Consider the following 288,358-nt stretch of genomic DNA (forward strand, 5'->3'; position numbering starts at 1 on the left):
TACCAACTTGAAAAATTTCCTTCTTTCATCTTTTCCTCAGAGAGATCTTGCCTTAATGAACGTTTCTGCCTCTGGAGTACCACTGACAAAATGGAAATCCAACTCCCCTCTTCCATCAGTGGCAGGGAAAGCAGGATGGGAGTTATCCCAGGGGCAGCTCTACTCTAACACAGTGGCTATTCAGAATTCTCAGAATTCTGAAGGTTAAATAGTATGGTAATCTGTTTAAGGAGGCAAAGTTCATGAGACTTTTAGAAGCTATCCAGGTACTAGAGGAAACTTCAGTGATCAGCAAAATTCATTTTCATGGCTTGTCATCTCCCCTGGTGATAGGAAAAGGAGGCATTATTACTTTATATGGTTAGAATGCAATTAGTTTTGTATAAAGGCCATCCACAATCCAGATTCACAATTCAGATCCCACCCCTTACCTATGTGTCCTTGGGAAGGAGTATCCTCATTTGCAAAATGATGGGGTTAGACTAGTTGGTTTTGGGGTCCCTTGACTGGACTTGGAATTGGGAAGATCTGGGTTCAATCTCAGACACTGGCTCTCTGGCCATAGGCCTTAAAGTCATTTCTGTGCCTTGGTTTCCTCATCTTTAGAAAATAAGGGGGAACTGGAGGAATTCCATGTGAACTGGAATGAACTCCAGGAACTGATGCAGAACGAAAGGAGCAGAACCAGGAGAACAGAGACTGTGGTACAATTGAATGTAATGGTCTTCTCTACTAGCAGCATTGAAATGATCCAGGACAATTCTGAGGGATTTATGAGAAAGAACATCCAGAGGAAGAACTGTGGGAGCAGAAACAAGAAAAACAACTGCTTGATCACATGGTTCGATGAGGATATGTTGACTCTAAAAGATCACCCTAGTGCAAATATTAATAATATGGAAATAGGTCTTGATCTTTACACATGTAAAACCCAGTGGAATTGCTCATTGGCTATGGGAGCAGGGAGGGAGCAAGGGAGGGAAAGAACATGAATCATGTAACCATGGAAAAAATATTCTAAATTAAATTTTTCAAATCATACAAAAAAAGGGGGGGAATTGGACTGGATAACCCCTAAGGTCTTTTCTAGTTGCTTATCTGAAATCCTATCATTTAGATTCTAGAGCTATAACCCTATAAACAAGTTGTAAATTCAAAACTAGAAGTCAGATAAATAAGGATGTTCTGGGTATAATAAAGTGATTTATATATTCAGTTGTTCCTGACTCTTTGTGACCTTATTTAGTGTTTTCTTGGCAAAGATGCTGGAGAGTTTTGCCATTTCCTTCAACTCATTTTACAGATAAGGAAATGGAGGCAAACAAAGTAAATGACTTGCTCAGGGTCATAATTCATTAAATGTCTTGAACAAGGTAAGTGACTTGCTCAGGGTCATAATTCATTAAATGTCTTGAGTCAGGATTTGAATTCAGGTCTTCCTGGTGTCAGGCCAAGAACCCTAACCACAGCTGCCCCAAAGTAATTTGAATGAGTAACTTAAAGTTTGGTATCCAGATTCTATACTGTAAACCTTAAAATTTCTTAGACTTATAAATGTTGGAAATTTCACCATTGGGAAATTTCATACTTGAAAAATTTCCTATTGATAGTGGGAACTCTATTGGAATGTGAACCCCATTGGCATGGGAGGTTCCTCCTCCTCCCTTCTTAAGATTACTTTAGGACAGAAACCTTTTGCTGAACAATGGAAAGGGCTTTGACCTATGCTTAAGCATAGAACAGGAAGTTCTTTGAGTCATGATTGATTTTAGAATTGATACAATAGAGATACTTGGAATGACAGAACCAGGTCTTGGAAAATACAATTTCCACCCCACTCAGTCCTAACAGGATTTAGGAAGGGCTGCAGCAAAGGATCAAGATTTAATTATTGAGAATATGACCTTCAACAGACATGTGCAAAGCCACAGACCTCTGGGCGGTTCTGGGTTAAGCTAGTGCCACCATTGGCACAGGGAAGACATGGACAGTGATTGGTAGATGTGAGAACAGAGGGGAGGGAACTTGGATGGTTTCCTTAAAGATAGAGGGGTCTGAGGACTGAGGAGGGTTGGTTGGAGAGGTTTTTGGTCTGAGAGGTGGTGCTTTGAGAGTTGGCTCTGAAGGAAGCTGGAGGTGGAGGCCCCTGAGACTGTTTCTCCATTTTGGTCACGTGAGTAATAGGGACTGATCTCCTTTCTTTGCCTCAGCTATCTAAGGGCTTGGGCCTTTTGGCCCAGCCTAAACAGAAGGGGTATTTAAGCCCTATTCCCTTCTCTCCCCTTTCTCTCTCCCTCTCTCTCTCTATCTCTAATTCCTTTCTTCCTCCTGTTTGTAATTAAACTCTATAAAAGGTTGACGGCTGACTTGAGTTTTCATTTAGGAATTACATAGCTGAATTCCTTGGCAACCTTAAATTAATATATATCAGTCTTTTAAAGTGATTTCCTTGTCACAATACTTACTTCAATACCAAAGAGTTGCAAAAGGTCTATTTTTTTAAGTTAACAAAAAAATTAGTGAATGACCCCTATATTTCAACTTTGCCATCTATATGAAGTTTCAGAATGATCTATCTATCTATCTATCTATCTATCTATCTATCTATCTATCTATCTATCTATCTATCTATCTATGTGTTTCCCATGTAGTTGTGGAGTCCAAATGAGCAACCACTTTTTTATAGAAATTAAGAGCTTATAGATATTCTTTGAGGGCATTAGAACCATATCCATGTTATCTGCTTTTTAAAAATCTTCAGATTACTCAATTCTATATTTGTAAGGTCCATTCTGTTATTTCTACCTTCCCCTTCTTTCTTAGAGTACCTCAGTATACTTTAAATGTTTTAATTCAGTAAGCCCCATTTATCTTCTTGTAAAACAAATGAAATTTCAGAGAGATTTTGGTTAGTAAAGAAAAATTAGCAGAATCGGTGAGAAAAGGAAAGAAATGGCTTTCCTTTGTGTGACATAGATCCAAACTTAGCTCTTTTTTGAAACCAAGATGAGTATAGTGTTATATGAGAAGTTTGAACATATTAAATTGGGGAGGGGCTACAAGTCACATTTAAATAATTTCCTATCAAGATACTAGTTTGATATTCTTAGCATCTTAACATTTCACCCTGGATGATGGAAGTTAGAGTTGGAAAGGGCCTTAGAGATCATCTAGTTTGATCCCCCATTTTACAGACAATGGCATTAATGTCTATACTAAATCTTTAGTGGATTAAATATTAAACATCCATTTTATAATCTGCCCAATCTTTCAAAGAAGGTGGGATTTACAGAAGTTGAATCCTATTTGGGAAAATATCAGTTAACATTTTGAGGGCTTGGAAGTGTGTTTTTATAGAACTAAGGACAAATGAAAATGCCTGTTATGTGTATAGTCTTGCTCTAAAAGCTGAAAGTTGATGGAAGATCCCAGCTTATCCTTGAAGTAAGGTGTAGATTATATTGGTGGGGGAAGTGGCTGTGCTGTTAGTTTCAGACAGAGGGAATATGAACAAAGACTTTTCTGAGCCTATATATGTGGGAAAATGAGATATATAGGGAATAAATAAAAGAGGGAAGGCATCAGAATTAAGAAGTATAAGGATGATATTAGAAATTAAATCTTGTTATATTAGTTTAAAGTTAAGAAGTAGAGAAGCTGGCTTGAGAAAGAAGTGGAGTTTCAAACAGAGCTGAGACAGTGTCAGTTTCAAGTCTAATAGTTTTTTCTGTGACAGTTGTTCTCTGGGTGTGGCAGTTAGCAGAGTTAGAGACTTTCTGAGGGTTGGGAAAAGGTAACATTTTCTCTCTTTCTCACTTTCTGAGGTAGAAGGAAAGGAGGGAAAGGCCTGAAAGAGCTAAGTGTTTTCCTTTTCCAACTTGGGAAGCACTAGTGACTATTATGTTTTATAAATTGGGTTTATATCTGAGAAGACCAAAGAAAGACCTAGTCTTTGGTTTGGACTCTGAGTCAGAGTCCTGACTTGGTTCTTGCTGAGGCTCAGCCAGCTAGCCTTTGCTATTTTTATAACTTGGAGGCAAAGTTAAAGAATTATAAGGATAATAGTGTTAATTTAGAATAGTAAAAATTTGGGTTAGTCAGATCAGGAAGGATCAGTGTAGCCTGTGGAAATAGGAGAAGCTGTTCCTTGTGGAACCAGGGGATTTTGAGTGGAGTTAGAATCCCTTAGAGTTAGAAATCCTTTTTTATCCTTATATTTTCAATAAATATTTTATTTTTTGTAACAAGAGTCTTTTTAGCATCCTTGTGCCTGGCCCTGAAGAGTTCACTTATGAGCTTCACTTCACTGATATAAACTGAAGATACTTTGTAAGCACAGCAACCAGAGTATCTAAATCAGTTTCTAAACCAAAAAATTAATTCTTTGCCTATTAGTTTTACAGTTCACCCATTATTTTTGCAGAAGGGATGGGAAAGACTTCATGAAGGTGGGATTTGGAACTTTAAAGGAAGTCAGAGAGGCCAATAGCCTGTATCATTGGCTACTGCTGTAAGGAATGATATTTTCCCTTGAATAGAGGATTTGTGTAAAAGAGTAATGACAGGAGGACAGGAGGGTCAGGTGATGCACAGGATCTTGTATCAAGAACAAGAAATCTCAGTTGTGTCCTGTCCCCTATGGAAAGCCACTGAAGCTTTCTGAGCAGCAGAGCAATGCAATACAAATTGTTTTTTATTTTTCTGGACCTTCTCAACATGGATATCTGAGCTTCTTAAAGGAGGCCTCAGATGGCATTAACTGAGTCTGCTTGCCAACCTCAGATCATTCTCTAGGTTGATAATGTTCTTCCCAAAATAGGGTACTCAGAACTGCACACAAAATTCCAAAGGTGAGGAAAAGCCATGGATGATGAAAGTTTATAAACCATTCTGTCAGGGTAGGAGCCAAAAGGGGTAATGATAAGTAAGGAAGATAAAGCTGTTCAATTCCCAAGTTCTTTTTGGGTCCTGACCAGGAGAAAGAACTTTGGATAAAAAAAAAAAGAACAAAAGTGGTCAATGGGAGATTGAATCTTCAAAGAAGTAAGATAAGAATATCCCTTGGGTCCTAGATGGAATTAGTTATCCAGTTCACATGAACCATATCTTGGTGTATTGGAAGAACTGGCAGATGAGGTTGGTGAGATGCTATCAGTGATACTTGAAAGAAAATGGGAAAACATGGAAATATTTCAGGATCATCTAAGGTCAATGTCTAGATTTTTAAAAAATAAAGAATGGAATAAAATTATGAGTTTATGAGCTTGACTTAAAACTTTTGGCAAAATTCAAGGACAGTATTGATGAAAAAATAGTGAACATCTAGTAAAGAAAGTGAGTAGTAAAGGAAGAGTGTAGAAGAGGAAACTCATGACCAATGGCCATCCCCCCCTGTAAAATGAAGCAAAGTTCTCAGCTGAAAGGGTTTAGGTAGGGGGGATTTACAGGGAGTTTGAGGAAGGCTTGGAATAGCCACTGTGGGGGGTGAGAGAGTGAATTGATAAGGGAGGTGTAGGATTGCCTGGTAGCTGTGAATGGACCCAGGAAGAAATGGTCATGACTTTCTCCACTTTTAACAGTATAGAACAAGGTGGTAGATGGTGGGAGCAATTCAAGGCTGAGTTTACAGGGAACAATCAGTGTATTATAAGGGGGCCAGGGACTCAACAGAAGAGGCAGTGTAAGAGTTGAAATGCTTCACCAATGGGTCAAGAAAGGGGAAAGAAAACAGCTAAGTGAATGCCTAGGAGAGAACTGAAGGGCTGGTCAAGGGATTGGTGTTTATGGCATGGACAAAAAGAGAAGGGTTTAGTAAGAAAAGGCAGGAGGAGAGATGGAAAGTCAATAGATTATGGCCAGACAAGGGGATTTCAGAATTCTTGAACATGGAGGTGGTGCATTTGGGAATGATGGCAAGACCTTTTGTGTGGCTGAGGTAGAGAAGAGTAGAAACTGAGTAGGCTGAGAAACTGAGTGGTTTGGGTATTTAAAGGAGAATCCCCAGGTAGGAGAGAACTGTTTCAATCTGAAAGGGGAAGGGCATGTGAGAAAATGCAGCCAGTACTGAAGAGGGTACCACAACAAAATTGTCAAGGGTTGGGGGAGAAGCCAAGTTTTGTTGATTATTAGAATAAGGAAGGAAATACTGTTGCCAGTAGAGCAGAAGGTAAAATGGTGGGTGACATTTGGTTGGGACTTTGGGGGAAGGTTTGAGGATGAGAATGAGAAATATGGTAGCAAAGGATAGGGAATGGCTTTGGGATAATGGCCTTTGTGATTTCAGGATCATTTGAGATTTCAGTCAACAAGGATTTGTTAAGCACTTACTTTGCTTCCCACCTGTGAAGAGCTGTTCTGTGTAAAGCACTAGGAATACAAAGGAAGGCATAGTCATCAATTGTTCAAATGAAAGGTCCTTAGTGGAATGTTCTAGGGATCTACAGGGCTATTCAACTTTGTTAGTTGCCATTGGTCCTGCTTTTGAGAAGGATCAAGGACATCAAGGGGTGATGTGGAGACTTGTGCATGAATTGGATTTAATAGAGGCAGTTCCTCTCTCACTGCAGCCAGGCCTGGGATGCAGTGGATGACCTTGATGAATGACCTTTGCATCTCTGATGTCTGAGATCTAGGCCTTCCTACCAGCTGCCTTCAAGGCTTTGGGAAGGAATTATCAACTGTCCATTCCACCACAGCAGGAGTCTTCAGGTGCTTGAGACACACCCCCCCCTAACTCACTAATGGGTTTGAGGCCCCGTAGTTACTCTCAACCTGGTTTAGCCTATCTGCTCAGATAGTTTTACTGGGGCACGGCGGCCAGGCAGGCATATTGCAGTTTCTCGGAGCCACAGATGAACCTCGGATGAAAGGTGAACATCAAAGGCGGATGAGCATCCTTGAAAAGGTCCAGTGAGCAAATTCTTAGCAAGGACCTGAGAAGCTGTGGTTAATTGGACCGGGTACGGGTCTCACAGCCAGGAATGTTGCCCCTGGTACATATCTTGCTTCAAGATTCACCTATGATATGACAGTGTGTGTATGTATGTATATATTGGTGATATGTTCCTGGGCAAGTCATTTAGTCTTTCTAGGATAAGACCATAAATTGCATAGAAGGTGGCCAAACTGCACTGGTAAAGGGAATCTCTTGGGAGTCTCTATACCAATGAAAGGAAAGGTCAGTAACTTGAAAGGCATTCTCAGATGAGACAACTACAAGAAATCTAATCCCAGACACAGGATCCAAAAGGATTGTGACAGTCCAGAACAGTAGGCTAAACCTGAAGAACAAACCTAGTGATAAATATATAGGTTCCAAAAATGGATGAGAAATTGATTTGAAAAACATCTGAGAGCTTGGGTGCCCTGAAAACTTGATGAATCATTGTAGTATAGCAGTTAAAAAAGTCAATTTGATCTTAGGATGCATCAAGAGGCATAACTTTTAGAAATGGTCAGAACCCATCCGAAATACTGCGCTCAGTTCTGAGCCCATCTTCAGAAATGTATTGATAAACTCGAGTACAACCCTACAGGGCAACCAGGATGAAGGACCTCAATTCCATGCCACATACAAAGTGAAGGAATTGGGGCTTTTATTAGGATTATTATTAGTGTATGGGACCCAGTATGGAAGAGTTTAAGAGTTGTTCTTACTGACTCTTGAGGGCACACACAATTAGGAGTAAAAAGGGTGGATGTGATGAGGCCAATTCAGGCTTGATTAAGGGAGGACATCCTAAGAATGTTATCCTCCAGTATTCTGGGAGCCCTGGGGGCCTTCGCTTCAGAGGTCTTTCGGCAACTTGCTGGTTATGTTGTAGAAAGGGTCCTTTTTTTTGCATATAGAGTGGGCTAGATGGCTGTTTAGTTTTCCTCTAATCCTGAAATTCAGCAAAATGTAAATGCTCTGAGTATGAAGGAGGTTGTGACCAAGCTTGGTGGTTAAGTTGGATAGAAAAGAATAGGGAGTAAAAGAGAATTAAGATTTTAAGAGCTGAATTCTGACAGTATCATAGTTGAGAGTGGAATTTCAGCTGTGGGCGGAGGAGCTGGTTTTGGAGAAAGGTAAAATTGAGATGACAGTGGAGGACATCCAGGTGGGAAGGTCTAAAAAACATGAAAATGGGACATGGAGCCCAAAGGGTACAGCTTGGTATTTTCACCGATAGCTCTAGCCATCGTAAGTGTTCTTGAAAGTCCCCCAGAAATGCTATACCACATAGCATCAGGACTAGGCAGTTAAATGATAGTTATGTACTAGTTTTTATAATAATCAATACTTTTCTCAGGCCGTAGCTGCCTGGACTACTTATTTCCTTGTAACAAGCAAGCTTCAAGGAACTGTCAAGATATTCTGTAACCATTTATTTTCTTTACAGTCATTTGAAGACTACTACATCGTCGATATAAACTGAAGCTAATGCTTCAGGAGAAAACCTGGGCTTGCAAAATGAGAATGAACTATGGGAATGACTTTTGCATAGTGAATGATTGTTCATTAAGTGTAACAACTTTGAGAAATCAGATAAGAACAATGCATTGAAAATATGCTCCGTCCAAGTACCCAGTCTTCTTTGAAATGTCATTTCCATTGGATTTCCTCTGAAATTCACATTTGAAATTAAGGAATAACCTTTAACTTATTTAGCTGCTTTTATGAGAGGGTGGCTTAGTGGCTAGAACACAGGGTTCAAATTTGGCCACTGACACTTACCAGCTATGCGACCCTGGGCCAGTCATTTAACCCTTCAGTGCCAAAGGGAACTCTAAGAACAACTGTAGGTCTGTATTGATAGAGGAAGTTTTCCCATCAACAGTTTCCCACACCAATAAAAAAAATAATAAATCACACACTGACCTCTTTCCTCCCCAAAATGCTTCTCTTAGAGTTTACAAAAAGTTGGTGGAAAAATAGCTTAATAATCTTCAATAAAGAGGGAAGAGGCTTCTGGTTCTAGAACAACTTGTGACATTACTTAAGTCTTAGGAGTCCTAAAAAGCTCTTTCAAAAGTAAAATGCTAATATTCTCTTAAAAGTAATGCAATCATTTGAAAGGATAAAAAAGAGCAGAAAAAACATTCCAAATTTTTTTGCTCAAAAAAAAAAATCTTCAAATAAGAAATAGAAAAATAAAAAACCCCCAAATTTCTAAACCTATTTTTAGTCCTTAAGAGAAAAACAAACAAAAAAAACCTCTTACCTTATTCCTTAGAATCAATACTAAATATTGATTCCAAGGCAGAAGAGAGGTATGGGCTAAGCAACTGGGGTTGAGTGACTTGCCCAGGGTCACACAGCTAGGAGGTATCTGAGGCCACATTAGAACCCAGGACCCGGGGGCAGCTGGGTAGCTCAGTGGATTGAGAACCAGGCCTAGAGACGGGAGGTCCTAGGTTCAAATCCGGCCTCAGCCACTTCCTAGCTGTGTGACCCTGGGCAAGTCACTTGACCCCCATTGCCTAGCCCTTACCACTCTTCTGCCTTGGAGCCAATACACAGTATTGACTCCAAGACGGAAGGTAAGGGTTTAAAAAAAAAAAAAAAAAAGAACCCAGGACCCCTATCTCCAGGTCTGGCTCTCCATCTACTGAATTGAACTGAACAGCTGTCCCTATTGTTAGTCTTTTTACACTTTGATGCTTATATAAAATGCTTTTTATATAATGTTTAACACTGAAAAATCACTTCATAAGATTACATATTTTTCTTTTGAAAGGTAGTCAACCAGATGAATGAATGTTTATGCAGTGCCCAAGGCAGTGAGATCATTCACTTGTTGGTCTCTTACTGTGTCTAATAAGTCTGGTGCCTGATGTATTACATAATAATAATAATAAAAAAGCCTCAATTGCATAAGTAGAAATTGTTGCACTCATTCCTCTCCCTCATAAAACGCCTGTCATTTCTGCCTTTGGCACAGAGAAGACGTTTGACTGACCAGTGAGTGACGGGCCCAGGAGCAGGGCCCGGATTTGAGCTCCTCCGCTGTAGGCCCAGAAGAAACATCTGTATGCTCTGGGTCAGGGTCATGCGTCCAGGCTTGGGGCTCCCTCTATCCGCCCTATAAAAGGTGTGTTGACCACAAACACGGTGAATAGAGTGGGGTAACAAGCAATCTAGAGTATTTTAAGCCACCAGCAATGTACGAGGGGGTCATGGTGGTACTCTTCCAAGTTAATGTGTGTGTGTGTGTGTGTGTGTGTGTGTGATGACAACCACACAATCTGCATCATGAAACATCTGTCAAATTCTGAAACTGTCTCCTTTAGAATAGAAAGTTCCAATGCATAGCTCTCCCAACCAACTTAAAAACAGTTAGAAACTGCCCAGGTTTCCATATTAGAACAGGTGTGCTCCTTTGTATTGGCCGCATCCTGGGATCACAGAACAGGAGCTCTCCAAGCGTCGGCCTGGCCATCTGGGGGCGAGCTCTCCTCACCGGGTCTGTCCAGCCCCGCCGCCCCATCAGGGTCACTGTCCACAGCCATGGGGACAGAGTCTGTCCCAGCCTCGTCGGCTGCTGAAGACACGTGGCCCTCGGACTGCGCCCCGCCATAGGTAGGTGTGCTGTACTTGGCCAGGATGGCCTTGAACTGGCTCAGAGGCGCATCGGTCCGCACGCCCATAGGGTCGAAATGGGTGCGGCTCACGCGGAAGCCCGCTTGGGAGAGGTACTGAAGGAACTTGTTTAACCTGCCAGGGAGAAAAGAAAGAGGTCAGTGCCCCAGAACCCTCGGGGATGCCCGGCACCCCCATACCATCCGTCCCCTCCCCCACCCCTTACTTGGGCATGTTCATTCCCTTGATACTGTGTCTGTGGATGTTGTAGTAGAAGGGAGGGTGCTCTGCATTGACATCTGCCTTTTGTTTTTTGGTGGCGTTTCTGCATATTTCATTACTTTTCCTCTTTCCTGAAACAGAAACATTGGTCAACTTTCTTCAAAGTTCTATACGACAGCCTGTTTATAAAAGATCTTGTGAAGTACAGTGTCTTAAGAAATAGGGAGTTGTGCTGTGCCAATTAAGCCTTTGTTTTAAACTTATGCTCTTATAAGGTAAAAAAAAATGAAGCCAATAACTTCTTAAGGATACATTAATAATATACTATAGTATCATTATATAAATTGCTGGACTCAAGAATCACAAGACCTGTGTTGGGTATTATAGTTTAACTCCCTAAGCTCTTTGTGCAAATCACTGAACTTCTAATCCTCAGTTTCCTCAAAAGTAAAATGGGGCTGAGACTTGTCTTTCCTCATAGGGCCAAAGTGATAAACATAAAATAAATGCAAAGTTTCCTGGAGGTTAATTATCACTACACCATCCATGTTGACTAATTTATGTTTCTCCTTCCAACTAGATGTTAAACTCCATAAAGGCTTTTTAGATACATCTAAATATTAGATAAGTATATAGTTGCTAGTAAGATACTGTCAATGAGCAGAATGTCAGATAAACAAGCTTTTTCTATATTTTTCTTTTATGATGAATAAAATACATACCATGCACAACATAATAATCTGTTCCAGTATCTGGAGTTTTAATAACTACACCACATTCCTCTAAAAGATAAAGAACAAATGGGAATAAAATATTTATTTTTAAAATAATAGTGACAACAAAAATTCTATAAAATATGAAATCACTGATGTTGGAGCCCCACTTCCCAACCTGATTTTTTAAGCTGAATTACTTCTGAATATACAGAAGGAAGAAAAGTAAGAATAACAATCCCTCCTCTTAATCAAGGGCTAGCCATAATATAACATGAATACATTTATAGATGAAAGTAAATAAAAAGGATGAACAATTTTTTAGAGTTACTTGGACAAGACCCAAAAGGTCTTATAGAAATTTGGGGTCAGATTGCTCTCATGACCCTTAACAATCATTTTTCTACAAGTGGGAGAGTGGGGGGAAAGGGTTAATTAAATAACAAAGAGCTTTTAACTTCTAATTTAGGATAATCCATCAACTAAAGCTATCCTTGTTTTGTTCCTCTGATTAGGCACTAACAAATTATTTAATGCATATTGTGATATTTAACCATGACTTGAAACAAGAGTAACTTGGTTCTATATTTTTCAGAGGAATTTTCAAAAGAATGAATTGTTCTTTAAACATTTAATAGCATATACTTGTAAATCCACTGGAACCAGGGATTTTTTTCCCTTCAGATGTTCATTTATGGGTTGCTAAATTTTTCTTTCGGGTATTGTTAAAATCTCTTATTTTGTAAATTTAGGTATTTTTCATTGTTGTAGATCATCAGTGTCAAATATGTAGTTTGGAGTGTGGCCTGAACATGTTAAAATATAATTGGGAAACATTTAATAAGACAAATAAAAAACAACAGAACATTAATAATGTTAATATGTGGTTTTTAAAGTCAATATGCAGACCACTGCTGTAGAGAATTATCCACTTCCTTTGAGAATTCATAATTGCTAATGTATATAGTAGTTTCTGATAACTTTAAAATTTTCCCCACTATTCATTCTGAAAAAGGAGCCTTGGTTGAAAGCATAAGAGCTAATTGCCTCAATATAAAACTAATGCAGATTCCAATAAAGATAAAATATTTTTGGTGAGTGCTATGTAATTTCCTTAGTCACCTTGCTTATTGAGACTTGTAGGTGCATGAATTGAAAACTGTTTTAGAGTGGTGCATTCTGCTTCACAGATTAAAGTCTTTATTAGGGGCTGAATGTCGTCTAAACCATGCTGAACTGCTTCAAATAGCATTCTTCGGAGAAAGCCGGTATTAAAGAGGGAACCTGACCTGGACAAATAAAGAAAATAAAATGAACACTGAGCTTGAGAAATGCATATAGTTTTTAAAGGAAAAGAACTCTATTATTTAACCACTGACCAAATTACATGATATTGGGAGTGCTAATATTTAACAGGCAGAATTTATTATTCAATTTGAAATTTGCTTATTATTAATCTGGGCTATTGTTTTTTTTTTAATGATCTCAGTTCAAATGCTAAATAATAAACCTATTAGGATTAGTCAGGAAAAAGAAATCTCTTGTTTCTGCGGTGTGTATGGTGGCCTTCCTGTGCGTGCTGGAGACTCAAAGAAATATAAGAGTCTCTCCTTTTAAAGCTTATATTAAATGAAAAAATGCTTTATAATACACATAAAAATAGAGTATATACTATAAATGGCAATAAATGTAAAGTAAATGAAAGTAACTTGGAAGGAGGCATAACTGTTCTGTGTTGGTCCTAAAAGGTTATAAAATTAAAAATAATAAACTGCCTATGTTTGAAAAAATAAATTCAGATGCTTAATGTATTGGAGTATTGGATGGCTATACAACAATTCATGTGAACAAGACATTGGAGTTTTTAATGTACTTTAAAATCAATGAGTCGAGAGTGTGACATGGCAGCCACAAAAGTTAAAAAGATTTTAGGCTACATTGATAAAAGTAGAATATTAAATACCATTTAAGTTACTGTCCTATTGTACTCTGATCCAATCAGATCCAATCTGGAATATTCAGTTCAGTTGTGGCCACTATGTTTTGGGAATGATGTTGACAAGTAAGATTTGAAAGGATTATAGGATCATATGGAGCCCAAAGGAAAGTTAGGTCATCTACTACAACCCCCGTAATGTTTGGATTACAAAGATGTGGAACATAGGGCCAGGGTGACTTGTACAAGATCAGGTAGGTAATTAGAGGTACAGCTAGGATTTCAATCCAGGTCATTGGATTTCAGACCTTAATTCTCTGTATAATGCTGTCTTTTATGGGGGTTTAACTTAGAGAGAAGACTTGGGGAATATGTAACAGTGATATCCAAGTATTTGAAAGTCAGTTATAGCACAGAAGAATTTTAATTTTGTTACTCGGACTTAGAGGGCTGTGGAAGAAGCATGGAGAGAGAGAGAGAGGACTTGCAAGCCAGGTCATGCAAGAAACAAGGCTGGGGGCCTGTCTGTCAATCAAGGAGAAGGTTCCAAATGGAATGTTCCCAGGAGGAGAAGGCAGTTGGGAAGCTGACCAAGAGAGGAGAAACTGGAACTTGAATTCTCTCTCTCTGGGGGTTGACTGACCAAGAAAGGAGACTTTGGCTCTCTGGAGTTTTTTTCTGATCAAAGGAGGCAAGCCTGGCTGAAGGGGAAAGAAGCTGAGAACTAATCTTGTTAGTTTTTGTCCCAGGCTGAAGGACCCATGAGGGGTGGCTTCTGGAGTTAAGCTGAGAGACCTTGGTGGCTTTGTGGAGAAGAAAGAAGAATTTAAACAGTTGTCCTCCATCTCTCTGACTATCCCTCTGTCACAGTTGTGACTGGACTGATTTCCCAAACACTCAATTCTCCTTATAGTTCAGGGAAACCCTCATCCCTCTTTCCTCAGTTCTCTTATCCTGTTGTTTCCCAATAAACCCCTTTACCTGAGAAAGAAAACAAGATTATGTTATAGTCCACTGGGGGGGGGGGGGGGAAGGAAGACAAAAGGCTTCAAGAAGTGAGTGGTTAAGGGAGGGAGTGAGGGAGGAAGAGGGTAGGAAATAGATTGATCCGTTAGCCATCAAATAGGGATCAATAGGCAAATCCCAGAGCATTTCCCTGTAGCAGCATCTCACTATCTCTCTAACAGCATTTCTCATCTCTCTCCACTATTTTAACTAAGTAGCATCAGGTGTCCCCCTACTAACAGTTCTCTAGTAAGCCAGAGTACCTAGTTATTACAACAAGAAATAGTTTCCACAGATCACACTCTTTATTACAATTGGCACCTCAAAGTTGACTGAACCCCATGATCCTTTTACAAGCAGGGCAGTAAAGGAAGGAAAACAAAAATGTTCAAACAAGTGGTTTTTGGAGTGGTGGTCATTGCAGCCATTGCTTTCTTTCTATTACAGGGCAGAACTAGGAGCAATAAGTATTAAGTTTAAGAGTCTGATCTGTTAACCAACGAAGAAACTGAAGATCAATGAGGTGAAGAATATCTGAGGACACACAGGAAGTCAGTGGCATGAGGGAGATGAGGAGCCAGGCTCCTCTGCCAGTGCTTTTCCTCCATTCTATCCATACTATCTCCCATGCTTTCTCATATGATCCTTTCTAAAAGTCTAGGAGATGGGCTTACAAATGTGAATCTGAGGTCAACAAATGAGTGACACACTCAAAAGGTGGGATTTGAACTGAGGCCTCTCTGGACTCTGGCTTCAATCCTCTTTGCACCAGATGGTGCTATTTCCTAAATGCTAGTGGTAGAAGATACCTTAAACACTGTCTTACTCTTTCCTCCCCTCAGTAATACTTTACTCTAGTCCCCCCCTCCCCCATTAACATGGATAAATAATTTTTAACACGTTTTCTGTCATTTTGCACTCCAAGTTCTCTCTCTCCCTTCCCAATATGGCAAGTGATCTGATATAGGTTATATGTGTAAAACTGATTAATCTTCAATCTGACTTTGCAGCTAAAAACCAGAAAAAATAAGTGTCTTGCTTGGGATGGCCCTATTAAGTCATGGGCAGAGAGCCTAGAACTGAGGTTTCCAGACTTCTGGGTTGAGGGGAATTTCTACTATATCATGTGGCCACCTCTCCTTGTGTTCTGATGTCCACTTAAACTGCTCCTGTGTCATAATAGAGAACATTTATGTAATGCTTACTACATGCCAGGCATTGCATGCTAAGCACTTGATAATTATAATCCAATTGGATGCTCAAAATAATCCAGTGAGGTAGGTGTGATTACCTCCATTTTACAGGTGAGGAAATTGAGGCAGAAGTTAAGGGACTTGGCCAGGATCACACAGCTAGTAAGTGTTTGAGGAAGCATTTGAACTTAGGACTTCTTGAGTCCAGAGTGGGTGCCCTATCCTACTGTACCCTTAGCTGCCCTAGGCACTCCTCTAGGCTATTTTCTTCTTCTACTCTTATTTAGCACTCATAGCAGCTACACATGGTCAAGAGAGGAGAGAATCTCAAATCATGCTATTTGTTAAAAGTTGAGGTATAAAGAGAAAGGTGGTCATTTTTAATAGCCTTAAAAATTTTTTTAGATGTCTTATGTCTGCCCTTATCCCTTAGAATTAAATCTTGGCTATTAAGAGCAATTGGGTCTATTATTTCATTCTCAGGTACATACCATAAAGGACCAAGTTCTATTGCTGTCTTTCCAGGCATGCTTCCATGGCAGTCACATGGCAGCTGTCTATAAGGGTTTTCTGTAGAAAGATGAAAAAGAGGTATAGAATGAGAGAAATCAAAGGAATCTGCCCTACCCCCCCACCCTGGCCATTGAAGTATTGAGTATATGTTAAAAAAATGCTAAATTTTACAAAATAAGCATTTTTACATACAAAGAAAAAGAAGACTGCAATACAAATTAAATCACTCCTATATGTCTGGCTTGCTCTTTTTCATTATCTACACAATAAATTCCATCCGCAAGTATTTCAGGCTCTCCTCCATCCTGCCCACATCACAGAAGATATAGCCCAGAAAACTAACATGTTCATATAAATTAAGACTTTCATGTCTCACTTTTCTATTCACTTTCTGGAGGTAACATTCAAGTTTATTCTTCCATCATTAATTCTGTGGCTGTGTATAATGTTCTCCTGGTTCTACTCATTTCAATGCTTATCATCTTGTGTAGTTCTTTTCAGTCTTTAAAAATTGGTCTGCTCAATGTTTCTTATAGCACAGTAGTATTCCACCACAATCATATTCCACAATATGTTCAGCCATTTCCCAATTGATGAACATTCCCTCAATTCCAATTCTATGCCACCACAAAGAGAGCTGTTATGAATATTTTAGAACATATGGGTTCTTTTTCTTTTTCCCTGATCTCCTTAGGCCACAGTTTTATAACTCTCTGGGTATAATTCCAAATTGCTCTCCAAAATGGTTGGATTAATTCACAGTTCCACCAATAGTGCATCAGTATCCCTGTTTTCCCATATCTCCTCCAACATTTGTCACTTTGCTCTTTTGATGTTTTAGCCAGTCTGATGGGTGTGACGTGGTACCTTGGAATTTTTTTGGTTTGCATTTCTCTAATAACTAGTGATTTAGAGCATTTTTATGATATACCTATATATGGCTTTGATTTCTTCATCTGAAAATTGGCTGTTTAAATCTTTTTGCCCATTTATCATTTGGGGGGTTAGTATCAAGTAAATTAAAACACACTATACTAGAAATGAGAAAAGCTTTTGCCAAGATTTGGAGGAACCAAAACAAAACTATGAACTGCCTGCTCAAAACCAATACCTACATTCTATCTGAGAGAAGTTTTTAGAGAAACTAATTCAATACTGGATTAATTTAAATGCCTGAGAGTATTAATTTGGGTTAGAAAAGTCTAGGAGGTCTGTCATCATCTTAGGTCATCTCTAGTTCTGAGGACTAAGAAATTGTATATTGGTTTTAAGACTACTGTGAGGATCCATAGTAAACTGGCAGTTGAGTTTAGCACCTTCCAATTTACTCTAGAAGAGCCAAAGCCCCCAGAGAGCTGCTTCAGATAAGACATTTCACACTTTTAACTCCTCCCCAAATGCCTAGGCACATAGGTCAACTTTTCTCTCCTACCATCTAAAACCATACTTGTCTTCATAAACCTACTCCTTAAGTTTTCTTAGTTCTAGGCCAACAACAGTTATGTAATGGAACTATTGTCCCAAGGGAAGAGGTAGTGTTGGAAAGTTGCTTTTTGCACCTGGGGTCTCAGTGCTGAAGTTTATCAGGGACCTTGGACAGGCCCCAGCACAAGCAAAAGGCAACTTTCCAACAGTAGCACTTCAAGAAGAAGGAAAAGAATATGATTTTCTTATCAGATAGTAATCTTAAATTTTTATTTATACCTTTTGTGTTTATATTCCTTGGATTTTCAAGTGTCCCAACCCATCTCCATCTTTTATAACTGTTTGATCACAACAACTGAGTCTGATAGTCTGCCCCCTGCTAGACTTGAAACAGAAGACTTGAGTTTGAATTTTGCCTCAGACACTTACTAGCTATATGACTGGGCTGATTCTTTATAACTTTCTTATTTCTTTCAAGAGCATCACCATGTTACCAGTTACTTAGGTTCATAATTTAGGTCATCTCACCTCCCATATCCAATCTTTGGCCAAATCTTTGATATACCCTCCCTTCTCTCTTCTGCCACTGCCACCAACCTCATGCGGGCCTTCATTACCTCATTCCTGGGCCTATTGCAGTAGGTTGCTAGTAGGTCTGCCTGCCTCAGGTGTCTCCCCACTCCAGTCTATCCTCCAAATGAATTGTAGAACTCATCTTCCTAAAGTGCAGATCTGACCATATCACTCCCCTATTCATTAAACTTCCTATCACTTATGGGTTCAAATATAAAATCCTGTTTGGCTCTTAAAGCCCTTGATGATTTGGCCCCCTCTTACCTTTCTAATCTTCTTATAGCATACCTGACTGACTTACCCCCATGCACTCAGAGACTGAGTGACACTGGTGTCTTTGCTGTTCCCTAAACAAGCCAATCTACTTGTGGATTTTGTCCATTTTCACCAGCTGTCTCCCATTCCTGGAATCCTTCCCTTCCTCATCCACTTCCTGGCTTCCTTGAAGTTCCAGTGAAAATCTCACTTTTTTATAAGAGACCATTCCCTGGTTCCCCTTAATTCTAATACTTTTCCTCTGTTCATTACCTCCAATTAGCTCTTATCTATATCTTATTTGCAGGTAGTCTCCTCATTAGACTGTTAGCAATAATTGCCTTTTTGTTCTTCTCTATATTCCCAGTGTTTAGCACAGTGCCCTGGATAGAACGGCTGCTTAATCAACTGCTAACTGATTGACTTAAACTCTTTTAATCTCAGAATGGCATCAGGACATTTTCCTATCAGGCAGCTAGAAGGATTCAAATGAGAGAATATATACAAAGTACTATGTAAAATTTAAAGCATCAAAGAAACGTTAGATTTTGTTGTTATGGCTGTTCTCCAGGGGCTGAGGCTCAGGAAGGCTTCATGCAGAGGGCAGATGCTTAAGCAGTATCATAGAGAAAGGGCCTCATGAGGCGAGGGGAGAGAGCTCATTCTGGCAAACACAAAGGCAAGGAGACAGGAGAGAGTGTACATGGCAAGGCAGGAACAGAAGGAAGGCCAACCTGGAGGGTTCATATATGGGAGATGATAAATAATGGCCAATGAGTTTGGAGAAATGGGTCATGGCCAAGCTATGTAGAGATTTAAATAGCTCCATCAAGGAGGCAATATGGGCAATCACCTTAGAGCATTGTAGGATGGACTGGAAGAAGGTTTTGCAATCTCCCAGGTAAGATGTGATGAGAGACAAACTAGTGGCTGTGTGAGTGGAGAAAGGGGGACAGATGTGAAGGGAGAAATGATAAGATCTGGCAAGGGACCAGATACGTAGGGGTGGGGCTGATGGAGAGTGCAACGTCTAGGACCAGACCAAGGGTATGGGCCTATGAGACTGGAAGGACAGGGATGCCTTTGAAAATGAATCGCTAGAAATGAGGGTTCATTTACATAGCATCTGAGGTCCCTCTTGGCTATTAGAGATCTATGATTCTGGGACTAGACATGGTTTTGGCAGAAAAGTAATATGATCTATTTTACTTAAAGGGGTGAGGTTGAAGACATGGTAAGGTTTGGTGAAAAGAACACTGAACTGGTATTAGAAGACCTGGGTTCTACTCTTTAGCTGGATGACTTGGGCACAATCACTTAACTCCTCTCAATCTTTGTTTGCTCACGAGTAAAATGAAGATAAAGCTACCATGACCAAAAGAGAAAAAAGATAACTCTTTGTAAACTATGAAGTCAGTCAACTGGTATTTAAGTACATGCTTTGTGCCAGGCACTGTGCTAAGAGGTGGGACTACAAAACCAGTCTCTGCTCATAGTTTAACAGGAGATGATGATAGGTCAGTGCAAACAACTATATACAAATAAGATACAGATAGCATAATTTGGGATAAATTCAGGAAAAATTATGGAGACTTCCTGCAGCAGAAGGTGGGATTATAGCTGAACTTGAAGGCAGCCAGGGAAGTCAGGGGGAAAGGTGGGAGAGAGAATTCCATGTATGGGAGACAGTCAATGAAAATGCCACACAAGCAGTTATAAGGGAAAGGCTTGGGCTAGAAAGCAGATATCTTTATAAGTGCCACTTTAATAAATTCATGTGAATATTTTAATTGCTAAGGAAGGGAATTCTAACATGGGAAATAAAAGGAGTTGAGTATCCACATCAAATATCAATAATATGTATAAGTAAATGATATAGTTAGGCCTTATTTATAGATTATATTGAAATAGACGGGAAATTAAAAGTCTTATTTACCTTCTATCATATTACCATCCTTCTGAAAAATCCTTTCTTCACACCACTGACAGTGGATCAGATATCGAATTTTCTTTGCTGTTTCATCAGCTGGGGTAGGACCCCTCAACACTCTCACAACCACAAGGACAAAATGTTCCAGGGCTACGGCAAACAACACTTCTATACCTTTATTACAACGAGTTGCAGCTCTGTAGAAATGAGGAAGAGGAAAAACTGCTTTTGGAGATCAGCTACAGTTTCACTTCTTGGATAATTAGCTAACTTGGACAGTGCAGATTGAGAAGAAAGAGAATTCAATTCTTATCAAAAAAAGTTTCGCAAATAGAACTATCACTATTACTTTCCTCTAGTTTAAAACATGGGGAAATGGAGTTGCTTGGAAGGCAAGGTAGGGATCAGAGATACCCTCCACTCCCTGCTCTGCTGACAGGTACCTCTTGTACCTCATCTTATTTGCCACCATTCCTGCTCTACACCTTGTCCTGCCATCCCTTTCTAATCCATTACCTTTTAGTCTGTTATAGCCTGTTTTGATTCTATGTATGAAATTTCCTTACTTAGGATTTTTTCCTTTAATAATTTGTATATACATATTTATTAAGCAATTACTATAAACTAAGTATAGAGGCAGCTGTGCCTTAATAGTTAAGAGCATTGGATCTAGAGTCAGGAAGACCGAAGTTCAAATCCAGTTTCAGATACTTTCCAGCTGGGTGACCTTGGGTAAGTTACTTAATCTCTGAATTCATAGGAGGCAGCTAGGTGGCTCAGTAGAGTGTTGGGCCTGGTGCCAGGAACTCTTGAGTTCATATCTAGTCTCAGATACTTCCTACCTATGTGACCCTGGGCAAGTCAACTAACCTCTGATTGCCCGACAACAGGACCCACTGGATCCATGGAAGAAGGAAATGGCAAATCACTCCAGCACCCTTTCCAAGACAACCCCATGGATAGCCAGGGTCCAAGGGGTCCCAAAGAGTCGGCCACAATGAGTGACTCAACGACAACAATAGGTGCTTAGTGCTTGGGGAGAGATACAAAGACAACATCTTCCTAGTATTCATGGTATGACATATGATAACTATGATTATAAATATATTTCAGTGTAAAAATTGGTACATACCAAGAACTTTGTGAGGCCTGAGGGAAAAAAGGTTGGAAAAGCTTTTATGGAGAAGGCCACACTGATCTCTCCATGGAAGGATCAGATCCAGATGGGTGGTGGTAAGGCATGAGTAAATGTACAGAAGGGTAACAAGGTGGAGACATGAATGGAGACAACAAATATCCCAGTTTTAGCAGAGCATGGAGGGCATGAGATAAGACTATAAGAATGGGGGGGGGGGGTACTGGACTGTGGAGGGCTTTGCTAAGGGTAAGCTAAGCAGTGCACTTCAAACAGTATTGAAAGTCTCTAAGCAGAGGAATGTGACCAGATTTACACATGAGGAGTTAGTTTGACAACAATAAGGATACACTGAAAAAGGTAGATGCAGCCAAGTCAGTTAGGAAGGCAACATCATAATTTAAATTGGTGGTAATGAGAGTTTATACTAGGGTAAAAGCTAATGGATTTGACAGATTTTCTGGATAAAGAACCTCAATAGGAACAAGTGACCTGATATATGGGAAGAAGGAGACTTTTCCCTTTCTATCCTGTCCTAATTTATATCCACTAAAAAACCCATTTATCTTCACCAAGCCTTCTTTGATTTATTTCAACTGGATCTGATTAGACATTGTCTTACTGTTGGCCTACAGTATTAGTTTGCTTTGCACATACTAACTTAACATCTGTGGATGTTTCCTTGGAAATATTCAGTATGTTTTGTCTCCTTAGACCAGGAAAAGTGCCCCAAGGGACACAGGGACTTATTTCTTGTGTTAGGCACCTACTTTGGCAATTTGTACATGATGGATGCTTGATAAATACTGAGTGAATAAAGTCCTCCACTTCTCAGCTGAATGAAGAATCTTTTCTTGAACCAAACCAATTAAATAAAGTAGAAACAAAATAATGTAGACATAAAATAATTTAATAAGCTTTTTCCTTAACCTTGGATAAAATGTTTGCTTTTCCTGTTACTTCTGTCCTACATTTTTTATCCCTTCTTATCCTCTACAATGAAATATTTTGTTTTGACGTTATCTTTTACTTCTAACTCTCCACATCTTCAATTTTCTTTTCAAAAGCTTTAAAAGGTATTTGTATGACAATAATCTATACTTCTAAGCACAGGTTTTTGCCTATTAAGGCAAGAATTTTTTATAAAACTCCCTATGATTAGAAATAACCGTATAAAACAAACACAAAAATTAACATAAAATCAAATTTCAGATATCAATTTATACTGCATGGTTATTGTGTAAACTAGGCAGCAAACCCTGCTATACATCATTTTATTAGATACTAGAATACTACTACATCTGATGTTAATAATCAGTACCTTGCCACTGCAGCCACAACAATCCTGGCGGCTAGTTCCTTGTAGTATTCAGTTCGCACAATGTTACAACCATAATGACGCCGGGCCACATGCAAAGCCTTCGCATATAAAGAACTGATGTCTGTTGAAGTTACTGATACAATTCCAAGATTCCTAACATTTCTGAAGGCAGAATCTAGATAGTTGACTGATGTTCCAAAAGGGTCCAAATGTCTAAAATCACAAAACAGGTATTTAAAAATGCATTAATAATCACAAAACTTCTGAGTATCACCCTACTGGTTAGCTTATCATAAAAATTCTGGCAAAAGATATATATATATTCAGTCATGTGAGAAGTTGAAGGAGAGATGTTCCTCTCAGATTTTCTGTTTTATGATTTAAAAATATTTTATACATCTAAGTCAGATATGGAGACCATTTTTAATAGTGCATGACAATCAAGTGGATAATTTGAGAAAACTCAAATCAGAAACAAAGCCAAAGTGAAATTAGCTTAGGGAAACAACTACAAAGCCTAGAGCTATAAAATGAGTTGTTGATCCTTTTTTTAAGCTTTTTTTTACCTCTAATTTAATTGGCTTAGGGATCTGCCAGTGAAGAATCTCCCTGTAAGGATTGAAATAGGCAACTATTCTGCATCTTAGATTCTTGGAGAACTGCCTGGGGCACTGAGACATTAAGTAATTTGCCTGGGGTCACACACACTGAAGTTGTCAGAAATGGAACTTAATTTCTGACACGGCCCAGATCTTTATTCACTATATTTATGTAATGCTACTTCTCTTTTCTTAAGCTAATATAGAAAAATTCCTCAATTAACAATAGCAGTAAAAGAACTATAAATAGTAGGAAGGGAACAAATACAATGTATTTTTATCTTACATAAAATCAAATGATCTCAAGTGCATTAGTACGTTGGCATCCATTTTGGTCACTTCAATAGCACCAACATTTTCCTCTCCTTCTTCAAGAGTTTCGTCACACTCATCCTCTTCTTTACTGTCCAACATCACTTTCATTTTGTTTAAATGGCAATTTTCCTGAATCATCGTCACAGAGTTTTCATTAAAATCATTAATAGTAACCTTTACTGAATTCCCAAGGTGTTTGGCCCACTGCAATCCCATTATGCCTTTGGAAAAATGAGGAAGGAAAAAACCATTTTATTTGCAACAAAATAACAATTAATAAAAGTAATGCAAATTATACCTACTGCAAAGTGTATAATTTTAGAAACATTAAAATGTATGTTTCTGTTCATATCCCTATTAAGATTTTTTAGATCCTGGTTGAAGATAAATGTGTACCCATTCTTACACCTGAAGAGTGTAGAAGAAAAGCAGTGAGGTACTGAAAGTCACCTCAGGAGAGATGGGGGTGATATCCTTTGCCATGAGGTCCAGCCCCAGGAAAGGGTACCCATATGGTTTGGGGCCTGAATTTGGGGCCTCATTTACAGCCAGTTTCAGTGCTGAAGACATAGCCTGACCAGACAGAGCTGATAATGGAGCATCTCTTTTCACCATCCCATTATTGAAGAGCCTGGCTCTCTCTCCTCTGTGGCCACAGTAAGCAGGCCTGCTCTAACCCTACTGGGGTTTTGATCCATCCATTTTCTGTAGCAATATTCCAATTAACTGAGAGGCTTGAGATACATTTTTTTTCAATGTGAGGAAGGAACACAAGATTGTAAAGAATGATTTCATTAGTGTGTGGGAGAAACAGGATTGCTATTGACTTTTGGCTCATAATTTCCTGACCAAAGATTTATTAAGCACCTGTTATAGGAAGGGCTAGGGGCTAGGCTCAAGTTGGTGAACCTATGGCACATGTGCTGGAATGTGCCAGAATGGCTGCTCCCCTCCTTCTCTCCATGCATACCTGAGAACATTTCTCACAAGACCCAACCCTCTGCCCAGTAGCCTAATGGTAAGCTATCTGTCTGGGGTAAGGTGGAGGCTCACATATAGCTTGAGGGTTGCAGTTTGGGCAATCGGTCTCTAAAAGGTTCACTATCATTGGACTAGGTTCTTAGGGTATAGTATCAAAAAGTCTCTGATTTCAAAGAGTTTATAGTCTGTTTGTGGAGAAGTAATAATAATGATAGTAATAGCTAACATTTATATGGCAAATACTTTATGATTATTTTCACATTTGATCCTCACAACAATCCTGGGAGGCAAGGACTCTTATTATCCTTATTTTACACATGAGGAAACTGAGGTTAAGTGTCATACAAACTAGTATAAAAGGCCAGATTTGAACTCAGGTCTTCCCATCTCTAGGTGCAGCACTCTCTCTATTGCACCCTCTAGTTGTCCTGTAAGTCCCCAGAGTCCCTGTAAACCTCAAAATTTCTCAGACTTATGAATGTTAGGGGTTTCCCCCATTGGGGAATCTTCTACTTAAAAAAAATTCCCTAGCAGATAGTGAGAATTCTACTTGAATGTGAGGGCTCCTTGCCTTGGGAATATCCCTACTCCACCCTACTTAGGACTGCTTTAGGACAGAGAGCTCCTTGAGAACAGTGAAAAGTGCTTTGACCTATGCTTATGGAAAGGACAGGAAGTTCTTTGAGTCATGACTATTTTAGAATTGATACAATGGGATACTAAGTACCTATAAAGGTGGGGCAACTTGTAAACTACTTAAACCTAAAAGGGTGATAACTTATTCAGAGGTTTTTTCTTAATGAAATTTGTCGACACAGCAGCATTTTTTTCTGACTTACTAAAGAGATTAAAACTACTCAGCTGTGAATTCAAAATGGGCGGTCCTTTAGAAACATCTACAGTGATTGGTAGATGTAAGGACTTAGGGGAGGTGACATAGGAGATTTTGCCCTTAAAAATAAGAGCTCAGAGAAGAACTGGATCTGATTCTGAGGGAGCTCATTTTGAGAAGATCCATTCAGGGATCTCGATTTCTCACTCATCCTGAAGGAGAGTTCTTTGAAGAGCTCCTCTGAGGAGCTCTGTCCCTCTGGGGTAGGAGCTCTGGAGGCTCTTGAGAGAGGCCCTTTGAAACAATCTCTGGCTGGAAGACTCTTTGAGGAAGGACGCTGGCCTGGTGTTACTAGAATCCTTGTTTAGTCAGACCTTGTGGTGAGTGTTAAAAAACTGACTGATTTCTCTTTTAAGACTCAGGTCTAGGCCATATTGGCTTGAGGCCCTTCATACTTATTCCTTTCTTACTCTCTCTCTCTTTCTTTGATTACTCATTGTATTATTAATTAAAATCTCTATAAAACCCAATTGACTTGGGTATTTGAATAATTGGGAATATTTCCCTGGCGACCACCTTATATTTGATTTTAAAACCCAAGACACTGTAGTGAAACTTATTTCTGCGGTCAAATTTACTCACCCTCTCTTATATCTATCACAATTTACATCTTCCACTATTTTAATCACTACAGTTTAAGACCTCAACCATCTCACATCCACTCTAACCCTGTTTGTGGTACAGAACTGATACCATGTTCCTGAAGGGTGAGCTAATGGAATATAAATTCTGGCAGGTCTTGGAAATACCGTGACTACTTTCTCCAGAATCAGCTCAACCAGGGACAGGGAGATGAATCACCAGTTTTTAGATATTCCTATCTAACAATGAATTCTTTGTTCATGGCAACCCATGAAACAAAAAAAGGTCAAAATAGTCCTCAGTCAGCCCCTTCCAATTTGAAAGGAATGGTAGAAAAAGGGGTAGAGGGAGCTAAAAAAAAACCACACCATTTTAAGACTGTCTACAAGCACTGGTATTCTAAACACTGGATACTTGTTTAGTGTTTAATGGAGCCACTGAATTCTATTAGTCTCGGCATTCTTGCACTACATGAAATGTGAAGGTGGAAGGAAGCTATACCTGTTTGGCTCACATCTTCTAAAGAGGCTAATAAAGCTGGTGAACTTTGGTTTAGGATGTGCAAAAAGGCAAAACCTCACATCATTTCATAGAACATGTAGTCATATTGACAAGTATTTTTAAAAGACTATCATTGAAATCACAAAAAGTTGCAATATATAGACCTGTTGCAGGGGACTAAAAGGGAGGAAAATTACATGACAAACTTGTTTTAGTATATACAGGAGGGAGGATTCCTAGAAGTTTAAGTATGAGGTAATTGGGTAATGAGTTAGTGGCTAAGGAAGTGTTAAGGGAATTAAGTCATTGACAGAGGAACTGAGAAGACCTGATGATTGGCTGCTTAAGGTGAAAGGGATGAGAAGCAAGGAAATGAATGAAATGGAAAGTTGAGTGCCTGGAAAATCTTGGCATTTTAGACTTGTATGTCAGGGGTTCTTTATCTGGGTTCCATGAACTTGTTTTTAAAGCTATTTTGATAACTCTATTTCAATATTATAGCTTTTCAGTCTAATCTGTGTCATTATATGTATTTAAAAACAAATTTTCTGAGGAATCTATAGGTTTCACCAGACTACTGAAGGGGTTCCATGCCACCCATAAAAAGCTAAAAGCCTCTGCTGTGCACTAAAGCATCATTAGTGAGGAGAATGAAGATGACAAGCTTCACCTTAACCAGGCACAAAAGTCCAAAAGAACTCTGACTAAAATAACTTCCAAGAGTAAGAATGAGGCTTGAGTACAAATGGCCTGTTTGGCTTGACACTACAGGCTTTTGTCACTTTCTTTTTGTCATGATTACACCCATATTTGGGAAACTTCTGTTCAGTATCCTGTTCTCCATTTATTTTAACCTAGATTTTTAATTTTATACCAAATTTTCCATGTTAGACAGGCATGTCTCATTTTAAGAACTACTCAAAGAAAAAAACAAGGTAACAAACCTAGTAAGTAAAATTAAGTTTTCTTTGTTTTTCTTTAAAATTTCTTTTCTTACCAGTGGCCCCAAAAGCATCCAAACATTCCAAAGGCTTTCGTTCTTCAGCCAATACAGCCAGTGTAGAGAATATCAGTTGCCTGGAAGAAAGTTTCAAATTCTAAAGTAATTTTACTTCTATGAGGGCTCCTTTACCACTTTAAAAAGTCCTCAGGATGATTAAATAATCTTTCTAAGGAGGGATTTCAGAGAACATCTGATTCGACAACTCCAATCAACAGGAATCCCTTCCACACTATCCCTGACAAGTACTGACTTCAAATAGTAAAGGATCCATAGATATTTGGAGTAGCCTATTTTGGACAGTTCTAGTGTTTAGAAGTTTTTCCTTAAAGAAAAATCAACATTTATCTTTCTGGAACTTCCATGTTCCAAGTTCTGTTCTTAGGATCAAGTAGAACAGGAAAAATTCTTTCTGTCTTAGAAGCAAATACTGTGTATTGGTTCTAAGGCAGAAGAGCAGTAAGGACTAGGCAATGAGGGTTAAGTGACTTGCCCAGAGTTAGGGAATGCCTGAAGCTATGTTTGAAAACAGAAACTCCCATCTTTAGGCCCTGGCTCTCTATCCACAGAGACACTGAGCTGCCCCACAAACCACAAATTTCTTTTTTATTCAGTAGCCTTTCAAATTTTTAAGAGGTCTTATCATGAATCCCCTAAGGTTTTTCTTCATCAGGCTAAATATCCCACACTGAATGAATGAGGCCCTTGACCATCTCCGGTGGACCATATCTTCTGAACACTGAAGTTTATTAATATACTTCCTAAAATGTATCATCCAAAACTGTTCACATTACTCCTGATGCAGTCTGATCATAGAAAAGAAAAATGGGAATATTATCCCATGAATTCTGTAAACTAGATAACTTTAAATGCAGCCTGAGGTTGTCTTGGGTTTTTGGGTGATACACAATGTCTTCTTTAATCTTCAATGTCTCTATACTTATTGGCTCCTTCCCTATTGCATACAAACACAACCATATCTTTTCCAACCTTAAAAAAATCCTCATTAGACTTGTCATTCCTTCAAGCTATACAGTCTATAAGTTGTTCTTTTAACAAATGAACTCTTAGAAAATGCTGTCGTCACTAATTGGCTCCATTTTCCTCTTTTCTTCTCAACTCCCTGTAATCTGGCCTCTGAGCTCAGTCCTCAACTGAAAAAAAATTTTTTTTTTAATCAAAATTACTGATGACGGTTTAATTTCCAAATAAAGTGTCTTTTTTCCACCTTCATCCTTTGTGACCTACTTGTAGTATTATGTTTGCCAGTCTTTCTCCCTTAATATTCTTTCCTCCCTGGATTTTCAGAACACTATTCTCTCCTAGATCTATTGTGAATGATCCAATCATTCCTTCAGTCTTCTATCTTGAAACATCATCCATATTCTACCCCCTAACTTGGGTGTGTACCAGTGATGTGTCTTGGGCCTTCTTTTCTTCTATTTTACAGGGGGGGGGGGGTATCTCTAAATGTTTATGATCATGCAGCCCAATAGTAAAAGTTTTTGAAGGAGGTTGACACCCTTGCACCCTTGCCACTAAAAAGGAGGTTTAGATGAAGGAAGCAGAGTTGAGAAGTGATCTAGGAAGCAGAGGTAGAAATGCTAAGAGGGCAAAATTTCCCCAAAGACACTGGTGTAGCTGCAGTTCTGGGGTAGTAATGAGATTGTGACTCCTTTGAGGGTAATGAAGAGGGCAGAAGTTGGGAGCTGGCATAATGGGGTAGGAGTGGTGAGATATAAAGGGGGTGTGTGTAGTGGTGGTGGAGATAATCATGGAGACAAGTCCCACGTCTGCCTTCTGTAGGGAGAATGGGATATGAGCCATCTTTTCACCCTACCATTATTGGATAACATGAGCCCCCTGAGGGAAGATGAGAGCTCCCACTTTGGGAGACCACTGCTCTACTTTTTCTTGGTGACCTTCCAAGGAGTTCAATTATCATCCAATTATCATACATGTGACCCCATGCCTAGTCTTGGATTTTTTTCTGATACTCAGTTCTATAACACCATATGCCAATTAGACATGAGGTATGATAGGCATTAATTATTAATTAATTAAACATTTTCATTGTTCTTCCTCTACAAACTCACTTTCTTTATATCTTCCCTATTTTTCTCAAAGGTGCTGATATCCTTTTAGTGACCCAGATTTCCAACTTCAACCATTTTTGACTCTTCAGTTTCCCTTTACCCCACATTTTGTTTCAATTTTCATATTTTGTAAATTCTACATCTCTTGCACCTGTTCCCTTCTTTCCCCTAACATTAACATCACTCTAGTTTCTGGGCTTCATCACTTTTCATCATAACTACCGCCATATAGCATAAGGCATTCAACTGAGCTCCCTCATTCAAGGTTTTTTCTTCTCTAATCCAAATTCCACATAGCTGCCAAAATATTTCTTAAACACTGCTCTTTGCCACTCATTTGCTAACTAAATCCTAGTGGTTCTTATTATCTATTGAATTAAACAGGTTAAAAATATACACAAAGTATATATAAAGTAATTTTGAGGAGAAACTCTTAATTACTGTTTGGCATTAAAAGATCTTTATAACTCTACCATACCTTTCTAGTTTATTATTCTATTATTCTCCTTCACGGACTTTATAGTAGCAAACCCCCCCCAAAGTTTTCATACATGGCACCCCCACCCCCACCCCATCTCCTTTCTCTGTGATGGTTCAGGCTGTCCCTTGCCTGGAACACTGCCTCTTCTCACTTGTGCCTCCTTAAGTCATGATTTCCTTCAAAACTCAGCCTCCAAATTACCTTCTTCTTTTTTTTAATTACCTTCTTCTAAGAAACATGAGGTCTTTCTTGATCTCTTCCCCATAGAATTTTTTTGTGTATATATTTAATCGATTTAGATTTGTCCTTCTTGTTTCTCCTACTGAAGTCAAGCTCCACGAGTGCAGAGAAGGTCTGACTTGTTTTGTATCTTCAGGGTCTAGCATACTGTCTGGCACACTAGAGACACTTTTCCTTGATATTATTTTGTACAAATGGCTGTATAACCATATCTTCTCTGCCATATACTTGTGAAATTCACTTTTTGAATACAAGTGTATTTTAGAAACAGTCTGACCAACCAAGAATAGAGGGTCAGTCTGGACAGCCCATCTCTATTACTGGACTATTAAGATTACACTCAACAACCTTTGTGGTTGCCAAAATATACCACTGACTACTTTTAAATTTAAAAAAGAATGGAAACTCTCAGATCTTTTTTTACCTCTGACTTAGCTATAGTGTAATCTGTGCAGTTAAAAATTTAAATTGCAAGTATAGTACTTTATTCATGTTAAATTTCCATATATTTAAAGATTCAACCAAATACATTTTGAGTTAAGAAAGGTTTAAGATATGTTGAATTTGGTTTGAATATTTTTTATGAATATTCAAGATATTTTATTTCTGATCTAATTGCTAATAAATGAACAAGTCATGTATAATATGGCTGGCTTCCATCTATCAGAACATTTGATTTCTCACAACATCCTGTTTCTTGTAGGGCAGCTAGGTGGCACAGTGAATAGAGTGCCAGGCCCAGAGTAAGGAAGACTCATCTTCCTGAGTTCAAATCTGGCCTAAGACACATGTTACCCTGGGCAAGTCAGTTAAATCTGTTTGTGTTGGCTTTCTCATTTGTAAAATGAGCTAAAGAAGGAAATTGCAAACCACTCCAATATCTTTGCCAAGAAAATTCCAAATGGGGTCACAAAGAACTGAACATACACATCTATTTCTTGCCTAAACTGGATGATAACAATTTATTTTCCCACAAAATAAATATTTTAAAATAAAACATTATGATATCAAATATTAATACATTCATCAATATCCCAATCAATTTTTTCTTACCTGTTTAGTTTCATTTTTGGATTAAAATAGGAATCTGTTTTCTGAGGTGTAGAATAATTAGGAAGAACTTGTATGTCTGTATCTGCTTCTTTCAATACTTCACGGGGTGGTTTAGCAGCAGAGGCTAAAAATAAAAGATTTCCAGGTGATAAACATATATAAACATAAACAAATATATCTAGCATATATTTGGAAAGACAACTTCCTCACATGAATTTATGCCATAAAGTACTTAAACTTTACAAAGGGCTTTTGCCACCATATTCCAGAGAGGGAGGGAGAGAGAGGGAAAAAGGGAGGGACGAAGGGAGAGAGGGAGAGACACAGAGAAGACAGAGATAATGAAACTGTTAGACCACAGAACCAAGGCTTAGAGAAACAAAGTGCCTATGTTGATGGTAGATAGATCAGTCGATGACAAGCTCAACCAGCAAGCATCAATCAAAAAGCATTTACTAAGCCCCTACTGGGTGTTAGGGAGAGACATTTATATGTATAAATACATGCACATTGTAGGGATAATAATGAGATCACTGGTTTCACTGGCAAAGGAAATTGCCAAATGAGAAATTTCTAGCCACCAAGTCAAACAGGCATCTTCTCTCTAACTTAAGCCAGTCTCTTCTTGCAGAATAGACAAGTTCTTTCTTGGGGCATCTGTTTTGGGGAATAGGCCCACAGGGTTCTATTCTGGGCTCTCTTTTCTTTTTCCTCAAAACTACTTCACTTTGTGATTTCATTAGATCCTATGGATTTAATTATCTCTATGCTGATAATTATCAAATCTACTTTTCCTGCCCAAATCTTTGCTTAATTCCAGTCCCTCAACTCCAAATGCCTTTCAGACACCTTGAAATGGAAGCCCAGCTGATATCATAAACTTGACATGTCCCAAACTGAGCTCATTATCTTTCCTCCTAAATTTATCCCACCTCTTAATTTCCCAATTACTTTCAAAAGTACCATCATCCCCTATTAGGAAAACCATTCACAAAATTAACCACATCAACAAGCAAACCAACAAAAATCACATGATTATCTTAATAGATGCAGAAAAAGCCTTTGACAAAATACAACACTCATTCCTATTTAAAACACGAGAAAGCATAGGAATAGAAGGGCCTTTTCTAAATAATAAACAGTATATATTTAAAACCATCAGCAAGCATCATCTGCAATGGGGATAAATTAGAAGCCTTCCCAATAAGATGAGGAGTGAAACAAGGATGCCCATTATCACCTCTATTATTTAACATTGTACTAGAAACACTAACAGTAGCAATTAGAGAAAAAAAAAGAAATTAAAATATTAAAATAGGTAATGAAGAGACCAAGATATCATTCTTTGCAGATGATAGGATGGTCTACTTAAAGAATCCTAGAGAATCAACTAAAAAGCTAGTGGAAATAATCAACAACTTTAGCAAAGTTGCAGGATACAAAATAAACCCACATAAATCATTAGCATTTCTATTTACTTCCAACTCATCCCAGCAACAAGAGTTAGAAAGAGAATTTCCCTTTAAAATCACCATAGACAGTATAAAATACTTAGGAATCTATCTGCCAAGATGTATGAACACAACTACAAAACACTCTCCACACAATTAAAACTAGATCTAAAAAATTGGAAAAACATTAATTGCTAATGGGTAGGACAAGCTAATATAATAAAAATGACAATCCTACTCAAACTAATTTACTTATTTGGTGCCAAACCCATCAAAGTACAAAAAAACTTTTTTACAGAATTAGAAAAAAACAATAACAAAGTTTATTTGGAAGAACAAAAGATCAAGAATATCAAGGGAAATAATGGGGAAAAAAATGCGAAGGAAGGTGGCCTGGCAGTACAAGATCTTAAACTGTACTATAAAGGAGTGACCATCAAAACCATATGGTACCGGGGGCAGCTGGATAGCCCAGTGGATTGAGAGCCAGGGCTGGAGACAGGAAGTCCTAGGTTCAAATCTGACCTCAGACACTTCCCAGCTGTGTGACTCTGGGCAAGTCACTTAACCCCCATTGCCTAGCCCTTACCACTCTTCTGCCTTGGAGGCAATACATTGTATTGACTCCAAGACAGAGGTAAGGGTTTTTAAAAACAAAAAAACAAACCATATGGTATTGGCTAAGAGACAGAAGGGAAGATCAGTGGAATAGACTTGGGGTAAGTGACCTCAATAAAACAGTCTATGATAAACCCAAAGCTTTTGGGACAAAAATCCACTATTTGACAAAAACTGCTGGGAAAATTGGAAAACAGTATGGGAGAGATTAGGTTTAGATCAACATCTCACACCCTACACCAAGACAAACTCAGAGTGGGTGAATGACCCAAATATAAAGAAGGAAACTATAATAAGTACATTAAACACAGAATACTGAACACAGAATAGTATACTTGTCAGATCTCTGGGAAAGGAAAGATTTTAAGACCAAGCAAGGGTTAGAAAAAACTAAAAAATGCAAAATAAATAATTTTGATTACATTAAATTAAAAAGTTTTTATACAAACAAAACCAAAGCAATCAAAATTAGAAGGGAAACAATACATTGGGAAACAAACTTTATAACAAAAACTTCTGACAAAGGTCTCATCACTCAACTTTATAAGGAAATAAATCAATTGCACACACAAAAAAATCAAGCCATTCCCCAATTGAGAAATGGGAAAGGGACATGAATAGGCAATTTTCAGATAAAGAAATTAAAACTATTAATAAACACATGAAAAAGTGTTCTAAATCTCTTATAATCAGAGAAATGCAAATCAAAACAACTCTGAGGTATCACCTCACACCTAGCAGATTGGCTAACATGACAGCTATGGAAAGTAATGAATGCTGGAGGGGAGGTGGCAAAATCAGGACATTAATGCATTGCTGGTGGAATTGTGAATTGATCCAACCATTCTGGAGGGCAATTTGGAACTATTCCCAAAAGGTGCTAAAAGTCTGCTTGCCCTTTGATCCAGCCATAGCACTGCTGAGTTTATACCCCAAAGAGATAATAAGGAAAGACTTGTACAAGAATATGCATAGCAGTGCTCTTTGTGGTGGCCAACAATTGGAAAACGAGGGGATGCCCTCCAATTGGGGAATGGCTGAACAAATTGTGGTATATGTTGGTGATGGAATATTATTGTGCTCAAAGGAATAATGAACTGGAGGAATTCCATGTGAACTGGAATGACCTCCAGGAATTGATGCAGAGTGAAAGGAGCAGAACCAGGAGAACATTGTACACAGAGGCTGATATGCTGTGGTACAATCGAATGTAATGGACTTCTCTACTAGCAGCAATGCAATGATCCAGAACAATTCTGAGGGACATATGAGAAAAAACGTTATCCACATCCAGAGGAAGAACTGTGGGAAAAGTAACACAGAAGAAAAACAACTGCTTGATCACAAGGGTTAGTGGGGCTATGACTGGGAAAGCAGATTCTAAATGATCACCATAGTGCAAATATTAATAATATGGAAATGGGTCTTGATCAATGACACATGTTAAACCCAGTGGAATTGCACATCGGATACAGGAAGGGTTGGGGGAGCAGAGGGAAGGAACATATGTCTTGTAACCATGGAAAAATGCTCTAAATCATCTAATTTAAATAAAATAAAATAAAAGTACCATCATCCCCCCAGTACCCTAGGCTCCCAACCTAGGTGTCACCTGCAACTCCTCACTATCTCATATACACTCATATACAATCTGTTGCCAAAGCCTGTTGATTTTACTTTTGCAACATCTCTTGATTATACCACTTGCTCCCCCCTCTGATGCTGATACAATTCTGTTATAGGCCTGTATTACCTTGTATCTAGGAATACTGCAAGAGTTGGCTGATAAACTGACCTGCCTTAAATGTCTCTCTATTCCAATTCATTTGCCATTCAGCTGTCAAAGCAATTGGGCATATCACTTCCCTACTCAATAAACTGCAGTGGTTTCCTATTGCCTTTAAGATCCTGTATAAAATCCTCTGGTGTTCAAAGTCTTTTATAATCTCCTCCTCATTACCTTTCCAGTTTTCTAGCATCTTTTCTTCTACCATATACTCTTGTGATTCAGGGTTGCCGGTATCTTTGCTGTTCCATGATGAAGACACTTTATCTCTCAGTTCTAGCAAATTCTTTCACTGCCTGGAATGCTCTCCCTCAATTCTATATACTGACCTTTCTGACTTCCTTTAAGTCCCAACTATAATTCCATCTTTAACAGATAGCCTTTATGAACTTCTAATTTTAATGCCTTTCCTGTTAGTAATTTCCTATTTATCCTGATTATAGCTTGCTTTGTAGATTTTTTTTTTTTGGGTAGTCTCCCTCATTAGATTGAAAGCTCTTTGAAAGCAGGGACTGTTTTTTGCCTTTTTGCATCCTCAGAGTCTCAAGTATAGTAGGTGCTTAATGTTTATCATTTTATTGATAAATATTACTATAAACACATCCAGTAGGTGACCTAAAATCACCTGTCAACTGTTTCACAATTTTCTTAACCTTCTTCCCCACTTTGGTCTTTCTAAATGTATCCAAACCAGAATTATTAAGAGATGATTAAATCTCATTATCCATTTTCCCTTGAGGTTTTCAGTGATAATGATCAGCAACTAAACATGGCTTTATTATTAATTCCAAAGCAAGGTCAGTTGCTATCATACTCAGCTTTAGTGTGAGAATATTACTGTCCAAAGATTACTGATTAGAGTAACTAGGGTTATGTGAATTTTAGATTTACTCCACCCTGCTTAGTCTTTAGAACTTTTAGCAACTAGGAATGTTTACACCCCCACTTAAGGATTAAGTGTAGGGGAGGAGTGTCTATGGTCTGAGAGTGCTAGCAAGTGACAAATCAGAAACAACAGACTGACCCCCTGGGCTGTCCAAAGCCAAGTTCAAGCCACCATTGGTACATGTGAGACCCAGGAAGTGGATGTAAAGAACCGCCTTTATATTTCCAGTCACTTCCTGTGAGAGACTTGGTGGTAGAACTTGACTTGAAGGAGCTCGAGCGTGAGACCTGAGACTCCTTCTCTGAGACAATCATGTGGCTGACTCCCCTTTCCTTGGCTTTTCTGGAAGCAAAAATTCTCCTGCGACTCTGTCTCTGTCTGTCTGTCTGTCTCTCAATTTCTTCCTTCTATTGTAAATAAACCACCATAAAATTCCATTCTGACTTGAGTATTTCACTGGGATTTAGAATTTAAATCCCTGGCAACCAACTAAAAAAATATATTCAGTCTCAACCCTAAATTTTACCCTTAACAGTCATTTGTAGTCTCTCCTTTTCTAACTCTAATTTGTAAGTGATTCTATGAAGTAAGACCAGTTGTCAGGTCTATAGCTTTGCAGGTGTTACAGGTGTGAAAGGAAATTCTTGGTTCTCTTTGACCATTCTGAATTTGCACTCGTGAAAAGGGAATCCTTTGTTCTCTTTGCCTAGTTGGTGTTGACACTTTGGTTAATACTAATTTTGAAGCAACAGAAGCTTGAAGTAGGTGGTAGAGCTCACAAATCATTTAGTGAATTCACACCTAGTGCTAGATGAGAAGCCAGCAAGATTCTTGGAGAGCTCCACTCTTTTTTCTAATTCAAACAGTCAGAAACTTGTGAATCCTGTTAAGAGTTCACTCTCTCCAGAAGGTGCGAACTAGTTCCCACAAACACTGCCCTTTGGGCAGTGCTAGACAGTTTGGAAGCTGTGACTGACCCCTGTAAAGAGGGGAGAAGACAAGAAGTCACTATAAAAGGCCCTGAATTTCTGAGGCTAGGGAGAGTGGACTCCAAGAAGTATTGGCTTCGGGAGTCATCTTCAGCTCAAGTCATTGTCTTGACCTCCTTAAAGGTAACTTGGGTAAGTGGATAGCTGGTTTTCCTTTCCTGTCTTCTGGAGATAGTTTAATTCTGGTTGAAGGTTAACAAGTTCTGGCTGAGCCAAGTACTGGAACAATATTTAGTTAGGTTAATGTCTTTTCTACCCTTTTATATTCCTCTGCTTTCACTATTTCCACCTCTTTTGTAAATAAAAAGATTTATAATTTTCATATATTTAGCCAAATTATTAACAGAGACAACTTGATTCATTGTGTTTGAGAAGGTAACATCTTGAATAACTATTATCAGTTCACCATGGATTTAAACTGCACTTCACAAGAAGTTGTTTCACATGTGAAAATAATAATTTTCCCTATTGTTTAATGACATGTTAAAGACAAATGAAGTCATTCCACTTACCTGCAATATACCTGGATTCAGTTTCTCCTTTGTTCACATGGCGTTTGATATGTCCTATCATATCAGTTCTACGTGTAATGGTTGCTGAACAAATGATACAATGATAATGGGCTCCCATCTTACTAGATGTCTATGAACAAAGGAAAGCAAAATTAATTAAAATACATGATAGTAAAATAAAAATAAAAATAAACTGATGTTAAAGAAACTTTGAGACTGAAATGGTGAGCTAGCTAAAGAGACTTAGGGACAGAAGCTCTAATAGAAGCACTCATTTGTCCATGTGATTTTTTTCCTGTTTTCCTTAAACGTGCATCCTTCAGATTACTTTTCCAGGGACTTTGAACTGAATTTTGTAATTTACTTTTTCTTTCCTCTAATAAGAACTACAGTTTATTTTTTATAAAGACTGCCTGTAGATTATAGAAATATCATATTAAGACTTTACTGAATACCTTTTAAAAATATACAGTAAATTTAAATTGTGGTCTCATATTAAGAGTATTCAGAATGTTCTACTCAAGAGGATAAAAGTAAAAGTCCTTGGAGTAAGGAAGACAGAGGGTAGGGATTAGCTTCCACATCCAATAGGCCCAGTTGTACTTGCTGTATTAACCCCTAATGGAACACATTATAAAAATAATAATTATTATTTTGTAAAAATTAAGAAATTAATAATTTATATTGATTCAATATTCACTATAAACCAACCTTTTATTTATTTGTTTTCAGACTAGTTAAATTTTATTTTCAGTTTCAAAATCTTCCCTCTATTCTTCCCCCACACCCTTAAGGAAAATGAAATATTCATTATGTATATATGAAATCATTCAAAACATATTTCTACATTAGTCATGTTCTGAAAAAAAGAGAGGAAAAAACATGCTTCAATCTGCACTCAAAAGAGTTCTTCAGTACTCTATGGAGGTGGACATTTTTCATCATGTATTTGTAGTGGATCATTGTATTATTTAGATTTACTAAGTCTTTCATAGTTGTTTATCTTTATAATATTGCTGTTATTGTGTAAGTTCTTCTGGTTCTGCTCCCTTCACTTTGTATCATTTCATACAAGTGTTCCTCAATTCTACAAAACCATCTTATTCATCATTTCTTAAAACACTTAAAAATAATCCTTCAGTTTCCAACTATTTTCTGCTGCAAAAAAGAGATGCTATAATAGTTTTTTGTATATATGGGTCCTTTTCCTTTTGTCTCTTTTGAGGTATAGACCCTCAATATTACTGAGTGAAAGGATATTCAGTTTTATACAATTGGGCAGAGTTGCAAATTGTTCTCCAGAATGATTGGACTATGCTCACAGCTCCAATAACTCATTATTGTGCCTATTTTCCTGTATCATCTTCAGTATTTGTCATTTTCCTTTTCTGTCAACTTAGCCAATTTGATGGGTACGAGGAGATACCTCAGAGTTATTTTAAAGCACAATTTTCTGGTCATCGAGAGTATTCTTTTTATATGACTATTAATAGATTTCTTCTGCTGAAAACTGCCTATTTATATTTCTCCTGACAATTTATCAATAGGGGAACAGCTCTTATTCGTATAATTTTGGCTCAGTTCCTTATATATTTGAGAAATTTGCTGCAAAGATTTTTTTCCTTAACTTCCTGCTTTTCTTCTAATTTTGAAGCAAAAATTTTATATTATTAAAATTATCCATTTTATCTTCTGTGAAACTCTCTATTTCTTCTTTGGTCATCAACTTTTTCTAATCTGCAGGTCTCCCACATGATATCATCCTTTATGGCTAAATTATATACCTTTTTTGAGCTTATCTTGGTATAGGGTGTTAAGATATTGGCCTATACTTAGATTCTGCCAGATTACTTTTCAGTATTCCCAGCAGTTTTTGTTGAAGTGAGTTCTTGCCCCAGTGGTTGGGATTGATGGGTTTTTCAAACACCAAGTTATTGTGCTCATTTGTTTCTGTATATTGTGTACCTATTCTGTTCCATGATCTACCATTCCATTTCTTATCCAATACCAAATTGTTTTGATGATTAAAGCTTTGTAGTACGGGTTGAGATTTGGTATTGCTTAGTTCCCCCCTTTCTTTGTTTGTCTGTATGTTTTTAATTGATTCCCTTTCTTCCAGATGAATTTTATTATGTTTTCCTAGCTCTAAAGTAATTCTTTGGTAGTCTGATTGGTATGGCTGAATATATAAATTAATTTAGGTAGTTTTATTTTTATTATATCAGGTTGGTCTACCCATGAGCAAATTGGAAATTTGGGATTATTGAAATAGGAGACTTGATATTTTTAACTTTAGGGTAAGGAAAAAACCCTAATTAGTGTAATAAAGCAAGTTCTATTATTCTAAAAAATTCATTACCTGGTCTCCAATAAGGTTTGGTTTCACTGGTCGACAAGGTAAGTGACAGATGCACATTCGGTAACCTAGAATGGAGAATGTTGAAATATATGACATTTATTTGAAGGCCAATTTTTGAAAAGAACTATAATTGTACTGCTGTTGGTACTCCCTCAAACCAATGTACTTCAGAATTCCTCTGTAGCTTGGTTGTTGGGTTTCATGAGCTGAGAGGTTAAAGGTAATCTTTAACACCTGCCAGCCCAGCCTACTAATATTGAGGCTCTTTGAATTGATCTAGGTTGTACTTTGTATGGCAAGCATACAACTGGTTGGTGGGCAAATACGTGAAGCCTTTCTAGTTTGTTAAGTTCTATTAGAGTTAGTGCTCTGCTGCCATTGTGTGTTGGAGAAGCCAGTGTTATCTTCAAGTCATGGTTAAAAAAGGGCTTTGGGGGCAGCTAGATAGCACAGTGGATAGAGCATCGGGGTTGGAGTTGGGAGGACCTGCGATCAAATCTGCTCTCAACACTTCCTAGCTGTGTAACTCTGGGCCAATCACTAATAATTCCTTGCCCATTTGCCTTCAGAATTGTTATTAAGACAGAAATAAGAGTTAAATTGTGCATCCCCTTCCCCCTCCAATTCAACAGGACTTTAGAGAGGATGTTCAACATGCAAGTGAAGTTCAAGCCCAACCCTGCCCAAATGTTCAGCTCTACAGGAGGAAGTAATAGTGAATTCACTAATTAGGATTATGCTTACATTTGTACCCGTAACTAAATTAATTTCTTTTTGCATAGTGTGCTAGAGACAACAGAATATAGTCAGGAGACTTGAGTTTTGGTCCTGGCTCTGCCACTGAGTTGTGTGATTTCAGGAAAGCTATACCTTCCCTGGGTTTCAGCTTCCTAATCTCTAACCTGCTCTGCCCACTCTCTATTAGAATTGTTTACAAAAATAAATTTCTTCATTGTCCTTCATAGTTCTGTATCATTTGATGCTGTCACCTATTCTCTACTCCTCTTTTCTTCTCTGGAATAAAACTGGAATGTTTATTAAGATTGGCTTGATGACTTTTTGTGTTCTACTTATTCCTCTTGCTCTTCTGGACTCTAACTGAAGGTATTTCTCCAACAATCAATCTCCATTTTTTTCCCTTCTGTATTCTTTCTTTTAACTGTCTCTTCTGTTCCTGTGGTTTTGATTATTAATGTTATACAGATAACTTCTAAAGCTCCATCTTCAGTTATAACCTCTTTACTGGGTGCAGTTCTATATTTCTTATTGCTCATTAGATATCTACACATAGATACCTGGAAAATGTCTCAAATTTAGTATATCTAAAACCAAACTATCATCATTTCTCTCAACCAGCTTTTCTTTAAGCCTTTCTTATTTCTGTTAATGAACAAGCCACTCTTGCAAATATCCATATTCAATCTCATCTTTTGCTAATTTTTCTACTTATTCTCTAGAAATAATCAGTCACTAATATGTCTATCACTATCACAAGTTTGTTGCTAATGGGAAATTGAAAGAAAAGAATAGTTGAATAGCAAAGCAGCTATATTAAAAATTAAAACAACAACAACAACCTTAATGTTATTTATAAGAACAAAGTAAAAACATTCTCAGTTTAGTAGTCATGACTTGACAAATAAGTGGCTATTTTCAATCTTATCTAAAGGAGTGTTTATTTTTCTGGGGAAGGGTTTTTTATTCATCTTGGTTGGCTAAATAAGGCCAAAGTTGTTTTTTTCATTAATTACTTAGTTTTACTGCATAATAAAAAGCTATGTAGCTTTATCTAAAAACTTTTATTTATTTAAAAATAACTTCCCTTTCCAAATTATGGCACTGAATGTTTTGTTATATACATTAAATATCTTTAAGGAGAAAAAAAAGCAGTTTTGAAATTACAAACCTTCAAATTCAACAGAAACTTTCCAATGTAAATTCTGAAGGTGACGATGAAGTTTATGGCTATAACAAGCTTTGAATTTTTCCTCAGGGCATAATGGACAAAGCTTCTTGCCAGCTAAAAAGGGAGACATAAAAAAACACTCAAGAAACAAACCAGTTATTAAAGAATAGAACTGTACTATAAGTCAGCTGAAACTCTCTCTACCCCAAGTAATAGTCTTTCTTTGTGGTAACCTTATCAATGAGGTCCTTGAAAATAGGTGACAGTTATAGTCTACTGTCTAGGAGCTATTTTTTTGCAGTATTTATCACACAGTTCCTCCTGTTATATCTAGCTAATATTACTGCTGCCACCAGGAAAGGAAAGGAATGATACTTGTAGCATCTTGCATGCACTCTACTTACTCTCCAGAAATAACCAGTCACTAATTTTAATATGATGACCGCTTGCCAGTTAGTGTGGGAATCACTTCTTAAAACTCTAAGACATAAGGAGTAGCAATTGCCTCACATGGTCAGAATAGTAAGAGAGAGGGAGCATAAGTCATTGTTACAGTTTTTCTGTTAGATACAGGGACAGCATCCTCAAGTTGGAGGAACTATAAGTTAAATTAAAAAAAAATTTATTAAACACCTACTATGTGCTGAGTACTGGTAATATAAAGATTAAAAAAATGAAACCAATCCTATTCTCAAGGATATTATATTCTATTGGGGGAGACTACACATACATGTTACATATAAGCCATATGGAATAAATTCCAAACAAATGCCAGTTGTTAGAGAAGCAGGATGATTAGGAGGACGAGGAAAGGTGATACGTGGAAGGTGAGGCATGAAGTAGTCCCTGAAGGAAGAGAAGAATTCTATGAGGTAGAGGTAAGAAAGAAGTTGGAGATATTCAATGTGGAGATAAAAACATGAGATGGAGTATTAGGTAGAAGGAAAAAAAAGGGCAGTTGGATGGACTGTAGAAGATGAGGACTAATATATAAGTCTGGAAATATAGGTTAGAGCAAGGTTGTGAGGGGTTTTAAAAGCTAAATATAAAAATTTATATTTGACTGTAGGAGCAATAAGAAGCCACTGGAATTTACTGAAAATTTATCGAATAGGGGAATACCATTGGTCAGATCTGCAAAAGACGTTTCAGCAGTATTTGGAAGACAGTTTGAATTTAGGGAGCCTTGAGGCAAGGGGCCCAATTGGAAGACTTTTGCAAGAGTCCACACAAAGAGGCAATGAGGTCCCAAACTAAGGTTATGGTTATGTGAGTAGAAAGGGGTCAGATGCGAGAGATTTGGTAAAGGTAGAAATGGTAAGTTTTGGCATCTGACCAGAAAATAAAGGGCAAGGGAAATGATGCCCCTCAGAATACAGTTTTGGGGAACACACATAGATGGAGGTGAGGTGGGATGGTTCATGATTAGCCAGCAAAGAAGGCTAAGAAGCAATGGTCAGACAGGTATTCTAAAAGAATTGAGAGTCTAATATCACAACATCCAGAAGGAGAGCAGACAGGAAGACAAGAGTAGTCAACAGCATTAAATGGTAGAAAAAGGGCAAAAAGCAAGAGGACTGAGAAGAGAACAAAATTTGGTGATTAAAAGAGAGTTGGTATCTTTAGAGAAAGCAATTTCTCTAAATGTCAGAATGCAAAGGGTGGAGGACTGAAAGGAAAGATGTAGGATGATGGATTTGGTTCAAGTTTTAGGGAAGGGGTATGTTAATAATAATAATTCTAATAATATTATTGGTTATAAGCCTTGGCAACATGCCTGGATCTATACTGTATCTAGGATGCTAGAAAATATATCAGACATAGCCCTTTACCTTGGTTATACAGTACTACATAAGCTACATTTTAAATAATATTTTTTATCTACTGGGAAAAAGTAGACAGTATCAGAAAATTAACTATCTTTTTAGTCACTACTTAAAGAGTCTTAGTTGCGTAGGGCAAAGTTATTAAGTCATAGCTGGCCCAATCAGATTAAAATGTGCTTGGAAAATATTTAACAAAATAAAAATAAAACAATTCACATAATGTTGATGTGGCCTAAAGAGATTCTTGTGTGTGGCTTAGTGGCCCCTATGTAAGTTTGATGCCATTGACTTAGAGCACTATGAGAATAAGTAACTTGGCCAGGCTCAGAGAGTCAGTATTTGTCAGAGGTGGGATTTGAATGTAGATTTTCTTGGTTTTGTTGACAAATCTCCATCTACTATAATATGCCTGTCTCCTTTTATCTACCTATTTATTTATCATTTATTTATTTTCCCTCTTGAAGATGTACTCTTGCAGATGCATACACGTATGCACATGCTACAGAGTAAGGGATAAAAAAGAACAGAGTCCCTCTAAAAGAAGTAAAAAAAAAGTTTGTTACTAGTCATCTATAGTAAACTGCGGTGTGAGTAATTATAATGGACACTGAACTTGGCTTTAAGTATTTTGGTGCTTAAGTAGAAAAGAAAAACATTCAATTACATTGTTTTCATCTTCTGAAAAAGGTAATCTTGTTTCCTGTAATTAATCACAACCAAGAATTTAGAAGATCTTTCTTTATCTAAGGGACAATGGGTAATTTTCAATGATAGTTTTTATCAAAGACCTAGAAATCTTGTTAGATGACTTTTATACTGATCTTCTATAAAGGTAGAGGAACTAAAACCAGATCTTATTTCAACATGATTTCTGTGTGCTTATCATAGAAAGTTGAGGAAGAAGTTGGAAAAAATAATGGTCCAGTGAGTTCATTTGCTGATGATTTAACAAAAGGCTATAACTTAAGAGAATCAGGATGAATTATTAACATGGCCATTAGACTATCTCTCTCAATTAGCAGGTATGCTAAGTAAGCCTTTAGTAGATACTGGATGGAAGTCAATTAATAACTGAATTATTTAGTAGGAACCTAATACTACAGGCAAATATTTAAAGAACTTTATTACCTATTATTTCAATTTTCATTATTTTTTAAAATAATGGAATAAGGCCATTTTATTACTGTTCTCAAAAAAAAATAAAAAAAATACATTGCTAGAAATAATATTCCCAGAAATATCTAGAGATGGAATAGAACAAATGGTGTCCCTTGCTGATACAGAAACTGCAGAAGTGGGGAGGTGGTATCATGTATGATTCAGGACATGTTGGATGAACAAGCACATCACTTCCATTTCTACTCCCCAACTTCTTGTTATCTGTATGTATGATTTGGGCATTTATGTGATTCTGGTAGAGATTGACAATTGACATGTCTGATGTGGGAAAAGCTAAGAAAAGTAATGAATATTATTATTCAAAAGAAATAATTATGAAAGTGCTTAGTACTATGGAACTAGATAAATGTTAGCTATTTTAAAATATTATTTGACTGATGATAGGCAGGAGAAGTTCTAAATTTTATTCCTCTTTCCCTACCTACAATAAAAGAGATGTTCAAATGTTTCTCTCTTTATAAAGTATGACTGTTGGACAAAGGTCTTAGGACTGGGAAAAGCATTTTTCTTAAATTGTCATATGGATTATCTTCTAAGCAACACTATAATTTCCATTAGAAGAGGGAAATTTCCTTTGATTGTTCTTTCATTTTTACCTACAAATAATCTGACTATAGGTGTTGAACTAGATTAAAACATAATTGGTAAATGTTTAACAAAATAAAATACAATACAACAAAGTTAATTTGTGATTTTCTAAGTCAAGATGTGGCTGCAGAGATCATTTCTCTTTTAGTCTTGACTTCACTGATCTAGACACTTAAAAATACTTCACTTTCCTCTTAAGAGACCTGCAGTGGTCTTATTCTTTCCTCACATGATACAGTATATTAAGCATTCCTCAAAACCCGGCTCTGGACTAACATGAGCCCAAGCTAGGCACCCTGCCTTTCCTAGCTTTGGTTCCTCCATGTGTAAATGTAGGGACTGATGGTTTCCAAAGTCCCTTATCATTCTAAATTTTGGATTCTATGTTCCTATATTTTTATTCTTTGAAACATGTCTCAGATTCAATTCTTCCTTCTATTCCCAATTCCATCACTCTTGTTTTGGTTTGTTGCAATTGTATTGCAGCTAGTCTTCTTTCAGTCATTCCCTCTTCTAATTTAGTATATATGTGATTGTTAATGCTAACTTTCCCAAGTGTGCCTTTCATCTTACCATTGCCCTGCTCAAGACTCTTAAGGGCTCCTTCAATTGTGTTTAAATTCCTCAGCCTGGTCTTCAGGGTCCTTCATAATCTGGTGCCAGCAACCATGAGTACATTTCTTTTTTCCCCACTCCAACTGTACCTTCCACTTCAGTATGGTTGGTTCCCATATTATTCTCTCACATTTTGTACATTCTCACCTCTGCACTGCTACTCCAACTACTCCCTTCCTTGAAATGCTCTCCTTTCTTGTCCACTTCCTCAGTGAAATCCTCTAACTACTTTAGCTTTACTTTTCTTTGTACTACAGAAATTATATTCCATAAACACAGTTTAACATTTAATTATTCTAATTGTTTAAGAGATTAATCTTTACTCTGGAGATTAAAACCTCATGGATAAGAATATTTTATATTTCAGAATAAAAATGGTGCTTAGGCACAATGCTATTAAAGACTACGACATGGTCATTATCATCCTTATAACAGCAGTATTATAATAAGCCTTTATTCTAGTCTGAGTTAAGGCCATTACACTTTTTTAAAGGTCATAAAACACAATATATTTAGCCAGCATGAAAAGCGCAATGGCCTGAGAGTCAGGCATGAGCAGAGTCTTTGTCACTGCTCTAGCTGTGTATTGAGAACAGGGATTTAATCTCTCTGGGTCTCAGTTTCTTCAGCTGTAAAGTGAAAGTGCTGGGCTACATTATCGTCAAGGTCTTTCCTCAAATTAACTTTCTATGACTTGGTGAAACAATATATGATCTAATAATAAAAGGAAAATTTCCCTTCACTAGAAAAAAGGATTGTTTTAAAGTGATAAAAACAATTGTGTTAAAGTGAAATAAACTGACAAATTATATTAGAATCATTATTAAAATGAAATAAAAAAAGAAAAGAAAAAAGAGGTGGTAGGGAATAAGCCACTGTTTTTTTTAATTGTTAACACCTAGGGACAAAGAGAAAGCTACAAACAGGTTTTTATTTTTAAAATATAATAAAATAAATTAAGTGGAACATCAGCTGGTGTTAAGGATACTAAAAACCACTACAGGTCTTGATAATTCTTGTTACCTGCTTCTCTATGCCACAATTTGATGTGGTAGTCTTTAAAATTACCCCTGATCCTCCAAAAAAGCCTCCAAAACAATAATGCTACCAATAAAAGCCAGAAATATGAAAGAGAAAAGGATAAGGGAATACTTATGTATCACATCTCTGATGAGTCACGGAATTTTACTTAACTTGCTAATTTACTTCAAAGAGACAATTCTATTTTGTGTTCAGTTCTTAAGAGACCATGGGGCAGTTTTCTCCATTTTTTGACTCCTAGGAAACATTAGTATAAGCTACCATATCTAAAAGCTAAGGAGCAAGATTTACTAAAGATAGTGTAATTTAAGGATATGTTGTAAATTTGGGAGCTAAATTGTCCATATTCTGAGAGAGGTTGTTACTATGTGCTTCTTCATCAAAACATTAAATAATTTGTTATTTTTATTTACATACAATTAGGAATATATGTAAAATGTAAAATGTAAAATGTAAAATATAATGGGGCCTAAATGGGCACAGAATTGGTCTTGGAGTCAGAAAGCTCTGGGTTTGAGTCCCAACTCTGACCCAAATTAGCTGTATGATCTGGATAAGTCACTTAACTCTTTGAGATACAGAGCAAGAGCCAATCTGGATCAGTGGTGGAAGTTTTCTTAGTGGGAGTTCCCTATACAGAAGAAATCCAATTATAACTCCTCAAAAAGTTATACTCACTTATAGTTATTTTTATTCTTTCTGATACTAATGAACCCCCCCACCCCACCTCAACAAGCTAAATAGTTCACATTGCATCTCCAAATTTAACTATTTTATCAAGGTGTTTGAAAAGCATTTCCTTTTGTTTTCCATAAACGACACCCTTAAGGTGCACTAATTTCTGCCCTATTCTGTAAAGAGCATAATTTAAGTATATAATGTAATTTTTTGAGCTAATTTATTTCCTTAGAAAGCAGATAACTGAGTTTTATAAAAGAAGTGGAGAAATATTCTCAGCATTTACAAACAAAACCTTTGAATAACATTAGGAAGTATTTGGTAAAACTAAGGAACTTCCATGTTCTTATGAATGGTTTTGTTAATTGAATTACTTTTGTTAATTGAAAGAATTCCTTACCACAAAGCCCAGTCCTGGCTTCTGTAACATACCACATAAGAAAAGTACCTGGCTTGGTATTGGCAGCTGAGTTATTCAAAATTCTTGAGTACAGCAGGGAGCAGAGATTACCTTTAGATTCCTTTATTTCTTCCCCCTCAGATATTTTAACCACCACCAGAACCTACTGGGTCCTTATGCCCAGTTCCCCAGCTCCTTCCCCCTCCCAAAAAGGATGCACAGAAAGATCCAGAAGCATGGAAGAGGTAAAGGGTGAGGAAGGTGTGTCTATCATACCTCCCTCTTTCCTTTACTGGGTTCAGAGCATTTCATTTCACTTGCTAATTCAGTCCTGAGAGGCTGGGTTTCAATTCTGTTTTGTCTCCAGCTCTTGTAGACCTGGAATATGATTTTTTAGCAAATTCAATTCAACAAATATTTGGGTGTCTATTATGCGCAAGATTCATGCTACATGCTATGGGTGATAAAAAGAGGAACTAGCCACCAAGGAATTTACAGTTTAGTAAAGAATATTAGAAATAACTTGTATACAAGAAGAAATGGGGATATGTGGCCTAAGATGCAACAGAGAACTAAAGCAGTTCAGAGGAAGCAAAGAACTTTTCTAATTGAAGAGGTTGGGGATGAAGAAAAAAATTTCATGAGAATACAAGGAAATCCAGAAACATCTGTATAAAAAATGTCGAGAAGATAGTGGGAATAGAAAAAACACACAAAGTATATCTCTATGTAATTAGCTGAACTAAAATACTGGCAAAATTTTATAAGTACAAGGAAGAAAAGTAGAACAGAAGGGGACACAATAAACTGCTGTATTAAAGTTTATATTATATTCTTAAAAAAAATAATAGTTTAGAGCCTATGATTTTATTGAGGATTTAATACCATACTTTACTTATACTTGGCAAGTGGGTAAAGTTTATGATTTTGGGGGAGGTAAGAAAACTTCAGGAAGGATATTGCTAAGTACTAGATTTTGAAGAGTAAGATTTCAATAGCTGTATATGGTAGTGTGGAATATTTCTTAGAACAAGACAATCATCCAAAATGAAGTTACAGCATATTAAATTGAATGGCTGTCATGTTTTGTTACAAGTACCTTGTCTCCTCACTATTATTATATATAATGTTGCTGAAATCTGACTTGCAGATCATATGATTTTGTAAAATTCCTATTTGGAAGATGTGGAGTATGAAAACTCACTCTAAAAAATGACAACTTCTTCAGCCTCAGAGAGTAACAAAATAACACTAGTGGGAATTCTGTTCAGCCTTACATAAACCCACAAGAGGCCACATAAATGGAAAATAATAAAAATTTCAATGGAAGACTAAAACATTTTTCTAATAAGTTAAGAAAAAAATTTGAAGTATTTTATTTTGTCATAGAACCATAAAAATTTGCTGTGTTGTTGATATTCGTTCATTTCAATTGTGCCCAACTCTTTATGACCCCATTGGGATTTTCTTGGCAAAGATACTAGAGCGATTTGCTATTTCCTTCTATAGCTCACCTTCCAGATGAGGTAACTCAGGCAAATGGGGTTAAGTGAGTTGCCCAGCCCCACAAAGCTACTAAGTGTCTAAGACTGGATTTGAACTCAGATCTTCTTGACTCCAGGCTTGGCACTCTATCTACTGCATCACCTAGCTGACCAGATAAGAGTTGTTTCCTTTTCCCAAAAATCATTTAAGAAATCTAATGCTGTTAATTATAAGTAGAAATTATAGTTGAAATATCAAATAAGCAAAAGCATCAATATATGAATTTAAAGTCAGCAAGAGAAGCTAATGTCATTGCTACTTACTCTCACTTATTGAATTAAAATCACTTAGATCCAAAGAAATACTCCTGAGGGATTTTCCTCAAGAGCAATTTACTAGATTTGGATAGAAGATGATATATAGACATATATATGCCTATCCAGAAAGTTATAGATTAACCAAAGGTCATTGGTCTAGTTCTAAAAATAAATATAGTTACTTACCTGTGGGAAAGAAAACTTAGCTATGTGAATGAAAAATTAGATTAGAATTTAGTTAGCAAGAGTATTGAGTTAATCATAATTATAATTCTAAGATAACCACCCACTCTTATGATTTACATCATTAGTTCAGGCTCCCCTGCTCCCCCTTTGTCTACCAAGTGACTCTCAAGTCATCATCAAATGACTTCTTCTACCAATGAGAAGTATTTCCTGATTACTTTAACTAATCCACATCTCTCTTATCACTATCCTGAATTATTTTTAAACTAGTCTATAAGTTGTCTATTTCTTTTAGGCATAAAAGAAGTCCTCTCACAATGGTCAGGGTCTTTTGGTCTTGACCAGAAGTCCTGCTTTATTGTGAGACTGGCCATCTCCCAATAAACCTATTTCTTTTTGACTTGGAGACTTTTTTCTCTTATTTGCATTCCTGTGCTTAAAAATTACACAACAGCTAATATAGTTTTGGAATGTATACAACTAGAGATGATAGCTAGGGGCATGTAGCCCTTGGAGAGCAAAAGCAAAAGGGTTCTAATGTCTGTTACAAAAATTTGAACAGGAAATGAAATTTACTGCTAGTAACTTCTTTGAGAGACCTGAATAAGTAGAAAGAAAAAACAATAAAGAAAGAAATTTAACCTGTTGAAATACTTTGTCAAAGAAGGGCTTATGCCTACAAACATACCTGCGTCGAGTTGGTCTGTGTTTGATGACATAACAGAAACAGATTCACCTTCACTCATGTAAGCTAATTTCTCTAGATCAATCAGTTGACTTTGAATTGAGATGTGTTTTTCTGAAAAAAAAAATCCATTTAAAAGAAAGTTAGAAAGGGACACTTCAGTGACTTATTTACAAATTCTTAGCTCCCTAAAACTAGATTACATATAGCTTCACTCTCTCTTTGTCTCTCAGTCTCTCAATTTCTCACTATAGGAGGTGGCTGTTTCCATCAGTAAATGGTAAATTTGCAAGTATAATTCAACAATTTTATAAATTAACAAGTTTCTACAAAATATGAGTGCAAAACATACATATCTTTGTATTTACCAAATTGTGTTTTAATTGTACTAATAGTAAGCAAGTTTGTATTTCCTAAGCACACATTGGCTAAGAGAAGTTAATTGGCAATGTGTTTAGTAAGAAGAGAATGCAGCCTAGTTTTAAAAGCCAGTTAGAAATTTCTTTAGTAGACTCTCTACCCATGAAGTGACCATTTTTTTGAGTCAGTAGGTCATATGGACTGTGATGACCTGAAAGGTAAGAAGCCAGGAACTCACTCCATCTCTAATAATATGGAGTTGAATGATCATGGACCTGTTAACTTGGACTCTCAGAGCTTCAATTTCCTTATCTAAGCTAGGAATGACAACCACATCATCTGCTTTCCTGTGAATCAGATATAAAAATGTGTGCATGTAAAGGGCTCTGTAAACCTTAAAATGATTTATATAAAAATGAAATACATTTTAAAAAATTACCTATTCTTCCCAAATTTCTAATTTGTTTGCTCTATAAAATGTTTCAAAACATTTTCAAGTTTGCCTGTTTTTTTTTTCACCATGATGACCATTTAAGTCAGTGCTTTTAACTTAAAAAACAAAACAAAACAAAAAACAAACCAAACCTTACCTTCATCTTAGCACCAATACTGTATTGGTTCTAAGGTAGAAGAGAGGTAAGGGCTAGGCAATGGGCATTACTTGAATTGCCCGGGTTTCACACTGTTAGGAAGTGTCTGAGACTACATTTGAAACCAGGACCCTCTTGTCTCTGGGCCTGCCTTTCAATCCACTAGGCCACCTAGTTGCAACCTCTTTTTACTTTTTAAACTACCATATAAAGAACCAATGGTTGGTAGGTTGTTGTACTTTGTCCTTGAAAAGGACCAAAATGATGACATCATGACATCTGGGTCAACGTACGGTATGTCTGACATTTCGGATGGAGTTGTCTCAAAATCTGCACATCTCACATTTCTTTTGCACTACTGCAATTCTGCTTTGCTCATAGAGCACAGTACCTTCTTTAAAACAGGCATGTCATTGCTGGATAGTCTTGTGCCAATGTCTCTTCTGTCTCTCAGTTAATACCAAGTTCTTCAGAGACCTTGCATGTTTTCATAGCACTTCTGATTCCTGTGTGAGCTCTTGCCTTGTGAGAGTTCTCTGTAAACTATTCTTTTAGGTATTTGAACATAGCCTCTGCAAGAGAGTTTGAATACTTGGCAGTTCTACTAGAGAAAGGATCCTTGTGTCTGGTACATTATCTTGCCAGGTAATATTCAGAATCATTCTAAAACAATTCAAATGGAAGCAGTTCAATTTCTTAGCATGGTGCAGGTATACTATACAGGTTTCACAGACATATGACATGAAGATAGCACAATGGCTCTGCAGACTTTCAGTTTGGTAGACATCCTAATAACTCTTCTCTACCACACTTTCCTTTGGAGCCTCCTAAATATTAAGCTAGTTTTGGTAATGTGTGTTGACATTATCTATGCATACATTACTCTGGGAGTAAATGTGTCCAAATTCAAAATTTCTCCATCGGCTGTAACCAATGGTTTCAAGTATGGATGGGGTGGTGCTGCCTGGTAGAGAAATTTCGTTTTCTTGGTGATGATTGTTAGGTCAAAATTAGCACAAGGGGCAGAGAATCAATCCATGCCCTGTTGTTTATCAGACTCAGAGGCTGCATTGAGCAAATTATCATTTGCAAACAAAAAGCCAAGCACCACCTCTCCCTCCACTGGTCTCAAGTGTGTAATCTTTTCAAGTAAAATAATTTGTCAACAGTACAGTAGCTGTCCTTGATGCCATTTTTATCCTCATTCAAACATCCAACAACATCGCTGAAAACATCATTCCAAAGGCAAGGGAGGAAGCATATAGGCCCACTTCATTACACTGGTAACTGGGAAAGAGTAAGAGCATTGTCAATTGTCCAGAACCCATGAAAGCATGCCCAATGGAACTGTGTTCTGTGCAGCAGAGTTTGAATTCTGAGCATTTCAACTTCAGTGTCTGGTACCTATCTTATCTTGTCATTTAAAGAAGTCTTTAGTTCTTAGTATGTTTCTCCTTCCTCCATGCTTCTGCATCTCTTAGCAAGTTACCAAGTCTTAAATACTCTCTCTTTCCTGAGATTAGCAAATGAATTTCTAATACTTGTTTATTCCTATTAGTCATTCTTATTGTTCCATGGGGCAGAAGACATACTTTTTTTTTTTAACAACTCTAGTTTCTCTTCTGTATTAGGTTTTCCTTGATGATCTCTAGACCCTATTTTTTATTTCCTTCTATCTCCTTAGCATCATTTTCTTTTAGTTGTCCCTTTTCTATTTTTCTTTCTATCCAGACTAGAAACTCATTTATCCTTTCTGAGCAAATAGTATTCCTTGAGCCCTTCAACTTTTTCTTTAAAGATAATGACATCTTTATAAGCCACTGGAGTATTTCTCCTAGATGTCAAATACTCATGTATATCAACTATGTCCAGGAACAGTCCTGCCTGGATGCTTCTGAAAACTCCTCTTATATACTGTCATAGCAACCTATCTCTTTAATGCTGCTAGTTGCTATTGGCCTCAGATGTCTGAGGAGTAGACTCCTGATTTTAAACTCATCTAATCACTATCTTTTCTAGGGTTAATATTTGCTCATTTTCCTAGGTGGAAAATCAGCATTCATCTGGTAATCATGAGAAAGAAATATGAGAATCCAAATAAACAAACACAAAGAACATTTGTTAGAATATTCCCGAAATCTTTTGTCTTTTTGCTTATTTTCCTGATTATTCACTGTTGACATTGTCTTTGTCTGGATCTTTCTGGTGCTCATTTCATAAGGTGCTCATATTCATACAATATGATTGTATAAAGATAATATGCTCCAGTGCAGGTGAAAAAATACCATGGCTCAGTATAAAAGTAATGCTGTTCGTTTTGTTTCCAATGTCCTTCATGATGACACCTGTTTTTTTTAGCCAAAATAACCATTGAAGCACAATGGACCAATGATCTTAAGAGAAATTAAATAAGATTCTATGATAGAAATATATCAAATAATATTATAATTGTACATTATCATATAATATATATTTAAAATATAATATAAATGTATGTAAATAAAAGAAGAAATTAAATTTTTTTATAAGTAGTTAAAATTAAACCATTAACCCAGAGGCGTAGAGGTCTTCATTTAGTTTTTAACTGATTATGAGCAGAGACAGATTTATAATTAATTCCTTGAATGCTCAATAAATAGATTTCTTATGCTAGCTGTTGCTAATTTTTAATATTGCTAATATAACCAAAGAAGTACATTTCCGTATCTCTTCACCATTTCTCATTTGGTCATTTACTGAGGCAGCTAGAAAGAACTGTGGAAAGAGAACCACGCCTACAGTTGGGAGAGGGCTGGGATCAAACCTGGCCTCAGACACTTTCCTAGCTGTGGGACCCCAATGAGTCACTTACCCCAGATTGCCATTCTTCTGTTTTAAAATTGAAACTAAGAAAGAAGAGTTAAAAAGAAATAAAGAAAAAAAGAAACTTCCACGTATGGAATTTTAGTGCTTAAAGGCATTGACTATTAAGAAGTAAGAAACCTTAATAGCCTTCCAGGCCTATACTTATTAGGACATGCTTGTCTTTGTCACCTTTTGGTATGTTCCACTCTGGTTCTACATTTCTATTATCTCTGAAAATTACATAAAGAATATTTAATCCAAGCTGCTGATTTCACAGAAGAGGCAATTGAAGCTCAGAGGGGCTAAGGTCACATTTGGTAGAAGTGAGACCAAAATCTAGATCTCCCAATTCCTAGTTCTGCTAGATCCAGTCATTATTTAAAATATAGGCAGTAATTCCACAAACAGAAATTTATCTTAACAAATTGGTAATAAAAAAGACAATATGGATCTTATATTGTTCTCTTGTAAGATTCATCCAGTGCAGCTGGAATATGGAGCATATGTAAACACATGCTATTTTATACTATGTTAGAAATAAAGGTTCATGTTAAGATACCAGAGCAAACACAGTAAACTGAAAATCAAAAGATCAAAACAAAATTCCAGGGGGCAGCTGGGTTGCTCAGTGGATTGAGAGCCAGGCCAAGAAATAGAAGAGGTCCTAGGTTCAAATCTAGCCTCAGACACTTCTCAGCTCTGTGACCCTGGGCAAGTCACTTGACCCCCATTGCCTAGCCCTTATCACTCTTCTGCCTTGGAACCAATATACAGTATTGATTCCAAGATGGAAGGTTAAGGGTTTAAAAAAAAATCTAAAATTCTTAGACATTGAGTAGAAAGATAATTTTAAAGAATTTAAAGGTATTTCAAACCTGCTGATATATTACTATGTAGATAATAAAGAACCTGACTTAAAGCCCCATAATCCACTTCCTACTCTATACCATAATTTCACAATTTGATGAGCAAACCTCTTGATAAATCAGATGAAGCCAAGATGCTATAAGGTTCTTTCAGGGCTTCCTGTTCTGCTTCTTTCTCATTAGTCTTCAATTCCATTTCAGATACATCTTCATAAATCCTGTTGCTTAATTTCATTGGACTAATTAGGTCATCTAAAGAATGATGAGGAGCAAATTTGTTTATATAGGTAATTAAGTCCTAAATTGTAATCAATATATTTAAAAGTTTTCATTTAAAATTTTCCTCTTACTCATGCAATAAAAAATCTTTATACAAGCTCAACTCAAATATAGATTTAGACACATAATCAGAGACTATCCAGGTCAACTTCTTCCTTTTACAGATGAAACTAAGGGTCAGAAAGATTAAGTTATGTGTCCAGGTTCCCATAAATAACTGACATTTATGTAGCATTCTAAAGTTTACAAGTGTTTTTTACATGTATTGTCTCATCTTGGCCTTATGACTCTGTGAAGTTGGTACTACAAGCATTGCTAATCTCCATTTTCTAGATGAGGAAACTGAAGTTCTTTGAGGATGTGTGAATTATCCATGCCCCTATAGCCAGTAAGGCTCAGAAGGATATGAAATGAGATGTCTGTATGGCAATGAGCTACTTCAAGATAGATTTAACATGGTTACTTTTAGAGTGAAAGGAGCAAATATTGCACTGACTTGTGGTCTCTCTTGGATTGCCATGTTGGTTTTCTGGTAACATTAAAGGATTCCTGGTTGTACTCTCCTTCCCACAAATTTTACACTGTGACTGCTTCTATTACTATTATTCACTCATTTTAGTCATGTGTAACACTTCCTGACCCCATTCAGAGTTTTCTTGGCAAAGATACTGAAGTGGTTGGCCATTTCCTTCTCTAGTTTATTTTACAGATGAGGAAACTAAGGCAAACAGGGTTAAATAACTGGCCCAGGGCCCATAACTAGTAGCTGTCTGAGGCTAGATTTGACTCAGGAAGAAGAATCTTCCTGATTTCAAGTTCAGTGTTCTATACACTGAACAAGTCAAATATTTCCCTTGAAATAGTAGTTTGCTGTTGAGTCTTGTTGGACTAGCAGCAACTAAATCCTGCCTAGAACTTCTGTTCTATACTATTAGGATGTGTTTAATGCTTTGGTCGATGGTCGATGGTTTAATGCTTTTGGTATCTTCCATACTGGCTCCCAGTTACTTCATGATCTCTGACTATATTATGTTAAGCTCATCAATTAAGGACTTCCTCTCGCTTCATGCAGACCAATGTGATATCTGGCTAAATTCTCTCTTAAGACACCACTGTTGAAGATAAATGTTACAAATAAAAAAACTCAAGTCAATTGTTTATCTTGTTTAATGGCTAGTAGCATACTAAGAGGTTTATAATTTTGGAATGTTATAAATAGATATTATTTAATCTATTTCTTTAATATTTAAAGTACAGGTGATTTCATCTATATGAGCATTGTCTCACTGCTGTGTACTACAAATCCTTATGCATTAGTAGATTGTTCTGTGGTGGCTGAAAAATTTACCACTTTGACCAAACTGGTTATAAATCTTTCCAAAGTTAACTGGGTTGCTCCTTAGAAATGACATAATGGGTGTCCCAAAAATCTTGGTGCAGTTTTAAGATTCAACAGCTATTAAATATTTAATATTGAATTAGTTTTATTATTCTCTTTAGAAGAGCACTGCCAAGTCTGTGCAAGCTTGTTATGTACAAGACCAGGTTGTGCCCTTTCAAAGCCCACCATCATTTTCACACTATAATGAGAGAAACTTTAATCTTATAGTAAAGTATATCCATCAATTATAGCAATGTCATAAGAAATGTTCCAATGAATGAATTTTGGAAAACCTTTTTTATAACTGGGATGTCTATAGTTGTGTAGCACTTTTTCCTTGTGCTACTAAATAAAATTTTAATATATATTTATAGCAAACTACACTGATGCCTTGACTGTAAGTCATAAACCACCAAATATTAATTAATTTTTCCACAATATTTCTTTCCATGGCTCTCCCTTCTCTAAATCCTTTTTTGGATTTTAAGTATGTTAATTTTCCCTAGACCTTGTCCCGTCTATCCTCACATGGAGTGTTATTTACTATGATTACAGCAAAAAATCCAATTACATATTAATGAGTTCAAGGGTCTATCAATATTAACTTCAAACAACAGGGTTGCAATCTGTTGAAATGAATAAAAGGTTGATCAGAGTCAGGTTCAATCATGTGCCTGCCTTTCATGTGAGAATTAAAAAAAGATTTTTAGAAGAAAAAACCCATCAGAGTATGTTTCCCTTATCTTCTTCACATGTTCTGATACCCCAGTAATAGAAAATGTGCCCCCAAACAGGGAAACCTTGTCAAGAGACCATAAACGGGGAAAACTTATGACCAGGAACAAGATAAGGGTTTCTGAGAATCTGAACAAACAAGTTTTTACCACCTGGAAATAGGTATGGTTAGACCAAGGGCCACAAACCATAAAATTCTTCACATTCCTTCCTCATTCTTTCCCCAACCGCCTCCCCCCACCTCATGTGTATATATTCTTACCCTGTGCCTGCAATAAACAAGCCTTGACACCACTAGACTGACTCTGTCTTTCTTGCGTGCTTGGTCTCCCCTCTCTCCCCCTATGATCTTTTAGGTGGCTACTTCACGGACCCCACGGTTGTATCCGGCTGGACCCGGATAAAACCTCAAAATAGCATAAGAGGCCAATCTAGATAGACAACTAACATTTTAAAGGCAAATTGCAAAATTAATTTATTGTAAACCTATAAAGGCTATACATATAAACCTTCTCAAGAACCTAAATCATTAGATTCTGACCTCCTTGAGGGCAGACTTGGTTGGTGTAGCAGCTGGCATGTAGACACTTGAATGCTTGTAGACATAATTCATCCCTATTAAACAGGAATTTATTCATTCAGTACCACAGGGAGGTGAAACATAACTGACAGATCCTTGGAGACTGAATTTCTGATCTCAATCAGCGCTGTGGAAGCCAGCACACTACTGGAGGCATTTAATAGAGAAATCTTGAAAAAATGATTTAGAGAGGTGTCAACTAGGTGGCTCAGTGGATTGATAACCAGGTCAGGAGATGGGAGATCCTAGGTTCAAATCTGATCTCAGACATTTCCTGGCTGGGTGACCCTGGAAAAATCACTTATCCCGAAATGCTTAGACCATGCTTCTGCCTTGGAACCAATACCCAATAGGGATTTTAAAAAAATGATTTAGAGAAAGATAAAGTAATTTATCATAGGAATTACTGATTTGGGACTTTAAGAATGATCAGTCTTTATTTCTCTACCTAAACCCAATTAGCCAATAAAATAGCCTTTTCTGATAGTTCCAAGCCTCAGAGGCAACTAAGTGGTACAGTGTATGGAACAATGGACTTGGTGGTCGGTTAGACCCAAGTTCAAATTTAGTTTCAGCCATTCTGTGACTAAGGTTTCCCCACCTATAAAATGAGAATCATGATAGAGGCTACCTTCCAGGGTTGGCGTGAGGATGAGATGCACTAATGTTTGTAATATGCTTTTAGCGAACCTTAAAAGTTCGGGGTACACAGGTACACATGTACACATAAACACAAATGCATATATACATATACACATATGTGCAAAAGTTCATGTATGCATGTGTGTCCCACAAGCACAGACATAAAGTCAGGCTTGGGGGAAACCGATCATCTTACAGTTGCTTCTATCCCCTCCAATGACAGCACCTCCTGGAAGTTCCGCAGGCACCCGTGCAGGCCTTCTTTGACACGTGGGGCTGCCTCAGTTTCCCCCCAAGTTTGGCCTTGGTTTCTGGACCCTATTAGCCCGCCCCCATAACTCCTAGGCCCCTCCCCTTACTGCTTTCCGCAGCAGCTCCCCGGGCCGTCTGGTCTGGCTCAGGTTCTGGCTCCAGCTCGGGCTCAAGTTGCGCTTCGGCCACTTGCAGCGGCGCCGCCTCCTCCGCCATGTTCTCCATAGTTACCGCCTCCACGCCCAGCCCAGAGTGGGGCCCTGGGGGGGTCGGGGGGGCTCCGCGGCGCTGGTCCCAGCAGGTCACGCGATGGAGGGCGCGGGGGTAAGGGAGAGAAGTAGGCAAGGGCGGGAGATGCTGACGGTGGGAGATGGGGGTGGGGGGTAGGGGAAGGCGCCCAGATTCCTCAGGCAAAGACCTAGGGAAACACCGGTATTCCGTGATGTCGGAGGTTCCCCAGTCCCGGAGGCCTCCACGCACTCCTGCGCACTGACGTAGTGAGCTCTGTCCAATGAAGTAAAAGAGTTCTGTTTCCATGGCACATTCACTGGTACTCGGAATCTATTCTCCACCCTCTGAACAATGAACGAACTACAACACCCAGGCTGCACTGAGAGGCCAGGGAGGGAGGAGGCCTAGAGAAGGGGTTGGGGATAGGGGGAGTGGAGGCGTTCTAAGCTCGAAAGGGGAAAGAAAAGCAAACCAAAACAAACCGAACGCGCGAGCTTCCCGGGAAGACTAGAAGAGAACTACAATTCCCAGGGGGCATTGGAGCAGAGGGATCCTTGTTAGGGCCTGGGCCTTCGGTGCTGCTGCCCGCTGGGGTGAGTAGTGGAGGGTCTCTTGGGAAGAGGGCCTGGCTGGTGACGGGGTCGCGGCTCACACGGTTGGGTCCACTCTGGTGGCGTTTTGGTGGTCCCTCCTCGGCTAGGTACCCTTCCGTTTTTGCTTTTGTTCTTGGTAAAGTTTAGTCACACTAGCCGTCTCCTCCCCCGCCCCCGGCTCGGTATTTCATTTTGGTCTCTTTCCGTGAGCTTCCTATGACAGGCAGAGGACCCACACCGGCTCAACCCGTGGAATTCCTAAGGGCCTTTCTTAGTCAGTTGTCTGTGAGTGCGCCTTTAATAATCGCCTCCCGATACTTGGCATCGGGCTAATCTTTGGGGATACCGAGACAGACAAAAGACAGCCCCTGCCCTCAGGGAGCTTACCGTCTAATTGGGCAGAGAACAAATAAACCCCTCCGTACGTACAAAATGTAGATGGGACGTGTTGGCGCGAGAAATTCCGAGAGAAGGCGCCCGGATTAAAGGGGACGGGGGTGGGGGTGGGGTGCGATGCGATGCGGTGGGGTGGGGGAAAAATGGGAGATAAAGGGAAGGGAAGGGAAGGTGGGACTTTGGGGGCGACTTAAAGGAAGCCAGGGAAGCCTGGAAGTGGAGAGGAGTGACCAGGGCCTAGCTTGAGGAAGACTGGAGAAAATTCCCAGAATCTGGAAATGGAATGTGTCTTGGGCAAAGATGAGAGAGGATGAGGAGTGAAGGGGAAAGGTGGGGGACAGGTTATGAAAGGTTTTGAATATCAATTAGAGGATTGTGCATTTAATACTGTAGTGGGTGATTGAAAGCCCTGTTGTTGGAGAGGAGACAGAGATGAGAACTGCGCTTTAGGAAGACTGGTTCGACCCGAGTAAAGGATGGATTGGTATGCGGGCAAATTTGAAGCTGTGGTCCGTGGTCCAGATGGGAGGTGATGAGGAGTTGAGTAGGATCTGCTTCGGGGTGGTGGCATATTGGGATTCCTCCAGGGCTTTTTTTGATCCTCCCTAGAGGTTACAACCCCCCCCCCCAGTTGTTATGCAAAAAGGTTTTGGTAGATCTCCCCTACATTGGATTATGAGATTTAGAGTTGAAAGAGTTTAGATGTCGTCTAGCTCTGCCTTCTAAACTGAGGGAACTGAGGTCCAGAGAGAAGACTAGCTATTCAGTTTTCGGATTCTGAACCCAGTGCTTTTCTCTTGTATTGTCTTTTTTTCTTTTACTTCACCAGCAGTGTAATCTGAAAGCAGTCAACCAACAAATATTTATGAAGAGCCTACTTTGTGCAAGGCCTTGTGCTAGATGTTGGGGATACAAGTAAAAAGAATGAAACAATTCTTACTTCCAATACATTTGAATAGGGATACAAGTATATATAAAGTATATAAAAAGAGATATACAGAATATGTAAAAAATAACTTCTATGCATATGTAATGATATATGTAGTTATTTGTATACAGGTATATGTAGAAGTCTGTATATACACTACCGGTGTATATGCACATACATAGCCAAACACATACAAAGTAATTAAATAAGAGTTAGTTTGGGAATGAAGGCATTAGCAGTTAGGGCACCAGGAAAGGCTTAATGTGGAAGCTGATACTTGAGTTGCATTTTAAGTAATAATTAACAATAGCTACTAGCATTTATATCTTTTTTAATGAGAGAGGTAAGATGGGAATATATTTCAGGTGTGGGAGTCAGCCAGTGCAAAAATACCAAGATTGGAGATAATCAATCTGTGTGGAGTGAGGAGAATAATGAAAAGGACATTTTGTCAGGATTGCAGTTGGGGAGGAGGAGAAAATAAGAATTTCAAATATTGGGTTGGCTTTTTTCTATTACTGTAAAAGTAATAGATGGAACTGGGCAAATAGGAAGAGCAATCTCTGCACCCCTCCAAAATGTGGCCACGAGTAGTACCTTCTTAAAAAATAAAGACGCTTATTGGATTGATGAAGTAGAGTTATTTGACCTTATCTTTTGGGTTTCAGATTGATTAGGTCTGTTGTTGCTTGGGTTGCATCTATCTACATGGAGTTAGGATGGCTTGTTTAAATGCTATCTCTGAGGGGGGTGATCTTAGGATCATAAAGTTAGAGATGGAATTTTATAAGTGAAGAAATGTAATAGTATGAGAACTTAATGGACTTACTTGCTTAAGATTTGAAATGATGCCTTTAAAAAATTATTAAAAAAACAAAGAACCCTCACTATTTGTTTTAGAATGTATACTTAGTATTGGTTCTGAGGCAGAAAAACAATAAGGGCAAAGCAGTTGGGGTTAAGTGACTCTCCCAGGGTCACACAGCTTGGAAATGTCTGAGGGCAGTTTTGAACCCAGTCTTCCCAACTCCAGACCTGGCTCTTTAGCCATAGAGCCACTTAATTTCCCCTAATTTATGCCCTTTGACCCCAGGTTTGGAGCTCATTCCTAGGCACTTAAAAGTGATGTGACTTAAACTCTCAGTGTTTTTTCAACACTTTTTGTACTTCCCTCACAATGTTGTGAGGTTCTAATGAGATTATGTATGTAAAATGCTTGGCAAACTTGAAAGTGCTATATGAATGTAAATTGGTGAGGATGTTATTTTTTCAGATTCATAGAAACATTTTTTTTGTGAAGCATTCTGGTGAAATGTGTTTAATTTTAGTATGTTAAAGAGTAGCCAGTATATCTGCATTACTTAAAGGGTTGAAAAGTGCTTTGCAAATGCCTTGTTTGATGCTCACAACATCAATAGGTAGAAAGTGCTATTTATTATTTTTACCTTTTTACAGATGAGGACTCTGAGGCAAACAGGTGTCACAAGTTAAACCATTTGTCTAGGGTCACACAGCTGTGAGTGTCCAAGGCCATATATGACTTCAGCTCTTTCTGTCTCCAGATCTAGAGTTCTATCAAGAAATTTTATATTCTATACCTGAATCTACAGCTGATTTATTGTATAACAGTGAATTAAGAGTTGGACCACTGACTAACAGCAATGGAAAGTTCAAAGATTGTCTAGTATTTTAGAAATATCTTAGTCACTAAATCTAGATAAATATGTAATGGTAACTATCATTTTAGATTATAGTATTGTCAACTATAAAAAGTTAACTACCAGAGTATAATAAAGAGTCTTTAAGGGAGATCAGAAAGATTTCAATCTGAGTTCCCTCACAGCACCATGTACCATGGGACTTGGTTCTCCAAATTGATACAGAAAGAGGGGGGCTAAAAAATCTTGGGGAATGGAGGAGGGAGAAAAGACTGGTTACTTTAGAAGAGAATGAGAAGTAGAGATGCTTATTGTAGATGACTTTCTCAATGTGTTTAAGGCACAAGAGGAGAAATATAGGATTATAGGTAATGGAGATAGACAGATCAAGTGAGGATATCAATGTTTATAGGTTATAGGAAACAAGGGAGAAATTGAAGATTGACTAAAGAATATGATAGAGGGGGCTGCCTAGTAGAGAAAATGGAATTAAGATGTTCTCCAAATTTTTCAGATCATTACAAAAATGCTTTTTATCTCAGTTACCTGGATAGTTTTTTTTTTTTAAGACTGGGTCTTTCTATTTTACTCAGGTTGGAAGTATAGGACTATTTACAGATATATTCCCACTACTTATTGGCTCAGTAACTTTGTGCTAGCTTGCTTCTTCTTAAGCAAACTCCCCGGGGCTCATCCTACCTAAATTCTTGGAAAAGTCATTTACATTTGTTGCCTGTATTTCCTCATTATTCACATAGCTTTACCCCTTCTGATCTGGTTTCTGACTTTTACTATACTGAAACTGCTGTTTTCAAGGTAAAAAATCTCTTAACTGCCAAACTTAAAGATTTGTTCTCAGGCTTCATTTTTGACTTCTCTAACATTTGTTATTTTTGATCACCCTCTGCTGCTGGGTGCCCTCCTGGGTTTTCATGTTGCTGTTCTTTCCTGATTCTTGTTTCTATCTTGCATTCTGTTGGGGGACATTTATACAAATAAACATATACAAGATAATTTTTGGCAGCAGGAGGGCACTAGTATCTAGGAAGATCAAGAAAGGCCTTGTGTAGAGAGTGATGCTTGACAGTAATCATCAAAACAGTCTAGTATTGGCTAAGAAATAGAATGGTACATTAATGGAATAGATTAGATACACAATAAATAGGAGTAAATGACTTTAGTAATCTAGTGTTTTATAAATTCAAAGGAACACCCCCACCCCCACTTTTGGGATAAAAACCCAATGTTTAATGAAAACTGGAAAACAGTATGGTGGAAACTATGTATAGACCAGTATATTATACCCTATTCCAAGAAAAGGTGAAAATGAATATATTATTTAGATATAAAGAGTAATATTATAAGTAAACTAGGGGAACATAGAGTAGTTTATCCTGCAGATCAATGGAGGAGGGAAGAATTTCTGACCAAATGAAATAAAGAGCATTACAAGATGTAAAGTGAATAATTTCAATTATATTAAGTTAAAAAGCTTTTGTACAAACAAAACCAATGTAACCAAGATTAGAAGGGAAACAACAAGCTGGGGAAAATATAGCATATTTCTCTAATAAAGGTCTAATTTTTAAAATTTATTGAGAATGAAGTCAAATTTATTAAAATACAACTCATTCTCCAGTTGACAAATGGTCAAAGGATATAAACAGGCAATTTTCAGATGAAGAAATCAAAACTATCAATAATCATATGAAAAAATGCTTCTAAATCACTTTTCATTAGAGAAATGCAAATTAAAATAACTCTGAGATACCACTTCACACCCATCAGATTGGCCAATGTGATGATAAAGGAAAAGGATAAATGTTGGAGGGGATGTGTCAAAATTGGAACATTAATGCAGCATTGGTGGAGTTGTGAACTGATCAACCATTCTGGAGGGCTATTTGGAACATTGCCCAAAGGGCTATAAAACTGGACACCCCTTTTGGTCCTGTTATGCCACTACTATGTCTGTATCCCAAAGAGACTAAAAAAAGGGGAAAGGATCTACTTATACAAAAATTTATAGCTGTTCTTTTTGTGGTGGCAAAGAATTGGAAATTGAGGGAATGTTCATCAATTGGGGCATGACTGAACAAATTGTGGTATGTGATAGCAATGGAATTCTTTTGTGCTATAAGAAATGATTAATAGGATAATTTCAGAAAAAGCTGGAAAGACCTACACGAAGTGATGCAGAGTGAAATAGAACCAGTAGAACATTGTACATAGTAGCAGCCATATTATGGAATGAACAACTGTGATAGATATAGCTATTCTCAACAATGCAATGACTCAGTAGGATTCAGAGGAACAAAGAATGCTATCTACTTGCAAAGAAAGAACTGTTGGAGTAGGAATACAGATCAAAGCTTACTGTCTTTCATGTTTGTTTATTTATAGCTTTATTAGGAAGTTTTATTTTTATTTGATTATTCTCTTAAAACAGTGACCAATTTGGAAGTATGTTTTGCATGATAATATATCTCTAACTCAGACTGAATTGTTTGTCTTCTCACAGAGTAGGGGAAAGGTTCGAGGAAGAGAGACAAGTTGAATCTTATAATATGTGGATAATTGTTATTACATGTAATTCATTATGGGTTATACATGTATCTTTTTTTACAAATTTCTGAAGTTATGATGAAAATAAAATATCTTTGAATAAAAAATTAAAAAAATTGATTGAGCCAAACTTTGATTTAAAAAATTATAAACTTGACATATGTAAACATTAGCATTTTTTTGTTCAAAGAAAAACAAAAAGAAGCTTGCCTATGACACCACAAATCTCTGCTATGTGTGACTTGTTTTTTAAAAATTAGGTATTAATTTTGAATTGAGCTTTGAGGGAAATGTGGGAAGAGTTATGGGTGAGAATGGCATACTTTCCAGTACAGGGAAAGAACAAAGTTGCCTTGTGAGACAGTTGTTATGTCCTTTGTGAGAAACTCCTGGAAGTCCAGTTTGGCTGGAGCACAGAGTGTATGAAGGGGGGTAATATATACTAAGGCTGGAAAAGATTTTTGGAACCAGGTTGTGAAGAGCTTAAAATGCAGACTGAGGGGGTTATAATTGACTTGAGATAAAATGAAGCTAATGGAGTTTATTGGGTAGGGTAATGACATGATAGACCTGTGCTTTAGGTAAAACATTTATTTGGACAATTGCATGGAGGGTAGATTAGAGACTAGATACAGGAAGACTGATTAGGAAACTACTGCTGCTGCTGCTGCTGCTGCTGCTGCTGCTGCTGCTGCTGCTGCTACTACTACTACTACTACTACTACTACTACTGCTACTACTACTGCTACTGCTACTACTGTGTGACCCTGGGCAAGTTAGTTAAACTTGTTTGCTTGAGTTTCCTCATCTAAAATGAACAGGAGGGGGAAGCTGGTAAATCATTGGATTGAGTGTTGGGGGGAGGTCCTGGTTCAAATTTGGCCTTAGACACTTAAGTCACTTAACCTCATTCCCCAGCTCTTACTGCTCTTCTGCCTTGGAACCAATATATAGTATTGATTCTAAGATAAAATAAAATGAGCTGGAGAAGGAAATGGCAAACTGTTCTTGTATTGTTGGGTAGAAAAACTGATTGGGATCACAAAAAGTTGGATATGACTAATCAATTAAATATCCATAGTACAGGTAAGGCAGCTAGGTGGCTTAGTGCATGGAGCACTGGGCCTGGGGACAGGAAGATATGGGTTCAAATTACTGTGTGACCAAAGGCAAGTCACCTCACTTCCTTTTGCCTTAATCTACTGGAGAGAAAGAAATGGCAAATTAAAGGTTAGAACTAAGTTTGAGTATAAAAAAATGAGATGGGGGCAGCTGTGTGGCTCAGTGGATTGAGAGCCAGGCCTAGAGATAGGAGAGGTCCTAGTTTCAAATTTGGCCTCAGACACTTCCCAGCTGTGTGACCCTGGGCGAGTCACTTGACCCCCATTGCCTAGCCCTTACCTAACACCTAGCAAATTATTTGAATGGGGAGGATGAAAAAAAGAATGACTACCTATTTTATTTGGCCTCTCAGATCTTGGGGTTAGAGCAAATACCTGGATATTGTATTTCTAGAAAACTAGTATGGAAACACTGCTATTCTGAGCTTTATTGTTATTCAGGGAGCAAGTTGGCAAAGCATTTACACACAGTGGCAAGATAGACACTGCAGTTTGTCCCCAGAGAGAAGAAATTCATCCCTGTCTGAGAGTGGAGACATGGGGAGTGTGGGTTTAAGTGGCAAAATTATATACTCTAAAAATGGACTTGGTTGAGAAAATGGGTATTAGTGCCCAGATGGAGAAAGGGCATTCCTAATCAGACCCAGATGTGGTGGGAAAATTCTTGGGATCCCTTATAATTGATTCCATGTTTGGGTGATGCCAGGGAAAGGGGAGTTTCTTTTTTGTGACCCCAAACTTATAGGGGGATCCAATATTAACTAAACAAAAGAATGATTCCAGGCCCCTCTACCAGGTCAAGAGTTTGTCCCATCAAGATCTACAAGCCTTATCTGCCTGACAGAGGCAATTGTGGAAAAATGTAACTATGTTTAGTTTATATGCTGCAATCTGCATTAGAACCACTTATCTCAAGTAACTCCATTTTGGAGTTGTGTCATAATATGATATTAAAGTATAATTTAAAAAAAGGTTTATAGTTGCCACACTGGTGAAGAAAAACATGGAAATTTTGAGTTATTGTAAGAATTGTGGTCCCCTTGATAGACATAGGGAATTTCAAGAAAGGAGTAAATTCGGGGGAAAGATGATGAGGTCTGTTTTGGACATTAAGTCATACTGCCTCTCTTAGGGGATAGAACATAGAGAAGATAGGAAGACCAAAGTCAGGATTTTTCTTTCTTGACAGGAAGTAGAAATTTATATATTGGCAGTCTCTAGTAAGAAGTGGGTCATTGTAAGATTTGGAGAAATGTACTTTTAAATTATGTTTTTTTATCTTTTCTTCTCTTCTAGCTTTTCACAATGTCCAAGAAAAACTCTAATGGCAAACTGGAAAAGTCTCAGAAAAAGGCCACATCACCATCACAGAACCTTGATGAAAAAGTAAGAAGTCTGATTTCATGACACAAATAAAATATTTTCACACTTCGATTTTTATATTGAGGGGAAAATTTAATTTTTAGAGTAAGACAACACTGACATAGAAAAAAGTAAAATAATTTATATTTTTTTCTTCTATGTCATGGTTTGCTTGTCCCACAACAACCAAAGTAACATTTTCCTCAACCTTTTTTTCTTAAAAAAGCAATTTTTATGAAGATGAAATGGCATGACATAATTATGTTATTTCTTAAGTCTATAGATATCATTAGGAGCAGCTATAAGTCAAGTTTTGTTAATTGTTGTTAGAGTTGTTTACTATGTATCTCATTATGCCACAAACTGATGATTTAATTGACCTGAAGTGGAATGTAAGATTTTAAATAGATAGTTTCAAATATTATTTGGATATAAATGTGGATAAGTCTTGGAGATGGCCATCAGTGGTACTAGCCAAGGTGAAGGCCATAGTAATCTCCTGATTGGGCAAGGTGGGTTGTCAGAAAATTTCAAGTGTTGTATTAATCCTGATTTTGATAGCCTTCGGATTAATCAGATCCTAGAAAGAAAAGATAGAAATAGTATGGATATCATGGCAGATAGAAGTTTATTGTCAGCACCTCAGTCAAGGTATTTAAGGTAGGGCCTAGCCCTTATATACTGAATATGTTATTGATGGTCCCACAACTAGCACCAGGAGATCAGGCTAATGTATCATTAATTAACTAATTAATTAATAATTCAAAAGAATGTTTATAGGAACATTCAACTATAGTTATTTTTTTTGGCAATAACCCTATCCTATTTATTTTGGAAAGGGGTCCTGGTAGGATGCATCAAATCTACCAGTGGACTTGATAGCACTGAGTGGTATCATAAGCATTCTTTAATTTTTTCTTTCAGAGGAAATTTTTAGGAAGCCTTATACCCTTTTCCTAATCATCACTGAAAAAAATGAATTAATCTAGGAACTTCCCTAAGATCAAGTATCAATAATAGCTACTAATGAAGCATATAGTGTTTACTATATGTCAGGCACTATACTAAACACTTTACAATTATTATCTTATGTAAACCTTTCAACAATCTTGGGAATAAGGTGCTATTATTATATCCATATTATAAAAGAGGAAGCTGAGGCATATAATGATTAAGTGACTTAGCCAGGGTCACAGAGCTGGTAAGTATCTGAGTCTGGATTTGAATTTAGGCATTTCTGACTCTAGCCCAATGCTTTATCTTCTGTACCACCTACCTGCCTAAGTTAGCAATTGTGGTTAGCAATCAGAAGATTCATCTAAGGAGTTTTGAATCTTTCACTGCAGAACATTTATTGATTTAGCTTGCTTAAAATTACATTAGGATAGCGGTTCTCAACCTCTCAATTTGTAGCAATGAGAATACATAATGCATATCAGGTATTTACATTCCAAATTATAACTGTAGCAAAATTACAGTTTTGAAGTAGCCACCAAAATAATTTTTTTGGTTTGGGGTCACTGCAACATGAGGAACTGTATTCCAGGGTCACGGCATTAGAAAGGTTGAGAACCACTGTATTAGGACATAAGGACATAGTTAAAAAAGCTTGGAGTATATTATATTTATTCACAGATTAATATGAATTATTGCTGATTACCACTGCTAATATTAATGCTATCAGAAGTTATTATTGTATGCTATTTGAGCTTTTTAAAAAAATATACACAGTAAAATACATGAGTTACAATAAAACAAATTATATTGAAATAAAGATGCATTTCATTCTCCCCTAAACCCCCTCCCCCCTTTCAACTACAAGACATTTCTGAAATTTATCCAAGAAGGCCTTGTTGGTCTAGGAACCCAACAGGGACTTCTGCTCTTAAGCATCACTATTTGTAAAAGAGTGAATTCCATGGGTATCTCTGACTTGTTCAAGGTGACAAAAGCCACAGTAGACTAGGATTACTGTGTTTTGAAAGATTTACCCCTGGCACGAAGAAAACCTTGTTTCCCCTGATGGCAAATTCTCCTGGCCTTGTGATCCTGGGCAAGTCACTCCTCTTCAGGGAAATAAAGGGGCTGCACTTAATGATTTTTAAGGTCCTTTCTAGCTTTTAATCTGTGCTCCTGTGGGACCTAGGCTCTTAACTTACCTAGAATCTTCAACATGAGAAAAACCTTTACTAACAAAATGAAGGCTTATCTTAGGGCCTTATAAAGTAGTAGTTTTAAGCAAAGCCTACTTGACCACTTGTTGGGGATATTGGAGGGTTTATTCTTCAGGTGTGGTTTGGACTTGATGGTTTCTTAAGTCTCTTCTATCACTGAGATTCTCTGATTCTTTATTTTAGACCTTCCTGTTTATATAAGGTCCTTGAAGGCAAAGATTGTGTTGTTTTTCATCTTTGCCTTCCCGGAACCTAGTATAGTGCTCTGAAAGGCTAACTAAACCTTAAAAAATAATAGAATCTTAGAATGTTTCATCTAAAAGGGAAGTTGGGAGGCCATTGGGTATATGCTACTCACATAAGAAACCAAGGCTCAGAAAGTTTAAGCAATTTGCTTGCTGTCATAAATTAGTTATAGATTCAAGAACAGAATCCAGGTGTACTGCATTTCAAGTCTGTAGTCTTTCTATCACAACTGCTTCCCCACTTTACTTCTTATATAATTTTGGTATCCTTTTGTTTTTTCTCTAATAGCTTGCAGGTAATATTATCCATTGAGTACTTAATCAGCATAGATTAATTTAAGATGTTTAGAAGGAACTCTTTTCACAGCACTTTTAAAACTTGTACTTTCTCTTCTTCCCTTTTTTCTCTTGCATTCTTAGGAAAAGAAACAGAAAAAAATCCCTCCAAAAGCACCAGTCACTAATATCTCATCTTATTCCAGATGCTCAACTTCTTTAGGCAAGAGAAAGTTGGTAAGTTTTTAACTATCCTAAGTAATTTAAATTATGTATTGAAAATCTTGTTTCTTCTCATTCTGTTTAATTAATTTTTTCTTTGCAATACTCTTATACTTTGACTTACTTTCTTTTTGGCTATAAATTTTAACTTTCTCATCAAAAAACATTTGTTGATAACCTAATGACATTTGTATATACTAATTGTTGTACTTGTAGAACTATAATACATGTGGAATTGTAAACCTCAAAATTTCTTAGACTTATAAATGTTGGAAATTTCACCATTGGGAAATTTCATACTTGAAAAATTTCCTATTGATAGTGGGTCTTGGCTATTGGAATGTGAACCCCATTGGCATGGGAGGTTCCTCCTCCTCCCTTCTTAAGATTACTTTAGGACAGAAACCTTTTGCTGAACAATGGAAAGGACTTTGACCTATGCTTAAGCATAGAACAGGAATTTCTTTGAGTCATGATTGATTTTAGAATTGATACAATGGAGATACTTGGAATCAATCTCCACCCTACTCAGTCCTAACAGGATTGAGGAAGGGCTGCAGCATAGATCAAAATTTAATTATTCCAATCTCTACCCTACTCAGGTTAACAGGATTTAGGAAGGGCTGTAGCAAAGGATCAAAGATTTAATTATTTGAAAATATGACCTTCAACAGACATGTGCAAAGCCAGAGACCTCTGGGCAGTCCTGGGTTAAGCTAGAGCCTCCATTGGCACAGGGAAATTGATGGACAGTGATTGGTAGATGTGAGAACTGAGGGGAGGGAACTTGGATGGTTTCCTTAAAGATAGAGGGGTCTGAAGACTCAGGGTGGTGGTTGAGGAGTTTGTCTGAGTGGTTGGAGTGTGCTCTGAGAAGCTTGCTCTGAAGGAAGCTGAAGGTGGGGCCTCTGAGACTGTTTCTCCATTTTGGTCACGTGAGTAATAGGGACTGATCTCTTTTCTTTGCCCCAGCTATCTAAGGCTTGGGCCTTTTGGCCCAGCCTAAATAGAAGGGGTATTTAAGCCCTATTTCCTTCTCTCCCCCTCTCTCTCTATCTCTAATTCCTTTCTTCCTCCTGTTTGTAATTAAACTCTATAAAAGGTTGACGGCTGACTTGAGTTTTCATTTAGGAATTACATAGCTGAATTCCTTGGCGACCTTAAATTGATATATATCAGTCTTTTAAAGTGATTTCCTTGTCACATTGTGGCGACCACGAAGGGAATATATAGTAACAAATGGTAAAGGCCATTCAATATATACCTAATGTATGAACAGGTAGGTAAGTTTGCACCAAGGATAGAAGATGAGAGAGCAGAGCATAGCCAGGCAAGGCAATTTTGAAAGTGACATAAGGAATTTATTATGTATTTTTTTAAAGTAACCATTATGGAATAGAGATCCATTTCATAAATTAATTTAGAATCCTCTTTTGTGTTGTGTTGTGCATATGAAAGTGTTCTCTTTTGTTATTAAGTTCAGAGAGAGAATAATAATGTAAAAGGAAAAAAGGCAAGCAGGGAGATGGAGAAACTTTATCAGATTGGAAGTTATGTTTGAGCATGCACATCAGATTATAAAATTTTAAAGAAGATACAGCTTGTGGTAGGAGGAATTGGAATTGAAATTAGAATCTACAATTGTAGCATTAGTGGGCTAGTTATGTTTAACACTTTCTTTATCCTCTTTCCTAGAGCACAAAGGTTACTCTAGCTTTGACCATTTTCATAGTTATTATACCATGTAAATATTTTTCTATGTCTTTTTGTTATTTGTTACTCAGTAAATTATATGGTTAGTAACACACACACACAGAGAAGGCAGGAAACAAAGAAAAGAGAAAATACTCAATCCATATATACCTGGTGATATCCTATTTATCTCTCCCTTTCATGACTAAATTCTTTGAGAAAGCCACTGAAAAGGAAGCTGGGGGCTCAGTGGATAGAGCATTGACATAGAATCAGAAGACCCTAGTTCACATTCTGCTTCAGATACTATGTGATTTTGAACAAATTACTTAACCTCTGTATGCCTCAGTTTTCCTAGCTGTAAAATAGATATAATAATACCTACCACCCAGATTGTGGTGTGGATCAAATGAGATTATGTTTTTGAAGTGCTTAGCACAATTCTTAGATCATAGTAGGATCTTAATAAATTCCCTCCATCTACAATCTGTGCTTTTTCTTCTTTTACTCTCTCCTGAAGTTTGTGTAATCTGACTTCCAGCTCTATTCAACTCAAACTACTTTCCCCAAAGTTACCAAGAATCTCTTCGTCAACAAATTCTATGCCCTTTCCTAATCTTGATCCTTTCTGATCTCTCTATAGGTTTTAACATTGTTTGTTCACCCTTGACTTGGTATTCTCTCCTCTCTGGATTTTCATGGCATTATTCTATCCTGTTCTTCTATCTGTGTGACCTTTCTCAAGTTTCCTTTGCTGAATCTATGTCATAACCACCTAGTGATGAATAACTCCTAAAACTGTTCTGGGCCCTCTTCTCTTTCTATACTATGCCATTTGGTTATTTCTTTGGGTCTCATGAATTTAGTTAACATCTCTATGTTGATGATTCTCATAGTTCTTTAACCAGATATACCCTCACTCCTGATCTCTTCAATCTGGCATGTCTCATAGAGATACCTTAAACTCACCATGATCAAATTAAACGCATTACCTTTTTCCTTAAGTGCTTCCCTTTTCCCTAACTTTCCTTTTACTGTTGAGGATACCACCATCTAAGTTTAGGTATCATACTGGACTCTTCAATTTTTTTTCGCTCCCTCATATCGAATATGTTATTAAGCCATGCCCATTCTACTTTGCAATATTTTCTGTATATTCTCTCTTCTCCCTTTTGATTTTTCTGCTGTTTTGGTGCAGGTTCTCACCACCTAATACCTGGATTATTACAATAGTCATTCTAGTACATCTTTCACTTTTCTGCTAAATTGATCTTCATAAAGTGTAGGTCTGACTATTCATTAAATTCCAGAGGACTGGACTACCTATTATCTTCAGAAAGAAATATAAAAGTCATCTGTTTGGCTTTTAAAGCCTTTTCTAAACCTTTCCCTCTCATATCTTTCTAGTCTTCTTATATTTTACTTCCCTCCATGTACCCTACTCTCTAATGACATTATCCCACTTATTCCTCAGAAAACACTCTACTTCCTGACTCTGCATATTCACTGATTCTTTCTCATGCCTGGAAAGCTCTCCTTGCTTTTATCTACCTCCTGGCTTCCCTGACTTCTTATGTGTTTTAGCTCATGTCTGATCTTCTGTAAGAGGCTTTTCCTTATCCCCCTCAATTGCTAGTATTTTCTTTGGGAAATTATTTCTAGTTTACTCTGTATATAGCTTATTTGCATATAATTACATGTTCATTAGAACATGAACTATGAGGACAGAGACTGTTTTTGGCTTTCTTTGATATCTTTGGTGCTTAGCACATTGTTTGGACCATAGTATGCATTTAATAACCAAACATGGACTTATGTAGTATGACAAATGAGTCATTTTGCAAAGCCTTATCAAATTATTTATAATAAAAATAAGAACTGTTAAAAAATTCAGAATACATGATCATTTTTCATAGGATCATAGATATTTATAGAACTAGAAAAAAGCTTAAAGATCATTTAATGCAAGCCGTATCATTTTACAGCAAAGAGAGACCTAGAGCAATTACTGCCTTGTTTTGCTATCCTACCATTTGTAAGATTTAAATTTAGGTTTTTGACTAAATATGAGTTAGAAAGTAATATTGTGGTTGCCAATTTTAAAATATTATAGCTTAAGTCAAAATAATTTTTTAACAGCTTTTATTTAGAAAGCGGTAGAAAGAGTAAAAGTGTAAAATGTAGATAAAGAGACAGATTCCTAAGAAGCCTACCAGGCCTTCTCTGGTGAAGTCTGGCCCAGCCCTGGCAGGGATTAGACTGTGTCCATGTGAATTTCCTGGTGTTGTCTTCCGCCAGCCAGGGTTCCACCAACAAAGCCTCCTCCAAAGCTGAGGCAGGAATCTCAGCTACTCACTCCAAACACCAGGAAAGGAACAATGATCTCTAGACCATGCTGGGCTCTTCTATGTTCCTTTTCCTTGTCACTTCCTGTCACTCCCCTTTTACAGAAACCAATTGCAGTCTTTCAATTTGCCTAGCACTGTGGGGGTTTGATGGTGGGTAGGTGAGTGTGGTTGGGGTTGGGGTGGGGCAGTGGCCTTTGGAGGTATGAGCTTACTATTCTAGTAAGTGCCTTGCCATCTCCCCTACTTAATGGTAAGTAGGGATACTTTTAAGTTCTTGATTTGATTAGCTAAAAAGAGACAAGGAGAGAGTTAATCCTATCTTCACAATTTTTACACATCTTGATGACCATTCCAAATTAGTCTGATAGCTTCACAAGAGGAGGAAGCCTTTTTTGAAGAAAAAAAAAAAAGCCTAGTATTGCTTTGCAAAGTTTGTGCTCATTCAGTTCTTTCTTCTTTTTAGAAGTCCGATGATACAGACATTTTATACTGTGATCCAAAAAGAAAAGAGGACCTTCAGAGGTAAATTCCTTATTTTTCTAATATCTTTATGCTTTTTTTTTTTTTGGTTAACATGGATGATGGATGTTGAAGCCCAAGGCAGATAAAAATAAGAATATATTTTGAATTTGGATAAGTTTGGAAAATCTTTTATTTAATTGTCAATCTGTAAAAACATAGAGCCACCAAAGCAGTTACAAAAAACAAGTCTTTAATCAGTACAAGAGTTCTTATGGCCACCACACAGATTCATGCACCACACTGAATTAGGCTCTGAGATGCTGGGAACAATGTTTTTGGGGAATTGGACCAGGAGTGGGAATCTCCATCATGGGAATTTCCATCCAACTGAAGAACTTGGGATCTTATATACCAGTGATGGTGAACCTATGGCATGGATACCAAAGATGGAACTCAAGAGTTCTCTGTGGGCACATGGGCCCCTACCCCACCCCAGGTCATTATTAGAAAGGCAGAGGGAATGACATGGGTGCCTGATAACATTTTTTCACATCTCCTTCCCCTCTGCTCAGTAGCCTAATGGTAGCACACAGGGGGCAGCTCACATGTGGCAGAGCTGGAGGGGAGCAGAGGGCTTGGGCCACTCCCTTCCCTTTCTGTACACTCACTGAGGAGATTCTTCACTTCACCTCCCCCTCCATCCAGCAGTCTAATGGGACCACTTCCTCCCTCCCCTGTGTAGGGTAAAGGGGCAGCAGGGTGTACCCCTTACTCAGGGCCAGGTTGGGGCATGGCCCAAGGTCTTTTGGGGGGGGCAGGCATAGTACATGGTCATGGTGGTTGGGTTTGGGGTGGAGCCCAGCACTCCTGAAAGGTTCACCATCATTGTTATATACCAGTTAGGGAGTATAGGATAGGAAGAACAATTGATTGGCTTACATGGAGACTGGGGTTGGACCATTCCATCCTGGCTTTACTATTTGGGAGTTGCCTAGATATACAATGAGAGAAACTTCTAAGACAAAAGGATATTAAGGTTTGAATATCTATCACTCCAATTCAGGGCGCTTAATGGTTGCTTGACAGCTTATTGTTCACTCTGGGACTACAGTCAATCTGGGAGTTCCTTGAAGGCAAGTTCCCATGGGACAAAGGTAAATTTGGGTTTTCATAAAGCAAGGTTGTTTAATTTTCACTTAACTATTTTCTTCAATTTTTGCACATAAAATTGTTTCTGAGGTGATACATAAATTCTGGTCATAGTAGTAACAGTTTTGTCAATATCACCTTAAGCAAGAAAATTTTCAATGTGGTAAAAATTTCATCAGATTAAACCTAGATTTTAATCCTAAATAATTAGATTTTTCTTTCTTCCTTACAAAATTTTTAAGAAAACATTAGCATATGTCAGCATGAAATTTGGGAACCCCAGGTTTACCCCTGTCCCTTGGGAAAATACCTTAAGGGAGGTCCCAGACTGACCTTATTTCTGGCTGAACTATAGACCTTAAAGTACATAATGATCCTAGTTTAGGTGGGACTAATGGACATAATCAAATGTTAAGTACCCTTTTTGTCTTAATTTCACCTATCAAAGTCCTCTCCCAGGTAGCCCAGCTAGACTCTTTTTCTTGTATCCATTGTAAGTTAGGCCACTCCTTGATACCCTAGCCTCTGGCAACATCCTCTTTCCCAAGCCTATTTGTGCACTGTCTATGTATGTTTGCTATACCTAGTTCCCCAAAAGGTATATAAGATTCCTGCATTCTATTATTCTTTGGAGAATCCTCTTGGGGACACTGTCCCCATAGCTCCGAGGGTTTGACTCTGTGTGGTATTTAGCTCTTGGCTCTGTGTGACAGCCTAATATTAATGGACCTATCTCTTTCCTGATTAAAGATTTGGTTTTGCTGACTACTTTAGTGATTCTGTGTTTTTCCAAGTTGACCATATGATAATTTAAGAAGTGAATATACAATTTATACTATGTGGAGTTTGTATAAAATTGATACTGGCCAACTTTGATGAAATGCTTGGTAGCAGAACTAGCCAGGAGAACTGATGAGATAATTATAGAGGATTATACAAATAGAGGGTAGACTTGTGATTAAATGGCTAAAGGATATAAACAGATTGTTTTCTAAGGAGGAAGTCTAATTTAATAGCCATAGGAAAAGATGCTTCAAATAATATTAATATAGAAATCCAAATGAAATCAACTCTAATGTTCCTCCTACCACTCATTGTCATGTTAACAATATTAACGAAAAAGGAAAATCACAAATTTTGGAGGGACTTTTGGAAGATTGGGTACATTAATACACTCTTGGCAGAGCTGTGAATTGTCTGACCATTCAGGAAAATAATTTGGAACTGGTCAGAAAGTCACTATACTGTACATGATATCAACTGAAATTGAAAAGAATTACCAAAGTAGATGGCAGTCTGGGGTCACTACACCACTGAGGTGCAAGAGTAACCACTAGTTGGGAGAAGAAACAGAGCTTAAATACTTTTCCCATGGGTGTGAGTCTTTTTGGAAGGCAAAGCCTAGAGAAGCTATTAATAAGTTGTTTTGCATAACAAATGAAAGTCTTTGAGGAGACCAAAGAAGGCCCCCACCTTGCTGCAATGCTGGTGGGATGTTAATTTGTTTTACAAAATAGCTGTGAACCCTCAGGCAATTTTTAAATTAAGTGTACAATATACTTTTAACTGCATCTTTTTACATTTTCTTTGGAAATTAATTGGAATGATAATCATCAGAAATTTCTTGAGTTGGTATAAATACTACCAGGGCTGCTTGTGAGTATTTTAATATTGGGTTAGCTTTCCAGGCACTTAATTTGCAGAGAGAAAAGACAAAATAAGTGAGAAGATACCTCATTAAGTTTGGATCTGAGGGCATATAGATATCTCAGTGGACAGAAAGGCAGGCCACAAGATGGAAGGTCCTAGGTTCAAATTTGACCTCAGATTCTTCCTAGCCCTATGACCCTGGGGAAGGCATTTTACCCCAATTACATGCCCCTCTTACCACTCTTTGAACTTATACTTAGTATCAGTTTAAGATGGTAAGGGTTTAAAAACAATAGATCAGATATGCCAAGTCAAACTTGATATAAAAATGCAGTTTGCTTAAAACTACCATAATACTGATAAAATTTAAAAGATAAGGGTTTAAAAAGACCAAAAAAAGAAACAAAACCCCTAAAACAATTTTCCTATACACAGTTTTCTGCCATTCTAAAACCTCAATTCATAATGTTTTTCTATACTTATTGCTTAAAAAAAATTTTTTTTAATAAAGATTCCTTTACTGAAGTGCTTGTTCAAGCACATATCAATGAAAAAATATCAAACAAGTTGATTTTAGGTGAGAATATCATTACCCAAATGAATGACAGGATATCACAGTCAGACTCAGATTTAAGCTGGTAGGAAGATTTTTTTATATGTGAAGCTGAGCCAGCAGCATCTTAACTTAGGCTTCCCAAATTGCCCTTCCAGCTTTCACACGCATTGAGCTACTGTCATTTTCCCAGAAAAAGTGAAACATTGGTTGGGGACACAAGCCTGAATGTGAAGCTCAAAAAAGAAAATTAATGGTCCTGAAAGGTTTCACCTTAAACAGTAAAGTTTCATTAACACAATAGGGCTGGATACAGTTGTTAAATTGTTACTAAATTAGCTCTCAAATAAAGTTCTCAGGCCTCCAAAACAAAAATCACAAAGAATTTCATTTAACATCCCTTTCTACAAGTTTTTCTCCTTTTTTAAATATAGCTTAAAATTCACCTTGAAATAAAACTAAAGTACTAATCTCTTTAATGAAGTTTAAACCCCCCCAAAAAAACTCTTACCTTCTGTCTTAGAATTCTGACACTAGGTTTGCACCTAGGACCTCCCATTTCTAGGCCTGGTTCTTTATTCACTGAACTACCTCGCTGCTCTTGAAGCAGAGATATTTCTAAGTCTAGTGTAATTGTCAAAATACCTGGGGCCACCATTCCCCTCAGTCCTTAAAAGGAGATGCTTAATTAAAGCCTGTATGGCCAAGTGTCAGTGTTGAGGTGCACTTTCAACATTCATATGATGGTTGCACTCCAAACTTCTGAAGAACACCGAATTGGATAGACTTATGAGACTGCTACTGTCAACCCTTAAAAAGCAGAGAGGGAACAGTTACTCTGTTCTTTTGAAAACCAGAGAGCATTGGGTTTTTACCTGCTAGCTCTAAAAAGCAAAGAGCCAAAGTGTGATTAGCAATTCGTTTATTTCCTTTGAGAAAAAAACCAAAAACACTGTATGGAGATTGGGGTAGAACCAAGCCTGTGGAAGAGGAGGTGTTATAGATTTCATAGTATTCTAAGAAGAGGGAAGGGGTAGAAGGTTGGGCAACAAGGGTGGAAACTTTTGCTTAGCAACAGCAGATAACAAATTAGAATGAAGACCAAGACAATCAAAGATGGAAGAAGATAACCTTAGAATTATCTCCAGGGACTCTTGGTTCATTCTGATATGAACCATTTTTGGCTTGCAGTGATGGCAAACCTTTTTGAGAGACTGAGTGCCAGGCCCTAACCCCACCCCATCCCTCAGACTGAGCATTGTGCCCCCCCTCCAGAACCTATGTGCTGTGCCCCTCTCCCCACCAACTGCCAGGCTTGCCCAGCCCCCCACCCTTGCACCACATGAGGAGGAAGAAAGAGCTCCCATTGGGCTGCTGGGCAAAGTGGGGGTGGATGTAAAAAAAAATGTCATCCTACATAGTGGAGAGGGGGAGGGGAGCAGCTCCGCCTGGATCCTTCTACTTTTCTAGTAACAAACTCAGGAGGGGGTGGGGTAGGCTGCATGCCATAGGTTTGCCATCACAGTTATATAGGAACATTTGTGGGTTTACTTCAATCAAGGGCATTGTTTTATCAAGTTAATTCTGATGTTTCTCATCAAGATCTATAAATCAAGGCAATTTTAATAGTATAAAACCATCTGAGACAATATCACCTTGACACTGCTAAGTTAAGATGTGTCTTTTAATATGAATAAATTTAAGTAGAATTTACTTTCTTAATGTAAGCTTATTTGTAAATTCTTCCAATTTAATTCAGTATGAAGTGTTAAAAAATCTTATACCATAGCAGCAGAGCTGATGCAAACCTACAACCTTGCCAATTAGCAAGTCACTAACATCTTATCAGATAAAACAATAAAGAATATGTTAACAATATTCAGGAATACGGGCTCCAAAGAGTCAGGTCAAATTCTTTGACAGGGCATGGCTTTTTTTTTTCCCCCAGAGTGGAATTGGAGAATTCTCACAGAACACTGAGAGTTAACATATTTCCAGTTTGCACAATATAAAGAAACATTTATGGTTATATCTAAAACAGTATAGAGTGCAAAAAATTACTGTAGCCAGCATTTATATTGTTAAGGAGGGTATCTGATTCCCGTCTAACTTCATTCAAAACTGGCTAAGCCATTAAAACTTCAAAATTTCTAGGGCCCTGTTAGCAAAGGTGTGGCATATGTGCTCTGGCAACACAGAGGGGGCTGCTCCTTTCCCCGTTTCCACTGTACCTAAGAACATGTTTCACATTCTCTTTTCCTTTGCCCAGTAGCTAAATGTGAGCACTTCCTCACTCCACTGTCTGGGGTAATGTGGTATAATGGGATTCTCTTCTTTGTTTTAATATATCTTTTAACATTTTCAGATCCCAACAATTTCCTTTCCTACATCTTATTCATAAGCATCCTGTTGGAGAGATACAATTTAATTTAAAATGAGGACAGAATAAATTCAATTATATCTGGATCTATTTTGCAGATGGTATTACCTAGAATCTCAATTTATAATTTTAATTAGTATTATGGGGCCCATGATTTTAAAAGTGGTAGTGTGATACTAGTTTTTAATCTAATTCAATCATCTATTTAAATTTAAATTTAGTTCAAATCTGGGTGTTTTAATGGCAACATTTAAAATCTCAGAATATAGTTCCCATTGTTTTCCATTTATTCTTAACTCTATAGATTTTCTTTATACTTCTAAATCAAGCTGCAATTTTTTAATTATTGTAGTTCCTAATAAAATAAATGTTTTTTCACACAACTTTCTACTTGAAACCTAAACTTCCTTTAAATCTTTCTGTTCTTTAATATACTTTTAGGAATTATAAGCATCTTTATCAGCTCACAAAAATGTAGTCCTCTCAAATAACAATTAAGTTCTGCTAAATCATTCACAGAAGTAAAATCAAAGATATTTTCTAAATAAATACCTACATTTCAAGTTGCTTTTTTAAAATAAGTTTCTCTTTTGGGTTCATGAAGCAAAATAGTTCTCAAAAATTCTAATATTTATTATCTATTATGAAAATAAGTAGGAGTCTCCTATAATATACAGCAGAATTTCTTATTATAAAAAAACAACAATCGTTCCCAAGTATCTATTTAGATTTTCTATTCAGATTTTGTTTACCTCTAGGCTTTTCCCTTATACATATAAATTTTTCTCTTTTCTCTCCTCCCTTACCTTAAAACTGGTGGTTGAGAAGCCAGTTTCCCATATTCAAATGAAACATAATCTATAAACCTCAATTTTGAGATTCAGTTACACTTGGATTTATAATCTCTGTTACTCAAGATAAGTTCATTGAAGTTTTCTTTAGTTAGAAACAAATTATTTAAAAGCAGGTTAAAAAAATTAAGCTGTAGTCACCCTTAAACTGCTTCTCAGGGTAAAATTACAGAGATTAGTACAGTTTTTGAGCTATATTATAAAAAAAAAGGAACTTATTCAAATGAGTTGGTTAGGGTGGAAAAAGAGCATCCAGAACATTTTTCTCTTTGCAGTTTTGGGCCCCAATTATTTATAAAAATTCTTAAAAGTGACCTAGACTAGGGGACCATAGCTAGGTGACTCAGTGGATTGAGAGCCAGACCTAGAAACAGGAGGCTCTGTATTCAAATTTGGCCTTGGTCACTTACTAGCCACATGACCCTAGGCAAGTCACAACTCCATTTACCTAGTACTTACTGCTATTCTGCCTTAGAACCAATATTTAGTATCAATTTTAAGATAGAATGTAAGGGTTTTAAAAAATGGCCTAGATTTAAACCTTTCACTTTTCACTATGACACTTTCAACTTCACTACAGTTTCACTACAAAACAGAAGTCAAATGTATGGCTATTACCACAACCTTCCCCCTCCCCTGCTGCTTAGACCATGAGAGTGAGAAGAAAAGCCTCTTGCTTTTTACTCTGGACACACAAACACATAAACATACCCACAGCATACTTAACCCAAATAACACTTCACAAATAGACAAAAGTATAAAACATAAAACATATACCTGGCAGCCATCCTTTTGGAGGTGACCTGTTGGAGTGCCATAGTCTGACTGCCATCCAATTAGGAGAACCATTTTTGTATGTTTCATCATTACTGATACCATTTTACACATGGGGTTACTGAGAAAATGCTTGCTGAATTGATGTGAACCCCAAAACCATATGAGTATTATGCCTGTAGACCATTAAGAGGTATAAAACTAACATTATGGTAGAAACACTATGTTTGGATAAATTCCCAAAGCTTTTCCCCCACTATTCTTTATTTGAGACATTTGTTACATAAGATTTTTTTAATTGTAAAAAACCTAAAACCTTTTTCATATACTTTTTAAAATATCACTTTAATTCCTGAATATAATGAGCCTTATCATTTGAAACAAGGAATTAAAAAGAGAAAGCAAAAGCAGTTCCATTAAATAACTAATAATCACCTAAACTTATCTTGATAGTCTATGCAGTGATCCATACTTATTATCTGCAGAGAAGGAAAGGATATGCCTTTTGATCTCTTTTTAACCAAGCTTGGACATTATCATTACATGACGGGCTTATCTTTATTTATTTATTTATTTTTTCTCATGCATGCTATTGTAGTCATGGTGTACATTTGTAAAAGTTTTCCAATGTTTCTCTGAATTCTTCATATTTGTCGTTTCTTGCTAGACAATATTTTTCTATTACATTCTGTTTGTTTAGCCATGCTTTGGTTTGTTTCCAGTTTATTTTACTAGAAAAAAAGTGTTGGTGTGACCATTTTGTTATCTATGAGACCTTTCTGTTTCTGACCCCCCTGGCATATATATATATCTAGCAATGGATCTCTGGATTAAAGGTAGTGGGCATTTCAGCTGCAATTTTAGCTTGATTCTAAATTATTTTCCAAAACATTTGAACCAATTCAAAGCTTTTCTAATATTGTATGAATGTGCTATTCTTTCTCAAGCCTTTCTAGCATTGGGTGAGATTCTCATTAGTAAAAATGGGATAATAATACCCATAGTACTCATTTCCCTGATTTATTGTGAAGATAAAAAGAAGTAATACAGTTGAAGCATTTTATAGACTTTAAAGCCCTACAAAAATGTAAGCCATTACAATAGATTGTTATGAATTGGGTGTTAATCAGATATGTTTTTGCTGCTCTTGAATTGTTAAAGTATTTAACTGGGGTTTGGAAACTCCAAGACTTAATTCTTAATGCAGCTTATATTAGTTTATGTTTTACACTATATCAATATAAGTTTGAGAGTTATAATGTATAATTAGGCCTGTAACTTATGTTTCTGCACTACTTTGTAGGTTGGATATTGAAACAGGCACTCAAAAGAAGAAACAAAAAATCAGTTCTTTTTCATCCCAAGAGCCTGATAGACTCCAGAAGAAATTGTTTGATGACAGTCAAAGTACTTCTCACAGTCAGTCTTTAAACAGAACTGAAAAAGAAATAAAGAAGTATGTTGCTTTAAAACATGAAGATGTAAAATCAAAAAGTGAGAACAACCAGAGTAACTGTGACCTCAAAAGTAGTAGCAGCCTCACATGTAACAAGAAGGCACAGTCTAAATCTGAAGCTCCAACCAGTGAAAGGAAATGGCCTCATTATCTTGCTCAGAGGGAGAAGTTAAAAGCATTAAAGAAGAGAGAAAAGAACAACAAAGTCAAAGATAATTTAGGAAAACCTGTGCTTGAGAAATACATCAAAGATGAGTTTGCTAAGGAATGTAGTTCCAAAGCCTTGAATAAAGAAGCACTTGAATCTGAAAGATGCAAAATCAGTTTCAAAGTTGCCACAAAATCCTGTGGTACTCTTCGAAAACCAATAGAGAATAATGTTTTTGATTCTAAATTTCCTAAACCAAAGCCTACATGTGAGAAAAAAGAGACTCTCCAGAATCCTCCAAATTTTTCTAAACACAAAGTTAAACATTTATTACCATCAGTCACTTCATATAAATCATCTGATTGTAAGTGGAAAGAAAAATATCATCCTGAGCATTCCAACCAAAAAAGAAACAATTCACAGCCAGAAGAAAGCTCATTTCCTACCACTGAATCACTAAAACAGGTGGAGTGAATAGATATTTTGGTCAAAAGAGTTTGATAGTAGAGAAAGCTTTTTAAGTGGATTTGTATTAGAAATATTCACGATGGAAAACTGATTAAACTGAGAGGGGGTTTTCTTTGTTTCTAGGGCTCAAACATCATTATATAATAGAATAAAATGTGGGGAAAGAGGGAGCTCCTATCCTTTCTTCCTTGATAGTGAGTGGGTTAGTGCTTTTGTACTCAGTAAAATTTACTTTTAAAAGTTGCCAGTTATTAGAATGAATGCTTCTCTAGGGAATTGAGTATTTTAGTTTTATCTTTTTGTCCTCATCACTTTTCATAGCACATGGTGCTTCATAAGTGCTCATTCTTGATTAACTGAATTGGTTGAAAAAGTTTCATCAAAGTGGTCTTTTTGACTCTTCCAATGATAGTCAGCTGCCAGAAAAACTCAAACAGTAGCCCTGTACTGGTAAGCTTTCAGCATTCCAGTGCCCTCCCTCCAGTTATAATTTGTTTAGTTTTTCTCTCTTAATTTCTCAGTTCATTTTTAGAAATGAGCACTTTTTTTGCTGGGTTCAATTCAATTCAGTAAGTATTTATTAAGCAGTTTTTATGTGTTAGGCACCAGAAATACAAGAAACAAGTGTTCCTATCAAAGAGCTGAAATTCTGCTGAGGGATACAACTTGTAGACATAGAAGTAAATGAAAGTATACAAGTATAATTTTAGAGGATGTTGGGGTATAATCCCTAAAAACTAAGCAGATCAGGAAAGGCATATAAGAGTTGATACCTGAATTATGTTTTGAATAAAACTAGATGTTCCAAAAGGTAGATATGAGGAAAGAATGCTCTGAAGGCATGGGGGGAGATAGCATATGCACACACACACACACACACATGCATATGCATATACATATGCACACAAATGTATATATGTTATATATAGGTAATAAGTACAAAGTAGTTGAATACAATGTAGTTCAGGAGGATGGGCATTAGTGGTTGTAGTGATTTGGAAAGTTCATACAGAAGATGGTGTTTGAACTTGCTCTATAAATGAAGAGAGGCTCTTTCAGGCAAAAGATAGAGAGTACATTCTAGGCATTGGGTGATAGACTAATACAAAGGTATAGAGACAGAAGAAGTTTGTGCAGAATGAGAATCCCTGACCTTTTTGAAAAATTATGACTATAGATATTAGAATCAATCAGTATTTATCTAAAGGAAGTGATTAATCTGGGATAGTGATTAATAATTATAGTAACTATATAAGGCTATTAAGCAAACTGAATGTAATGTATTTAGCTGCTTTTCTCTATGACCTCATATTAGCTGCTTTTTCTGTAACTTTGAATAAGCCAGTAAACTAGCATTTTGAAATGGGATGTGGCCTCATCCAGCCTGTGTATCCCAAGCAGAAGGGAATGACTGATTTGTGGGAAGGTTAGAGCATCCTCCAAGCAAAAGGCCAAAAGGCTATGTTTGCCCTCTGGTCTAAAGATCTGTGCTCTCTAAGTGGATGTTTTCCCAGGTATTCACAGAAAGCTTGTCCCTCGGAAGGTCTACCATATATAGCTTATCCTCTTTGCCATCTAAGGCATGTCCCTGGAAAGAATGGGGGTGGCTATTCTCTGAAGATCCAGAAAAGAGGAAGTGTTAGGTATATAACTGGTAGCAATCCCTCATTAAATTGGCTTAAGATGTGAGGAAGCCTAATGACACTGACATCTCAATAAATCTGTTACTGGCTTAGAGCTTTGCCTCTTTATTTTCTTTCAGATTGGCTTAAAAACATTTGTCACAGGAATAGAGAAAAGATCAATTTGGCTGTATTCAACAGTGCACTGTTGAGTATGTAAAACTGGGCAAAGGTATATTGAAACTAGAAACACAAATTGGGATCAGGTTGTTAAGGACCTTAAAAAATAAAAGAAAAACTTATTTTTTCCTAGAAAAAATAGGAAGTCATTGGGATTGATTGAGTAGGGAAGACATGGTCAGATCTGTGCTCAAGGAAAATTACTTTGGTAGCAGTGTATACGATAGACTGAAGTGGGTAGAGATTTGAAGCAGAAGATAACTTAGAAGACTATAGCAATAATCTAGCCAAAAGGTGATAAGGAATTCATCTAAGGCAGCAGTGTGAGGGAAGAGGAGTTGGATGAGAGATGTCATGGAGGTAGAAATGACAGGGTTTGACAACTGTTTACATATGTAAGATGATGGAAGGCGAGAAGCTAAGACTATTCCCAAAAATTGTGAATCTGAAAGATGGTGATGCCTTTATTAGGGGAGTTTTGTAGGGGAGACCATTTGGGAAGTAAATTTGAGGTCAGTTTTGGATCTATATTTGAGTTGTCTTCTGGATATCCAGTTAGAAATGTTGAAAGGCAGTTGGTGATGTAGGATTGCAATTTGGGGACAGACTAGGTTTGGATACATAGTTATAGAGTCATTTCCATAGAGATGATAATTGAATCCCTAGCTCTGCAAGGCATTAGCAAGAGAGACTATAGAGGGAAAAGAGAAGAAAACCTAGGACAGCATCTTGGGAACAGTCACAGTTATGAGCTTGTGGTTGATAAGTAAACAAAGGAGAATGAGGAGTTGAGGAAAACAACATTATGCCATGAAAATCCAGTTATTCAGTTGTAAATGTGGGTGATTGTAAGGTTATTGGTGCCTTAAATAGAATAGTGAACTTTGGAGGAAGGATTGGTTTTGGAGAAATTAGTAAGTTCCATTTTGTGTGAGTTGGATTTGAGATTCCTGTAGGGTGTCCATGTTGAGATTTCTAGCAGGCAATTGATAAGGTAGGACTGAAGTTTAGGAGAGATATGAAGACTAAACTTATAGATTGGGGATTCATCTGCCTAGAGATGATAATTAAGTCCTCAGGAGTTGAAGATATCTCCACTACTATAGTAGTGGACTACTATAGACTATGGTGGGGACATACCTACATATAAAACCATTGAAAAAATATAACTGGTTAGGATGTAGGCTTAGAATCTGATATGTTCTTTTATCATTAACTAATAAAGTTAAAATTTTATTTTAGAATTTCAAAGCAACAGACTCTCCTAATTCAAGTAATTGTGTTCAGGATATGGATCAAGAGGTTAGTACTCTACTTATTTATTTTGAATATATCGATTACAATTGCTAAATTGAGTTCTTGGCTTATTAACACTAAAAGTGATGTGAATATAAATATGATGCTCTTGTTGCTACACTATAATCATTACATATAATTATGTAATATATAATAATTGAGAGTCAGCATTATATAGCAAATGGATAACTGGATTAACAGTTAGAGAATGTGGGTTCAAATCCTACCCATCATTTACTGCTTGTATGATCCTTGACAATTAACTTAATCTTTTTGGGCCTCAATTTCCTTACTTGTAACATGATAGGTAAAATATAGACTAAATAGCTTCTAGAAAACCTTCTAGCTACAGTTCTATATGTTTAATAATCATTATATTTATGTAATTTTGTGGCATGGATTCCTTTAAAAGCTTTAATCTGAGTATTTAAAAATATTCCTCCATCATCTGACCTTTTGCTTTCATCATTTTTACAGCTTGTCTGTATCTTAAGCTATTATTCTAATGCAGATACCTAAAGATGATATGCCCATTGTATTTATAATTTCAAAAATGAAGTTTTTAGTTATATTCTCATAATAGACAAGAAAATGGAGACTCCTTGAAATTTACATGCATGTCAATCAAAGTTGTAAATTTTGGCAATAGGGAAAACACCATGGATTTGTACTTTAACTGGTCTCAGTTTAGACCTGAAATATATTTTTAACTATATTTGCTGAATGGAACTTTCTTTTTTTCTTAGTTAAGTATGATTAAGTACATAGGATATTTAAAATTTTTCTTCAAAAAGATTTCAAACTTTATTAAATTGTTCATTATTTTTATAATCCTCAAAAAATTTTATGGATATCTTTCTGATATGAGAAGCCTTTTTTTTTAAAATTTAAATTTATTGCACTTTTTAGTTTCTTTTCCATTAAGGAATTACTTCCTCACAGTGGGTTGGGTCTAAATATCCAGGTTGTAACCTGGAGTATATTTTTATTTTTAACTTTTCCCATACCTTTTATCTTAGAATGAATACTGAGTATTGGTTCCAAGGTAGCCAAGTGGTAAGGGCTGGACTGGTGAGGTTAAGTGACTTGTCTAGGGTCACATGGCTAGAAAGTGTCTGAGGCCATATTTGAACCCAGGCTCATCGCTAGGCCTGGTTCTTTATCCACCGAGCCACTTAGTTGCCCCTTCTGGAGCAATTCTTAAAACTTAAAAAAAAAAAATTCTGAGGAAGAACATTGAACCAACTACATTTAAATATTTTTAGGATGTTAAAGTTAAAATTTTTTTTTCTTCCTATACATAGATCTTGTGTCTTGAATACAGATGGTTTTCATTTTCTTATTAACTTGGAAATTGTTAACAACTTGGAATACATTTAAATGTGAATCTTTCTACAATTCATTAAAAAAATCAATATTACAAATGCAAGATTGAGAAGGCATGGCTAGAAAGCAGTTAGTTTGCAAATGATCTGAGGGTTTTAAGAACTTTTAAGAATGTGAGTCAGTATTGTGATTTGGTAGTCAGGAAAGCTAATGTGATCTTGGGCTGCAATGAAGGAGACCTAGTGGCCAGGAAAAATAAAGTGATAATAATGTTGCTGTCTTCAGCCCTGGCCTGACCACATTGGAAGTAATGTGTTCTGATCCAGGACTATGGTATAGGAAGGACATGGAGAAGCTGTAGAGTGTTCAGAAGAGGGCAGCCAGGATAATGATGGCCTTTGAATTCATGCCCTACAAGTCTGTTGAAGAAGTGGGATATTTAGCCTGGGAAGAGAAGACTGCTAGTGGGGTGGAGAGAGTATAGCAGGGGGTGGGGAGGGCACAGATATGAAAACTGTCTTGAAATATTTGAAAAGCTGTTGCCTGGTAGAGGGATTAGCCATGATCTGCTTTGCCCCAGAGGGCAGAACTAGGAGAATTGGGAGCATATTGCAAAGGACCAATTTGGACTTGATGTAAAGAAGAATGTCTTAATAATTAGAGCTATCCATAAGTTTAATGGGTTTCTTTTATTGTAGTGGGTTCCCCTTCATTTGAGATCTTTAAGCAAAGACCAGATGACCACAAATCTGGTATGTTACAGAAGGGATCCTTTTTTCAGATACAGGTTGGATTAGGTGGCTTCTGAGGTCCCTTCCAATTGTGAAATTCTGTGATTCTGTGATAGATGCAGATAGTAGAAGAGCTTCATGCTGCTCGTGTGGGGAAAAGTATGGATTTGCCAGTGGTGCCAGCTTCTGGAGAGCTGACAAGTATGGAAATTGACTTGGCTGAAGATGATGTGCATCCTTTTGTTGGTATGTCCTCTATATTAACGTTGATGGTTTCACCTGGTCTTTTTCGCATATCAGCACATTAACTCATTATTTTGACTATGTTAAGATCAGGAGGAAATATTGAGTTCAAAATGTTTTAAAGAAATTGTGCATTAATAGTCTCCAGTGACAGATTATAATGTATTTCCAGTATTCTCCCCTGTCATAATTTGTTATAGTCTTTAAGTTACAAGGCAGTTAGGTATGGTTTTTGCTTTATGACACAAGATTTTTTACTATAATAAACAAAATTGTACTTTTTACTTAATTTGGGTAAGTGATAGCCATCAAAGTTTGACCTTTCAGTTTTTTACTCTTAACTGTAATTGCATACTAATGAAGATTTTTTTTTTCTCTGTTAAGGCACTGACTGGATGTAATGTAAATTGTAATGTGTGGAGGAAGTGTCATCTTGAATTTATCCTGGTTATACAGTCAGGTCTTGGTTATCCTTGGTAATGGGAAGGAATAGTGGTATAGACAATCCCCAAATCATTTATTGACTTTGGAATGCATAATATTATTTTCCTGATTAATTATATTTAGTTATAAACTGATGTTAATATTAGCTTATAATTAATGAACACACTAACTAATGACAGAGTAAGGAGGCTTAAAAGCATAAGTGGGGGGCAGCTGGGTAGCACAATGGTTTGAGAGTTAGGCCCAGAGATGGGAGGTCCTAGGTTCAAATCTGGCCTCATACCCTTCCTAGTTGTGTGTCCCTAGGCAAGTCACTTAAACCCCATTGCCTAGCCCTTACCACTCTTCTGCCTTGCAACCAATACAGTATTGATTCCAAGATGGAAGGTAAGGGTTTAAAAAAAAAGCACATAAGTGACAAGGGGAAGTCTATTTAATTCAAAAAGCAAAATTACCTATTGTGATAGGGAGAGAGAAAATTTTAGATGAGGAAGCATGTTCATTGCTCTCATGGACTTTGTAGTATTTAAGATAAATAGACACAAACAAGTTCACTATAGAGTTACAGTGCAATTGAAGTCAGAGATGTGTAGGGCTATTATCAATAGGGCATATTAAGTAAAGTTTCATGGAGAAGGTAGAATTTGAATTGTGCTTTATAGAATGATTATTAATTCACTGGGTAAATAGGTGAAGTAGAAACCTTGTAGGAGAAGGGAATAGTCACGAACAAAGGTACAGAATCAAGAAAGAGTTGAGTGTGTTTGAGATATTGACTGGTTATTGAGAGACTGTTTAGTAGAGTGAGGAATCTGTTTAGGGGTATAATGTGAGATGAGGCTGGAAAGATAGGTATCATATTGAGGTCTCTGAATGTAGATAAAGGAATTTGGATTTTATGCAGTAGGGAGTTAATGAAGATTGCTAGCTAGAGGAATGATTTGGCAGGTCTTTATATAAGGCAGTGGTATATAAATGGTATGGAAAGTGTGAAAATGATTGGATTGGGAGGTAGGGAGACCTATTTGGAGGTTATTGGAGTAGTACCAGAAGGTAGTAAGGAAGGCCTTCTATGATTATTGCTGGGGGAATAGTAAGGGAGGGAATAGTAAGAGATTTTGGAAGTTTAAGGGACCGTACAGAATTGAGCATGAGAGTTGAGGCAGCAAAAAAATAGGTGAACATGGTTTTGGAACTCAGAGACTGAGTACAGAGAGTCCTAACAAGAAAGTAAAATTGTAAGAAGTAGCAGGATTTGGGTGAAAGTTGATAAGCTTGGTTTTGGATTGTTGAATTTGCGGTGCTTGTGGGAAATTAAGAGGTAGAAATTCTATAGGCATCTTTAAGCTTTATGATATATCCAAATCTCAGATGAGGAATCTGGGTTTGAGCTTTATATTTGGGAACTTTCTTTTAGAAATAGGTGATACCATGGAAGTGAATAAGATTGCCACGGGGGAAAGAAGATAAAGGCAACAGCAAGGCTAAAAACGAAATATTTATTAAAGAGTCCAAAAGAGAATTAGGAACCTGTGAGAGAACTGACAAAATGTTATAAAGATTGGACTAAGAACCAAATGAGGGTAGTATGCATAATGCTAATTAAGGATGAGTATCTAATAAAGAAGGTGTGATCAAAGGTGTCAGATATTAGAGAGGAGGCAAAGAGAATAGGAACTGGAACATGACTATTTGACTGTTAGCATGTCACTGATGTCTTTTGAGAGAGCAGTTCAGTAATATGAGATGCAAATTAGTTCAATTCAAGAGCATTTATCTCAAGACACTAGTATAGGGTTACAGAGAAGAAAATGAAAATCTCTGACCTTAAGGAGCTTATGTTCTACTTGAGACACAGAAGCCTTACCATGAAGATGCTGAAGAGGAGATATTGCATGTAGATAGTTTTTCTGCCTCCCCAAAAGTTTGTGGTGAAGGAGAGGTAAGAGGAGAGAAATGATAGCTGGATAATATAGAAAGGTCAAGGGAAGGCCCTTTTTTTTTTTCAAATTGGGAGAAATTAAGAAAGTTTCTTAATCATATGGTAAAGAGCCAGTGAGAAGAAGAGTTTGACATGCATGAGGGAAGGGGGAGTGATTGGTAGAATATGTCTTGAATCAGTCAGGAAAGAATAGAGGGATAATTTTCAGTCTTGAATTTGAAATTTGCTGTAGGTATTCATAAAGTAAATAACTTGTGGGTAATTGGACATTGATTTCATTGAAATCAATGTCTTGTCAAGGTAGAAGACTGTCTTCCTATTTCTAGATTACATTTTTATGAGTTAAATTCAACAAACAGAATTTTATATATTATGTAAAATATTTTAAAGAATAATATAATATTAAAACATTGGTGTGCCTTTTTTTTCCTGTTCAGAGAATACTGCTTCAGATAAAAAACTTTTAATTGTTATTGACACAAATATTCTGATGAATCATCTCAAGTTTCTTGGAATTTTGAAGACGATGGATGTCCCAGGTATTCATATTTCCTGATTCTTACTAGAGAGTGTCTCACAAATTACTAGAGATCACAATATCAAAATTCTTATTTCTGTTGTGCTTTAGGGTTTACAAAGCACTTTACTAAATAATTGCTTTGAGGTAGAAGATGCAAGTATTATTCCCTTTTTACAAAACAATGAAAGGAACCCAGAAAGGTTTAAAGGTGATTTATCAGTAATTACCAAGTGAACCAAGACTAAAACAAGGTCATCAGAAATCGTATAAAGAATTTTTTTTCTGTCACACCACTTCCCTTCAATTACAGTATTAACTTGTGAACTTCCCAGAGAAGGACAAAGTATTTTCTTATGCTTGCCAAAATAATTTTATTTAGTAAATTCTATACTTGCTAATCACAATAAAATGGGATCTTCAGAGATTGCCCTAGCAATGCAAAATCTTATGCTTTCCTTTTTATTAAAAAAAAAATCTAATTTTAACATCTAAAAAAATTTTGAGTTTCAAATGCTCTCCCTCTTTCTACTCTCCCTTATCCATTTAGAAGGCAAGTAATGTATCAGTTATACATATGAAATCATGCAAATAATTTTTCCATATTAGCCATCTTACCAAAAAACCTCAACATAAACCCCCCAAAATAAAGAAACTGAAGAATTTGCATTGACCTGTACTCAGACTTAATTTCTTTCCTCTCCGGAGGTGGATAGCATTTTTCCATCATGATTCCTTTGGGTCATTGTATTGATCAGAGTAGCCAAGTCTGTATATAATGTTCTCCTGGTTCTGTCACTTCACTATACATCAGTTCATATAAGATTTCCTAGATTTTCCTGAAACCATCCTGCTCTTTATTTCTTATACTACAATCATATTCTATCATTGTCATATACCATAATTTGTTTAATTGAATCATGTAATTGATGGACATCTCCTCAGTTTTTATTTCTTTGCCATACCAAAAGGAGCTGCCTGCTGTAAATATTTTTGTGCATTTGGATCCTTTTCCTTTTTCTTTAATCTCTTTGGATTACATACCTAGTAGCAGTGTTGCTTGCTTGGTCAAAGGCTATATACAATTTTATAGCCCTTGGGCATAATTAATTCTTTTTTCCTGAACTCCTTTTAAATACATGTGTAGATAGTTAACCTCAACTTAATTATAAGGTCTTTGATAGTTAGGAAGATAGCTTATATTTTTTTGTAAAGCCAGTGTGCCTAGTATAGATGTCAGAATATATATTGTTGATTTGATAAGATACTTGAATTTTCCAGGATTTGATAAACTTGTATTGATAATTCCTTGGGTGGTTGTGCAAGAACTAGACCGCATGAAAGCTGGGAAATTACTGAAGCATGCACAGCACAAAGCTATACCTGCAGTTCATTTCATCAATAACTGTCTCAGAAGTCAAGATGGAACGCTGTGGGGTCAATCTATTCAACTTGCGTCTCAAAAACTTTGTAAGTATCCCATGGATGTAAGTATCACTGAATGGGTTATGGTGCTAAACACTCTACTCAGGCTACATATGGCCTTGAGATAAAGGGAAATGATTCAAAAACTTAATTTTCCTTTGGTAAAAAATGATTGACATCAACAACAAAAATTGCACTTTTAATTGTAATTTTTCATTTTTTAAGTTGTATAATTAATATGTAAACTAGAGATTTAGTAAGAAGTTTCTATGCTATGTAACTATCATTTTTTATTCCTTTTTAAAATTGCTGCATAATATTAATTGTTGAGTGATAAGCCTATGGTGCATTTTTCTATATCTTCAATTTTTTTTAGGTTGTATTTGCCTCTGTTAGACTGATTTGTTAAGAACAGGAACAATCTCAAATTTTTTTTGTTCCCCCAATGCTTGGCACATACCAAATTTTTAACAAATGCTTTTTCATTCATTCATATCAGGTTTTGACTGGTTGTAATTATGGGTAGATGTGTGTTTGGATTTCTATAATAATGAAGTGCTGTATAATACAAATTTTCCACATTTTTTCTCCCTTAATCTAGTATCTAACTTAGAATTTTTAGGCATGTTATGAATAGTGCCTATAAAATTAATTAACACATTTTTCTGATGTTTTGTTTTATTTTTCCAAAAGGGTCTCTTTCTTCATAGCTCAATGTCTTTAATTTATAAATTTTCAAAAAAATATTCTTCAAGATGTGATACATTATTAGAATCTACTGTAGTACAGCTTTTTTTTTTTTACCATATTTCCTCACTTTAACACAGAAAGGAGTTTCATTAGAGAGAGTCTAGAAGAGGTGTTGTTACTGTCCATTTTGGGTAAAACGTGAATTTTTATTTTTACTTTTTTGCATTTTTATTTTATTTTATTTTTAAATTTAAAAATGTTTACAAAATATTTAGAAATTTCCACACGAGTTTTCTGAAGTTATATATCCAAATTATCTCCCTTCCTTTCTTCCCTCCCTCCTCATGAAGCTGACAAGCAATTCAATCTGAGTTATACATATATTATCACGCAAAACATGTTTCCATATTATTCATTTTTATAAAATTCCAACCCTAAAACATATACCCCTCCAAAGAAGTGCTAAATTATATGCTTTCATTTGCATTCCTACTCCTATAATTCCTTCTCTGGAGGTAGAGAGCATTCTTTGTCCTAAGTCTCTCAGAATTGTACTGGATAGGTTGCATTGCTGCTAGTAGCTAATTCTGTTACATTTGATCTTTCCACAATGTTTCAGTTCCTGTGTACAATGATTTCCTGGTTTTGTTTATTTACTCTGCATTAGTTCATGAAGGTCTTTTCAGCTCTTTCTGAAATCATCCTGTTCATCATTCCTTATAGCATAATTGTATTCCATCATATATCACAGTTTGTTCAGCCATTATCCAGTTGAAGGGCATCCCCTCATTTTCCAATTTTTTGCCACCACAAACAGCGTGGCTATGAATATTTTTGTACAAATAGGTCCTTTTCCATTAAAAAAAAATATCTTTGGCATACAGACCTAGTTGTGGTATTACTGGGTTAAAGGGTATGCATTGTTTTATAGCTCTTTGGACACAATTCCAAATTGCCCTGCAGAATAGTTAGATCAGTTCACAAATTCACCAACAATACATCAGTGCCCTCCAGTTTTGCCACATCCCCTCCAACATTTATCATTTGTCTCTACTGTCATATTAGCCAATCTGATAGCTGTGAGGTGATACCTCAGAATTGTTTTAATGTACATTTCTTTTTTTTATTTTAAATTTTTATTTTTAATTTCAAACATTGTTCCTTGGTTACAAAAATAATTTTCTTTTCCTCCCTCCCCTTCCCCTACCCCAGCCATAGCCGATGTGCAGTTTGACTGGTTATTCCATGTGTTCTTGATCAGAACCTCTTTCCATGTTGTTGGTATTTGCAATAGGATGTTCATTTGGAGTCTTATTTCCCCATTTATATCCCCTTTGACCCATGTCATTAAGCAGTAGTTTTTCTTTAGTGTTTTTACTCCCACAGTTTTTCCTCTGAATGTGGATAGTATTCTTTCTCCTGTACCCTTCTGGGTTGTTCAGGATCGATGCATTACCACCAATGAGGAGTCTATTACCTTCGATTATACCACAGTGTATCAGTCTCTGTGTACAGTGTTCTCCTGGCTCTGCTCCTCTCTCTGCATCATTTCCTGGAGGTTGTTCCAGTCCCAATGGAATTCCTCCACTTTATTATTCCTTTGAGCACAATAGTATTCCATCACCAACATATACCACAGTTTGTTCAGCTATTCCCCAACTGGAGGGCATCCTCTCGTTTTCCAATTTTTTGCCACGACAAAGAGCGCAGCTATGAATATTCTTGTACAGGTCTTTTTCCTTATTATTACTTTGGGATACAAACCCAGCAATACTATGGCTGGATCAAAGGGCAGACAGTATTTTATCGCCCTTTGGGCATAGTTCCAGATTGCCCTCCAGAATGGCTGAATCAATTCACAACCCCACCAGCAATGAATTAATGTCCCCACTTTGCCACATCCCCTCCAGCATTCATTACTTTCCATAGCTGTCATGTTAGCTAATCTGCTAGGTGTGAGGTGATACCTCAGAGTGGTTTTGATTTGCATCTCGGATTATAAGAGATTTAGAACACTTTTTCATGTGATTATTAATGGTTTTGATTTCTTTGACTGAAAATTGCCTATTCATGTCCCTTGCTCATTTATCAATTGGGGAATGGCTTGATTTTTTTGTACAATTGGTTTAGCTCTTTATAAATTTGAGTAATTAGACCTTTGTCGGAGTTTTTTGTTATGAAGATTGTTTCCCAGTTTGTTATTTCCCTTCTGATTTTGGTTACATTGGTTTTCCTTTTACAGGATCTTTTTAATTTGATGTAGTCAAAATTATTTATTTTACATTTTGTGACTCTTTCTTTTTTTTCTTTTAAATATATTTTATTTGATCATTTCCAAGCATTATTCGTTAAAGACATAGATCATTTTCTTTTCCTCTCCCCCACCCCCCATAGCCGACGCGTAAGTCCACTGGGCATTAGATGTTTTCTTGATTTGAACCCATTGCTTTGTTGATAGTATTTGCATTAGAGTGTTCATTTAGAGTCTATCCTCTGTCATGTCCCCTCAACCTCTGTATTCAGGCAGTTGCTTTTCCTCGGTGTTTCCACTCCCATAGTTTATCCTTTGCTTATGAATGGTGTTTTTTTCTCCTGGATCCCTGCAAGTTGTTCAGGGACATTACACCGCCACTAATGGAGAAGTTCATTACGTTCGATTATACCACAGTGTATTAGTCTCTGTGTACAATGTTCTCCTAGTTCTGCTCCTCTCGCTCTGCATCACTTCCTGGAGGTTGTTCCAGTCTCCATGGAACTCCTCCACTTTATTATTCCTTTGAGCACAATAGTATTCCATCACCAACATATACCACAGTTTGTTCAGCCATTCCCCAATTGATGGGCATCCCCTCGTTTTCCAGTTTTGGGCCACCACAAAGAGCGCAGCTATGAATATTTTTGTACAAGTCTTTGTGTCCATTATCTCTTTGGGGTACAGACCCAGCAGTGCTATGGCTGGGTCAAAGGGTAGATATTCTTTTGTCGCCCTTTGGGCATAGTTCCAAATTGCCCTCCAGAATGGTTGGATCAGTTCACAGCTCCACCAGCAATGAATTAATGTCCCTACTTTGCCACATCCCCTCCAGCATTCATTACTTTCCTTTGCTGTTATGTTAGCCAATCTGCTAGGTGTGAGGTGATACCTCAGTGTTGTTTTGATTTGCATCTCTCTGATTATAAGAGATTTAGAACACTTTTTCATGTGCTTGTTAATAGTTTTGATTTCTTTATCTGAGAACTGCCTATCCATTTCCCTTGCCCATTTATCAATTGGAGAATGGCTTGATTTTTTGTACAATTGATTTAGCTCATTATAAATATGAGTAATTAAACCTTTGTCAGAGGTTTCTATGAAGATTTTTTCCCAATTTGTTGTTTCCCTTCTGATTTTAGTTATATTGGTTTTGTTTGTACAAAAGCTTTTTAGTTTGATGTAGTCAAAATTATTTATTTTACATTTTGTGACTCTTTCTAAGTCTTGCTTGGTTTTGAAATCTTTCCCTTCCCAAAGATCAGACATGTATACTATTTTGTGTTCACCTAATGTACTTATAGTTTCCTTTTTTATGTTCAGAATATTCACCCATTCTGAGTTTATCTTGGTGTAGGGTGTGAGGTCTTGGTCCAAGCCTACTCTCTCCCACACTGTCTTCCAATTTTCCCAACAATTTTTATCAAATAATCGATTTTTGTCCCAAAAGCTAGGGTCTTTAGATTTGTCATAGGCTTTTGCTGAGGTCCCTTATCCCAAGTCTATTCCACTGATCCTCCTTTCTGTCTCTTAGCCAGTACCAAATTGTTTTGATGACCACTGCTTTATAGTATAGTTTGAGGTCTGGGATTGAAAGGCTGCCTTCCTTTGAATTTTTTTCATGATTTCCCTGGATATTCTTGATCTTTTGTTCTTCTAAATGAACTTTGTTATGGTTTTTATCTAATTCCGTAAAAAAAGTTTTTTGGAAGTTTGATGGGTATGGCACTAAATAAATGGATAAATTTGGGTAGGATGGTCATTTTTATTATGTTAGCTCATCCCACCCATGAGCAGTTAAGTTTTTCTTATTGCTCAGATCTAGTTTTAGTTGTGTGGAAAGTGTTTTGTAGTTGTGTTCATGTAGTTCCTATGTTTCTCTTGGGAGATAGATTCCTAAGTATTTTATATTGTTTAAGGTGATTTTGAATGGGATTTCTCTTTCTAATTCCTGCTGCTGTGATGTGTTGGAGATATATAGAAATGCTGATGACTTATGTGGGTTTATTTTGTATCCTGATACTTTGCTAGAGTTGTTGATTATTTCTACTAGCTTTTTAGTTGATTCTCTAGGATTCTTTAAGTAGACTATCATATCATCCACTAAGAGTTATAGCTTGGTCTCCTCGTTGCCAACTTTAATAACTTCAATTTCTTTTTCTTCTCTAATTGCTACTGCTAGTGTTTCTAGTACAATGTTAAATAATAAATAATAGATAATGGGCATCCTTGTTTCACTCCTGATCTTATTGGGAATGCATCTAGTTTATCCCCATTGCAGATGATGTTTGCTGATGGTTTTAAATACATACTGTTTATTATTTATAGGAAAGACCCTTCTATTCCTATGCTTTCTAGTGTTTTAAATAGGAATGGGTGTTGTATTTTGTCAAAGGCTTTTTCTGCGTCTATTGAGATAATCATGTGATTTTTGTTGGTTTGCATGTTGATATGGTCAATTATGTGGATGGTTTTCCTAATAATGAACTATTCTTGCATTCCTGGTATACTTGATCATAGTGAATGACCCTCCTGATCACTTGCTGGAGTATTTTTGCTAGTATCCTGTTTAAGATTTTTGCATCTATGTTCATTAGGGAGATTGGTCTGTAGTTTTCTTTCTCCGTTTTTGACCTACTTGGCTTTGGAATCAGTACCATATTTGTGTCATAAAAGGAATTTAGTAGAACTCCCTCTTTGCTTATTATGTCAAATAGTTTGTATAGTATTGGGATTAGCTCTTCTTTGAATGATTGATAGAATTCACTTGTGAATCCATCAGGCTCTGGGGATTCTTTCTTAGGAAGTTCTTTGATGGCCTGTTGGATTTCTTTTTCTGATATGGGATTAATTAAGAATTCTGTTTCTTCGTCTGTTAGTCTAGGCATTTTATATTTTTGTAAATATTCATGCATATCACCTAGATCGGCATATTTATTGCCATATAGTTGGGCAAAGTAGTTTTAAATTATTGCCTTAATTTCCTCTTCATTGGAGGTGAGCTCCCCCTTTTCATCTATGATACTGTTAATTTGCTTTTCTTTCCTTTTTTTAATTAGATTGACCAGTACTTTTTCTATTGTTTGTTTTTTTTTAAGTACCAGCTTCTGGTCTTATTTATTAGTTCAATAGTTCTATCACTTTCAATTTTATTAATTTCTCCCTTAATTTTTAGGGTCTTTAATTTGGTTTTCTTCTGGGGTTTTTTAATTTGTTCACTTTCAAGTTTTTTGATTTGCATGTCCAATTCATTGATCTCTACCCTCCCTAATTTGTTAATATATGCACTCAAGGATAGGAATTTTCCTCTGAGTACTGCTTTGGCTGCCTCCCATAATGTTTGAAAGGATGTCTCACCATTGTCATTTTCTTCAATGAAATTATTAATTGTTTCTATGATTTGTTCTCTAACCAATTTTGGAATTATCATATTATTTAATTTCTTATTGGTTTTTAATTTGGCTTTCCATGTACCCTTAATGATCATTATTTTTATTGCCTTATTATCTGAAAAGGTTGCATTTATTATTTCTGCTTTTCTGTATTTCTATGCCATGTTTTTATGACCTAGTGTATGGTCAGTCTTTGTGAATGTGCATGTGCTGCTGAAAAGAAGGTGTATTCCTTTTTGTCCCTATTTATTTTTCTCCATATATCTATTAACTCTAATTTTTCTAAGATTTCATTCACTTTTTTACCTCTTTCTTATTTATTTTTTGATTTGAATTATCTAAATTTGATAGTGGTTGGTTCAAGTCTCCCACTAATATAGTTTTACTATCTATTTCCTCCTTTAATTTTCCTAGTTTCTCCATTAGAAATTTGGGTGCTATACCATTTGGTGTATACACATGTTGATTAGTGATATTTCCTCATTGTCTATACTCCCTTTTATCAGGATGTATTTCCCTTCCCTATCCTTTTTAATCAGGTCTATTTTTGCTTTGGCTTTGTCAGATTTCATGATTGCTACTCCTGCCTTCTTTCTATCAGTTGAGGCCCAATAGGTCTTACTCCAACCTTTAATTTTGACCTTGTGAGTATCTCCCTGCCTTATGTGTGTTTTTTTCTTTTTCTTTTTAAACCCTTACCTTCCGTCTTGGAGTCAATACTGTGTATTGGTTCCAAGGCAGAAGAGTGGTAAGGGCTAGGCAATGGGGGTCAAGTGACTTGCCCAGGGTCATACAGCTGGGAAGTGTCTGAGGCCAGATTTGAACCTAAGACCTCCCGTCTCTAGGCCTGGCTCTCAATCTACTGAGCTATCCAGCTGCCCCCATGTGTGTTTCTTGAAGACAGCATATGCTAGGGTTTGGGATTCTAATCCATTCTGCTCTTCATCTACGTTTTATGGGTGAGTTCATCCCATTCTTGTTCAAAGTTATGATTGTCACATGTGAATTCCCTGGCATTTTGATCTGCTTTCCTAATTCTGACCTTTCTTTTGCTATAACTTTTTAAACCAGTGGTTTGCTTTAAATCAGTCCCCCTAGTCCCCTCCCTTGATATGCTTCCCTTTCTAGCCCCTCCCTTTTTGTTCCCTTCTTGTTTTTTTAATTTTTTTTTTTAGAGTCTGTTAATTTCCCTCTCCCCTCTCCTTCCCTCCCTTTTTGTACTCCCTGCTCCCTCCCCCCCTTAATTTTCCCTTCTCCCTTACCCTGTTGGATAAGATAGAATTCAAGATCCCAGTGGATCTAGATGCTCTTCCCTCTCAGAGTTGATTTCACTGAGAGTAAGGTTTAAGTAATACCAATCAACACTCTCTTCCTCTCATTCTTGTAAGAGAATTCTATCCCCTCCCCTTCCCATGTGTATCTTTGTGTGGCAAAGATTATTCTATTTAATTTATTTCTATTTATTCACATATATCTTGGTATCATCATAGATTCACCCCCTTCCTTTTTCTTTCTTTTCCCCCCTCCTTTCTCCATATCATCTTAATGCCCCAATCTTTCCCTATGAGTGATTCTTCTAATTACTCTAATAATGCATACAGTTTTTGAGAGTTACTCATAACATTTCCCCCACATATTAATATATATAATTTGATCTAAATGTAGTCCTTATAGAAGAGAGCTTCAGTAAAAGAAAAAAACCATTTTTCTTCTTTTCCTTTTCTTTCATATTTACCTTTTCATGTTTCTCTTGCTCTTTGTGTTTGGATATCAAACTTTCTACTGAGTTCTGGTCTTTTCTTTACAAATACTTAGAAATCTTCTATTTTGTTGAATGCCCATACTTTCCTTTGGAAGTATATAGTCAATTTTGATGGATAGCTGATTCTTGGTTGAAGACCCAGTTCTCTTGCTTTTCTGAATATCGTGTTCCAGGCTTTGGGGTCATTCAGTGTGGAAGCTGTCAAGTGTTGTGTGATCCTGATTGGTGCTCTTTGTATCTGAATTGTCTCTTTGTGGCTTCTTGTAGGATTTTTTCCTTAGCTTGAAAGCTTTGGAATTTGGCAATTACATTCCTGGGAGTTGTCTTTTGGGGATTTAGTGTAGAGGGTGTTCTACGAACTCTTTCAATGCCTATTTTGCCTGGATGATATCTTGTATTATGATGTCAAGATTCCTGTTTATTTCTGGCTTTTCAGGTAGACTAATGATTCTCAGATTGTTTCTCCTTCCTCTGTTTTCCTGATCTGTCACCTTGTCTTTGAGATATTTTATGTTTTCTTCTAAGTTCCTAGTCTTTTGTCTTTGCTTTATTAATTCTTGCTGTTTTGCAAGCTCATTGTCTTCCAGTTGCCTAATTCTGGTCTTTAAAGACTGGTTTTCCTTTTCAGTTTGGTCCATCCTGCTTTTTGAATCTTCCACCTCTTTCTCCAATTGGGAGTTCTTGACCCTCAGATTGTTGTATTCTCTTTGCATTAGTTCCCATTTTTTCCTGCCTGAAGGCTTCCATCTTTTTGATAACCTCCAATTTAAATTCTTCAAAAGCTTGTGGACAATTTCCATTTGTTTTGGAGCATTTATTTGGGTTTCCTCTTCTACTATTTCCTCTGTATTCTGTATTTTTCCTCTGTAAAAACTATCCAAAGTTAACCCCTTCTTCTTGCTTTTCTTCACTTGGGAAGTTGTTATTGGGCACTGTTTGCCATCTCTATGGTTTTTCCTTTCCTTTCCAGTCAGAAATCTGAGTGAGGAGGGCTGGCTCTCTGTGTATGGATCTAATGATCAAGGCTTTTTGCCTCGGGCAAGCTCTTGCTTCTTTGTAGCTGTGCTATCTTCCCTGGGCAACCCAAGGTCTGCCTTTCCCTGCATGCTGGCGTTTCGGGTATTACTGCTCTTGGGTGTAAGTCCTTGGTGGTCTTAGTCAACTCCTAAGACCTATAGGTGCCCTTTGCTCACTCCAGGGGTGCCCTTCGCACACTCGTTTATTATGGTGCGCTGGTTCAGAGCGCCTGAGTTCTGAGCTCCCCTTGCCTGCCTGCTGGGGTTTCGGGTGTTACTGCTCTCTGGGGTAAGTCTTTGGTGGTTTTAGTAGCTCCCAAGACCTGGAGTTGCCCGTTGCTCACTCCTGGTGTGCCCCTCCCTCACTTGTTGGTTCTGGCATGACTTTAACTCTGGCTCCTTAGGTGTGATGGGGGAGGGTAGGTCAGCTCAAGTTTGGGGAGCTTTTTTGTTCCCTTATAGTGTGGAAATGCTTGAATCCCAGTGGAAATGCTTGAATCCCACGTACCTTCAGTGCTGCACCCTAGTATAGAGTCCCTCCGTTCTTATGAGGATGGTTTTTTGGGCGTCTTTTGAGATCATCTGTATCTTTAGGTCTGAGGAGGGGAAGCGAGCCGCATCTAATCTGCCTTCATGCTTACCTGGAAGTTGAAAACGTGAATTTTTAAAAAGAACCGTATATGTAAATATTACCAATAAAAATAGAATTTTAATGGTTAGATAACTGTAGAATAAACCTGAAATGGCATGAAATTGGGCCTGTTTAATTCAGTCATCTTTTTAGTTCATATTTAAGAATCTTGAATAACAATTTCTCAGAAATCCTTGAGGTATGAGGATTATTTGCTTAACAGAATACTTTTCTTTAATATTTTGTGAACATAATAACAGTAATCTGTATTGACATGGGGGGGGGGGGCTTAAGATTTACAAGCCTTTTTCTTTGGAGATTTGCTATGAAATAGCTGATACACAGTTTATCATCTCCATTTTACAGGGGAGAAAATTGGACCCAGAGAGGCCAAATGATTTGCCTGTGGCACCCTGTATTTCCTCTTTTACAACATCAAAATTCAACAAAAATTACATTTAAAGTTTTTAATTTCTTAGGCTATGTCATTAGTACACAAGGTGAACTACAGATTGAGTAGGAACTATTTTGCTTTTTAGCCATCATTTTTATATTCTTTTAGTAATGAATGAAAGATAAAATTAGGAAACAATAGTTCAGTCTTCTGAGCATATCTTTTTATTAAGCAATGCATGGCAATTGCTCAACAAATTGGTACTAGATCCTTCCTCGCTTAAGTTTGGACCCTAACTCCAGAGGAAACAGATTTTAATATTTTTAAAATAGTTAATAAATAATAATATAATAATAAATAATGTCACCACAAAGAGTGCAGCTATGAATATTCTGGTACAAGTCTTTTTTCTGAATTGGTAGTTTGAAAGCAAAATTATTTATTGAAACAAAGATAAGATCAGTTGTCATAGGATCTTAAATTTTGGTGCTGGAAGGTGCCACAAAAACCGTCCAGCCTAACCTGTTATCTACCTGAGAAGTTATCCAGCTGCCTATTAAAGACATTTAGTGTTGAGACTCATTCCTCCCAAGGGCAGTCCATTTCATTTTCTGGCAGCTCTAATTGTTGAGATGTTTTTCCTTTTATTAAGTTGAAATCAATCCTTTTGCAACTTCTACCTGTTGTCCCAGGCTCTCCCAATTGCTGCCTCTTCCCCCTTTCTATTTTGCAAATAACTCATCTAAATCCCAGAGCAGTTTATTAATTTGCTTATTGTTAGATAGTCAATAAGTGTAGTACTTAAGGTTTAAATCAAGTCTTCTTAATTCAAGTCCTGTGTTATTTTCACCAAACTTCATCAAACTAGCCAATCCTATGCATTCTTTATTTCATAAAGGTTTTCTCATTGTATATAAGTAAGTGAAGCTTTGTGAATATTGAGACTTCATTTCCATGTTGGGTAATGATTATGGAAACTTTGACTTGTGTAGTACAGTGGGAAAGTTCAGATTGGAAATTAGGAAACTTAGGTTCTTCTCTCTCTTTAAAATGGAGTTGACTGAGGTAGTCCCTAAGATCTCTTCCAAATGTGACGCTGTGTTTTTTATGTTGATCTAATCACACATTTTTATAGACCTGAGATACATGTTAGGTAGATTGCATACAGAAATTGTAGTGCATTTTATATCCTTCCCTTCCTCTTCATTTGAAGACTTTTCATTTGCAATGTAAGAATTTTTAATGTATTAATTGACTTTTACTTTTGCTCAATTTGCAGATGGAATGAGTGATGAAAACAATGATGACCGAGTCCTGAAATGCTGCCTTCAGTATCAGAATTTATTTCCATGTTCTGTTGTCATATTGTGCACGTGAGTTTCATGAACAATTCACCGTTTTCAGTATAAAACTACAGATAATTGGATGATGTGAAAAAATGGAAAGAAGATATTATTTCTTCATTTTCAGATCTAAAAACTTATCCAGCTTACCCTCTAATAAGCTTTGGAACACAGTCTTAATTTTTTGCTTGGTCTATTTCTGTTTAAAACATTGTGAAGGCATGTTCATCATGATTTATTAACTTTCTGCCCATCTGACATATTCTGATTATAAAGTACATTACAAACTTTAAAACACTATATAAACCTAAATAAAATAAGTTTTTACACCAGTGATCTTGAATAATGTATTTTTAAGAATTACATTAAAAATAAAAGGCACTATCTAAATAAATGAATTTAGTGTTACCATTTCACAGTTTGAATAGTGGTCAGAAAAGTTAGAAAATATCAGAGAAAATATTAATGAAATGATTTGGTAAAATATAGACAGTTTCTTCCTAACTTAGGAACTTTAGAACAACCTCCCAGTATAAAGATTTCTCTTCCCAATGTATACTCCAATGAAATAGCCTAGCCTAATTCTACTTTTTATATGATAAACTGATGCATTTTCTAATCTATCCTAGACCCAAAGACTTTTTATACGTGTCTAGATTGTATAAGAAAAATTGCATGTTATTTAAGTATTGAGGCATCAGGGCTAGGAAGGAATGATATGAATAAGAGAAGGGAAGTATTGCTTGCTTATTCTCTTGACTGCCACACATAGGAAGGCAACTCAAGCCAGTGTCTGTTTCCATTGTTCCTAATAATAATATCTTTTTGCTAATCTCTAAAATTCATGTTTCTATTTCTGGAAGAAAGAGAAGTATAGAAGCTGAGATTGTTTTCACAGCAGCATGTGAAGTTGGCCTTGAATTCCATAAAATAGGGTCAAATCCTATTCTAACATTTACTAGCTTTGTAATCATGAGCAGGTCACAAGATAACAGTTCAGTCTGTGATAGTGATATGGTTCTGGTAGGTTATTGGTTAAATTTACTAGGATATTACTAGGATATTTTGAGATCTCTATTGTATTATGGAGATTTGACATCTGTCAAGCCATGCAATATTGCAAACTTCTGATGTATACTTACATATAATTCTATGTGCAGTATCATTTCTTGCTCGATATTCAGTATGGTGCTACATTTCTACGGTCTTCAGTGATGTGTTACACTATTAACATTTTCTTGCATAATCAGCATAACTAAGTTCATGCTTTTTAATGATAACTCATATAATTTTGGGGGGGCAGTAATTTGGTCTGATTTACCATTCATAACTCCTGTCATTACAAATACATTTATATTGCTCATCCATTGTTTGACACTTCTTTGACCTCTTGTTGACTGAGTTCATATGGATAGCATTCCCCCTCTCTGTTAACTTTGATTCTGTTTTTGGTTCTTATTTCTTTTGTGGGCTCCCATCTAGAGATAAGCTACTTTTGTTTTCTATAAACAAATTCATTGGTTTATAGCTATTATCATCTTTGATATTTGCTCGTTGGAATCTATTCTAAGACTGTTTATTATTCTTCCTCCTTTTTGATGTTGTAGTGTTGATGTGTTTAGAGTTGACTTAAAGTGATGGTCCTGTTTTTTATTTACATTGTAATGGTTTTTGTTAGTCTACTGTACAAGTCTATTATGTTGTACTTTATAGTTCTAAAAGTATACATCAACACTACTATTGTGTAAGTGCTATTTTCTTTGAACATGTTCATCTCATTCAGTTTTGGTATCAGAAAGCCAGTAAGTCTCTTATTTAGCCATATCCTTTCTCATTCTCTTTTTTTTTTTGGCTTGATGTGTCTTGTGTGGAAGAGACATAGCTTTGGATTTCAGTTTGAATTTCATCTCTTTATCTTTCCTTTGCATACATTAAGAATTTTACTTCATCAAGTCCAAATCATTCATCTATATTAAGTGGTTAATAAGATGTTCTGGTTCTTTATTTTGGAAATCATATATTAGCTTTACTTAAAAGAGTTAATAATGGATTTAAAATTGGGCAGAACCATAATGGCCTTAAAATATCTCCCTGAAAAATGCCACATTTTATATTAATTGTTCTTGATGTTCTTAGGTTGGTAACACATTTTAAATAGATAACAGTTTTCCATTAGACATGAAATACTATATATTTTTAGTATGTGAATAAGATGAATTCAGAACTGAGTTAGAATTTTTTTCATAATCAACAAGATATTATATGTATTATGGTGCTTTGGGTACCTTGTCCTTATACAAAGATATAGGCTAAGTAAGAGGCCTGTAGGCTAGGGACAGTGGGAGCAAATAAAGGCAGAAGAAGTCATTGGGGGAAATCTGTAGGCAGAGGTGACAGAAGCAGCTTCTAAGCTCTGGTGGTTTAGTGGAAGGTTATGATAAAATCAAACATTTGTTAAATATCTAAGATGTGCTGGTTATTATGTGTTGGTGCTGGAGATCCCAAGACCAGGATAAGTCTGTTACTTTGAGTACTGACATTTTGGTCATATGTGTTCTATGTAACATACACAAAATAGAAGCCAGATAATTTTGGGGGAAAACAGCAGCTATACAGAATCAGGAACACCTTTATATAAAATATAGTGAGGTACTTAAGCCATGAAGGAAACTATGGGTTTTCTATACAAATGGTTTTTGCTGGTAAGGATGCCCATTAAAAAAATTTGGAGAATACTGATAATATACAACCAGAAGTTTACCATGTCCTTTCTAGGAGTTCTGTCTTTGTCCTAATTTTTACCTTCTGAAGCCTGTGGGATAAAGTTTTTGATTGGTGGTTTTTTTTCCCTTGTTCTTTGACTCCTTTTCTGACCATAACTTTATGACTTTTATTTTCTGGCATTGATTAAGCAATCTAGAATTTTTGAGATGCTTTTGGTTTTTGGGGAATTTTTTTTAATTTTTTTTTGCTTTTAAATGGATGATAGAGTGCTCAAAAATTTTTTTTTTCTTTTTAATAATCCTTTTTGTCTTAGTAATAACTCAAGATAGAAACACAAGAGTTAGGCAACTGGAGGCAAGTGATTTGTTCAGGATCACACACCTAGAAAGTGTCTGAGGTCAGATTTGAACCTGGATTTCCTGTCTCCAGACTTGATGCTCTACCCACAGAGCCATCTAGCTGCCTTGTGTCCAAATTTTTTTACTGAGTATACCAGATCAGTATTGGTTTAAATCTTCCTCTTCTCTTTTGCAGCTCAGTAGCTCTTTAAAGTCACTTCTTCCATTGTATTGTTTATTGTGAACTATAGCAATATTGCTTAATAAGCCCCACTTTTTTTTTGTAATTTTTGCTGTGGCAGATGTCTGCTACATGTTAGTGCTATATGCTTTACTCTTTGTCAGCTGCTGCAAGAAATGTATTTGTGATTAACATAAGAGATGAATTTTTCTTAATAACTCTTATCTTTTGTCTTAGAGTCAATATTGTATATTGTTTCTGAGGCAGAAGAGCAGTAAGGGCTAGTTAATGAAAGTTAAGCATAACTTGCCAAAGGCCACAGAGGTAGGGAAGCATTGAATCTGGATTTGAACCCAGGATCTCCCATTTTTGGGTCTGGCTCTCTCTCAATCCACTAAACCACCTAGGTGCTTCTGATGCCATCTTTTTTTAATTACTCTTTTTTGGCATTATTTATCTGTTAGTTAGATTCATGTTCTCCACCTTAAAAATACCTTTTTGGGGATTTTAGTCTGGTATCCTCCATCTTGTTTTCAAAATAATCTTGATTTTGGTTCTGCTTTTGTTATGAGTTTGCCAGTTAGATATAATTTCCAGAGTTCTTATTAAGTGAAAATTTTCATTGATCTCAGCGTCTTCATCATTTCCTTTTTCAGCCTCTTCTAGTTCCTCTATTTAATTATTTTCTCTAATATAGGCTTAGGAAAAATATTTTAAAAAATGATCTTTAAGGTTAAATTGTTATGTTGCTTGGAGCTGAGGGTACCTTTTAAAAAGCAGTTTTCATTTTTGTTATGGTATTGGCAACTAATGAAGACTTAGATATCCCCATTTGTTCAGTATCTTTTACCTTCTTGTGTTTCTAGAACAAAGGAGGGTTGGTCATTCTGCACTCCTTAGTGTTTTTCTGATCATCACTATGGATTTGGGTAGGCTTAGATTCATAGTAGAAGAAAAACGTATAACTTCTTATGTTTTATACACATACACCTCTCTCCCTCTCCCTCTTCCCCTCCCCCTTTATATAAATAAGGACTTACACTTATATTTATGTAACCCTTTAGCATTCACAGAGTTCTTAAAATAATCCCTGGGTTTGATAGTTCATGTTTTTAACTCTCTCACTGCAAGTAAACAAGATTGCAAAAGGTTAATAGTGACTTGCTTTGAGGCAATGTAGCCAGCAAGCATCTGAGCTGGGCTGGGATTCAGGCCACTTGCCTCCAATTTTAGAACTATTTTTATCATCAAAGGTTCCCCCCCTCCCCCTTTAATTAAATGTAATAAACTGTAAAATGTTATTTTATTTCTTTACAGTCTTATTCTTATCAACAAGTATTTATTGAGTGCCTACAGTGTCCAAGGAATTGTATAGTCATTTCTTTATGTTAGTTGAAGAAGAAAGGTTAATTCAGAATATGATCTTAGGAACCAGAGAAGTGATTTTAAGTTGTAGGTTTTAATTGCAGTTTAATTCCCTAATTGAACATTTAAATATTTAGGATTTACGGTTCTCCACAGGAAACAGTTATAGAAATTGGAATAATTCTTTGAGATTTATATACAGTGGACTTTTACTATACAAAAGTATTACCATTTTGCCTATCTTGGAGGATATTAATGATTTTGTTTTGAAAATGAAGGAAAATTAATGATTTATTCCTGCAGGATGTATTCCTTTTTAATTTTAAGGCTAGTTCGTTTTTCCCATTCTGCTATTGCTTTTGATGGACTTTGGTTAGTATTAATCATTAAGGCATTTAAAATTACGTTACAGAAAAGTTACCTAAAATTGAACATTTTTAGATGTTCATTTAATTCTTACACTTTTCCACATCTACCATTTTGGGGTAATAATTTCAAGAGGGGAATGGAGGAATGTGGAAAAATATAGTAATATTTAATTTTAATTTATTTTATTTATTTTTTAAACATTTTCACTTTTTACATTTAAACTCATTCTGTTTTTAACTTAACCTGTTTGAAAAGATGCTTTTTGTTTTTTTGAAGTGTTAGTTGAAACCCTGGGAAACAGTTGATTCTGTGAGTCAAGGGAAAACATCTTTTTCCTACTCCTAGTTTAGCCATTGAATTTATAAGTGCCTTAATTTTAATGTTGTAGCTTTTTAAGACTCATATTGTATTTGCTGTACTTACTGATATTTCTCAATATCATTTATTTATCAGCAATTCTGTTAGAATGTTTGAAATGCCTAAGGTGCATTTTCTCTTTGGAGAACAGTTTACTTACACATATCCCACTAATGCCTCCTTTGTTCTTTTCTTTTTCCCCCCCAAATTTTCTTTTTATACGTGAATATTTTTTATATGTAAATAATCTTTGTAATCTTATAAATCTTCATCATTCTGTTGATCCTATTTTTAAAAATATTTCATGTCTTGAAAAAAATTTGAACCTTTGCTTTCAAAGTGATCCAATTGATTTTAGTATTTCAAGGGTCTGTTTTTAAAAATGCTATGTTTAGTTGATTTGCCTCCTTATAACTTTATTGGTAAATGCGATAATAACTTGAATGTTGAAGAGATGAAATCAAAACTGTATAAGTTGACTATATTTACATTTTCAGTTTTATGATTAACATACTCTTTATGCATTGTTTTTTTTCCTAAGAACTTTTGGTTTCTAAGTCATGCTTTGTCATGTTATTTTATACTGTGTTATATTCTATTTGTAGTACTTTGTTATACTATAAGAAGTAAAAATATACATTTTTTCCTCCCAGGGATGATAGAAACCTACGCAATAAAAGCATAATAAGTGGCGTAAAATCATTCAGTAAAGAAGAGTTAAGTGCAGAGTTACTGAATCTCAGGCCCAAATCAGTCACTGTACACAATCAGCCACTCATTTCTAATCAGCATACCCAAGCAGGTTAGTCTTTTTTATATTTATAGCTTAATAAATAGCATATAAAAATCCATGTCCAATAATCATTGATAGCTTTCAATATTTGTAATTTATATTTGCTTTTTAACTGAACATCATAGAGGTTCATACACAATTTCCTTTTTCTGTTCTTAGTATAGTGAGATGCTTATGTAGGGTGAGGCCTATTAAATTTATAATATAAAAAGATACTTTAAATAAAAAAATAAGCCTTAACTGTTCTGGGTATTTTTTTGGGGGGTAATAATCCTTATCTTCTATCTTAGAATCAATACTAAGGATTAGTTTTCCAAAGTAGACATGCTGTAAGCTCTAGACAATTGGGGTTAAGAAATGTCTGAGGTCAAATTTGAACCCAGAACCTCCCATCTACAGGCTTGACTCTTTATCCATTGAACCTTCTAGCTGCTGCTGTGTGGTGGTTTTTAGAGGAATTTAGCAACTTGGGCAAGTTCAACTGTAGTATAAGATTACTTTCTGTATCCCTCGAGACAAGTTTGAAAATATAGTATTACTCTTGTTGTGCGCAAACTCAACACAAGCAAATTCAGGTATCTGCCTTTGGCAGTGGGAAAAATAAAGGCACAAAAATCTATAAAATAAAAATAATAAATTAATGCTAAATCCATGCTATCAACATAAAGCTTAAATTTGAAGCATTTACCTAGTCATATTCATTCTTACTTAGAAATGTAAGTATGAGTCATTACATTGTTTTGTACCAAATATTAACTACTGCATTAGTTTTATGTCTGGAATTCTCCCTGAAAACCAGTCTGTCCATAGCAGAGCAGTGCTTCCTTTTTTTTTTAGACACTATTTGGATATTAACAATGGCCCCGAAGTACAAGAGTAGTGATGCTGGTAGCTCTGATAAATCTAAGAAAAGCAGAAAAGTGCCAGGTGTGTTCATATACGGAAATATTTAATGAATATGGAGTTTGCTACTATATGTGATTTTTCTACTCATATGAAGGGCCTTGAAACGTATTGGTCATTTAAAACAAGATTCTGCTGTAGCTTGAATTTTATGGAGGTTCTTAATTTTACTATTTTCAGTTTTAATAATTTGCTCTGAATATTGTTCTAACTCAAATAGGTGTTTTTAAGGAATCCGATAATAGTACTACTTTTCATGTTGAAAAAATCATATAGAAACAGGGAAAGTCAATGCTGTCACTTTCGTACTCATAAGGTAGTAGACTAAATAGAGTGCTATATTTGGAGTCAGAAATTCTCTTGGATCAAATTCACACACATCCCACTTGTATGACCCTGGATGTGTAACTTGGTCTTAAAAAAAACAAAAAACAAACAAAAAAAACTTGGCCTAAATTTTCTCGTCTGTAAAGTAGGGATAATAGCATCAACCTCATAGTATTGTTTTAAAGGTCTGATAAGGTAACATTTAAAGTATTTTGTAAACCTTCAAGGAATTTATAAATGCTAGCTCTTATTGTTTGCTACCAACAATAATAATAATCATTTCCCTCAAAAAGTCCACCTCAAAGCATGGGAGAGAATTCAACATCAAACCAATCTGTTGTTCGTGAATAATATGGTTATTAAGTATATGAAAGGCTATCCTCCAGTCTTTATTATCATACATATTAAATATTATTTATTTGTAGATGTATGTGTGTGTGTGTGTTCTGCTCTTTTGCCCTTTGAGGGTAAAAAATTTCAGTTGAACAAAGTTGGAAGTATATGTTTTCTTAATTGATTATATCTATCTTAATTGATTATATCTATTAGAGATAAACTTTAAAAGTTTTGAGTTTGACTTTAAAGAAATTATATTTGCAGTTTTTTTTTTAAGCCCTTACCTTCCATCTTGGAATTGATACTGTATATCGGTTCCAAGGCAGAAGAGTGGTAAGGGCCAGGCAATGAGGGTCAAGTGACTTTCCCAGGGTCACACAGCTGGGAAGTGTCTGAGGCCAGATTTGAACTTAGTACCTCCTGTCTCTAAGCCTAGTTCTCATTCCACTTAGCTACCTATCTGCCCCCTTTGAAGTTTTAAAAAAGATATTGATTAAAGGCATAAGTTAAGATGAAGAAAATTATTTTAAGTGCATGATTGAGAGGAATGGAGGGGAAATAGAATAAATAGTTGAATAATTGATTTGTGAATTTTTTTAAACAAATTTTTGCTTTGGGGGTAAGATCATAAAAAATAAAATTTTCAATATTCATTAAATAAACTTTTAGAAGAAGTTTTATATCAATCAAAATAAAAAAATATGAATTCTGATACTTTTAGTGAAAGGTTAGATAGTTTTTACCAGCTTTGAAATAGCAGTTGACAGTAGTTGAGATAATGAATAGATTTTAAATATCTAGAATATAATTGTTTGTTATATTTTTAGTCAAAAATTAAAAAAAATGAAACTTGTTTGTAACATTAACATTTTAATTTCATTTTTCTTCCTAAATCTTATGTTTATGAGTATTTCTGATGCTTTCTCGGGGTCACATATGCTGTTTTTAGTATTTTTAAAATGATTTAAACTTTACTAACTCTGTAGGATGTACTCTTAATGCCCTATAACTTTATTTTACAGGTCCAGAGCTCCAAGAGAAGAGCTGTACTGAAAATACTATATCATCTCAAATGGCCATTCTACTTGAAAATATTATTTCTGAGCTTGAAAAATGTCTTGGAATAGCTTTATCTTCTATATTAGAAGTAGAAATGAAAGTTGCTTTTGGAGACCTTTGGTTAGAGGTGATTATTTCAACTATAATTAACTGAAAATTTTTTATCAGAGTTGAAGAGTGAATATTGTAATTTAAAAAATTATTTAATTAAAATGATGACTTTAGTGTGATTAAAATCTGTATTTTTCATATTATTTTTTTCTAGGCATTTTGAAGTCACCTTTTCTGAAAGAAAAAAATACTCTTTTTATAAATATCAATTTTGGGACAGCCAGATGGCTCAGTGGATTGAGAGGCAGGCCTAGAAATGGGAAGTCCTTGGTTCTAATCTGGCCTCAGACACTTCCCAGCTGTGTGACCTTGGGCAAGTCACTTAACCCTCACTGCCTAGCCTTTACCACTCTTCTGCCTTGGAGCCAATACACAGTATTGATTCTAAGATGGAAGGTAAGGGTTTTAAAAAATATATTAGTTGCCTTGTGGCAGAAAAGAGCATCATTTCTGAATAACTTGCTTAAAAAAATTAAAAAAGTAATTTTTAAAGAATTAGGGGGTAGTTATGAGAAACATAGATATTCTTATATTAAGGAATATCTAATATTTAAAATGTAACTAGTATTTATAGGCATTCTATGCAAATCCATACATAAACTGTTTTCTCAAATTGGCCATACTATAAAAAAAAAAATTCTTACTTTTCATCTTCAAATCAATACTGCATATTGGTTCTAAGGCAGAAGAACTGTTAGGGCTAGGCAATGGGGATTAAGTGACTTGCCTAGGGTCACACAGTTAAGTGTTAAGAGGACAAATTTGAACCTTGGTCTTCTATCTCCAGACCTGACTATCCACTGAGTCACTTTTCTGCCTCCCCTTCCTGCTTTTTTTTCTTTAATACTCTTCAGTAATGCTTTATTTTTTCCCCCAGTTACATTTAAAAACGGTTTTTTGTTTACTAACATTTTGTATTCCAAATTCTCTCCCTCTCCTTCCCCACACCCCTTCCTGAGATAGGTTTTATATAGGTTATACATATTCTATATTACAAAACATTTCACCCCTTTCTTTCCTCATGGATGTTTTGCTTCTGACTACCCTCTCCTCCAATTTATCTTCCTTCCTATTAATAACCCCACTCACTCTTTCTCTTATCTTCTTCCCCTTCTATTTCCTTATATGGTAAGACAGATTTCTATATCCAACTGAGTGAAGATGTTATTCCTTCTCTGAAACAATTTTAATGAGAGTAAGGTTTAAGCATTACTGGTTACTCCATTTCCCTCCCCAATCTTTTCCTCCACTATCTTAACTCATTTATATGTCTTCATATGAGATAATTTATCCCCTTCTTTATCTTCTCTCTTCTCCAAGTACATCCCTCTTTCTTATCCCATAATTTTATTTTTTTTGTATATCATCTCATTATATTTAGTTTGCTCCTGTATCCTCTGTTTATGTGTACTCTTTCTAACTACCTTAATAGTGATAAAATTCTTAAAAATTACAAGTATCATTTTTTCCATGTGGCAATGTAAACAGTTTAATCTTAATGAATCCCATAATTTTTCTCTTTCCTGTTTATCTCTTTATACTTCTTTTTATTATTATATTTGAACATCCAATTTTCTGTTCAGCTCTGGTCTTTTCATTAGGAATGCTTGAAAGTCCTCTGTTTGATTAAATATCCATTTTTTCCTCTAAAGGATTATACTCAAGTTTTTTTTACTGGGTAGATGATTCTTAGTTGTAATTCTAGCTCCTTTGCCTTTCAGAATATTCCAAATCATCCTATCCTTTAGTGTAGAACCTGCTAAATCTTATTTAATTCTGAATGTGCTTCTGTGATATTTGAATCTTTTCTTGGCCTGGGAACTCTAGAATTTGGCTATAATATTCTTGTTTATTTTGGGATTTTTTTTCCGGAAGTAATTAGTGGATTCTTTCAGTTTCTATTTTCCCCTCTTCTTCAGAGATATCAGAGCAGTTTTCCTTGATAATTTCTTAAAATATGATGTCCACATGCATTTTTGGATCTGGCTTTCAACTAGTCCAGTAATTCTTAGGTTGTCTCTCCTGGATCTAATTTCCATGACATTTATTTTCCTGATTTCACATTTTTCTAATATCTTTTCATTATTTTGATTTTTATTGTTTCTTAATATCTTAACGAGTTATTAGCTTCCACTTGTCCAATTTTAATTTTTAGAGAATTATTCTTTTCTGTGAACTTCTGTATCCCCTTTTCCATTCAGTCAATTCTTTTTTTTAGGGAGTTTTTTTTTTTTGGTGAATTTTTGTATATATTTTTCCATTTTTTTGTGTCTGTTTCCTTTGTTGACACTTTTTCCATGATTCTTTTGCATTACCCTCATTTCTTTTTCCAATTTTCTCCTACTTATTTGATTTTTCATATACTTTACAAGCTCCTTTAGAAGTTCTTTTTAGGTTTGACACCATTTCACATTTTCCTTTGAGATTTCACATATAGTCATTTGTCATTATTGTCCTTTTCAGGGTTTTTGTTTTGATCATTCTTCTTTGTCACCACAGTAACTTTAATATAGTTGGGTTTTTCCTTTGTCTTTTGCTCATTTTTCCATCCAAGTTTTTAATCTTTACCTATATGCTAATGTTTGGTTCTGTTCTTATGGAAGGGGCCATGTCCCAAACTTCTGTGGCCTGCTTGGAGGCTTGGTTGCCTTGAATTTCTTTTGGTTCTTTGGATTGTGGGACTGTTTAGTTGCCTTGAGGGCATACTGCTTAGAAGTCTGTGGTGTTGTGTGGGAGTAGCCTGACTGGCTTGCTCTTGGGAGGTTTGTGGCTGGCTTGCCAAGATGCTGCCTGTGCTCGATTGCGCTAGATTTTGTATTCCTCTCCTTTTGCCCCCCTCCTTGTTTTGGTTGCCCTGATGCCACTTGCAGTTGATTGATTCTTATACCACTCCTGATAGTTTGCCAGATTTTGTCTTCATTGGCTTATTTGCCTTCTTACCTTGGTGAGATAGATCTTTCTTGCCCTCCTTCTGTGTTGTCTTGGACTTTAAAACTTTTAAAACTTGGACTTTTAAAACTTTTAAAACCTCATCTTTTGTTGGTTCTGCTGTTTTAGATTTGTTTTGAGATTTTTTTATTTTAAATAATTGGAAGTGAATTTGAGCTCATTCAGAGGGTACCTTCTTTATTCTGCCATCTTGGCTTTTGGAAGTCTGGCCGTACTTCTTTTAAAAAAAAATATATATATATGTATATATATATATTTTTTTTCCTCCCCTAGTTACATATAGAAATAATTTTATTCATTTTCTTTAAAGTTTTGAGTTACAAATTCTCTTCTGGTGGCTTAGAATAATGAAAAACAAAATGAAACCCTGAGATGGCAAGCAATCTGATATAGATTTTACATATACAGTTGTATAAATAGTTTACCCTATTAATCATATTATGGAAAAGATCACATACAAAAGGAAGATAGTGAAATATTGCATTTTTTTAGTGTGCATTCAGATTTCATCAGTTCTTTCTTTGAACACAGGTGGCATTTTTCCATCATGAGACTCTGGGATTATCTTGAATCATGGCAGTGTTGAGCTTAATGAGGTCATTCATAGTTGTGTATTAAAAAATATTGCTGTCACTGCATAAAATTGTTGTCTGGTTCTGCTCACATCACTTTGCATGGGTTCATTTAAGTCTTTCCAGATTTTTCTGAAATTATTTTTCTTACTGTTGCTTATAGCACAAAAGTATTCTTATAGTCATATTCTACCTTCCCCAATTGATGGACAACTCCTCAATTTCCATTTTTTTACCATTACAAAAAATACCTGCAATAAATGTTTTTGAACAATTAGGTCCTTTAAATAAAAAACATACAACAAAATCTTTTAAAGTTAAATCCCTTATTACCTTTTGGCTAGATTAAGTGTAATAGCTTTTTAATTATTTTTCTTGGTTCTTTTCTCCTTTCTCTTCCACATAGTTATTTTATTATTTTTTTGTTGATCTTTTTGGGATATAGATCTTGTAATGCAATTGCTAGATGAAAAGGTATCTATAGTTTTAGAGCCCTTTGGGCAAAGTTTCAAATTGTTCTGCAGGATCACTTCATAGCTCCACCAACAATGCATTAGTGTTCCAATTTTCCCTCATTTCTCTAGCATTTATCATTTTCCATTTCTGTTGTATTGGCCAATCTGATAAGTACAAGTTGGTACCTCAGATTTGTTTTAATTTGCACTTTTCTAATAAAGCATCATTTAGAGATTTTTTTTCATATAAGTATAGATGTCAGCTATACTTTAAAATGAGATCTTTTCTAAAAAAAGAAAATATTTATGTATGTACTTAAAAAGTAATATTAATTATAATTTATACTCAGCTTTTCTACATGTCAAATTAGAGAAAATGTTTGACGTATAATCTTATAGAAAGCTTTATTATATAAATAGTATATAGAACCAATGAGCATTAATCAGTGTGTGATTAAAAGACTTACTAGAAAAGTGTTTTGAATTTACTGTTAGCCCAACCTTCCTTGGATTTGTAATCTCATGAGAATAGTTATATTAGCTATTTTTGCAGATAATGTGTTTTTTTTATCTGCATTCTCCCTTAGATTCTTTGGAGTGGATCTCCTCAATATATTGGTGTGAGCCCTTTGTCTGGGTGGTCATTTTATATATTGTGTCAACCAGTGCAACTCTTGATCTCTATATTTGTTATTCTTCATTCTTCACTTCCTTTCCAATCTTGTTTATACTAAATTATCTCTTATGTTATTTCAGTCTATTTGTGCCCACTGTACAGATTTCCATTGGCCTTGGTTATCTCCTATTTTGATTATTTAAAAATATTTATGTTTTAGGATTCATGTCTTGGTAGAGTCAGTAGGAAGACCAAACCATTTGAACCCCGCACAATGTAATTTGTCATTATACTAATGAATTCTTTTGATAACTGTATGCCTCCCTTTCATTTTTCTTGCTAATTACTAATTATTATTAATCAGAAGATGCTGAACAGAACTAAATCCATGCTTATATTTACTTAGTCATCTTATGTGATCTTGAGGACATTCCCCAAGTTTCTGTCCTGGTCTGCTTTCTCTCTCAACATTCTCATACTGGATGCTCTCATGAATACAATTATTCCTGTGTAGACTCCCAGATATATATAATTATCCTTGATCTTTCTAATGAACTTTAGTCCCCAGTAATGAAGATTATTAAAAGTTTCCACCTAGATATCTAATGTGTACTCAGTTTAATTGTCTTTGAGCTCATGATGAAACCTATTGTACCAAACGTTGATTTATCTCTTTGAAATGAACCTTTGAGATTTTCTTTCAAGTAAAACTTCCATCTTTTGGTCTTCTCATTTTATTTTTCATAAGGATTTCAATATTCACTGTTCTAAAGAATATGACAGCTTTTGGTCATTGGATATAGAAGTTACATTTAGAATAAAAGGTTCTGTTAATGTGCCTCCTAAAAACTATAATTCTTTGTGCCCATTGTTCTTTTCTGTCACTCTCATTAATGATAATGAGAAATATTTGATTTTTTACCATTATTGGGTTTGTGTTAGTGATGTTCATCCCCAAATTAAGTATATTTTGCTAGTTTTTACTTGTGATGGTTAGTTTGCCATAAGATAGGTTGTTGAATATTCGACTAGCATGGGAGAGGGTTTTCAAAATTTGATTTTGATGAGCCAGTTGTCAAACCATAGACATAACCTTTGCTTGGTGATAAGTTGGAAACGTTATACCAACAGGTAGATTGACTATGAAGGAAAACACCTATCACTGATTAATGATATTTTCTATGGTAAGTGATAAGCATTCAACAACCATAGTCTATGAAGATTTTTTTGGTGGGGTTTTTTTTTTTTTGGTGATTTTGAAATTTTGAAAATAGTTTTCAGTAAATTAAATAGATGAAAATTAGAGAAGTACTATAGCAACTAAAATGATAGTGGAGGTAATACTCATAGTAAGAAAAACTTTTGAAATTTTGAAGTTTAATAATCATTCAGTAAGCTATTTATTAAGCACTTACTGTGTGCCAGGTGGTACTATGCTAGGTTTTGGGGGTATAAAACAAAAATAAAGACAATCTCTAACTTTTTTTAAAAAATCCTTCCATCATTGTACCCATACAGTGTATTGGTTCCAAGGCAGAATAGCAGTAAGGGCTAGGCAATGGGGGCCAAATGACTTGTCTAGGGTCACACAGGTAGGAATTGTGTGAGACTAGATTTGAACCCAGGATGTCCAGTCTCTAGATCTGATTCTCTGTACCATTGTGATGCTCCTGAAAATCCCTATCTTTGAGGAGCCTAAATTTTAATGGCTGAAATAACACATGAATAAGACTTTTCAAGACAGATATAGAATAGGGAGGTAACTAAGTGGATTGAGAGCCAGACCTAGAGATGGGAGAGCCTGGGTTGAAATCTGATTTCAGACACTTCCTGCTTTGTGACCCTGGGCAAGTCACAATCCCCATTGTCTGGCCTCTATTGCTCTTCTGCCTTGAAATAATAAACAGTATTGATGTTGAGATGGAAGGTGAAGGTTTTTTTTTGTTTGTTTTTTTTAAGATTAACTTTAGAATAGAGAGGTCAAAGGTAATTATGAATAGGAAAGCACTATTTACTGGTTAAGCGTGAGAGTGAGAAATAGGAAATGCCTTCCTAAGAAGGTGTCATTTGGAATGAATAAGATTCTGAACATATTTTGGCTTTTCTTTTTTATCTACAGATGGTGTACTTCAAGCCCCCTTGGACACTTGCACATTTATTACAGTGTTTTAAAAAACACTGGGTAGCTGTATTTGGATTAGTTATGGAGAAAGACTTGCTTCTGACAATTGAGAGCCTCTATGAAAGTCTTTGTAAAGGTAGGAATCTTTCATTTTTTTTTAGCCCTTTCCTTCCACCTTAGAATTAATAATGTATATTGGCTGTAATGCAGAAGAACAGTAAGGATTAGCAATGGGGGTTAAGTGACTTGCCCAGACAGCTAGGAAGTGTCTGAGGCCAGAGTTGAACCCAGAACCTCCTGTCACTAGCCCTGGCTCTCAATCTGAGCCATCAAACTGCCCCCAATCTTTCTATGCTTGTTATCTTCTTAAAGATTTATTTTAAAGTTCATTTTAAATTGGAGTTCTTTTAGTAGAGATCTGAGGATGAGCAGATATTTTATCCTTGGTCTTCCTTTTTTCTTGCTTTACATTGTCTCATTTACTTATTCCTTGATGAAGATGATTTCCACCTCTGTACATCTATCTTATCCTGCTCTTAAGGCATACATTTTATGGAAAATCTCTATATTGGCACTTTAAGCTCCTTACACCTAAAACTGTAGTTAGTATATTTCTTTTAGGATCTCCTCTTTGTGACTTTATTTTAATCATTGTCACCACCATTTATCCTTCTCTGTAGTCCTGATATGAGTCTTCTCATTTCTCCCTTCCACATCTAAACTAATTATTATATTTTTTCAGTTGCACTGTTCCAATATCTCTTACATCTTTCCCTTACATTTCCATTGTGAACAAGCAGGGACCCTGGTCATCATTCTCCTGCACTATCTTATTTGCATACTAACTAGTCATTTTATCTCCAGTCTTTTAGCTCCCTTTCATTTTCATTAGGCTGTCACATTATTTAATCTGGGCAGATTTGATCACATCACTTATGCTCAGAGTCCACAAATGGTTATCAACTTCCTATGGAATAACAGCTGTTTCTTAGCCTGGTAGCCAGGACCCTAAAAAATTTGGAAATACCCTGCCTTTCTAGCCCTGTTGTCCCCACATGTAATCAGTGCTGTAGCCCAGTGATGACAAACCTTTTAGAGATGGAGTGCCAAAAATGTCATCAGGCACATGGAGAGAGGGAGTCCCTCTGCTTTTCTAGCAATGAACTCTAAGTCGGGGGAGGGGGGGGGAAGATGCCTGCGTGCCCACAGAGAATGCTCTGAATGCCACCTTTGGCATCTGTGCCATTGGTTTGTCATCTTTGCTCTAGCCAATGTAGATGATATACTTGTGTATTTATGTATATCTTGTGCTACTTTATCTCTGTGCTTTTACATGTGCTGTTCTATGCCTGGAATATTTTTCTTTTCACTTAATGTCCTGGTTCTCCCTCCACCCCAATCTCATTTTATTCAAATCGTTTCTTTTAAAGCCATCTCAGATACCACCCTAATCTTGTAATCTTCTCTAATTGTTGATCATATTTTCCCAAATTCTTTTTTTTTTTAACCCTTACCTTCTATCTTAGAATCAATACTATGTATTGGTTCTAAAGGCAGAAGAGTGGTAAGGGCTAGGCAATGGGTATTACGTGACTTGCCCAGGGTTCACACAGCTAGGACCTGTCTGAGGCCACATTTAAACTTAGGACCGTCTCTAGGCCTGACTCTCAATCCCCACTGAGCCACCCAGCTGCTCTCTCCCCAATTCTTTCTCTAACATAGACATTGTTTTATTTTGTTTTTCATTTTCCTTTATTTTGTGGTATTTATTCATAGTTGCCTCAAATCCTTTCTTAGATCTGAAGGCTGTTTTTTCTTTTGTTGGTCCTGTTTTTCCTGATGATTTATGTTTATGTTCATGGTCTTTTGAGTTTTCTTCTTCCTGAAATTTTAGTCTTTTTTTTCCTCTTATTTTCTTTCCTCCCCTCTGATCATAGTTTTCTTGGCTAAAACTCAGAGCAATTCAGCCTACTCCCTACCCTGGGAAATTCACAGTTTACCAGCCTGTATTTCTAGCCTTATTGTCTTGGGTGGTCAGAATTGGCCCCATCTGGATATATTCTCATCCCTCAGGCTTGGTGGAATGCTGCAAAGTACCCCCCATACAAAGTATTCTGCTCTGTTCCCTTTGTTCCCCAGTTCTCTGTTCAGGCACTAGCAATTCAGAATCTGTTTCTCTGGCATCAGCAGTTCAAACCTTTGAAGCTTTGATGCTTCCAGTTTGCATCCTTTGACTTTTGATCCTAAAAGGCTATGACTAAGTTGGCAGTGGCGACTTGAGCAAATATTTCTACAGACTATGGCTGGGATTTCCACACTGGAAAGAGGGAGGTGGGTCTCGGAGTGTAGGGATGAGGTTTGTTTTAAACCTGTGTTATATATCTGTGATTCTCCTAGTAAAGCCTCATTGCCAGGAGAATGGAGGTAGTAGAGGAGTTCTAAATGTGTTCAGTCAGTGTGTTAATTTCTGTTTTTTTGTTTTTTTTAAATGCTTCTTTTAGTGTCTTAGAGCATGGAAGTGACTTTAATTGCTTTATCTGGTGCATAATTTATATTTTGGAGAGATTTGAGAAGTCATGGGCATTAGAAAAAAATGTCTTCTTATATATTATTGCTTATGTCTTTTTTTTGCCAATAGACATTATTGGGTTGTCAAGCAAACTGCATTTTATTGGTCTGTTGTATTCATTTGTTTTTTGATCTTGGTTATCTAGACTGTTCTAGTAATCAATATTATCTTTTTTAGTCATTATCAAATAATTTTTATGATTTCTTGTTTTATAATTTTAATTTGAGATCAGATAATACTATGTCTCTTTAATTCCTGCTTTTTTACAGTTTTCCTTTTGAGATTTATGCAGATCTTTTTTGTTATTGCAAATCAATCAATCAACATTTTTCAAGACCCTACAGTATATCAGACATTGTAATAAATACTGAATGAATTTTGCTATTATTTTTCCTAGTTCAACACAGTAACCTCTTGGGAGTTTGGTTAGTATAACATTAAATTGATTAATTTTATAGGTGGTATAGTCACTTTAATTATGTTGATAGTCATGAACTATGATTCTATGGGACTATTTCTACAGAGTATTTTGTAGTTGTGTTTATGTAAGCCTTGAGTAGGTTTAGTAGGTTAATGCATTATAGTTAATTTTAGATGGAATTTCTCCTCCAATGTTTCCTTTTTGTTTTTGATAGTTTTTGTGGCTTTATTTTTTGTCCCACTACTTTAATAAAGGGGTTTGTCTCAGTTTTATTACTATTTCTCTGTTTTCATTGCTAATTTACCAAATTTTGGTGTGTTGTCTTATTGTTTTCATTCTCTTTTATATATTTATGTTTTAATTGATTCCATTTTGTTTCTATTCTTTGCTTGTTCCCTCAAACGAATTATTTTTTTATTCATGGTCTGGAAAGAATATATATATTTTTATTTTCTACATCTGCTTTATAGTTTCTTTGTTCAATAGCATATATTCAATTTTTGTAAAGGTTCTGTGTGATGCTAAATAGTTCTATTTTTAATATTCTTATTAAGATGTCAGTTTTTCTATCTTCAGTTTGCAACATTCTATTCAGTTTTATTTTTTCTTTCTGTTAGAGTTATGTAGCTCTACAAGAGGAACAGTAACCTTTTCTCCAAGAATGATGTTTCTTTCTTTGTCTTTTTACAGTTCATTCATCTTTTCTTTTATAAGAAATATATTTGGTATATGAATTTAATAATTTATTTTTTCATTTTCTGTGTTGCCTTTAAGCAAAATGTAGTATCCTTGATTATCCCTTTTTACATTATGAATTTTCATTACTGCTTTGTAGGAAATAAAAATGCCACTCCTGCTTTTTTTTTTTTTGAATCACCTAATGCTTAATAAATTTTATTTATTTACCTATTTTGGTTCAGTGACTTAATTTTGAAATATTTTTATTGTATGTGTTCATTATATCATTTTTCATTTTATTGGGGAAATTAATCCATTTTCACACTTGAGTTTATAATTGTTAGATTTGTGTTTTTTTCTCTTTGTTTATATTGTTTCTCATGTATATCAAGACATGGTCCCAATGATTAGCTTTGCTTACCCTAATTTGATCCCACTCATCTCCCCTAGGTTCTATTTCTGTATTCCTCCCTATATTTACTCCGCCAAGAGTCCAATTTATTTTATTTTATTTCACTCTTATAGTAAATGTAATTTGGATGACAATTATGCTTTTCTAGATATTGATACTTTTCAACACAAATGGAAGTTATTTTTCTGACATAATGTAACAAAATGATAATTATGTAATTGAAATAAAGTATCTTAACAGTAAAAATACAAGTATTTATGAAACTTTTAAAGGATTTTACATATTAAGTTCAAAACTGAGCATAAAAAGTTAATGCTTTTTTTTAACCCACAATACTGTAAGAAAAATAGAAATCAAAGCATAGAATATGACCTCAAAAATATAAATAAAAAAATCTCTAAAAGAACTTGAACTCTACCTCAAAAACTAATAGTACTTCTAGAGAAATTGGGGATAGAGTGTTGCTTACAGTGACAGATATGGTTGATTTATCTTTTTTTTTTTTTTGCTTACCTATGTTAGGTTGTTAAAAGTTCTGGAGGGCAGCTAGGTGGCTCCATGGATTGAGAAACAAGACTAGAAATGATTCTGGATTAACATATGGCTTCATACACTTCCTAGCTGTGTGACCCTGTGCAAGTCACTTAACTACCATTGTCTTGCCCTTACTACTTTTCTGCCTTGGAACTAATACACAGTATTGATTCTAAGGCAAAAAGTAAGAGTTTTAAACTAGGCCATTCCCCACTTGACAAATGGTCGAGGGATATGAATAGACAGTTTTCAGATGAAGAAATCAAAATTATCAATAATCATATGAAAAAGTGTTTTAAGTCTCTCATAATTAAAGAAATGCAAATCAAAACAACTCTGAGATAGCACCTCACATCTAGCAGACTGGCCAATATGACAGTAAAGGGAAATAATAAATGTTGGAGGGGATGTGGTAAAATTGGGACACTAATACATTGCTGGTGGAATTGTGAATTGATCTAACCGTTCTGGAAGGCAATTTGGAACTATGCCCAAAGGGCGTTAAAGGACTGTCAGCCCTTTGATCCAGTCATAGCACTGCTGGGTTTGTACCCCAAAGAGATAATAAGGGAAAAGACTTGTACAAGAATATTCATAGCTGCGCTCTTTGTGGTGGCAAAAAAATTGGAAAACAAGGGGATACCCTTTAATTGGGGAATGTCTGAACAAATTGTGGTATATGTTGGTGATGGAATACTATTGTGCTGAAAGGAATGATAAACTGAACTGGAATGACCTCCAGGAATTGATGCAGAGTGAAAGGAGCAGAACCAGGAGAACATTGTATACAGAGACTGATACACTGTGGCATAATCGAATGTAATGGACTTCTCTACCAACAGCAATGCAATAACTCAGGACAATTCTGAGGAACTTATAAGAAAGAACACTAACCACATTCAGAGGAAAAACTGTGGGAGCAGAAACGCAGAAGAAAAACATATGGTCGTTCACGTGGTTTGATGGGGATAGGATTGGGATTCTGACTTTAAATGATTATTCTATTACAAATATTAATAACATGCAAGCTTTGGGAGGGGGTAGGAAAGAGGGGAGGAAAAGAACATGAATCATGTAACCATGGGAAAATATTCTAAATAAATAAATTAATTTTAAAAAGAAAATAAAGAGTTTTTAAAAAGTGAAGGTTTATCTGTTGCAGGAGAATCAGGTTGGGGGTGATTATGGTGAGAAAAAAGTGGAAAACTGAGGGGGAAAACCAAGAGTATATCCAGAAATTACTGTTATATTAAAAAAAGAAAACCTAGAAGGCATCAGAAAAACTTATTTTTTTAAAAGAACTTCACTTTTGCATTTAGCATCTTGATTTTTAAAATATATCACTTTGAGTATATAATCTGATCACTTTGGGGGTTTAATAATATACATCATTTTATCAGTATCCATAAGGCAACAAACTTCTTTTTGGTACCTGCTCTGTTTCAGGTATAGTACAGGAAATAGAAAGAAAGGTCACAACAGTCTCTACCCTGACCCCTATTATAATGGGGCAGATAATATCAAAATAACTAAGTCCGTGAAATATAATTACAGAGTAGGTAGAAGGCAATATGAGAGGGGAGGGCACTAGCAGCTGGGGGCAGGATAGAGGGCTATAAGGGAAGGTACATTTTGAGCTTAGTTGTGAAGACAAGGAAACTTAAGATATGGATGTAAGTGCATAGAGCACTCTAGATAATGAGAGCACAGGTTCAAAAATTAGACTATTGTTTGAGAAACAGTGGGTTGGCCAGTACAATTGGATGAAATAATATGTAGAAAATGGTAAGAAGAATACTTGGAAGGTAGGAAAGGCCCAAGTTATGAAGAGCTTTGAATGCTAAACAGAAGAGGATTAAATTGAAAGCTATGAAAGAGTGTGGGTGAGAGGTGTTGAGAGCCCAAAAGAAGATGGTGGCTTTGGGAACAGAGAGAAAGGGGGCATATACAAAAGATTTTCTGAAGGTAGAAATTATAAGATTGAGCAACAGTTTGAATTTGTGGGGTGAGTGAGAGTGAGGAATTGTATATCATATCAGATTGTTGACTCTCTTGATTAGGAGGATGGTGGTGCCTTTGAAAAAAATAGGAAAATTCAGAAGAGGGTAAAATTTTTGGGAAACAATAATGAGATCTGTTCTTAAAGTGTTGAGTTTGAGTTTTATTTGGGAAACCCCATTTATGTTGTCCAAAAGGTAGATGGCAATATATGAGTGAAGCTCAACAGAGATACTATTGATATATGTGTTGATCATTGTAGAGATAATTGAACCTACAGGAGCTGATAAGATCACCGAGAGAATAAGTTGAAGAGAATGGATTCAGTATAGACCCTAGGTGAAGACTCTTTAAAAATATGTTTTTCAAAAAATTTGACTGAGAATGAGTAGAGAAATGGAGGATAATAACTGGTGTGGATGGTAGAATCTTTATTTTCAGATTGACTCATGTATATAAACGTAAACCTTATTAAAACATACTAACTTTGGTGAATTTTTGCTCATTTATTTGATTTTTGACACTACCTGGACAAAGTTGAAATGAAATACAGGTTTAAGTATACATGTTTCTGACTTAAAAAAAATTAACATTAATTAGCTTCCTAAGTATCTTCCATAAATTTATAATATGTATAACAACTTTGTTTTTAAAATTTCTTGATATCAGATAAGACAGTGGACTTGGCAACAACTAAATTCTTGCTTACGGACTCCAAACATTTGTTACATGCTTTTAGTACAAGGTCAAACTATGATGGGATTCTACCACAGGCTTTTGCTCAAGTAAATCATCTACTTCAAACACTGTCACAGGTAAGATGTTTTTGGAATATTTTCTAAATTAATGGTGCCAATACCTCTTTTAGTGCTATAGTTGATAAAAAAATTAAATATTTGTTATTATTCTAACTTGTTCATTTTCAAGAAATATTAGGTGAATTAAAGGATGACTCAACAAGCAGCTTTAGGTTTGGGTTATATTCCACATCTTATCCTTTTAGGGAAGAAGAGTTCACAGTGTTTGTTAAAAGTATGCTTGAATTCATTTTTGTCAGGACGACAATTCTGATTATCATTTCATTGTTTTTCCTATGTAAGTGGTCCACTTTCAAATTAATTTTCTTGTTAGAACTTAAACCCCTTTTAGATCCCAAAGTTAGAAAACTCTTAGAAGTTGACACATTTCAAATATATATAAGCTAGAGTCAGCGCAATGTAGCACAACTATGAAGTAAGACATAGCAAATACAAGGTGACATTGTCTTCCTTCTGTTGTTTTTTTCTCATAAACCCCAAATTCACTACCTTTTCTCCTTTATTTTCATGTCCAGTTAAAATCTATTACCTGTCTTCTAAACTAAAGAAAGAGGTGATTATCATAAACCTAATCATAATTGGTAAAGGAGGAAAATATTAACCAAGAGATCATTTTTATGTTCTCATAGGAGGTATAGTATATTCTGTAATGCTTTAGAAAATAGTGTTTTGTTTTTAATTTTTAATTGGTTTCCATTTGAGATCATCATACTGCTAATGTGAAATGTAATTTTTGAAAATAAGACTTATATAGCCTCCTGAAGGGAAGAGCAGAATTCAAGACTGTAAGAAGTTACTGTTTGATTTTTGTTTGTGAATTGTTTTTAGAATACTTCATTCCCATTTATATCAGAGATAGTAATTTCAGCATCATAGTATCCATTGTGAATAGGGATAAGAATTAGGGATTAGACCTGTGATTTCATAAGTTTAGGGAACTTCTGAATGAAGATTGTTTACCAATGCAGGTAGGTACTTTCTCTTCAATTTATAAGCCTTGAGATTTGCCTAGAACCCTGAGAAATTAGGTAAATATGCCTAGGGTCATATAGTCAATATGTGTTCAAGGCTAAACTGAATCCAGATCTTTTTTGATGTAAGGCCTTCTCTCTAACCGGTGTAACATACTGCCTTGTGGCCAATTAGCATGTCCTTAATTGGTCATTGACATAATTAAATATGCTAAGTGCTTACTATATGCTAGGCACTGGGGATATGTAGAGGAAAATGAGGCAATCCTTTCCCTTAAGGGTTATAAATAAAGCTTTTTCCTAGTATCTGTTGTGGAACGTGAAAAGATAAATTTCAAGAAGAACTTGATTTAAATCATCAAAATGTGTGATGGTAGTCTTCTCCAAAATAAATCAGCTTATATTATAATTATCTACTGATGCAAAGTTGTAAGAATGGGTGAGGATACTAAAAACGTGTTGGAAGATATGAATTAAGTATATATATGATGAAAGACACTAAAACTCATGCCTATAACCTAGAGTACCTTCTCCAAGAAAAGAATTGGAAATCCCTGAATATGGACAGCACTGAGTAATATCACAAAAAATTGGGCAGGAAATAGAACAGGAGCAACTTACTGTTTGATGTGAGATTATCAATTTTTTAGAGCAGAAATTTATATTTAGTGTCTGAAAGCAAAGCAAAAAGAAAGAATAAAGATTTGATAAAGATTTGTTGTGCAATTAAAACAACTTCAACCTAAGTTAGCTAAGTGAGTTGATGATGAAAGAAGAGATATGGACTAAAAAATGATAGCCACTAATTACAATAATTCTAAATAGAAGTTAAACAAAACTAAATTATTTTTAATAATGAAGAGATCAAAAGAGACTAAAAAGTGCGTTACCAGTAAACTTTCAAGATGTAAGGACAACTAAGTCTTGCCTCGCTTGCTGTTTCTTGAGTCTTCAAAAAACCTTTGATTGGATAGAGACAAATACTTCTTTAAAGTCTCTCTTCCTGATTCCTCATGACTTATGTAGGATGCCTTGAAATATAGAACAATGGAGATAATCTCATTTGATGCTTTGATCATTAATATTAAATGAGACAAAATAGCTGTATACTTGCTGAAGGTATTCACTTGTATCAAACAGGAGATTCAGTCTTCAATCCAAATTGAGAGTCCTCTAAACACTACTATGTACAGATTACATTGTATTCATTGCACCAGCACTGAGATTGCAGAGCCTTTTGAATGAGATACCTTGCTATTCAAAAAAGTTTGGCTTTATCCATATAAGGAAAACAAAGCAGATAAAGAACACTTACTGTTCTCTCATTACTTAGTATGCTAGTACTCATCTATTTATACCTTGGATAGACACTGACAGTTTGGGCCCATAATTGAACAGGAAGAAGAGAGATGGGTGAATTGCTTTTGGGAAGTTGCACGGTTCATTTATTGACTAGAAGAGCTGCCAGAAACTAAGGCCTATCTTGTTTATGCCAGTATGTTGCTGGTGGTATTATATGTCTATTAGTCATGGGGAACTATAGTCTCCAAAGAATAAAGATTGATTTTCAGCCAGAGGTAATGATGAAGTCTCTTGTGGGTAAGCAGGTTGCAGTAAATAAGAAATAAAGAATTATGAAGAACCAAAGTAAAGAATGCTATTAAATAAATAGTAGTCAGAAAAGATGGGCTGGTCATGTGGTGAGAACAGATGATAACAATTTAGAAGCTTATGTATCCATGCAGTGTTGAGAAAAAGAAAATATGGCTCCCAGCAAATTGGAAAGCTCCCTTTGTGGAGAATTTATGGGGGAATATTGTTAAGAGTCACACAAGATGGGCAAGTATGGATGGATTGCTGTTTGTATGACTATTGATTAATATCTATATCAATGAAATCATAGATCTTTTTAAATAATGGGAAACGATATAGCCCTTTTATTTAAGATTATTATGTGAAAAATTAATTACTAATGGTTTTGGTGAAAATAATATTGATTAATGTAACAAGGCCTATGTTAAGATTTTTAAGTCTTGTGCTATGAAGATAACGTTGTGAAGCTATAGGTATATTGTAATGGAATAGAGTCTGGGTATTGCCTTACAAGCCTAATCAGATTTATTCATAGATCTTGAATTATTTCTCAACATTGGCTGAGAGGCTTGTAAAGGTGAATGGCAAAAAGAAAAAAAATGAATTCCTGCTAGATACTATTGCCAGTGTTTCTCTCATTTCTTGGTATTTCTCACATTTAGTATCCTTTTAGTATAAATGGTTCTGTTGGAATGACTTTCCATTTGACTGATGTCCATCTCCAAATATATGGGACAAAGGTTCAGTCTTTTCTTAAGCCTATAGGGTAGACTTGTTGCAGCTGAAAGAAAATTATAGATGAAGTGATGTGGCAGTAATAAAATAAGCTTAGAATCTGAGAGACTCTATAAATTGTTTTGTTGTTTACAAAACTGTGAAAAGTACCTGACAGAAAGGCCTGCAGAGAGCCTGGCCTGAGATCCAGATGAACCATATAATCCTTAGATCACTTCTGCATGAAAGAGAGCAGATAATACTCAAAACAGATATTCTGGATTTCTGATAATGACCTATTCACATTAGATTTCAGCCATATTTGAACTCTTTCCCCAAAGGAAGTGTCAGTGTTAAATTATGGAGATGAAATCATAATAGAATAGAAACTGAAGCTGACCAAATATATACAGAGATAATTAGTGCTAGAGGTATTGTAGTTTTACAATCAGAGAAATTTTCAAAATTTCTTGAAGAGGAAAGATCTTTCTCTTTCCTCCTCCAAGGGAAAAGTTCACTGATAATTGTTTTACTAGAAAAAAAATGACTTAGAAAACATCAGTTACTTGTCATGTGTTCATAGTCTTAGCTCTATGAAATATTTAAGAATAATCTATGTGTATATGTGTAAGTGAAAAAAGAATGAATAATAAATTCAGTGATTTTTTGTTTGTATATGTGTGTATATAAAAGCATACATATACAATGTACAGAAATACATGTATAACTATATTTATGCATAACATGCAATATATTTATACATAAATATACACATCTATATATGTATGTTTTTGTTGTTCAGTCCTTTTTTAATCTTGTCTTGACTCTTCCTGACCATATTTTGGGATTTTCTTGGCAAAAATACTTGAGTAGCTTACCATTTCCTTCTCCAGCTCATCTTACATTTGAGGAATTAATTTATTAATTTGTTAAATAATTAAATTAAGTAATTTGCCCTGAGCTACATAGCTAGTAAGTGTATGAGGCTACATTTGGACTTATGAAAATGAGTCTTCCCAACTCCAGACCTGGCATTCTATCAACTATGTCACCAATATATTAATATATTTTATATATTATATATATATACACACACATATATAATCACAGAATTTGTCCATTATTCATTCTTTACACAGACATATATGACAATATATGTGAAATAAAAAAGTAGCTCTCAAAATTGAGTGGTAGAAGAATATTTAACTGAATTGGGAAATTATACAGTGTTGCCAATAATCCCAAACTTCTTGTTCTGGAAAACAACTTTAACATTAGTATTTTCCATTGAGGCTATGTATTAGAAGTCATGTAATATCATAATCTTGAAAGAATTAAAATTATATTGACAGTGTTGATTCATGCAGGAAAGAAGGCATAAAAGATGTTATCAAGGACTTGTATCATTGAAAAAAGTCAGTCACATAGGATTACAGACAAAAAATGGACATTCTAAATGTGCTATAATTGTAACCTTGAGATATGAAAGAACCAGATGAAATGTTCTAGTGATTGGGTAAAACATATATAGAAAAAGATGGACAAGGTATCATTATCAGATAATGTGTGGAGAGATTATAATCTGTAATGGCAGAAAGAAGATTCTATCAATGAGATTATATCAATGAGATCACAGATCCATCTAAATATAGTCTAGGTGAATGGTGGAGATATGCCTTTTATAGGTAAGAGACCCAGTCGCTTTAATGGTTCTGACATTGACTTATTCTGTGACCGTAAATTTTTCTTTCTTTAAAGAAAATCTTTGTATTTCTAGCTCTTAGGCCAGTGCTTTGTTTGTAATTAGCACTGAAATGTTTTTTCATTTATTCATTATTTTTGAAGAAAGCATGCCAAAAAATAATTGGTACCATTAGGGCAAATATGGTATAATTATATATTTTGCCAACATATTGACTTTTTTTTTCCTCCTTTAGATTGAGCCTTTCCACATTGCTCAGATCTAGATGGGGTGGTAATCACTCCTGGGGCTCACTGATTACATTTGCCTGGGAGCTTTGACCTCCATTTCTGACCAGGGCAGATCAGAGGACAGGAGCTTGTTGACTCTTAAGGGCTCACTGTATTGATGCCTAACTTAGACACCCAATCAGTTTGGTTGCTGCAGCTTAGAACTTATAAACTGAAGATATTCAATAGCCTTAGGATTCTTCAGTAGTGGGGGTTTTAGGCATGGGCCACCTTCTGGCATGAGGTTAGAGGCATAATGTTAAGATAAAAAAATGAAGTTACTGTTATTTTTTAATCCTTGCCTTTTGCTTTGGAACAGACTATTCTAAGACAGAATGGCAGTAAAGGCTAGGCAGTTAGGATTAAGTGACTTACTCAGGGTCACACAGCTAGGGAAGTATCTGAGGCCAGATTTATACCCAGGTCCTCCTGATACCAGGCCTGACTATCCAGCTGAGACACCAGCTGCTCCCTGAAAATGAAATCATTCTTTAGATAAAGATGAATCTTTCACCATTTTACTATTCTTCTTAACCTTTGCCATTTTGTGGTTTTATTTACGTTTATAATCTGGAAGCTTAGGAAAAGCTGATGTCTATTTTTTTTCCAAGTGTTAATAGTGAAATCAGTATTTTAACTTAAAATTATTTGTCTTTATTGGTATTTCATTAAATAAATCATTAATCCTTTGTAATTAAGTAGAAAATATTTGGGAAAGGGTAATATTTATTCTAATGCTGTCACTTTCCCATGAGTATTCTGTGTACAGTAAAGAACCTGGCACATTACAGAAAACTATAACATTAAAAGGTACAAATAATTGGTATTCCATTTTGGACACTTACTAGTCTCAAACTTGCTGTATCTTATGCAATTCTTGTTTCCCCAGGTCACTTCTAAACGTAAGCCAAATTCTACAGAATCAAAGAATACAACATCTAAAAATCAGGAGAATAATGTACTGCTCCAGCTTAGTAATCAGGAGAATACAACAGTGTTGAGTACTCCACTTCCCCAACCCAACAGACATCAAGAAATCTGGTCTGTCCTAGAGAATGTTTGGACCGCATTATATCTGAACAGGTACTAAAATCAGCAAAATAATTTGAGCTCTAAAATAAGTAATAATTTTGATGACTCTTATCTTTCTGTCTCTCTTTCTTTGTTTCCTTATTTCCCTTTGTCATCTAATCAAATACTAACTTCCTACAATGTACAATATCACATATTAAGAGTTAAACAAAATTTTTAAAAAATCTGGCTATTCTTCTTGAGGAGCTTACATTCTATATGCAGACGATTCTCAGATTTATTTGTCTATCCTTTATTTCTTTCCTGACCTCCTGTCTCACATCTGGAACTGCTTATTAGGTTTCTTGGACTTCAAAATTCCTAGACATCTTAAACTCAACTTGTCTAAAACAGAACTCACTATTTTTCCCCTCCATCCCCTTTGCCTCTTCTTGACTTCTCCACAATTAGAGAGGATGCTATCAACTTTCTAGTGACTCAGGCTCACAATCTATGTGCCATCCATGACTCTTCCTTTTTATTCTCCTGTTCAGTTAGTCACTAAGTCCTGTTATTTATGCCTTTGTAGAATTCCTCTCATATAGTCCCTTCTCTCTTGTGTCACTACCACATGCTCACACAGGCCCTCATAACCTCCTGCCTAGAATACTCTACTGCAGTAGCATAGTGGCTAATCTCCTGCCTTTCTTCAATTCTCCACTGTCAAATTGTATCAACTGTAAAATTGATTTTCTAAAGTGCTACTCTTGAGTACATCACCTCCCCCTTTCCAAGGAAATTGGTTTTCTGTTTCAGATATAAAATCCTCTTAAAGGATGATTTTCAGCCCTCCTACCTTTCTAGTCTTTTTTTTTTACCCCAAGGCAGAAGAGTGGTATGGGCTAGACAATGGGCTTTAAGTGACTTGCCCAGGGTCACACAGCTAGGAAGTGTCTGAGGCCAGATTTGAACCTAGGGACCTCCCATCTCTAGGACTGGCTCTCAATCCACTGAGCTACCCAGCTGCCCCTAGGATGTAATTTTTAATAGTTTAACTTTTTAAATTGTTTTTTAATTTTGATTAACAGTTATTGGAGTAGTTTTTTCTATGTGGTATCATTGTTTTCTATTTTATCTTCCTATTTTGAGGAGCTTTTAACTCAATCCTACATAATGTATACCAGGTGATAATTTAGTATTTTATATCAGCAAAAATGTTATTTAGTTTTAGCAAGGTATTTTAAGTTTAATACAGAATTTGTGATACTAGTTAGGTATCTTATTTCAGGAAAGGCATATACATTAATTTTTTTCTTGCTCTAACACTGATCTATTAAAAATATAACTACCTAATATAATTAAATTATAACAAAGGTAGTTTTCCACTCTTCCTTTTTCTCACATATAAATAGTACATTTCACCTACCATGTTACTATTTTGTATATAAATAAACAGTTTTTTTCCCTAGACCTCAGGGGATATCTAATCTTCACCTGTGCAGAAATAGTCTTTAATATCATTCCCTAAAAGTATTCATCCTACTCCCACTTGAAGACCTATGATTTTTAGGCTACCTCAAGAAATAATTAGTTTCCTTTATGCTTTTGAACCACTTTAATATGAGGCAGACATCTGTATTTCCAGCTTCTAGCCCATTGCTTCCACTTACTTAAAATAGTATAGATTTACATGAAAAAAAATGCAAAGAAAGGAGGACTTGCAGTCCCAGATCACAAACTATACTATAAAACAGTGGTCATTAAAACAATTTGGTACTACCTAAGAGACAGAAAGGAGGATCAGTGGAATAGATTGGGGGTAAATGACCTCAGAAAGACAGTCTATGAAAAACCCAAAGATCCCAGTTTTGGGAACCAAAACCCACTTTTTGATAAAAACTGCTGGGAAAATTGGAAGACAGTATAGGAGAGATTAGGTTTGGATCAACATCTCACACCCTACACCAAGATAAACTCAGAATGGGTGAATGACCTGAATATAAAGAAGGAAACTGTAAGCAGATTAGGTGAATACAGAATAGTATACTTGTCAGATCTTTGGGAAAGGAAAGACTTCAAAAACCAAGCAAGAGCTAGGAAAAATTCACAAAATGTAAAATCAATAATTTTGATTTCATCAAATTAAAAAGGTTTTGTACAAACAAAACTAATGCATCCAAAATTAGAAGGGAAGCAACAAATTGGGAAACAATCTTCATTTTTTTTTTTGCTTCACAAAAACCTGTGACAAAGGTCTAATTACTCAAATTTATAAAGAACTAAACCAAATTGTACAAAAAAATCAAGCCATTCCCCAATTGATAAGTGGGCAAGGGACATGAATAGGCAATTTTCAGTAAAAGAAATCAAAACTATTAATAAGCACATGAAAAAGTGCTCTAAATCTCTAATAATCAGAGAAATGCAAATCAAAACAACTCTGAGGTATCACCTTACCCCTAACAGATTGGCTAACATGACAGCAAAGGAAAGTAATGAATGCTGGAGGGGGTGTGGCAAAGTTGGGACACTAATTCATTGCTGGTGGAGTTGTGAATTGATCCAAGCATTCTGGAGGGCAATTTGGAACTATGCCCAAAGGGCGATAAAGGACTGTCTGCCCTTTGATCCAGTCATAGCACTGCTGGGTTTGTACCCCAAAGAGATAATAAGGAAAAAGACTTGTATAAGAATATTCATAGCTGCATTCTTTGTGGTGGCAAAAAATTGGAAAACAAGGGGATGCCCTTCGATTGGGGAATGGCTGAACAAATTGTGGTATATGTTGGTGATGGAATACTATTGTGCTCAAAAGGAATAATAAAGTGGAGGAATTCCATGGAGACTGGAACAACTTCCAGGAATTGATGCAGAGTTAGAGGAGCAGAACCAGGAGAACATTGTACACAGAGACTGATACACTGTGGTACAATCAAATGTAATGTACTTCTCCATTAGTGGCAATGCAGTGATCCTGAACAACTTGGAGGAATCTACGAAAAAAACCACTATCCACATTCAGAGAAAACACTGTGGGAATAAAAACACTGAAGAAAAACAACTGCTTGAATACATGGGTTGAAGGGATATGGTTGGGGATGTAGACTCTAAATGAACGTCCTAATGCAAACAACAACATGGAAATAGGTCTGATCAAGGACAGAAGTAATACCCAATGAAATTGCGTGTCAACTGCGGTAAGGGTCGGTGGAGGGGAGGGAGGGAAATAAAGTGAGTATTGTATCCAAAAAAAAATTAATAAAATTAAAAAACAGTATAGATTTATAGAATTGGCACTCAATCAGGTCATGTAATCTTAACCCATATCTGAACAAAAATCTTTACAATATACATGACTAGTGGTCAAACAACTTGTTTTTTAAAGACTTTTGGTGAGTGGGAACCCACTGTTTTCTAAGGCAGACCCATCCTACTTGATTGTTAAGAAAAGTTTTTTAAATTGAATCTTAATTTTCTTCTTTGTGCCTTAAACCACTGCTTCTAGTTTTAGTGCATGGGACCACGTGGAACATACATAATCCCTCTTCCACAGGATATTTTTAAAATTATTTGGAATTAGCTCTCAAGTCTCTTTCCCCACTTCTTGGGTGCTTTTTCCAGGCCACCTAGCCTCAACTACTTTTTATATGACTTGATTTCAACTACTTTTTTCTCCTTCCCCATTTTGGATTGCTTCCCTCTGGATGCACACACAGGTTGCTAATATAGTACCTAGAAATAGCCCTCACCACTTCTTTCCATGACTGTTTCAGTGGCCTTTATAAGGATGATATTAGAAAATAGGTATTGTTTTATTAATTTAAGGACAAGAAGTAGAGTGGCTGGCTTGAGAAAGAATTGGAGTTTGAAGCAGAGCTGAGAAAGCATGTTAATTTCAAATGTTGACAGTTATAACTTTTTCTGTGTAACTCTCTCTGGCCCTTGGCACTTGTCTCTGGCAGTTGGCAGAGACACACTCAGAGACTCTCAGGATTGGAGGAGATAACATCTTTGCCTATCTCTCTGTCTGAGGGAAAGATCTGAAGGAGCTTTTCCTTTTCCAACTTGGTAAATACTATTGACTATGTATTGTGGTTTTTATAGATTGATTTAACTCTGAGAAGACCAAAGAAAAACCTGGTCTTTGGTTTGGACTCTGAGTCTGTTAGGTCTCAGAGTCCTAACTTGATTGTTGTTGAGACTCAACCAGCTAGCCTTTGCTATTTATAATTTGAAGATGAAGTTAATAATTATAAGGTTACTAGTGGTAGGTTTTATTTAGATAGTATAAATTTGGGTTAGTCAGACAGGGAGGAATAGTATAGCCTATGAAACATAGGAGAAGTCGTTTCTTGCAGAAGCAGGCAGTTTATTTGTGTGGATTTAGAATCCCTTCTAATTAGAAATCCCTGTTATCCTTATATATTTCAATAAATATTTTATTTTTTATAATAGAAGTCTTTTTAATGTCCTTGCGCCTGGCCAGAAGGGAAGTTCATATTTGATCTTCACTTCATCACTGAAGATACTTTTGATTACATCTATCAAAAGTATCTGAACAGTTTTGAACCTGTATCAGCGAGTTTTCTATCTATTTTTATGTAGCTCGCCATATTTATTATTTTTACACCTTCTAATTCAGCTCTCTTTTTCAAGTCTCTCTCTTCTGAACTGTTCACACAGTTTCTGAAGTAGCTTTCCTAAAACACATATGTGATCTGTGATATGGGTCCTTTCCCTGCTTAATAATCTCCAATAGCTTCATTGCTTCTAGCGTAAAATCTAAACTCCTCTGTTTGGCTTTTGTAACCCAGTTCCAGCTTACCTTTTCATCCTCACTGAATATTACTACCCCTCCTAAACTCTTCAGTCCAGCCAGACTAACCTTTTCTCTGTTCAGCAGTCTTTATCTTCCATCTCCTTTCCTTTACATTGGAAATCTCCACTCCTCACTTCTACCTCATAGATTCACTTTATTCAAGATGCAACTGAGGCATCATTTTCTTTTGTTTATTGGTTCATTTATTTGCTATATTTTGAATTCCAAGTTATTTAATCCTCTATTCCAACTCCACATCATAGAAGACCAACAATATTGTGTGTGTATGTGTGTGTAACCATGCTATTTTTTTTGGTTTGTAGTTTTCAGTTGTGTCTCACTCTTTGTGACTCCATTTGGGATTTTTTTGGCAAAAAATACTGGAATGATTTACTGTTTCATTCTCCAGCTCATTTTTTAGATGAGGAAACTGAGGCAATCAGGGTTAAGTGACTTGCACAGAGCCATACAGCAAGTACATATCTGAGGCCAGATTTGAACTCGTGAAGATGTGTCTTCCTGATTTTAGATGGGGCATTCTATTCACTGTGTCACTTAGCTGTTCTAACCATATAATGCAAATTCCCTACATCATTTCTTTCTCTGGAGGTAGATAGCATTTTCCTTCATGATTCCTTTGTATTTGATATATGAATGATCATATTATTTAGAATAGCTTAGTCATTGACAATTATTCATTTAACAATATTGTTTTTTGTTCTGCTTGTTTCATTCTTCGGTATTTCATGCAAGTTTTTCTATATTTTTCTAAAATCAACATGCTAATCCTTTTTTTTTTTGTTGAAAACCCTTACCTTCCATCTTGGAGTCAATACTGTGTATTGGCTCCAAGGCAGAAGAGTGGTAAGGGCTAGGCAATAGGGGTCAAGTGACTTGCCCAGGGTCACACAGCTGGAAAGTGTCTGAGGCCAGATTTGAACCTAGGACCTCCTGTCTCTAGGCCTGACTCTCAATCCACTGAGCTACCCAGCTGCCCCTCTGCTAATCCTTTCTTACAGAACATTATTACAGTCATATGCCACAACTTATTCATCCATTCCCCAATTGATGAACTTTCCCTTCAATTTCCATTTTTTTGCCAACAATAAAGAGAGCCTCTCTAAATAGTTTTAAACATATAAATTCTTTTCCTTTCTGAATTACCTCAGGGAAAAAAATCGAATCATGCTATTGCTGGATCAGAGTGTATACCTAGTTTTATAACTCTTTGGACATAATTCCAGTCTTCTCTCCAAAATAGAAACCATTCTGGAAAGAAATTGAAATTATTCCCAAAGGGCTATAAAAGAATATATACCTTTTGATCTAGTAATACCACTACTAGATCTGTATCCCAAAGAGATAAAAAAAAAGTGGGAAAGGACTTGTTTGTACAAAAATATTTATTGCTGTGATTTTTGTGGTGGCAAAGAATTGGAAACGAAAGGGATGTCCCTCAATTGGGGTATGGCTAAACAAATTGGGCTATAAGGAATGATGAACAGGATGATTTCAGAAAGGGATGGAAAGACCTATGTGAAATGATGCAGAGTGAAATAAGCAGAACCAGATGATCATTACACACAGTAACTGCAATAATGTGGAACAATCAACAGTGATAGACTTTGTTACTAACAGCAATATAATGATCCAGGACAATTCTGAGGGACTAATGAAAAAAAATACTATCCACCTCCAGATAAAGAACTGTTGGAGTAGAAATACAGATAAAAATATATGATTTATCACTTGTTTTTTTGGGTATATGATTCGGGCTTTTAGTTTTATAAGATTATTCACTTACAAAAATTGAAAAAAGGAAATATGTTTTACATGATAATACATGTATTAGCCAGAAAAAGATTTTTTTAATGGTTGGATCAATTCACAATTCTGTCAACATTGTATTTGTGTCTTAATTTTTCCAAATCCCCTTTAATATCTGTTGATCATTTTAGCCTGATTCTCTCTGATAGGTGCAAGATGGAATCTTAAGAATCATTTTAATTTATATTTCTGTAATCAATAATGATTTAGATCATTTTTCATATGAATAATGATAGCTTTTGTTTCTTCCAAGTATTTCTTGTTCATATTTTTGAACATTTATCAACTACAGAATGGCTCAAAGTCTTCTCAATTTGATTCGGTTCTTAATTTGAGCATGAGGCCTTTATCTGAGAAACTAGGTATAAAATTACTTGGTTTTTTGCTTTCCTTCTAAACTTGACTTCCTTGTTTTTTTTTTTGTACAAAATATCTTTAATGTAACCAAAATTATCCATTTTCTACCCCACAGTGCTCTCTATCTTTTGTTTATTCATCAATTCTTCCCTTATTCATAAATCTGATAGCTAATATGCTCCATGTTCCTCAGTTTACTTATAACTCCCTTTATTCTAGATCAAGTACCATTTTCTATACTAAACCTTAATGCTCTCAAATGCTAATTCTCTTTCTTACTAATACCTTGTATTTACTTCATTTTTCCCCATCAATATTTATGAATATAGATGTTATCTTTTCTATAGTTTAAGCTTTGATGGCATAGTTTTTGAGAACTCAGGCTCTCCTCGGCTATTATGAGGCATCAGAGTAAGACTGTCTTTGTTAGAGATCAAATTTAGTTTCTTTAACAAAAATAAAATAAGATTTGTCAGTCATGACTCATTTTTCATGAAACCAGTCTTTTTGTAAATGATAACTTTGCCTTGGATTTATAATCTCTGTTGGTCTTAAATTACTAACTTCACAGAATATAGGGATTGCACTAACTGATATTTTATGGCCCTTCTAACTCAAACAATCCATGACTCTAAAGCATTCCATTAATGATAGTTTCTAGAATGTTGTCACAAATCTATATCAAGTTAGCCAGTCTTTAGACTGAGAATCTCTCTGCTATCTTGATTTGAAAATTGGAACATTTGAATACCCACAGTCCTGTGCTCACAAGGTTTTTCAAAAACCAAAGTAGTGACTTAGATAATCTATGGTATCCTAGTATGTAGCTTATGTTTAATGTCTTAAAATCACTGAGGGGCATCTAGGTAATTTCTTACTATTTCCTTATTTATATTGGTTTTTAATTCCCTATTATTTTTGTTTTGCCCTTCCCAAGTATAAAGATAATTTATTTTTATTGATAATCTGTCCCTCCAACTGCCTCCCCCAAATGAACCAAGAAAGTGAAAGAAAAAATAATAATGAAAAGAAGGAAGGATAGAATGTACAAAGGGAAAGAAAGACTTCATAATAAATGTACCGTACGTTGTCTAGCAGCACAAATCCCCACATTGTCATGCCAGAAAATGTTCCTACATTCTAAGTTCATTAACTCTCTGGCAGTGTTAGAAAGAAGAAAAAAAATAACAACTGGGTACTGATTTGAGTAAAACTGGCTTTATTGTTAAGTATTGAAGGTTAGGGGTGTATGGAGTGCTCAGGGAGGGGTAGTATCTCTGGTATGGAGGGCTTGTCGTGCCCTCTTAGGGCAGCTCTCCAGCCTCTGACCCCCACCTGACACCCAGCTCTCACTTGTGGCTCCCAGTAGCTGCTAGCATGCAGCAGTGGCCACACCCCAGGCAACGGCTTCGACAGGCCGGCTAAACCTTGTGAGGGTAGCCATCGGGTCATCGTGGACCCCTGGTGAACAAGGGCTTTGCTCACTCAGCATATGAAGACTGCTTCGGCTGAACAGACAGAAGATACCAATAAGAAGGTTCAATGGCTGAGATGGCGACGCAGCAAGGCACTGTGGAGTGCTTAGGGTGTGTTGGAGCACAAAGGACAACATGGCCATCCAATGCAGCTGAGGAAGTCTCCAGGTGTAACGACCTTTCGTGCCACTGGACCCAGGCTTCCAACTCTGAGAGAGTGGGACTGTCTCTGTGCATCAACTTTTCCACTTAAATCTCCTTCACGCACAAGTGTCTGTGCAATAAACACACAAAGACAATCATCTTTCTCGGTTACCGAAAGATTACTACTACCACCCACCCACCCACCCTTACCTGAGAGAGAGAAGGGAGGAAGTGCTCTCATTGGGCAGCTAGACAGAGGGACAGGGCATGCAAAACATGTTCTCTCGTCCTGGGAAGTGGGGGAACAAGCACCTTCCTCCTCAACTCAGGCTGAGGGCAGTTGGAGTGCCAATACTTCACTAATGCTGATCTAGGTGGTACAGTGAATAGAGCACTGGACATGAAATGGGGAAGACTCCTCTCTCAGAATTGAAATCTGGCCTCAGACACTTATTAGTTATATGACCCTGAGCAAGTCACTTAACTCTGTTTGCCTCAGTTACTCATCTGTAAAATGAGCTGGAAATGGAAATGACAAACCACTATATTATTTTTGCCAAGAAAACCCCAAATAGACTCACAAAGAGTTGGATTCAACTAATAATTGAACAAGAACAAATAATAGTTTCAGATTCAGTACTGATAACCTTTTATTTTTATTTTATAATTATAATTGAAATTCTTGACTTTGTTTTTCCCCCTGAATTTTATTTTTTCTAATTATACAATATTCTATTGGGAGTTTACAGTACTGAATAAATTAATTTAAATATTGTGTCAGATAATTGAATGAGTACTTTGTATATCCATATCTTTTTAGTCACTGCTCCCTCATTGGAAAATTTGTTTGTGTTGTAGTAATTTTATTTTTGAGACCACCCTTTCCCTCTCAAGCCAGTTTTAGCTATAGAATTTTAGGCATTGAAATCCTGCCTACCTCTTCCTTGAAATCTTTGAAACTTGTCCATCTGAAGCCTAAGGTACACCTATTTTAGTATTTCCTTCCTTATCTTTTACACTTCTTAATGGTTTCATTCTCTTGCACTTTGGCTTCCAACCTCACCATCCTAATGAAATCAAACTTATAATGATCTCTTAGTAGTGCTGAATCCAATTTTCTTAGTCTTCATTTTCCTTGACCTCTTTCTCTTGATCATTACATCCTGAATGAATTTCTTTTGCTTCTCTGACAAACTTGATTCTTCTTTTTTGTTTTGTTTTGTTTTGTTTTTTCTGGCTAACCCTTTCCGAGTTTTCTTCTTGCTGTGTTTTTGCTGATTTCTTGCCTCCTACTTCTTTTAGATTAATTTTCCCTCAATTTTCTGGCCTGGCCCTGAGTCCTCTTTTTATTTTACCAATTCTCATCTTTATTTAAATGAATTTCAGATCTAGGCACCTCTGTCTTGTCTGTCTTTTGAACTCATTCTTCTATCAGCAAATGTCTTTTGGACATTATTTCCCTGGATATGCCATTGGCATCTTCTAGTCAACATGTCTAAAATGGATTGCAATTTTTTTTTTCTAAATCTATCATTTTATCTCTAGGGCACTACCATTCTTCCATTTATCCAAGTTAACCTTGTTGTTATCCTATACTCTTCTCCCTTCTCATTTTCATTCAGTTGCCAAGTCTTCTCATGTATGGTTCTGCAACATCTCTCTTATGGACTATATACAAATAGTCCTTTTAATGTCCTTTTAATTATCACTAGGCTTATCAGATAATCTATTTAAATGATATATGTAAAAAAAGATTTTTATGAAATGTTAAATTGCTGTATTAATGTCATCTGCTGTTACTATTATTTTTGATTACTCCATGGATATATACTTGGCACTGCATTCTTATTAATGACTTAGATAAATGCATGAACAGCAAAATTGCAGATGATGCAAAACTACGAAAAGAATAGCTTAATGTAGTAGGTGACTGAGTTGGGATCCAAAAAGATATTAACAGGCTAGAATGTCAGGCTTCATCTAATAAACTTCAGTAAAGATAGATGCAAATTCTGTTTTGTGTTCAGAAATGCAACTTTGCAAAGATAGGGTTGGGGATGAGGAAAGTCATGGGTAGATAGCAATCTATATAAAAAGATCTGAGGATTTTATTGAACTGCAAAATCAGCCTGAATCACATATATGATGTAGTTTCCAGTATTGGGCATTTAATCAGGGCATGTAGAGGTGTAGTATTTCTGTACCTTTTCCAAGTCAGTGTTTGTATAGAGTATTGGGTTGGGTTCTCGGTACCACAACTTAAAGACATTAACAAACTGAGGAGATTCAGAAAAGGACAACCAGGATGTTGAGGGGGCCATGCCATATAAGGATTGGTTGAAGAAATTGATAATACTTAGCCAGGAGAGGAGAAGACTGAAGGGGGACATAATAGATTATTTTCAGATATGTAAAGGGCTGTCATGTAGATGAGGGGTTCAATCTCCATGTTTGGCTCCAGGAGGCAGAACCTGGATTAATGAATTGAATTTGCAAAGAAGCAAATTTAGTTTTTATTTCAGCAAGAACTTGCTAACAATTAGAGCTATCCAAAAGAGTAATGGACTTCCTGGTGAAATGGTGGATCCCTTTTATTGCAGAGATGTCTAACCTTGAGTTTTTGAGTTAAAATATACATATTTTGGCAATTGTATTTCAATTTAATTAATTTTATTTGTAACACTAAGTGTTTTATTTTATACTTTTAAAACTATTAAATTCTGGTAAGGTATCTTTAGGCTTTACTAGAATGTCAAAGGGTCCATGCATGACACAGCAAAGTTAAGAATTCTTGCTCTTTTAGGTGTCTGTAGGCAGACTGGTTGACCTGTTCTGTATGGTGAAGTAGGAGTTCTTGGGTTTGAGTTAAACCAAATGGGGGCCTCTGGGATCTTTTCCCCCTCTCAGATTCTAAGGTTGCAAATAACCATTTCTTGTTCCATCTACCTCTGTTTCTCTGTGGAAATGAAACAGAATTTGTACAATATTACTTTGTCTTTGCCATAACTTTTCATCTGTCCCTTCTACTACATACCCATAAGCTCTGAAGTTTTATACTCTAACCTTCATTTCTAATTTAGGTAGTACTGTGTGAGAGGAATAAATTGTTTTAAATGTACAACAAATGCATACTACATGAAAATGTAATAAGTGTACACATATGTGTAATATAGATCTTTTGTTTCTTATCCTAGCACGGATGTTTTCCAAAGTTTGGATTCCAATAATACATTGAATCCTCCAAAGATTGCATCATTTGAAGAGGCCTTTGTGTATCTTCAGAAATTGATGGCAGCTGTGAAAGGTGTTCTTGCTGGAATTCAGAGGTAAGTGCAAAATTCCTTTTAATATTGAGCTATCATGTATACTGTTATTGCCACACTTTGGAATTAATACTTGTGTGATTTTTTTTTTATTTTGAGATACCATTAATGTAGAATAATTCACTGAAAAATAATGATGTCTCCTCTGATTGAACTGATGGAGATGGATTTTATGTGATATAGATAACATGTATAAACTGGCCAGGGTGTACAAGAGAAAATAAAATTCTGTCCTGCCTTCAAGGAATTTGGGGTGAGGGAGGTGGGACACAGAGAAGTGTGTACAAATGAACTATACAAGGTAGAGTAAGATAGCTATAAAATATCAATAATGGTGTTCAAATTAGATAGGATGAAGTGAAGTAATTAAATTTGACTTATAAATTCCATTTTTCTTAAGCCTTTACCTTCTGACTTAGAATCAATTCTGAGTATTGGTTCCAGTGTAGAAGAGTGATAAGGGCAAAGCAATTGGGCTTAAGTGACTTGCTCAGGATCATTCACCTAGGAGGTATCTGGAGCCAGATTCGAACTGAGATTTTCCTGATTCCAAACCTGGTGCTATATCCATTAAGCAGTTCAGCTGTCCCTAAATTATAATATTTAATGTCTTTTTGCTACAGTCACTTGTTTTTTACAAGTGAGAAAACTGAAGCAGACAAAGATTGAGTGACTTGTTGAGTGTCCTAAAGCTAGTGTTTGAAGCTGGAGTTGAACTCGGGGCTTTCTTAATCTGGGCCTGGAGCTCTACCCATTGTACAACTGCTCTAAATGTATGTATGCACTAGACATAAAGATTACATCATAAATTAGAAGAGCAAGAAAGAAATTACCTTTCAAATCTATGTACAGGGAATAGTTCATAAATGGGATAGGGAAACTCATACAAGATAAAATGGACATTTTTGATTATATAAAAATGAAAAGTTTTTGCACAAATTTGATGTAATAAAAATTAAAAGGGAAACTGACAACTGGGAAACTTTTCTTCAGGTTTCTCAAAAAAAGGTCTCATATTCTCAGATTAAGCATACATCAGGAACTGATTCAAATTAAAATAAGAGCCATTTTCTAATAGATTACTAATCAAAGAATATAGACAGTTGTCAAATAAAGAAATCCAAGTTACCAGCAATCATGAAAAAATTCCCTAAATCTCTAATAGTTAGAGAAATGCAGATTAATCCATCAGACTGGCAGAATATTGAAATAAGAAAATGTTCAATTAGGAATTTAGAGCTTTAGTTTTTAGGGTTTTAAAAAAATCTGCTCAAATGAAGGGAGTAGAGGTTATTAAAAGGTAGGAAAGGTTAATTTAAAAATGTTTATTAATCCAAAAAAATTAAAATTAAAAAACAGAAGAGAACAGAAGCAAATCTTCAGGCTGACAACACAGTACAGGCTTAAAATTCTCAAGTTGAATTTAATATATACATAGACATACATATATATTTTTATATTTAAAGCAGGCTTTTTGTAATAGGAATTCAGAGTTTTACATATAGATCTTTTTGCATTCAGACATATATATGTTAATTCATATTTGTCAAGCATAAAATTTTTAAAAATAGATTTCTTAAGAAAGGCATTTTTGTTAAAGGAGACCAGGAAAGGCCTTTTGTAGACAGTAGGATTTGAGCTGAAGTTTGAAGAGGCAAAGGCATTTCAAGCATAGAGAATGGTTGTTGAAAATGCAGAGTTGATATGTGGTGTGCTGTGGGCAAAGAATAGCTAGGAGGACAGTGTGGAAAAGATTAAGAAAATGGAAAAGTAAGAGAGCAAGGTTATGGAGAATATGGAGAACCCCCCACCCCCAAAAAGATTTAATATTTGACCTTGAGGTTAATGGGGAGTTGGTAGTGTTAAGATTTATTATATAGAGAAATTACATGGCAGACCTGCACTTTAGGAATATTACTTTGGCAGCTGAGATCAGAATGGATTCATTGGAGAGAGGAGGCAGGCAGATCCATCAGCAGGTTATTACAATAATCAGGGGTAATGTGATGAGGGCATTCACCAGGGTGGTTGCAAAGTCAGGAGAAGGAAGCATGTACAATGGATCTTGTAAAGGTAAAGTCTATTGGACTTGGCAACAAATTGAATATGGAAAATGAGAAAGTGAGAATTTGAGGATGCTACCTAGGTTGGGAGCCTGGGTGGCTCAGATTATTGCAAAGCATTTGATAGTAATAGAAAAGTTAGAAAGAAAGGAGGATTTGAGGGAAAAGATGAGCTTAGTTTTGGGCATGTTGAATTTAAGATAATAACTGGTTCAAGATCTGTATTAGTCACCAATAAATAAATAGTTTCTGCCATCAGGAATGCAATAATTTCATTGTTGGGGGTGGAAGAGGCAATGGTTAAGTCATGTATAAAAAAAAAATCTAATACATCTATACAAGTCAGAGTATGCTAAATACAAAAAAGGACAGTGTCTGGGAAGCCAAGCTGTCCAGTCTGACAAGTGTAAACCTTGACTCTTACTTTTAATCACCTCTTTTTCTGTTAAAACCTCCCTTATTCTCCAGTATCTGATTAGTTGTCAAGTCTGTCTTCCTAGCATGTCTTTCTGCTCACTGTACAGTACCCTAGTTCAGGTCTTCATCAACTCTTGTTTGGAATTTGATAATAGCCTTTCTTCATATATTATCTGCCCTCTCTTGTGTGCCTTACTTACACAGTCCTCTATTTTTCACTTAATGCCTTTCCAAGATTGACTACAGCCTATCTTTTTTCTTTCTTTCTTAATTTCAAGTTTCAGATTCTCTCCCCTACCTCTCTAGCCCCTACACTGTACACTGAGAAGATGGGCAACCTTGCTCACCTTTTATACATGTGAAATCATACAAAACATTTCTATATTAGCTATGTTACAAAACAGCAAGAAAAAGAAAGAAATTGAGAAAACTACTTCATTTTGCACTTAGAATTCATCGGTTCTTTCTCTGGAGTTGGATAGCAGTTGTTATCACTAGCCCTTTTAAATTTTCTTGGATCACTATTTTGATCAGAGTAGCTAAGTCTTTCATAGTTGATTATCATTACAATATTATTGCTGTTATATACAATGATCTCTTGATTCTGCCCACTTCTTTTGAATCAGTTCATACAGTTCTTCCCATATTTTTAAGAAACTATACCCCCTCATCATTTTTTATAGCACAATAGCACTCCATCACAATCAATTTGATCAGCCATTCCACAATTAGTGGACATCTTTTCAATTCCAATTCTTTGCCAATATAAAAAGATTTACTATAAATGTTTTTGTACATTTAGGTCCTTTTTCTTTGATCTCAAATGCAGACCTAATAGTGATGCTACTGGGTTAAAATATGCCTAGTTTTATAGCCCTTTGGGTATAATTCCAGATTATTCTCCATTATTATATTCTCCATAACATATCAGTTCATAATTTCATCCGCCGTTCATTAGTGTATCTATTTTCCCTCATCCTTTACATTTGTCATTTTTTGATAGGCATGAAGTAGTACCTTAATGTTATTTTAATTTGCATTTTTCTAATCATTAGTGATTCAGAGCATTTTTTTACCTGACTATTGATAATTTTGATTTCTTCTTCTGAAAGCTGCCTTTTCATATTTCTTGACAATTTATCAATTGGGGAATGAATCTTATTTTTATAAATTTGACTTGGTTCATAGTATATTTGAGAAAACAGGTCTTTATTTCAGAAAATTCCCGTAAAATTTTTTGCTGCTACTTAGTCTATGGTATCTTTTATTATTTATTATATTTTTCCCAGATTACATGTAGATATAATTTTTAATAATTGTTTTCTGACGTTTTGTGATGTATGTTCTTTCCCTCCTATCCCTCCCTCCTTCAGACATCAGACAATATGATAGAGGTTATACATGCCTTATTACACAATGCATATTTCCATGTTTGTTATGTTGTGAAAGATACATATCAGATATTCCTTATTAAGGAAATGAAGTGAAAAATTATATGTTCCAATTTATGATCAGACTCCTATCAGTTTCTTTTATGGTGAAAGACAGCCTTTTTCCTCATGAGTTACTTGGAATTGTCTTGGATTCTTGCCTTGGTCATAATATTGGTCACTCAGTTGATCATTATACATTATTCCTGTTACTTCATATATGATGCTTTTTAGCAAATGTAGTTTCCATGACTTTTCTCTTTTAATTAGATCCATTTTTGCATTTTCTTTTTCTGAGATCATGATTGCTAACCTTGCTTTTGTTTATTTTTAGTTTTACTTTAACTGAGACATAATAGATTCTGCTTCAGTTCCTTACTTGAAACTCCTTTTGTTTGTTTCAAGTGTCTCTCTTATAAACAATATGTACTTGGATTCTGGTTTCTAATTCATTCTGTTATCCACTGTTTTATCCACTCATTTCATTCATATTCAGTTATGATTATTGACTGCATTTCTCTTCACCCTATTTTCTTTCTCCTTTTTATCTTTTTTTCTCTTTTTATCCTGTCCTTCTTCAAAAGTTTGTTTTGTATATAACCAGTCTCCTACCAGTCTCCTACTTTCCATTTTATCATTTCCCCACCCCACCTCATATCTTTTTATCCACTTCCCCACCTAATTCCTCTATTGGGCAGATAGATTTCAGTAATCAACTGAGTGTGCATATATATTCTTCCCTCTGATCTAATTCCAATGAGAGTGAGATTCAAGCATTGTCCATTACCCACCTCCATTTCCCATTACATTGAAAAGGCTTTTTCTTGTGTGCCTCTTTTTTGTGAGATAATTTTCCTTTATCTCCCTCCCCCTTTCCCCTTCTCCCAGGGCATACCTCTCCCCCTTTTTTATATTTTCCCTAGATAATTTATTTATTCATATGGTCATGCCCCATCTATGTAGACTACTTCCAGCTCCCCTAGTAATTATAAGGTTCTTAGAAATTATGTGTATCATATTCTCATATAGGAATGAAAGTTTAATTTTTTTGATTCTCATGATTTCTCTTTTCACGTTTTCCCTTTTTATACTCATCTTGAGTCTTGTATTTGAAAGTCAAATTTTCTATTACTCTCTGGGCTTTTCATCAAATTTGCTTCAAAGTTCTCTAGTTCATTAAATGTCAGTTTTTTCCCTGGAAAATTTGGACTCAGTTTTGTTGGGTAGGTTATACTTGGTTGTAATCCTAGGTCTTTAACCATCTAGAACTGTGATGATGAACCTATGGCCTGGGTCCTTGGTATGTGTAGACCTCTCTGTGGGGATGCATTCCAAGGACCAGTGCCCCAAAGACCCATCCCACCTGTTCTATAGCACAGAGTTCACCAGAGTTCCTAACTAGAAAGCCAGCAGAAGGCACAGCTGGGCTGCTCCCCTCCCCCTCTCCTCAGTAGGAATTAGTAAGCAGGTCTCTTCCAGATTTCATCCCCTGCAGGATAATATTTCCCCACCTCATTCAGAATACAAATATAATAGCCTTTTAATTTCCTTTGGCCTGAGTGAGACAGAAACAGTTTGTCTTTATTATCAGAAGCAACCAGTGTCTTTATTATACAAAGTATTTTTTGGATTTGGGTATGTGTCTTTTGGGTTTGTACTTTTAAAATGTTCAAAACTGCAGTCTATAGTGATTTAGGAATAAGTTTTATGACCTTAAGGCTATGCTAATCACCTCTTCAACTATTCCCCAGTTTCTTTCACTAGCAAACTTGGGCTGCTTTAATTTGCATTCTTAAGCCTCTGACCCAGTCTGTTCAGTTTGTATTCAAAGTAGTGCCTGCCTGAGGGAGAAAGGTGGGCTAGAATATTTGGAAGGTATCAATCTCCCAATCAGCCCTGCATCCAGATTAAAATTTAACTTCAATCCTTGTCCATTTGCTAAAAAGGTTAATTTGGAGGATACCTACTTCAGGAAGGCTGGAAGGAGATGGGGTGAATGTATCAGGATGATGTCATTTAGCCTGACAGTTATATTTTCCTATAAATAAGTAGTTTTCCTTTAAGCTGGGTTTTTTTTTGGCCTTTTTTTTCTGTTCACTTTTTTCTTTTTTTCTCTCTCAATATAGTGTGGCATGTGAAATGGCTTCTGATTCCTTGAATAGTGGCTAAAGAGGGTGCTCTTTGAAATTTTCAAGGTCCCCTCAATTTCCACATTGGAGAGGAGCTAGGTTTGAGGAGATCATGGTTCACATAACTAGAGGGGAGCAGAGTGCTTGTACCCCTCCCCACCTTCTCCCCAAGCCTGACTGTATCACCCACCCCACTGCCCAGCAGTTCAATGGGAGTGCTACCCCCCTTCCCCCAGTAAGGGGAGAGAAGCAGTGTGAACCTGGCACCCAGTGGAGAGAGGGGCACAGAATGTGGTGTTGGGGGTCATGGACAGGACACTTGGTCTAGGGGGTGGCGTGGGGCTGGGGCCTGGCATTCCACCTTTAAAAGGTTGCCCATCTCTGTTCTAGAATATCATAGATTCTTTAATGTCCTTTCCCTATGTCCACAGTCCTTTCCCTATAATGTAAAATTTAAATTTAGTGGTTGTGTTATGGGCAGGAAGGATACCCTTGGGGTTCAGGAAGGATACTTTTTGCAAGTATGCAAGTCTCCAAAACTTAGCTTAAAAACAAAAAAGAGATTTATTAATTTAGAAAGTAATGTTGAGAGTGGCCAGGAGAATAGCAAGGTGGAACAGCAAGATGGGGAGCAGTTCCTTGGGAGGACAGCATGAAAGGAAAGGCTGTTCCCCTGAACAACATCAGTTCTGAGGTTTTTATGTCTTTTTACAACAGATTCTATGCCCTGGTGGGGACATGACTTAGAGTGGTAAGCCCTCAGGCATTTGGTGGGGTGTGGTAGTCATTGACTGGGGTCTACCTGGAGGCATAAGGATTCATCCCTTTGTCCATCTTAAATCTAGAGGACAAAAGAAGATAAACATCTCAGGACCCTAGGTGGGGTCATTGAGTGTTTCTAGGTTAAGAGTCAGGACTAGGCAAAACAAGGGAGTTTCCCTGATAATAGTTCACCTGGGTTTCTGGGGTACAGTGCCCATGTCAGTTGGACTTAAATTTTATGAAATAATGTGGTTGCCAAAATTATTACATCTCATCATAAGTTTATTTACCAAAATAGAGAGGAAACAACATAGTAGAGAAATGTGAGAGAGGTTAGAGAAAATAATTATACCAATCCTCAGCCAGGAGGGCTGGTAGTGAGTAACCACATAGTCTCCTCCAAGATGGAAGCTAAGGAAACTAGGAAAGGAGTCAGCCCTTTTCACTCACTCACCAAAGTAGTCTAGGAGTCAGAATCCAAGTTGAAGCTGAGCTTCAAGCCCACGGTCCAAAACTCAGTCTCCAGCAAAGCTCCCTCAAAGACTCCCCAGTCAGAAGACTATCTCCAGAAGACAATCTCTTCAGACTATATTCTCAAAGACCATCTCCCTGAGTGAGTTCTGGCTTGCTTTTATGGTGACTTCTTGTCTTCTTCCCTTTTCACAGGGGCCAAATTGTCTAGCACTGCCCAGAAGGCAGTATTTGTGGTATTGCCTTCAGACCTTCTGAAGGTCAGTTCTCTTCAAAAAGGTTCACAGTTTCTGAGAGTGTGAACTCTTAAAAGAATTCACAAGTTTCTGACTGTTTGAGTTAGAAAAAAGGGCGGAGCTATCCAAGTATCTTGCTGGCTTCTCACATAGCACTAAGTAGGGTGTGAATTCACTAAGTGGTTTGTTAGCTCTCCTCTACCTAGTTCAAGCTTGTGTTGATTCAATCAAAAGGTAGACAAAGGGAAGTTAATCTTGTCTTCACAATCTAGTGAGATACTTAAGTTAGTATTAACTCCGGATAGACAATAGAGTGAAGAATTCTCTTTCACAGGACATGGATAGCATTCTTTCTCATAAATCCCTCTGGATTGTCCTGAATCATTGCATTGCTGCTAGTAGAGAAGTCCATTACTTGTTCAACTGTGTGACAGTGTATCAGTCTCTATGTATAATGTTCTGGTTCTGTTCCTTTCACTCTGCATCAATTCCTGGAGTTTGTTCCAGTTCACATGGAATTCCTCCAGTTTATCATTCCTTTCGCACAATAGTATTCCATCACCAGATACCACAATTTGTTCAGCCATTTCCCAATTGATGGACACCCCCTCATTTTCCATTTTTTTGCCATCACAGAGTGTGGTTGTAAATATTTTTGTACAAGTCTTTTTCCTTATCTCTTTGGGGTAAAAACCCAACAGTGGTATGGCTGGATCAAAGTAGGTCATCTTTTTTTTTTTTAATAAAACCCTTACCTTCTCTCTATACTAAGTATTGATTCCAAGGCAGAAGAATAAGGACCAGGCAATTGGAGTTAAGTGACTTGCCCCCAGAGTCATACAGATAGGAATTATCTGAAGCTGGATTTAAACCCAAGACATCCTGTCTCTAGGCCTGTTTTTCTATTTGCTGAACCACATAGCTGCCCCTCTTCTCAGTGTATTTTTTCAGTTTCTCTTTTATCCCCTTATCTAAGATATTGGGGTATTTTTCCTTTATAATTTCTTGAAATAAGATGTCTAGCCTCTTATTTTTTAATTTTACTTTTCAGGTAATCCAATAATTCTTAAATTATTTCTCCTTGATGTACCTTCCAGGTCAGTGTTTTTACAATAAGATATTTTACATTTTCTGTTCATTCTTTTGACTTCATTCTATTCTTTTGATTCATGGAGTCATTAGCTTCTATCTGCCCAAATCCAGATTTTTAAAGAATTTAAATAGCAAGCTTTTGAACCATTTTTCCATTGGCCAATTCTTCAGTGAATTCTTGTACTTCTCTTTCCATTTGGTCTATTATGCTTTTTTAAGATGTTATTTTCTTTAGTATTTTTTTTGAGCCTCATTTTCCAAGGTGTTAATTCTCTTTTCATAATTTTCTTGGATCACTCTCATTAACCCCCAGGCCCCATTTTTTATTTATTCCTCGTACCTCTTTAACTCTTCCAGCAATTTTTGTTGGTCTTCTGTCCAGTCAATGTTTTTATTTTTGAAGCTTTATTTGTGATTGTTTTCATGTTGTTGACTTCTCTGTTTGTGTCTTGGTCTTCCCTTCCATAGTAGCTTTTTATGGTAAAGTTGTTTTGGTTTTTGCTTTTAGTTGTTTGCTCATTTTTTTTCATCCATGTGACCCTGGACAAGTCACTTTAAAGCTCTGTTTGCCTTAATTCACTGATGACAGAATTAGTAAACTACTTCATTATTTTTGCCAAGAAAAGTCTACAGATGATATTGATAAGACATTGTCCACAAGGTCATGGGGAATCAGACTGAACAACAACAATATTTGAAGATAAGGTTGTGAGAAGATTCTTATTTCTTCTACCTTTGTTATTACTTATTATTACTTATTACACAACTCCCAGGTACCCAGATCTTTTAGCCTTTCTATATTTTTCTTGATCTCTATATTTGTATTTCCAAGTTTCTGTTTTGTTGTAGCTCTTTCATCATGAAAGTTTTTAAGTCCTCTACTTAATTAAATGTTGATTTTCTTCCAATAAGGTAATATTTAATTTTTTAAGTTCATTCTTGGTTGTTATCTTTTATTTTTTGCCTTTTGGATTATTTTATTTTTTCCCTCGGCTTTATGCTGGCTTCATGATACTAACTCTGATGTTTTAGAACTTTATTTCTTTTCTTTTGGCTCTATAGGAAGTATTTTTTTTTAATGCCTTGGAATCTCTAGATTTGGGCTATCCTGTTTCTCTTAGGAGTTTTCATTTGGGGCCTTTCTCTTTCTTTTTTAAAATCCTTACCTTCCATTTTAGAATCATTACTATGTATTGGTTCCAAGGCAGAAGAGCTTTTGGAAAGGGCTAGGCAATGGGGGGTCAAGGACACACAGCTAGGAAGTGTCTGAGGCCAGAGTTTGACTCAGGACCTCCTGTCTCTAGGCCTGGCTCTTAACCCACTGAGATACCCCACCTGGGGCTTTTTTTTTTCAAAAGGTGACTGCTAAAATTTTTTTTCTCTTTATACTTTGTCCTCTGGATCTAATGGATTTGTTAATGATTTTTTGAAATGTGGTATCCAGAGTTTGCTTCTCTGTTTATTTTTTAGTCATCATTTACGGGTAGTCCAATGATTCTTAGGTTGTCCCCTTGACCTGCTTTCCATGCCAGTTATGACATTATATTTTCTAATAGTTTTTCAATATTTTAATATTAAAACTTTTTTTTTTGCTCTGTGCCATGCAATTATTCTTTTCTTTTTGCCTCACTGTAATTTTCAGATAATTCAATCTTAGGAATGGTCTATAATTTCTCATCATTGTGCTAAATAGTTTTCTTCCCTGTTTTTCAAATCTCTAGCCTATGTTTTTGGATTCAAGTTCTGTGTTTGTGTCAGACACTTCCATGTCCTGTTTTCTTGGTGGTTTGGGCAGGCCGTGGGCTCCTTACGCTACAGTATTTTCAGTGTTTTGGCTCATTTGCCCAGTAACTTGGCTTAGGTTATAACTTTAGCTTTAGCTCCTTTGTCTTAGCTGCACAATACCAAAATCAAAATAGAGTAGAGGGGCTCTAGCTAAATGTTGATTGTACTACTATTAGACCTCCTATAAGATACCCAATTACCACTGTGGCCCTTTCTCCTGGTGCTTCCTACTGAGCTTGGGGAGTGCCTGACTCACTGCTGAGTTGCCATTTGCCCTGTAGGATACTGCTGTAGACCCTGGTCTTCACTTCTCCCTACTGCCCACAACTCATTTGGCCTCATTTCATGCTTTGGGTCTATGCAGTCTTTGCCTTCTACCTACTATGACTTGTTTTTTACTCAGAATTTCTGCAGGCCCTTGTATAATGCTTTAGTGCATATCTCTCTCAACTGCTCTGAATTTCTGTTCATTATTCTTGTTTACTGGAGAATACTAGGTTCATAGGCAGCCAGGATGGAAATTGGCCTGCAGGTGGTGGAATGCTAACTACATAGATGAGACTGGTGCATATCACAGGTGTTGTGTTGTGTTCAGAAGAGAAATAACATGTTTGATATTCATCTTAGATGAGTCCTAATCACCTTGCTCTGGATACAGGAAGGGAGCTGAGGAATGAACTGTAAAAATTTTATTCAGTGAACATTTATTGAGCTTCTGATATGTTTATAGTACTCTTTTAGGTGAGTTAGCCTCTGTTATTAGAGGTTTATTATAAAAGAGAGATGGCATATACTTAAGGTCTATTAACATTTGATAAAAATTCATTCAAAAATCTATGGGTTCATTTATACACAGACAAAAATATATAACTGCATTTTATGAGTGATTGAATGTCTTTGATCTTGTACAGTGTAATGTCTAAAACATTAGTAGTCAGATTAGAATAGAAATTAGACTTTCCCCACCTTGATCTGCCAGTAGAGGGAGATATAAATATGTAAAGATGTTTTTGTTTAGTTGATAAAGGCTAAGCACTCAACTTCTGTAATTTTTGGTTTGCTTTTCTTTGAACCATTAGTCAAGAGATATGTAAATTAATATATGGGAGTCACATGATTATTTGTCAAAAAACAGATATTTTAGTCTTTATAGCATTAACTGAGTCATGCCATATGAGTTATTAAGTCAAGAATTTAATTAATTTTTCATGAATATAGATGTAATTTTTTGTTGTTTTCAAACACTGGAAAGTGGACTTGGCATTTGTAAGAATTATGGATGTTTAAGAATTTAATGCTACAAGTAGGGACATTAATGCATTGCTGGTGGAGTTGTGAATTGATCCAACCATTCTGGAGGGCAATTTGGAACTATGCCCAAAGGGCGCTAAAAGACTGTCTGCCCTTTAATCCAGCCATAGCACTGCTGGGGTTGTACCCCAAAGAGATAATAAGGAAAAAGACTTGTACAAGAATATTCATAGCTGCGCTCTTTGTGGTGGCCAAAAATTGGAAAATGAGGGGATGCCCTTCAATTGGGGAATGGCTGAACAAATTGTGGTATATGTTGGTGATGGAATAGTATTGTGCTCAAAGGAATAATAAGGTGGAGGAATTCCATGGAGACTGGAACAACCTCCAGGAAGTGATGCAGAGTGAGAGGAGCAGAACCAGGAAAACACTGTACACAGAGACTGATACACTGTGGTACAAGAGAACATAATGGACTTCTCCAGTAATGGCTTTACAATGTCCCTGAACAACCTGTAGCGATCTAGGAGAAAAAAACAAAAAACAAAAAAACTATCCTCAAGCAGAGGACAAACTGAGGGAGTAAAAACACTGAGGAAAAGCAACTGCTTGACTACAGAGGTTGAGGGGACATGATCGAGGAGAGATGCTACATGAGCGCCCTAATGCAAATACCAACAACAAGGAAATGGGTTCAGAGCAAGGACACAAGCAATACCCAGATGAATAGCTCCTCAGCTAGGGAAGGGGTGGCAGGGGGTTGAGGGGTAGGAAAAGAAAATGATCTGTTTCCAATGAACAATGTATGAAAATGACCAAATAAAATAATGTTTTAAAAATTTAAAAAAAAAAGAATTTAATGCTACTCATTAAAATAGAAGTGTTATTTTCTACCATTTTAAAAAGTAAGAAACCATAAGACTCTTCTGTGGAACTTAAAGTAGAATCCAAAAAGCAACCAAATCATTTAACTAAAGAACAGAATAAATGTGTCTTTAACAAGAAGCAAAAATGGTCTTAAACAGTAAATAAAACACTTTCATATGCTATCTTTTTATATTATATATGTCTTTTTAAAAATATATTAGAATTGATAAAAATAGAATTGCCTAGCAGTTCCAAGGCAAAAGAGTAGTAAGAACTAGGCAATTGAGGTTAAGTGATTTGCCCAGCATTATACAAGTCAAAAGTAGCTAAAGTCAAATTTAAACTCAGATTCTCTTGACTCCAGATCTGCAACTCTATCCTTTGTGTTACCGAGCTTCTCTTATTCTTTCTTGACCATAAAAACAACACTATATATAAATATGATTTTGTTAGCTCCAAGAGCTAAATTTTTAGAGCCCAATAAATAAATATTTACAAATAATATGACTGTTTATGATATATACAAAGGCTGAATAGTTTTGCGTAAGAATAGGAAGGGAAAATAACTGGACAAAAGCTAAATAAAAATGTCCATATTTTTCATCCTTTTTCCTTTTCTCAAATTAATATGTTTAAACAAGTTCATTAACAACCAACTTTGAAATTCTCTTTCTCTCTCTCATCTTTCGCCCAATGTATATTTAGGAGCAACTATACTTTTACTAGTAGTTCTTTAATCTGAAAATCAGAGAACAAGAGGCAGGGTTCCTTGAACCATGTAAACATTGTATCTCATATTCCCTTCTTCTGTTAGACTGATAAGAGCAGAGTATGTCTGTCCTTAAGTATAGTGTAAAAGATAAACTGGCCAGTTTGAAAGGCTAGAACATTTTTTCCATTTATTAGGTTTAGTATTTTTTAAAAATTTGATAGATGATATATATATAATCTTCAGTTTTCATTTTCTATGTGAAGAGATTCAGGCCTTCTTTGGGTTAATTATCTTGACTTAGTGTCACTATTTCTTTGGCACTCTTTTGCCTATCTTATGAAGTGAACTAATTACAAAGCAGATTTGTATTTTACTTAAGTTTCAAAAATTTTAATTTCTTTTCAAATTGCAAATTATCCCCTTCTTTCTATACCCCCCCCCATTGAGAAGGCACGAAATATACTCATTCATTTGAGGTTGTGCAAAATACATTTCCACTTATTCATGTTGCAAAAAAGGGCAAAAAAAAAAAAGAATCTGATAAAATATGCTTCATTTTGTACTCAATTTACCAGCTTATTTATGGTAAATAGCATTTTAAATCATAAGTGCAATTTTCTTGCATCGGTATATTTATCAGAATAGCTCTTTTAGTTGATCTTCCTTACAGTATTGTTATTATTATGTATGATATTCTACGTCTGCATACTTCACTTTACATCAGTTTATATAAAACTTCCCAGGTTTTGTCATTTCTTATTGCACAATAGAATTCTGTCTCAGTCATATACCACAACTTGTTCAGCCATTCACCAATTGATGATCATCTCCTTAATTTTCTAATTCTTTGATAGTACTCAAAAGAACTGTTAAGAATTTTTTTATATTCAAGATCATTTGATCTCTTTGGGATATAGACCTAGGCATAAATTTCTGGGTCAAAGAGGATGCACAGTTTTATAGGCCTTTGGGCATAGTTCCAAATATTCTTGAGATCATTTCACAACTCTAGCAATAGTGCATCAGTGTGCCTATTTTTCTAAATCCCCTCCAACATTTGCCATTTTTCTTTTTCTGTCATGTTAGCCAATTTGGTAGGTGTGAAGTGGTTCCTCAGAATTGTTTTAAGTTGCATTTCTCTAATTGTTAGTGATTTAAAGTTCTTTTTCATATGACTATTAAGAGCTTTGATTTCTTTTCCTGCAAATTGCCTTCATCATTGTTTTCCATTTGTTGATTAGAAAATATCTCTTATTTTAATACATTTGACTCAGTTGCTTATATATTTGAGAAATGGACTTTCATCAAAAAAACCGACTATAAATTCTTTCCCTCAGTTTTCTGCTTTCCTTCTAATTCTGGCTACATGTTTTGTTTGTATAAGAACTTTTAATTTTATGTAATCAAAATCATCCATTTTACCTCCTTTAATCCCCTCTATCTCTAGTTTAGTTGTGAACTTTTCTCTCAAACGTTGATTTGACAGGGAATTTTTCTCCATTCTCCTTTCATTTATTTATAATATCACCCTTTATGTCTAAATCTCATAACTATTTTTGAGGTTGTCTTGGTATACAAGTGAGATATTTGTCTATGCCTTGCTTTTGCCAAATTTTTCTAGACTTCCCTGCATTTTTTTGTCACATAGTAGAGTTCTTATCCCAATATGTTGTCTACCTAATCTATTCCAATGACCATTTACCCTTTTAAAAAAAGTTTTAAACCCTTACCTTCTGTCTTGGAATCTATACCATGTATTGGTTCCAAGGCAGAAGAGTGGTAAGGGCTACGGGGTTAAGTGACTTGCCCAGGGTCACACAGCTGGGAAGTGTCTGAGATCAAATTTGAACCCAGGACCTCCCATCTCTAGGCCTAGCTCTCAATCCACTGAGCTACCCAGAATCTCCCTGTCCCCTCCCCCCCTTTTTTAAAATCCAGTAACCATATTCTTTTGATGATTAGTACTTTGTGGTATAGTTTGAGATCTGGTACTGGTATTTTCCTTCTCATTGTTTTCTCCCATTGGTTTCTTTGATATTCTTGACCTTTTTTTCCTCAAGATAAATTTCATTATTTTTTCCCTACTCTTTAAAATAACATCTTGGTAGTCTTGATTTGCATGGCACTGAATAAGTAAATAATTTAGGGGTTTTCATTTTTTTCTGCTAACTCAGTTTACCCCTGAGCAATGAATATTTCTCCTAATTTTTAGTTCTCTTTAAATTCTTGTGTGTATCTTGACAGATAGAATCCCAAGTATTTTGTATTTTCTGCATTTATTTAATGTAGAATTTCTCAGATTTTCCTGCCGGGTTTTGTTGGCATTATAGAGAAATGGTAGTGATTTGCTCAGGTTTATTTTACATACCACAACTTTGCTAAAGTTGTTAATTGTTTCGGCTATTTTTTAGTCGTCTTGTATTTCATCATATCATCCATACAAAGTGATAGCTTTGTTTCCTCATGTCAATAATTATCTCCACAATTTATTTTTCTTATAGAACTATCATTTCTAATATATCGAATAATGGTAATAATGGACATCCTTGCTTTGTGCTTGATCTTATGTAGAAAATCTTCTTCATTACAAACAATACTTGCTCATTTATGTGTGTATGTAAATTTTCCCCTTTTAGCCAGTACAGATGAGAGTGATGCTCAAGCATTGCCATTCTCCTCCATTTTTTCCTGAATTATAAAAACTTTTCTTTGAATGCTCCTCTTATGTGAGATAATGCCCCATATTTTTCCTCTCCCTTTCTTCTCATAGTATTTCATTCATTTTTATCATTCCATTTTTCACTTGAAATCATCCTAAAAAAATTGATTTATATATAAGTAGACTCTAGCTGTCCTAATGTTCATAGGGGTTACATGTATCATCTTTACATTTGGGAATTTAACAGTTCAATCTTATTGAGTTACTTATGATTTTTCACATTTACCTTTTCATCTCCCTCTTGAGTCTTGTGTTTGAATGTCAATTTTCAATTCAGCTCTGATCTGTTCATCAGGATTGCTTGGAAGTCCTCTATTTCATTAATTATTCACTGTCATCTGTTGTCATAATCAGTTTTGCTGGTTAGGTTAATCTTGAATGCAAGCCTAGCTCTTTGCTTTCCAGAATGTTATATTTCAAGCCCTCCACTCCTTAATTATTATATTAGCTGCTAAGTCTTATTGTGATCCTGATTATTTGAATGGCTTTTTTCTGCCTCCTTTTGATATTTTCTCCTTGACCTGAAAGTTCTGGAACTTTGCTCTAACATTTCTGGTAATATTCATTTTTGGAAGCTCTGGCAGTGATCAGTAAATTCTTTCAATTTCTTTCTTAACCTCTGATTCTAGGATAGAGCAGTTTTCCTTTATAATTTCTTGAAATACATCTATGCTCTTTTTACAGTTGTGACTTTCAGGTAGTTCAATAGATCTTAAAGTAGCTTTCTTGGATGTTTTCCAAGACATTTGTTTCTTTGTTTGAAATACTTCACATTTTCTTTTATTTTCCATCTTGTTTTATTGTTTCTTGATGTCTCATGGAGTCATTAGTTTCCACTTGTCAAATTCTAATATTTAAGGAATTATTTGCTTCAGTGATCTTTTGTACCTTGTTTACCATTTGTTCATTTCTTTTTTTTTTTAATTTGGTCAATTTCAAACATTATTTCTTGGTTACAAAAATCATGTTCTATTCCTCCCTCCCCTCTCCCCCCTTCCCGTAGCTGATGCACAATTCCACTGGGTATTATTACATGTGTCCTTGATCAGAACCTATTTACATGCTGTTGATGTTTGTACTAGGATGTTCCTTTAGGGTCTATATCCCCAATTATATCTCTCTTGACCCATGTAATCAAGCAGTTGTTTTTCTTCGCTGTTTTTACTCCCACAGTTTTTCCTCTGAATGTGGTTAGTGTTCTTTCTCATAGATCCCTCCGGGTTGTTCATGATCACTGCACTGCCACTAATGGAGAAGTCCATTACAATTGATTGTACCACAGTGTATGTCTCTGTGTACAATGTTCTCCTGGTTCTGCTCCTTTTGCTCTGCATCACTTCCCCATTTATTCAATTCTAATGTTTGAGAATTACTTTTTCAGTTAGGTTTACCATTCGACTAGTCCTGATTTTCAAGGATTTTTTTTTTTTACCTCAGTAAGGTTTTGTACCTCTTTTATCAATTTATTCTCTTTTCATAATTTTTTGCATTGGTCTTATTTTTACCCCATTTTTTCTTTATTATTCCCTCTTGATTAAAAATTTTTTTATTTTAAATATTTTCCTTTTTTTAATCTCTTCTAGTGCTTCTGTCTAATCTATTCTTTTCTTTTACGCTTTGTTTATAAATGTTTTTAAGTCTTTGTCTTCTGAGTTTGTGTCTTGAACTTCTCTGTCATCATATATGGTCAGGTTCTTTATTTGTTTTATTTTTTTAATTTTTTTTTTAATTTTTAATTTTTTTAATTTGTTTAATTTTTCCAGCCTGTTTCTTGATTTTGGACCTTTATATTAGGGTTGGGCTCTACTAATCTTGGGGTGGTGTTGTTGGGTAGGAGGGGATCTTGAATATCAGGTTTTTATGACATACTATTTTCATAGCTAATTCCAGGGTCTTGTAAGTTTTCAGTGCTTCCAGGGTGGTGTGATCCAGTGAGATGTGTGGTCATTGCTTTCTTGGCCTGTACTCTGGTCCTTAACCCATATGGATTTTTTTTTCTCCTTTGTAACCATTAGCATACCTCACTGTTCTGGAGCTGTGACTCAGAACTAGGTTGGGCAAGAGAGTTTCCAAATGACACCAAATTCTGGGTCTAGTGCTGGCAAGTGGGTCTTCATATTTTCTTTCTAACCAAGGGTTCAATCTTTTTCCTTTCTGGTTGCTTAGTGGTACTACTGCTGCTTTTGCCTCTGTTGCCTCTAACATCTCCAGTTAGTATTGTTTCCTCCTTGCTATTCTCTCAGCCAGCCTCCACCCTAGGGTTCAGAGACTTTTTAAATAATCTGCTAGATTTTCCTGTACTGGAAAAAAATGACAAACTTTGATTTTCATTGGATGTACCACTTGGTTAACACATTTTTTAGTAGGAAATGTTGCAAGAATTGGAGAAATGCTTCCTTTACTCCACCATATTGACTTTGCCCTCAGGAGCAACATTACAAAATAAATTTTGTTAGGCTCCTATAAATTGTAAAGTGGTCATGATCAAAAGATATTGTCAGTGCATATAAGTAGATAATGTTAAACTGTTAGGTATAACTAGGTTAGCCCTTATGATCAAAAGCAGATAACTTCAATACTACAAATATACTGACAGCTGTATAAACTTGAAATTAATACTTAAGTTAAACACTGTTTGCATTATATGACAATACAAATGCAAGCATTTCTTATTTTGAGGGGAGAGATAAGGTGGGGAATGAAGTTTGAAATATTTATCTACAAGAGCTGGAAATAGAAAGCATGGAAAACAGAAATACAATCAAATTGCCCCCCTCTATTCCAATTAAGAGTTTTGTGGATGCGGTGATATTTAAAATTGCCTAGGTTTTCTAATTAGGTTTACATTTTTCACTTAATAAAATATGATTAAATTAACAAAACTTTTCATAGCTTCTTAAATCTCAGAGTTTGACTAGGTTATGTCCCTTAAAATATGCATTGGGCATTCATGGAGCAAATACCCTTTTAAGGGTACTCTTCTTAGAGTCCTGCTCTTAAGCTTCAGATTTATATGGAGGTGAGCATGGATGTTACTAGAGCACAAACTTTGGCACTAACTACTAAGCTAAAAAGTCTTTGAATACAGCAATAGATTGTTAGCCCCAAACTAGTCTTAATTATATTAATAAAGACTCATTATGAGAAGACTGGACACTAGGTTATGAAAAGTTTAGCCATTTTAACTCTTAAAAACAGTTTACTTATGATGTGTTTTGTTGTTCAGTCATTCTAATTCTTCATGATCCCATGGACCATAGTTATTCATGGGGTTTTCTTAGCAAGGATAAAAACCACTTGGTTTTCCATTTCTTTCTGTAGTAGATCCAATGAATCCTTCTGCTAGATAATCAAAGGTTAAGTTCTTGCCCCAGGGACACTTGGCTATGGAGTGTCAAAGGCTAGATTTGAGCTCAGATCTTCCTGGCTCTAGGCCCTGCCTTCTATCCTTTGAATCACCTAGTTGCCTCTTAGGCAGATTGAAGTTAAATGACTTGCCCAAGGTCACAAAACTAAAAAGTATCTGAGGTTGAATTTGAACTTGGATCTTTCTGATTCTAGGCCCAGTGCTTTTAATTACTGTTCACTAGGAGCCTCTATAATAATATATACAGGGATTTAAATCTGGGACACTGTATGCAATAAACACACTGATGAGGTCAATTCTTTTGAATTGCTTAACTATATACTGGCTTACATTAATAAGAATTCAGTTAATAGTGAATTTGTACTTGAAATATTCTTAGTGTTTGAATTTTCATTTTAGTTGCCATAGTTAAAGAAGTAACTACATTAGTCTGTATGATTTGCTTTTTAAAAAAAAAACAAAAAGAATTATTGACAAATATACTGTGTGTATCTCAAAACAGAGAATGTATAGAGGGACAATAGATTCATCTCAGTATTTTGCATACTTTTAGAGGTATGGTGGAAGCAGAAGAAAAAAAGCTTTAAGAAAAGGAGTCTTAAAAATCAGAAACTGATCTTTTTGGGGTGTGAAATATGCTTATTAATATAATTCTTTTCTTTGGCAGAATTTAAATATAGTAAGCTTGCCTGACAAATGAAATATTAGGATTTGATTGTATTCTTTAGGTGTCATCTAATTATTGATACTAACTAGGTACATAGATGTGATATTGAAAAATTACAGTTGCACAGTTTTAGGACAGGCTGATGATTAATTTTTACTAAGGCATTTAAACTCTTAACCACTAAAATCCTTTTCCAGTGTCTCTTCATAACATGAAGATTATCTGTGGTATGAAAGACTATCCCAGCAGAACACATATGGCAGGGCTTACTGAGGTAGGGGTTTACATATGAATCTGATAATTAGATTATATATATTCTAAGCATTCATAAAGAAAGTACCAGACCTGAACAGAAAATTTGATGTCCAAGCACAGAACTCAAGAGTATTATCAAAAGGTAATTAAAAAAGAGGGAAAAAAGGAAAACAAAACAACAACAAAAAACTTTTTTTTTTACGAGAAGCAGTAAGTTAAAATGATATGTATCCCTACAAGAAAAGAAGTCATTGGTAACTCTTAAAAACTATTGTTATCACCTGGACAGCTAGAAAAATTACACTTAGAGGGAACACTGAGAAACTGTATAGGATGAAATAATAAGACATAAATAGGTATATAGATATATGTATGAATAAATACATATATATGTGATATATATAATATACATATTATATATATATATATATGCACAACTAGAACTAAAAAAAAGATTAATACAAAAAGAAATTGGAAAAGAAAAAAGGGGTTAATTTATATGTCACAAAGAAGCCCTCGGCAGAAGGGGGGAGAACATCAATACACTGGAAGGGTAAAGAGGTCGGAGACAGGAAATTCTCAACTCTTATGTGCACTGAAATTGACCCAAAGAGGGAAGAACAATCCAATCCATTGGGGAAGAGAATAGATTCGTGCCCTAGAGGGGAGTAGAAGGGTAACAAATGGACCGGTGGGGAGGGAAGCAGTATGGAAGAAAATAAGGTGTGGAATAAGTCAGGAGGGGGGTAGAAGGGGAAGTAAAATAAGGATGGGAACTAGGGGGACTGATTAAAAATAAACATTGATATAGAAGGAAATAGTGAAAGAAGAAAAGGTAGGACCAGGAGTAGAAATAAAAATGCTAGAAATTACACAGCTAGTAATCATAACTCTGAATGTGAATGGAATAAATTCACCCATAAAATGCAAGCGAATAGCAGAGTGGATTAGAATCCAAAAACCTCCCATATGCTGTCTGCAAGAAACACACATGAGGAAGGTAGATACACATAGAGTGAAAGTAAGAGGATGGATCCAAATCTATTGGGCATCAACTGATAAAAAGAAGGCAGGAGTCGCAATCATGATATCTGACAAAGCCAAAGTAAAAATAAATCTAGTTAAAAGAGATAGGGAAGGTAATTACATCCTGACAAAAGGCAGTATAGAAAATGAGGAAATATCAGTACTCAATATGTATGCACCAAATGGCATGGCATCCAAATTTCTAAGGGAGAAACTAGAGGAGCTCAAGGATGAAATAGTTAGAAAAACTATACTAGTGGGATATCTGAACCCTCCTCTATTCGAACTAGATAAATCAAACCAAAAAATAAATAAGAAAGAGATGAGAGAAGCAAATGAAATCTTAGAAAAATTAAGAGTTAGTAGACATGTGAAGAAAAATAAATAGGGACAAAAAGGAATACACCTTCTTTTCAGGAGCACATGGTACATTCATGAAAATTGACCATGTTTTAGGGCACAAAAACATTGCAAACAAGTGCAAAAGGGCAGAAATAATAAATGCAACCTCCTCAGACCACAATGCAATTAAAATAATAATTAGTAAGGGTACATGGAGAGATAAATAAAAAATTAATTGGAAATTAAATAATATGATTCTCCAAAACTGGTTAGTTAAAGAACAAATTGTAGAAACAATAATTTCATTGAAGAAAATGACAATGGTGAGACATCCTTTCAAAGCCTATAGGATGTAGCTAAAGCAGTACTCAGGGGGAAATTTATATCCTAGAGTTAATAATATTAACAAATTAAGAAGGGCAGAGGTCAATGGATTGGGCATGCAAATTAAAAAACTAGAAAGTGAACAAATTAAAAATCCTCAGATGAAGGCTAAATTAGAGATCCTAAAAATCAAAGGAGAAATCAATAAAATTGAAAGTTAAACAAGTATTGATTTAATAAATAAGACTAGAAGCTGATACTTTGCAAAATTAAATAAAATAGAGAAAGTACTAGTCAGTCTAATTTAAAAAAAGGAAAGAAAAAAACCAAATTGACAGTATCCAAGATGAAAAGGGAGACCTCACCTCTAATGAAGAGGAAATTAAGGCAATCATTAAAAACTACTATGCCAAATTATATGGCAACAAATATGGCAATCTAGGTGATATGGATGAATAATTACAATAATATAAATTGCCTAGACTAAAAGAAGAAGAAATAAATTACCTAAACAACCCCATATCAGAAAAAGAAATTGAACAAGCCATCAAAGAACTCCCTAAGAAAAAATTCCTAGGTCCAAATGGATTTACAAATGAATTCTATCAAACATTCAAAGAACAACTAAACCCAATATTATACAAACTATTTGATAGAATAAGCCAAGAAGGGGTTCTACCAAATTCTTTTTACCACACAAACATGGTACTGATCCCAAAGCCAGGCAGGTCAAAAACAGAGAAAGAAAACTATAGGCCAATCTCCCTAATGAATATAGGTGCAAAAATCTCAAATAGGATACTAGCAAAAAGACTCCAGCAAGTCATCACAAGGGTTATACACTATGATCAGGTAGGATTCATACCTGAAATGAAGGATGAAGAAATGCAAGGATGGTTCAATATTAGGAAAAACATCCACATAATTGACCATATTAACAAGAAAACTGATAAAAATCACATGATTATCTCAATAGATGCAGAAAAAGCCTTTGATAAAATACAACACCCATTCCTATTGAAAACACTAGAAAGCATAGGAATAGAAGGGTCTTTTCTAAAAATAACAAACAGTATATATCTAAAACCATCAGCAAACGTCATCTGTAATGGGGATAAACTCGAAGCCTTCCCAATAAGATCAGGAGTAAAACAAGGATGTCCATTATCACCTTTATTATTTAATATTGTACTAGAAACACTAGCAGTAGCAATTGGAGAAGAAAAAGAAATTGAAGGCATCAAAATAGGCAAGGAGGAGACCAAGCTGTCATTCTTTGCGGATGATATGATGATTTACTTTTAAAGAATCCTAGAGAATCAACCAAAAAGCTAGTCAAAATAATCAACAACTTTAGCAAAGTTGCAGGATACACAATAAACCCGCATAAGTCATCAGCATTTCTATATATCTCCAACCCAGTTCAGCAGCAAGAATTAGAAAGAGAAATTCCATTTAAAGTCACCCGAGACAATATAAAATACTTAGGAATCTATCTGCCAAGACAAACACAGGAACTATATAAACACAACTACAAAACACTCTCCACACAATTAAAACTAGATCTAAACAATTGGAAAAAACATTGATTGCTCATGGGTGGGATGAGCTAACATAATAAAAATTACCATCCTACCCAAACTTATCTATCTATTTATTGCCATACCCACTGAACTTCCAAAAACCGTTTTTACTGAATTAGAGAAAACCATAACCATTTGGAAGACCAAAGGATCAAGGCTATCTAGGGAAATAATGAAAAAAAAATACAAAGGAAGGTGGCCTTGCAGTCCCAGATCTCAAACTGTATCACAAAGCAGTGGTCCCAAGGACCTAGAGGTGCCTCTTACTCACTCTAAAGGTGCCTCTCATTCACTTGCTGATTCTGGCGCACGCTGGTTCTGACTCTGGTTCTGCAGGTGGGGTGGGGGAGGGTAGATCAGCTTGCGTTTTGGTGGGAGCTTTTTTACCCCCTTATAGTGTGGAAATGCCCAAATCCCATGTACCTTCAATGTTGTGCCCTACAACTCAACAATGTTGAGTCCCTTCATTCTCATGAATTTGGTCTTTTTGGTCTTTTGAGGTAGTCTGTATTGGTGGGTGCTGGGGAGAGGATGAGCCTTGCATCTAGAGTGCCGTCATGTTTACCTGTAAATCTAATTCCCTATTTATTGGTGCTGAATTCACTCTTTTCATTTTTGATAGTTAATTTGTATTTTATTCTTTCATTTTTAAATAAACCAATGGGTTCTCTATTTTGTTGTTTAATAAAACCAATTCCTTGTTTTATTTATTCAATAGTTTATTTCCTTTTGCTTAATCTTCTTTGATTTTAAGAATTCCTATTTTGGTTTTTAATGAGATTTTAAAAAATTAATTCCTTTCCTAATTTTTTTAGTTTCATGCCCAATTCATTGATCTTTTCTTTCTCTATGTAGTGCTTTGACAATCTCCACATAAATGTGGAATGTTGTCTTTATGTTCTCTTTAATGAAATGACTATTTTTACAATTTGTTCTTTGACTCATTGTTTTTAGGATTTGATTAGTTACCTTTTAATTTTTAATCTATGTTTCATTCACCCTTTTATTAATGTAATTTTTAATGCTTCATCTTCTGAAAGGGCACTTTTTAATATTTCTGTTTTTCTGTATTTACTTGTGAGGTTTTTATGCCCTGATACTTGGCCAGTGTTTGTGTAGCTAAAATGTACACTGAGAAAAAGGCTATATTTCTGCTTATTTCCATTCAGTTTTCTGAAGGGTTATAATACCTAACTTTTCTGAAATTGTATTCATATCTTTCTTGTTTATTTTTTTTAAATTTATATTTATTTGACCAATTCTACTTTTTTTAGAGCTCTTTTTTCAGTGAGTTTTTGTGCCTCTTTTCCCATTTGCTGAATTCTTCTTTGCTTTTTAATGAATTCTATTAAGTGAATTTTTTTTACCGTTAGAAAAACTCTTTTTAAGGTATAATTTTCTTCAGTATTTTTTGGTATTTACTCACTCATTCACTCTTTCATTAATTTTCTTGCACCACTTTCTTTTCCCAGTTTTTCTTTCTCTTGTCTTTGACTTTTTAAAATTCTTTTTGACCTCTTCTTGGAATTCTGTTTTAGGACTGTGATCAATTCACGTTTTTCTTTGAAACTTTGTGTGTAGCTATTTTACTCTATTATCTTCTGAGTTTATGTCTTGATCTTCCCTGTCACTATAGTAACTTTTTGTAGTCAGCTTCTTTTTTGATTTGATCATTTTTCTACCCTTTTTTTTTTACTTTTAACTTTAGGACAAAGTTGAGCTTTGCTCTTGAGGTAGAGGAGGCATTGTACAAACTTCTAGGTTTTTTGTGCTGTTTTCAGAGCTATTTCTTGGAGTTTGTATGTTCTTCATTCCTTTATGAAGGTATGGGAAGAACCACAAGTAGTATTCTTCACCCAGAAATTGTGACCTGGGCCCCTAGCCCTATAGACGCTATTGTGCCTTATGACACTGAAATTGTGACTAGGCATTCTGTTCCCCATAAGCAAAACAAGCTCTCTTCTCTGCCCAGGAACTGTGACCAGGATCTTCACTTTCCTTTGATCAAGTGCTAGTGCTTCTCTTTACCCTGGAACTATATGTAGCCCATAACTTTTTATGTGGTGCTCAAGAGTCCTGAGCCAAAGGCCAGTAAAGGGTCCTCTTTAATCTTCTGTTGACTAATTGACCCCCTGTCTGTAGACTAAGAGCTCTGAATGCCACTGCTGCTTTCAATGCAACCTTCCCCAAGGCCCACAGATGATTTATTGGATTGTGGCATGTGCTGCACTGTGGTGCAGGCCTGACTACCAACACAGTGAAACAGTACCTTTCTTACTGACCTCCCAAGTTGTCTTGAATTGAAAAACTGTTGGTTTTGTCACTTCAGAATTCAATGTAAAGTGTTATTTTAAAGTTGTTTGAAGGGGAATTTGGGAGAGCAAGGTGAGACCCTGCCTTGCTTCTACTATCTTCCCTCTATCCTTTTGTGGATGGGCTTCTGGGAGAAAGATATTGAGTTCAGTTTTAAATATGTTACATTTAAGAGGTCTTTGGGATATCCAGTTAAATTTCCAGTAGACAATTGGTAATGTCACTGATGATTAGTGAGATTGGGACTGTCTAAGATCTCTGGGTTATCTGCATAAAAATGATAGCTAAACCTACTGGAGTTGATAAAGTTGCCATTAACTGTAAAAGTTAAATTAGTTCCTAGTAATAAAAGTATTATATTTTAAGAGGTTTATTAAATATTATTAGAAATCAAGGATACAAAATAATATAACCACATGCTTAGGGCTGATTAGCCTATTCACATTTTACTCACTACATCTTGCCATGTCCCAGTAGAGGAATTGAGAACCCAAAGTAGGCATTATGGCCAGTTTAAATACAAATTGTGATCTCCCCCAGGTGGGGAATCATGTGAGATTATAGGGAATTCTGGGAAATACCAAGGACTTCTAGGGATTGAAGTCTAGTTCAAATCTCCATTTTACAATGGAAAAGTGCCTGGACTTTAATGGTGGCTTAGTTTTCTGATTTTGAGGGTTAAAACAGAATCCATAGTTGACAATAACATTTCAGTAGAATAATTCTGTTAGGGTTAGTTCATTTGGCCATTTTTCATCTTTCCCCCCAAAATCTTCTCTCCCTGACCTCTAATTACATTATAAACTTGTCACTGTGCTCCCAGTCACATAAGCTCATGACGGCTGTATCATCGTTAACTTCTCACTCTTACTTCATACATCTAGTCTGTTGCCATGTCTTGACACGTCTGTCTTAACATCCTCATTTATTTTCTCCTTTCCATTCAAATGGCTCCAATCTTAGCTTAGGCTTCAATTACTTTGTTTCTGGACTACTGAAATAACCTTTTAGTTTTCTTCCTGTATCAGATCTCTTATCACTTTACAAGCTGCCAAAGTGATTTTTCTATGACCTGGGTCCTTCCTGCTCAGTGGGGTTTCAGTGCATTTCTCTTACAGAATTAAATATATATATATATATATATATATATATATATATATATATATTCTTCTTTGTAGCATAAATGAAAAATTGAAAATCTGTTACCCTAAAAAAGAATTACATATCCCAAGAGCCCACTGACTTCATGTCATTACATACTTCTTGTAGACAGAGAATAAAGGGAGTGCGTGTTGAGACTTTCCTCTCTTTAGCATGATGTAGCATCAGCAGTGATGGTGGTAAGGTGGGGAATTTGAAAATGGCTAACCAGCCATGGACACATGGTTTTTATTTTTAATTTGTATTCTCTTTATTCCTTGATTTCTAATAATCCTTAATAAATCTCTAAAAATATAATTTTTTTATTATTTGAGATCTAATTTTAAATTTTACATATAAAACTCTTATTTAAGTGTTTGTTTTTTTTAGCCTTCCTAGACCATAATCTCCTCCATGCAGCCTGTGATCCAGTTCCACTGGCCACCTTGCAGTTCCTCTAATAAGACATTCTATCCCTTGTTTCCATGATTTTACATTCTTTGTCTCCATGTCTTAGAATGCTCTGCCTTCCCTCCCCCTTTATTTCTTAATTTCTCTGACTTCCTTTAAGACACCTTCATTTCAACCTTTTGCAGTAGGCTTTTACTTCTTTCTACAACTGCTAATGCCTTTCAGATGTCTTTCATCTTTCTCTGTGTGTAACCATCCATTCATCTATCTAACCAACCATCCATCTATCCATATATATGTTCTATGTGCTTCGTTATACAGATTGATGCCTCCTTTGTTAGAAAATTTATTTCTTGAGGCCAAGTACTTTTTTTTTGCCTTAGAGACTGAATGATTTAATATTTAGCCTAGAAAATTCATAATTATTCAGAGGGAAGAAATAGACTATTGAACTTGGAGTCAGGATTTCTTGATTTCAAATTCTGTCTCTGATTGTGGACAAGTCACTTAACTTCTTTATGTCAGTTTCCTCATGTGTAAAATGGTAATGCATACTCATGAAATCTATTAGTATTTTTTGTGTGACTTTAATGACATTGCACTTATAAAATACTCATCAACTGTTTAATACATGTAAACTAATTTTGCTTCCATGAAAATATCATAAGATTACCATCTTGCTGTTCTGTTTGCAGCAAAGTTTGTCAAAGACTCTTACTATTATCTTTTAGGGAAATTACTAATTTTGTTTTTCCCCCATTTCAGGATTTTGGCCCCACACAGTTGTTATCAAGATGTTGAGACCCTTTATAACTTCCTAGTGACTAATGAGGTATGAGAGATTCTTTACATTTTTATCTCATTTCTAAATGTTTTTGATGTAAAATCAAAAAGAAATAATATTTAGATTGTGGATATGAGATAAAGGAATACTGATGTATTGGAAACAGAATTCTCCATGGAATTAAAGAATTTTTTAATTAAAATCCTTCTGTTGGGGATTTTGTTAACCAACCGTGTAACCTTGGGTAGACCATTTAAGTATTTCCGTATCTATAAAATGAAAAGGTTGGACTAGATGACTTTTAAAGTCCTTTCCAGCTCTGAAATTCAATACTTTAAAAAATATAATGAAACAAATCTATTTATCCTAATGTTAATTTAAAACTATTTAATTACTTACAGTGTATGATGCCTTAGTATCTTTTATTGATTCAGCAGTTACCCAGCTATCTCCCTCATTGCTTTCTTACTAGGATACATTGGAGCCTCAATATAATGCAATTCTCTTTAACGGAATTTTTTTGGTATACTTAGATTGATCTAAAGATTTGAATTCCTAGAAACTCCAAAAGGATATTTTAACGTTTTATGGCCTCACCTATAAGAGCAGCACAGATCCTGAGAGTACAATGAAAATCCTGAGTTTAATGTTCCTGCATGCTTTCTTTTTGGTTTTTTTGTTCTAGGTATGCTTTATGCTGATTTCCTATTGACTTTCTTTAATTGTAGCCTAGATTGACTTTATATTCTAATATTCCAGAGTGAGAATAAAATATTAATCTAATACTATTATGTATATATATAAATATATATTATAAATTATTATGGTAAGTTTGAGAAATTTATAATCAAGTCCCTCTTTTTTCTAAGAAGTCAAATCCTGTAACTGTGTCTTAGTTTCTTTAGGCCATATATTTATTATCTTTATTAATCTGAACCATTACATTCTATCCTAGAATCAATACTAAAAGTATCATTTCCAAGGCACAAGAGTGGTAAGGGCTAGGTTATTGGGGTTAAGTGATTTGCCTTGGGTCACATTGCTAGGAAGTATCTGAGGTCAGATTTTAATCCAGGACCTCCCATCTCCAGGCCTTGCTCTCTATCCACTGAACCACCTAGTTGCCTCAGTCTTTTGTTTTTAAATGAGATTTCCTTCATGCAAAGACACCTCTTTTCTTTATATGGAGCTTCTATTTGTCATCCGTGTTTGATCAAGTTTTTCTTGTTGCTAAAGGTAGTAGATGTGTATGGAAGGGACCATTTTTTCATTGGGCAGTTCCCACCCCAGCTACCTACCACCCTCTCAAAACTGCCATCGTACTAATTATTTACTTTATGCTGACACTGGATCTGATGGATCTTGTCTTTAGCTTATTAGTCCTACTGTGGTATAGTGGAAATAATATTAGACCCAGTCAGAATAACTTGAATTCTAGACCCACCTCTCTGTCAGTTAACCATCCATCACTGTCTTCCATTCACTTTGAACTCTAGGATGACATATTCTTTTTATGCACTTACCCATTTTGTTCGCGAGAGTCTTCATGCATTCCTGGTGTAACTGTTCCTATTTTTGTCTTTTAAATACCTACCAATCTCTTGAAGACTAGCTCAGCATCTTAAAGAAAGGTGTATTCCAGGAATAATTATATATGCTTAAACTATCATTTTCATACTTAAATTATCAAGAACAAATTCCTTTCAATTAGATTATTTCTATCATCCCTACCTCTTACCTTCTCTTAACCCTGCTGCCCACAAATATCCTTATAAAGACTTTCATTTGATGCAACTGTCCCAACTAGCTATCATTTTATCTTCTCTCCTTCACTGCTATACTCCTTGAGGTAGCCATCTATATACTCTGACTCATTCCTCACCCCTAACCTCTGCAGACTGCTTCCTACATCATTGTTTCAATTGAAACTGCCTACTCCATAGCTACCAGTAATCTCTCAACTGCCAAGTTTAATGACAATTTTAAAGTCCTTTAACCTTCTTATATCATTGATTCTGGTGACTACCTTTTCCTAGATATTCTTTTCTCCCTTCTCAGTTTTTTTTACCTTGCTCTCTTCTGGTTTCTTTTCTGTCTTAATGATACTTCCATGTTTCTTTTGCAAATTCTTCATTCATTTCATGCCTACTTACTAGGGGTTATCCCTCAAGGCTCTTTTTTGAGGCCTCTTTTTCTTTTCCCACTATAGTATATTGTCTCATTTGATGATCTTATGAACCCTTATGGGTTCATTTATCATCTCTTTGAAGTTTTCTCACATTTATATATCAAGCTCTAGTCCTATGTAACCAATTGTCTTTTAGACCTCTAAAACTGTACGTTGCATGAGCATCTTAAACCAAGCATGCCCAAAACAATGCTCCTTATTCCTGAAATCAGTCCCTCTCCCAAACTTTCTATTACTATTCCAGACACCACCATTCTCCCATTCACCCAGGTCAGCAACTTTGACTTTATCTTCTACTCCTCTCTCTCACATATTCAATCCATCAACAGATCTTGTCATTTTTTCCTTTAAGATATCTCTCATATACATTACCTTTTCTCCACTTACATTGCCACCACCATCCTATTTTGAGTGCCCCTCACCATAATCCTTAACTATTTTAATAGCCCAAAATCAGTTTCCATTTCAGATCATTCCCAGTTGCATTTCATTCTCTATCAGTTCCTATGATTTTTATAGAGTTTAAATTTCCAAATTTAGTGAGCTCTAGAGTATAGAATCATTTATTAAATCCTTTACTTCCCATTTAAAGCACTTCATAACCTAGTCCTTTCCTACATTTTCATTATTTTACATTATATTACCCGTTATTCTGTGATCCTGTTACTCTGGCCTTCTTGTTGTTCTTTGAATACACACTCTTTCTCTTGTTTCTGTGCTAATGTTCTTCATGCCTAGAATAATTTACCTCCTTAGCTCTACTTCTTATGATCCTTTTCTTCCTTCAAGACTTGGCTCAAATCCCAATTTCTATCAGAAGCCTTTTCTTGAATACCCAGCAATTTCCTCCCCCTTTCCTTTCCTTCCTCCTCCTTCTCTTACTCTATCCCTTCCTTCTCACCCTGAGATTACCTTCCTTCTACTCTGTATCTATGTTGTATATACTTATTTATACATATATTATCTTCCCCATTAGAAGGTGAGCTTCTTGAGGACAGGAACTATTTGTCTTATTTCAGTGCCTGATACATGGGGAAAACATAGATTCTTATGACCTATTGACAAATTAAGTCAAAATCATGTGCTACTTTGTAACAATATCTGATACTTAATATTCATTATGTAAGTTCATATTCTATAAGCCCCACATGAAAACTAATCCTATTACTTAGTATCATATAGTCTCATTATTGCAAGATGATTAGAGATCATCTAATCTGACCCCTCCCAAAATTTATACTTACACTGTATATATTTCTTAATGATATTTTATAGAAAATTTCTAGTATATTTTAAAATATCCTTACTTCTGTCTTAAAATCAGTACTAAGTATCAATTCCAAGACAGAAGATCATAAGGACTAGGCAACTGGGGCTAAGTGACTTGCCTGGAGTCATATAACCAGGAAGTGTCTGAGATCACATTTGTACCCAGGACCTTTACATTTCCAGATAGTAACAGAAATCTAGTCCTGGAAAGGACCTTTAAAATCATCTAGTACTAAACCCTATTTTAATGGAAAATTTTTTTTTCAATTAAAAAGCTTCTCTGTTCTCTTCCACCTTTCCCATCAAATGAAAAACAAAACCTTTTAAAATATCAATTCTCTGGATTCTTGGTTGGATCATTTTGTTGAACAGAATTCTTAAGTCTTTCAAAAGTGTTCATTTTTACTTTTTTTCCATGTAGAAATTGTTTTTCTGGTTCTATTCATTTCATTCTTCATCAGTTCATACCCTGACATGTTTGCAGAAATCTGTTTGCCTTGATTTGCTGTGGAAGCATATTTATTTAAAAGTACTTTTTGTCACTTTAGCATCTTATCTACTTTTGCATCCTTTTAAAATATTTAAAGTAACATCATAGCAATTAACTTGTTAAAATAATTGATAAAATGGCTATTTCTAGGATTTGTTTTTTGACACACTAGGATTAGATTATTTCATTTCCAAGTAATTTTTAATATGTATTTGTATAGCCTTTTATTGAATGTGATTTTTATTGCTTTATGATCTGAAAAGGATGAATTTAATATTTCTGCTTTTCTGTATTTGGTTATGAGGTTTTTAATGCCCACTTATTAAATGGTCAGTTTTTGTGTAGGTGCAATGTACCACTGAGAAAAATTCTCATGTAATTTCTCCAGAGATCTATTATATCTAAATTTTCTCAAATTCTATTCATCTCCTTAACTTATTTCTTGTTTTTTTTTTTTGTTTGTTTGTTTTTTTGGTTAGGTTTATCTAGTTGAGAGAGAAGAACATTGAGGTTCATCACTAGTATAGTTTTGCTGACTATTTCCTCCTGTAACTCATTTAACTTCTTTTTGGAATTAGGATTTTATACCATTTGGTGTGTATATGTTTAGTATTGATATTACTTCATTATCTATGGTACCTTTTAGTAAAATAAAATTTTCCTGCTTATCTTTTTTACCTAGATCTATTTTTGCTTTTGCTTTGTCTGAGATGATGGCTACTGCTCCTTTTTTTTTATTTTTTAAAAACTTCAGCTGAAAATTAGTAGTTTCTGTTCCATTCCCTTTCCTTTACTCTTCTGTGAGTCTTTCTACTTCCAAGTGTGATTATTATAAATATTGTTGGATTTTGGTTTTTAATCCACTCTGCTATCTGCTTCTATTTTATCAATGAGTTAGTCCCATTCATACTCACTGTTATCATTACTATGGGTTTCCCTCCATCCTATTTTTTCCTGTTTATCATTTTCTTTCTCTCTTTTTACCCTGTTCCTTCTTAAAAGTTCTACCTCAGTGCATTGGGGAGTTCTAATTGGGTTCTCATTATTAATTTAATTTAGTGTGCAATGTTAATAATTATACTTTGGCTCTTTTTCTTAGGCAAATAGATGTATCAAGTTTACTGCCCAGGAGCTTTATGAATGTGTGTCACAGGCCGAGTATCGGTAAGTCATCTTCAGTATAAATCTATAATAAGAGCAAGCCTGTTGTAGAAAAAAGTACTTGGAACAGCTGGGATTTTCAACTTTGAGCTGCTTTGATTTTAGTCTGTCCTCATTTGTTATTTAACCCCTTATTTCCTCTTGGTGCTCTAAGTCTTGGAATCTTGGGGTCTGTTTTTATAATGAATAATTGATGTTAACAGAAAATGCTTAATAATAAGGCAGATTGAGCAGATGTCAGATCAATATTATGTAGCTTTTGTTTATTTATAAATAAAAAACAGAGCTAAGCTGAATGAGCAGTTGCCATGTTAAAAATTAAATGAAAGCTGCTTTTATTAGGTTAATAAACTAATCTGATGGTTACAAGCATCCATAATGATATACTGTATGGCACCAATGATACCAATGGTACCATTATGGCAAAAACATACAGCTATTTTTTATATAATACAGTTTATTTTTTAGAAATCCTGACTATAAGTTATGAACTTTTAAGTCTGTTATAAAAATAATTTTCTGTTATTGTAGCTCAGTGAAAAGGTGATCCATTGCCCATCAGTCAATTAATTATGTCACTCTAGATATTTTGTATTTGGAGATTTGTGGATTTAGGGTTCATATGGGAAATCATAATGTACCTTCTTGCTATTGTAACATTTCTAAAGCTAATGAAAATGTGTCAGATGGTTCTGTTATACCAATTTAGGATTGATACTAAGTATCAGTTGCAAAGCAGAAGAACAATAAGGACTAAGCAATTAGGATTAAGTGACTTGATCAGGGTCACACAGCTAGGAAGTATCTGAAGCCATTTTGAATTCAGGATCTTCCATCTCCAGGCTTGGCACTTTGGCCCCTGAGCCACTTATCTGCCCTCTTGCCAAGTAAATTACAAGCAATTTAGACTGAAGGGAATATTCCTTAAAGGAAGGAAAACTCTCCACAACCTGTCTAAAATATTTGGACTTTCCTTTTCCTTTTGACATATCTTTTTGCATGTATGAATTTATTTCTCTTATGCTAACTGTATTTTTAGATAACAGTCAAAGCTTTTTTTTTCTTTTTTTCTTTTTAAACTTCTAGGCTATATGAGCTATAGCTTTTGCTATTGGGTTGACTGTTGAAATAGAGACTATTTATTGGGTCTGGGATGGTGGGGTGTGGGGGGGCAGGATGTATGTGAAGAGATTCTGACATTGAAGAAATTTGAATAATGCCTAGGTGCTGTGTGAGAGAGCCCTGATGCTATTTAAAAGCAATTGGACTTTATGACAACACTTCTGTTTTGCATAGTTTCTTATAGACTGCTTCCTGTGTCAGTTCCAGATAGATTTTGTCTTTCAATTTCTCTATTAGAATCTCAAAAGATGACGTAGAAAAGGGGGTTTCCTTAATTGTATTTTCCCTTATTTGATATTGTGCCTAATATGGTTTATAGGTGACATTGAACAGACCCTTTTTTTTAGAATTTTAACACATTCATATTAATGACAGCTACTTTCTTTGCAATCCAATGGGGGAAGCAGTAGATTACACTTAATTGGCATACGTATTACTTCCTTGGGAATGTGAAAGCAAGTAATTATTTAATGTACTTGAGATTTTAGTTCTTTTGCGGTTTTTCTGTAGAATTTACTGTGACAAAAGGAATTGTGAAAGTGAAAACAAACCAACTGTAGAAAGGCCTTTGTTTTACTATTAGGGAGCTTATGAATGCTATAGGAGTGAAGAGGAGAAAAAAACACTATATAGAATCTGGTACAGCAGAGAGGTAATGTTTCAGGTTGAAAGTAGTCTTGATTATTAATACTTAGGTAAGGAAGAAAACAAAATCTCGTTATGTGTTTATATAATTTAGACTGACTTTTTTAATCTATCCACTCCTTTAAGTTTTTTTAGTTCTTCTTGTTTATCCACTCTGTTCCCAAAGTCATATGGAAATTTTTTTCAGAAGCCTAGGATGATGCATGAGACAGACTTAGAGTAAATCCTGTTTGTCTATTGTGGCAGTTTTAACTTTTTCAGAAACCCTAAAGACTCAGTCATTTTTCAGTATAAATTAAAAATTAGTTTGGGATACTAAGCTAAAAAAATACCTGTCAGAGTCAAAGAACATTCTACCTCACACTGAATGTATCCAAGCCCCAGTGCCATTTTTTCCCATTAACTATGCTTTGGGGACTGTGCTTGTTTCATGAGTCTAGGGAGGTGTTCAGTGGTAGTCTCTTCAAAAGTAGATTTCAGGTCCTGATCTATTAACACAGTGCCTCAAAGAAGTAGCCTTCCAAATACATGGTAGAGGACTTGGATTTTTCATTTTTAAGTGGCATAGTGTATTACAGTATAAATACATTTTGAACATCAAAAGCACTTAAAGTGAAAGTATTTAGTTAGAAATAGCCCTTGTGTTTGCACAAATATGTGTCTCCTTCCCTTTTGGAAGGATTTTAGGGGAGCCACATCAAATAGTGAAAGCTCTGGTTGTTTCCATCATGGTAATTACTTAGATAAAATTGAACTAGTATTAGTAAATTCGGTCAGGCATCTAGCAATATTTTTTTAATTCACATAATCAAACCAGTCAGTTGTTTTGGTTTTTGTTTCTACGGACAAACCAAGACTAAGGCACTTAAATGAATTATTCAGGAGAAAGCACATTTCTATCACTTGTTTCAGTACAGTATGTTCAGTTTTTCTCTTGCCTAATTAATATCTTTCTAGAGTTATCCATATAAATGAGGGAAAAGCATTTTCATATTGACCTCAATGTTCATAGTGTGATTGTACACCCTACATTCTCTTAATTTAGCTTCAAACATAGTTTAAATGGTGACAGAGGACATATATGACAGTGAACCATTCTTGAACATGATATTAAATACTTTTAATGGCACTTGATAAGTTAGATTAAGGTCTTGATAGGAAGAAGCTAATGAAACAAAAAACCTTTACTAAGTGTTTATACTATGTACTTCTGTTTTGCAACTTAGCATTCATTTTTTTGTTTTTCGTAGGTCTGCTAATGAATCTGTTAAAGCAAGGATTAGCATTGTTTGTGTGTTTTTATTCCCAACATCTAGTGTAGTGTTGAACATTGAGTAAGTTCTTAATAAATACTTGAGGTTGATTTGTCTGCTACCTTTTCCCTGCTATTTTTCAGACAGATACTTGCATTGCTCCTATTTATAATCATTGTACAGTGCTCAGTACATAAAAAGGTCTTTGAAATGCTTTATTGCAACATGTAAAGGAAATAAATGTCTTCATGATGTTCTTTAAAAAAGAGAAAAGATTTAAATTCACATCTTTAATATGTGCCACAATTCTAACAATGTGAAAAGTTTCATATTTTGCTTTTGTTTACTTTGAATTAGGAAGAAATCTGTAGCAGGAATAAAGGGACAGGAAGGAAACAAATAAATAGAAATTAAAATGTAAAACTGGACCTAAATTTTTTACTTTGGCCTTTTAGGGTAGTTGACCCTTTAATACACACATGCATACATGCACATATGTGTGTATATGTATGTGTGTGTATACATATATATTCTTCTGTTTTAAACTTGATACTAAATATCAATTCCAAGGCAGAAGAGTGATAAGGGCTACACAATTGGGGTTGTGACTTGCCCATGACCACATATCTAGGAAGTGTCTGAGGTCAGACTTGAACTCAGATCCTCCTGACTCCAGGCCTGGAGTTCTATCCTCTGTGCTAAAACAATAATTATGCATACCAGCATATTTAAACAACTCTATTTGAAGCTTTTCTCCAATTAGAATGACATAATAACCCAATCTCTGAAGTTAGAGATGTAACAGAAAGAATTACTCACAGAACACAGTTCAGTGATTGGCCCTGAGCCCCAGTTCCATCCCGAGTTAATCCAGTCTGCTGATTGAAATGTGGTCCATAGTGTGAATATATTATGACAGTATATATTTTGATGGATTCTAAAAGTGGCAGAGGTAACACATTTGGAATTTACTCTTTGAATCTTTAACCTCAGGCTTCTGTTACAATAGTAGTAAATATGCATAGAGTGCTATATTTGGAGTTAAAGACACCATGTTATTTTTTACATTTTGTGATCCTGAAAACATTACCTAACTTCTATGTCTTAGGTAAAGTAGGACATATATACTAAGTTATGTATTGTGATTTACCGTACCATAAGTATCTCCCCAATACTTCATGTAACTAACTCTCTTATTTCTGTCAAAAGTAGAAATTAATGAGATGTTCATTTTAATAAAAGAAAGAATATTTTGATGTTGTTAAGATCTCATTCAAAAAAAGAATTACATTTATTTGAAGTAGAAGAGCCTATAAGAATACTTTGAGCATAGATGGATACTTCAGCAAAAAGTGGCATTGTGCCATTACTTCTAGAATAGTCCAAACTTCTCAGACAGGCAAAGTCCATCTAGAAACTGACTTCAGCCTTCATTATAATTTCCTATTCCCCTTCTATATTCCATAAAGACTTTTGTTCTTCAGATTTTCTCTCATTCCTTTCCTTTCAGATGCAATATAAGTCTTTCACACTTTCTACAACCAATCCAGACCACTAATGTATTTCCTTCTGTATTTACAAAATGAGTCTTATGCCACTTTTCTTTAATATATTGCTTTGTAATGTTTTGAAAAAATATTTTAATTATAGAGCCTGTCTCTCAAGCTGGATTGTAATACTCTTGAAGATAGAGAACATATCTTCTACCTTGCTATATATCTCATTCTTGAGCTAGTTTTCCACATTAACATAAAGATTTTGGTCTGCTAAGTTATACCCAGGTTTTTTCCTTTATGGAAGTCTGAATAAAATTGCAGTCAGAACAGTAGCATTTCTCTGGCCTCACCAGTATCAATAATGGGGATAGGGACTGGCCCTGTGTTTTCATTGGTTTAGGGAACTTCTAGGGGAGGAAATTCCCCTGACCAATGCCATCTGCAATTTAGTCTTACAGAGTTTCCCAGAGCACCAACAGATAGAGGTTAATGTGTATTAGAGGCAAAGTTTGAGTTTAGTCTTTCAGGCTTTGAGGATGACTCTTTGACTACACAATGCTCTCTGTGTATCACTAGAAGTGAACATAGCCAAATTGTTATTCTGAGAGTAAGGGCTAGCTACACATTCTCTTAGTTCATTATTATTGTTCAGGTTTACTTTAAAACCATTGATTCAAGGACCTATCATAATATGCCTTGGTTATTCTTGTAAGAAAGATTGGTGTGTGTATAACATCATTCTTTTGTTAATTGCACAGGGATTTTTCTTTGAATAGGTAGGATATGAAATATTTATGAGATAGAGATGTTTATCTTGTCATTAGCTTGTTTTTTAACAAAAAGAATCTAAAACTTATTAAAATATGTCAATGAAAATGTTCTAGTCATCTTTTAAAGTGAGTGAATACATACCAGAAGTCATCACAAAATGCTATCTTATAAAGAGACTTGAAATCTGTTATTAATATAGGTGATTAATTTGATATTCAGAGGGAACTGCTCCTTGCTATCTTGTGATTTACACTCAGTAATAATTGATTATGTTGTGAGGTATAATATAGTGTAATGGCATTTGTGTATAGTTAAAATGTCTTGGTTGTCTTTGCCATTCAATAAAGTTGTGTGTAGATAGATAGATAGATAGATAGATAGATAGATAGATAGATAGATAGATAGATAGATGTATATTACTATTAGTTGCCAATAAAGTGGAAATTCATCCTTATTTATTGAGTTCATTGTCACATATGACAGAAAAGCCCATGAGATCTCCTGCCAACCTGTTCTTTTAATTTAATCTAGAAAATAGCAGAGGAAAGTCAGATGCCCCCAAGGCTATGTAATATCTTTTAGGTGGAAGTCTTAAGTAGAGGCATCAAGGTATTTGTGGAAAAGATGCAGACAGCATCTCTTTTTTTCTTTCCCACTGCTATTGAGCCTTCATCCTCAATTTCTTTCTTGCTAATTTTTACTCAGCAAGTCAAATAAACAAGTATTCATTAAGATCCTTCTGTGTGTCAGGGATTGTGCTAAGTATTAGAAATACAAAAAGAAGCAAAAAACAGTCCTTGTTCTCAAAGAGCTCATATTTTAGTAAAAGTGGAAGGAGACAACATGCAAACAATTACACAGAAACAAGATATACACAGTACAAATTGGAAAGAATCTCAGATGAAAGGTGCTGACACTAAGAATGACTGGAAAAGGGTTTCTTATAGGAAATGAGATTTTAGCTGAAAATTAAAGGAAGCAAAGAGATAGAGGTGAAGAGGGAGAGAATTCCAGACATGGAAGACATCCAGACAAAATGAAAAGTCAAGAAATGTGTAGTATCTTGTGCAAAAGAATGGAAAGGAATCCAGAGTCTGTGATCAGATCACAAAGTACATGAATGGAAGTAAGGTGTAAGACTGGAAAGATAGGAAGGGCCAGTTTATGAGGGGCATTAAAACCCAAACAACTGATTTTTTATGAAGCAATAGGAACTACTATATTAGGTAATTGATTAAGCGTTATGGTGATTGGTCTGGATTCAGATGTAAATTAAAATTTTAAGGTGTGGTTTTGAACATAAAAATAACATCATGATGTCTGCTTGAAAACCTTGTGTTTCCTCTTGGGTCTCTTGAATAGTTTTTAAACAGAAGTTGCAAGATTCTCTGAAAGACTGAATAGAAAGAAAGTTTAGATCTAGCAAATTTTATCATAGATGACGCACATAAAAATAATAGACGAAAACCTGTTGGCTTATCTCCTTAGATTGGAGCTTAGGATGAATTTTAAAGCTGGAAAAGGCCAAACTTTGAAAGGAAAAAGACTTTTTACCAATTGTTTTTATACAATGCATTTCTCATCCTATACAACACAATACAGAGTTTCTGGTTTACACATGTAGTTCATAGATTTATCTCCAGTTCTGCTTTCAGAAATCTCCAGTTTTGTTGTGAAATAATTAACTACTGGCTGAGACAATTTGTTGATGGAGCTGTAGTCATTGGTTGGAGACAGGATGAAGGCCCATCAAATAGGCCTAACGTGTAGATGATGGTATAACACAATCTGACAGCTTGTAAGTTGTTAGAAAACAGTAAATGGTTTATTAAACTTCTTAAACTCAACTAGTAGGATTGTGGACCAGGGTAGAGGTGTCCCTAATCTAGGTAATTCTAGTTTCTCCACCCAAATCCCACTCCAAGTCCTCATGGGCTCTCTTCATAGAAATTGATGGCTACGTTATTACTACTCTCTCTCTCATTCAAGGGAATCTAAATAACCTAACTTCTGGTCCACTAGTAAATAGTGACTAGTAAGCAGTTTATCAGGTTAAGCTAGGTAGATTTTGTTGATATGTTCGCCCTTGAGGCCTGAAGCCTGGGGCTGTGCTGGCTGGGCTGTTCCCAGTGGGTCTTGGCAATTTCACACACAGAGACTGGATTTCTCAGGAAATATAGATGTTCTCAGGATCTCTGTAGATAGTAACTGGAGACAAGGACAGGAAAGATAATCTCTAGATATCAGGAATTATCAGGAACCTCCGATTTCAAAAGAGAAAGGTCAGTTACCTCTTTTTGGCATATACAAGATGGCCACAGGAAGTAACCCTCCACTCTGTATTAGGTGGTTGATCTTTAAGGATTATGGTGATGTGGAGTCAGATCTTCCCCCCTCTTCTCTTCTCTTTCTCCTCCCTTCTCCCTCCCCCTTCAGTTAGTCTCTTCAGTTGGTGACTCTGGAAGTCAGATCTGAGTGAGTTTCCTGATATCTCTAATAGATAACTCACTCTTTGAATAGTTAGAACTAGGGGTTTATTTAAGGAAAGGGGAAAGAAAAGGAAATTGGGAGAGAGGGTTTAGGGTTTCCCTGATCTTAAAATAATCCTAAATTAAAGAATAATATTGTAGAGTCTTGAATGAGGGATGTGACTAACAGGGTTGAGGATCTTTAAGTCACTTTAATACAGAAGAGATAAATTCAGTAAGAAGAGAATCTTCTCAGTCTTTACTCCTTCCTGTCTCAGGAAAAAGAGACAGCTCCAACAGTTTGGACAATATATGTAATCAACAGATTTCTCCTGGTCACATTCTCTTCCGAAATGCTCCTTGATTGACAGCTTCTGCAAACTGTACTCCTTTCGCTCTGTTGCAGGTTTTCTCCAGTTTACTCATTCATGACTCTCCTCGGTGTCCAGGACCAATGGGCCACTTCCTCTTTCAGGTTCTCTCTCTTATCCTTTCCTCAAATTCTGGATCTCCCTTTCAGTTGCATTTGTACAGCCAGACCTTTCCTGCAAACTCATGCATCAGACTTCTGCAAAAGATACTACCTGTCTTCTCTCTCTCTTATATTCCCCCCTTTGCACAGATGAAAACTCATTTTGGTAAAAATTTGTTTTGCTGTCTGTGCATTAATAAACTTACCTTGCCTTATTATATTCCTACTTTACATTTTTACCCCAAAATAACAAACTGCTACACTTACTTAGCTATTCCTATCCTATCTTCTCTATTCTAGGAACTTGAACAAAGGAAAGGAAGGGAAAGGAAAGGAACTTACAGTTAATTGTTACAAAGATCAAACAGCACAGCATTTACAAACTAAAAACAAACTTAAAAAATATGAATATAACCTACTAAGAATACAAATTCAATAAAATTCTAAAGTTAAACATCCCAATAAAACTCTTTCAATCCAGTTTGCTATCAAAACCTTATGATGCTAAACTAATACAAAAGCAATCTTATCTAAAAAAATTTATAAAAATGTATAAAACTAGAAAAAGTAGAAAAAATACAATAAAATACAATAGAGCATAAGCTTTTATGAAAAAACACAATCTGACAAAAAATGAACTTATGCAAAATGCATTTAAAAAAATCCAAGCTGAACAATTTAAAACCAATTCTTTCTATGCTAACTGCTATTGCTAATACATTCAACTAAATTGTCTACATTGAACTGTGAACTAAACATCCTATCTTATAAATCTAAGGTTTCTTCATCATTTTAACTATGCACATCTCTATTTTATATAATTTGTACATATACCTACATATATTTACATATCTATATGTTACACATATGCATGTGCATGAATTTGTAAAACTTCTGCATTTCAGAAACTACAGACATTGAATTTACATGTTGCATACATGTACAGACTAAAATGCATATATACATAAACATGTACATTACTTATAATTATTTTACAAGTCTGTATAGAACTATACACATGTGTGCATGCCATATGTAGTATATGTATTATGTGTTCCTACTCTAACCGCTACATTGATCCCTATACATTCCTGATGTTACAGTAGGATATCTTAATCAGACCTTCTATTTAGGTAAGATTTTATGGATCTAATATAGAACTGTTTCTCTAATATGTCAACCCTTTCTTATATATCCATTTATTTACATGAATAATTTTTCAAATACAGATCTTTTAACAGTGAAACGTGTATCCTTTTTATGCTTGTTGCATGTAACATAGTCTTCAGTTTTTCCTCTTCTCATCTTGCCTGATTGGTCTCTTCTCCTGTATGAATGTACTGTTGCATAAAACTACATTTGGAAGTGTGCTTGTGATTAATGACACATTTTTCTCACTTTCTGGGGTCCATTCCTCGTCTGATCCTCTTCTCTGTAGAATCCCTACAGTCTTTACTGTCCTTTTATCCTCGGGTTAGCCGTTTCTGCCTTTTCTCCTGCCTGCTGCAAAGTTCTTTTCCCTACTTTTCCTCTGGGCTGCTTGCAAATCCTTTTCCATTGGATTGTCCCCTCCTTTATAAACTCTCTGACTGTTGTCTTAGTTGCCTGATGAATCTTTCAGCCTTCTTCTAAATAACTGCTTTCTATCTCATCTCTTTCTTCTATTCCTATATCTATTTCTGTCTCTGTTTCTCCTTCACTGTTTTCACTGTGATCAAGTTTTACGTGGGAGCAATGAATCCAGGTTTGTTTTTTTTAAGACTTTTACCACTGAAGCTGTTGTTAGGATAGCTTTATATGGTACTGTCCAATTTTCTTGTGTTGTTGATGTTTTTGCAAAGTTCTTTATATCTACTGAGTCTCCTGGTTTTATATTATGAAGTAAATAATCTAATGGCCCAGATTGTTGTAAAAGTCCACTTTCATGAAGCTCTCTCAGGCTTGTAAAGCTGTTATATAAAAAGCTTTTTGCATGTCTCCTCCCAGCATAGAGACATAGGCTGGTTTACAGGTTTTTTGCTTGTAAGGGTTGATGTCCATATAGCATTTCGTAAGCAGAGATATGCAAGTCTGCACAAGGTCTAGTACGAATGAAAAACAGTGCTAGAGGAATAATTTCTGGCCACTTCAAATGAGTCTCTGAACAAAGTTTTCCTATCATAGATTTAACCTCCCTGTTCAATCTCTCAAACTGTCTAGAGCTCTGTGAATGGTAAGGTATATGCAGTCTAGCTGTTATTCACAAATTTTCATAAACATTTCCCAATATTTCCAGTGTGAGGTGAGTTCCATGGTCCGAGTCTGTGACACATGGGACACCAAATCTAGGTATTATTTCCTTGAGCAATATTTTAACTAAAAATCCTGTTGTATTTGTAGCTAATGGAAAAGCTTTTTGCCAACGTGTAAGTCTATCTACCAGCACTAAGCAATATTTGTATTTTCCAACTTTAGGCATAGTGATATTGTCTATCTGTAGGTTTTCTTTTTTTTTTTAATTTTAATTTAATTTTTTTGGTTACAATTCTCACTTTATTTCTCTCCCTCTCTCCTTCACCCACTCTTCTCTAAGCTAACACGCAATTTCATTGGGTATTACTTGTGTCCTTGATCAGAACCTATTTCAATGATGTTGTTTGCACTAGGATTTTCATTTAGAGTCTACATCCCCAACCATATCCCTTCAACCCATGTATTCAAGTATTTGTTTTTCTTCAGTGTTTTTACTCCCACAGAGTTTCCTCTGAATGTGGATAGTGGTTTTTCTCGAAGATTCCTCCAAGTTGTTCAGGATCACTGCATTGCCATTAATGGAGAAGTACATTACATTTGATTATACCACAGTGTATTAGTCTCTGTGTACAATGTTCTCCTGGTTCTGCTCCTCTCACTCTGCATCAATTCCTGGAGGTTGTTCCAGTCCCCATGGAATTCCTCCACTTTGTTATTCCTTTTTGCACAATAGTATTCCATCATCAACATATATCACAATTTGTTCAGCCATTCCCCAATTGATGGGCATCCCTTCATTTTCTAATTTTTTGCCACTACAAAGAGCACAGCTATGAATATTCTTGTAAATGTCTTTTTCCTTATCTCTTTGGGGTGCAAACCCAGCAGTGTTATGGCTGGATCAAAGGGCATAATTTCACCTATACTGTCTTCCAATTTTCCCAGCAGTTTTTATCAAATGGTGTGGTTTGGTCCCCAAAACTGGGATCTTTGGGCTTTTCATGGACTGTCTTGCTGAGGTCACTTACCCCAAGTCTATTCCACTGATCCTCCTTTCTGTCTCTTAGGTAGTACCAAATTGTTTTGATGACTGCTGCTTTATAAGTATAGTTTGAGATCTGGGACTGCAAGTCCTCCTTCCATTGCATTTTTTTTTCATGATTTCCCTGGATGTCCTTGATCTTTTGTTCTTCCAAATGAACTTTGTTATGTTTTTTTCTAATTCAGTAAAAAAGTTTTTTGGTAGTTCAGTAGGTAAGGCACTAAATAAATAATTATTTTTGGGCAGGATTGTCATTTTTATCATGTTAGCTCTTCCTACCCATGAGCATTCAATGTTTCTCCAATTGTTTAGATCTAGTTTTATTTGTGTGGAGTGTTTTGTAGACCATCATATCATCCTCAAAGAGTGATAGCTTGGTCTCCTCATTGCCAATTTTAATACCCTAAATTTCTTTTTCTTCTCTAATTACTACTGCTAGTGTTTCTAGTACAATGTTAAATAATAGAAGTGATAATGCGCATCCTTGTTTCACTCCTGGTCTTATTGGGAAGGCTTCTAGTTTATCCCCATTACAGATGTTTGCTGATGGTTTTAGATATATACTGTTTATTATTTTTAGGAACGACCCTTCCATTCCTATACTTTCTAGTGTTTTCAATAGGAATGGGTGTTGTATTTTATCAAAGGCTTTTTCTGCATCTATTGAGATAATCATGTGATTTTTGTCAGTTTGCTTGTTAATATGGTCAATTATGTGGATGGTTTTCCTAATATTGGCCCATCCTTGCATTCCTGTTATGAATCCTACCTGGTCATAGTGAATAACCCTTGTGATGACTTGCTGATGAAAAGACCAGTCTCTGTGTACAGCTAAATAGAAAACTTAACATTCAAATATTTTTAAGCAAAACATTAAAAGGTGAATATGAGTGAGAAATCATAAGGGTCTATAAAAGGTTAAGCTACATTATTATATGAGAAGATATATGTAACTCCCAGATTTATCACCAGGGGAGCCATTTAAACAGAGAGCCTGATTGTAGTTCTAAGAAGTTTGGATTATCTCAGGGAAAGGAGGGAAAGGAGAAGAAAATGGTGAAAATTAACTCAGATAATGCATCACACAAGGAAAAGTTTACACAATGGAAGGGGTGGTGGTGAGGAATGGGCAACATCCAAAACTTGAAGCTCATTCTCATCTGAACCGGTTCAAGGAGGGAAGAATAAATGTGCACATATGCATGTATGTACATACACCCAAAGGGAAAATACATTTTACTCAAAGATACCATAATGAATTAATATCAGTACTGAATATATATATCAACTGACATAGCAGCTAAATTCTTAAAAGTTAATTTACAGGAAGAAATAGATCATAAATTATAGTGGAATGACTATAATTTACCACTTTCATACCTAGGTCAATCCAACCATAAAATAAATAAGAAGTTAAGAAAATGGATAGAATTTTAGAATAATTAGATGTGATTAGATATATCTGGAGAATATTAAATGGTAATAAAGGAGTATACCTATTCTTAACTGTGCACCTTCATAAGACTTGACCATGTCTATAGACATTAAAAATCTAACCACCAAATGCAGAAAATCAGAGATGTTAAATGCATTTTATTCTGATCATAATCACAATACAGTGCTGTTAAACACTGTCATAAATTATTAGTGAAATATGGAGCTTGCCATATTCAGTGTATTTTTTTTTTAGAAAAGTATGCATGTAATTTTTTTTTTGCTGTCCTCACCTACTCCCACTAAGTATCAGAGTACATATCAATCGAATTTAGAGGGCCTTGATAAGTTCTTTGTAGAATTTCTCTTCTCAAATGATGGCACATGAATATTTTCATGATAGTTCCTTTTTATAATACTTAAACTTTGCAAAACAGTTAACAAATGTCCTATGAATGGTGCCTGTTTATCATTGGATACAAATTAAAATGAACTCCAACAATTTTTAAATTGGGCCTTCTAAAGAGAATTTTCTTATGAATTTTTAAAACTTTTACTTTCTTAGAATTGATACTATTGGTTCCAAGGCAGAAGAATGGTAAAAGCTAGGCATTTGGGGTTAAGTGATCTGCCTATGTTCACACAGCTAAGAAGTGTCTGAGGCCAAACTTGAACCTAGGACATCTCAGTCTCTTAAGTATTCTGATACTAAGCCACCTAGCTGCTTCCTAGTGACAGGTCTTTTTGACATTTCTTCTTCAACAGTCACATTTGTTCAGTGTAGACAGGAGGAAGATGAACTTCAGAGGGGGTAAGGCTCCCCCTTTCACTCCCATGTTCACTCTTCTCTATCAAAATGACGTGGGAAAAGGAAGCATAAACGAATTAAAATAATAAATAATAATAAAAGAAAAGGAAGAATAAAAGAATGCCTGGAGAGAACAAGCTTTTCACACGTGTTGAATGTTTTCTGCAGTTTAAATTGCTCATTTGAATACTTTCTTCACTCAGACCTGACCAAAATCTTTGCTGTAGGGGGATCCAATGGCAACATCTTAAAAAACATACTAATAACATACTAATTATATTCTCATTGGAGATGAAGAGATATTAAGATCATCTTCACTGCAAGAGCCAAATAATAGATAAGAGAGTCAGTCATGGACCAGCTGATCACAGCATAAGAACAGAAACTTGTATAAAGTATTAAGACTATTTGATATATGTATACTTCAAGGGGACAGATGTCACCTTAGAACTTAAATACAGGGGAAAGAAGAGTCTGAGAGAAATTAATACCCCTCCAAAAAGAAGTATCTGGCAAATAGTAGTTTCTTGTATTCTGCTTTCTGACTCCTTCCTTTCTGTTTCTGATACTTCCAGCTCCTAATAGAGAGCTCATTTCAATCATTTTAACGATAACTTGGGCCAAGGCAACAGTTTCAGAAATGGGAATGGAAATTCTATGGATTGTCTGTAAGGTGGTAATTCATGGCTTTAGGCAAAGTTGTGAAATTATTTAAATATTTCAGGCATCTCTTCAGTTTTTTATGGTATTTTCTGATAATTGCCATTCCAAGTATCTTTGTATCCCATTCTGATTGTCAATCAATATCTCTTACCACAATTGTAGCTTCTCAAAATTTTAAAAGCATTTATACCTTGCTACCTCCATTTTTACTGTTTCTTTTTGGAAGTCCCCCCCCCCCCCCCCCCAGTTTCTTCATCTTTTTGCCTACTCTTTAGGGTTAGGGTCAAGCATCCCTTTCCTGTTCCTGGATCCTTGAGAAAATAAAGATGTAGAACATACCTCTTAAAAATTAGAGACATCATTGATGAGGCTATGGCTTGCATTTTTGGATATTCAAAGCTGTGCTTCTGCTGAAGAAATGCTTGGTTTGCCATGAAACCTCAATATTGTCATTTCTAGCCATTTCAGATCTGCTAATCCATATCGATTAAAACACCTACTGTGTTTTATGTGTGCTAGGCTGTAGTACAAAAATGCAAAAACTAAAATAATGCCTATTCTTGTATATGTATACATGTATATATACATATATGTATAATATACATATTGCTCTGTATGTTCCTTTACAATGATTGGGAGATTGAAAAAGGTGTCAGATAAAGTACTATCTCAAAGTACTGAGAAAATAGTGCACAAAATGCTGATGTAGCAATCAGAAAGACAGATTTCATCAGAGTTCTTTCTAATTCAACCCCAAATATTCACTAGTTGTTTGTCCCTGGGCAAGTCACTTGAACCTCTCAGCTTCTAACAGTTTGAGTACATTTTTAAGCAAATATCGTCTTGAGTTATCAAGGAAAAAATACATGTACTATTGTAGCTATTTCCGACTAACTGCATCGTTATGTTTTAATAATCTTTCTTCCTCTAGGGAAAAGTTAGAAATTGGATGTTATCAGCTGGCCCAGATGGAATACACCATGCAGCAGTGCAATGCCTCTGTGTATATGGAAGCAAAAAATCGGGGATGGCATGAAGATATGCTCAACAGGACTTGTTAAATGTCTTCTGGGATCCTTTATCCCAGAAGAAGTTGGACTGGTTGGTGTAACAATATAGTTTGTGTTTGTTGTAAAGTCTACTTCTGAACCAAACCCAAAATTGGACCAACAGTGATCCTAAGGTTTTGATTGCCTTTTCCTGAAATAGCCAAGATCTGGAGGGGTGGGTGGGAGGGGAAGCCTAGTGCTTAAAATCTGGGACAAAATACTTTGCTGTGTGGACTCAATTCTTTTGGAGCTAACAAAGCCAACACCTCCTTCCCCCTCCCCCCCCAATACAGATGGGAATAATGGTGGCTTTTTATTAGTCATGTTAGTCTGAACTCAGGGCCCTGAGTGGTCATGAGTATACATATACAGTTAAACCATGTGGCCATACCCCAACAAATTGAACTTAAGCTACCAGGACTTTTTGAGCAAGGTTTACCCTGCAGGCCAGGGAACCACCATCCATTTTGATGTTGCCTTTAATATGCAAATTCCCAGGTAAGACTTTAAAAAGCATCTATTTGGGGTCATTTTGCTGCTTTCAGTTCCTACCCCTCCAGCAGTGAAGTAGGGCTGCAATTCTTCCAATCTTCACTTCTTGCATCCTTTATTTGTAAGAGAATTTTGTTTTCCCCTGAAATGCAAGTCTGCTCTAGTTTATAGTTTAGCAGTGTTAGCTTTTGGCTTAAATCCAACATTCTGCTATGTTAATTTGTCCAAAGAAATGAAAATGTATTGTACATTTGGGTAACACATCCAACGAAGCATTCTGTTCTAAATACCTATGTCTAATTTATTTTAGAAAAATTAAATAAAATTTTTTTGTAAATTTAAATGTTTCTTGTTTTACTTTGTTGCTAGTAGGGTAGCATTTTCATATGTAAAAACTGGACATGTTCATGTTTTCTACACCAAATGCCGTTTTACCATAGCATAGCTTTTTAAAAAGCATCTTAATTAGATTCCCTAGTTTGCAGCTGAAATTGAGTTTTTCATTAGTTTTAACTTCAAAATACTTAAAACCTATGCATACCTGAACATACAAGATCAAGCCAGTTGTCTAAGGTCCATTCCAGGAATATGGAGCAGTCAGAATCATAGCCAGTTTGATATAATCTGAACACTAGATTTGGAATCATGATATGGATTTGAATTCTAGTTTTGTTACAACTTGTGTAACGTTACTTTTTCAAATTAGGATCTTTTGGAATTAAAAGGGATCCCAGTTCATTTAGTCCTATGCCTGGAAGAAAGCTGAGGTGGTCATCCTATAATTAATTAGGGATGCCTCTGTTCCCAGATGAAATAACAAATATTTCTTCCCTAATTATAAATGGAAGGGGAGGAGACAAATTTTCCTGCTACATCATCTCTCAAGTTTTGCCTTCCTCATTCTTAATAAGCATGCATCAGTTACTAAGAAAATAAGTACACAAACAACAGTGGTTCCAATATTAATCCCATGGTACAAGGATTTCCTGCAAGGTACCTTTAATGTGTTTGCATCAGCAGTAAGCATTTAGAAAGTGCCCATTTTGGCACTATAAGTTAGATGTGCAGATCTACACATTAGACACCAAGTATCCCAAGTTTATCTGTAAGAACCAAAAAGCATACTTCTGCTTGAGGTTGTTTTAAAAAAATCCAGTAGAGAGTGCATTAAATATTTCATGAACAAGGGCTGTCATTTTGGATCATTCTGTTCAAGATGAACAATTATTTTGAAAAGAAAACATTTCAATATCTTTCACTTAAATGAGTCTTGTTCAAAACATACCCTTCTCAATCCAAGTCAAAATACTTAAAGCCAGAAGTATTTCCCCCTATTGTAACCACAGCTATGTTACTGTTCAGAATCCTATTCAAATAATGAAAGTGTTGTATACAAAAAAACAGTATTAGAGCTGAGGCCAAAGCTTAGAAGTTGGCATTCTAGTAGTTGAAGGGAAGCTTCCCTTCTCAGCACGTTCTAAGACTCTCCCTCTGCTTCAATAATTTGAATCTGCCACTTTTCACATCAACAGATAAAAGCACTCTGCTGAGTATATAAAAAGTTTTATAAAAAGGCAATCATAAAAGATTAATTCTTGGTAGGCATGTCAGCTTTCTTACTAAAAAAAAATAGCCATTGTAATACATTTAAATAAAGGCTTTTTGTTAAGATTATTCCAGTTGCTGAAATGGGGCCTGAAAAAAATAATTGCTGACATCCAATACCTTACCCCCTCTCTTGCCCCATAAATGTGCAAATTGGCAAAACAAATGTGGAGGAGAGGGAAACTCTTGAAATGATATGCTGAATCAATTCTTAGTTTATTTTTTTTTTACAATATCAACTTCCAAAAGATAAAGTAACCAAAAAAAATTCTAAAAATACACAAAACAGACCTTCATCTTGGCATTCTTTTCAAATAAACACAAAAAAATTATGTACAGCACGTATTATAGTATGCAATATGCAAAAGCTTTGTGTTGCTGTTAGCAACGTCTATATACCCCCCCACCCACCCTATTCACAACTGTACCTCTACTAAACACAATTACATCACTAAGCCTGTTAGTTTGGAAAGGGCCTTAAATTTGTTAAAATTGGAAAATTCTTGTATAGGGGCTCCATTCATTTGATTCAGGATTATAGACTTCCACTGTATTCAGGAATTCATTGCCATCAAATCCTCCCACTGCATAAATGGTGTTCCCCACGGCCACAATGCCAGCGTTGCTCCTTGGTGAAGTCATGTTTCCCATCATCTTCCATTCATTTCTAGCTGGATCATACATCTCTACACAACTGACAGCATGAGAACCATCAAAGCCTCCACCAACAAATAGTTTTCCTAAAAGAGAAATGTCAGTAAGACTATCAATAGGAGGAAGTACAAAGGACTTCTGTATAAAAGTTTATACCAGAGATACAATGAAAAAAAAATCTGAAGAGATGTCAGAATCTTAGCAATTCAAAGGCATTACTGTTTTAAGTTATGGCATAACTAATTAGAAATGATCCTCCTTTACTTATTGCCTGTCAGACTATTAAATGATCAGCTCAGTTTAAATCTCTGCATTTTAAAAGGGATGACAATAAAATTAACAATCCAAAGAAGAACCAAAAATTTTTGAGGAAATGTTAAAAGAGGATTTGTGGGCTTGTTTAGTCTCAAATGGGTAAAATTATATACAGAAATTGAATAGGAGGAAAAACAGATTTAATTCATAGGTATGTCAGACAACTTGGATACTTTGGAAGTTATACCCATACCCTATGATTTCACAAAATTCTCCTTCCTATTGGGGTTAGGCATCTATTACATTGTGTTGTGTTTTTGTTTACATTCTATATTATAGAACTTTGAAGTTTCTATCTTCTCTTCAACTTTGATGAAAAAGTTCTCAAAATGAACATTACTCAAATATGTAAATTTGAGATATAAATTTTCTTGAATATTATACATGCTATAAATTGTTATCTTCTTAAACTTCATCCATTATTTTATATCATCTAGTCTCCAGTTAGAACTGTATCGTTAGCTCCTCTGTGATTATGTATCATTATAAATGTAAAATAGTAATCTATTAATTATTTCTGTAAAGAATCTGTTCTTAATTTTTGTAAAAGATGCTGAAAATGTGTATTCTTAAATATTCCCACTTCCAAGGCAAGTCATTTAAAATAGTTCCCTATATGTGATTTAAACTAAATGTCATTACAAAATGAGGTCTTTTTACAAGAAAATTTGACCTATAAGAGTGAACTATAATCAAATTAATGGCTCTTTAAAAACCTATCTTTCATATTGAAATTTACAGTTATTTTAAGCATGGAATAGTAGAAAACATGGAAACATCACAAGAAATACTAAAAAGAACTAAGGTTAACATTTAAAATATAATTTCTTAAAACTTCTAGAATACTCTTTTATTCCTAAATTTCAGTTACTAATATCACCTGAATCTGGAATTTTTAGAAGCTCCCAAACTTAAGGTACCAAGTTTAATCATGTGTACATAGCACCACTGAAATTTGGGAGAGACCCAGAAGCCAAACCATATACAAAAAGAATCCTCCATATAGCATGCAGTTAGCAAAGAGTTTACCTCTTTCAGAGCTGGTTATAGGAATATTCATGTCATTGTTACTTACCTATGATCACTGACATTTTAGTAGGAAAAAAAATACTCACCATCATGAACAGCTACTCCAGCTCCACGTCTAGCCACATTCATAGGTGCAATCAATGTCCAGGTGTCATTTTCTGGATTATAGCGTTCTACTGTGTTTAAGCAATTCCAAGATTCAGCTCCTCCAATTATGTATAAATAACCACTAAGCTCACATACTGCTGATTGGTGTCTACCTATAAAGACAAATTAAACTAGTGTCATTGCCTAGTTATTCAAAACAAAAAATCTCTTACATATATTTACTACCTTGGGGATTCATTTCAAAGGAGCCCAAATAAATGTGCTTAAAGTTTAAGTATCATCAACTTACGAATGTTAAGGGGAGCACAGCTGGTCCATGATTTTGTTACAGGATCAAACACATCACAATTTTTTAGTCCCTTCTGACCATATGGATCAGAGCCACCGAGAATGTATAGTTTTCCATTCAAAGCACAAACGCCTGTATTCAGTTGTTGGAGAGAGGAAAGGGAAAAAGTAAATTATATGCTATTTTAAAATCCCAAATATCCCAAACCTTTGAAACATGAACAATAAGTGTACCTGCATTACAACGGTTGGTTCTCAATTCAGGAACTTGAGTCCAGTCATCTATGTTTGGATCATACATCTCTCCACAACTCAAGTCATCAGAATGGCCATTTGAACCACCTACTACATAGAGCTGGCCCTACACAAGAAGAAATTATTTCAATCTCATCTCTTTCAAATTTCAACTAAACTCAAGACTATAGAATTGCAATCAATTCCCAAGCCACAAGGAAAGGTGAAATAATAGTTTCTTCTATATTTAGTGGGATTATCTCAATTACCATTAATACTGCCATTTGAAACCGAGCTCTTGGGGTTCTCATGGGAGCCAGAAAGGACCAATGATCTGTATGTGGATCATAGCATTCAACTGTGCGAAGACATTCCTCTCTATTGTAGCCACCTGATAGGATAACAAAAGACTTAAGCTTTAAGTAGGAAACAATTCAATATACCTCTGAGCTCAAAATTCCTCAAAATATTTCTTGGACTACACACGTAACAAATGGAGCACACTTATTTTAGTTATAACTAGATGCCTGCTATAGAATTAATGAGAAATATATTTAATTCTTGGATAAATCTACTTTTTAGTACTTTAGAAAGGGGGAAAGCCACTCAATTGTATATTCCCACACCAGTCAGATTTTTAAAAAATCAGAGCCTCAACTAATGACTATTGGGCATAAGACAAATGCATTTACTGATGGCTTCCCTCCATGAGCAAGAGTAGGCATATCCACAGTGAATCAAGAGGAAACAGTAAACATCCTCAACAGTTTCACTCAGCAAACACTAATATATTCATGATAACTTTGCTAGGCTTCTAAATGTTAAATGTTTCTAGGTAAGTAACTTACCTGCAGCTATCAGTTTGCCATTCAATTCAGCTGTTCCTAGACCAGACCGAGCATAGTGCATGGGAGACATGGGCTTTTCTACTGGGTCATCTGGTTGCAATTCAAAACTTAAACTTTTAATCAGTCGTGGAGTACTCGTTGGTGAACTCTGTGGACTGTTGCGTCCGTGAAGGAAAATTACACAGAACACACCATCCAGCACAGCAAGACACAAATAAGTATTATCTGTAAGCACAAGAACTTGGCATTAAAAATTCCACATCTAAACAAACACCCCTCCCCCCCAGATGAGACAACACCGCCTATTCCTTTGCAAGAAGATGAGGGATATCTACTTGTGCGGTGCATTTATTTTCAGCATTTAAAAATGTATGTTATCAATTTGCTTGTTTTCGCTTTTTTTCTTCTTTAGGAAAAATGTTATTTGGGATGGCTTTCTGAGGAGCAGGGATGCTAGGAGAAATTTGGGCAATAAAATTTTTTTAATTCATTAAAAACTCATCTACTTATAATCTCAGTTTTGAAGACAACTATTTGCATATACTTTTAAAGTAATCTGTTAAGATATTTTAAAATATAAAAATTTCCCTTTTCAAATCAGTAAGAAAATTGCTGCTCACTAGGGCAACCCATTAATTTTCATACACTTACTTGAAGTCTTTTCTGAAGCAACGATTTTCCATTCATGCTTAGGACTTTGTACTGTAGCATTTGGAGAAGAGACACATCCAGTTGAACTGCTACTTATCTGCTTGTGGCCATTCTCACGTGGTGGCTTTTTCTGTAAAATCGAAAGGTAGCTACAGAAACCTAGCCAAAGACCACACACTGAACTGCCTCTGTTCTTCTGAGCCATTCCATATGATTATGAGGGAGAACACATGATTTCTAGAATCCATGACCTATGTATGTCATTTATAGCACACCTAAATTGAAAACAAACTTTTTCTCTACACTGACTTGTTTTACTTGCTCATCTAGTGTTTTCTTCATAAAAGAACTATTACATCCAAAGACAAATTTTAAAAAGCTCCATTTTAAAAATTAATTTAGGAATTATTTACCAAGGAAGAATTTACTTCACTATTCAAATAAAGAAATATCCTGACAAATTTTTATGTTTAATATGAAAATCTCCAAAAGAGCCTATTAGATACCTTTGGCACATATTACTGGCTCACACTGTACAATGTTTATAGATATGTTAGAAAGACCTATAATGCTTCCATCAATGAGGAGAAAAACTATAACATGGGCAATACCTCTAAGGTACAATGTCAGTGAGAGTTGAAAGATTTTCAATGGAAAGAATTTAATCAAGAGGATGTGGGGTTCAATTCATTTCTGCCACTGCTGCTTCCTGTACCTGGGGAAACTTAAGCAAGTGACCTCTTTGGGCTGATTTCTCATCTCAAATGAACCTGTTACCTGAAGTTCCCTCTAGCTCTAAATCTGTGATCCCAAGTAGCAGTGCAGCCATATACAGAGACAAATGAGTCCATCTTCCAGCAGCTATGAACTATGAAAGTCAACACTATTGAGCATTAGGCAAGGTCTGGGTCCCAGCACACCAGATCATGACATCTTGAAGATGTGTCAGGATTTAGGATCACATGACAACATGACCCAATTTATGGATATCTGGAGTCTAAACTACAAACACCCACAGTGCTGGTTTAAGGATCATTATAGTAATCATTTTTACTTCAGTTAGTCTTAAATTTAATTTTTATAACAGCCTTTTACAAAATATGGTTAGTGTTCTGACATTAATTTCTATAAATCAAGACCTCATTTAATCTTATAAAATTCATAGGCTTTTGAATGAAGATGACTATGCACAGCCAAAAATGAACATATAATCATTTCTCCATATTATCATCATTATCTCTATTAATTAAAATCATCCAAAGCTAGCCTTGCTCATTTAGGTTAAATATCTGGGATACCTTGATTAACCATTCTGAAGAAAGTTGTGAATGTTCAGAAAATGCAAGGAAAAAAAGAACAGAGATTGGGCATAATTAGTAGAAGCAATGAACTTCTCAGCGACACAAGGCAAGAAGTGCATTGGAACTAACCAAATTTCTCCCCATTCATTTTTTTAGTGATGTAAGACTTAACTCATTCTCTAAGGTTCTGATACCTATACACCGTCATTATAACATGTTGTTAGGACAGGATCCCCCTCTAAATTATACCATTATAAGTTCATACATTAAAAGACCAAAGACTTGTATATATAAGTCCCAAACTACTTAAAGCACTTGCCTACAAGGCTTAAAAGACACCTCTTTTGCATTACCGATTCTCTCTATTCATCTCTCTACTTGTAACATGCTAATTCACCCAGTTTTCACCATGTCACCATATTTTCACTCCATCTTTAAAGTCCTTTGTCTAATTTGTAAATCCTGATTTAGGGAAAAAATCCAAACAAGACCCTAAATTGGCTATTAATTACAATCTGGAGGTGAGGATAATGAACTAGCACATGCCTATCCACAAATATCAAGATCCATTCTTTGCTAAGTACAAACTATCTGGTTATACCATAAAAATTCTGCCACCTTCCTTTCTTTACCAGAGCAAAGAAAATTTTAGGTGTGCTATAAAGGTTACTGTCAAATTTTAACCTGCAGTTACCTCCAACTCTGCAATGTGTACCTGAACAAACTGAATGTGGTCATCATCACTGCCAAACATCTCAGCCTGTCCTTCTAGTAGATTCCCATCAAGCAGCTTGTGATCAGCTGAGTAGTACAACGTTTGAACCTGCAAAACAGCAACAGAATACCCATGTGGTGGCTCTTGTCTCCATAACTACTCCCCTATTAGGTAGAATATAAAGACTCCACAAGGGAACCTCCAGTGAGTGTGCCTCTTGATATCTCACTCTGGCAAAATTATAAATTAAAAGAAAAATACAAGTCATGGTGGTAAAAAAAAAGAAAAAAAGAAAAAAAGAGTAAAAAAAATAAAAAAAGAAAAAATTAAAAAATCTTCCAATACTGGCTTATGAATCCTTGGCTTGTTCTGCTTGAAAGAAATCTTCATTTTTCATGACTCCTAATAATTATTAGCATTCCTGATATAACATTAAGAGAGAAAGCATAAAAGTACAACACAGGATCTTGAATATACAGAATCACAATCTCACATTAGGGTTTACCCCTGAAAATAAGCTCTTTTTTTCATGTACAACAAAACTTTCCTCTTGGGCAAGATGAAAAATGCCAACAAAAGTGAACTTTAAAAAAATTCAATTCCCAAGCCCCCAAACAGAAAAAAATGTGAACATGCAATACATTATTTAATGCAGCCAAATCACAGGTGGCAAGGCAGAAGATCAACCAAGAACATAAATAATAACACAAGGTGTTTTTTTCAAAGGTCTCTTAGGCTTACATTTTTAACATACATCTAGCTTCAATGGAAATGCTACAATTGAGCAAATTAATTGCAGAGTGCCCTTACGGAAAAAAAAATTTCCACGTTTCCTTCATTAACATTTTAGGCTTTTGGGGTATGTGTGTATATCTGTTTAGGGGATTGTGGGAGGTGTCTTAAGAAAAGGTGGCCCAAGAGAAGTTTAGAGGTATGCATGAATAACACCAATGAAAGACACAAAGCTTTAAAGAAAAGAATCCTGTAAAGGAGTAAACACCATTAAATCATCATCGCTCTCTGCCCACAGCGGATTTTTCTTAGGAGAACTGGGGCAGGACTGCTGCTTCTGTACGTGTCAATACACTTGAGGTTTCTTCTTGTTTCTTCAGTCTTGGGTATCCTAGTTTTGTTAATAAACCTATAGGGAGATAAATCAATGGGGAGGAACAACCATTAGAAGCTTTTACCTACTTTTCATATTTAAAGCAAAAACCTGTGAAAGAAACATTAAGTATCTACAGAAAATTTCAGTACCACCTCCCCATTTCTAAAGCAAATTACATGCTACTTTAAAGAAAGTTATCAGCACATAATGAGCAAAGGAAAAAAAAAAGAAAGCAGAAGACCAGACTGAACAGTTCATTCAGCTCACCTGGACACCCCCCCTGTTTCTCAGCTTAGGGGTACCTATAGCAAAATTTAAATTCTTTAGGGTCATGGTTATAAAAATAAAAATGAAAGGGAATCCTTCATGTCAAAGCAACTTAACTTTAAAGAATTGTTTAATCCCATTTACTTAAAAACTAACCTCTTCCATTAGCTCTTCCAGACTGTCTCCATTCTCCCAGATGCTACGCTGCACCCAGTTGATTACCTTTGTATATAATTTGCCATTGCTAGGTAGGCAGACATTGTCTTCAAGCATGACCTCCAACTAGAGTTCCAGAAAGAAAATACAATATTAAAATATGATTTAGTCAGTCTTTCACATTAAAATTCTAGGCTCAATTTATTGCATGAGTTTATTATGTTAAGATATCAATTTCTCATGTTTATTCTACCTAAATAAAGATTTTTGCTATTTTCTCAATTAAAAACAGACAAAAGTTAAGGAGAGATAGAAAAAGATACAACCATCTCACTTGAGTAATTTTTATAATCTTTCTTGAGATATACCTTTTGTGACACATTGATAAAAAAAATCTGATACTTGAAGTAATGTGACACTAGTCATCAATAATCTTGGCCAAGAGTCAGGCTGAGAAAAGATGCCATTCTCCTCCCAGTGGGTTAGGGAAAGAACTATGGGCGTGGAATGTTATAAACACATGTTGCTGTACTACATCATTTTGCTTTCTTTGTTATAAGGGTGAAAAGCCATTTCTGGAAATGACACGGAAGAAGGCACAAAACTTTTAATAATGAAGTAGTCAAAACAACTTTTGTTTTTTTTCTCACCTTTAGCCGTGGAAGTTTAAGAAATTCCTCTTCTTCTGAAATTTGTAACAGGTGTTCCTGGATATAAACATCAACCTTGTTCAACAGACGTGAGTCTCCCATGCAACTTGCAAAATTCCGGTAAGAGATACAGCTTGAAACATCCATCCTGGATAGTAAATAGTCACCACAAACCTTTGGGAAAAGAAAATAAAGATTTGCAAATGCTCCTTTTTCAATAGTAAATCTTGAGAGGAATAATGAGAGCAGAGGATACAGGGAATATAATACTGGTTTATGAAGAAACAAAAGAATGCACTAAAGTCATTTTGCCATAAACTAAAAGTGCCCCCAAGATGGGAGCTATAGGAGCTGGATCAAACCTATTAAGAGTTAGCCTTAAAGTTTCACTACTGCCCCAAGACAACAAAGAGAGAAAGATCCAAATTTATTTTTAATTTCATGAAGCAATTATCTTTGTCAAGTAACTATACATATATTTCCCCTACTTATGAAAAATTTCATTTGTTCTAGGATAGTAAGTTTTTCAGAGTTATGCACATAACTAAAATCAGAGTTACACTGTATTCTGGTTATAGAAATAAGACTGTACCTGCTTTACTCTGTCCATCTTTAGCTTCTTAGCTGCAGAATAAACATCTTTTACTAACTCCTTATCAGCTTTCAATCTATTAAAAAAAATTCAAAAGCCTGTTATAGTATGCCAAAATCTTCATATAGTATGCCAAGTCTTCAAAGATACATACAGAAATCACTTTGTTTTAGAATTCTGATAAGGAACTTCACTTTCATTTGATAGAAGGTACTTACTGAGCAGTATAAGCATAATTCAACAAGACTTCAACTGCTTCTGGATTGAGATCATCAAATTTAACATGAGAAACTCCATGTGGATCGCTATCACTATTGAAGATTTCAAATAAGTAGGGACTGCAGCAAGCCAGCACTGCTCTGTGAGCCAACATTTCATGCCCACAGACCTTAAATGATAAAGAATTAGAAATACATTAGACAACAGTTTATCAGCAAATCATTATATAATATTCAGTTCTTAATTTCCTCCCAAGTTATTTGTTCCCAAAGTAATCTTTGTAAAAAGCTTTTATGTCAATTATAATCTTTAAATCTGGGAATCTCTGTGATTTAGGAATAAAAAGTTTAAGCCTTATTTAGTTTTTTTAAAAGGCTCAATCTCCCTATATTGCCTAGTCTAGAAGGTCAGAGACTTTATTCCTGATAATCTCTGACTTGGGTATATATGTCCCTGTTGAGGCAGTCTAATAATAATCCCCAGCTCTAATAGGACTACCTAAATGAATGACATTTAGTGTATGCATTTGACACTCTACCATATCACTCCACCAAATTCTAGTAAATCAAATTTTAAGTACCTGAAGTCGAACATCACAGAATTGGCCACTTTTTCTCAAAGCATTTAATTTGGCAACTGAAGACTCAATGAAATTTTCATCTTCAAACATCAGATATCCATTGGGAATCATTTTTAAATGTAGGTTTGGCTGATAAAAAGAATGCAGTTATTTTTTCTTAGAAAATAATCATTTTAAAGATGAACAGTTTTGTTGCATAGTAGAGCAATATCTTCTTCTAAGTTTTATTTCATCCAAGTAGGATATCCTTGAGTTACCAAATAATACAAACAAATACAGCAAAAGCATGGTCAATAAAGTATCCCAACTCAATTAAGACTCAACTAAGAATATCCTTTAACTACAAGGCCTAGCAAACAGTGCCTAGCTATTAGTACCAATTCTAGGTGTCCATCCTTGTTAACATCTATTCTTGAAGGAAAAAACCCCTAACTCTTATACTATCTTATCTCATTCTACAACTGAAATAGAACTGCCTAATCTAGACGAGGCCTCTAATTCTTTCTCCTTCTTTTCCTCCTCTCTTCAATAATTATATGGGTAAAGGTAAAGGTCCACTCTAAATTAAGATTACACAGAAAATTACCTGATCATATATAGTCAGAGGCCCTGCCACTTCTAACCTTATAACCTTGGGAAAGTCATTTGCTCACCAGGGGTTTCAAATTTCCTCCTTGTCAGAGGAAGAGCTAAGACCCAGATACAGAAGTCCCTTTTAGTTAAAAATACTTAAATAATGGAATTGAAAAATAAATCAATGAATGGTCATATTCACGCATAGTATCTATTTTAAAAATTGTTTTATAGTCACTAACTGCAATCTGATTTTTAACAATCTGATGCAACTAAATTATAAACTTAGAAAAGGGTTGCAATGCATAACAAATGTCCTGTACTTAAAAAGTCTCTTGAGGTAGTAAACTTTCACTCACCTGCTGATATATTTGTGAGATTTTATGCCAAGAAATCTTTAAATAATCCAAGGGAACTGGAGTGTGAAAATGCAGCACACGTTTTTGTATCTTCTTGTATGAAGACGGGGGCTGAATGAAGGCAGACGTGTTTAAAGCTGCGATGGTGATTTCAAAACTATCAGGCTTGAAAATGATGTAATCAAAGTCCTTAAAAGCTATAGACATGAATTTCTTCTGTGATAATCATGCATCATAATCTGGAAGAGAGACAATTTTTTCTTAGATAAGTTAAGATCTTGCCCTCTGGCATTTTATAGTCTCAAACTCAAATATTAACTGACGAATTCATTTCCTGATTCCCATACCTGGTTCCATTACTTATTTCCTCCATAAGTGATAATCTTATTTCAAGATCCAATAACCCTTGAGTTTGGAGAACTCCATAAGCCAAATAAATATTAATACTCTTGTTTCCAGTAATTTTTTTTCTTACTAAGAATTTGAGCAATGTTTCCATATATAGGCACTTTTTTGGGGAGTTTCCATTTATTTTTATTTTTTATATATATTATATAATATATAACAAATTATAATATGCTTATCCAAGAGAAACAAATTCTCATATTAGCTGTGTCCAAACATGTCTCATTTCTTCCTTCTACCTCTCCTGCCACATTCTTTAAATTTTTTTTTCTATCACCTTTATTTATGATTTATATCCCTCCTCTAAAAACAAGTCATCTGGTTACAAAACTAACCAACGTACCAAACCACTTTAACAGTTTATGCATCAATCTATCTATAGTTCTTCCCCCAGCTCTGTCTAGGGAGGGGCAGTTTCTTTTCTCTGATGTCAGTCTTGGTTCATAATTATATAGTTTTCTGTTTCTTTTGTGGTTTTTGACATTTACATTGATGTAGCCATTCTGTTCCCCCCCCCCTGTGCAGCTAACTTCACTGTTCACATAAATCTTCCCATGCTTCTCTAAATAGGTTAGACTCAGTATATAACACTATATTCTTATACAATTTGTTTAGATATTCCTCAATTGACATGTAATATGAGCAGACCTCAAAGCCAAGAAGATGTAGGTTCAAAGTCTGCTTCTAACACTTACAAACTGTGACCATGGCCTAGTCACTTAACCCCTTGGTACTCTAGGCCAATGGTGTCAAATTCAAACAATGAGGACCACTAAACTATATATGAGTATTCCTGAGAGCTGAATATTGATTAGGTTTTAAAATGTAATATTATCTATGTTTTATTGTATTTCATTTTGTTAAATATCAACAATCCACTCCTAATTTTATCAGCACTTCTGGGCTGGTCAATGCATAAGTGCCATTAGTTTAGTTTGTTATCCTGACCTTAAAGTGCAGGAGGTCCACCCTACCATGTTTAAGAGGGTCTATTTTCATTTTTTGTCACCTTTACTTTCTTTTTTAATGGTTGCTTTTTGAGGGGTGGGAGTGGAATGGGAGGCTGCAGAGAGCTGAGTAGAGGGGCAGGAGCTGGGAGAGAGCGCACGCGCGCGCGCACACACGCGCGCACACACACACACATATGGGGGTCAGGAAATATTTATTTATATTCAAGATTTCAGCCATGCACACTAAATCTTAGACTTTATTTCCCAAGGATAGAGGGGTCCTGCTATACTGTTTCCCTTCTTAGCTACACAAAAAATGCTGCAATTTTTGAGGTATATGGGACTCCTCTTTTAATCTTTGTCTGGCAGTGAGATCTCTCTCGGTTAAAAGAATATGGATATTTGTTATTTATTGAGCATAATTCCAAAGTACTTTTCCGGAATGGATGGACCGAGTCACAATTCCAGTGTATTAGTGTGGCTAATTAGTGCAGTCTCCCAGATGCTAGTGGCTACTCTCATCTTGTCATTTGTTCTAGGAACCTTTTAGGAGACATCAAAATATATAAAGCACATCCAGGACTATGTGGGGATGTCAAATGAAGAAACTAAGGTGTTTAACCTAGAAAAGACTTAGGGAAGACATCACAGTTACCATGAGAAAAAGTTAAGATTTATTATTATGCTTGGCTCCACAGGAGAAAACTGGAACAACAGCTAGAAGTTAAAGAAAAACAGGCTTCAGGTCTACAAGACTTTCTAATTTGAAAGACTTCTAATAAACAAGGCTACCATGTTAACACCGGATGTCTTCAGTTGGTATCTGGAGAAAAATATTTGTCCAGGTATTGAATATTCATGCTTTTACTAGGGACTATCCTACACACAAGTCTGACTATATGAATAGGTAATACAATGATGGTTATTTATTATAATTTTCTTAGAACTCCAGACATATTTATCTACAAATATAGTTATTATAATTTCTCCATAAATAGTACATGAGGATTCAAATGTACGTCACTCACATAAACTAGTCCTAAAAGCTACTTCAGTAGGTTTTCTTATAAAACCTATTACAAGTGCCCAGAGTTCTCAACTTCATATTATTCCAGTGTAATTAAATGACCACAATATAATCTCAAGTATGTAAGGTATTAGAAATAAATATTAAAAATTTTAATTACCAGTTGCCATCAAACTTAGAGCTTTTAAAACCAATAAGTGCAAAAAATTAAACCAAATGAATGTTGAATCTACTTTAGCCCCATGTCAAGTAACAGTTCCTATATTCCACTCTAGCTATGTAGTTCATTTTTGGTTCAACAAATTTAGTTGTTTGTTTTCTTTGCAACAGTATTCTCTTTTTAGTATCAGATCATCACTGAACCATTTAAAAGAAAATTTTCCCAGGAAAAAAAATGAATGGCCAAAAAGTCACACCAAAACCAGAGTATCCCTAGAAAATCCCAATTAATTTTAAGTCAATGCTTTTTTACTGTGACTTGCAGGAAGACAAGATTTTTGATGAATATTTATACATGGCCAATTTTTTAAAATTAGCCTTGCTAAGAATCTTTACAAATGCGGGGCAATTGCACAATGAAGTAGGAAAATTCTGAGTCCAGCTCTAAGATTCTAGCATTCTGAAATTGTGATTATGTTAAAATCTTCTAAATGAACTCCCCATGACTAATACAAGTCAAAGCTGGAAGTAAACACGATCAACTAATTTCATTTTTAAGCTATGATCAAAGTTTTTTATAGACATATTAATGAGAATTATAAAGGAACCCAGAATAAGAAAATCCATTTTAATGTGGTTCTATAAAGCATTTTTAAAGAGCACATACATATGGTACATTCTTTTTTACTGTAGAAGCCTATTACTTAAAGCAAGGATGAACATATATAGAAATATGATTCAATACTTTGAAGCCATTCAAATGCAATCATCAGCTGTCCCCTTACTGAGGCTTTTCTACCCAGGATCTGCCTACTGAGTGAACTTGCCATGCTAAACAGGCCACAAACCATTCTTCTTAAAAAAAAAAAATTTTTTTTAATATTTTGCCATGTTTACATGATGCATTTTCTTTCCCTCTCCACTCCCAGATCCAACAAGCAATTCCACTGGGTTGTACAAATGTTGTCACTTGATACCTATTTCTGTATTATTCATTTTTCCTTTTAAAGCCTAAACTGCAAATATACATATGATAAGTGATGTCTTATGTTCTTCTTCTGCATTTCTACTCCCATAGTTCTTTCTCTCAATGTGGTTAACATTTTTCCTATAAATGCTTCAGGAGTGTCCTGGCTCACAAGACATTCTTAAAGCATCACATGCAACTCAGTAAAAGTTGATCCAAGTCCTAGACATGTTATGTGTAAAATGTTCTTTGAATATTCCAAAGCTATTACATTGTAGTATATACAATAACTGACATTTAATTAACTGTGGTTAAAAAGCTTAGTTTTACATACTTTTATCTCATTTCATCCTTTATCAGTAAATTAGGTAGGTACTTTGACCTTGTTTAACTTAAATTTTATTATGGCACTCATCAGTATCAGGTCATCACCAAACCATTAAAAAGAAAACTTTCCTACAGAAAAAATGAACAGCAGCAAAAAAAAAAAACAGCTGACCCCTAATTAGTAAAAACAAATTTCAGCCCTTTGTAGATTTTGTTGAGGAGTATGGCTCCCCTTTTATTTAAATTTTTTTTACTCTACACATCTAACTATATTATAGCTTCTTTTTCTAAGTCCTATTATATAGTAACAGATACAGAGTTCCTCAAAGACTCACAAAAATAATGAACATGTCTTCAGTTTGTACAATAGGGACAGTTCTTTTCAGAAACTACATTCTGGTACTCTGTATGTAAAGTGATCTTATCAAATTCAAGGATCTGAACTGAAATGCAAATTTGTAAATTCGAGGGCAGGTTTATCCTAATGCACCTGGAGCTATTATCTTTTTCAAGTTCTACTTTTCAATAAAAAAATTTTCTCCATAAATATTAATGGTACTAAGTCATTCACTCCTCTACCAACATGGATGGTTGATATTTTTCACATAACTCACATCTTTCTAGGAGATCTCATACATACATATTCCAGAATAACTAAGTTTATTTGAAATAGAAATTAATATAACAAAACTCAATGGAAAGCCCAATGGAAAGACTGAATAAATTTAAAATAAAGGTAATCAACTATAAATGATAAAAATGAAAACCAAGAATAAGAAAATTTCTAGGCAAGGTTCTTGATCCACATATCAGTTCAAGACTCTCCATACATGAGTACTTTTCTTTAGAACTTCTTTTCGTCCCCCATAACCACACCTATTTTAGAAAAGAACTTCAAAAAATGGGATCATAGACAAGGATGGAAAGAGTGGGCATAATACAGAGGAAAGGCAGTGAGGAGGATAAAGTTTGAGGGGAAACAAGGATCTGAGAAAGGTTAAGTCAAAACAAACAGTTTCAGTAGTATTTACTTGGTATTCCCTTGAGCACAAGTAATCAGTGCTTTTCAGTGGAGAATTAATTATCAGAGAAGGGTCACTTTTTCTTCTAAGGGTACAGTGGAGATTAGTTACCTGCTCTTAAGGAATTGGTTAACTAGTTATTCAGCAAGCAATAAGGCTTTCAAATTGTTTAAACATCTAAAATTGGTAAGCACAGCAACCTTCCTGGATCAGTAAATTTGGCTTCAGGTTTCCCCACAACCTCCCTCTCCCCATGAATTACCCTTAAAAGACCTGGATTAAAACTAGTCACTTTCTCTGCTAAAAAAAAAAAAAAAGCACATTACCAACATTACATAAGAATATCTTAGAAGGAAATTAACTCCCACATAAAGGTAATCATCTCTTAGAGATCAAACGTAGGAAGGTATTTAATTTTTTTATATGCTACAGAAAATTAAGTTGTCTATTTCACCCCTTCTCAGGTAACAATTCATAATGATATCTCTAAAAACACTATCTTCCCTCCAACCTAAAGTCATCCAACAACAATAAAACCACTACTTAAATTCTGAAGAATGGATTCATCAATTTTCTGATAGGGACAAGAAATCTATTTCTAAAAGAACTTGCCAATAGTAATATGCTGCTCAAATAATAAATAAGTCAGTCTAAGAGAGCTTTCAGCTTGGTCAATATTTGTCTTTGGATACAACAACTCTTAATAAACCAAACTATACATGCCAGGAGAAATAATCATTGCATCTGCCAAAAGCAAATTAGTAATCCATGACCAACTATTTTAAAGCACTAAGACTTGCTAATGTATAATTTAATTTTATTAAACATTTGAAACCACATTCAAATCCTAAAATTAGAAAGAAAACAGTCCACAAAGATACCTTTTTAAAGCCCAGGACTCCACCAAATACAGTGGCTGTTAAAAGCAATAACCTTAAAATTTCAAACTAAAAACCTAGGCTGTCCTCTATACTGAGAAAACTAGTAAAACAAACTTAAAAAGTAACACAATTATCACAAGGCTATTAAAAATTTTACAAAATGTAGAACAGCCAGCTCCAGGTCTCCTCCTCTCTTGCCACTGGCTCACATCCAGTCTACCTATAGTGACCAAATTATTACCATCTGTGGTAGTTCTTCCAGTTAAGTAACACAAACTCAAAAGCACAATTTTCACTCTCTCTAAAATTACTAACACAACTAATGACATTTAAGACACAAGTCCCAGTAATTAAGACACAAGCCAGTAATTAAGCTACTGGTAGTATTTCTCTATTCCCAGGCTCTCTAGAAAAACGATTAACTCAAAATGTGAGTTACAACAGTCTATGCTGTATTTATTCTACAGATAAAAGAACTTTTGGATTTCCTGTTGTGAATTATTACCTAAGATGAGCAACCGCAGACTTAGAAAGCGCTAAAGTGATGCCAGTTTGTTCGGATCTTATTTCACTCCTATTTTACAGTAGATCCCGCATCAGGAGACAATGAGTAATTCATTAAAGACCCTTTTAAGAAAAGGCTGTTGTTCCGAATCTTCTAAGATGTTTTTAAAATTGGTATCTATACAAACTCCACTCTTTTTAACTGGCACAAACGAAACCAATCAAGGAACACTTAAAAAGTATTCTGATCTCTTTTGAAATTAATAGCCTTCTACCACGTGTAAAAAACGTGAGGATTTTTATTAAGTGTTCCCCGTGTACGTTAGCTTCCTAAAATCCTCAGGGCTAGGATCAAGTTGCTTCCCATCCCCCACTGAGGAGGATCTAGAGGAAGTTGGGGAGGAAGGAGCAGCACAAATCGAACCCAACCAAACCCTCCGGCCAGACTCCGAGGTCCTACAGTTCCCCGAGCGGTGCTTCCTCCGCCTAGTTTCGCCGCCCCAGCTGCCCAACACCGGGAAGGATCGGCGCCCCGCCGCCGGCACACCCCCGGCTGCCGATTGGACGACCTCCCAATCAATCAGCTCCGACACGTCAGGGCAGCCGATGGTTGCCTCCTCCCGCCCCCTCTTCCCCTCGGTTTGGCAAGAGGAGCAGGCAACGTGGAGTGGGAACAAAGGAGCTTCGGGTCCCGTGGCTCCGCGCCTTCCGAACCCGGCCCGGGACTGGTAGCTCTTCCACAGCCTGCTGGCTTCGGGTGGGGTCCTCATCGATCCTAGGCCCCGCTGTGGGTAAAATAGGCACAGGAGGCTCACATTCCTGACAGCGGGGGCAGGATCGAGCTTCCCGCGCCACATTCCCCGGGAGGGGTGGTGGTGGCGGCAGACAGCGGCAGCCCCAGGAGCTGCCCCTCCTCCTCCCGCAGGTGACAGCTCCGGGGACCCTTCGAGTGTGCCCCCGACACCTGATGGGGGAAATCGCTGCTCTATGTCTCCGATTCCTGATCTGTAAAATGAGGAGGTGGGACACGGTGGCCTGCGAGTCCCGTCGGCCCAAGAACGGTAACCCTCGCTCTTGGAAGAGGAAGACGGACAACACACGTGTCCCGCCTCCTTCACGTTCTCAGGCATCCAGGGCAGCTTCGCCATGAGTGCGCTGGAGCAACCTCCGGGCTACATCTCCTGGTCAGGTCTTCGGCGCTGTCGGGTTCCCTACACCCTACACTCCAGGCAGGCGGGGCCGGTCCCCGCATTCCCTTTCCCTCTCTGACCTCAGGCTGGCTTTGCAAGTTCTCTTCTCCCCGCCCTCCCATACCAGACTGCTCGCAGACATTACCTGGTTCCTCAGAGAAAGGACGAAAAAATTCATCGCTGGAGCTTCGAGGGGATCAGGAGGAAGTGAATGGGAAGCGGACCCAACGGAAAGCGTCTCGAGGCGAAGGGGAGCGATCGGAGAGGGAGGGCTGAGACGGCCGAAGAGAGAGATGGATGGGAACAAGGATGGGGATCCGAACAGGCTGGATCGTTCTTTCGTTCGTCTGCCCTACCAAGGAGAAGGAAGAAAGGAGGAGGAGCAGAAGCCGCCGCTGCTGCTGCTGCTGCTGTTGTCGTCGCCGCCGCCGCCGCCGCCGCCGCTAGTGTTGCTGCTGCTGCTGTACCGAAGCAAGGCGAAAAGATACGTCCGTCCTCCCAGCGCGCCAGAAGACACTGCCGCCTCCCGCCCGGCGTTAGCCACACCCCCTTCCTCACGTCACCGCGTGCGCCTGCGCCCCTTTCGCCCCCTACCCCCAACTCTTTCTTGCGTAGATCCCTCGGCGAATCAGACCCCGACACACGAATAGCTCCCGTTCCCTCCTTCCAACTCCCGCTAGAGCTGTAGCCCCGCCTCTGTCCAAGTCCTCCTCCCTTCTTCCCCCACCCTCTCGGCTCCACCCCGCTTTCGCATCCTTTCCGCAGCTGCGCTAGGTCAGTGCAAGGTGATGTGAAGGCGAGGTCCTGGGCAGAGGTAGCCTGTGTCGGCGCCTTTTGCTGCCTTTGCAAATTCACCCCGCCTTTTTCCAGTCTCCACCTGCGCGCTCTCTCCCCACTCTTCTTAACCCGGGGCTAGTTCTGACCAGCCCGGAGGAGGAAGGAGGTAGCTGGCCAGGCTGCCCTCACCTGTCCTCCCTGGTCAGACTTTGGAGATTAGTTTTCACCTCCCAGGAATTAGGGCTTCAGACTCCTCGTCTGTGCCGGTGCCACACCCCGGGCCTGGACCTAACCGCTTGGTTCCAGTCCACACCTCCCTATTATTATTGTGTGTCTGCTGAGAATGGGGACAGAGAGTGGTGAACCTCGATAAGGAGCTGAGAGAGCCACACTCGCCTTGGCACCAGTACCAGCCCAAGGCACTCAGCCGCTTTTGTTTTCACCCAGTTTTTTGTTGTTGGGTTTGTTCGTTTTATTTATCTTGCCTGCTTAGAGTAGAGCGACCCACAAAGGGACCTGACTTCCATAATCTAAATTCCTTAGAAATGGACCAGAGAGGCCATCTAATCCCACCCCAGAATGAGAAAGGGAGTTTTGTGGCCCAGTGGGTATTCCAATGGAGCCCAGGCTTTTTGGTTGCTGTTTTCTTCTGTCCTTTCCTTCCCATGGGTTCCAGCTTTGTCTCTATGTAGGGCTGTCTTCTCCTCAGATACAGGAGCAGTCTTTTATTGGCTCTACTCTTAGCTGCCCGGAGAGGAGGAACAGGTATGTGATGTGGTTTGAAACCATTGGAAAAATCTGAAATCCTCCAGGGAACTTCCTAACTTCATATCACCTGTTTCAAACTTACCGACCCCTTTCTGAAGGGGGTAGTGACTTAGGAAAATTAACAGGGGAAATTAGCTTTCTAGATTAAAGGTGAGGGAGTTTTATTCAAGCAAAAGTTAAATCCAGATTGGAGTTGTACAAAAACATCTTGGTAAATGACCTTGGTTAATCTTAATTTGGAAAAGGCCTTTGAGCAGAGAACAGACATGACCTTATTTATACATTGATCTGTAGAACTAGTATGATTTCCCAGATGTTCTCAGTCTGGAGCTCTGGCATTTGGGCATAATAGAGTTTATGTTTACTGGAGGAAGGAAAACACATTTCTAACTTCCCTTAGAGTAGAGACTTTAAAGGTTCTCATTCAGAAATTCATAAGGAAAGGTATTTTGTGTGAATGATTAAAAATTCTACTGAGAAAAGGTCGGAATCTGGTCTGGGTAGCTAGATGGTGAAGTGGATAGAGAGCTGGGCCCAAAAGTCAGGAAGATTAATTCTTTTGAGTTCAAATTTGGCCTCCTTCACAGTTGTGTGACCCTGGGCAAGTTATCTAACCCTGTTTGCCTCAATTTCCTCAACTGTAAAATAAGATAGAGAAGGAAATGACAAACCACTCCAGTATCTTTGCCAAGAAAATCCCAAATGGAGTCACAGAGGCAACAACAATTGAAAGAAGAGACTAAGAGCTATAGATTGTACTGTTAGTGTCTGCTTAGCAAACAAAGCAAAGCAAAAACTTCAATTGATAATTTGTCATTGAAAGTCTGGATGAGAGCAGTGTTGATTTTCAGGTAAATTAAAAATATAACAGCTTCTTTTGAAAAAAATGTGGTGGATCTTAAACTTTCAGAAAAAGGTGGCAAATTGTATTTAGTAAGTTATAATTTTTTAAAATTTTATGTAATTAGCCAATTAAGAAGATTATTCCTTGATTTCAAGAATCATCTTTCCTTCATTTCCCCCACCTCTTCCCCTAATGGATGGAAAATTCTACTGGGCTTACTACAAAACACTCTCCACACACTTAAAACTAGATCTAACAATTGGAAAAACATTGATTGCTCATGGGTGGGAGGAGCTAACATAATAAAAATGACAATCCTACCCAAATTAATCTACTTATTTAGTGCCATACCCATTGAACTACCAAAAAACTTTTTTACTGAATTAGAAAAAAACATAAAGTTCATTTGGAAGAACAAAAGATCAAGGATGTCCAGGGAAATCATGAAAAAAAATGAAAAGGAAGGAGGACTTGCAGTCCCAGATCTCAAACTATACTATAAAGCAGTGGTTATCAAAACAATTTGGTACTGCCTAAGAGACAGAAAAGAGGATTAGTGGAATAGACTTGGGGTAAATGACCTCAGCAAGAAAGTCTATGATAAACCCAAAGATCCCAGTTTTGGGGACCAAAACCCACATTTTGATAAAAACTGCTGGGAAAATTGGAAGACAGTATGGGAGAGATTAGGTTTGGATTAACATCTCACACCTTATACCAAGATAAACTCAGAATAGGTGAATGACCTGAATATAAAAAAGGAAACTATAAGCAAATTAGGCGAACACAGAATAGTATACTTGTCAGATCTTTGGAAAAGGAAAGACTTTAAAACCAAGCAAGAGCTCTAAAAAAACACAAAATGTAAAATCAATAATTTTGATTACATCAAATTAAAAAGGTTTTGTACAAACAAAACCAAAACACCAAAATTAGAATGGAAGCAACAAATTGGGGAAAAACCTTCATAACAAAAACCTGTGACAAAGGTCTAATTACTCAAATTTATAAAGAACTAAACCAAATTGTATAAAAAAATCAAGCCATTCCCCAATTGATAAATGGGCAAGGGACATGAGTAGACAACTTTCAAATAAAGAAATCAAAACTATTAATAAGCACATGAAAAAGTGTTCTAAATCTCTTATAATCGGAGAGATGTGAATCAAAACAACTGTGAGGTATCACCTCACACATAGCAGATTGTCTAACATGACAGCAAAGGAAAGTTATGAATGTTGGAGGGGATGTGGCAAAGTTGGGACATTAATGCATTCATTGCTGGTGGAGTTGAGAATTGATCCAAGCATTCTGGAGGGCAATTTGGAACTATGCCCAAAGGGTGATAAAAGACTGTCTGCCCTTTGATCCAGCCATAGCACTGCTGGGTCTGTACCCCAAAGAGATAATAAGGAAAAAGACTTGTACAAGAATATTCATAGCTGCGCTCTTTGTGGTGGCAAAAAATTGGAAAATGAGGGGATGCCCTTTAATTGGGGAATGGCTGAAGAAACTGTGGTATATGTAGGTGATGGAATACTATTGTGCTCAAAGGAATAATAAAGTGGAGGAATTCCATGGGGACTGAAACAACCTCCAGGAATTGATGCAGAGCAAAAGGAGCAGAACCAGGAAAACATTGTATACACAGAGACTGATACACTGTGGTACAATCGAATGTAATGGACTTCTCCATTACTGGCAATGCAATGACCCTGAAAAACTCGGAGGAACCTACGAGATCAAGGACACAAGTAATACCCAATGAAATTGCAGGTTGGCTGTGGGAAGAATGGGTGGAGGGGAGGGAGGAAAATAATGTTATTATTGTAACCAAGGAATAATGTTCTAAATTGACTAAATAAACTTATTCAAATGGAAAAAAATAAACTTGAAAACAATTCTACTGGGTTTTACACGTGTCCTTGATTAGAACCTGTTTCCATGTTGTTGATGTTTGCACTAAGATGATCATTTAGTCTACATCCCCAATCATATCCCCTCGACCCATGTATTCAAGCAGTTGTTTTTCTTCGGTGTTTCTACTCCCACAGTTTTTCCTCTGGTTGTGGATAGTGTTCTTTCTCATAAGTCCCTCAGAATTGTTCAGAATCACTGCATTGCCACTAATGGAGAAGTCCATTACATTTGATTGTACCACAGTGTATCAGTCTCTGTGTACAATGTTCTCCTGGTTCTGCTCCTCTCACTGCATCAATTCCTGGAGGTTGTTCCAGTCCCCATGGAAATCCTCCAGTTCATTATTCCTTTGAGATGTGACAGAGGCTAGCACTAAAGGGAAGGGATGTACCCCAAAGGAAGGCTTGGATCTTTGGTATGGAGGGGGGAAAGAGAGGAGAACCCCCTTCTCAAAGTGGGGTTCAAGGGAGACAGCAGATGTAATGGGTTGGCTTAGAGCAAGGAGAGGGGGTTTGAAGATTTCCCCCCTTCTGCCTTCCCTCCTTAGCTAAAGCTGCTCTCCCCAATTTGCTCTTGTTCCTCTTGTCCCCCCTACACTACTCGACCAAAAGGTCTCCCCTTGATCCATTCACTCACACTCAGCTTAGGGAACAGATAACCTTTAATGTTAACTCAGTCAGATAATACAAAAGGAATAACAGGAGGGAAGAATGGGAAAAGGAAAGTGGGGAAAGGGGTCCCTGTCTCTAAACCCTTTTCCTTCCCTCCTCGAGCTTGGGGGGAACTCAGGCCTTGGCAACTTGAGCCCCCTGAGAGAAAGTCAGGCTGACTCACCCCTGGACAATGGGAGCTGAGGTAAAGTCTGCTCAGGTTTCTCTTCAGAAAGTCCCTTCAATTGGGAAGTGTTAGGGGGAAAGATTTCCAATCACCAGCAGGAAAAGTGGGTAACCCTCAGGAGAAAGTCTTTATCCACCTTCTCTCTTCGATGTCTCAAGACCAAGAGACCCTCACTGCTTTACCAGCCAGAGTCTTCTCAGGATTCCACTCCTGGGGCCCCTCCCCTGTGGAGGTGATCAATTTCACATACTCTTCAGTATGGCACTTTTTCTTTAGTGCCAGCCTCTGTCACAGAGAACAATAGTATTCCATCACCGACATATACCACAGTTTGTTCAACCATTCCCCAATTGAAGGACATCCCCTCATTTTCCAATTTTTTGCCACCACAAAGAGCGCAGCTATGAATATTCTTGTACAAGTCTTTTTCCTTATCATCCCTTTGGAGTACAAACACAGCAGTGCTATGGCTGGATCAAAGGGCAGATAGTCTTTTATCACCCTTTGGGCATAGTTCCAAATTGCCCTCCAGAATGCTTGGATCAATTCACAACTCCACCAGCAATGAATGCATTAATGTCCCAACTTTGCCACATCCCCTCCAACATTCATAACTTTCCTTTGCTGTCATGTTAGACAATCTGCTATGTGTGAGGTGATACCTCACAGTTGTTTTGATTCACATCTCTCTGATTATAAGAGATTTAGAACACTTTTTCATGTGCTTATTAATAGTTTTGATTTCTTTATTTGAAAGTTGTCTACTCATGTCCCTTGCCCAATTGTCAATTCGAGAATGGCTTGATTTTTTGTACAATTGATTTAGCTCTTTATAAATCTGAGTAATTAGACCTTTGTCAGAGGTTTTTGTTATGAAGATTTTTTTCCCAATTTGTTGCTTCCATTCTAATTTTGGTGTTTTGGTTTTGTTTGTACAAAACCTTTTTAATTTGATGTAATCAAAATTATTGATTTTACATTTTGTGTTTTTTTCTAACTCTTGCTTGGTCTTAAAGTAAGTTACCATTTTTAATGATTGAGCATACAAAATATCACCTTAGTGACCTGGGGAAAATATCTTCGTTTCTAAAAATCTAGTTCATTCCTTTATTAATAGTGTTTCTCATGACTGAAGAATTCAACTCTGAGCATAACATGGACTGATTTCAATCTTAGTAGCTTGTTCATCTTAATAAATCTTATGTCTCATCTCCCTTCTAGAACAAAATTCTAAAATCCTAGGAACATCAGAAATTAGATCTTGTCTCTCTAAAACTTCTTTCCCCTGTGTAAGCTCCAAGGCTAATAAAATACTAAGCAAAGAAATTTTATTAAAAATAGTAACACAGAAAAAATACAAGAGAAATAACTCCTTTCTAGGGACTCTGTTCCCTGAGAAGTTTGACAATTCACAGTTGAATATTTAAAAGTCCAGTCCTAGGAGCCAAGATGTCATATTAGAAACAGCATTTTAACTAAACTCTCAATATTTCCCTCTAAAAACATTAAAATATTTCTTCAAATTAAATGGTGGAGTGACATAGCCAACCAAAGGTCAGAGTGTGAAATTTTTCCAGCCTAAGACAAGTTAGGAAGTTGACACTGTGATGGAGCCCTGTAGGAAACCCACTTGGTGGGTAGCAACAGGAGGAGCTATTATCAAATTTTAAGGTTTACAACCCCAAAATGGTAAGGGGGTTGCAAAACTGGTCATAAAGAGATTATAGAGGACGCTTTGACAGCACTGGGTAGAGCTGGCACTAATTGGCAACTCATTTGAATATATACAGTTTAAAGTTGTATTTAAGGTCTCTGGAACAGAGAAGAGTGTTTCTGCTTGGTCATAATAGAGCAGGCCAAAGTTCCAAGGCAGAGAGGAGCACTAGTGCTTGTAGCTTCAGGGAACTAAGGGCCCTTTTGGGGCAGCTCAGGACATCAGTAACCATACCTCTCCCACTATAACACCATTTTAGAAGTACCCAAAACTTGCAGACCCCCAGAAGTAGCTCTGAAAATAGCAGCAAGAAAATCTCTACTCCCAGGTGAGCAGAGCCCAATTTTAACATAAAGTTCAAAGTCAAGAGATAGATTGAGAAAATGAGCAAACAGCTATAAAAAGGTATGACAATTCCAGGGAAGACCAAGACAGAAGAAAACAGTGTGAAAACAGTTACAAGTAAACCTGTAAAGAAAAATGCCAATGGGACTCAGGCACAACAAGAATTCCTAGAACTGTTAAAGAATGATAGAGGAAAGGAAGAGAAAAAATGGGGTAAAGAAATGAGAGTGATACAAGAAAATTATGAAGAAGAAAATTAATAGTTTGGCAAAAGATGAACAAAAAAAAATACTAAAGAAGGTACCTTGAAAAATGAAATTGTTTAATGGTAAAAGAGGTACAAAAATTCACTGAAGAAAAGAATTATTTTAAAAGAAGTGGTCAAATAGAAAAAGAGATACAAAGACTCATGGAAGAAAATAATTTCTTAAAAATTAGGGCAAGTGGAATTTATGACTTCATGAGATACCATAAAACAATTAACCCAAATCAAAAGAATGAAAAATAAAATAAAATGTGAAACATCTCATTACAACTGACCTGGAAATTAGTTTGGAAAGGGAGAATTTAAAAAGAATTGCTCTACCTAAAAGCCATGACCTATTTTAGAGGAAAAGTTAAAAAAAAAAAAAGCTCCCTGGGTTTCCTCATTCCTTTTATGCCTGCAGTGATGTGAGTATGGTAAAATTCCAATATAGTTTTACATTTCATGGTATTTCAAAGATATGTTTCAGCTTCTAGAAGAATTATGACAATTTAACAGTCCAACAATTAGAATTGGGCAAATTTATTCATATACAGTTTAATACCTGTTAAACCTTGACATTTAGGCACCACAGAGCACTATAATTAAAAAAAAAAAACAAAACCCTTACATTCCATCTTATCCAATATAAGATGGATATTATGTATTGGTTCCAAGGCAGAAGAATGCTAAAAGAGTTAGACAATTGGGATTAAGTGACTTGGCCAGAGTCACCCAGCTACGAAGCATTTCAGGCTAGATTTGAACCTAGGATTTCCCATCTCCAAGCCTGGCTTTCTATCTACTAAGCCATCTAGCTGACCCATTGTCTCTAAATTTTAAGATGCAAAAGTTAGTGGTAAATTCAGTTCAACAAATGTTTAAGAAGTGGCTGCCATATGTGAGGCACATGAATAGTAGTAGGGCTACAAAGACAAAAATAAAAGTCATTGCCTTCAAGAAGCTTATGTTTGGAGTCTGTGTTGAAATCCTAGCTCTGCCAAGTGAGACCCTGGATCTCAAATTTTCTTGATCTATAAAAATGAGAGATTTCGATTGGGTGACTTCTACAATCAGAGGAAAGGGGGCATCAAAAGCGAACATTATAAATTATTATCAGATATATAATAGGAAATAGGTATTATCATACCATTTTTGAAACTATTCATGATTTTCCTGTTATTTTTCTTCTATTATGATTCTTCATGCATTTTTCTAACATTTATATCTTGTTTTTGCTTCCTCATCCTCTGACATTATTCCTTCACTTCCCAGTTACTAGAATTCTATTTACACATATTCATATGCTCTACTTCTTTACTACACATCTGTCAATTTTTTAAGCCTTATCTTTATCAGCTATGTTAATTATGATGAAAGCATAATTATTTTAATGGATCTACAAATCATAATACACAGATTATATATTTATTTTCTCCCTCCACAGATCAGCTGCTCTATGCCTCATTAGCAATTTAGACAACTAATAATACTAAAATATAATTTTATATTAATTTTTTCTGAAATATTTTTAATTGAAAACAATTTGGTTTATGTGAAATAAATGCATGATAATTGATTTGTTTTTCTTTGATCTATTTTCTTGAAAATATTTATGTATATAGATATAATTCTATTTTTTCTCTTGTCTGATCAAATCTCTGAAAGCCTAGGGATTGGAAGTTGTACTGCATTTGGAGTCAGAAAATATGTGTTGAACACATTCAATCTCTGTCACTTCCCTTGAAATCTTGGACAAGCCTTTGGGCCTGTTGATTCATCTGTCAAATGAGGTAGTTAGACTACATGAATCATCACCCTAGTTTTAAATCCTTTGAAAACACTAATTATTTAGTGTGATCTCAAGGAACTCATTTAGTTTTTTTGGGTTTCAGTTTTCTGATCTATAAAATAAATAAATTTGATTAGTTATACGAGATAGAATGGTATTGGATAGTGTTGCTCTTGGAATCAGAAGATAGACACCTGGGTTCAAATTCTGCTTTTGACACCACCAGCTGCAGGACCATGAGCAAGTAGTTAAGCTTTCAAAAACTCAATTTCCTCATCTATGAAAGGAAAATTATAATATCTGTTGTACGTACTTTACAAGGCTGTTTTGAGGTTCAAATGAGATGTTTTGTAAAGTGATTTGTAAGACTATAAATGTCAGCCATTATTCTTTAAATCTCTAAATCCATTTCTAGAAGTATATATATTACTGTGTCCATCTTCTCTTATCCACTTGTTTATCCTTCTCACTCGTGCCTTTTATCTATTTTTTTATTAATTGTGGAAATGGCACTGTATATAGAGTGAAAATACTACTGTTCCAGTTGCAGTCCTAACATTTACTAGTTGTATGAATTTGGACAAATCATTTAACCTCTGTCGTACTAGATTTTTTCATCTTTAAAATGGAAATGCTAATGCTGTTTATCTCACAGAATGTTCTAAGGAAAGTACTTTGTTACATGTAAAACATCAGCTAAATGAGTTATCATTAGCACTCATGTGTCCTCTCACTGGTAGGTGGCACTAGACCTGGAGTCAAGAAGATACCAGTTCAAATCTGACCTTAGATATCTATTAGCTTTGTGACCCTGGTCAAATCACTTAACCTATGCTTCTCTCAGTTTCTCCATCTGTAAAATGTGAATAAAAGTAGCACCTTCAAGGTGTAATATTGTGGATTAAGTGAGATAGTATTTGTAAAGCACTTTACAAACATTAAAGTGCTATATAAATACTATTATTATTACTATTTTTGTTTTTCTTTTAGACTTTGAACATGTAAATGATGAATTCAGAGCAAACAAAAAAGAAGAGAAGTGCGCAGGAAGAAAGAGAGGGAAAATAAGGGAAACTTCTTGTACTTGATATTTAATTATATCATTGGAATTATTTTCATAATACTTTAATATAAAACAAAATGAAAAAGATGTCATTTTTCAAAATTATTTTATGAACAAATATTCCCTTTTACTAACTTAGTAAAAAAAAAAAAACCCAAACCTCAGTCATTTATTAAGTGCCTGTTCTGTGCCAGACAGTGTGTTAGATATACAAATATATAAGATAGTAACTGACACAAGGGAAACAGCATGCTAATAACCAAGTCTAAGTCACTTTTTTTATGGCTAGGGTTATGAAGTTTTGAGGGAAAGGAGCTTGCTTCAGGCATCATTCCCAAGCAAATTATTCCGGGGTCAAAATAGAGTAGGAACCCCCCCACCTATCATAGATAGCTGAAATGGAGTAGTGCTGAACCCTTCACAGACAGTTCTCACTTTAACTTTTAATATTTGTGTTAACTTTACTGTATAAGTTTTGTGCTCTCTCTCCCTGCTCCTGCCCTTCCGCTCTGTGCTTTGCAGCTTCCACCCCCCCCAATAATCCTAAAGAATCCTCCAAATGAAAGCAGAAGAAGCAACTTGTAGATTGCCAAGACCAAGGCTGATAGTTTGGTGCAGAGATGGGAGACCTTTGCTTTCTTCTGCCCAAGAAGCCATGACTCACGTCTTTCTTCCATTTGTATATGCACTTGGGTACCATATTTGCCTCCAATCTCCATGTGTCCTTGAACTGTGTGCTAGTACTCTCCCCCATTTGGCATGTAGTTCCCTTCTTCTCTCCTTCCCTAGGAATTTGACCACACGTACCTAAAACCTTAGAAAAAGAAACCATGGATAAGGGAGGACTAACAATTGAAATCCATAAGGGATTAAGCCTGGCCTCCTTTAGCTTTACCTATCAGTTGGGCCTTACTTGGAACTCCTCTATCTTGAAGTTTGGAAGACAAACAAGAATCCTTAGAGTCTGTCACCCTTGATTCTTATCTATCACCCTCTCTCTTCCGCATTTAATCAGTTGACAAATCTATTCATTCTCCTTAGGCTAACAGCTCATCCCTCTTATCTATTGATTCTAGTCTCTAACTTTTGCTCCTGCCCCAGTCCCCTCCTTGCCCATGCTAATCTAAAGATTAAAGTCTTTCCCTTTCAAAGCCTTTTCAGATGCCATTTCCTACTTGAAGAAGGAAACTATTGGGGGCAGCTAGGTGACTCCATGGATTGAAATTAGGCTCAGAGATGAGAGGCCCTGTGTTCACATCTGGCCTCAGACACTACCTTGCTATGTGACCCTGGACAAGTCACTTAATCCCCATTGCCTACCCCTTACCACTCTTCTGCCTTGGAACCAATACAAAGTATTGATTCTAAGATGGAAGGTAAGGGTTTAAAAAAAAAAGGGAGGGAAATCATTGCTACTGGCTCCCCCAAAAGTTAACTCACTCAAATTTCTCATAGCACTTTTTTCTGGACCTTTCTTTGCCACTCAAAAAAATTTAAGCTATCTACCTCTAGAGACAGAACTATTGCAATAGAAATGCAAATAAAAAACAGATGATTTATCACTTATTTGAGTATATGATTTGGGGTTTTAGTTTTATAAGATTACTCTTGTAAAAATGAATAATATGGAAATATAAAAAAACTAAAAGTAAAGCATTTATTCATTGCCTTCTCTGTTCAAGGCCCAATAAAAAAGTGATAAGAATATAAAACAAAAATGAATTTCTAAATTTTTTTTGTTCATGTCTTTATAACCGGAGGTTGTCTCTATAGAAAAGGAGACTGAGTTTTCCTTAAAGTCTCTACTAACTAAATATCCCCTGATTATTCTGCCACTTTCCATTTATTTCCTTTTAGGGTAGATATAAAGTGGTCTAATCTTATCATAGCTGGTTTTTAGCATAGGTTATTTAATAATGCAACAAGTTTTTTCTCAAATTCCTTCTATATACAAGATCCCAGGGAAAGTGCTATAAAAGGAGGCAGTGCCAACAGGGTGAAGGGCAGTTAGCAACCCAGCTGAACCCTCCCAATATTCCCCTTCAAACAACTTTAAAATAACTCCCCAAGTCAAATTTTGGAGCAGCAGATCCAACAAAAGGTCAGAAACATGTTTTTTTCTAGCCTAAGACTGGTTAGGAGATTGACAGGAGAGGTCTGTGACTCCTGGATGGAGGCTTACCTGGAGCATAACAGGAGTACCAGTAATGGGCCTTGGAGGTGGCCATGACAGGAGAGCCAGTAGCAGCAGCTTTTGGAACTCTCAGCCCAGAGACTATAAGGGTCAGACAACTGGTCATAAAATTACAGATGACTCTTTGTTAGCACTAGGTGCAGCTGGTACTAACATGACAACTCTATACCCCATGTGCATTTCTAGGTCTCGATTTCAGCGCAGAGAGGAATGCTCCTGGGTAGGCATAAAGGAGCAGGGGACCTGGTCACAATTTCAAGACCAAGAGGCTACAGGGGACCAGAAGCTATTTCTGAGTAAAGACAAGAATTCAGACCAGGAAAGCAGTGACCATACCTTTCCCTGGTTCACCAAAAACTTTGAAAGCTCAAAAAACGTACAGACTACCTGAACTGGCTCTATAAAGAACAGCATGGAAAAGTCTGGAACTTGGGAAGTGCCTCCATATCCCCAGATGAGCAGAGCCCAGTTTTATCATAAAGTTCAAGGTCAAGAAATAAGCTAGAAAAATGACAAATAAAAATAAAAACAGCTTGACTATTAAAAGCTACTTCAGTGACAGGGAAGACCAAGACAAACTCAGAAGATTAACAGTATGAAACATAAATAAAACCTCAAAGAAAAATGTTAATTGTATTCAAGCCCAATAAGAATTCCTAGAATAGTTAAAGAGAAAAGACAGAAGATAAAATTGAGAAAATAATGAGAACAATGCAAGACAATTATTAAAAGAGGGAAATTATGTAAAAGATGGACAAAATACTGGAGAAAATAACACCTTAAAAGTAGTGGAAAATAAAAAAAAAGCACAAAAATTCACTGAAGAAAATAATTCTTAAAAATTAAAATTGGTCAAAAGTTAATGATTACACATCAAGAAACAATGAAACAAAAACAAAAGACTGAAAAATTAAAGAAAATGTGAAATATCTCATTGGAAAAACAACTGACCTTGAAAATAGATTGAGGAGAAATAATTCAAGAATTCTTGGACTGTCTAAAAGCCATAATCAGAAAAAAAAAGTAGACATATCTCAAGAAGTTGGCAAGGAAAACTACCCTGATATCTTACACACAGAGGATAAAATGGAAATTGAAAGAATCTGCTCTGAATGAGATTCCAAAATGAAAACTCCCAGGAGTATTATCTCCAAATTTCAGAGGTCCTGGGTCAAGGAGAAAATATTGTAAGCAGATGGATGGAAACAATTACAATATAGTAGCCACCCTTTATCTGAAGTTTCACTTTCTCAGGTTTCAGTTAACCTGTGGTCATTCCAGGGGCAGAAAGCAGGCAGAAAGGGGGCTTCTTCTGCTGGATGAGGTGTGTATACTTGGAAGGCAGACATACAGACTGATTACATACTGTCCATTTGGGTGGAGTGGGGCAAAGGTCTCTCTATGTGTTGGAGGTCCACCTGTGGCAGCAGTCTGTAAAAGTTAAAATTAAATCTTAATAAAAATATATTTTAGGAGATTTATTAATGATCATTAGAAATAAAGGAGTAAAGAGGATACAAAATAAAGACCACGTGCCCATGGCTGATCAGCTAATTCAAATGCCCGCTTTACCACCACCAAGCTTGGTACAGGAAGTAAAGAGGTGGGACCCTCCATGTTCCCGCCTAATATCCCCTGTCTTCAGGAAGTATGTAATGACAGGAAGTTGGTGGGCTCCCAGGAAATGTAGTTCTTTTTTAGGGTAACAGATTTTCAATTATACAAGTCTTTGTGAGTTCTTCTGGATTGGGGTGTATATGTGTGTATGATTAGGTATCAACTGAAGGTCTTGGAATGATTTGCCCCACAGATAAAGGGGGGACTATTATAGTACTAATAATAATGCACAATATACTTTATTATTACTTTATTTAATGTTGGTAATATCTTTACTGTATATTTAAAACATCAAATTTTACACATGTATGTACAAGAAAATCACATTAACACATGAGATTTAGCTGCTTCCATGTTAAAGGAGTAGAAGGCTTAGAATATAATAGTCTGGAAGGCAAAGGAATTAGAATTACAATAAAGAATATAATCAACCTAACAAAATTAAATATAATGCAGAAGAAAAAAATGGAAATTTAATGAAACAGAAGAATTTCAAGTATTCATGATGAAAAGACCAGAACTGAATAGAAAATTGGACAAACAAAATTCAAGAGAAGCATAAAAAGATAAAAGTGAAAGTAATCATAAGGGACTCAATAAAGTTAAACCATTTACATTCTTATGTGGGAAGTTGATACATGTAATTCCTAACACCTTTATCATAATTAGGGCATTTAAAAGCAGTCTCTGAGGCTGGGCTGACATAATGCACACAAAAGAGCAATAAGCAATATATGATATATTTGGAAAAAAATTCTAGAGGAGTTCTGAAGATACTGTGACCAATGAGGGCTGCAATGGCATGGGAAAGGTTCATGAAGAAAGTGGGGCTCAACATAGGATTTGAAGGCTGGATGGACTTTAGTTTGTGTAGAGGGGGCATATCTTAGGCAGGAGGGAAAACTGGAGGGAGTAAATGGAAAGAAAAGACATTCATTTGTTTTGTGACAGTTATTAAGTGCCTACTGTGTGCAGAGTATTGTGCCTTTTTTGGGGGGAGAAGCAAAATTTAGATAAGACTCAATCCCTGCCCTCACAGAACTTAGTCTGCTTGGAGAATAAAGCACATATACAATAATGCATGAGAGTAAAAGAAGTAAAACTTGTAAAAGAAGTATTTTATAGGAGATCATTAATAATAGGAGGGGTAAGAGAAAGCTTCATGAATTGAAGCTGAACTTTAAATCAGACCACACCATAAGGGAATTGTGAGAAGTAAGATTGGGCAGGGAAGAGAAAGGGAGAAAAAGCATTTAGTAAGCACCTACCATACTCTAGATCATACTCTAGGTCAGGGGTCCCCAAACTATGGCCCATGGGCCACATGTGGCTTCCTGAGGCCATTTATCTGGCCCCCACTGCACTTCTGGAAGGGGCACTTCTTTCATTGGTGGTCAGTGAGAGCTGTACTGTATGTGGCGGTGCTGCAAAGCACAGTGGCACTCACATACAGTACTACTTCCGGTGACATAATCCTTTGTGTGGCACCTTGTTCTGAGAGTATCTGAACAAGAACAAGGTGCTGCGCAAAGGATTATGTGGCTACACAATGGAAGATATCAGCATGGTGAGTGGTGATCTGGGGGAGGGGATTCCACACTGCATATACTGTTGCCCTGTATAGTGGTGGTGGTGATGATGGACCTGTGCAAGGTGTGACAGGCCCATCACAGCCAGTGCTGTAGCCTCCGCTATCCCAGACAGCGGTATACAGATTTGTTCATAGTTTTTTTAATAGTCCGGTCCTCCGGCGGTCCGAGGGACAGTGAACTGGCCCCCTGTGTAAAAAGTTTGGGGACCCCTGTTCTAGGCTCTGTGCTAAATGCTTTACACAAATTAGCTCATTTTATAATTAGGTTAAGTGGTAGGAGTTGTGGGGTAGAGGGAAAAGGAAAGTTATCAAAGGCCTTAAAAGTTAGCAGAGGAGTTTAGATGGAGTATGGTAAGAATAAATTCAACTGGACAAACATTTATTAGTTCTGGGGATACAGAGGTGGAAAAGATAACAAAATTGCTTTCCGTATAAAAAGTTTCAAATAATTCAAATAATCTAAAATATTTTTAAAAATCAAAACCCTTAACATATCTTAGAGTCAATATTTTGTATTGCTTCTAAGACAGAAGATCAGTAAGGCCAAGGCAATGAGGGTTAAGTGACTTGCCCAGGGCCACACCTCTAGGAAGTGTGTGAAGCCAAATTCAAATCCAGGACCTTCTGTCTTTAGGCCTGGTTCTCTATTCACTGAGCCACCCAGCTGCCCTAAAAGTAGGGGCTAGGCATTGGGAGTTAAAATGACTTGCCAAGGAACTAGGAAGTATGTGAGACTAGATTTAAACCCAGGACCTCCATCTGTATTCCTGGCTCTTTAATGATTAAAGAGTAATAAAAATAAAAAAATAAAAAATAAAGAGTAATAAAAGTAGTAATCCACTGAGCCACCTATCTGCCCTCTGGATAACCTTTTTTTGATAGAAACTAACTTTCAATTTTAAACTCTCTGGATAGAAACTAACAACTTTAAACTCTCTGGATAGAAACTAACTTTTAACTTTAAACTCTCTGGATGCTAGGGTTGTTGATTTCATACATCATTATTGTCAGCCCTGGAATTCCACTATACAGTGTAGAAATGACAGGAACTTTCTCAGATTTTTTGAAATCACCTGTTCAGTGTTGAGGTAAAAGAGTGAAAAGTACACCCATGCCTAAGCAGGTCCTTCCCTTTGTCCCCTCTGCCCCTCTAAAGAAGGCATCATCCAGCAAACAGTTTTGTCTATGTAGATCATGTCTTTCATGTTTCCACTTCTCAGTTCATTCTTTGGAGGTTATTCTTCAAAATATTAAATCTGTAGCTGTATATAATATTGTTTGGGTGAGCTGCCAGAGCAGCCCCTCCTGTCCTATCCAGGGTATCTCTGTCATCCTCCCATCGTCAGTGTAGCACCTGGTGAGTGAAAGCTACCTGATCCAGGGGGTGCGTCCCAGCAAACCAACTGTTCCTAGAGTAAGCTGATAGCTTCCTGTATGAAAAGTCAACAATGTCAGCGTAAGGACAGGCAGTGACATAAGGCCTCCTCTTTTACACGATGAATGTTTTCAGATATCCAGAAGCCTGAAAAAAAAACAAATCAATGGAAAATGTGAAAAAGAAAAATTCATAAATGACAAAGTTATACTGCCCTCAAGCTCTCTTCTTCACAACTGCTGTGGAAGAAGCTGGGAACATGGTCAACGCAGCTCAGCCCAAGGACGGGAACTAGAAGGAAGGCTATGAGCAACTCCCTGCAATGCTATGACTGTTTGAACAGTTTGCTAATTTGCCCTGAAATGGGGTATTTATTTTTTTAAAGGCTTTTAAAATATTATAGGCAAAGTTATGGCTGCAAGCACTGCCAATCCTTTATACTATTTTCCTTACCTTATAATGTTTTCAGCGCTTCTCTTCCAACTCATTTTTGCTTATCTTGCTCAGGGCCCACATTCTCCATGAAAAATTCCCAGCTAGGTCAGCTACATTTCTTCTTTTTCCAAACTCTAGTCATATTTATTGTCTGTGCCATTCAGTATGGCCTTTAGTCAAACAGGTGAACCCACCCCCCTTTGGAAGATTTGTGGTTTTCAATCTGCCAGACACCAACTGGGCAGTACCTGAACTTTTGTTGTAATTGGGAGGTTGAATATTGAATTGATAAATGAATGTTGAATTAAAGTTATTAGTAATAATAGTAATGTAACTCCCCCTTTGAAACTTTCCCAAAGAACAGGAGAAGGTAGCAGTGGGCTGTTTGGTAAAGGGCAACTCCCTGCCCACTTGGCCCCCACTTCCCAGTGTTTTCTTAGTTCCTTGGGGTCTCCAACTTGATCCAAGGACAGACTACCTGGAGTGAAGCTGATTCTGACTTTAGAAAGGCTTTTGGGGGATAGGCAAAGGAAGGTAAGCAAGCAGGAAGAATGAGGAAGCAGAGAGACTCAGCAAAAGAAAGGTGTTCAGGGCCTTGGAGAACAAAGGGCAAGTTCTACTTAGTAGATCACACCTTGAAGAGACCTGAAATAGGTCAGTGTTGATCTAAGATCCTCAGGTGAGCTATGGCCTGGTCAGCAACTGCATTTTTTGGAAGGGGTGATGTGATACAGTGACATGCCCTTCCTTTCCCCTTTATCTCTTTATAAAGGTTAATGTATCCTCTACTCACTTTATATTTCCACTTTTGTCTATTTTTTAAGATGTCAAATGCAATAAAATAACAATAATAGATAGCATTTTATAGTGTTTTAAGGTTTTCAAAGTACTTTATTAAGTTTATCTCATTTTATCCTCCCAACAATCTTGGGAAGAAGGAGCTGTTACATTCCCATTTTAAAGATGAAGAAACTGAGACAGAGGTCACAGAATTAGTAAATATCTTAGGCTAGATTTGAATTCAGGTGTTTCACTTAAGATATCACTTGATCTCATTCTTGTAGGTTCACTCCTTTCTCTCTCTCTCTCTCTCTCTCTCTCTCTCTCTCTCTCTCTCTCTCTCTCTCTCTCTCTTTCTCTCTCTCTCTCTCTCATGGAAAAAGGGAAGGCAAGAGAGAGAATTCCATCTTTTAGAGATGAAATATTTGGTTCAGATAGAACCTGGTGGTGAAGCCATTAGGATAAAGAGGAGATGAGCATTCAATTATTGTTGCAAGCCTGGTAGAAGAATTTGAATCCTAGATATTTGTTGTTTTGTTTTTGTTCTTAAGTGGATTTATAATAGCCCCAGTCTCTGAGCAACAAAGACTGGCATTTTCCTTTCCCTTTTTCTGACAGGAAGGAGTCTTTTAGACATTGGAGTTTGAAAAGAATTCCATAGCCTCTATGACAGACAAGGAAATGAGTTGCTCAGAGAAAGGGAAAGCCTGTCCCTGAAGGGGACTGAGATGCTGAGGTTCAAGGGATGATTGACAGCCCAACCAGCCTTGCTTACCTGCACCACCTGGTTAGAGGCAATAATAATAATATTATTAAGTTTGACTCACATTAATCCTGTGGATACTATAAAATTACTACTCTAATTTTAGAGATTAAGGCAAGACTTAGAAAATTTAAATCTTTTTTGCTATAGCTGTATCAACAGTATATGTCAAAACCAGAATTTGAATCCATGTCAATCAATCAATCAGTCAATCAACATTTACTAAGTATTTATTGGGTACCAGACAGAGTATTAAGTGTGGGAGATCTAAGGAAAGGCAAAACACAAATTCCTGTTCTCCGAGAAATCACAGTCTAGTAGGGAATTCAACATACAGATTTAGAAAAAATAATTTATTGTATTGTTTGGAAAAATATTGTTATTTAAATCAAACTTTATGTGATTAAAAGTTATCTATACACAGAATGTCATCTGACCCCAGTAACTTTCTAGAGTTACCATTTACTAGAGTTACTACATCACTAGAGACGGCTCTAAAGAATTTGGGGTTTCCCCCCTGGGGTACTGAATCCACCCAAAGCATTCTTGTTATTTTGGGTCCACCCAAGCTTGTGTTTTGGGTTGTGTTATGTTTTAGCTTTGCCCAAAGTATGGAATATTTATATTTACTGATATTCATCTCAATTTACCTTGTTTTCAAGTGGCCTTCTCTGCAAAATTGCTTAATTGTTTACATATGGTTCATTTTCTGACATCCTTGTTTCAATCCTATATAGTAGAATATTTCCAGAGCCTTGAAGAGTGGAAATTGCATCTCATTTCCAGCTTGCTCTCCCCTACTAAATGATCAAATTTCTTTCTAAAATTATTTCAGATTTTGGAGTTTGTTCTCATAACACAAACAGCTACAATATGATAAACATTTATCAAACACCTACTATGCCCCAGGCATTGTATAAATCATTGAGGAAAGAAATAAGAAAAAGAAAGACAATTTCTGCCCTTAAGGAGCTTAAAGGGAGAAACTTATGTACAAACAAGTTATATGCCAGATTCATTAGAATTAACTGAAGGAAAGATGTTAGCATTAAGAGTGATCAGTATAGGACTTCTGTAGAAGGTGGGATTTTAGCTGGGACTTTAAGGAAGCCATAGAAGTCAGGAGATGGAGATGAGGAGGGAGAGAATCCAGCCAACAGAGGCTAGCCAGAGAAAATGTCCACAGTCGAGTGGAATCTCTTGTGCAAGGAAGAACAAGGTGACCAATGCTACTAGACTGTAGAGTACTTTAGCATCTGCATTGATGATGGACTATAGTGGCATCAGATTTATAACAGGGAAACCAATCACCAGGCTGTTGCAATAGTCCAGGCATGAGGTGATGAGGACCTGCAACAGAGCGGTGGTGATGTTAAAGGAGAGAATGGGAGGGAAGATTCAAGAGATGTGAAGGCAGAAAGGACAGGACTTGGCAACTAATTGTATATAGGGGAGAGAGTGGGGTCAAAGAGGCTAAGAAGTCAAAGAAGCTAAGGAGTCCAAGATGGCGCCTATATGTGGTGAGCATGAAGAAGGTAGTACCTTGGACAGTAATTGAGAAGATAGGAAGAGGAGAGGATCTGGGGAAAAGACAATGAGTTTAGGCATGTTGAGTTTATAATATCTATGGGTCTATAAATTCAAGGTATCTAATAGATGATGTTGAGACAGGAAGTCAGCAAGAGAGGTTGTGGTGGTTAAGTAGAGGAATAGGATTGGAGAATTATCAGCATAAATATAATAATTGATATTGGGAACTGATGAGATCTCCAAGTAAAAGTATGTATATATATATATATAATAAAAGAGGGCCCAGAATAGAGCTTTATTCATCTTGGTTTTGTAGGGAAATGCATGCTAGCAAGTCCAGAATTCTTGTCACTACACTTCACTGAATTAATGAGATAGTCATGGTTTCATTTGGTAGCTCCTTCTTTCAAAATATATTGGCAATTTATTTTCCAATGGGGAATATAGGCTAGGTGATGGGAAAGTAGGCCTAGGAAGGATGATTGGTAATAAGATAGTCCAGACACAGGAATTTATACCCCTTTAGGTATCACATGTATAGGGTATTGGGCCTGGAGCCAGAAAGACTTAAGTTCAAATCTAACCACAGACACTTATTTGCTACAGAACCCAGGGTATGCCATGTAATGTAACCTCTGCCTCAGTTTCTTTAGCTGTAAAATGAAAATAACAGCATCCACCTCACAGCTTTGTTATGAGAATTAAATTCAATAATATTTGGACAGCTAGATGGTACCATGGATAGAGAGCCAGGCCTGGAGTCAGGAAGACTCATCTTCCTGTGTGACCTTGGGCAAGTCATTTAACCCTATTTGCCTCTGTTTCCACATCTGTAAGATGATCTAGAGAAGGAAATGACAACCTACTCTAGTATCTTTGCAAGAAAATTTCACATCTGTGAAATGAACTAGAGAAGGAAATGGCAAACCACTATGGTATCTTTGCCAAGAAAACCGCAAAATGGAGTCATGAAGAGTTGGACACAGCTGAAATGACTGAAAAATAAAAATATTTGTAAAGTATTAAACACAGTGCTTGGCACATAAGCCACATATCTATTATTCCTTTCTCTTTCCTACCCATAAACCCTTCAAGGCATGGCCAAGGCAACTTTGTCTTTCTTGAAATCCTTTTTTTTTTTTTAACTAGAACTGAAGTCTAGGGAATTTCACTAACTTGTCTATGGTCAGCTAGTAAATAATAGAGCAAGGACTTGAACCCAAGTATTCTGACTTTAAATTGATATTCTTCCCATTGTATCATGCATTTATTGTGCTATTTGCTTTTAGGATATGAAGGTGGAATCTGGGTTTTATTCCAATTCACAATGGAAGCACAAAGCACTGAGATCTCAGTTGTGTTATCGAAATTTACAATGAATATTGTGTGTCCTAATCTGAAGTCTTTGATCTCTCTTGAATGAATACCAAACCAGTGTCAACTGAATAAAACACTTATTGATACTCAAAAGGGAGTATATACCCCCAACGCGAGGCAAAAGTGAAGCTAGATCATTAGAGGTTTTTTAAGGTAGCCTTACTAAGAGTGGTAATGTCTTATTTATTGTTGACCAAACCAAGACCAAATCAATAAAAATGTCTTTTTACTAATCAAGTCAAAAAAGTCATACCATTTCCATTTTCTACCAGAACTGTTTTCTCCAAAGTTACCAAAGATCTCTTGTGGGCCTCAGTTTCCTCATTTGTAAAATGAAGGGCCAAATTACCAGGAACATGACCTCTAAGGCCCTTTCTAGCACTAAATCTATGTTCCTAAGTAGCATAGAATTCCCCAGGGGCTGGACTGAATTTCTCTTTCTATACTCCCTTTCTCCAGTATATAGTAAAAACTCCGATGAGCTCAATTGTCCTCTCTAGCTGATGATTCTCTAATTCACATATTTATTCAGATTCTATCTTCTGAACTCTAGCTATGTATCACCAGATGCCTATTAAAAACCATTTATTGGCATCTCATTGTTAGTCAATAATCATTTATTAAGGACTTACTATGTGCCAGGCACTGTGCTAAGCATCAAGGATCCAAGAAAAAGCAAAAGGTAATCCTTGCGAAGGAGTTCACATTCTAATGGAAGAGACCACAAACAAACAAATACATACAAACAAGTTTTACGTAGGGTAAATAGGAAATAATAGAGAGAGGGCAGGCATGAGAATTAAAAGAGGTTGGGAAAGACTTCTTCTAGGAAAATATTTCCAAGGCAGAACTAAATATCTTCTTTAAACCTACTCTTTTTTCACACTTATCAGTTTTGGTTGAGGTTCCATTCATTCTTTCAATAACTCAGATCATATTTTCTAAGTTGTCTTAAATGCTTTTTTCTCCCACCCCATTCCTTGACCCCTTATCCTCATCCCCTACCACTATTAAATTAGTTGCCAACTCTTATTAGTTCTACTTCTACATCTTTTACCTCTGTTCCTTTATTTCCACTTACACAATTAGTTCAGACCCTAATCACTCTAATTATTATAATAATGTCTTAACTGGTCTCATGCTTCCAAACTCTCCTTTCTCTACTCTATACTGCACACTTCTGCCAAAATGATCTTCTGCAGGTACAGGTTTGACCGTTTCATTTCCTTCCTTAAAATCCTTCTCTGGTTCCCCATTGCCTCCGGCTTAAACTAAAAAGTCTTGAATATGGCATTGGAGTGTGAAGATTAAATTTAACTCTCCCCTGATTATGAAATTAATTAACTCTCCCCTGAAACCCCTTTCCTTTTTCCCCTTACAGGAGGCCCTTCACAATTCCATTCCAACTTACTTTTCCAGCCCTATTTCATATTAATTTGCATTAGATACCCTATATCCCACCAGAACTGGACTACCAACTCATTCCCAAACTACATTCCATGTCCTACATTCAAACATTCCCATATCCATTGTTGCGATATGTTCCCCTTGCCAGAATCCTCTCCATCCTCATCTTTGCATCTCAGAATATTTGTCTTCCTTCAAGGCTCAGCTCAGGGGCCACTTCCCACACGAAGACTTCTCTGCTCATCTTAGTTATTAATGTTCTTTGGCTCCTTAAATTACCTTGAATTTATTTGTCAGCATGCAGAGGATCATAAGATGGAAGTTTTCAAGTCAGTTGAATTTTTTGGCATGTGAATTAATTTTCCTTGTTATTTTTCTTTATAAGAAATCATTCTGATGCCTTTTGTTTTTTATAACAATCACTTTCAGATATTGAATATGTTTCTCTCCCCATTTTCAGCTTTTGAATATCTCTTCTAACAATTAGATGCCTTTTTTTTTTACAAACAATAGGTATTCAATAAGTGTTTGGTAAATTTAATTTTTGAGTTGAATGGTGGAAGACTTATTATTCACTTTTTTATTCAGTCAGCAAAATTTTGCCTTCTTTCCTCCCTATTCCTCCTCTAAGTCTTTTACTTCTTGATAGGAAATGGGTAGAATGTTTCATGTTATGAATCCTGTGGGATTGTGGTTGATTATTACAAGATCAGACTTTGCAAATCTTTCAGTTGTTTGTCTTTACAATACTGTTATCATTGTATAAATTGTTCTCTGTTTTAAAAAAAGTGTTTTTTTAAACTTTATTGTTTCTTCTAGTGTTGTTATCAATAATTTGGTGTGTATATGGAGACTCTTTTTATCAATGGCCTCCTTGGGGTATAAGTCCCAAGTCAATGGAGTCTCTGGGTTACATTCATTTTTGGTTAAAGGAAAGATGCTGGGTTTATTCCTTTGATATTGGAGGGAATAGTACTAATATTTCACTCTGTGTGAAGTGAGAAATATGACTAATTATGTATATCCACAAATATTCTGCATATTACTCTTATCGTAGTTTTTTAATATGTTTCTTGTGATTCCCCTATTTTATGGGCTGACATTGATCTATGTGACTTTTATGTTAGAAAAATAAAATGTGTAAAAACAGTTACCTAGACTATGATATGCAGTTAGATGGACCGCCTATCTAATTAGTTCCTTTCAGAGGGTTCTGGAGGCCAAAACTATGGTTATAATAATACTAAGATGTTTTAAGTTCTAATATTGTAAGCATGAATACATATATGCTACATAAGCAGAGCTCTTGGTGGGAATGGTCCTCAATAATTTTTAAGAATGGGAGAAGGTCCTGGCACCAAAAAGTTTGAAACTGGGAGGTTGAATAAAATGTGATTCCTTCTAGCTCTAAATAGAATCTATGATCCTATCACAATCTTGTACCAATGGGTGCTATTCTCATTTAGTTTAAGAAATTTGATAAGATCTTACCCAGTGGGATATTCATGTAGGTATGCCTTCTAATTACCTTGAACTTCTTTTAGGAGTTACATCAAAGAAACTTGTTAAACAGTCAGTAATATCCTCAGACACTTACCAACCATGGAAGCTTCCTTTGTAAAGTATATTTATAGAAAAGTGACATAGAAAATACTGTGAAGAGGGAAGCCAAACATATAAGAAACTAGGACACATTCAAATAAGCAGAAAGCTTGTTCTTAAATTGTGTGCCCTCTACATGAAGCAATGTATTATTTTATTTCGTAAGTTTATTTCCAAGTTTATAATGAAAAAAGGGGGTATCTCAAATGTTTTTCTTTAAAAGTTTTCTCCCAGTAGTTGAAAACCCTTTCCCCACTCATTATAATTCTTAGTACCTTTCCATAAGCAAGGTATGGGAAGAGAGAATAAGAATTCTAGGAGAGCAGTATGTAGTAAGGAAATTGGCCCCCCAAATTCACCCTTCTTCTCATGTGTACAGTGGAAAAAAAGCTGGAAGGCTTGACTGAATCCTGACTGCTAAGTATTACTTGTGTAACCTTGGGCCTATCAATTTGCCTTTGAGCTCCAATTTCCTTATCTATAAAATGGGCAACAAACTTGAACATCACAAAGAACAGAAAGAGGATGTATGAAAAATGAATTTCTATTATGTACAGCTTTTAAAAAAAGAATATAAACATATAATAAATGGGACATCGTAATAGCTAATACTGCCCTACTTGTCAATGATCCCTACTGAACTCCTGTGTATTTTATTGCTATTCTTTTCTTTTCTTTTTCTAATTACTATCATTCCTTGATTCTTCACTGAATAACTCTCCCCTCTCCAAATAAAAGCCCTTTTATGTTTCGGATGACATCCAGAGCAATTAGATTAAATGAGAATATATATAAAATAAATACCTTGAAAATATATGTAAATGGATATAGACATATATATGCAGACACATATTTGTAGATATATGTATAAACCCACATATGAGTATATACATATTTGAACACATATACTTTTAAGAGTATATACTCTAGATGTATATGTATGTATATAAAACACTTTGTAAACCTTAAAATGCTATAAAAATGTCAGCTATTAAAAAATAATGGACCTTAGTATTTATTATAGATATAAAATGAGGATTTATATAATTCTATATTTGTGTTTACACTGCAAATGATCTTAAAGCGTTCATATTAGTGCTAGTTTGGATTGTTTCTAAGGTCTATCTGATGAGGAAAGCATTAGTCTGCATAATTAGTTTGCATAATTAGCCTAATCTAAAGATTGAACTGTTTCCATAAAGCTGGAAAAATATTTATTTTCCTTGATGGCACTCCTCTTTAAATTCTAGAAAAAGAATAGATTTTTCTATATATCCTAGAAAAATTCCAGCATTCTTTTCAATATAAATCCTAGAAAAGCACAAAAGGTATATCTACTCCACAAACCTTGGATCAGATTTTGGAATCTTATATGAGTCTGGGTCTCTGTTCTGTGGTGATATTGGTACTTGTGTGATAATAATAATAGTATTTATATAATACTTTAAGATTTATAAGTCCTTTACAAATATCTAATTTTATCCTCATAGGTGCCTTAGGAGGTAACTGATATTATTATCCTCATTTTACAGATAAGGAAACTGGGGTAGACAAAGGTTAAATAATTTGTTCATAATACACAGCAAGTTTCAGGGAAGCTAAGTGTCATAGCAGATAGTGACATTGTGGATACAATCATGAAGGCTCATCATCATGAGTTCAAATCCAGCCCCAGATACTAACTAGCTGTAGGACCCTAGGTTGTTTAATCTTGTTTGCCTCATTTGTCAGATAAACTGGAGAAGGAAATGGCAAATCACTCCAGTATTTTTGTCAAGAAAATCCCAAATGAGGTCAGGATGAGTTGGATAGGACTGAGATGACAGAACAGCAACAAAGAATTAGCTGGTCTGATCTTCAGGTAATAGAAACAGTCTTTTTAACAGCTCTAGACTCAAATCTTTTCCATTTTTCTAAGATCCACCAGAATGTGGACTTGAGAGGATAAGCTTTGATGATTCACAGTCAGCTCCTATGCAAAATAAGGTGGCACTTGTTTTGAGTGTTGAACTTGAAGTCAGAAAGACCTGAGTTCAAATCCTGATTCAAACTCTCATTAGCTGTATGACTCTAGGCATATCATTTAACTTCTCTAAGCTTCAGTTTCCTTATCAATAAAATGATCATAATAATATCTGACTCAGAGTGTTATTTAAAGGATCAAATAAGTTACTATGTGTAAAGTGTTTTATAAACTTTAAAGCTCTATATACATGCTAGATATTATTAACATTATAGATATTATTATTTTTTAGAAAGAACAAGGTTTTGGTCAGGATATGGAAGGTAATTCTCACTGGCCCTCCACAGAGTCACGAGTTAGTTACCACAAAGCTTTGGGACTCTGGGAACATTGTCTCTAGAAAAAAGCACCTCTAAAGGGGATTTCTCTCCCATTATAGATATCATATTACACATATAATAGATATTATTAACATCAGAGAAGGACTTTGGTGTAGGATAATTCATATAACCAATAGAACCCACTAAAGTCTGAACAGCAAAAACAAAAACATAACTACTTAACATTTGATGCCACCTTGGTTTTTGAAGAATATGCATATGACAATACTTGTTATCAGTTAGGAGGGTGGGATTTTTCTCTTTCCCTGCCCTAACCCCCAGGAAAGATTACTATGGCCTTTTTCAGGATCTGTGACTGTCTATCTTTTAGGTAATTTCTTTATAGGATAACTGCATGAATCCACTATGAGCCAGTAAATGTTTCCAGGGCTGTGTTAAGAAGATGATTACATTAAGTACCCATTAACAAATGGAATTAGCTTTCAGTGTCATTCTAAAGCACAACCTTAAATATATAGAATCTGTCACACCCAAACTTTGTGCTATTATTACACTGAGTTCAATCTTGAAGATTCCTTTTTCTCTTCCCTGTGGTTTCTCCTGGGATCGCTTTGTCTCATGCCTAAAAGGGCCCTTAGATTCCATGAAAGCACTCAGATGATCAAAACATTAAATATAGGCTAGGTTTGACTTAATCCAACTAAAAAACACTTGACTCACACATGAGCCCACAATCACTTTACTTCCGGAGTCTTTACAGCACTTATGGAGCTTTCCAGACTTGGTGTGCTACAATGGGTGATGGGTAGATGTAATTTGACATTAAAGTAGTTTATTCACAAGAACTGATGGAATATGGGAATGGTCCATAGAATAAGGAGTTCACCACCTGATTTCATCAGCATACAGAAGAAACTACTTCTGCCAAAGCAAATTAGAACTTGCTCTGCCACATATAGTCATGGGAAGTTGCACTGAGTCCTGGGAAGTTAATGACTCAGTCATGGTCACACATCAACATAGGCCAGAGTTAGGGCTTAAAGGTAAGAGGAATAGCACTTCTAAGACAGGTGGTGATGGGAATAATTTTCAATGGTTATAAAATTATGACTTATCTTTCACTCTCCACAACAGTTTCTGTCTATTTCTTTGATTTTTTGTTTCCTCCCTTTGATTTCTTTTTCTTTCTCCCCTTCCCCCCACCCCACTTTTTCCAGGTTAATTAAAGAAAGATTTTTATTTTGTGATATATTTACCAGTATTCTTCCTGGTGAAGAGCTTTAAATTGTTACTTTTAATTGTGTTTCATTTTATATGTTTGGCATACATTTTAAGTTTGCTTATTTTTTTAAAAATAAAATGTTCACACCATTGAAAAGATGACCTGAGAAATCCTTGCAGTTGTTTGTTGGATAGCATATTCCTATTGAACAAGAAAATCAGATATCCAATTGAAGCCTTTGCTACATTTGGCACAATTACAGGGCTTCTGCCCTTTGTTCCTCTGGTGAACATGATAATTTGAGCACTGAATAAAACCATTACCACACTCCTTCCATTTACAGTGTTTCTATCCTGTGGACAGTCTTGAGTCTCTGAGGAGATCATCTCCAAAACAAACATTTTGTAACATGGACGATTTTTTTCTCTCATGAATGATATGTCGTGATGTCCAAATGGTAGTTTTCTTATAGTCACTAGAGTCACTGGGTTTCTGTCCCACATGGTCTCATTTGGTCACATGGGCAGATTTTCCTCAGACTTGCTTATACCTTTTGAATCTAGAACACCTGAGGTAGGGAAGGCAGGGGAGAGGTAAGGGCTAGGCAATGGGTGCTCAGTGACCTGCCCAGGTGACATCCAGGAAGTGTCCAAGGCCAATCTGTTGCATACATTTTTTGTTTTCTTTGTTTTAAGTTGTTTGATTTCCATTGAACATACTCCAGCTGCTTTGATTAACTGTATGGTATTCTTCACAAATGTCAAAGCCATTAAAAATGGATAGGAAGCAGCAGCATCATTTCATGGTTTTACTTTGCTTAGAAAGGCAGAATGTGTCGTAGTGGAATGAGCACTGAACGTGTGGGTTTAGTCAGCTTTAACCTGGCCTAACTAAATGACTTTAAGTAGGTAAATCAGTTCCTATTTCTGAGCCACAGTAATCCCCTAAAGGGAATATTCCTACTTGTACCACTAATCTTTCAAGATTATCTTGAGGAAAAGTGCTTTGTAAACCATAATGTGTTATTTCAATGAAAGCTATTATTATCATAGAAAGACTTTGTTCTCTAGAACCTTGATTAGAGAAATTCTGACTTGTAATTTTATGGGATGTCTGTCTCCTAGATAACACTGAGATGATGGCAACAACTTCTCAGGAAGTCAGACATTGTTTACCAGTAAATGTAGGTTGTATTACTACATGCCAAGGGTTAGTTGGACATCAGTGAGCCTCTCTTGGACACCTTTATCCTGGACTGTAGCTTAATAAGACATTAGTGGCACATTATCTTCCCAAATGGAACATCTTTGTTTACTTTCATTAGAATCTCCTTTCATTAGAGTATGAGCTCTTGGAGGGCAGGGACTCTCTGCTCTCTCTTTTTGTAACTCCAGCAATTTATTTTGTTTTTTAAATTTTATTTTACTTTTTACCCAATTACATGTAAAAAGTTTCTAACATTTTTCAAAGAATATTGAGATTCAAATTCTCTCCCTCCTACTCCCTCCCCAGCCCTGTTGAGATGGTAAGCAATCTCATATAGATTTTACATGTGCAATCATGTAAAACATTTTTTTTTCCATATTCATCCTTTTGTGGGAGGAAACTTGAATAAAAAAATTAAGAAAGTGAAAAAATGTGCTTTGGTCTGTATTCAGTCACAGTTCTTTTTCTCAGGAAGTAAATGGCAATTTTAAAAATCATAAGTCCTTTGTGATAGTTTTGGATCATTGTGTTTTTGGGAATAACTATTATTCACAGTTCATTATAAAGTATTCCTGTCACTGTGTACAACATTCTCCTGGTTTTGCTTATTTCATTCTGTTTCAGTTCATGTAAACCTTTCCAGGTTTTTCTGAGCTCTTCCTGCTCATCATTTCTTATAGTCTAATGCCATTATAATCATATACTATAATTTACTCAGCCATTCCCCAATTGATGGATATCTCATCACTTGAAGAATTGTTTTAAACATTTTTGTACATGTAAGCCCTCCCCCTTTTGGCATCTTTTCTCTCTTTGGGATATAAACCTAGTAACGGTATTTCTGGGTCAAAGAGTATGTATTGTTTTATAGTCTTTTGGGCATGGTTCTAAATTGTTTTATCGAATGATTGAATCAGTTCACAATTCTCCCAACAATGCATTTGTGTCTCCTCTTTCCCATATACCCTCCAAGTTCTGTCATTTTCCTTTTCTATCATAACCGGTCTGATAGATGTGTATTCCCAGCAATTTAGCACAGTGCCTGGCACATAGTTGGTAGTGGTCTCTCAGTAACCAAGGATGACGATTGTCTTTGTGCAGTTTCATTTATGGATAGATGAGTGTGCACAAAGACACTTATGCATGAAAGAGATTTAAGTGGAAGAGTCGATGCACAGAGACAGTCCCACTCTCTCGGTGTTGGAAGCCTGGGTCCAGTGGCACGAAAGGTCGTTACACCTGGAGACTTCCTCAGCTGCACTGGATGGCCGTGTTGTCCTTTGTGCTCCAACACGCCCTAAGCACTCCACAGTGCTTTGCGCCTTCTCAGCCGTTGAACCTTCTTATTGGTTTCTTCCGCCTGTTCTGCCGAAGCAGTCTTCACATGCTGGGTGAGCAAAGCCTTAGTTCACCAGGGGTCAACGACCCGATGGCTACCCTCACAAGGTTTAGCCCACCTGTCGAAGCTGTTGCCCGGGGTGTGGCCGCTGCATGCTAGCAGCTACTGGGAGCCACAAGTGAGAGTTGGGTGTCAGGTGGGGGTCAGAGGCTGGAGAGCTGCCCTAGGAGGGCACGACAAGCCCTCCATACCAGAGATACTACTTAATAAATGTTTGTTGACTACCTGAAACTCATCTAGAGCACAGGTTGACCTTTTTTCAATTCAATTCAGTTCAATATGTATTTATTTAAGCAATGTGCAATGTACTACTTTGCTTGGTACTAAGAATACATAGAAGAAGATGACAAATAGTTTCTGCCTTAAAGGAGTTTAGATTCTCCTAGAAGATATCACATATTTTCCACAGCACACTTTGAAGTCACCCTTGTGGATTCTAGAGGTCCAATCTTTAGGATATAGGAATCAGAGTAATTAATTATTTAGGATCATAGCTTCAGAGTTGAGTTGGAAGAAACTTTAGAGGCCATTAATTCCAGTCCCCTAATTTTATAGCTATTGAAATTGAGGCTCAGAAAAGTTAAATAACATGTCAAAGGTCTTACTGGTAAACCCCATTCAGGTGGGATTTGATTCCAGGTCTTCTGACTTCTGAACCAGTATGATTTCCAATATACCATATTCTCCAGGAATATTTTATTGTACCCCCCCCCCCCGCCAATTACATGTAGAGACAATCTTTAACATTTGTTTTCTGATGTTTTGTGATCTAAAATTTCTTCTTCCCTCCTTCCTTCCTCTCTCCCCTCTCTGAGTGGGCAAGCAATCTGATATAAGTTGTGCTATCATCAATATATTATTATTCAAAGAAATGTAAAATTAAATTAAGAGGTTCCATTACCTTACTTGGACTTTGGGTAGCCTACCTTGTGTCAACCTTGGTTGTGCTGCTAGCACATCTCTTTTTGGAATTCTTCCAAAGCTTGTTGAAAATTTGTAGCAGCTATTAATGTACTATTGGGAGGTGCTTCTGTATACCAGTAGAGGGATTGTTAATAGGTGTTCTCACAAAAGGAGCAATGGGTCATGATTAGATGAGTGATGTACTCCATTTGTATGCATAGCTGTTCTTGGGACCATGAATTTTATTTCAATAAGATGAACAAAAATAATGCATTTTCTATCCATCTTTTAAATGACTCTCCTGCCCTGAAAACTTACATTTTGTTCTCATTGTTTCCATTAGTTATTCTTTGAAGATAGTGTACCATACAACTTTTCTTTGCTGGTGTCCTACAGCCAAAAAATGGATTATATATTCTTTGCTAAGGTAACATCTATGGTCTGTGGGTCATAAACTCAAATATTAAATGCTAAAAGGTACCTTAGAGGTCATCTAGACCATCCTTTCTTTTTTCCAAGAGACAAAAACATCCTTTAATATTAATAGAGACATGCTGGAGTCCAGCGATGGGGGAAGCAGAGAAGCAGAAAAGATAGTGAAACAAATTACTGAGAAAGGAGAGAGATCAGAAGACTTATTGACCCTGATCTCTATGAAGTATTACTTATGAACCAATGAGGGTATAATGAAACAATATATCCTACCATTTTGTGACTGTGATATTAGGTATCAGTGGTAGAGAGGAAAGAAATCCCAATGGATTCTGGGCATGCTGGTTCCCTTGGGAAGAATAAATATGTGTCAGCCATTAACAGGAGGTCATGGAAATACCTAACACATTCAACTGTGTGACATTAGTCTTCTTGAACAATCTTAATACTGTATTTACTATCTTTCTATTTCATGCAACAAATACATTTTAAAGTATCATATGAGTATGTTTCTTTTTGGGCATGTGGAGGAGGGAAGAAAAGAAGAATGTTAACAGTCTAGGAGATTCTGAACTTACTCTGGAAATGGCACATGAACTACACCTGATATATTTAGAGATTTTCCTGACACAAATGCTAGGTTGGGGTGAAATAATAATCCAAAATTGCAATATGTCTAAAATGTAATGTGTACGATTTAAGAATTTGAAAACCCTAGAATAAACTTAGAAAAACCTAGATATGGTAGTAGCAGCTTGCTTGTGTCAGGCCAAATCCCACACCTATGTAGAGTTACAACTTCAGTCCTTTGCCTGTGGAGAGTGTCTAACTACTGCTCCTATCAGAAAGGTGTGGTATACTCTCTATTCTCCTTTGTGTATTTATTCTGGGGATCAAAATTTTCATTTCAAGTATCTCAATCTTTATAGTCTGTACAGTTTACAAAATATTTTTCTTGGAACTCAAAGGTATGAAAGAATGAAAGATATCAGGATAAGAAATGGTTATTAAAAGCAACAGATACAATATTCATGAGGAAAGGACCTGGAAAAGAACTTTTTCTTCAAACCTATGAAGGAAGAAGGTGACAGATTCTTCATCAGAGGAAAAACATGTCAGGAAGTAACTCTAAAGGAAAGGAAATTGCTATAAGAGAATTTGGTCAGACAAAAGGCAGAATTTGACCTACAAGTTATGTATACTTCATCACCCAAGTTCAGTCCTCATTATTTGACTTCTTGACTATTTCAAAAGCTCTCCAACCAGTCTGCCCACTTTCAATCTTGTCTCTCTTTAACGTATCCTTGATGTTACTTAGGAGGATAACTTTAATACGTACAGATCTGATCCTATCAATTCTGTGCTCAAAATACTTTAATCCTTTCCCATTATTTATTGACTAAAGTTCAAACTCCTTGGTCTGGCATTCAAAGTCCTTTATAATTTGGTGTTACCTCACCTTTCCAGACTTATTTTACTCTATAATGCCCTAGTCCTATACTTAGTGATCTGCCCAATTGGATCCAATGTTTCTCATACAATGCTGTGATTTTGTATCTTTGTTCACACTGTGCCTTATAAATATGGAATGGTTTTTATTTTCCTATTTTGAACTGATCCCAATTTCTACTTTTTAAAAAATAAAATGTAAAAACCCTTACTCTCCATCTTAGAATCAATACTGTGTATTGATTCCAGGGTAGAGGAGCAATAAGAACTACACAATGTGGTTTTGCAGATCTAAGTCCCTTCCCTCTAATGTTAAATAATCTTCTAGAATAGCCAGGAGCATATGGGTTTAAGTCCTGACCTGGACATATACTAACTCTTTGACTCTGGGCAAGTCATTTGATTTTTTGATGGTCCAGACAACACTCTAGGAATTATCTACTAAGTCAAAGACAGTATAAGGGGTTTCCCTATACTGACAAAGACCTATATGATATACTCTATTTTTAAGTGAATTGAGTGCAGTGAATTGTTCAGTAAAATGTTTATGTTTAAGCTTTTGCTTTTGCCATTCTGACTCTCACCTCTTAAAAGAAAGCATCATTTAAAAAATAGCAAAGCTTCCCTTGTCCTGAATCAAATGAGAATGCTCAAGGCATACTCTAGTCATATGATGCCATCTTCCTAGGAGAGAGAAACTGAGTCAATGGATTTTTGGATCAAAGGCAAAAAAGGGAAGGAGAAAAGCAGAAAGACCATTAGAAAAATGGTAACTATACGTGTCTATAACCCACAATGTTTAACTAAAAATAGGCCAGCCCTCTCTTGGGGCTCGCTTTATCAATGTGTGAGACCAGTTTGAGTGACTCATCTGGAGATAAACAAAGAACTCTGTACCCAAGCTTCTGTCTTTGATCTTTAATCCTACAATGTTTAAAAACAAGTCTTAAAAATTATGAAAGATGAAAGAACTGTCATTTTAATAAAGTCTATCTGCCAAGTTTTAAGTAGGTTTTAAAGTAGATATTGAATTGAAACTGACTTTTCATTTTGATTCCATCAATATTATACCCACCAGAAATAGGGATAGATCTGTGATTTTATCAATATCCAGAACTACTGGATGAGGAAACTATCAATTCTCTGCAACTTAGAGTCTTAGAGAGTTGCCTATAGTGTGGAGAAGTTAAATATTCTGCTCAGTGTTGCACAGCCTAGACTTTCTTCTTTTCTCCCTCTATACTATCCCAACTGGTGATTTCATCAGCTTCCATGGATTAAATTATCATCTCTAAGTTTAAATCTTAAATCTGCCCATTGTTATAATTAAAATGGTTTAGGTCTTAAACTGTAGTGAGTTAAAACGGTGGAAGATATAAATTATATAAATTGTGATAGATATAAGAGAGGGTGAGTAAATTTTGACCACAGAAAATATGTTTCACTACAGTGTCTTGGTTTTTAAATCAAATATAAGGTGGTCGCCAGGGAAATATTCCCAATTATTCAAATACCCAAGTCAACTGGGTATTATAGAGATTTAATTAATACAAATGTGGAATTAAAGAAAAGAGAGAAAGAGAGAAAAATAAGTATGAAAGGCCTTAAGCCAACATGGCCTAGACCTGAGTCTTAAGAGAGAGAGATCAGTCAGTCAGTCTTTTAACACTCACCACAAGGTCTGCCTAAGCAAGGATTCTAGTGACACCAGGCCAGCATCATCTCAGCTGCATTTACCAGCTCCCTCCTCCATCTGAATGTTTCAGAATCAGTCCTTCCTCAATCTGAATGTTTCAGAATGACCTCAGCTCTTCTCTGAGCTCTCATTTTTAAGGGCAAAATCTCCTATGTCACCTCCCCTAAGTTCTTCCATCTACCAATCACTGTAGATGTTTTCCAAAAGACAGCCCATTTTGAATTCACAGCTGAGTAGGTTAATCTCTTTAGTAAGTCAGAAAAAAATGCTGCTGTGTAGACTAATTTCATTAAGAGAAAACCTTTGAGTAAGTTTTCACCTTTTAGGTCTAAGTAGTTTACAAGTTGCCCCACCTTTATAGGCACTTAGCATCCCATTGTATCAATTCCAAAAATAGGCATGGCTCAAAGAACTCCTTTCCTTTATAAGTATGGTTTTCAAGTACTTTCATTGTTTAGCAAGGAGTTTTCTGCCCTAAAGCATTCTTAAGTACTGGTGGAATAGAGGTCCTCCCATAGCAAGGAGTTTTCTCCCCTAAAGCAGTCCCAAGAAGGGATGGGGTAGAGATCCTCCCATAGCAAGGAGTTTTCACATTCAAGTAGAGTTCTCACTATCTGGTATGGAATTATTTCAAGTAGGGAATTGGAGGATTCCTCAATGTGAAGTAAAATTTTTAACATTCCTAAGTCTGTGAAATTTTAAGGTTTACACCATCCAACTTTAGCCTCTCTGCTGACCTCCAGTTTTTTTCACATCTCCAATAATGCCTATTGGACATCTTGAATAGGATGTCTCTGAGACATCCTAAATTAAATCTATAGAAAACTCAACATTTTTTTCCCTTCCCATCATTCATTCTAACTTCTTCCCTATTACTATTGAGTTTATTACCATCTTATTAGTCACCAAAGTTTGCTACCTAAGCAGAATCTTGATTACTCTCTTTCATCCCCTATATACAGTCTGTTGCTTATGACTGTTGATTTTATCATCATAACAACTCTCATACATTCCATTTTCTCCTCTGACATTGTCATCAGGCTGGTGCAGCTTTTATCATACCATCCCTGGACTCTGTTTCCTTCAGCCCATGCTGGCAAGGATAGAAGAGACTCCTAATATCTCCATTTTCTTTTTGTTTTATCTTGAACCTGAATTTTGTTCTGCTCTCTTCCCTCTCCCCTGGTTCCATCTCTTCTTAGTTGTCAATTCCCTTTGTTTTGGTTTCTGCTCCTTTCCTAAAATTCTTTCCCTCTCCTCTACCTCCTTCAATTTCTTTCCCATAGGGTTGGCATGGAAGGATAGGAGGAACTGGAGGTAGAAAAGATGGATAAAGAAACCATCAACTTAAAAAAAAAAGCAGCTTGTTGATTAGTTTCCCTGCTACCTGTGGCTTAGCTATCAAAGTGATCTTCCTAAAGGGCAGGTTTGAATGTGTCACCTCCAACTCAAAAAACTTTAGTGATTTTTGTCATATTCAGTGCAAAATATAAAATACTCTGACATTCAAAGCCTTTCATAATCTGCCATTCCCTCACTTTCCCACTCTTCTTATACTTTCTCTCACTTTTTGATCTGGTAACATTGACCTCTGTTGTTTCTTGCACAAAAGGTTGTCCATTCCTAATTCTGGGCATTGTCATTGACTGTCCCCTGCATTTTGAATGTTCTTCCTCCTGGTTTCTGCCTCCAGACTGCCTTCAAGTACCAGCTAAAATTCCTCCTTCTATAGGCAGTTGTTTATAATTCTCCTTACTTCTAGCTATACCTTTTCAAGTTACAACTTCTCTGTTGATTCTTTCTAATTCATTTTGTGTGTAGCTTGTTTGTACATATTGTTTATTTATTGTCTCCTTCATTAGACTGTTAGCTTTTCAAAAGCAGAGATTTTTTTTTTTGTATCCCTAGTGCTTAGCATAGTGACTGGAATTTAGTCGACATTTAGTAAATGTTTATTGACTGGCTGATTGACTCATGCTAATATTGTGAAGAATGAGAGGGTAATGAATGGGGGAGTGCTTGAAATTCTTTATAAGAAGTATAATAAGAATATTATAATTATATATGATTATAATAAGAATATAATAATTAAAAAGTATCATACAAATGCATGCTTTCTTAAATTCACAATTCTAGATCCTCTAGGCTTTGAAACTTTTATTACCGAGTCATATTCTTCTTTTAATATGATTTTGATCTACGGAATGTGAATATATAGAGGATAACCTGAATTTCACTGAGACTTCTTATAGTAGAGGCTATGGTGTGTTTTTCTATTGTAATATTCTGCATCTGTGTTCACATTCTTTTAGATGGCTCCAGGAAAGACAACAGTCTTTATTGTGTTTTCATAGTTCTAAGAGAATTGATTCACTTGGAATGGAATGTAAGCAGGGGAAGCAGCCATACAGATTCTTTCCTTTATCTCCTGGAAATTATCGTAGACAGACATTATCTCTTTGTTGTACTAGAAAATAAAAAAAGATATAGTAGAGTAGTAGGAAGGGTACTAACTCTGGAGTAAGGAGATGTGGGTTCTCATACCATCTCTGACACTTAGTTATCTGACCATGGTTAAAGTCATTTATGCCAAATGCCCTGCAAACCTAGTATAAATCCCACCTGGTATCAGCACCATATTTGTGTCATAAAAGGAATTTGATAGGACTCACTCTTTGTCTGTTTTCCCAAACAATTTATGAAGTATTAGAATTAATTGTTCTTCAAATGTTTGGTAGAATTCATTTATTAATCCGTCTAGCTCTAGGAATTTTTTTTAGGGAATTCATCAATGGCTTGTTCAATATATATATTTTTCAAAATGGTGTTACTTAAGTATTCCATTTCCTCTTCTGTTAATCTGTACAATTTATATATTTGTAAATATTCATCCATTTCACTTAGATTGTCAGATTTATTGGCACATAATTGGGCAAAACAGCTTTAACTTCCTCTTTATTGACTGTGAGTTTATCCTTTAAATTTCTGATACTGATAATTTTGTTTTCTTTTTTCTTTTTAAAATCAAATTAGCCAATGGTTTATCTATTTTATTGTTTTTTTCTTCATAAAACAGCTCCTAGTCTTATTTATCAGTTCAATGCTTTTCTTACTTTTACTTTTATTCACCTCTCCTTTGGTTCTCAGGATTTGCAATTTGTTGTTTAATTTAGGATGTTTAATTTGTTCTTTTCCCAATTTTTTTAAAATTGCAGGCCCAATTCATTGATATACTTTTTCCTATTTTATTTATGTAAGCATTTAGAAATATAAATTTTCCCTTAAGTACCACTTTGACTGCATTCCATAAATTTTGGTATATTGTCTCATTGTTGGTATTCTCTTTAATAAAATTATTGATTATTTCTATGATTTGTTTTTTGATCCATTGATTCTTTAGGGTTAGATTATTTGGCTTCAAATTAACCTTTTATCTATCTATCCTCAGCCCTCTACAGAACATAATTTTTGTTTCATTATGATCTGATAATGAAACATTTAATATTTCTGCTTTTCTGCATTTGGTTGTGAGATTTTTATACTTAATACATGGTCCATTTTTATGTGAGTGTCATGCATTACTGAGAAGAAGATATATTCTTTTATATTCCCATTAAGTTTTCTCCGGAGATTTATTATATAGAACTTTTCTAAAATTGTATTCACTTTCTTAACTTCTTTCCTATTTACTTTTTAGTTTGAGTTATCTAGTTCAGAGAACAGAAGGTTGAGGTCCCCCTCTAATATAGTCTTACCGTCTATTTCATACTATAACTCATTTGACTTATTTAAGAATTCAGATGCTATGATGGTACATATATGTTTGGTACTGGTAATTCTTCAGTGTCTCTGGTACCTTTTATCAAGATGTAGTTTCCTCTTTGACTATTTTAATTAGGTCTATTTTTGCTTGAGCTTTGTCTGAGATCATAATTTAAACCTTATTTTTTTTTTTACTTCATATGAAGCATAATAGATTCTTCTCCAATTCTTTATATTCATTCTGTGTATGTCTCCCTGCTTCACATGTGTTTCTTGTAAACCAGATTATTGTAGGATTCTGGTTTTTAATCCACTCTGCTGTTCATTTCTATTTTGTGGAGTTTAGCTCATTCACATTTACAGCTATGATTACTATGTATTTCTCACCATCCTATTTTCCTGATGTTTATCTCTTTCTCTCTTTTTCTCCCCTTTCCTTTCTAATAAGTGTTTTTCTTCTGACTACTACTTCCCACAATTTACCATTCCTTCTATCAGTCCTTCCCTTTCTTTTATGCCCCTTTATATCTAATTCCCTACAGAGTATGATAGATTTCTGTACTCAACTGATTATAGATGTGATTCCTTCTTTGAGCCAATCCTGATAAGAGTAAGGTTCAAGCATTGCCTACTCTCCACATCTTTCCCTCTACTGTAATAACTCTTTCATGCCTCCTCATGTGATATAATTTATGCCATTCTATGTCTCCTCTTTTCTTCCAGTGCTTTCCTTCTCATATCTTAATTCTATTTTAAAAATATTATCCCATCATATTTAGCTGTATTTTTTTTCTGGATGCTTGCAGTATTTTCTTGGATCTGGAAGCTCTGGAATTTGGCTTTGATATTCCCATAGACCTGGCTGCTTGATTGGATATGCTGGATTGTGCTCCCCTCTTAACTCAATGAAATGGATCTTTCCCACCAAACTTCTATGCTGTCTTGGGATGGAGAACTGTTTTATTTCAACTTTTTGTTAGTTTTGTTGCTTCAGAATTTGTTTTGAGGAATTTTTTATAGTTGTTTGGAGGTACATTTAGGAAGACTCTACAGATTCCTTCCTGACTCCTCCATCTTGGCTCCAGAAATTCCTCATGACCAAAGTCAATATATATCTATGGTTTTCCTGTCTGTACAATAGATATAATAGTACTTTATAAGGTTTTGGTTAGGCTCAAGAGAGATAATATATGTAAAGAGTTTTATATTCCAGTACTATGTAAAATTCAGTTATCCTAATCTATTCTTGGGAAATGTAAGCCAGAGGTGGGCCAGGCAGAAAGACTTGAGTGAGAGATGAATATTCAAATAAACATATATATGAGCCAAAATTATTCACTGTCAAAATGAGAATGCTATGCATTATTGTTGCTAAATTAATCCACCAATTTTTTGTGATTATACCAGCTCTGTTATTCTTTTGAAATGATTCTTTTTTTGTCTCTCTTTTTGTTTGTTTTTCATCCTATGTTAGCTGAATTCCACTATGGTAATTTACATTTATTACATTTCTATCATTTGTCTAGAGCAGGGATCCCCAAACTTTTTACACAGGGGACCAGTTCTCTGTCCCTCAGACCATTGGAGGGCCGGACAATAAAAACAAACAAACTATGAACAAATCTGTATACCAATGTCTGGGATAGTGGAGGCTGCAGCATTGACTGTGATGGGCCTGTCACACCTTGCACAGGCCCATCACCGCCACCACTATACCAGGTAGCAGTATATGCAGTGTGAAAGCCCCTCCCCCAGATCTCCGCTCACCATTCTGAGGTCTTCCATTGTGCAGCCACATAATCCTTTGTGCAGCACCTCATTCTGCTCAGAACAAGGTGCCACGCAGTTTTATGTCACCGGAAGTAGTACTGTACTGAGCACCACCGCCAGTGGCTCCTCTCACTGACCACCAATGAAAGAGGTGCCCCTTCCAGAAGTGTGGTGGGGGCCAGATAAATGGCCTCAGGGGGCTGCATGTGGCCCCGCAGGTCATAGTTTGGGGACCCTTGGTCCCCTCTAGACTCTAGAGCAAAGGTTATAGACCATAGGCATCTTTGGCATTCAGTGCTGCTATTAATGTGCTAACATCTGAAACTTTTGTAGGTTTTGTAATATCCTTGTTGAGGTTTTAAAAATCATATATTAATAATAATGTTAGAGACTTGAAATTCAATTCATTTAAAAATGATTACTTATTAGATTGATCAGGACTACAGAGTGAAACTAAACCTTAATAGCTAAATTAAGTCAGATCATGAAACAGAAATTTCCAAGGTAAAATTAGGTGACAACGTTATTTGCAAGCTATTTTTTTCAATATACTTACACAATTTAATTGATTTAAACTGCATTCTTTGAGGTCTGGCTCCATACTCAATGAAAGTAGGTCCAGGTCTAAACTTAAAACATAACTAGAGAAGCATACTGAATTACTTAAGACCTACCATATCATGAACTACTTAGATAAAGTAGCTCACAAAGCAGTGTACTGTACAGTTTGCCTTCACAGCTAGTTTTGGGACATTTCTTGATGCTTTAAAAGTATTTCAGGGGCAGCTAGGTAGCAAAGTGTATAAAGTACCAGGGGAGGACTTGGGTTCAAATTTGACCTCAGAAACTTCTTAGCTATGTGGCCCTGAATGCTTAGGCTTTGCCATTCTTCTATCAGAATTAATACTAAGCAGAAGGTTAAAAATTTTTATTGCATCATGGAGGCCAAGACTGAGCAGATATGAAGTCAATTTCCATTATCCAGTATCAACTCAGTTACTTGATCTTTGCATTTCTACTTCTATAATATCTCTTTTATTTATTTCCTTCATTATTTACACAAGCACCACCCTAATTCAGATTCTCATCACTTCTTCCTGGACAATAACTTCCTAATGTTCTACCTATATCATCTCTCTCCATTCCAAACTATCTTTAATATAGAGCTTCCAAAGTGATTTTCTTAAAGCATAGATCTAACAATATCACTTCCATACTCAGTAAACTCTAGTGCCCCCCTATTAATTTTAGGATCAAATTAAGACTCCTCTGTTTGGCTTTAAAAGCTATCCATCCTAACCTTTCCAACTCTTATGCCTCCTTTTCACATACTTTGTGGTTCCCTCAAAATCATTTAAATATAACAACTCATCTCCCATCTCTGTGCCCTTTGCCCTGGCAAAAAAAATATTTAGAATATTTTTCCATGGTTACTTGATTCGTGATTTTTCCCACCCTTCTTTCCTTCCCCCTCATGGAGCTAACAAGCAATTCCACTGGGTTATACATGTACATTGTTCAAAACCTATTTCCATGTTATTCATATTTGTAGTAGAGTGGTCTTTTAAAGTCAAAACACTAATCAAAACACTAATCCTCATTGAACCATATGATTGATCATATGTTTTTCTTCTGCATTTCTGCTCCCACAGTTCTTTCTTTGGATGTAGATAGCATTCTTTCTCATAAGTTTCTCTGGATTGTCATGGATCATTGCATTGCTGCTGGTAGCAAAGTCTATCACATTTTATCATCTCACAATGTATCAGTCTCTGTGTACAATGTTTTCCTGGTTCTGCTCATTTTGCTCTGCATCAATTCCTGGAAGTATTTCCAGTTCACATAGAAATCCTCTGGTTCATAATTTCTTTCAACACAATAGTATTCTATCACCATCAGATACCACAATTTGTTCAGTCATTCCACAATCAAGGAACATCCCTTCATTTTCCAATTTTTTTGCCACCACAAAGAGGGCAGCTATAAATATTTTTGTACAAACATTTTTCAATATTATCACTTTGGGGTATAAACCCAGTGGTGGCATGGCTGGATCAAGGGCAGGAATTCTTTTAAAGCCCTTTGCACATAATTTCAAATTGCCCTCCAGAATGATTGGACCAGTTCACAACTCCACCAACAATGTATAAGTGTTATCTGGAATGTATTCTTCCCCCATCTCCACTCCATAAAATCCCTTACTTCTCTAAGACTCCACTCCAACACCACCTTCTCCATCAAAGTGATGACCTTTTCAGGCACTAGTCCCTTAATATCTTACTTTTCATTCATTTTGTATATATTTTGTATACATACACATCCCTTTTTTCCCTTTCCCTACCTTCCAGAACATAATGTTTTTGAGGATAAGAATTATTCATTTTTCTCTTCCTACCTTTATCACTTAGGACTGTGCCTAGTATACAGTAGGCACTTAGTAAAAGCTAGTCGATTCATAAAGCCTTCTTTATGAATAAAGAAAAAATACTTTCTTCAAATCCCTCCCATGTTTTGAAATATATATCTTTCACAGATCCTATGAATCCTATAAATCTAAAGAAACACATTTTCCCCAATATTGCTCAGTGATTGTGTGAGCTTTTTTGGTGCCTAATAAACCTACTAATATTTTCTTCTGGGGGTGTGTTTCTCTTCCTCTTGCTTTCCTATTCTAGCATGTGATTTTTCTTCAATTGTTTGTTTCTTGGACAGCCAGAATTAGTTGCATCTCAACAGCCTAAGAACTCAAGTTTCTGTTTTGTTCTTACACTGTTTTTATAGGGTAAAATTTTCAATTTCTATTTTAATGGAAAATTCCTTTACAAAAGCCACATTTAGATGCTTTATCAGGGTTTAGAGGTACCCCAGGTTTCTCAAATACCAGGCCAACAGAACATAAATTCTTATACATCTTACCAAATTGAGAAGGCTTCAAGAATAGTCTTGGAAATGAAACACCTTGACATCTGAAGAACAGATAAAATAAATATGGATAGACTCACTCCCATAAGAGTTGCCACTAGATGATGGGGATTTTGGTGGTCATGAAATAGATAAAGGTACAAAGCAGCACTTAGTCCTCTGTAGCTCCCCTCTCCTTTTGCAATTGTAACAGATAGTGCTCCAGTACCTTCCCCATTTTTGAATGTGACTGTCTATTTTATGTTCCTTTGATTTCCTAGCATTTAGCAAAGTACTTGGCACATTGTAGGTTCTTTTATTAACTGAATAATCATATTACTTCTAGAGACTTGAACATGCTGAGATATTTTCTGCCTGTTTTTGACTGATTATGACATAACTGGATTGAGTTCCCCTGATAGACGATAACATGAACTTGATGGATATTTCAAACCTTTCAATGTTTTTCTTCCTTTTTGGCTTCAGATCTTTCTTTTCTAAGTTTATTTATTTAATTAATTAATTTAGAATATTTTTTCCATGGTTACATGATTCATATTCTTTTCCTCCCCTCCTCCCACCCCACTCCTGTAGCCGATGCACAATTCCACTGGGTTTTACAAGTGTCATTGATCAAGACCTATTTCCATATTATTAACATTTGCTCTAGGGTGATCATTTAGAGTCTATATCCCCAATCATAGCCCCATCAAACCATATGATCATTGGCTTCATATCTTAAAGACTATTTGGATCTGTATTTGGGAGAGTCATGTGGGGAATAGCAAAAGATTTATCTCTTATCTGGCCTCATAGCAGTGAACATAGGACTACCTCTTTTTTATTGTTTTTCCTTCCCTGATGAGGTGTTCAAGCAGCATCCTTGAGATGGAAGAGTTCAGATGACCTTGTGAATTATCAAGTCATCAAGTCCTAGAAGGCCAAGGAAGCAGCTGCTGAAGTATCCACTAGAACAGTTGATTGTCTTTGTAGTAGAAACAGCAGAGGTGGGCTGGTGCCAAGGGAAGAATTGGCATTATATATATAGAGGGGGACCACCAGAAAAGAAGATGGAGCTCGGATCATGATTGTTATTTGATCAGACTGTGTTCAGTAGAGGTGAAAAAACTAATTAGCAGAATTGCTAAACTGTATTATGCTTTAATGAGGCTTACTAACAACTTCCCAGTAGATTGCAATCTGGTTATAAATTGGGTTTTTATATAATGTTTAAAACATTCTATATTACATATTATGATTCTTTTATAGTTAACCATCCCTTTTCTGTGTGGGAATAGAACTATTCCAAAAACTTGATTAATATTTTTCTATCAGGTATTTTTGCTAATTTTTCTCTTTTTTGATATAAACCCTTAATTAAAAATTTAAAAATAGAATTGTTCCTATAATAAACTGGATGAGAAGGGAGGAACCAAAGACTATGGAAAATAGAGAGTCTGCTCATCCTATTGAGAAGTCAGGCAATTCCAGAGCAACAATCCCAGGCAAAGTGTGAAGGCAAGTAAAGGACAAGAACTGTACTTAATTATCAGCCAAACAGTGCCTAGCTATCCACTATGCTAGACAGTGATGGCAGATTAGAGGAAATGGGGCCAGAATAGTCTAAAAATTACAGTTTTAAAGTCATCTACAATTATTTAAAAAATTGTTAAAGACAAATGTGAGCATTCTAGCAATCGAGTTGCCATGCTACCAGAAAAACTGATCCACATCCATATTAATATTATCTTTTTAAATGAAAGCAAAAGACATGTAGAAGTTGGGGCTCAGTGAATGTTAGCTGAATGAAGAAGGATTCTATTATCTTTGAAATTTCATTTACATAAAGCAAATATTGTCTGTATACTCAATTAAAAAAAAAACCCTTGCCTTCTGTCTTGGAATCAATATTGTGTATTGGTTCCAAGGCAGTAGAGTGGTAAGGATTTGGCAATGGGGGGTTAAGTGACTTGCCCAGGGTCACACAGTTAGGGAGTGTCCTTGGACAGATTTGAACCTAGGACCTCCCATCTCTAGGCCTGGCTCTCAATCCACTGAGCCACCCAGCTGCCCCCTGCATATTCTATTTATAAATATCAAAATATTGTAGTTAGGGGTGTTGTTTTAGGGATGCCTTGCTGGATTTAAAGCAGTAGCAACTATGGGAATAAATATGGCATTCTGATACTTAGAAAAACAGATATTAGGAATTTAATAAACATTAACATTATTCTAAAAATTATTGGTGTTTTGGTCTATTTTTTTTATCATCATTAGATGCACCTACTTCAGAATCTATAGACTTGCCAGCTTTATGGAGGGAACATCTATTCTTAGTCTCACTTGATTTCCTAGTTATTTATGCAAGAACTATAGGTAGAAGGTATCATTTTTAGTGAAATGAAAGCTCAAATTCCTCAAAGCTATATCCATAATAATTCAACTATCTATGAAGTAAGAATAATAAAAGTTTCTCCTTGTAGTTAGTGCTGCCGAATTATGTTTAAGCATAAGGTGTAATAGTTTGAGCATAAGGAGACAAAGTCTTGAGTTCACAACTGTCCTCAGACACTCACTAGCTATGTGACCTTTGGCAAGATATTGAACCTTGATCTACTTCAGCTTCCTCATCTGTACAAAGGAAATATTAATAGTACCTACCTCTGAGGGTATATATAAGCATAAAATAAAATAACATCAGTAAAGGTTTTTTTCCAAACTTTAAAAACTATATAAATACTATTATTATTATTAAATTGTCAGCCAGTCAACTAGTATTTATTAAAGTCCTAGGTATGCCAGGCACTGGACTGAGTGCTATGTAGTTTCAACTTGTGACACACTTGAAATATCATTTAAGGAATCTTGTTAGTTGTTGAGTCTTTTTGCTTTGGACTTATTTCAGTTCAGTTATGTTCAGTTAAAAAATGTTTTTTCGTTTGTCAATAGTGAATAATAATTGGATATCTGTTTGCTTTTGAAATTAATTAAGAATCTGTGGCATAAAAGATAATTAAAAAGATAATAAAAACTGAAACTTCTACAATGTTTTATCTTTTGCAAAGTCCTTTACATACATTATTTCATTTGAGTCTCTCAGTAACCCTGTGAGGTACCTACAATAGCTATTATTCTTTCCATTTTATGTAGGGAGAAATTGAGGGGTGGCAGAAGTTACGTGCATCTACTATGACCATGAAGTATCAGAGGCAGTCTTGGAATCCTTTCTTCCTGTCTTTGAATCTACACAGAAAAGCCCCAGATTGATGATAGAAATTAGTATTTGACACGCTGTCATTTCAGACTTTTAAGTAAATTGAGCAACTTGTACTAATTATATACTTAACTCTACATAATACTCCACTGAAGACCTAGTCTGAGGCTTTATCATGGCATGGGAGAGATTCTGGGTTTCTAAAAGGCAATACCAATTAATGGACCCAACAAACATTTATTAATTGCCTACTATGTTCCAGGAACACTTCTAGGCATAGGGGAAACAATTTTGTTGTTGTTTTGCCAATTAATCATGTCTACCACTTTGTGACCCCATTTGGGATTTTGTTGGCAAAGATGCTAGAGTGGTTTGCCTTCTTCTCTAGCTTATTTTCTGGCAAACTAGGTTAAATGACTTTTGTGCCCAGGGTCACAAAATTAACGTCTAAGGTTGGATTTGAACTTAGGTCTTCTTGACTCCAGACCCAGAACTCTATCCATTGTACTACTTAGCTAGGCTCACAGAATAAAGCAAAAAAGTTTATGCCCTCGACTTTACATTTTACATTCTACATGGGGTTAAACATCACTCAACTTTCTTTGGACTGAGAGACTGAGTCTCCAGAGGGTGGCTGTCACCAGGGAGAGTGGGCTCAATTGTACAGCAAAATGTTACTTAGACACACATATAAAGACTATATAGATAACAAAGCAGTACCTCGCAGCTCCTATTTCCTGAATGTCCTTTTTTTCCCCTCTAAATAAAGTCTTTTTGAGGTTTCCTCTCTGATAGGCAGTGAGAGGGGCCCATAGATGGCACTTCTTGCTCTCCTGAAGTGTCATAATCCCTGAAGCTGTTCTCATCCTCAGTGACTATCTTCCCACATTTGTCTTCAGGTACGTGTAGTTTTGTAGAGCACTACCATTCCATTAGACTCTGCTACGGACTCTGGTGACCAATATTTTTTCATGGGGAGGAATGAGTAGGGAAGAGAATGAAACTTTTACCTCACTCTCCCTTCCCAAACCTTCTCTCCCTCCCTGATCAGTTTAATTTTAGGGGCTTGCTTGGAGCTCCTCCATCCCATGCCTAAATTGAGCTGCCACTGGATTTTATGATTTCTAAACTAGCTTGCCATTATATACACAGACCCAGAGGTATTTCTAATCTTCTTTAGATAAAAAAAAAGTTTCTTTGTCAAATGATCAAAGCACTTTATTCCTCTCCAATTTATTATGGAGTTGGTCTCATTTATTTTACATCTTTAATTGCTGATTCAGTTAAGATGTCTGAGCTTTTTGTGGTTACATTGACTGAGGGAAGAGATAGAATCCCTCTTTATATGTATATATGTCCATATATGCCCTGTTGTGTATATATGCATGTGCATATCCTCCATTAAAACCCTAATCTGATATCTTATACTAATAATCTTATTTGGCAAAGGCTGTATAGGCAACTGGAAAGGTCCAGCTTTTCTACCAAGTTGGGAAGGAATAGGCTGTTTTTCATCCAAAGAGGAACATAATTAAGTTTGGAGAGGCTCATCCAGAGAAGGTAGGTTACAGCTACAGTAGGATAAAGATCTCTAAGATGGAGAGGGTATGTTCAGACAGGTGAATCATGGGCCTTTTGAGGTACTGACTTGGATAATGCCATTTTTTTTTGGCCTGAAGTAATGAACAATTTACACTCTGGTAACTTGGGCATAGATGCTCTTTCCTCTAGATCTAGCTTTCCAGTGAAAAGGTATATTTAAGGTATTGTTTTGTTTTAAAATAATAACACTAAAAATAATAGTTAAGATTTCTACTATTTTTTTAAATGTATAAATCACTTTATAGTTTTACCTCAATTGAGATTTACAATAATCCTGTGAGATTATGTGCTATTATTATCTCCATTTTACAGATGAGAAAATCAATGCTTTTAAAAATAATATTTAAGGTATTGTTTTGGGCTTTCAATTAGAATGATAATACTGATAAAATGAAGATGATAGTAAAAATCATAGCCAATATTTCTACAATGCTTTAAGGTTTGCCTAAGCATACATATACTATTATGTATAATATGTAATATATATACAATATAATAAAATATAGTATATATGATATGTAGTACAAAATTAAAAATGCTATATAAAGTACATATTAAATGTATACTATCTATATAAAATCTGATTTGAGCTTCACACTAAGAGATAGTCACTTTTATTGTCTCCATTTTGCAGATGAGGGAGTTGAGGATTAGTGAGGTTAAGACACATATCCAGTTACCATATAGCTAGTAAGTATTTGAGACAGAATTCAAAACTAGATTTTCATTTTAAAGCCAATGGTCTATCTATGACTTCTGTATAAAAAAGACTAAAGACTGAAGACAAAGATAATCTTTCCATGGGAAGCTGAAAATAGCTTTGGAGTTTTTCCCATTTTAAATTATAAATAAATTCTTAATCAGGCTTCAGCTACTCCTGGACACATTGGATAATTACAAAAAAAGAAAAAAGAAAAAAGTGTATTTGAGATTTCAGAGAGTTCAGTATCTAGAGTATAGTCTAGGATATAAATTATTTTCTTAATTCTATTATTGACTTATGAGCCAATGTTTTGAATTTCTCTGGGCCTCAGCTTTTCTTCATTCTAAGCTGGAGAGGCTGTGCTTATATTTCTCTTAGAGGACTACAAATTTAAATTATTGAAAATTTTTTGAGAGCTTTGCAAAGGAAGTGATGTGTTGGCCCAAATGGATTCATAAAGAAATGTCAGTAGTAATGTGAGTTATAAATCTTGGTTCAATGGAAGCTTTCCTCATTTTTTATAACTGGTACCTTAGAATTGTGTTTATCATTGTTTGCATTGGAAAGAATGCTTTACTCTTACTATATTAATTTTAGCCAACTAAATCTAGTGAAGCTACAAACATCCCTTTGGAGACCCAGATCTTAAGAGATTAGCTCCCTGGTGGGAGAAAAGCTAAGTTGTGAAGTGGATACATTGACTGACTATATTAAAAACAGTATGAAAGCTTAAGCAAGAACATTATATTCCTCTCATATTTTACTTTAAACACTGAGGATTCGAGATGCATTGTAAATAGAAAACATTTTCACTTAGAATAATAACTTTTATCCCTTTGATTAAATCCAACCCCCAAAAAACTACTTGGAATTTTACAGTTTGGGATTTTTCATTTTTAGTTATCATTCTTGCCAAAAAGAAACTTTCCACACATTTCTTAACAATGCATTTAATTCTCAGTGGAAGAGGTGACCTGAGCAAGGAATGAAATTGTTACTTTAGATTGTAATTCTCAACTCTGTCTCAACTTGGTGTCTTTCCATCCTCACCCCCCACTTACATTCTTTTTCTCAGAATTTTAAAACTGAGAATTTATCCCTCGTCATAGTCTCTCCTTGACTTTCTGCTTGCCAGGCATTTTTTTTCCTCGCTTTTGATATGCTTCTGCTTTGGGAATGTTTGATAAATTGAAGGTATATTTATTTGTGGCACCACAGATTAGTTTTTAAAGAATTTTCTTAGACCAAGAGTATTCAGTACTGTTAGTGTGAAGTCCTTTCTTAAAAAGACTAGCAATTTTAAAAATTGGAAATCAACTTAAAGGTTAAAAAAATAAATCACGCTTTTGGTAAATTTTTGCTTGGCAACACAAAGGTACTGTTTAGTGTGTTCATCCTGTATTGCATTATAGATCAGTTCCTTAATAATTTTTTATCTTGACCAATCAATTTGCCTTTGTCCAAAACGGAGGGTCTATGTCAGTGCTTCATATATGGTCAGATGTTTAATTAATGCTTCTTAACATTTATTAATTCAGAGTCATGCAATCAAGACCAAAAAAAGTTGTGTATATATCATTTATTCTAAGAGATGCTTGTCATGGAGTAGTGTTAAAGCCGAGCAGGTTTCATTACATAATTTGAAGGCAATTGCAAGCAAGTTCCTTAGCAATTTTGGGTGGAAAACTTTTCATTCTATGATTAGATTGGTAACTTTGATAGGACTTCCTAAGTTCAGGGACTAGAAGTAGAATGTCAAGGACAAAGTCTGAAAGGGATATGAAAACATCAAGCTTCAGAGGTTTAAAACTGAAATAAACAACATGAACATGGATTTGACATTTTCCTTGATTTGCTTGACTAAGCTTCCTTTAGTTACACATGAATATTTTCATACCTCTTGGGTGCTTTTGGCTTCCAGCCTTGAAAGAGAAGTTGGATAATGCCAATGCCACTTCAGTACTGAAAGGAGAAAAAGATTCTAGGAAGAAGCTGACATGAGAGGAGCTATGATATCCCTATCCCTAGCTTGTTGTACTAGACACTTTAGGGAATTTTTCTTTGGGGGAAATCTAGAAGTCTGCCTCTTGGATGAACTGGGATATTTCATTCTGTGTTGTTTGGTCTATACACACACACACACACACACACACACACACACATACATACATACATATATATATATTCTCTGACCTCAGTTTCACTATTGACTGATACGAATGGGTTCCTTTGCTTTAAAACTGATTGGCTTTTCTTAGGTCTAAATTTGCTAGCTGGCCAGGCACAATGGTACATACTATTTGGGAGGCTGAAGATATCATTTCTCTTGAGTTTGGGAGTTTGGAGCTATAATGGACTACAACCAATGGAGTGTCTACATTAAATATGGCACCAGTAGGTTGAGCCTTTGGGAATGGAAGTTTATTAGTTTCCCTAAGGAGGAATGAACTGGTGCATATCAGAAATGGATTAGGTTTCAAATTCCAGTGCTGAAAAATGGCAAGGTCAGGTCTGTGAATGCCTACTGCACTTCTAGCCTAGATGAGATAGGGAGATCCAGACCCTCCCTTCACTCCTCAATGGTTTCTGATGGACAGTCTTCACCATCGTTTCCTGTATTTCTCTATGTTGCTACTTTTCCTCCAAGATTCTGGTTGTTTCTACCTATCAACTATTGCTTTCTTGTTGATCATAATCAGATCCAGAATGCAATTATACTTATACTTTCATCCATATTTGGTAAGATGAAATTAACAAGAAGGTAATTCAAGAATTTATCAGATATTCTTTTTTTTTAACATAGTAAGAGATTTCTAGAATTTTGAAAATTCTGCTGATAATCCAGAAAAACTGATAGTAGGAGTCCTCAATCAAAATTGTTTCCAACATCTTTGTTAGTTTTGTGATATGTTATGATCATTATTTCCTTTACTTGACAGGGTAGGCAAACATATTTCATAGTAATAAAATATGTCTTTTAACTTTTCCCCCTAATCTAACTCCTTCCCTTGAATATCATATATCTTTTCTATCTGATCTCTTGAACTAAGTATATACTCTTTCATTGCTATAATCATGTTACAATTCTTATGCCACTAAATTATAATGGTGCCTATGAATTTATATTTTCTTTTTAAGTTCTTTTATCTTCACTTTGTACCTTGTTATAGATATTTGATACTAAGTATTCTTTTCACTCTTCTTATCAACTTAACAAAAACATAAATATGCATATTCCATCAAAACAAATTCTCACATTGACCATGCCCCAAAACATGAGTTTCATTCTGCATTTTAAGTCCATAGATTCTCTTGCAGCAGATAAGTGGTATGTTTTATTTCACTCCTCTAGGTCAGTGATGTTGAATTCAAATAGAAATAGATCTTGACTGGCCACATATTGACTTAGAAAACCACAAAATTAATCATATCCATGTTGTATTATAGCTTTATTTATTTTGTTAAACATTTTCCAATTACATTTTAATCTAGTTCACTCATTCAGGAGTTTTTCCTGGCACACAGACCTTGAGTTTTACATCCCTGCTTTCGACTACTACTTTATCAGTGTGTTATATTTAATCTTTCAACGTTGTTTTTCTCTAGAATATTGTTGTAATTTCTGCTCACTTCATTCTGCATCAGTTTATGAAATTCTTCTCCGTTTCCTCTGAAACTATGTATTTTGTAATTTCTTATGGCATAATAAGATCTCTTTATATTCATAAACAATAATGGGTCAAGCCATTCCTCAAAAATAGGGCATCTTCTTGGTTTCCAGTTTGTGGCTACTATGAAAAGAACTGATATACATGTTTTTGTACATATGGGTCATTTCCCCTTTCTTTAGTTTCTCTGAGGGTTATGTAAGGCTTATTTCCATAGGAAAATAGGTTGACCAAGGGGAAGGAAGTACAATACTATAAGCAAGGGAACTGGAAAGAGAATTTACATATATAATATGTGGCTGTGATATTAGTATGATTGCTGAATCTGATAGTCTTTCCTCATTAATGTTTATCCTTCTTGATCTCTGTATTGTTTGACATTATTAACCACATATTTCCTTCTTCCATTTATTTAATTTTCCATTGATTATACCATATACTCTTGACTCTCTTCCTATCCATTCTAATTTAGATTCTTTTTCTGTGTCCTTTGCTAGGTCATTATTCTCTTTCCAGTCCCTGAAGGTGGGCATTTCCCAAGTCTTTTCTTGGTCTTTTCTTCTCTCTTATGCTCTCTCACTTAGTAATTTTGTTCACATTTGTGACTTAAGCTATTGTTACTCTGAATAAATCTCTAGCCTTTATCTATTTTTCAAGTTCTAGACCAATAACTCCATTTAAAAAAAATCCTTACCTTCTGCCTTGGAGCCAATACCATGTTGGGGTCACACAGCTAGGAAGTATCTGAGGTCAGACTTGAACCTGGGACCTCCCATCTCTAGGCCTGGCTCTCAATCTACTGAGCTATTCAGCTGCCCACAAGATCTTCAGTTTTCAACAGAACATCCTCACCTAGATGTCACACCAACATTTCAAATTCATCATGTCTTGAACCAAGCTTACTGTTTTTTCTCTAAAATCATATCTTCTTTCTGACTTTATCTTTTTTTGACAGTGCTACTATTATTAGCTCAGTTTCCCATGAATAAAACTTTGGCCTTATCTTTGATCTTTTACTGAGTCTCAAATTTTATATCCAATTAGTACCATGAGTTGTTTATAGAATAATAGAATCTCAGAGTTTCACAGTATATTAGAAGCCTTCTAGGAAGGTTTCAGCATTTTGTAGGATCAGGAAAGACTTCTTGTGGAAGGCTTTAGCTGACATTTACAGGAAACCAGGGAAGTCAGAAGACAGGGATAAGAAAGGATGGCATTTCAGGCTTGGAGGTTAGCCAATGAAAACGTACAGAGTAGAGAGCTAGAGTTATATATCTTCTCTCACTCATGTTAATAATCTCTTAGAAGCAAATAAACTGATGATTCAAATTGCATTTTCTTTTTGTCCATAAATGTAGGCAGCCTGTCTACTGTACTAACATCCACAAAATAGCAAAAGAACCCCTGATCTTTTATGAACAATCTAGGGAAATTCAAAGATAAGAATAATAGAGGTAAATAAGGTGTGGATGGGTTACTGATGTGGAGGGGGTAACTGTATTGACACGATCACAGATCTTTCAAAGTACTGAAATATTTTCTTTCAGAAAAATAGCTATCAGAGAGTTTTTTTGGAAGCTTAGGAAGTGATCACAAAGTTATATTTTCCTACTGGTCTTAAAAGGTAAGTGCTTTCTTCTCAGAACTCTTACCATCTATTTTAAAACTTAGGTAAATGTCTTTTTTTTTCCTGAGGAATTTTTTTCTTCATAACAGCTTATCTCTTTCTATGAGTCAATCCTTGTTAGAGGTACATAAGTAAATGCTTTGTATTTGCTATGGTCTGATATCACCTCTATCACATAGATATATTTACAATGTGATAAGAAATACGGAATCATTTCTAAACTGTCACTGTCCTAAAGTTGCTCACAGTCTACCAGGTAGATAACACTCACATAAAGAAGAGTAGCATTAGAAAACTCAGGAGGGGAATGAAGTGATGAAGGGGTGGGGGTGGTGAGGAAAGACCTCATGTTGGAGGTAGTATTTGAGCTGAGCTTTGAAGGAAAATAAGCACTGTAAAAGGTAGATGTGAGAAGAGAGTGCATCCCAACCATGTAGGACAGTCTTTGGAAAGGTGTGAATATGGGAAACAGGTGAAGGTTTTGGTTGGACCAGAGTGTGTGAACAAGAATGATGTATGATAAAACTGGAAAAGATTGAAGAACTATCAATAACATGTAGAGAGGATTTGATTCTTGATGTAAGTGGAAGTCAATGGAGTTTATTTAATAGAAGAGTCACATGGTTAGACCTGTGCTTTAGGAGATTCACTTTGGCAGCTGTGTAAAGGATGGATAAAAAGGGGAGAGATTTGAATTATAAAATCTATATGGGGAGGCAATTGGCAAAGCCAAGGAAAGAGGCTCTCCTTCTCCATTGGTTCTCCCTCTCCCCTGTTCCACTTCTTTCCAATACCTCTTCCAGGACACTTTTCCCCATCCTTCATTTCAGTAATAACCTTTCTTCCCTCTGATGTCACATAACCTTTTGCACCTTCCTTATACCTTTACTGTATGTTATTTGAATGCCTCAGAGAGCTCATCTATTAGAATCAGACTATTGGTGGAGAATGATTACTTGATACTCTGTGCCTGTGTGAGGGGCAGATTTGGCAGGAGTTTGAGAGAGGATAGAGCCTATTTCTTATTTATGGTTTACACAAGAGAGGAGACATTCAGTTCCAGAATCTCTTTAGGGAAAGGTCCCCAAAGAGAAAAAAGACTCCAGGAAGAAAACATGTAGAGAAGCTAGAGCCCAGATCATGTCCCTATCCCCAGGTAACTATGCAAGAGATTTCAGGGAATTTTCTCTTGGGTAAGATCTGGGACTCTCTCTCTCTCTCTCTCTCTCTCTTATGGTTGAACTGAGATATCTCCCTCCCAGAAGGGAAAGCTTCTTTGTAAACTTCTCTGATTTCTGTTTACTCATGGGTTGGACAAATGGCTTTATTTTCTATTTTTTTATAGATGATTTTTGGGGGGGGGGTGGAGCTGACATTTGATAGAAAGAATCAAATATTTGGATGTATAGTTCTTGTGCTCCATTAAAGTGATAGTAATCAAGAGTACAACTTGAACCTAAATTTTATTATCTCTAGACTAACAATAGTTTTTTTTTTTTGGTGGGGGAGATATAATTCTAGCACAGTATATGCTTTCTGAGAGAAGCAGAATAATTAGGCTTATGGCTCCAAACTTCTACCCCCTTTCTAGCAAGAATCAAAGGTTTGTTTTTTTTTTTTTTTTGAGAGACATAAATGGAAGAGACTCTAGAGATATCCATGAACATTTTCCATGTGGTCACATATAATCTACAAAAGGCAATGCAAAACACACTCATATTTAAAAATGATGGTTCTCTATATGTGTGTCATAACCATCTAATTAGTTCTAAATTCCATGAGGGCAAGGACTATATTTTATCAAAACCTTATATTTTCCCCAATATATAGCATAGTGCTCTGAACATAATAGGTGATTATTAAATATTTCTTGATTCAAATTAAATCTATGAACACGAATCTATATACACTAGAATTACCAACAAAAGTATTTGAAGTCTGCAAAGAAATGGGCATTTCCCCCTCTTTGTTAAAGCATTTGTTTCACATTGTTGTGTTTTGCAAAATTTTTGTACTGTAGCTGTCATTTGATTTACTGGGACATTCTACAGATCTATCTTACACTCATTTGGATCCTTGGAGACAAAACAAACAAACTTTGAAAGAGAAAGAGACTTTTCAAGCCAGTTTAGTATGACTGAAAAATACTCTCTGTATAAGTAGCTGGAGGGGGAAGCTAGGTAGCACAGTGGATAGAATGCCCAGCCTGGATTCAGGAGAACCTAAGTTCAAATCTGACCCCAGACACTTCCTGGCTGACTGACCCTGAATAAATAAGTAATTTAACCATGATTGCCTAACCCTTGCCATTTTTCTGTCTTAGAATTAATACTAAGATAGAAGGTAAGGATTTTTTAAAAAGTAGTTGAATATTGTGGAGAAAGAATGAAAGAACATAGGTAAAACTGAATTTTCATGACTTCTTAATTTTTCAAAACATCTAACACCATATACTAAGGAAGGAGAAATTATTTTGCAAAGAAGTCTGTTTAGTATAATGCAATTTTAAATAAAAATCATTACTCCCTCAATTTTCATCTTTCTTTCCTTGATAAACTTTGACCCAGATTTAAAAGAATAAAAAATTGCTTAGAAGAACTAATTCAAGTCTCAGAAGTAATATGTATTGAGAGATCCCCTCTAGAGATATCAGTGGGTACATGATCAATTTTTATTGAAGTACAATGATTCACTGCAGGTTCAGATTGGATAGGCTTAATTACAGTACTATTAACTTAAATCAGTCCACATATTGCTACTCACTGCTTTTCGGGTTATTTCTTTGCTTTGGGAATTGTGGATGTGTTATATATCTTGACTCCTCTATGTATTATCATGAAAAACTGAAGAAAGCTAGTGTTGAAGACTATAATGAATTAAACCTTCAATATAATTATAATTATAATTCTATATGCACTAAAATATCAAAAATTCTAACCATGCTACTAGTATTACAACAAGAATGAGAACAGAGATGATTAAAAACAGTGCTCAGGGGAGTATTGGCAGGAGAAGGGCTTTGAAGAGACTAGGATGGGACAGGGAAAATAGTACTCAAGGGAAAGGAAATAACAATTCTAGTGTGTTTGTGGCATCAGTAGAAAGGTGATTTACAATTAAACTAGCCATCCCAGATAAAGAAATTAAATTATCTATAGTCATATGAAAAAATGTTCCAAATCACTAATAATTATAGAAATGCAAATTAAAAGAGCTTTGAGGTACCACCTCACATATCAGATTGGCTAATATGATAAAAAAGGAAAATGATAAATGTTGGAAGGATGTGGAAAAATTGAAACACAAATACTCTGTTGGTGGTGGAGCTATGAACTGATACAACTATTCTGAAGAGCAATTTAGAACCATGCCCAAAGGGTCATAATACTGCACATACCCCTTCACTCTAGTAATATTACTACTAGGTCTATATCCCAAAGATATTTAAAGAGAGGGGAAAAGGACCTACTTGTACAAACATATTTTATTTTGGTGGTGAAGAATTGGAAACTGAAAGGATGACCATCAATTGGGGAATAGTTGAACAAGTTGTGGTATATTATTATAATGGAATACTATTATGCCATAAGAAATTATGAACAGGATTTTCACAAAAAACCTAGAAAGACTTATATGAAGTGAGCAGAACTGGGAGAACTTTGTACACAGTAACAAAAATATTATATGATGATCAACTGTGAATAACTTTGCTATTATCAGCAATGCAAGGATCCAGGACAACTCCAAGGGACTCATGATGAAAAAAGCTATCCAACCTAGAAGAAACTGAGAGTCTGAATGCAAATTAAAGCATACCATTTCCTACTTTTTTTCCTTCATGTGTTTTTTTTCTTATATAAGCCATATGTGTGTTCTTTCACAGCACAATGAACATGGAAACATGTGTTGTATGATAGCCCATGTCTAACCTATATCATATTATATCATATATATATGTTATCATATACATATCTTAGAAATGGGGGAAGGGAGGGAGAGAACATGGATCATGAAATGTCAGAAAACAATTATGAAAAATTTTATCTACATGTAACTGGGAAAGATATTTTTAAAAAATCAATTAACTAGCCATTTTCATTCGCTATTGGGCATTCCAGGTTTCAGGGCTCTGTGTGAGAGTAGAAGATTTGGAGTATTAATATATAAGGTCTCAGTGGGGTTTTTTTGCTTAGGGTTCTTCTTCCAAAGCCCTTGGTTGGTTATTGTCCTTCATATTTGAAGAGGACCAAAGTGACATACCAGTGTTGAAATCAGTGTATAGTATGTCCAACTGTGACTGATCAAACCAATATAAGCACAGAAGGTTTTACCACAGGTTGGACACAAATAGTCCATATAAACATTCGAAGTGTAGATGTCATTAATTTGTGCATTTCACTTTTCTTTTGAGCTACTAAAATTCTGCTTTGCCCATGGAGCACACAGTACCTTCTTTGATATGGGCACTGTGTACTGGATAGTTCTCTGCCAGTATCTCACCCTGTTTCACAATCAGCACCAAAGTTCTTTAGAGAGACCTTTAGAGTGTTCTTGTATCACTTCTTCTGGCCTGTGTGTGAGCACTTGAATTGTGTAAGTTTTCTGTAAAATAGTCTTTTAGGTAAACATACAGCCCATCAGACTTATACTTTCTGCAAGAGAGGTTGAATGCTTGGCTGTTCAGCTTGAGAAAGGACCTCATCAGCTAGTGCCTTTCTTGTTAGGTGATCTTCAGAATCTTCTTAACGAAATTTAAATGGAAACAATTCCATTTCTGGCATGGTACTGGTATGTTGACCAGGTGTCCCAGACATACAAAAATGAGGTCAGCACAATTGTTCTTCATATTGAAGGAAGACTTCGATTTGGTAGGCAGCCTAATATCTCTTTTCTCCTGCACTTTCCTTTGGAGCCTCCTAAACATTGAACCAGCTCTTGGGTAGATATTCATCTTCCAGGTGAAAGATCAGACAATTACGAAGATTGGCAAGAATCTTGCCAGCAATGACTGAGAGAGAGAGAGCCCCTGTGGTTGTCACAGTACAACCAATTTCCTTTTCCTTTATAGATATGGACAAGGAGGCCCCCTTGATCTCCTGGGAAGTAAACTCCTCTTGCCATATAACTCAGAAGATTTTAGTCAATATTTATATGAGTAGTGGAACCCTTGCCTTTTTAAGTTTCTGCTGGAATAGAATCAGCACCAGGCACTTTGCCACATAAGAGAAGACTAATAGAATTCAAAACCACTTCTTCAGTTGGAAGCTCTACTAGAGAGGGATTGATTTCAACCTAATATATGCAGTCAATGGTTGCAGCATTGGTTGAAGACAGTTTGTTGAGAATCCTATGAAAGCATTCAGCCCATCTTTCCAGAATCACATCTTTATGACTGATCAGTGTGGCTCCATCAGTGCTGAGTTGTTGAGATGTACCATAGATCTTTGGCTAATAAATAGTCTTCAGGGCATCATAGAAGCACTTTGGATTGTTGCTGTCAGCATAAAACTGAATTTTATCTGCCTTCTTACAGAGACAAGAATCCTGCATTTCTCTAAGCTTCATTTGCACTTTACTTTTGATGGAGTAAAATTGTGCCTTCCTTAGAGATGTATGAGCTATTTTTCTGGCAAACCCTGTGGAGTTCTCATTTTTCACATAGTAGCTTCTGAATTTCCCCATCATTTTTATCAAACAAATCCTGATGCTTGTGAATATTCTGGTCCAGATGAGTAAATGGGATTCTGTACACTAAATCTCTGAAAGCTGCCCACTCCTTTTCTGCTTTACTGTTGCCAGCCATTGGCTCAACTTTCCCTCCAACTCAGCAACAAATTGTTCACACTTGCCTTGGGACTGTTGCTTTTGTTGAACATGAAAGTTTGACTTTATGATCTGTTCTGCACTCTGTACCATACATAACCCTCATCACTCTCAACTCCTGTCTGTCTTTTCTCCTTAATTGTTTATTAATTGTCATTATTTATTGCAATGATGCATCCAGGAAGTTTTATTGCATTTAGGTAAACAGAAGACAGTGTTGGGAATGACAAGGGCATGAGGTATACAAGTCTTCAGTAGTAAGTGATCATCACTTTTTCTGTTTCTGACTATTTTCTGACTCCCTGCCATGTCTGATAGAGTAGTCTGTGCCTATTCTGGCATTAGAGTCACCCAGAATTATAGGCTTGCCCTCTTTCATCATATTAATGATGAAACTCTCTAGATTTTCATAAAATTTTTCTTTAACTTCATCAGGGTTCATCATGGTGGGACCAACCATACACACAAATGATGATGGCATGACACTTTCCTGCAAAGGGCAATTTCATAGTTATGAGTCTGTTATTCACTTCTTTTGGGAAGTGACAAGCTTATTGATTAGATTTGATTTGATTTTGAATTCTCTGTCAACTTCACATGCTCCTTATCACAGTTACTACTCTAGAAGAATGTATATTCAGCTCCAACTTCAGTAAGTGACCTCCATTTGTCAGCCTTGTTTCATTCAGGGCTATTATTTGGCTGTGATACCTTCTGAGTTCTCTTGAACAAGAGCTGCTCATCTTTCAGGTCGAATGTATTCTATATTGCCCATAAATATGTGCACATTCCATGTACCAATGGTAATTGCTATCATCAGAAAAGTTTTTATATAGTTTTGGGGGTTTCAGCCACAAGGTAGACTCCCTATCTGCTGAAATAAGCAGACTAGGATTATATTGGGTGAAACAGACTATTTTTAGGGCACCTTTTCTAACCCCTTCTTCATGCCAGGAGGTGAACAGCAGAGTCCCTTGAAAGGCTGCTTTGGTATCAGGCTGCTGACTCTCACTGCTGATTCAGTCTGGTCAGAAGACAACCCTATGCCCTAGACCACCTGTGTACAAGATTGTGACTATGGTTTCCAGCGTATCCTTATCTGTGGCTTTATCATTTATCTGTCACCACAGGGCTTCATGGTACATAAAAATAGTAAAATAGTCACATAATAAAAAAAATAAAATAACTGAATAATAGAATAGTAAAATGATGGAAGAGTAAAACAAAAAATAGAAAAATGGTATGGGTGAAACAGTTGCTCAAAGTCATCAGCTTTACTCTCTCTTCCAGAGTCATCAGAGTCCATTGACAAGACAGAAGACAAGATGACTAGTGATGGTTCCAGATAGAATGATGATAATCCTGGTGTCTTCAATGTCTGATAAAGCTCTAAGTGCTCCATAATACCTGCTCCCACCACCTTCATAACATGTTTGAACAAATTGCTTTCATGCACCTATTCCAACAGAGAAATAATCCCATGCTTGGAGTAGACACCTCCATACCTCACCAATGGGTAATCTCATGCTTGGAGTAGATACCTCCATATCTCGCCAATGGGTGTGAGGTCCATTGGATGCCCTCAACTTGGTTTCACCCTTCTGCCAAGATTATTTTCCTGTTGCCTGGCTAGTGTATTTACGATAACTTCTTGGAGCCACAGGTAAGAGTTGGTTACAGGTGGACACCAAAGATGGTTGAGCAGCCTGAAAAGGGCACAGAAGCCCTCATACTAGGGTAACAGTCCTCCCTGAACACCCATATGCCCCAAAAGCCCTAATGAAGTTTAAAGAGACTAGGTTTAAGAGTCAAACTGATAGAGTGGAAAGAACCTCAGATCTAGAATCAGAGAATATGGATTTATTCTCACTTGTGGGACTTTTACTTCTGTGATCCTGGCTTAATCACTCAGCCTTAGTCATTCTCAGTTTCCTCATCTATAAGATGAAAAGGTTGGACTAGATGACCTTTGAGATCACTTACAGTTCTAAATCTGTGGTCCTTTTAGGTTTGTATCCTATGATCTTATAATAGCGTATTAAGCTTGACCTGATTAAATAAAACTACTTAAAGTATTTATTAAAATACATTGTTATTTACTTGTTTTTTAGTATGTCAAAATTTAATTATAATTATTATTTTTAAGGTTTACTGTTTGAAATAGTTCCTCAAAATAAAATTGGCCCCAAGTCTTTGTCCTTATATCAGTTCATGATCTTTCAGGTAGCTCACCTAAGTGATAGAACAACATATTAGGTGTTGAAGGAAGAATCTAGAGATCAAATTCACTCAGTATTCACAGACTGCCATTCTCCATTCAAAATGCATGACTCATATTCTGTGCCAAGAGCCAGACCATCAGGGTGGGTCTCTCTCTTTACCTTCATGTAAATAGATATTACATCTTTAAATGGCGTCTATTCTCCTTCTTGTTTTTAAAAGGAAAATTGTCGCTTAGCAACCAGTCATTTTCTGCCTGGCTGATATGTAAAACAAAAAACGAAGCAAATCAGAAGCAAATAATTTGGGTCATTAGGAGTACAGGGTTACTCCTTAGAATAAATAAAATGACCTCCGTTGAGCTGGAGCATTCCTTACACAATGTCAACATAACTATGTGATACAGATAATATCAGCACACAGCAATTCCATGGTTTTTACTAATGTTCCCTAAAGAACACAGACTGATTCTCAGGAAAATGTAAGCTATATGAAAAAAAAAAAAAAACCAAACCTCTCCAGAATGAAACGGTATTTACTTATATGATTAGAATCCTGACAAGAAAACATTCCCTTTAATGACCCAAGGCAAAGAAAATTAAAATGCATACATTCTTTTTTTTAAAAAAACCTTGCCTTCTGTCTTGGAATTGATATAACACATTGGTTCTAAGGTAGAAGAGTGGTCAAGGGATAGGCAATTGAGGTTAAATGACTTACTCTGGGTCACACAACTAGGAAGTATCTGAGGCCAGCTTTGAATTCAGGACCTTCTCTCTCCGGGACTTGCTCTTTATTCACTGAGTTACCTAACTGCCCCTGTACATATACTCTTGAATTAAATTTCTGATAATTTAAAAAATTATGAAGCCTTGTAAAAACATTTTTTGAAAAAGAGACATTTCCCAGATAGAATATTTAAATTTGAAGTACTATAATCCTAATATGGCTGTTCTCTCTACCTTGACAACTCATCTATGTCTTCTCATCCTATGTGATTTTCATTCCTGTCTTTCCATAGATTCTTCATAGAACTATGCAACATACTGGAGGCTTTGATTTGGTTATTTTGCTATTTCATAGCTGGAGAAAATAAATGCAATGGTCTAACTTTTATGGACACAGAGAGAATATCATTCATTTGCATTATAATTTTGCTTGCATCTAAATGAAGATTATTAACTTGAATGAGAAAAGGATTGTTTAGTGGTCCAATGCCTTAGGTTTCTGGGTTTTATAATACATTTTTTAAATTCTCTTTTCATATCACCTCACCTTCCTTGGCCTTACATTATCATTAGTTTTACCTTTAGTGGCCAGAAAAAACAAGTGACTGAACCTTTCCTCTCCTGGAACAATCTCTTCATTATTTTAGTTGCTCATTTTATAAAAACCAAATAACCCTCCTCCCTAAATCAAAGGTTGAGTAGTATAAAATATTGTCAATTTCTCCTAGTGTACATTTCCAGAGAATAAGTCAAACAATTTTCAATCAAGGCTCTTGAATAACACTTGACTCACTGATGTAAGAGTGTGTATAGGGTTATCTTGGTATTCTGAAAGAAATCAGTGATTATTAAATTTCCAGCGAGTAACTTAAAACAGTGGTTCTCTGAACTATGCCACCTAATTTGTCATTTCAGTTTTCCCAACACCAAATTCCTGATGCCATTTGGAATTTTCTTGCAGAGATACTGGAATGGTTTGCCATTTTTAAGAAAACTTATCTTATAGATTAGGAATCTAAAGCAAACAGGGTGAAACGAGTTGCCCCGGGTCCCACAGCCAAGATGTGTCTGAGTTCAAATTTGAATAAAGGAAGTTGGATCTTTCTGACTTCAGGTGTGGTACTCTATTCGCTTAAAGGCCTATAAAGTCATGACCAGTTATCCAATTGTTGTTGCCTTTAATTTATCAGAAAAATGGATTTATCAAAGGTATCACTGAATTTTACCATAGTTTTATGGTTAAATTCCTTAAAACCTCATCATCCTTTGACTAAAACCAATGACTACATTAACTGAAGAGAGGAAAAGGGGGGAAATTACAACCTATCTCACTTACATGTGAAATGAACAGCTCTGACTAGGTGACTTGTAAGATTTTTTAAAATTCTAGATACTATTTATGAACCTGTGTATAAAAAATGCTAATGCGGTCTGAGTTCTAGGAAAGTTTTCTGGAGCAGACTATGGTTTATATGGTATGGGAGTTTCATGGACCACACTGACAGCGCCAGGCAAATACTACACTGATCTATGCTTCTCATATGAGCATGCCCCAAGTGAACCAGTGACTGGTACAGAACTTAGTCTGATCCAATTCAATTCAACAATAATTTATTAAATGCCTTTGACTATTTTAGATTTTTAGAATTCAGAGATTTAAAAAACCAGCCCCTGCTCTTAAAAAAAGGCTTATATTTTATTGAGGCAAAGGAGGGAGTGTTGAACAAACTGCTTTTGGAAAATATGAGGCGTGTTTGTTTGCCTGAGATTAAGAAAACTTTTATAGAGGAGATGGCCATTGAATAGAGCTTTGGAGAAAGGGAAGGATTTTGACGCTGCAAAGATGAAGAGTATGGTCTAGCTATAGGGAATTGCCTGAGTGAATGTGAACAGGAAAGAAATGTAATGGTGATTTCAGAGAATAATTAGTAGCCCTGTTATGGTTTAAATGTCGAGAGTATGAAAGGGGAAATGGGAAATAATGCTGGAAAGAGAGGTGAGAACTAGGTTGTAAGCACCCCTCAATTTCAGGATTACTTTTTTTAGGAGAAAAAATAAATTGTTAAAGATTCTGAGCAAAGGGAGTGATGTAGTCAAATTTCTGCCTTTGGAAGCTTATTTTGGAAGATGTGCAGAATACATGATGGAGAGGGAGGAAACTGAAAGAGGGAATGCCAGATAGGAAGCTAGTACATTTGCTAAAATGAGAGGTAATAAAGACTTAAACTAGGGGTGATAGTGCAAGTTGAGAGAAGAAATCAATACCCAAGAATTGGTAGGACTCATCAACTGATTAGAACATGGGCAATGAAGGAAAATAGAGGGTGACTCCAACATCTTGGAGCCACCCATTTCAGTCATGGGTGACTGAAATGATGATGGTGCCATCCACAGAAAAAACAAAGTTGGGAAGAGGGATGGGTTTAGGATAGATACCCTAATAAATTCAATTTCTGCAATGTTGAGGTATGGGGTAGTGGTAATACACACCAGTTGATATGCTGAGCAGGAATATGGGAGAATTGAAATTCAGGGTAGGGATTATGGATACGTAGATTTGGAATTCATCTCTGAAAATGCCATGCTCACGTGAATGTATGAGAGAGTAACAAAGAAGAGCAGGTAGAAAAAGAAAAGAAAAAAAGGCATGTAAGTTGGGAAAGAAACTTGCAAAGGACATTGAGAAGGAGCCAGAGAGATCAGAGAATAAATAAGAGAAAAGAAATGCCATGGAATCCCAGAAAAAAGAGGATGCACTAATAATAGCTATTATCTATATATAACATGAAAGTTTACAAAGCATTTTACAAAAATTATCTCATTGTATCTCACAACAATTCTGGGAGGTAGATGCTATTACTACCTCTATTTATAAAAGAGGAAACTGAGACTAGTCAGTGTCAGAGGAAGGATCTAGAATCTAAGGTCTAGAATCCCAACTCTAGGCAGGTCCAGTGCTCAATCCACTGGGCCACAGAACTAGAAGAAATGGTTAATAATATAGTATGCTACAGAAAAGATCTGATAAAAGACTGTTGGATTTGCCTAATAAGAAGTTGCTGGTATTAAATTTTTTATGTAATATTTTACTCTTTATTTTGTTTATTTGATTGTTTTTATTCGATTCAACAAACATTTGTTGATTATTAAGTTTTGTGATACATTATTTTTCTTTGTTTCATAGTTGAAACAAAAGTCTTTTGAGAAATCAATTTTTGCAGAGGAATGAGGTCAGAAGTTCAATGGCAGAGGGATGTGGAATGAATGGCTGATTAAGGAACCAGAGGCAGGGAGTATGGGATATCTTTTTTATGAGATTAGTAGTGAACAGGAGGCAAGATAAAATGTAGTAACTTAAAAGGAATACCAGGGTCAAGGGAAGGTTTTTAAGGATGGGGAACCTAAGTATATTTGTAGGCAACCAGGGAAGGAGCTAGTAAATAGGGAGAGATTAAAGATGAAAGGGAAAATGGTCAAAGTCCTGAGGAAGAAAGGATGAGATTGAGGGAATATCACTTAATTGATGCATTTCTTAAGTATCTACTGCCTATGCCTGCTTATCAGGCACTTTTACTAGGTACAAGGAATAAAAAGACAAAAGTTAAATAATTTCTGCCTTCAAAGAGTTTTCAGTCTATCTGAAGAGATAAAATATGCATATATTTTTATATTTACATATATATTAAGTATATGCACAAAATATATACACTATAATTATTGGGGGGGGGTAGGGGAAGGTTCTAGGAGCCAAGAGAATCAGAAAAGGCTTTAATGTAGAAAGTGGTGCTTGAGCTAGACTTTGCAGGAAACTATGAAGTCTATGAGTTGGCTGTAAGGAAGGAGTACATTACAAGCATGGGGACAGCTAGTAAAAAGGTGGAGAAATGGGAGAAATGAGGTGTCTCTGATGCTTTGCTGTTATTTCAAGCTTTTTAAAAAGGCGTTAAGGCTTTAGTGTGTCATGAACGAGGAATAGCAAGAACAGAAGGGGTTAACCTTAGTACTAAGTAGCTTTATCAAGAAGGACCATCTTATCCTTTTAGTTAACAAGAAAGAAGACAAAAGAAGATTCCCATAGGTTGTGAGGCATGGAGGAAGATGAGGGAATTTACAAATATATGGCCATGATGGCCCTAGTAAAATAGAGTGTGATGTCAACAGGTAAAAGAGGAGGAGGGTAGGAACTCAACATTTTGTAGTTCCTTACCTTGCCTTACCTCCAGCTCAGAACCCACCAATTAGTGCTGGGAAAAAACCAAAAGAACAAAAACACCATCATTCTGTGCTGGAGGAAACCAAAAATTTTGACAGGACCGTCAATTGTCTTGAGTTTGCAGAGAAATGACATGTGTTTGTTTAAAAAAAAAAAAGCACAATGTTGTTTAAGTTAATCTATCTATACCTTAATCTCCAAACTAAATACTACTCACTAAATAGTTAATTTTCTTATCAATGTTTAATTCTTGGCTAGGTTTGAACCTGATCAGCATAACTCTTAGAGTCTTCTCTTCATAATAAGAGCTGGAAGGGACCTTAGAGAACATTTAGTCCAACCTCATTTTACAGAAGAGAAAGGAGCAGTGTTTGATGATGATGATGTGAAGACCTTGCTTTCTTTGTGTTGGCTCACAAGTTTATCTCATTTGTATATATTGGATGAAAGTCACATTATGTGGATATTTGCTTGCAGTTTCAATTCTACCATCCTTTGCCAGTGCCAAAATGTTTTAGGATCTTAGACATTTACTTTTCTAACCAAACCAAAATTTGTTTTGGAGGAAAAAGTGGAACCTGAAAGTTCTGACCTTTGTCTACTTGGTTCTGTGTATTGTTAGTTTTACAGCACAAAGAGATCAGTTATAAGATAGGATCAGAGAATCATCATGAGGAAAGCATTCTGTAAAATGTAAAGTGCTAAGTAAATATGAGCTATGATCTCAATAATATTGATAATAGGTCATTAACTTATCTGGCATTTGCATGGTACTTACAGTTTTACAATGATTCCTCACATGTTGAAATGGAAATAGGAAAATAATTTTCTTGAAGTTAGGAAAAAGATTATTTATCCTTTTTTAAATTAAAAACCATGTGAAAAAACCCCATACATTGATTTTCATAGAGTAATAGAGTCTTAGACTTGGAAAGGACCTTTGAAAGTTATCTGGCCTAACCAATACTGAAATGAGAATATCCCTGACATCATACTTAACAAGAAGCCATCCAGGCTCACCTTAAAGATCTGAAAGAGAGGATCCCACTAACTCTAGAGACAGCACATCCCTCCTTTTGTCACCTCTGATTAATAAGATATTTCTCTTTACATCAAGCCCAGATTTACCTCCATTGGAACTCCCACCTGCTGCTTCCACTTCTGCCTTTTGGAGTCTAGCAGGACAATTTGGTTCTTCTTCCACTTGACAACCCTTCAAATATTTGAACATAGTAATCACATCCTCTCTAAACCTTATCTTCACCAGGCTAAATATATTCTTTTTCTAGTTGATTCTTATCATGGGTGCTATTGCTTGAATGCAGAATCCAGATGGGTGACTGGGGAAGAACATGAGGGAAATGGATGTATCTATCAGAGTACAATTTCTGACTTATTCAAAGGAAGAAGTTATTAATTTATTTTATTTTCCAGGGCAAAGACTATGCTTTTTCTGGACATCAAAATAAATTAATAACGGTGAGAAACTAGTTGAATGGCAGCAGGCTTTGGCTACAAGACCAGATTGGAAGATCATTTCCCTAAAAAAGGAAATGAGAGGCTGGTAGGATAGAATAGAAAGTTACTCCTCAAGGAGTAGGGAGTCCCAGGATAATTCTGTCCTCTCAATGTTGAGGAGAATAAAATGATTAACATCTCTACTTATCAACTTAACAAGTAGCATTGTAATTATAATTATATAGAATTTGGCTTAGCTTATATTCTTTCTGTTTATTTTATTTTGGATATTTCCCCCCTAGGTCTGCTCATTTCACTCTGCTTTGTTCACAGCCTTCTCATGTTTCTCTATATTCAACATATTTGGTATTTCTTAGAGCAGAGAGATTGATTCTTTCACTGGTCTCAAGAATAAAAAAGTGTGTTTTAATACTGAACAATGTATAGGAGTCTCAGTGGTATGGGGAAATCTGAAAGTTAACCAAAAAGGTTGTCTTAAACAATAAAAATGTTATGGCATTTTCAAAAGTTATCATAATCTTTTGAGAAAAAAAATTCTCAAAGTTAAAGAAAAGGTGATCGATTTTCATTAAATACTGGCAGATTTGATTGGCATCGCAGGAGGTCTTTATATAAATTGAGATTCTTATGATAACTCTGATTCCTAGAAAGGAGGAAACAAATCTTGCTTATAGCAGTGGAAACAAAACAAAACAACAGAGGGCACTTTGCTCAGGGATGGGATTTGCAGAGGTTACTGCAGATACAACATCCTCCTTAAAGAGTATTCAAATATTCAAGAAAAATGTTAATACCATTGATTTGCCTGAAAATGTTCCCTAGTGAAGGTATGCAATCTATATGGTTGTATAATCTCCAACAAAGTGATATATTTCAGCAATATTGCCACGTAAAATTCCATCATCATTTGAAGGTAACCAGCCCACTATTGAGAATGAAGCTGAGATAATACTTGACTAGAGAGACTGAAAATAAGTTTAAGAAGGGCATCAACTGTATTATTGGACAGTGGAGCTAATGTGTTTAGGCAGATTCTTCTTAGAAAAAAATATGTGAATGCTGCACTTTATAAAATAGTTTCATATATGTGAATACTTTCGTATATACATACATACACACACACACACACACACACACACACACACACACACATATATATATAATCTGAATAAACTCTTGGGAACCTGTGTGGTAAGTAGGGACAATAATAGCATTTTGGTTTTGTTATAAGGTAAAAAGGACATAGTTTGTAGACCTGAGTTGGAAATTATCAGTATAACCCTTAAATGGGATATCTTTGAAAAGAAACACACATACACACACATACATTGCCAATGCTAGTGAGAGTTTGGGTTGTATCTCAGATGGATTGAAAGATTATATCTACAGGGTGTCACAAAAATCTTAGTGGCATTTTAAGCCTTAGTAGCTTTAAAAAGTTGTTTTTTTTGTTTTGAATAGAACCTGGAAATACTCTATGGGAGGCGAGCCTGGGGCTTTGCAGGGAGTGATTTCCAGAACCAAAACTCTCCATTAAAGGGTGGTGGGAGAGCCCTATCCATCTCTCTCCAGCCCATATCTGCTTCATGTGGTTCTGGTCTACTTACTTCTTTTCATAATTCAGAAATGGTTATGTCTTTGATGACCCAAGTTGATATGAGGCCTGGAGGCCAAATTTGATGGGGGATTAAGGCTGGAGTTCCAGATGGGACACTGAACTGATTCAGAAGGTGGTAGCAGGGACTGAAGTGACTGGCCTATTATTCATTGGATTATCTAGACAAGCAAGTACCAGATACCATTATGCATCAGACAGACTGAATCCTGGTAGAAAAGTGTTCCTGGGTCATTGCCTCAAACAAAGTTTTATGAAGCTTTTCATTGTGTACATGATAGGTGTAGTAAGGGATTTCAGCAAACCAAGATTCCAATTAGAACTTCCAGGACTAGGACTGGACACAGAGACAGTTGCTAGAGAGAGAGTTGGTGAACTCTGGTAGAGTGAAGCTGCTTTCCTCTGGAGGACAAGAGAGCCCAGGGGTGCCATCTGTTCTGGGGTGGACCCAGAGAGCTAGTGGTCCCTTTTCCTTTGGGCTTCCTTGTTTCCAGCCTGTCCCTGCTATTGGAGCTGGTGCTACTGCTGTGGAGATGATTTCATCTGAGCTGTTACTGGGAATGCTGATTGGCCCAAAGGAGGACTCTGGTGTTGTGAGAATTTTTGGTCCATTTGTTCTTGGCTCTGTTCCTAACAAAACCCCCTTAACCTTAAATATTACTTTAGAAATTTAGTTTAGGATAGTTATATAAGTATAAGGGGTTTAATCTCTAAGTGGGTTATAAATTAGCTAATCCCTGATCCCTTTTTCCTCTTCCTTTTAGCTAAATAAACTTTTATTATATATATATATATATATATATTTTTTTTTAAACCCTTCTATTTAGCCCTTCCCATAACACAGGCAGCAGCATCTTCATCTTCCCCACTATGATGGTGTATATG

The 288,358-nt window shown here is 35.9% G+C and overlaps 3 protein-coding genes across 9 annotated transcripts; 1 reads left to right on the forward strand and 2 right to left on the reverse strand.

Moving 5' to 3' along the window:
* Positions 1-8,352: 8,352 nt before the first annotated feature.
* Positions 8,353-60,095, reverse strand: TRMT1L (tRNA methyltransferase 1 like). Of its 2 annotated transcripts, XM_007480962.3 has the most exons (16): positions 59,666-60,095; positions 55,798-55,941; positions 51,033-51,143; positions 42,030-42,143; positions 40,124-40,188; positions 37,765-37,894; positions 31,523-31,646; positions 27,650-27,729; positions 23,668-23,917; positions 22,783-22,995; positions 20,333-20,523; positions 16,122-16,200; positions 12,619-12,785; positions 11,506-11,565; positions 10,788-10,914; positions 8,353-10,696 (listed from the first exon to the last, which is right to left on the reverse strand). In XM_007480962.3, the coding sequence occupies exons 1-16, from the start codon at positions 60,093-60,095 to the stop codon at positions 10,384-10,386; spliced, it is 2,598 nt and encodes an 865-aa protein (XP_007481024.3). In that variant the 3' UTR covers positions 8,353-10,383. The 2 variants fall into 2 exon arrangements, with proteins under 2 accessions (XP_007481024.3, XP_001375766.3); XM_001375729.4 differs by lacking the exon at positions 55,798-55,941.
* A 93-nt stretch (positions 60,096-60,188) lies between these two features.
* Positions 60,189-197,221, forward strand: SWT1 (SWT1 RNA endoribonuclease homolog). Of its 5 annotated transcripts, none has more exons than XM_007480958.3 (19): positions 60,250-60,382; positions 68,347-68,436; positions 71,252-71,344; positions 75,833-75,891; positions 84,492-85,257; positions 88,305-88,364; positions 90,532-90,661; positions 93,482-93,583; positions 94,843-95,031; positions 106,402-106,495; positions 112,453-112,601; positions 115,181-115,344; positions 122,040-122,178; positions 129,324-129,469; positions 135,611-135,804; positions 147,549-147,680; positions 175,805-175,871; positions 180,870-180,934; positions 196,269-197,221. In XM_007480958.3, exons 2-19 carry the CDS (start codon positions 68,356-68,358, stop codon positions 196,396-196,398), a joined length of 2,760 nt encoding a protein of 919 aa, XP_007481020.2. In that variant the 5' UTR covers positions 60,250-60,382; positions 68,347-68,355; the 3' UTR covers positions 196,399-197,221. The 5 variants fall into 5 exon arrangements, with proteins under 5 accessions (XP_007481023.2, XP_007481020.2, XP_007481021.2 ...); XM_007480959.2 differs by having other exon boundaries at positions 60,370-60,489; XM_007480960.3 differs by lacking the exon at positions 60,250-60,382 and adding an exon at positions 60,785-60,803.
* Positions 197,222-197,832: 611 nt separating this feature from the next.
* Positions 197,833-216,847, reverse strand: IVNS1ABP (influenza virus NS1A binding protein). Of its 2 annotated transcripts, none has more exons than XM_001366909.4 (15): positions 216,708-216,847; positions 209,131-209,369; positions 208,199-208,327; positions 207,618-207,787; positions 207,400-207,475; positions 206,808-206,981; positions 206,158-206,283; positions 204,627-204,734; positions 202,611-202,740; positions 201,960-202,184; positions 201,381-201,502; positions 201,112-201,238; positions 200,879-201,010; positions 200,568-200,741; positions 197,833-199,223 (listed from the first exon to the last, which is right to left on the reverse strand). In XM_001366909.4, exons 2-15 carry the CDS (start codon positions 209,335-209,337, stop codon positions 198,970-198,972), a joined length of 2,154 nt encoding a protein of 717 aa, XP_001366946.2. In that variant the 5' UTR covers positions 209,338-209,369; positions 216,708-216,847; the 3' UTR covers positions 197,833-198,969. The 2 variants fall into 2 exon arrangements, with proteins under 2 accessions (XP_001366946.2, XP_056671628.1); XM_056815650.1 differs by lacking the exon at positions 216,708-216,847 and adding an exon at positions 215,374-215,739.
* Positions 216,848-288,358: the final 71,511 nt, after the last annotated feature.

The sequence above is a fragment of the Monodelphis domestica genome, chromosome 2 (assembly GCF_027887165.1).
Source record: "Monodelphis domestica isolate mMonDom1 chromosome 2, mMonDom1.pri, whole genome shotgun sequence".
NCBI lineage: Eukaryota > Metazoa > Chordata > Mammalia > Didelphimorphia > Didelphidae > Monodelphis > Monodelphis domestica.

Coding starts and splice junctions, on each gene's coding strand:
- TRMT1L (XM_007480962.3), bottom strand. CDS start 60,095: ATGGAAACAGAACTCTTTTACTTCATTGGACAGAGCTCACTACGTCAG. Junction 22,996..23,667: donor TTGAGATCATTTGATTTTAT/GTAAGATAAAAA, acceptor TTGTGATTTTAG/ACATTTGGACCCTTTTGGAA. Junction 12,786..16,121: donor ATAGAACTTGGTCCTTTATG/GTATGTACCTGA, acceptor TTATTTGTCCAG/GTCAGGTTCCCTCTTTAATA.
- SWT1 (XM_007480958.3), top strand. CDS start 68,356: ATGTCCAAGAAAAACTCTAATGGCAAACTGGAAAAGTCTCAGAAAAAG. Junction 75,892..84,491: donor AGAAAAGAGGACCTTCAGAG/GTAAATTCCTTA, acceptor ACTACTTTGTAG/GTTGGATATTGAAACAGGCA. Junction 115,345..122,039: donor TTGGAGACCTTTGGTTAGAG/GTGATTATTTCA, acceptor TTTTATCTACAG/ATGGTGTACTTCAAGCCCCC.
- IVNS1ABP (XM_001366909.4), bottom strand. CDS start 209,337: ATGTCTATAGCTTTTAAGGACTTTGATTACATCATTTTCAAGCCTGAT. Junction 201,503..201,959: donor TGGCAAACTGATAGCTGCAG/GTAAGTTACTTA, acceptor TTATCCTATCAG/GTGGCTACAATAGAGAGGAA. Junction 201,011..201,111: donor AACCAACCGTTGTAATGCAG/GTACACTTATTG, acceptor AACTGAATACAG/GCGTTTGTGCTTTGAATGGA.